General features: G+C 34.0%; 22 protein-coding genes, 1 long non-coding RNA gene and 1 pseudogene across 41 annotated transcripts; 13 read left to right on the top strand and 11 right to left on the bottom strand.

Annotated features, from left to right (window-relative positions):
- Window positions 1-4,913: 4,913 nt before the first annotated feature.
- Window positions 4,914-9,064, bottom strand: LOC118043306 (uncharacterized). Of its 2 annotated transcripts, none has more exons than XM_073412135.1 (6): window positions 8,572-9,064; window positions 7,216-7,374; window positions 7,005-7,125; window positions 6,804-6,885; window positions 5,460-5,613; window positions 4,914-5,361 (listed from the first exon to the last, which is right to left on the bottom strand). In XM_073412135.1, exons 1-6 carry the CDS (start codon window positions 8,836-8,838, stop codon window positions 5,230-5,232), a joined length of 915 nt encoding a protein of 304 aa, XP_073268236.1. In that variant the 5' UTR covers window positions 8,839-9,064; the 3' UTR covers window positions 4,914-5,229. The 2 variants fall into 2 exon arrangements, with proteins under 2 accessions (XP_073268236.1, XP_034907140.1); XM_035051249.2 differs by having other exon boundaries at window positions 7,216-7,344; window positions 8,572-9,058.
- A 4,236-nt stretch (window positions 9,065-13,300) lies between these two features.
- LOC118043342 (serine/threonine-protein kinase ppk15) lies at window positions 13,301-18,358 on the bottom strand. 4 transcript variants are annotated; one of them, XM_035051306.2, is made up of 7 exons: window positions 17,711-18,358; window positions 15,763-16,606; window positions 15,072-15,351; window positions 14,788-14,895; window positions 14,375-14,653; window positions 14,095-14,238; window positions 13,301-13,799 (listed from the first exon to the last, which is right to left on the bottom strand). In XM_035051306.2, exons 1-7 carry the CDS (start codon window positions 18,036-18,038, stop codon window positions 13,626-13,628), a joined length of 2,157 nt encoding a protein of 718 aa, XP_034907197.1. In that variant the 5' UTR covers window positions 18,039-18,358; the 3' UTR covers window positions 13,301-13,625. The 4 variants fall into 4 exon arrangements, with proteins under 4 accessions (XP_034907197.1, XP_034907199.1, XP_034907198.1 ...); XM_035051308.2 differs by having other exon boundaries at window positions 17,729-18,358; XM_035051307.2 differs by having other exon boundaries at window positions 17,714-18,357.
- A 15,977-nt stretch (window positions 18,359-34,335) lies between these two features.
- On the top strand, window positions 34,336-40,620 carry LOC118043222 (protein SMAX1-LIKE 8). The gene is made up of 3 exons (XM_035051108.2): window positions 34,336-35,959; window positions 37,826-38,069; window positions 38,516-40,620. The coding sequence occupies exons 1-3, from the start codon at window positions 34,701-34,703 to the stop codon at window positions 40,418-40,420; spliced, it is 3,408 nt and encodes a 1,135-aa protein (XP_034906999.1). The 5' UTR covers window positions 34,336-34,700; the 3' UTR covers window positions 40,421-40,620.
- A 1,430-nt stretch (window positions 40,621-42,050) lies between these two features.
- On the top strand, window positions 42,051-49,069 carry LOC118043344 (PHD finger protein ALFIN-LIKE 2). Of its 4 annotated transcripts, none has more exons than XR_012170840.1 (7): window positions 42,051-42,393; window positions 42,499-42,531; window positions 42,725-42,947; window positions 45,910-46,030; window positions 46,154-46,411; window positions 46,637-48,197; window positions 48,760-49,069. XR_012170840.1 is itself a non-coding variant. In XM_035051312.2 (5 exons), exons 1-5 carry the CDS (start codon window positions 42,312-42,314, stop codon window positions 46,394-46,396), a joined length of 702 nt encoding a protein of 233 aa, XP_034907203.1. In that variant the 5' UTR covers window positions 42,051-42,311; the 3' UTR covers window positions 46,397-46,614. The 4 variants fall into 4 exon arrangements, 1 of the variants encoding a protein (XP_034907203.1); XR_012170838.1 differs by having other exon boundaries at window positions 46,637-48,435; XR_012170837.1 differs by having other exon boundaries at window positions 46,637-48,462.
- A 5,404-nt stretch (window positions 49,070-54,473) lies between these two features.
- LOC118043224 (jasmonate-induced oxygenase 2) lies at window positions 54,474-58,403 on the bottom strand. Of its 2 annotated transcripts, none has more exons than XM_035051115.2 (3): window positions 57,566-58,403; window positions 56,807-57,132; window positions 54,474-54,909 (listed from the first exon to the last, which is right to left on the bottom strand). In XM_035051115.2, exons 1-3 carry the CDS (start codon window positions 57,963-57,965, stop codon window positions 54,661-54,663), a joined length of 975 nt encoding a protein of 324 aa, XP_034907006.1. In that variant the 5' UTR covers window positions 57,966-58,403; the 3' UTR covers window positions 54,474-54,660. The 2 variants fall into 2 exon arrangements, with proteins under 2 accessions (XP_034907006.1, XP_034907005.1); XM_035051114.2 differs by having other exon boundaries at window positions 56,807-57,137; window positions 57,469-58,394.
- Window positions 58,404-72,013: 13,610 nt separating this feature from the next.
- LOC118042973 (zinc finger CCCH domain-containing protein 29) lies at window positions 72,014-75,098 on the top strand. 2 transcript variants are annotated; one of them, XM_035050745.2, is made up of 2 exons: window positions 72,014-72,221; window positions 72,680-75,098. In XM_035050745.2, the coding sequence occupies exon 2, from the start codon at window positions 72,689-72,691 to the stop codon at window positions 74,729-74,731; it is 2,043 nt and encodes a 680-aa protein (XP_034906636.1). In that variant the 5' UTR covers window positions 72,014-72,221; window positions 72,680-72,688; the 3' UTR covers window positions 74,732-75,098. The 2 variants fall into 2 exon arrangements, with proteins under 2 accessions (XP_034906636.1, XP_073268087.1); XM_073411986.1 differs by lacking the exon at window positions 72,014-72,221 and having other exon boundaries at window positions 72,674-75,098.
- A 2,924-nt stretch (window positions 75,099-78,022) lies between these two features.
- On the bottom strand, window positions 78,023-80,716 carry LOC118043346 (omega-3 fatty acid desaturase, chloroplastic). The gene is made up of 8 exons (XM_035051314.2): window positions 80,006-80,716; window positions 79,732-79,821; window positions 79,550-79,616; window positions 79,360-79,452; window positions 79,070-79,255; window positions 78,879-78,959; window positions 78,574-78,711; window positions 78,023-78,471 (listed from the first exon to the last, which is right to left on the bottom strand). The coding sequence occupies exons 1-8, from the start codon at window positions 80,518-80,520 to the stop codon at window positions 78,286-78,288; spliced, it is 1,356 nt and encodes a 451-aa protein (XP_034907205.1). The 5' UTR covers window positions 80,521-80,716; the 3' UTR covers window positions 78,023-78,285.
- A 1,917-nt stretch (window positions 80,717-82,633) lies between these two features.
- Window positions 82,634-94,106, bottom strand: LOC118043223 (uncharacterized). 4 transcript variants are annotated; one of them, XM_035051109.2, is made up of 24 exons: window positions 93,812-94,106; window positions 93,444-93,580; window positions 93,091-93,175; window positions 92,578-92,631; window positions 92,287-92,482; window positions 91,885-91,960; window positions 90,938-91,397; window positions 90,133-90,462; window positions 89,387-89,590; window positions 89,173-89,277; window positions 89,002-89,086; window positions 87,762-87,889; window positions 87,364-87,658; window positions 87,049-87,278; window positions 86,847-86,971; window positions 86,570-86,687; window positions 84,956-85,011; window positions 84,745-84,838; window positions 84,478-84,667; window positions 84,325-84,396; window positions 84,155-84,255; window positions 84,015-84,077; window positions 82,947-83,175; window positions 82,634-82,790 (listed from the first exon to the last, which is right to left on the bottom strand). In XM_035051109.2, exons 1-23 carry the CDS (start codon window positions 93,923-93,925, stop codon window positions 83,068-83,070), a joined length of 3,426 nt encoding a protein of 1,141 aa, XP_034907000.1. In that variant the 5' UTR covers window positions 93,926-94,106; the 3' UTR covers window positions 82,634-82,790; window positions 82,947-83,067. The 4 variants fall into 4 exon arrangements, with proteins under 4 accessions (XP_034907000.1, XP_034907001.1, XP_034907002.1 ...); XM_035051110.2 differs by having other exon boundaries at window positions 87,049-87,275; XM_035051111.2 differs by having other exon boundaries at window positions 89,014-89,086.
- Window positions 94,107-97,579: 3,473 nt separating this feature from the next.
- LOC118043370 (xylan O-acetyltransferase 1) lies at window positions 97,580-101,148 on the top strand. Of its 2 annotated transcripts, XM_035051336.2 has the most exons (6): window positions 97,580-97,723; window positions 97,826-98,403; window positions 98,504-98,675; window positions 99,200-99,399; window positions 99,484-99,642; window positions 100,244-101,148. In XM_035051336.2, the coding sequence occupies exons 2-6, from the start codon at window positions 97,871-97,873 to the stop codon at window positions 100,590-100,592; spliced, it is 1,413 nt and encodes a 470-aa protein (XP_034907227.1). In that variant the 5' UTR covers window positions 97,580-97,723; window positions 97,826-97,870; the 3' UTR covers window positions 100,593-101,148. The 2 variants fall into 2 exon arrangements, with proteins under 2 accessions (XP_034907227.1, XP_034907226.1); XM_035051335.2 differs by lacking the exon at window positions 97,580-97,723 and having other exon boundaries at window positions 97,767-98,403.
- Window positions 101,149-106,230: 5,082 nt separating this feature from the next.
- LOC118043221 (xylan O-acetyltransferase 1) lies at window positions 106,231-110,861 on the top strand. The gene is made up of 8 exons (XM_035051107.2): window positions 106,231-106,674; window positions 106,790-106,961; window positions 107,316-107,515; window positions 107,604-107,765; window positions 107,922-109,301; window positions 109,410-109,584; window positions 109,839-110,202; window positions 110,420-110,861. The coding sequence occupies exons 1-5, from the start codon at window positions 106,301-106,303 to the stop codon at window positions 108,268-108,270; spliced, it is 1,257 nt and encodes a 418-aa protein (XP_034906998.1). The 5' UTR covers window positions 106,231-106,300; the 3' UTR covers window positions 108,271-109,301; window positions 109,410-109,584; window positions 109,839-110,202; window positions 110,420-110,861.
- On the top strand, window positions 110,091-115,559 carry LOC118043219 (protein trichome birefringence-like 28). Its single transcript, XM_035051106.2, has 6 exons — window positions 110,091-110,202; window positions 112,701-113,289; window positions 113,467-113,638; window positions 114,220-114,422; window positions 114,542-114,700; window positions 115,115-115,559. Exons 2-6 carry the CDS (start codon window positions 112,760-112,762, stop codon window positions 115,461-115,463), a joined length of 1,413 nt encoding a protein of 470 aa, XP_034906997.1. The 5' UTR covers window positions 110,091-110,202; window positions 112,701-112,759; the 3' UTR covers window positions 115,464-115,559.
- A 1,666-nt stretch (window positions 115,560-117,225) lies between these two features.
- Window positions 117,226-118,484, bottom strand: LOC118043218 (late embryogenesis abundant protein EMB564). The gene is made up of 2 exons (XM_035051098.2): window positions 118,183-118,484; window positions 117,226-118,011 (listed from the first exon to the last, which is right to left on the bottom strand). The coding sequence occupies exons 1-2, from the start codon at window positions 118,298-118,300 to the stop codon at window positions 117,851-117,853; spliced, it is 279 nt and encodes a 92-aa protein (XP_034906989.1). The 5' UTR covers window positions 118,301-118,484; the 3' UTR covers window positions 117,226-117,850.
- Window positions 118,485-125,069: 6,585 nt separating this feature from the next.
- LOC118043217 (putative protein phosphatase 2C 53) lies at window positions 125,070-127,035 on the top strand. The gene is made up of 4 exons (XM_035051096.2): window positions 125,070-125,682; window positions 125,783-126,121; window positions 126,257-126,436; window positions 126,522-127,035. Exons 1-4 carry the CDS (start codon window positions 125,179-125,181, stop codon window positions 126,684-126,686), a joined length of 1,188 nt encoding a protein of 395 aa, XP_034906987.1. The 5' UTR covers window positions 125,070-125,178; the 3' UTR covers window positions 126,687-127,035.
- Window positions 127,036-129,985: 2,950 nt separating this feature from the next.
- On the top strand, window positions 129,986-141,141 carry LOC118043216 (clathrin heavy chain 1). Of its 3 annotated transcripts, XM_035051095.2 has the most exons (30): window positions 129,993-130,306; window positions 130,730-130,934; window positions 131,620-131,708; window positions 131,832-131,910; window positions 132,078-132,205; window positions 132,781-132,879; window positions 132,971-133,079; window positions 133,323-133,402; window positions 133,487-133,714; window positions 133,801-133,866; window positions 133,961-134,077; window positions 134,193-134,390; window positions 134,514-134,630; window positions 134,807-134,866; window positions 135,019-135,105; window positions 135,257-135,340; window positions 135,434-135,568; window positions 135,646-135,708; window positions 135,787-135,891; window positions 135,968-136,080; window positions 136,184-136,436; window positions 136,543-136,679; window positions 136,760-137,038; window positions 137,119-138,121; window positions 138,515-139,000; window positions 139,108-139,278; window positions 139,358-139,543; window positions 139,939-140,061; window positions 140,233-140,343; window positions 140,556-141,141. In XM_035051095.2, the coding sequence occupies exons 1-30, from the start codon at window positions 130,262-130,264 to the stop codon at window positions 140,715-140,717; spliced, it is 5,118 nt and encodes a 1,705-aa protein (XP_034906986.1). In that variant the 5' UTR covers window positions 129,993-130,261; the 3' UTR covers window positions 140,718-141,141. The 3 variants fall into 3 exon arrangements, with proteins under 3 accessions (XP_073267689.1, XP_034906986.1, XP_073267688.1); XM_073411588.1 differs by lacking the exons at window positions 139,358-139,543; window positions 139,939-140,061; window positions 140,233-140,343; window positions 140,556-141,141 and having other exon boundaries at window positions 129,986-130,306; window positions 139,088-139,272; XM_073411587.1 differs by lacking the exons at window positions 129,993-130,306; window positions 130,730-130,934; window positions 131,620-131,708; window positions 131,832-131,910; window positions 132,078-132,205 and adding an exon at window positions 132,686-132,705.
- Window positions 141,142-142,169: 1,028 nt separating this feature from the next.
- Window positions 142,170-144,497, top strand: LOC118043215 (uncharacterized). Its single transcript, XM_035051094.2, has 2 exons — window positions 142,170-142,429; window positions 143,635-144,497. The coding sequence occupies exons 1-2, from the start codon at window positions 142,388-142,390 to the stop codon at window positions 144,283-144,285; spliced, it is 693 nt and encodes a 230-aa protein (XP_034906985.1). The 5' UTR covers window positions 142,170-142,387; the 3' UTR covers window positions 144,286-144,497.
- A 1,791-nt stretch (window positions 144,498-146,288) lies between these two features.
- On the top strand, window positions 146,289-147,489 carry LOC118043214 (transcription factor bHLH51). The gene is made up of 2 exons (XM_035051093.2): window positions 146,289-146,626; window positions 146,946-147,489. Exons 1-2 carry the CDS (start codon window positions 146,330-146,332, stop codon window positions 147,423-147,425), a joined length of 777 nt encoding a protein of 258 aa, XP_034906984.1. The 5' UTR covers window positions 146,289-146,329; the 3' UTR covers window positions 147,426-147,489.
- A 4,081-nt stretch (window positions 147,490-151,570) lies between these two features.
- On the bottom strand, window positions 151,571-152,120 carry LOC118043213 (uncharacterized). Its single transcript, XR_004686605.2, has 2 exons — window positions 151,919-152,120; window positions 151,571-151,805 (listed from the first exon to the last, which is right to left on the bottom strand). It is a non-coding gene; the product is annotated as an uncharacterized lncRNA (long non-coding RNA).
- A 3,811-nt stretch (window positions 152,121-155,931) lies between these two features.
- On the bottom strand, window positions 155,932-157,331 carry LOC118043212 (ethylene-responsive transcription factor ABI4-like). Its single transcript, XM_035051091.2, has one exon. The coding sequence runs from the start codon at window positions 157,219-157,221 to the stop codon at window positions 156,214-156,216; it is 1,008 nt and encodes a 335-aa protein (XP_034906982.2). The 5' UTR covers window positions 157,222-157,331; the 3' UTR covers window positions 155,932-156,213.
- A 9,761-nt stretch (window positions 157,332-167,092) lies between these two features.
- On the bottom strand, window positions 167,093-168,697 carry LOC118043211 (alcohol acyltransferase 9). Its single transcript, XM_035051090.2, has one exon. It carries the CDS (start codon window positions 168,635-168,637, stop codon window positions 167,330-167,332), a length of 1,308 nt encoding a protein of 435 aa, XP_034906981.1. The 5' UTR covers window positions 168,638-168,697; the 3' UTR covers window positions 167,093-167,329.
- Window positions 168,698-175,681: 6,984 nt separating this feature from the next.
- Window positions 175,682-176,442, top strand: LOC118043366 (trihelix transcription factor ENAP2-like; annotated as a pseudogene).
- A 4,318-nt stretch (window positions 176,443-180,760) lies between these two features.
- Window positions 180,761-181,419, bottom strand: LOC118043208 (LOB domain-containing protein 21). The gene has a single exon (XM_035051089.2). It carries the CDS (start codon window positions 181,411-181,413, stop codon window positions 180,895-180,897), a length of 519 nt encoding a protein of 172 aa, XP_034906980.2. The 5' UTR covers window positions 181,414-181,419; the 3' UTR covers window positions 180,761-180,894.
- An 8,276-nt stretch (window positions 181,420-189,695) lies between these two features.
- LOC140956031 (zinc finger BED domain-containing protein RICESLEEPER 1-like) lies at window positions 189,696-190,647 on the top strand. The gene is made up of 2 exons (XM_073411931.1): window positions 189,696-190,365; window positions 190,580-190,647. The coding sequence occupies exons 1-2, from the start codon at window positions 189,696-189,698 to the stop codon at window positions 190,645-190,647; spliced, it is 738 nt and encodes a 245-aa protein (XP_073268032.1).
- Window positions 190,648-191,552: 905 nt separating this feature from the next.
- LOC118043207 (U-box domain-containing protein 1) lies at window positions 191,553-193,719 on the top strand. The gene has a single exon (XM_035051088.1). The coding sequence runs from the start codon at window positions 191,578-191,580 to the stop codon at window positions 193,642-193,644; it is 2,067 nt and encodes a 688-aa protein (XP_034906979.1). The 5' UTR covers window positions 191,553-191,577; the 3' UTR covers window positions 193,645-193,719.
- On the bottom strand, window positions 193,507-202,659 carry LOC118043206 (UTP--glucose-1-phosphate uridylyltransferase 3, chloroplastic). Of its 4 annotated transcripts, none has more exons than XR_012170885.1 (18): window positions 201,708-202,659; window positions 200,911-201,091; window positions 200,678-200,827; window positions 200,386-200,547; window positions 200,040-200,279; window positions 199,612-199,778; window positions 199,038-199,196; window positions 198,401-198,492; window positions 198,150-198,244; window positions 197,474-197,551; window positions 197,205-197,300; window positions 196,753-196,827; window positions 196,566-196,657; window positions 196,325-196,487; window positions 195,675-195,735; window positions 194,735-195,018; window positions 193,765-193,894; window positions 193,507-193,633 (listed from the first exon to the last, which is right to left on the bottom strand). XR_012170885.1 is itself a non-coding variant. In XM_035051086.2 (16 exons), exons 1-16 carry the CDS (start codon window positions 202,415-202,417, stop codon window positions 194,906-194,908), a joined length of 2,634 nt encoding a protein of 877 aa, XP_034906977.1. In that variant the 5' UTR covers window positions 202,418-202,659; the 3' UTR covers window positions 194,607-194,905. The 4 variants fall into 4 exon arrangements, 2 of the variants coding, with proteins under 2 accessions (XP_034906977.1, XP_034906978.1); XR_004686603.2 differs by having other exon boundaries at window positions 193,508-193,633; window positions 193,796-193,894; XM_035051086.2 differs by lacking the exons at window positions 193,507-193,633; window positions 193,765-193,894 and having other exon boundaries at window positions 194,607-195,018.
- Between the last annotated feature and the right edge of the window lie 6,253 nt (window positions 202,660-208,912).

Here is a 208,912-nt window from a genome sequence, read left to right as displayed (position 1 = left end):
TCCTCAAACTACAAATTCTAAATGAAAATAACAAGTTAAAATGGTTTATATTTATTATTAATTTCGTTTGTTTTTTTTTTAAATAAATATCTCAATATTATTTAAAGTGACCAAGTTTTGGTTTGATCGGTTGTTAGACGTGTTATTTCTTTATAAATCTATACCCAACTTTAAATCCCACTTCAACATTAATTATGTCATGTTTATTTTTGCATTTTAAAAATATTTTTTAAAAAATTTAAATTTTGTTATTTTAAATTAATATATTTTTTATATTTTTAGATCATTTTGATACGTTAATACATTTAAAAATAAAAAATATTTTAAAAATCAACTATAATTATATTTTTAAATAGACTCTAAGTATTAATATACATTTTTTTTAATTTTTTTTTATATATAATTGTTGGGAATTGTTATGCTTTTAACTTGATTGATGAGATGAAGCAAATTTTTTATATTACGTGCACAAACTAACTGTAATAAATATTTAATGATCAAATAAAATAGAAAGGCTTTTTTATCGAAAGATAAGCTAAAAAGATTAAAAATTAGGTCTCAAGTGTATCTAGATTTAAAAAAAAAAAAAAAAAAAAAACCAGAAAAATGAGAGGATCATCCTCGTGTATTGGAAAACGTTCAGTATCCTGCAACTTCCCAACATTTTCTAATATCAAATCAAATTGCAAGATAATTATGAAGCAGCATTTTAGTTTTTTATGCAAATTAGGTCAAAATCCCGTAGTTTCCCAGCAATTGAAGCCACATCTCTGGTCTGTTTTTCGCCCATTAAATGAATAGATTTACCAGGCACTTTCTTCTAAGGGAAACACAAAAGCACCTCTATGATTCCATCATCATTTGCCAAAAGAACCATCATACGAGCGAAACAAACACGCCCCCCATAGTTTTTGGTGGCATACTCGGTGGAGGTCAACTGCAATTGGCCATCCTCGACGACCCAAAAAATTGTTACAACTTGCACGCGGCTAGAGAGTGAAGCACATGCACCATGCCCAGTTGAATTTTATTTTTTTAAAAAAAAAAAAAAAAAAACAGAAGAAGAGAAAGAATCACGGAGGCAATGCAGAGGCAAGTTTTTAATTGAACAGGTGGCGATTCTTGACTACAAAAATATATGTATCCTTTCGACTTGTATTTTGTATGGAAATTGTATTACAGCTAAAAGGTTATACGACTCATGATCCCAGTATTTTTGTTTAAAGGGTTGACTGTCAGACAGAAATATCGCTAATTTTAGATTTAACGCAATCTAACTGGGTCGAACAGCATGAATTTTACGGCTGTCTGCTTCATTTGAAGCGTGAGAGATAGAGGAGGAGAGAAAATGAAAGCAGAGGAAGAAAGATGGGTCCTGCGGTCAATAATTTTCAGCTTGCTTTTAGGTTTCTTTTTTCTTTTTATTGAAGGATCGAACACGTCTGATAGAGACTCGTGAGAAAAAAAGATGGGAGCCTCGTTTTGAGAAAGCATCCATCTTTTGCCCAATTCATAATTTAAATGCTGTCTCGACAGTATCCATCTTCTACCAGATTCTTGACATGTTCAACGCAGTTTATGGGTTAGTCCGCTGATAACAACTTCATCTTGTCATGTTTGATTCTGCTTTTTAAAAAGGGGATGTCTGTTTCATGTAACTAAACGAACAGATTGCCAATGCAACGTAAAAATGAAGATTCAAGCGATGACTTGGCCAAATTTGAACGACCGAATATTACTCATCTTTTTTTTTTTTCTTGAATTAGTCATGTTGTGTGAAACTTTCCAGTATATGTATATGTTAGAGTATGGTATGAGAAATCATAACACCATTGTATTGTAGGTCTTTTTTATTGTTTTTGTGGTTGGGAAATGTTTTTGTAAATATTTTATTTTTTTAATTTAAATTAATTTTTTGTGTTTTTAGATTATTTTAATGTGCTAAAATTAAAAATAAATTTTAAAAAATAAAAATTATTTTAAGACATTTTAAAATAAAAAATATTTTAAAAAATAATTACTATCATAATCTCAAATATTCCATTTAATTTAAACAAGGTAGGTCAATTATACGTGAACTATATTGATAGGGTGTAAATGATTTAGAAAATATATCTGAACAAAAATTATATTGACTTTGATATGATTGTCCACCATTACATATGAATTAATTTGAATATATGGGTATGGAGAGGTAAGTACTCCTGAATCACTGGAGTTGTTTCTTGATAACCTTGTATTGCCTTGTTTTTTTTTTTTTTTTTTTTTAAAATACGTTCCTTGTTCAGACAAGGAATTGAAATGCTTGTAGCAATAGATAAACAAATAAACCTTAAATAATCATAAATCATTTCTCTCTAATTAGCAATATTGTTGTCTCTTAATATTTGCTGATATAAAAAGGAAATGATTCAGTTCACTTAATTACGTTTCCTTGTGGCACTTGATCAAGTATTATTGTCCATCCCTTTCATGATCTGCCCTTCTCCATTTCAGAATACCAATAAAGGATTTGTTTTCCTCTTTTTTCTTTGATACTTCTCCTGCAAAATTACACACAGATTCCAACGTAAATTAATTTCCACGTCTAAAGTTTGATAAATAACATATTAAAATAATATTTTTTATTTTATAAAATTTATTTTTTTATATTAATTAATACACACGATTCTCATGTTATATTTTCACTCCATCAAAAGCTTGCTGGGTAGAAGAAGAAACCCGAAATTCCCTATTGAATATTTTATGATTTCTTGGATAGAAGGCACTGTGGATTCAGATTATATTCCGATGTATCAGGAAAATCTGCAGGACAGCACTGTCATCATTTCATAGATTCTGGATTCAAGCTCTAAATTAACTATGCGGTGATTGAATGTAGGCAAGCTATTTTCCCAACTCCCAATGGATAGAAATCGCACAAGTATAACTCCAACTCATTTGTCATGAACCAGCTCACACTCTCTGCATAATGATCTTATAAAAATACAACAAGTACTTGATGAATTATTATATATATAAAAAAAATCTGATGCAATTGTATGCACAGTTGCTAGTTAGCCTGGCCCGTGCTCCCTACCTCCATAGAAAATACGGAGATTGGACTTTGATGATAATATGGAGCTACAGTGCTGGCTCCGATTAAGGGAATCTGAAGAACAGCTCATATTAATAAAAACATGTCAACAACTTGATGCTGGCTCTGGGAATTAGGGCCTAATTTATGTAATATACACGAGAATAGATTAGGTAAAGACACACAGTCAAACCTGTCTGCAAAAGAGTACATGTAAAGAAATTCATCATAGCTAAGTAGTTAATGAGTGTAATCATATCTGCTACACGAGAGAACAGCATGACTAATATACTAATGTAACATTGCAAGCAAAGAACAACTTTTTCAAGGGAAAGCATCCTTTACAATCAAATCTTAATTATTTCCAGGATGTTATAATTGGTCTTTACAATTTTGTAATCCTGTCTTTCTTACAATTAGCACCAATTATCGAGTTTGCCTTCTGTAGTGGTGGCATTTAGCCGTTCACATGCAAGATACTCCATTATATATCTGTATCATCATTGCTCGAGAATGACTTGTTTTCTCCTTTTTTTTGTAGCTGAAAAATGACTTTCTTCTTTTCTATTTATTCCCGCCTGTTAGGCCCGGGAAGTTTGTCCTTTCATAATTTTGTCAACCTGATGCACAGAGATTTCTGTTAGGAATTTTTTGCTTCTTTTATTTATTTATTTTAGGTTTGTTTATGTGTTCTTCCTCCCCACGGCACCCTTGTATTTAATAACAGCAGCCAACCCATGTTTGAGGTCATAAACAGGAAATACCCTTTTAACCACCTTATCTGGTATACTTAGTCCGATTCTAAAACATGACAGATTCAAGCAAGGAAGCTAGCATCGCTGCCTAAACTCCAGGTCCTCTCAATTCACCAATTCAAGCAATTATATACACAATTTTTCAGCAAGTATACTATGGCCTTGAAAGAAACACGTTGTCTGTTACAGAACAGAGAATATTCAATCAAAAAATATATACGTGTGGGAAAGAAGAGGGGGGAAAGATGGTCACACCCTTGAGATTGAAAAGTGGCTGCTTTCTGTCACCGTATATATGTACACGTAGGAGTTCTAGGTTGTCTTTGCTACTCCGTATATAAACTTTAGGAACATGCAAGCCTGTGAAAGGGGTCAAGTTCCTAACATCATGTCGGAGTGCTACTCCATATATAAACTTTAGGAACATGCAAACCCTAATCATCGACTTGGCAAAGCTACCGCCGCCCATGTGCCAATGCAGGGTTTTACTTGTATGCTGTGTTATTACACTGCCGGACAATTTCTAGTGGCACACAATATCTCACTCAATCAAACCTGGCGAAGGGGAAAGGGCACAAGTTCGTACTGGAAGGCCATTAAAGAACTGTAGTAATAGTCTGGGACTGCTGGAGTACTACGACGCAAAGTTTAGGCAAGAAATTCTTCTACCAAACTGGCCCCGAAAAAAACCCCACAGCTGGGAGGCAACTACACAAACAAGGCCACAAGGTGCCAAAGAAGGAGCTGGAGGGGATAACCACGCTTCTTGACAATCTGAGACTAGGAAAGGGTTGGTCCTCAGCAAGTAGGATAAGGTTAGGAAAATGGGAGCATCTCGACGAAAGCTAAAAAAGAGGGCTACAATATAGCATCATCAACATAATTAGTTTGGTCAGTGCAGTTAATGTGTAGACATCAAACAGGACCGGTCTTTGACTCTTTTGACTTTTTTATTCAAGATATGTTCAGCAATTTAATTTCTTCAAAGCTCATGTTAACTATCCTCGTAGTATTAACAAGTGAAATGGAACGTTCAAGCAGTAAATACTCCTTAAGAAAGCAGCTGCACTGCCACAGACTAATGAGGAGCTACAAACCTTGATTAATGAGGTGCAGATTTACAAATGTCTGAAAGATGCATAAACAAATCATGCAGACTGCAAGGTGCGGACATATAAAAAAAGTTACAACAAGAATCAGAATGTAATGTTGTACCTATTTGACCACTAAAAGCAGCAGATAAATCCCATTCCTGAAGCTGTGTTACTTCAGCTTCCATCAATGCATTGATGCTATACAAAAAGCCATCGCTCCTACAATGAGATGCTGCCTTTGAATGAAATAACTGTGGATAGTACAAAGGAGGGCTGCTTTCATTGCAGATGATCTTTTATCCAGCTACGTCCAACCAGAAGCAGGGATTCCCTGCTTTTGAAACCATTCAGGCATGTGGAATCTTTCATAGAGTACAGGTCTCACATCTTTCTGCTGAGAGAGGTGCTTGAGGAGTGGAAGAAGTACATCCAGAAGCTGAACAGCCCATAAAAATGGATATAGAGGGGGAAAGTAAATGAACAAACAAGATTGGGGGATAACAGCGAATTTTAAGTAATTTTAGACCTTTCTACCTGTGTATCATGCGGTTGTCCTGCAGAAAATGGAACGCATGGAATTCCATTTAGTGGTTGCAACAAGAAACTGAATGGATTGTTGTCAACAATAACAATCCGGCATGGATCCTTTGATATGCAGGAGAGATCTTTCACATGCTCCCGATACTCCCTGTATAGTGTTCATATACAGCATGAGTAGTTTGACAAACTAAATAAGTAATCTTAAGCCTCGGAATCCAAGAGAAGTGTATTCCTTCATTTAGAACTAAATCAACTATACAGAGCATCTGCATTTGATTAAGTTAATCACCCAAAACATCATATTATTTCATTATCAGGAATTCACATGTTAATCATCAAAACTTTCACACCCACTCAAAACTAGAAAGATGGGTTCAAACCACTAAAAGTGTGGCATAAAGCACTTGTGAAGAATTGGAACATATTATTGAAACCAAGCAAATCCATTACAATTAATAAAGAAATAAGATCATTAAATGATGCTTAAAGAAAGACAAAGTAGCCAGACATCACAATTCAAGAAAAAAAAGATGGTAAATATGAAGTCACTAACTAGAATACCGAGACACCATTACACTGGAAATTAGTTGAAGCATACATCATCTGGTTTGAGTAAAAAAAAAAAAAAAGTGAATTCAAGATCCAACCAACCAAAAGCCCCAGAATTAGTCAGGATTGGCAGGATGTGTCCTTGGAAGCAAAGCATGAAATTAATTTCCACAAAATAATTAAAACCTTATTTATTTTGAAAGCAGATAAAATTTCTAACATGGTATTTATAACAATTTTATCTTATTTGAGGTATATTAGATTTATCTTGTAAGAACTTAAAAGAAATTTTCAAGAATTTACTTTACCATTAACCACTGACAGATACTACAGATGATTACGTAAATCATCTACTTAACATGTAACCATGGTAACTTGAGTTGACATGCAAAAGGTAAATTTTGCATGATCATAACAAGATGTATAGAGAAACTCTAATATATACAACTGGCAGCAAAAAAAAAATGTTCCTAAAGACTAAAAGTTTTAGCCGTTTCCAATAAAATCACTCCAGAAAAAAGTAATAGTCATAACTCATATCCAATTCAAAAACAGATGTGTGCATACTTCACTGTAGATACTGTTAACTGGTGTATACTTGTATATTCAGCAAACTAGAAGGACAAGAACACAGGTTCAACTTGTCCTTGTGAGAGGCCTTTTCATCTAAAGAAGTAAATACCCTAAATTTTGAACAACTGGTATGCTGTCAGCAGTTACAAATTCAAGAAAGAAAGGAATTAAGGTGGGAAAAACCAGAAAAATATGAACACAACAACTTGTGCTTACGTGCTAGATGTTGAAGGCCGATAAAGACGCAGACTAAATCGATTTTCTGTATCTATTCTGTCAACAAGTGGTCTGGCATAACCTGCAAACATTCAGAAGTTTTATATCAAACCTACTAAGAGATTATCAATAAAGAGGGAAGAGATAATAGCCAATACAAAGACTTTAAAAGCCAAATGAACAGTGAAGTAATGATCAAACCTTCAAGTCCAGCGGTAAATAGCACAAGCTCTGCAAATTCACTGAGTTGTTTTAGGAATTCATCTAACCCAGGACGCTCAAAGACCGTGACATAACTGATCTTAGGTTTCCCTTCGCATTCCTTCAAATCCCAACATACTCAAGTCAAAATAGTATATCTTATATAGATATTGCACAACAATTTTACTTAAAATGATTTTCAAATAAGAACCTTGTCTGAAGATACGCAATCCAGCTCAAACCACTTCAACCCAGCTTCTGTTGCTTGATTGCGCAGAGCAGCTGGCAAACTAGATGTCTCATAAGCACATACTAAAGTTTCATCCAAGTCAAGAACCACCTGCAGTAAATATCTGGGTATTTTAAAATTCTAACACAGTTTCATAAAAGTTTTGGGAAAGTAACACATGTTAGAAAATAGCATAGTTTGAACACAACCGTTGTTGAGAAGAGAGAAGAGCAAATGAACACAATTGTCATTGAGAACAACGGTTGTTCTAAAAACCACGTCCCTCTCAATTCATTAACCACAATTGTTATTAAGAATAATGGTTGTTACTGAGAATAACATCATTTTAACTTTTAGCAAACAATGCTATTTTTCAAAAAAAATCCTAAATATTTTGGAGTCAGTGTCATCTTGAGTAATTATTTTTAAAGAAGCAGAAGAAAGAGAAAAACCCTGCTAACACCTTTCCCAAAATGACTTCACAGATTAGAAAGTTAAATACCTAAGACCAGCAACACACATCAATGCATTGCCCTCGGAATTCTAAACCCTCTCGGCACATTAGCACATGAAAAATCAATAGTAAGATTTCACAGCAGTGCTGTATTTATTCCATAGACTTTAATTGCCTAACTCACATTCCAAGTGACAAATTTAAACAGATATCAAAGCCTATAAACCCAGAAAAGGGTAGTGCTGTTAGAACTTCGAATGTTGAAGATTTAAAGGGAGGTGTAAAAAGAAGAAAAACATAAATAAATATAACAAACGTAACCCACGCATGATATACAAATACAAGAAGGTAAACGTAAACACTTATGAACACGAAACCATATCAAACACAACGGGAAAACTGAGCAAGATGCTAATAATCATCTCGTCAAATGGAACAGAAGACGCGAAAATAATCTAAAGCATCTATATACGCACACTTCACTGTATCACATAAAAATTAAACAAAGTTTCTAGATTTAGCTCATAAACATAATTTCTCAAATAGTTAAATCTACACCAACATGCAACACTGTTCTAAATAGTAGTAACAGGTCATAAAGCTAAAACTAGAATTTCCAAATCTATTACTGTCACCTAATTCGAGTAACTAACCAACACCTTAATTTAGCCTCAACTCTCCATGCCTATCTAAATCATAAAATAGAACCTAGCTAACCAAAAAAACTAACAAACTCGTCAAAAAATAACTCCGTTTTTTTTTTTGGCATAAATCAGAATAGACAGCCACTTTTAAAAGCAAATATCGCAAAAATAACAGCGGTAAAAAGATAATAATAAAATAACATTAGAATCATGAACCAATGGGATTCAATATCATGATACCTTGAGTTTCTGGATAGGTTCGTTTGCGGAAACGGCGTCGGTGCCAGCGGAGATCTCGACGGTAGCAGGAGGAGGATCGGTGGTATCAGGCAACTCGACGAGAGGCAAAGGTTTGAAAGGGTGAGAAGAAGAGAGAGTTTGGGGTCCAATGGCTCTAAGGATCTGTAGAAAGATATGGAAGAAGAAAGCTAGCCAGTCCCATAGTGTCCTCCATAATTGTATTGAACGCGGTGAGTAAACCACCTCGGGCTGAGTCAACTCAGCCATTGATGATCAGTAGCTCGTTCGATTTTGCAAGTAATTTAAAATCTGTTTTTCTTGGTGGAGGTAATAGTCTAAGCTGTTAAGAGAGCCAATCGATTTTATTTCCTCGCTGTGTGTGTTTGTTTTATTCTATTATTCTATAATTCCGTGCTTTTATTATGGTGATGGTGATGAGGAGAGATGATGTGGGTGTGGTGGTCGGAGGTGAGTTGAGTGATTATTCTTAGATTTGATCAAAGTCAAGAGAAGGACGTGAATCAAATCTCACGCGCTTTTTGTTATGGGTGGGAAAGCTGGGTTTATTGATGCTTGCCTGGCCAGACCCTTAACCCTAATCAGGAACAATTATGTTGTTTTATAAAAACATTTTAAAAAAAGGTTAAATTGTAATTTGATTAGTACGATGAAGTCACGAGTTTACTTAATGAATTGGTAAAATTAAATTAGATTAATTTTAAATTATTTTTTAAAAAATATTTAATTTAAATTAAAATTTAATTGATTAGATTTTGAATAGATTTGTCATTAGTTTAATAATAATTTAATTTGAAATTTATTCGTTTGACAGAAGATATGAAATAATTGTAAGATTATGAGTTTTGATTCCTCATGTATAATCTGTAATCCGGCGTGAAGCGGGACATGAATTCAGAGAATTTTTTCCTCTCCCCTCTAAATAATTTGTGTGTTGTTTGACAAGTCCTGGATTTTATCATCCAAACTAAAAAGCTTAAAAAATCTAGATTTTATTGAAATAAAAATAATTAATGAATAAAAGAGCGATGCTTGATGATGATGAGTAGTGACTATCTCCAAATTTCATATGAGAGGAGAGAAAAGTTCGTGGAGAATTTTAATTAATCACTCACAGTTAAGTTAAGAAATTAACAATCACAATAAAATATAACCAAAACTATATGATGGATTTTTCTCTAATAAGTTATATAATGAATTTTGATTATGCGTGTTTCGTATATAATAGTAAATTTTGTTATTGAAAATATGTTTTTTTTAGAAGAAAAAAAAAACATAGTTCTTCTCTTAACTCATGTAAAACAGTGTAGTTAGATTTCTTTTAATATAACAAGATATCCATGATTCATTACTAAAAAAAGAAGTTTATGAATGTGTCTATAAAATTATATATGTACTAGAAAGAAAAAAAAAATATTTTACTGAAGCAATGATATGATTGTAAATTTTTCAATTTTTTTTATTGTAATGGTAGTAAATTTGTAATTTTTAGGGTTTTTTTTTATATATATTTTTATCTATATACTTAATATTTTATTATTTTACACTTGATCTATTTATCGTTATTTTTTTTTATCTTAATTTTTTTTTGATATAATTTTTTAGTCTTTCCTTTTCTTTTCTTTTATATATTTTTTTAAAATATTATGTTTATTTTATACACTTTAAACATTTATCACGCCACACTTCACTTGTCACTTATCGATACCATTCCTTTTGTTATTATCTTTAATAAACACATTTGAAATGCTTTAAACAAGAGCCAATCCATGAGAATGCTTTATACCAAACACTTTGAACTCTTTATTGCATGTGATTGAATTCCTCTTTTTCGTCATTCTCCTTGGTCCTGGCTCTATTCATGAAGTATCTCTCCCTTTAATATATTCTAGATTGCATATCGCATGCCTTGCATTAAAACTATAATTACAAAACAAAAACAATAACTTTCAAAAGATCCTGATTTTATGTGGAATTCTATCAATTATGAAAAAATAACATTCTTTTATGTATGGTATTGTATGTCTAAACAACGTAAATCTTACCGTGCTAACTATTAACCAAAACGCTCCTTAAACGATTGGATTGAAGTAAATAAGAGCAATTAAAAGATAAAAATTAAACAAAATGTAAAATTATTATTTCTCCTCGGTCTAAGACATATCTGCAAGGCCCAAAAAAAAAACATTAAAAAGAAAAGCAACACCCAGGAAGCGAGGGAGCCAAACTTGGCTTACATGAGAAAAGTAGAAACAGAAGTAAGGATCAGCCTACTGCTAGTGGTTTTCTGGAAGAAAAGGATGCCTATGCTCTGATTTTGGGTTGTTTAATTCGTGGCAGAAACAAAAAAGCAATAATGAGGTACAAGATTCCAACTTGATATAACCTATGATAGTGTGCTAGTTAAAAAATAAATAAAATATTTTTATTTTTTAAATTTATTTTTAATATCATTATATCAAAATAATATAAAAAAAATAAAAATTAAATTTGTTTAAAAACATTTTTGAAACAATAAAAATAAAGAGGCTGGTTCCACGAAAAACACAAGCAAGCATCAGACGTCTACGTGGAATGGATACGTGTACGATGGGATATGTAAACGTGGAAGGTGATGGGTTTGCACGCGTGGGCAGAGAGCGTGTAATATATAATAGAGGAGAGAGAATGGAGAAAGTGAGAGAGAAGGGGGAGGGAGGTTTCCTTTTATTGATTACTGAACAGGACAGAAGCAGCCAATGCCAAAGAGAAAGGGACAATATTTGGCTCCTTTTCTTTTCTTTAATACCTTTGTCCTTCACTTCTGTGCTCATTATTACTTACCACTCCTGCTACTTGTAAAGCGATCATGTCCTGAAATTAGGCCCAGGTGATCTCGTGAACTTCACCACTACCCAGAACCAACTACAACCCGTATTTCTTTTTTAAAAGTAATGCTTGAATTTGTATTTTAAAAGTATTTTTTTAGGTATTTTAATATATTTTAAAATAAAAATTATTTAAAAAAACAATAACAATCAAATATAAATACATTAGTTTTATCAGATGGGTTGCGGTAGCTCAATGCTGACGGTGGCAAGTTATCATGTGTGTTCCGATGGATGGTAGCTATAGCATTAAATTTTAATGATTTCTTACATATACCCTTTGGACACATTTCAAAACAATATAGTATGCAAAATTTATAGATTTAGTTACAAACTAGTTTTTTTTTTTTTTTTTTGCCGCGGGCAATGTTTGGCGACGAGTTTTCTTTAACTTTTTAGACATTTGTATGCTGAAAAATCATGCAGCATGCACAGATATAAGGTTAATATGTATGACCAACATTATCTCTCAATAGAAGCTGCAACTTAAGCGTAAAAACACGTACCAAACGGGAATGTGCTTCACTGTGAGCTGTAAAAAAAAAAATTAACAGTAAAAAAATTCCAATTGAAAAATTCTTTAGTGTTTTATTAAACTTCATCAATTCATCAAATGAGTCAACTTTAAAAGCTGGTGATTTAACGACTTAATGAACTGTCCTGGACTTTGTGACTGCTGGTTAAAGCTGTAATCCAGATTATAAATTTTACTGAGTTTAATAAATTTATTTTTTTAAAAAATATTTTTTATTTAATTATATAATAAAAATAACTTTAATAAAATTCAATATTAATTTCCATATTAGGATATTTGCTTAGAAGACCGCAGTAGCTCATAAAAAGCAAATGAAAACCATCCATCAAAACTAATTTTAAATCAACCTAAGTTTAACCCTGCCTAGCATGCAATATGGGTCATTCACTCAGTCGGACTTATTGTTTATAAACACATAACCCAACTGAGTCGAAGTCCCACCCCGTCACATGAATCCTCTATTCATTCCAAGCAATCTTTGTCGTAAACACATAAACTCCAGTTCTTTTAGAGGGTGCATAATTGATGTAGAAGAATATTCGATCAATTATGAAATGATTTATTTTTAATATGCAAAATCTGGTCGTTTATTTGATTTTAGGATTTTTTCGTGAAAAAAAAATGATAATTTTATTGGGGCCATTTGTTTCTTCTCTTTTTTATTTTTTTTCCTTTCATATTTGCTTCTCCGTTAGTTCTTGATTTTTTTTTCTATTAAAAAGGTTTGCCATGCTTATGCTGGTAAAAAAATGATTATCCAATAAAAATTAATAGTTTAATTAAGAATTCAGTTGATGGATATCTACATTGACTGAGACTATTACAATAAGGAGAAAAAAGAGAAAAAGAAGAAAAAGAAAAGCAAAAGAAAATCTAGATAGCCACGTTTATCAATTTTCTACATGTTCTTCCAGGAAAGTTCTCCTTTCTCTACGGCTTCAACTCCAAATAGCCGCCTTATCAGATTTGGACTAGCAAGCGATCAGCTCTAGGTTTTTCCTAGTTTTCTCTAGGAAGACACGTTCATCACATGCCATTTCTATATAGATACCCGAACGGGGAGGAAACAAAAACACAATTGGATTCTTGTTTATAATTTTGATGCTGCTCGTGACTAGTTATGAGTCCACAAGCAGCCCATTTTTATGTTTTGAGCGCAGCCCACTTGTTAATTCAGTGAAAAGTGCTTTCACAAGAATATTTTTTAGATTTTTTTTTAAAATTAATATTAACACAAGAGCAGCTAAAATTACATAGATTTGATGTTTTTATTGAACCACAGAAACAAAAACTACTGCTGGGCAGGGTATAAAAACGCATTTGCATTGAAAAGACGTAGATTTATGTGGCCTTTTGAGAGCACTGCACGCTCATTGACAGCTCTGGAGGAACATTCCCAATCAAATGATACTTACAAGCCCAACCAAGTGAAGGAAGAAAAGAGAATGATGCAAGAAAACTTCCTATACAAAATAAATACGCGTTCAGCAAGCTAGAGTGGGGTATATAATATATATGCAGCACAGCATGTCTGATGTGGTTGCATGCACTGAAAACCAAAACTGATACTGGAAGGATGCATTCCAGAAACAAGAGACATAAACATGGTCAAGAGTGTTGACTCGTCCAGAACTTCAGTAAGAATGTGAAAGCCATGGATGCTCTAGTGCCTCCTTCGCAGTTAGTCGCCTCAGGGGATTGAGCTCAAGCAAGTTTCTCATGAAATCAATGAATCCAACATCAGAAATCTGGAGATGATGCTCCAGTGAGGACTCCTCAGGAATAAGGTACTCTATTTGATTTGTCTCCTGGACATGGAAAGCGAGGTACGAGTCAGAATTATGATTGGCAATATATTTCATCGTCCTTGAAGACAATTGAACTCAACTAGCATATTTAATCACGTCGTTTTTACATCTTGCTCTCATGTGGGTAATGTGCTGCCTGACCTTGTTAAACACTCAAAGCATAGATAATGAAGTGACACAATTCCTTGGCCCTTTCTCAAGAAAAAGCACAAAATAAAAACCTAAGTTGATCTGTGCTGTAATTGCTGTCTGCAAGTCCACATCTATCTTTTGAACAGAAAGAAATATGACAAACCTCATTTGAATAATACAGATCGTATTCTTCTGTAAAGTACTTGTGTGTTTCCTGTCCCATCACCAACATCTCTGAATGAATAGGACCCAGCATACCAATCATGCGTGCGAGGATCATTACAACGGCATTATTTGGAAAGAGCACCTGACAACCCAGAGCAAACAATATAGGTTACCAGAAAAAATAATCACTGAATGCTCAAGTCAACCCAGGGCGGGTATAACTAGCAGCAATATCCACTTTAATTTTATTGAATGAAGCAAAGCAAAGCCTGACATACTTCCCCAGAGCACAGCTCAGCCAAGATGCAGCCAAGAGACCATAAGTCAATCTTCTGGTCATAGGGGAGACCTAGAATGACTTCAGGGGCTCTATAGGAACGAGATTGAACATATAGGCACAAGTTGTCTGACTTAAAGCAACTGCTTCCAAGATCAATAACCTTTATCTCACATCTCCTATAACTCTTTATAAGAATGTTCTCAGGCTTTAAATCACAGTGAATAATTCCCAGGTGATGCAAGTATTCCAGTGCCTCCAAACATTGACGGGTTATAACCTGCGAGACAAACAAACAACAGCCCACCGTTATACACGTTTCTAAACCAACAGCCGTGGGCATGATAAAAGAATGAGGTCACACCAAAGAATCAGAAGGAATGCTAATATGAATTAAGGCTTAACCTAACTAACCTGCAATCTGCTCAGAGTGAAATAAGCTTTTCCACCTGATTCTTGACTAAATTTCTGAAATTCATACAAGTTCGCCTTAAGGAGTTCACAAACGATAAAGAGATGCTCCTGTGAAGGTTCATTAATTAGAAAATGTTAGTAGGTGTTCAAGAATTTGACCAGTAAGAGGATGGCAGAAAATTCTTTTAACAGGCACAGAATAGCATCTATACAAGGAGAGTGATTAATGAAACTGTGCCAATTTTTCAGAGAAAAATTTAACTACTCATATTTTCTATACATACTTGGTGATAGAAGTAGTCATAAAGGCGCAAAATGTGACGTTCATCCGCCGGATCATGCTTGTTGACTATCTTCAGAAGTTTAATTTCATCTAGACTCTGATCGAAAAAATCTTTGTCATTTTTAATAATCTTCAGGCAAACATCTATTCCTGTGTGAAGATCATGCGCCTGAATGACCTTACTGAAAGCAGCTGAACCTAGGTATTCCGTGACATAATATCTGCCTGCAATGACAGTATTTAGCACAATGGGCAGATCCTTGTTTTCCTCAAATCCAGTCCTGTAGATGGCATACCAAACAAAAATGAGTGCAGAGTTCTAGCAATTTAACCTGCATTGCACAAGCATCAAATCTCTGTAAAAAAAAAAAGTACTAACAGCAGAATTTATTCCATCACTACAAGATCTACAGTAATAGGAGGGAAAATTCTCTATGGAGGCAAGTCTGTACCTTCTGATTAAGAATGGGTGGATAAGTTGCTAGCATCGAGAAAAAGGTCAGTATTATCTTAAGTTACATCGATTCCTAGTGATTTAAAACCAGCTGCCAAGGCAGACACAAAAAGTTGAGCTAACTTGCCTATTTCATGGGAACACCAACCCAATTTTAAGACTCTCTCACTTGCCATGCATGCCAAAATTTGAAGCACAAAGCAAGACAAAGTTTAATTAATCTACTGTCTTCAAGAACCTGTTTTTCCTGTGTATAACTCGCAGATTGAATACTTCATATTCATCCTCCTGGTTATAGTACATCGAAAGTTCGGCAGCATTAACATCTTCTCCACCTATAGCAGCCTCAAGCTCGTGGGCTTCTCCATTTACTTCCCCACCATCTCCGACTTCAAAGTCATCAATTACATTTTCTCTGATGTCCGAGGTACTCTTAAACCCTTCAATCCAGTCACTGTTGAGACCTTTTTTACAATAGTAATTAGCATTCTTGTTTCCCATATGCACATGGGCTATATCATAATCAGCAAGGCCTTCCCCACCTTTTAACTGAAAGTCACCTAAATCAGTTTCTTTAGAGCTCAAGTGGATACAGTCAACAGGATTCTTGCTGTAAGTCCCTCCTGTTTTTTCACAGCATTTGCAATTGGAGGCTGAACTACCATCCCCCTCAATGTCTCCTTCAAGCTGGTTTCCTCTATCAAAATGATAATAACTCATAGAGTGAGCCTTGTTTTTATTATTCACAGACGTGACATTCATAAGACACTGCTTATCCAAGTAACCAGCTGTTCCTTCAGTTTCACCTTCAGATTTATCATACAAACCCAGGTAGTTTTCAAACTGCTTCTCTGCCTCTGATGTCATGACAAACTTATCCTCACTCGGACAGCTAAAGTAGTCTGGCCCATTGAAGCAGGGAGTCATGAAGTGGCCTTCCTCTTTCTCATCATACCAACAAAAGTCATTTTGCAAATCAAAATCACGGTAATCACGTGCTGTGCCAAACTGAGACAGCCTATCAGATGAAGTTTTTGAATTAGCCTGAGATGCAGAATGAAGTCCATATGGATTTGAGAACTCTGCAGAAACAAAAAGGGGTCAAAATGCTTAATTGCCCTGCCAACTAAAATTGATATAGAACAGCAACCCAAGCTACAAGCACAAAGCACGAAAGAATAACCATGGCAGGATACCAGAAACGAAACAATATTGTTATAAAGAGTTTTGCAGATAGCTTTCATTCAGCATGCAGGCTTCGATAAAATGCTCACACCAACAGATTGCTACTTTATGCGGTATATTCTCGAACTTGATTCCCAGAGATTATTTGGCGTCAGGATCAGTGCTTTGACTAATATACTGATTTCCATATTCTGAAAATGAAGTGATGATGGACTATTAATGAGGTGAAACAGAGAACGAACTTGTAGAAATGATGAAGATGAGAGGTGAGTTAATCAGAACAATGGATTCGATATTTTTTCTGAAAACGAGTGCCTTCCTGGACAAATAATTCTTCCGAATTTGACAAGGAAAAAGAAATTACGGAGGGTGAAATAATAAGAAAAAAGCGGTTTTGTAATGGCTAATATAAGGTCAAGTCCCTTACTTCAAGTCATCATCAAATAGAAATTTTCAATAACGAACCATTTACTAGGAGGAATCTTGCAGGCTATTTTGGAGCTTCAATTGCAATGATACTCCAAGAAAAGAAAAGAAAAAACATATCAATTTGAAAAACTCCCACATTGCAGTAAACCATATGCCATCCATCAATCTACCAAAAATAAGATTTCAATCAAACAACATCGAGTGTCCCCTCTGGAACAACTGATGAAATCGGACCGATTCAGAAAGGATCAGCGTGACCATTTAGCAAAGACGACACGCACAAAAGAATAAATTCTTGATTCTAAATTCTTCACGATGTATGACAAGATAAAATAAAGATTATCTGCTTCGTCATAAGCAATATGATTGATCAACAAACTCAAGCAGAGCTTTTAAAAATCGTATTACCAACTTAACATAAACACGACTCAAGATTCTTATCTCTTGCGCATTTCTTCATCTTCTACAATCCCTTGATCAATCAAGAGATTTATAATTAAAGAAAAAACAACCAATCAAGAATTATACTTTAATCACAATCAACCAAAAAAACCTGATATAATATCAACGACTACCTGAAGAGTACACACCGCTGGCAGTAGTAGAGGACCCCAAGCTAACAAACTCATCGGCCGACGGAGACCCGGAACTCGGTTGCAACCTCTCGCCACCGCCGCCAAATCCTTCGACCAGCAATTGCCGCCCATTCGCCGGAATCCTCACGGGTGGCAAGACAAACAAGAACTTCTCAAAGTCAAAGGAACCCAATTCCGTGTTTCTCTCATTCATGTCCTCTTTAAGAGCCAACTCTGCGTCCTTTAACCCATTTTTGCGTAGAAAATCCAAAACTGCTTCCACGTCCGGGGCTGCTAGTCCTGTTTCTGTTTCTGGTCCCGCCATTAAAGAAAGTCAAAATATTTGAAGCAGAGAAGAAACTCGAGAGCAACGACAGAGTGGTGCTTGCATGTGAATTAAGTAAACTTGGAGGGTCAAAAGTGGAAAAACACATAACATGTTTTAAGCTTTGCATGCCTCTGACTGTTTTGCTGTAAGACTGAAGCCAGAGGGAGGTTGTCATGTCTTTGTATTACCAACTCTGGGAAGAGGGGGTTTTGTGGGGTCACTTGACACGTGGATAAATCAGGAGCATACAAGACTTAAGTGGATGGTTCTGATGGTTTTTTGGTCTCGGTAGTTTTTGGTAGACTGTCATTTTGCTCGTTTAAGGGGACCGTTTCCTCCTTTTTATCTTCGAGAAAGCGTGTGTTGATCTTCTTTTTTTCACTTTTTGGTAGTGTGGGGCAGTAAATATCTTTTCCACTGCAGGGTCTGATTTGGACGTCGATAGGATTTCTTGGTTTGATGAGACGTCTTAAGGGTTAATTAAGTCAGCCAGTGCTTCAAAAGTTTTACCTTGATACTTATTTTTGTGTTCGAGATCTTGCTCAGTACCGTTTTAAAAAATATATTTAGTTTTAAAAAATATTTAATTTTTATTTTTATTTAATATTTGTTTTTTATGTAAAAAAAAATAATAAAAATTATTTTCAAGCAAATATATATATTTTACTTCACAATACCAAACACTATATTTATAATTTATAATTTCAAACTAATTTCTTCATCCAAAAACTTAAATCAAGTTGACTTTCATTTCATAATATACTTGGTAGTATTATTTTGCTTATAGAAGTTTATTTAATTTGAACCGAAATCCCATAATCATCTAATTGGATAATTTCATTTGTTCCTCGCACTAGTAAACAGGCAAGGTAATATTTCTCTCCTTTTCCCCTCTCAATGGCATCTACACCAGCCCACGAATGATCCTTATCTGCCATTATTGTATTTCTACTCCGACTAGTAGAAAATAGAAATTCTGAAGAAGTAAGAAATAAAAAAAAATCTTAAGAAAGCTCTTTTACCTTGAGCCCAGGAAGATTCCCCGATTTTACTATCCTTAATTTGTCCTTTACTTATGAGAAAATTAAGGCACCTGCTTCCCTTTGGCTTTTGTCAGGAAAAAAGATGCGAAGGTTATACCAAACGAATAATTGATCACCTATTGTCACAAAAACATCATGATAATGCCCTAGTTTTTAATTTCGGTGGTTGCCTGCTTTTCAAAATCAACATCAGAGACTCTTTGTTATTTAAACTCTCTTTCTCCTCGAATTTAAAGTAGAATTATACTAGTGGTAAGGTTCAAGGCAGTGCTTTTTTGTTTTTTCTGAAAATTAGCTTAGTTTTTTAAAAAATTAGCTGAAAAAACCGTAATTTCCACCTGCGAGCTCTTAAAAAACCGGAGGTGCTCGCAGGTGGGAGCTGCTGTATTTAAATAAATTCCAAGTAAGAGCTGCTATTCTTTTTTTTCTTTTTTTTTTAAAAAGCATAACCAATTCCTAGTGTAAATATATCTTACTTTAAACACTATTTCTATCTGTTTTATTTCTCAGAACCTTTTTCTACGGATATTATTTAATCTCTCAACTTTCTAACAGGAAAAACACCCTACATTTTGATAGGTAAGAAGTCTTGCTATCTGATGAGGTCTGACTAATTAATCATTGGTTCAAGTCAGATGCTGGGGCTGGTGATTATTTTACTGGTATGGTCTTCTTTTCGCGGGGATCATCATGATAAGTAAAACACTACAACCCACACTTCACGTCATAATGCTGTTTCTTTATGAACTGTGTGACGCAAATGGCTTTTCTTTCACTTTCTAGCTTCTTTCCCATGTGACCATCGTTAAGATTGATTCAGCTGATGTTTTCCTCCCTCCTCTTCTTCCCCCTTTACTACCATTGTTGTCTTCTTACTGTTCTTTCCTCTCCTTTTCTATTGGATTCGAAATTTGAACCAACTGCCCGTTAGGCAATAGTAGTAGCAATTCACTGTTACCATTTATATTTACTCAGCTAACTGGAACATTCAGATACCAATCCGGACTTGGTGAAGTGGGGGCCGGCTATATGATTTTGATCTTGGAGGGACTATTTTGTAAAAATGTTTTTATTTTTTTGTAAGTACGTGGGTAATTTTGGATGTTTCTTAGAATCTGGGGATCATCCCTACATTCGTCCCTGGGAATACGTGTATGTATGCCAGTAATGTGGGAGATTTTACACCAATTTTCAAAGTTAGGCATGCAAAAAGGAGCATTCTGTGTTTCCGGAATCAACTCAAACATGAAAATGAATCGGCCAAGACTTGACAAATCCCGTGGGATCAGGCACTTAAAGGGTTGTGGTATAGCAACTCATCTCCGGTAGGAAAAGAAAAGAAAAGCAAAGGGTTAGCAGAACTATAATGGTTATTTATCAGGCATAACTCATACAATACACCGTGAAGATAGTGCTATATATGAACAAAATACACCGTGAAGATCAGCAGGTGTTTTCTTCTGTATGTCGAGAATGTACCCAGTATTTATGGTAGATAATATTAAACTTGTTTACGGGACTCGTCTTATATTCTTTCATCTCTAACCTTCCTTCCTCACTGGAGAACGTGAGAATTATGGCAAGGAAAAGACGGATTTCCAAGCTGAAATTCCTCTGATATATATAAGCTTGACGTCCCCCTTATTTTTCTCCTCCTCTTCGTACATTGACCTCATGAGATCCAAGAATGAAGAAGGGGTATAATTAAAGCGAGATCCGAAAACTACCGGCCACCGGACCCAAGTCACGGTAACCCACCACCTTCCTAGTAAGATACCTACGATCACCCAAAAGTCTTGTCAAGGGTGAATATTGTTGCATGTGATTTTCTAAAGTTGTGACTGTTTGCCACAAATAATACTCATTTGCATTTTTTGGAGCCACTCGATTGAATGTGCTAAAGTTGAAATTGCGCGTGTACGAAGAATGACACCCTCTCCTTCAATTCTTTTACACTATAGCTACTACTTTTTATCAGTTCTCGTATTTGAATCTGCTTCTTGAACGGCTATATATACTCATCGGATAAAACAATCGATGAGATGAATCTGGATTCATCTTGTAATATAATCGATGTCGTTGCTAGACTAACAAGCAACTAATCGATCAGATAATTATTAGATCAGTGTCCAAATGTTTTCAATTAACCTTGGGATTTTACCTCTTATAGCTTAACTCGAAATTTGAATTTAGATAATTAAAAAATTAACGTGTATTACCGAAAACTAATTGGAAATGCTGTTCACTTGAATCTTTTTCTTTTTTTCAATGGGTTTATTTATACTGATGAGTCATAGATTTAACAGGTTAATTTAATTTTTTTTTTTTTTTTAGTTGAATCACACCCTTCAATTTTATCCTTTAGGGTTTGGAATTAGATTTTTAGTTTTTTTTTTTTTGCTTTTTATAAAATTATTCCTGCCTCGTTAATTGGGTCATGAATTTGAAGAATTAACCAAGTTTTTCCTTTAATTTTAACCCTTTAACATTTAGTTAATTTGCTTTCTATAACATTATCACAGTTTCATTATTTAAGTCATTAGTTTAACAAGTTAACCCGAGTTAACTCATGTCGCTTTTTTTATTTTTTATTTAATTGATTTATTTTTCAATTTCATCCTTTAACTGGAGTAATTGAAAGTTAAGCTTCACAATTTGTTTTGATTTTTTAAATTGCAGGATTGATAGATTAACTAGGGTTAACTCAAGTTGTTTGTTTTTTGTTTTTTTTTTTCATTTAATTTTCTTTTTTAAATTTATCATTCAACATTGAATTAATTAGAAACTGAGTTTCACAATTTATTTCGATTTGTTTTTTATGGGATTATCTCAATTCCACAATCCAAGTCTTATATTTCATATGTTAACTTGGGATAACCTACTTCGATTCAATATGTTTTCATCTTAATATTTTTTTAAAGATGTTAACTTGAAATTTTTTTAATTAAATTATATTTTAAATTATTGTTTATATTATTTTTTGATCTATCAAGTTAACTAGGTTATATCAAATTAATTACACATAATTTAAATTTATTTTTTATTAAAAACCATGTTTGGAATATCTAAATATTCTTTATATTAAAAACATGTTTGGATATAGTTCTTATCTAGAATACCAGTGAACACCCCTTATTTTGGCTTGGCTCTTCTCAACGAGATTTTTTGAAACCAAAATATACGGTGAGTGACAGCGACTTGCTAGACAGGCTGTAAATTTCAATTCTAGACATCCCTCTCGTACTCGGTCCTTAGCTAATTTTTGGATCTTATATTTGTCATGTTTGTTATTGCGATTTAATTAAATCGTGTTTTTTAAGAGTTTTGAGAGTTTTCTTTTAAGCTTTAAATTGTGTTTTTTTCAGTATTTTTATATCATTTTAATGTATTTATATTAAATTTAAATTTAAAAAATAAAAATAATATTTTAATATATTTTAAAAAATATATCCGATATGCGTAATTAATTAGTTAAGTAGCTGAGATGGTTCCATGTGCATAATATTCCCCGCCCTCGATTTATGGCCCATCTAATAATGGATCAATATTGATGGCCCATCTAAAATGCGGGCAAGAGGGGAGCATTGCTAGAATTATGAGAATCAAAAGGCACTTTTACCCTGACGTGAACTATGAGATATGCTCCATGCAATCAAATCAGAAATGGTCCCAAATAAAATTAAAAGAAGAAAAAAAACAGGGCAGTAACTATCACTTTAAGACAGTGCAAACCCCAAAATCCGGCTTTTGTTTAAGTAGAAAGCAAGACTAACTTGATTGAATGACAGGACACTGTTGGACGTGGACGAGACCATTTGGTCTGGTTAAACGCCCTCTTTTCTGTATAATAGTATCCCCCACGAGAATCGGAATTGCATTTTTCTAGTTAAATATTGTTCACAGGTTATTAATGAGTTTCTGTGCTGGAAAAAAAGAATTAAAAAACGTTTGGCTCTTTGATGATTTTTTCTACTTTATTTCTTATAAAAATAAACTTATGCTTCTCGATCGAGTGAAATGATTTTTTTCCCACTAGTTACCGAAGGTTTCCACAAGCAGGATGGGAATTTCGGGCACAAGGCCAGTTTTTTTTTTTTTTTTTTAAAAAAAAATGATAAGCTTGAATTAAAACAATAAAGGAAAAGCCCTAAAGAAAACTTTTTCAGAGTGCGAGCTATCCATTTCCTATTCAGTAAACACAGTCAAAGAAGCATTCTGACACTCTTGAGGACTAAAATATAAAGTTCTTAAAGCTCTAGAGCACCATGACTCCTCAACACTCTAAATGTTTCTCTTGATTGTCTTTGACTTTGTTTCATCAATGTAATTTTAATTTATTTTATATGATCAATATAAGCTTACATATCATTATTATTAACTTCTCCATTTTTCCAAAACTCAGAACCATATTTTTTAGAATTTATTTAGGAATGATTATACATTGATCTGAAACTTGTTTTTTTTTATATTTCAAAAAAAATTAATGTTTTTTTTATGTTTTTATATTATTTTGGTAAAAAATAATTTTTTAAAAATAAAAAAATTAATTTTAATATATTTTCAAGTCAAAAGCATTTTAAAAAATAACCTCTATCACATTTCCAAACTCAAATATATAAATTTGGTGTATTTTAAGTGTGCATTTGGTAAAACTATATATTGAAAGAGTTTTTTTTTTATTAATATTTTTTTTTAAAAAAAAAGAGCATTAGAAAAGCAATGTAAAACAGTTTTGTAAAATGATCCATGGATGTAAGAATACAAGATCAGACACCAATATTGTCGCTGAGGCTGGGTGTTTTATGATCTTGAGTTATTCAATGGACCCAACCATGACTTCTCTCTTTCCCACTTTCTCAGTCTGATTTTCACATGATCTCGGTGCAGTAGAAAGTGACATATCTATTTCCTAAAACCACTACATCGTCTGTAAATAATGTGTTTTAAAACATACACATATATACTATCCATTCCCGGAGAAAGTGAGAATTTGTCAAAAGTTGGGAAACTAATGGAGGAGGAGTACTAGGTTCCCCACTAGCTGAAAACATATATTCCTATTTAGGGTAAAATTCAAAGCAATAGCAAGTAGTCCACTAAGCCACCGCACCCACCTTGTGCTTGTTCATCTTCACATAGTTTTCCCCTTCAACATCTCCATAATTGCCTCTTTACGTGGAAAAGAAAAACTTTTTCCACAGTTCAAGGATCCCTTCCATGGCCCTACGCATCTCCTACTAATAAACAGGGATCCGCACAATACAAAAAACAGCGACCATTGATTAGATATCGTTGCTTGACTTTAGTGATTGTAGCCATTAAAACATGGTCTCAGTGGAGGCAAAAAACACTATAGCATATGTGTACCAAATATGGCAAAGAAATACAAGTGGGGAGGAGCTTCCACAATTATGTATAGGGCGGGAGTGGTGAGTTTGTTTCAACTATAGACTAAATTATTTAAGCCGGTTAGACGTGAGTGGCCTCTTAATTCTGGCAAGTGGGGTTTCCCTGTCAGAGGCCTTTAAAATCAATGATATCGGTGTCTTGTCTCCGGCCATCTGTATTTTCTTACACTTCCTTCTGGTAAAGAAATTAGTGTCCTGCCAACGGGCATAACAACCGTTTATGGAGGTGGATTCCTGATTACTAATCCTCGAGATTTCTTTTACTGCTCACATAAATGCACGAGGGAGCGGCGTTTGTGTTTCTTGAAGATCAAACCGAGCCACCACTGCCATGTGATTAGTTGTTTATACAAAAATGAGTTTGATACTGGGCCTAGGTAGGATTTAAACACTTTATTAGGAGTTTTGCGTTTAAATTTGGCTTGGACAAGATAGAGATCTGCAATTAAGGAGGGTTATTAATTTCTACCAAGCAATAATTTAATAATTTAAATTATTAGATGATATTTTAAAATATAATTTTTATAATTATCTAACATACCCTTTCAAATAAAAATCTTTTGAACTTGAAATTTGCATAAACTTATACTACATCATGTTTAATTTTTATCAAATAAACGAAGATAGTAAGATTCGAGCTCATAACTACTTGGTCATTAAAGTTCTAATATCATATGAAAAAACTAGTTCAATTTAATAATTTAAATTGTTAGATGAAATTTTAAAATATAATTTATATTATTTTTTAATAATAAAAAAAATAATTGAGGCAAAATCCTGTTGAATACGACGATAGCAGGCAATATCTCGAAGGATTTGAAAAGAATGGCCTGAAGAGTCTTCATAATGGTATGACATGCGAGGGCCTCCTACATGTTTCTGCACTAACACTAATATTTGGCAGCTATGTCCATGTAATTGGAATTGTATCTCCACATAAGATCGCGCCAAAACTTAGACTGATTCTATTGTCGGCCAGGACTCGTACCAACGATCTCTGTCATGGTTATTATACTGTTAATTTCCACTCGCAATTGATGGCAATTTAACTCAGCCAAAAATCCATGTATAATTCTTTTGTTGTTAACTAGTTTTGTGCTTGACAATGGACACGCTATCACATGCATATATACTCGGAATCTCTCGGAGGGATTTAAAAATAAAGAAGCACTCGTGTTTCATGTCGTTTGCACTTTGCCGTCCATGTGCCAAGGCATATCTCCCCACACTATAATATTGCTGGACCTCTTTAATCACAAATAACATGTTCAATAATTCAAGAGAATCAGGTCTCCAATTTTAAGTTTTCATGCAAATCCCATCTCATAAAAGGATAAAAAAAGGGCCATTATAAACGAATATTCAAAAGGATTATCAGTGCACACGAAGCTCAAGCAATAAAGAGGATTGCCATGTTTTTTAAGGAAAAAAGGGACTAACCAACTACCAGTACTGCTTTGAATAATATCGCAGCTAATTATCTAACAACTCCTTAAGTATATTTAGTAAAGAAAAGGGATCGAATTAAGAGAATGATGGGAAAGAAAGCAAGGTATCGGTGCTTTAATTTGTGAAACAAAGAAAAGAAATCAAGAGTGAAGTCAAGTCTATCAACCCTTTATCCGACAAGCACGTCGAGTCATCGTCATGGACTCATAGCCAGAATTTCAGTCTCGGAGTGATAGCAACATTGAATAGATCCATGGCGTCCTTCATCTCAACTAATCAAACATATTTACAAGCCGCAATCTCTAGAAGTTTCATTTCATTGCAGTATAGATCTCATATGCCTTTAAAAATATCTTGTTTAAGTGTTTAACTACTATATATAAGCTTGTCAGTTCCTCTTTATGCAACTGGTAATACTGTTAACATGATCACAAGCTAGGTATCCTTTTAAACTTTTAACTAGTTGCTTTGCACCTGAGCTCTTGCGCATTGGCAGCTATGCTCTCCACACAAGAAAAGAATTTGCTGGGACGTAAAGTTTTGGTGAATAGTTTGCCACGAAAAGTCTGAACAAGCGAATCAAATGTTTGTTTGGTGTACAGAAACTCCTGGTTAGTGCAGTTTAATGTCAAAGGGAAGGCACGATTGCTATGGCTCTTGGTTTGGAATAGCGCGTGTACTTTTGGATGGGTCATTGTTTATGGTGGCGTCCAATTATACCATGTATTTATGCGCACCTCGTCGGCTAGTCCTTTTCCTAAGATACTGAAATTAAAACAAATAAGTATTTCATCATCTCTCAAGAATGCAAGCTGAAGAATTATGGCTATGGAGTCATACTTGCAGCGCAGATGATAAATTTGTAGCTGATGTTGAAGATCTGATGCTGAGAGAGTCTGTGATTGTAAAATTAGAAAGAAACTGATTTCGTAGATTTTGAATATAAAACTACGAATTAAATAGATAATTTTTTTTTTAAAAAAAAATGAAGGGAGAAAAATATACATTTTTTTGGGTGTTATTTGATTGTCTAAGTTTAAATTAAAATGCAAATGATGCAGAGAGTTTAGATGATGATTAATGTAGTAATAAATAAGTGAATATAGAAGAAATGGTTTAGAGTGTGGTAGCGGTTATTTTTCAAAGTATTTTTTATTGAGCAATATATTAAAATAATATATATATTTTTATATTTTTTAAATACTATTTTTTATATTAACACATAAAAATATTATTAAAATATAAAAAAATAATTTAAATAAATTCTTAAAAAACAAATTTTGAAACAATTCCAAACAAAGTCTTAATCAACCAAGTTGTTGAGCAAATTATGTTGTTAATTTAACCATCGCTATAGATTGAATATGGAGAATGGTTCGATTATAGAAAATTCTTAAATCAAACTCATGCTCGAATCACCGATCGTGATGGCTTTGAAAACACTTTAAATTTATGGAAATGGCTAACACTCATGTTCGTGATTTTTTCAACAACCTGGTTTATGACAGGATGGTGGTAACTAACTCAGGTTGAATCCACGAAGGACTCGGGCATTTGATAAGCTTGTGTCATAATTAGTCCTTTATGTTTTAGGATTCGGAGATTTTACATAGGTGATTAGTTTGATTTTTATTGTCTAGCGGCTAGCTAAAAAAAATATTATTACAGTTTTAAGAAAATTATGTAATTGCTAGTGCAATATCTTGATCAATAAAATAAAGAGTATTGGTTTGGATATTTTAATTTCTTACGTTAAATATCATCAATGACCCTTCCTCTGATGCAAGTGCCATGAGGTTGCAAGCAAAATTTTGGTATAATTAAGTGCCTTGAGTTGAATGCTGGTAAAACTTTTGCGATATATCTTCGATGATATAATTAATTGCCGCTATGGCACTCGATAATTGCTTGAAATGTTGGATGCCCTGGTGAAACAATTATTAATCATTCACAAAAACCAATTAAGAAAGGGAAATCATTATTAATCTTAAAAGAATACTCGTTTTTTTTTTTTGTAATTTCAGATTTTATTTTATTTTTTAATTCCAGCATTTAATATTTAATTAATTTGTTAAAAATTAAATTTCATGAATTTTTTAAAAAAAATTATCTTAGTCTTGTGACCTGAATTATAGATTTTACGAGTTAATCTAGTTTATTCAAGTTTTTTTAGTTTTTTTAACTTAAATTATATATTTTTTTAAATTTTATCTTTTAATATTTGAAATAATTAAAAATTATAAGCTATATAAATTATTTTTTATAAAATCATCTTAGGTTTTGCAAATTAAACCAGTTAAGTTAAGTATTTCTGCAATTGATTTTTTCTTCACTGACGGGACTGTAATTTTATTATTTGAGGCAAAAAAAAAAAAAAGATTAAGTGATTGTATGGAAACAACTAGGGGTAAGTAAAAAAACTGAAAAACTGATTAAACAAGGAAAACCAGAAAAAAAAAAAAACCGAACCGTGAAAAAAAATTGATTAAACTGATTAAAATTTTAAAAAAAACCGACTGGTTCGGTTTTATAAGCCTAAAACTAAAAAAACCAAACCGAAACCGGAAAAAAATCAAAAAAAAACCAAGCCAAAACCGAAAAAACTAAGCCAAACTGGAAAAAACCGAACCGAACTAAAATCAACCAGTTCGAATCAGTTTCGGTTCAATTTTAATTTATTTTTGAAAAAAAATTTTATTTTAATTATTTTTTTTAATAAAAATCAAATTAAACTAAAAATAATCATATAGAACAACTGCAGAAAAGGAGAAGTCACAAGTCAATAAGAAAGTGGTTAGCATATACTACATAGAAAAAACATGACAATAAATGACTGCCACAAAGCCTCCATCCGGCCAAACACAAACTTCATCAAGGACAGCGCAACGGCTGGCCCGGTAAATTTTAATAAAAAAAAAAAGGAAAAGAAAAGGGTTAAGATGATGAAGTAATATGAAAAAAAATTGTTCGTCCTTCTGATTATTTATGCCACCCATATTGTGTCGTCCATGATGCATAATTCTCCGCATTTTGACTTGACTAATGCCAGAAAGATGGTGGAGAAACGGCCCCGTCTAATCATCCCTCAGAGGGGAATACCCAACAGGAAATAAAGGGGAAAAGGGGACATTAAGCACGAGATATATGAATAAGTGAGTGCTTTATATTGCAGTGCTTGTTAAAATATATTAAAATAACATTTTTATTTATTTATAATATTTTATATTAATATTATAAAAATCATAATTTGATATTTTTTCAAGTAAAAAATCATTTAAAAAATAGATTATAAAGCAAAAATAAATCACAGGAATAAGATTCAATTCATGCGCATTTGGAGATGGATGGGTCCATAACGAGGTAAAGATAAATAACCATCACTCTTTAAATAAAAAGCTAAAGCTTATTCATGAGCAATGGTGCTCAGCAGTTTTCAATTAATAAATAATAAATAAGAAGTGAGAGGAAAGTTGGATATATATCTCTTGCAAAATATCTAGTAGCTCCATTTTTTATTTTTATTTTCCTGAAAGGTGATGGGCCCCCCAAACATAGGAAATTGGTATTCCGTTGCTGGTCCCCGACAAATCAACCAGAAAAAGTTGATCTCCTTCCCTTTAAATTATTCGCTTGTAGTTTAGCTTCTGCTCTACAGATCCCTATATGAAAGATTTGCTGTGCCAGCAGTAGCATAGAGAGAGAGAGAGAGAGAGAGAGCTAGCTAACAAGATAGGAGAGGGCCACCAATAACGTCCTCATAATAACCTGTTTCTGCTTCCCTTCCCTCTGCTCATACGGTTTAATGACACTGCAAGTTCTTTTTTTTTTTTTTTTTTTTTAATTTTTGTCCATTAGCTTATGCTGGATCTTTCTTATTTGTTTGCGATTTTAAATATTTTAGCTAGCTTTCTTTTTATTTACCATGGAAAAAGTGTTTTTTTATAATCTTTTTGCTTTATTCTAAAAATATTGTTAATTTATTTTTTTTTACTTTATTGATGAAGAATAAGATTATCGATTAATTGATGAAACATATTTTATCCCTTTTTTTTTCATAAGCATGGGTCTGCAATTTTTTTTTTTTCATAAAATTTATGATCTTTTGTATCTGATATTTTATAATTTTTATATAAGATTAATTTCTGTCCAAACATTTTTTCTTTGGCTTTTGAAAATAAAAATAAAAACTCACGTAGAAAAATAAAAAAATAAAACAATCCAGTATAAATTAACAAGAAAATTATCAATTTTTCTTTTATTTTTATGTTTTAAGAAATAATTTGAAAAAAAATATAGCTGGTTAATGAAAAAGAAAAAAACAATTTAAAGCAACAAATATATAAAAAGTTGGAAAAGGAATTTAACAATCTTTTTTAAAATCTTTAATATTTTTTTTGTCAAAACTCCAATCAATTCCTTTGTTTTAAATTGGAGCCAGTTTATTTGCCCCCTCTCCTTAAAAAAATAATATATATATATATATATATATAATATTGGATAAATAGATACAACTCTAAAATTGAATTTATTTATTTTTTCAGTTTGTTTTTCAACAAAAGATACAACGAATTTTAAGCTACATGACGGATAACCTAGAAATAAATTAATGTTTAGGCACCAACAAGACACTTGGAGAAGAGTTTGAAAAGCATCGCACTTTTTATTTATTTATTTATTTATCTGTTGACCATGGACGGTCGTGGACTGATATTTCTGCAAAAAAATGTCTTATAAACCCTAAAAGTACCTCGTAGAATACAGTTTTATCATTAATAAAACTGTTGAAGACGCCCCCCGGTTGCTTTTGCGCACGTCCATTGAGAGCAATGCAATAAACAATTTCTGACCAAGTGAAAGAAATACGAGAGATCTTCCACGCCCAGATTCTAATTCCCTTCCTTTCCCTGTCACAAATTTCCTTTCTATGCCTTTTTCCAGAAATATTTGATTATTATTTGTGGTGGGACAAGAATGTATGTCTCTTTGGCTTTTGAGAGGACAGCAATTTGTCTTTGTTTGAAAATGACATTGCAGCCAGTAAGGTATATGTACACTCACCCGCATGTGATCACGCACTTCTAATCTCTAGCTTTATAATTAAGTAACCCCTCGCAACAAACAATATGCGGACGGAGACTCTTACACGTATATCTAGATAGCTGACCTTCTCCCGCCCTGATCCTGCTCGCCAACCATATCTCATGGTTTTGCGTCTTTGTTTGAGCGATGCTCGACTGTTAGATTCCTTAACTGCATATAACTACCGTTCAAAACAAAAAAAAAAAAAACCATCAATGATTATCCAACTCACCTCGCGCTGATATTTAATAAGGATCCCCGAGAATCTAATAACAGTTATAATTTAAAATGTTTTTTATTTAAAAATATATTAAAATATTTTTAAAAATTTTATATTAAAAATTTTATTTTAAATATAAAAAACATTAAATTTTTAAAAAACATAACTTTAAACGAGTTCTAGAAACTGCATTAATTATTTTTTATAACGTGATCCAACAGTTAAAATAGAAAATAGGGTACGAGGGTGAGGGCAAAAAGAAAGCTTTTACATAAATATTTTTTTTACCGTATTTTTGCTTTTTTTCCTCCCCCTCCCTTTTATTTTTTTTGTGTCCGTGTTCTCTGTGTTTTCCATCTCTTTTGTCTTTATTAAGTTAAAGGGTTTAGACAATCTTCTCTTGCGAAGGCATGGGAATTCTCGGAAAGAGAGTTGAAATATTTTCTTATATATTGAATTTGGAGTTATATTATAGTCACGGGAAGCGTAGTTGCAGTACTCGATTTTCCATATCCTGCTACCTGTGTTTTTGAATTATAAGTAACCTAGGATATATATAACCGTAGCAGCTAGTAAAAACCTTGTCTGACGAGTATCTCTTCCTCTCCTTAATAGTTGAAAGCTCTTGGAAAAAACTTCAAAAAATAACAAAAACAGATTATTAGTCTTTTTTTATATAAAAAAAAATTACTGATAGCGATAGTTAAAAAGAATAGCAAGACATTTACAAATATTTTTTCTTGTGTAAATTGGTCAAAGACAATAACTAAGAATTCCATAAAAATAAAAAATAAAACTAAGGATCCGATTTAATTACTTGATAAATTTGATATAATTTTATTATTTTTTAGATTCTAATTATTTGTTTGAATTGACTTGTTTCTAAGCACTTTTGTAGTTTTAATAGACAGAATTAAGTTCTAATAAAGTACTGCTGTATAGGTTAGGGATGATTTGAGAAACTTTTTTATATATTATTTGAGATTTTATGTTATGCATAGATAGATAGAAAATATAAAAATAAGATCAACTATTTTTACAAAAATTGTTTATATTATTTTTTTAATTACAACAAGGTTGAATAAAACTACTAGTAATTAACTTTCATGAAAAATGAAAAGTTAATAAAACTACTAATAACTAGTTTTATATGAAAAAAAATATATATAAAAATTTTGACGCGTTGAATTATCTGTAGAAGATCGGAGGAGGGGTTATTGATAGATATCTAAAAGAAAGAGACATGTGTCTGTTTTGATTTCGTGTTAAAATTGTTTTTTTAAAATGTTTTTTGTATGAAAATATTTTTTATTTTTTTAAATATTAAAACAATTTAAAAATAAAAATAATTTAAATAAATAAATAATTCAGAAAAACAGTTGAATGACACTCCCATACACATCTTAAATTCAGGAAGCATTAGTTGTCCTGTGTTGGGTACTGTAGTAAAAATATTTTTTAAATAAAAATATATTAATAATTTTTTTTTTAATTTTTTATATTAAAATATCAAGGTTATTAAAAAATAATAAAAATATATTAATTTAATATTTTTAAAACTTCCTCGAATACATATCCAAACACGATTTAAAACCCCACTTGAAACAAGTACTTGGAAAAAAAGAAGGAAAAAAAAACAGCTGAAAAGGGTCTGGCTAAAGTGAACAGAGAGGAAGCAACAAAACACCGCGTCAAATCAAACACCTTTTTTCACCTCTCCCCCACACTTTGAGTGTGTTCAATAGTTTGCTTTGATATTCCACTCTGATGATGAATGGTAAGTGTGCGGTAGTGGGTGCAAGGCTTATTCTCTCCCTGTCATTTTCAACCTTTACGATTTGAAGCGACCCCCCACTCTCTCTCTTCCCACGATCACATGTAAACAATGGATTCGTAACTCGGCCACTTCACTCCGAGCGCGACTCAAGTGCTCTAGAGGTTTTGTTTTTTTTTTTCTAATTATCATGCTCAAATATAATCAAACAGAGGCCGAGAGAGAGAGAGAGAGAGAGAGAGAGAGAGAATTCGCAGATTTAAGCGCTAATGGTTCTTCTACTTGATCTCAAGCTGTGAAAAATGGATTCTCTTCATGGCTTTGAAACTGATCAAGTAAAGATATATACATGTGTTGTTCTTAAGATCTCATTGATCATGTTTAATTATTAGGTCAACTCATCTTTGTTTAATCACTCCGGGACACAATAATCTCTGCTTTGTGAAAAGTGAAGGTTGGTGTCGATAGAATTAGAAAGCTGAACCCTTTTTTCTCTCAAAGGACGGGTGTTCTGTGTGCAGTGCACAGCACAGCACGGTACGGTTTGAGAAAGGGTAAGCAAAACAAGCTAAGGCTATGTTTCTTTTTTTTTACGGTAATTCACTTTTTAAAAAATTACTTTTTAAACTTTTTGTATTTTTTTACTATTAAAAAAATTAATTAATAAAAAATACTTTTTAGTTAAAAAGAATTTAGCTTGGATTCCAAAAAAATATTTTTCTAAAAAATTTAGGAGAAAAACACTTTTTAAAAGTTATTTAAAAAAGTGTTTGTATTCAAAATGTGCTATTTTTAAAAATATTTTTTTAATCTATATTATTTTTCCAATTTTTTTACTAAATTGTATTATTTTTCTAAGAAAATCCAAAAAATTCTACATAATTAAAACATGTTTGCTGTAAACTATAAAAATAAAACTCAAGTATAAGCCAAAAGTATCGTTTTCCATTGGATCCATTACTCCTTTAGATTTTTACCACCTAATAATATAATTCTATAAAAGCGAAACACCCAACTTTTAACTTTAATCAACAACTCAACAGCCAACCAGCTGGGTCTGTTTTACCACCGAGCCAAATTATAACCCAAACACTCGAGTCGACTTGGTGATCTAACTCATCGCTGGGTCAACTCACTAACAGTACTTTTTAAAAACTCATTGACTCTCACCCCCACCCCAACAAAAAAAATTACACGTAAGCAGACAGTGACGTTGACTGTCACTGTTGGTCCACTTAAACAAAGTGGACATGGCATCTCTTTCTCCCTCTCCCCTCTCAACTCTCAAGCTTAGCTTTATGTTATCAAACACCCACACCCACACCCACACCCACACCCTCTCTCTCTCTCTCTGGTAAGCACAGAAACAGAAAGATCTTCAGATATATAGAATCTATACTCACCACCTGTCTCTATCTCTCATATCGGACCCCACGTCTCCCCTCCACCTCCACCACCACACCACCACCTCCTCCACCACCAACACCATCCCATTATATTTAAGTTTTGAACTCCCCTTGCCAAAACACCTACCTCATTCTCTTTTATTTCTTTTTTATAACCCTACTTTGTTTATCTTTCTCTATTAATCAAAGCAAAATATTACACATACATACACACACACATAAAACAAACGTAACGAACTTTTATTTATCTTGTAACTAACTCTCACCGATTTTACGGGCTATGCCTACGCCGGTAACTACAGCGAGGCAATGCTTAACTGAAGAAGCAGGTCACGCGCTCGACGAGGCAGTGAACGTCGCCCGCCGAAGAGGACATGGCCAAACTACGTCGCTTCATGCCGTCTCGGCTCTCTTATCACTCCCTTCGTCACCTTTACGTGACGCGTGCGCGCGTGCGAGGAATTCTGCGTACTCATCGCGACTTCAGTTCAAAGCGCTCGAGCTCTGCCTCGGTGTGTCACTAGACCGAGTGCCGACGAGTCAACTCAGCGATGACTCACCTCCCGTTTCGAACTCGCTTATGGCTGCTATTAAACGGTCCCAAGCGAACCAGAGGAGACAGCCTGAGAATTTCAATCTGTATCATCAAATTCAACAGCAGCAACAACAATCGTCTTCCTCAATTTCCTGTATTAAAGTGGAACTTCAGAATTTGATTCTATCGATTTTGGATGATCCGGTTGTGAGCCGGGTTTTTGGTGAAGCGGGATTTCGGAGCTCCGAAATCAAGTTGGCTATTGTTAGGCCGTTACCGCAGGTTTTTAAATTTTCCTCGTCACGTTTCAAAGGCCCGCCTTTGTTTTTATGTAATTTATTATCAAGCGAGGATCCGGATTCGTTATATTCGGGTCCGGGTCGGAGGGGTGTTTTCAGTTTTCCATTTTCGGGCGGGTTGTTTCTTAACAACAACAGCAACAATGATAATGGGGATGCTAATTGTAGGAGAATTGGTGAGGTTTTAGCAAGAAACAAAGGGAGGAATCCTCTGCTTGTAGGTTTATCTGCTTATCATACACTTGCAAGTTTCAGTGAGATGGTAGAGAAAAGAAAAGAGAATGTCTTGCCTGTTGAGTTATGTGGATTAAGTGTCATCTGCGTGGAAAGTGATGTTAATAAGTTTATAACAAGTGAGAATTTTGATAAAAAGTGTGTGGATTTGAGGTTTGAGGAGTTGGGTCAATTTGTGGAGAAAAGTTTAGGACCTGGGTTGTTGGCGAATTTTGGTGACTTGAAGGCATTTGTTAGTAACGACGATCATAATAATGGTATGGATGATGCCGTTAGTTATGTTATCGAGAAATTGACAAAGTTGTTGCAGTTATATGGAGGAAGAGTGTGGCTTATCGGTGCGGCGAGCTACGAGAACTATTCCAAGTTTGTTGGAAGATTTCCTTCCACTGAAAAAGATTGGGATTTGCAGCTCTTGCCTATCACTTCTCTCAGGACTCCTTCCGTGGCTGAATCTTATCCCAGGTCAAGGTAAAGTGGCCTTTCTTGCATTCCGTACTAGTATTTGTTTAGATTTTATAGATATGTATGAATGCATGCAAGTCATTTTTTAATGGTTTTTGAATTTAGAATTGGTTGTTAAAGTGCTAGCAGTTCGCTCTGGGTTGTTTCTATCATGATCTTTTTAGGGGGACATGATTGTTTTTTTTACTTGACTTGTAATTTAAAATAGTCTCTGTTTTTTCTGATAGAGTCTCCAGCCAATTGTGAAAGCATCTCCAAGCCATGCCTAGTTAAATTAGTGATGTTATTGTAGTGGTATGTGATGCAAGACAAAACAATCTTATTTCTTTGGTTATGTTTCAGTTATTTTACTTTCCATTACCGAGTACAAAATTATGTATGCGAACTCAGTGGTTACTTACCAGTTAGGGTGATATGATCTTAATTGGGTTGTCTTGGCCATATCCTTTTTATGAGATGCGCTAGTTGGAGATCAATGCAACTTTCTATTGCATCATGCATTTAGGTGATTTTATGTTGAGTTTCTCATTCTGTCAAATATGCCTGTAGTCCTTCAGAGTACTAAACGAGGTATGTGATTTCATTTCCTAGTTGAGTGAATGTTTCACGTATAAGTTTATCATAACTCAATAATTTCCACAATTCAGTCGAATACGCTAGCCTCTTTCTCTTAGAAATGGTCCCCTTTTTAATTTGAATCAAATTGTTAGCTGAGGTGCATTGCCATTTCTTGCCCGCTGTTACATTATGAATACGATAATGGTGCTTTTCTTTACCTTGGCCGCATCCTTTACCAGAGTTCCACTGGTTAGGATTGTCAATTGAGGTGAGTTTATCTAAAATTTCTTGCTTTGCATACGATGTTTAAAAAATTTTTATGACTTAAAATTAGTCCAGAATATTACTGGTGCACAATCATGCATGGATTTGGTAGCAAGGTATCAGACTGTTAACGATGTTGTCTATTAAAGGGCACTAAGAGGATCATTTTCCATATAGTAGATTAAGATTTTTTCAGCTAAAGGGAATTATGGGAGATGTATAATTTACAATTTTCATATTCTAAACCGTATTTGAAGCAAAAGTATCAATTGAAATATATTATTACTGCACGAGCCACAAAATCTCTATAATATGAAATCTTAATCGATTCAAACCGTAAATGTTTTTCTTCGCATTAATAACTTATTCATCTTTTAATTTCAGAACAATGTTTTGGATCTCTTAAAACATGCACTACCAGATACCTTTTAGTCTTGGAAAAAAAAATTCGCTGTTAAATTTTCTTCAACTATTTCTTGCTCTCCGCTTGATGGTCAAGTACTCCCTTGCTCTCTCTCCCTGCTTTATTAGTTTGGTGCCAGACCAGTGGTGTCTTAAGCCATGGTATCATTCATCCCATAGCCATCTTTATATTGTGTACATGCACGCTTCTTCTGGAAAGTCTCAGGTAAAGTTGTCATCCATAGGTGAGTACTTTCTGTAGTCTACCAGATGCTCACATACTGCCATGGACACTTGTCTCTGCCCCCACAGTAATTAGCCAACAACTTCTCATTTTAGTTTGTCTTTTGATCTTTCAAAATCAACTGTGTAAATTAGCATGAAAGAGCATTTTCATTCCATAAGTTGAATTACGCAAATAGCTATTTCTTTTATACAGTCTCTTGTTTTGGTGACAATAATAATAATTCATCCTTGAGGTATTCATGTTTTTCAGGAGCTAAAAATTCCCTACCATTTTAAGGTCCTTTTTGTCTGAGCATGTGGACCTTCCTTACATAGGCTGTATGCATGTGTATGATTTCATTTTAACCTTCAATCGTTTATAGCCTATATTCTCACAGTTTCGTCTTCATGCTATAATTGCAGCTTGATGGAGTCATTTGTTCCATTCGGTGGGTTCTTCTCTACACCTTCTGACTTGAATGTCCCTTTAAATAGATCATGCCAGTATTTACCCCGTTGTCATCTATGCAATGAGAAGTGCGAACAAGAAATACTTTCTGTTTCAAAGGGAGGATTCATTGGTTCAGTAGCAGACCAGCACCAATCTAGCTTGCCTTCTTGGATGGAGATGGCTGAAATTGGCACAAACAAGGGACTGGATGCAAAGGTGTGTATCGTTTTTAACTTCCAAATAGAATATGCTCTTTTATTTTAACTAGAGATGACTATGCTGTTGTCCAAGTGTTGAAATGCAATATATTGTGGTTCGTAAATGTCTGAATCACTACATAGGACATCATATGTAGTTAACCTGGCACCCATCTGGTCTCATTGGAAATAGAATTTATGCACCAACATGTCTAGGATTACAACATTTACAATCTGATTGCAGGATTCTTATTCTAAACCCAACTTCCCTGTTAGGAACAGTGAACTTAACTAGGCTCTATGCTTTTGGTGTAAAGTTTTGGACAAGACCTGGTTAACATTTCTTTCTTGCGGGATGAATGGAGGGAAAATTATCCTAGAACATTTGATTTAACATACTGCATTAACTTATAAAGAATTTTTGCTGTAACCATATAAAAACCATTTCATACCTTTTCAGTGCAGACCAGAGATGATGGAATGGTATTGAGTACCAGAGTTGCAGGTCTGCAAAGGAAATGGGACGGTATATGTCAGCGTCTTCATCACACCCAACCACCTGGGTCAAATACTCATCCCCCTCAGTTTCCAGCTGTCGCGGGCTTTCAGCTGGTCGAGGATGAAAAGGAAGATGCTGAAAATCTCAGCAGCAAAGTTACAAGTGCACTGCCAAATGGAAACAGATGTGTGAAGGTAAATTCATACATTCCCTCTGACTTACAGAAGACATCGAGAAAGCAGTTAGGTTTCTCTCTTCCTGTTGTTTCTGAGGCTAGGAGTGATAGCATTCTATCCAAGCAATGGGAAAAACCTTCCAAAGAAGAAGATCCCGGGTCGAGTGGCCTCAGATCTCCATATAGTTTTTCCAATTCATGCACGGTTGATGGTAGTCAAGCATCTCCTACATCCGTGACTTCTGTGGCCACAGATTTGGGGTTGAGGATAAGTTCTATTGGTAATGAACTGAAGAAAACTGTAAACCAAAACCACATGGAGCTTCCACAGGACTTGTCAGGTTCTTTTTCAGCAAACGTTGATCTTGTGCATGGGAGTATCTCTGACCATCGGGCTCGATCATCATCATCTTCTTCTCCTGTCTTTGGTGGGCAGTTTGATCCCAGTAATGCAAAGATGCTCTTTAGAGCTGTTTTTGAAAGAGTTGGCTGGCAAGATGAAGCAATACGCATTATTAGCCAAACAATTGCTCACTGCAGGGCAAGAAATGAGAAACGCCAGGGAGCAAGTCTCAGAGGGGATATTTGGTTCAGTTTCTGTGGACCTGATAGATGTGGGAAAAAGAAAATTGCTTCCGCCCTTGCTGAGATCATATATGGAAGTAGGGAAAACTTTATTTCTGCTGATTTAAGTAGCCAAGATGGGATGGTTCATGCCCACATGGTCTTTGACCGCCCAGAGATGAGTGGCTACACTGTAAAGTTTAGAGGGAAGACCGTGGTTGATTTTGTTGCTGGGGAGCTGTGCAAGAAGCCCTTGTCCATTGTGTTTCTTGAAAATATAGACAAGGCAGATGTGCAGGCTCAGAAGAGCTTGTCGCATGCTATTCAGACTGGTAAATTTGCAGATTCCCATGGGAGAGAAGTTGGAATCAGCAATGCAATATTCGTGACAACCTCAACATTGACAGAGGATAAAGTTAGCTCTTCTAGCAATGATTTCTCCACCTATTCTGAGGAGAGAATATTGAAAGCCGAAGACTGGCCAATGAAGATATTAATTGAACGAGTTCTTGATGAAAAAATGGGCCAAATTATTACTCCAATCACTGTGAAAAAGGACATCCCAAGTTCTATCTTTTTGAATAAAAGAAAGCTGGTTGGGGCAAACCAAAATCTTGACCGCCAAGAAATCACGGAGATGGTTAAACGAGCTCATAAGATGTCAGCTAGGAATCTAGATTTGAACCTTCCCGCCGGAGAGAATGACTTGCTAGACACCGATGATGGAAACTCTGATAATGATCCTGAATCTGATAACTCCAAGGCTTGGTTGCAAGGTTTTCTTGAACAAGTGGACGCAAGAGTGTTTTTCAAGCCTTTTGATTTTGATGCTCTTGCCGAGAGAATATTGAATGAGGTTAACGGGTGCTTCCACAAGATTGTAGGCTGGGAATGTTTGCTAGATATTGATCCAAAAGTCATGGAGCAATTACTTGCAGCTACCTATTTATCCGATCAAAATAGAGTGGTTGAGGACTGGGTAGAGCAAGTTCTTGGTTGGGGATTTGTGGAAGTTTTGAGAAGGCACAGCCTGAATGCAAATTCTATCGTAAAACTTGTTGCCTGCAAGAGCTTATTTTTGGAAGGACGCATGCCAGGGGTTTACCTTCCGGCAAAAATCATTATCAACTGATGCCTTCATAAAGGGCTATTCGTGTATAATTTAGCATTTAGGATCTAGTAGCTTCTGTTTAGCCTCTCAATCCCATTAATTTTAGGGGGTTTTGCAGGATAGGTATGTGCAACTGTGTATTATGTATAATCTGCGGTTAGTGCCTGTGTGGTATGTCATCTACTTGTTAAATACATAATTAGATTTCTTCATTGCTTTTATCCCTACTGTTGAAGTACCTTTTTTTTTTTGGTAATGCTGCTGGGGTTTGTGTTATCTTAGCAGACACCAATACGAGAAAAGTCATGTTCCTCTCAGCAGAAATGCCATGAAGTAGACTTTTTTTTTTTTTTTTGGGTATTAGCTTCATTTACAGGATGTCTTGAAGTGAGCAATATAAGAAAACCAAAAGGCCCTCTTGTTATCGTTGTTGTTTTGGGGGTGGCTACGTTTTTTGACACGATGCTAGCTATATGACCCGCGTGATGTTGCGAGTTAATTTTTTTTATATAAAAAATATAAAAAAAAAATTAAAATTTAAAATTTTTAGATTTTTTATGTAAAGCTATACCTAAGAATTATGGATTTTGTTGTAACACCTCACTTAAGAGTAATATTTATAATATTAATAAAAAAAATTGAACTTGTATAAGTGAACTTGGCTGTAATACCAGACCCATGAATATTGGATGTGGATCTGGCTATGAGATCGTGTCATAAAAGTGTGATAATTAAATAGATTAATTAAACAAATAAAGAAAAAAAACTAATGAAGAAAAGGAAAAAAATTTGAATTAATTGGGTTGACCCTTTAAATCAGGTTATCACATAAAACCTGGGATTTACATCGTGAAAGTTTGATAACTAAATAGAAAAAAAATGACATGTTTACCCATAATTAACTTGGTTAATCCATCAAACCAAGATAATTCGTCAAGCTCAGGATTCGTGTCATGAAAGTCTGATAATTAAATATAAAGAAAATTAACTTTAACAAACTAAACTAAATGAAAAAAATAATTTAAAAAAATTCGGGTTAACTCGTCAAATCAGGTTAACCCACTAAACCCGAGATCCATATTATGAAAATCTGATAACTAAATAAAAAAAATTAACATTAACAAACTAAATCAAATAAAAAAATCATTAAAAAAAACAAAAAAAAGAAGAAAAACAATTATATAATTATAATTATAATTATAATATATTAATAAGTAGGAAAGTAAAAAGTGTGGGAAAACTACAATAGTTTTTTCACTTTTAAGAGTATTACTTAATAAGAAAAATACTTTGCCCTAATTTGGAGGAGAAAAAAAAAAAACATTGGTGTGCATTTCCCCCTTATCAATTTGTTAATATTTTATGCATTCCGATCTATTGAACTTGAACTTGAAAGTTTCATTACTTGGGCTCACCATAATCATAAACTGTAGTTATGCTCTCTATATAAATATAAATAAAATAAATTAAGTCTTAAGTTGACTAATAAGAAAGATGATATTATATATATTTTTGTTCTTTTGGTGAGGGTGGGCAATGCTGGCCAACATGCTAAACTAATGGGTTTGAAAGTCCAAAACCCTAAGAACACGGCCCAATTAAACAAAACCTCCCCAAACAGAAGTCCATTCTACCACAAAAACCAATCCTGTAACAACCTCTCTCTTACCAAGCCACTCAACAAATCGTCTCTTCTCTTGCGCTGCCGTGTCAGACCCCCAAAAGTGTCACAAAACCCAAGAAACATACGACCTCCCCTTTCCTCTTCTCCCTGTCTCAGTCAGTCTCTTCACAACCTCAACAAAAACACATCGATACTCTTCATCTCTCTCCTCTCCTAACATTAGCCCGATCCGTTACCAATAATTAATCAAACTACCTACCTGCTATAACATAATTTGTTAACTTATGTATGGCGTCCCCTCGCACTGTAGAAGAGATCTTCAAAGATTACAACGCCCGTCGCTCCGCCCTCGTTCGCGCTCTCACTGTTGGTATCCCCATGTCAAATCCCTAAATCTCTTAATTATTTATTTAATTTATTAATTAATCTTCGCATATGTATATATTATTTGTCTTCTTGTTGTCTTTTCTTTCAGAGGCTGATGAAGTCTACCTTCAATGCGATCCAGGTTTGTCTCTCGCGCTCTCTTTTAAGCTAAAAGCTGAACAAACAAACAAACTATTTTTTCTTTCTAAGTTTTTTTTGCTATTAGTGTTATGCTGTTTTTGTTATTATTAATTTCTTAATTCTTTGTGATTTTACTTGAATTTTTCACTATTTTTTGTCTTAAATTCCGAAATTGACCTTGACAATGTATTTAGAAAAAGAGAATTTGTGTCTGTATGGACATCCAAACGAGTCCTGGGAAGTGACTCTGCCAGCAGAGGAAGTTCCGCCAGAGCTCCCTGAGCCTGCGTTGGGCATTAATTTTGCCAGAGATGGAATGACGCGTAAAGACTGGCTTTCTCTTGTTGCTGTGCACAGTGACAGTTGGTTGCTTTCAGTGGGATTCTACTTTGGTGCCCGACTTAATCGCAATGAAAGGTGCATTTTTTATTCTAATTTTGATTGTTGATTTCCCTTCACATTGGTTTGAAAATATTGAAGGAAGCTTAGCTTTTAATTCTCCACATTTCAGAGACTTACACTAATTTTGCGTGATGTTAATCGCTTTATGTGGTGACTTGGTATTCTGATTTATGAACAATGTGTTGTGTAATTTATGTGAAAAATTCAATTACTTATTGTAGCCTGAAGTTCTTGAAATTAGGGAGGGATTCACAATGCCTATAAACAATATTTGAAGCATAGCACTCGATATCTACAACGTAGTCTTTTTTCTTATTAAGATAAAGTGATAGGCATATAAAATTACTAAAGTTCAAAACTTCATTTGGTTAGTGGCCAAGAAATTTTGCACAAGAGGGTGATAAAACATTTTAAGACATGGAATGGTGGAAGGAATTATTTTCTTACACTTCATGAACACTTAAATGGTGATATCGAGAGAATTTTACGAAAATTCTGTCAAAGGTAATTCTAGCACATGAATTGCCAGAAATTTAATGTACTAGAATTGATATTTCTAATTTATAAATGCATTCTTATATGTAATTGTTTAGCAAAGCAATCATTCTGGACTTCACTAACATCTTAGCTCACTTGATAGGATTATTTTATAATACTCCTTTTTAACAGGATTCAATGGTGTTCCACAATTACATGTAAAGACAATGTTTTGAAACTGTAAAAGCATATTTTACCACATAAACAATTAGCGGTATTGAGTGATAGCTTTCTCAAGTTCACGAACATTAGTACATATTTGACCACACCACTTGTACAAAATGATATTTTAAAATTGGAAATGCAGTTAGAGACGTGTGTGTGTTTGTTTCTGAGTTCCAACCCGCTTTTCAAAGTGATTTTCAGGCAAGAAGGCATCAAATTGATGCCTTTAGAGGTGATTTTCGATGATTTTGATGTGTTGTCAAAAATAAAATAAAAACATGAAAATTATTTTAATATATTTTCAATCGAAAAACACGCATATTGCAGGAAAAAAAAGTGATATTTCATGTGCTTAACTAGCTTCTCCTGATCTTAAAGACATGTTCCTTGTGTTTGCTTCATTGAGATGAAAGAAATAGATGAAAGGGAAGTGAAAAGGGTACTTAGTGGGATAAAACAATATCCTTGCCTAACAAAGTTAACATATATGTCTATTTTACTTGTCTTCTCTTATTTATTTTCAACTGAACAGCTGTAAATAAGATTGCTATTGAATTGGTGTGGGATGTGTTTTTCAGTGAGCTTGTTTGTTACCTCACCAAGAATAACTGTTTATTAGCATATTTGCAGCAAAATCACTCGGAGATTTCTTCTCAACTTGTGTATAATTTTCTTTTTTAATAGGAATATGGTTGGTAACTTTTCTATGTTGATGTAGAAAAAAGAATACATTTGGTTTATTGGGGTAAAATTACATCATGAACGTTAAAATAAAAACTGACCCGTACAGAAACGCAAAAAACTGAACTTAATGAAGCAAAATGCTGTTTGAAGTATTTGAATCTAAAGAATCAATACTTATGGCTGAAGATAGTCCCCTCGTTTAACTGTTTAATTTGTTGTCTTGTCTTGACTGAAGGTTCGCCCCATTGTTAAACCTCCTGTAGTTGTATTTGTTGTGGCAGAATAGTTTTTTCATGAAATTTTTGATGTGAAGTGGGTTTGAGTGAGGATGCAGGTCTTGCATCATGTCTTCAGTACGTGTTGCTTTCCCTTGCCACTCTGTTAGTTGGTTAAGCTGCCTTGGTCAGTCAAGAACTGTAGATTTGAATGTGATGTGACATGCCATGTCACTAACTTGTAGCAAAACTACAAGTTTCTTCAAAGAAATAAGTTTTGCTTTATGCACAAGTTATAAAAGTGATGTGGTGCCTTCCCTCAATGGGGTCTGGTTAAGTATTGTTCATCATCTGCCTCAATATATTCAGTGTGGAATTAATTTTAGTTACTTGAGAGGGAATTTTGACCTTTGGAGTTTGCAGCTTCTTGTTTTGACTTTTGGGATTGAAGTTAGCAGTTTTGCAATTCTGCAGACGCGCTCCAGTAGTGCCTGTTAAGCACTGAAGAGTAATCTTTCCTTCTTCTTCTTCGTCATCTTTTTTTCTTAATGAAACATGTGAGTTGATGAGCGGGCTTCTTATGTCAATTTTTATAGTATCATTTGCACTTGTGTTAATTAAGGGTATCTTCTGTTTAGTATGTGTCTTGGGAATGAGCAGAACTTTGTTGGGTTGTGCCTGATTGCTCTATGGCCCACATGCACCCCTTTTTCAGAATGTTACAATGTTCTTGGGTAACCAGCCTGAGATGCAGATACGAATATGATCATAGGCATATATGGCACAGAGTGAACTCAAGTTTAAGTCGGGTTGCTTTGACATATCTCTACCATGCCCAAGCTCACCTCTTTGTGAGAATGTTGATTCATTGGATTCATCCAGTGTATGATGTACATCCTAGGCATGTATCCTGAATAAAATGAACTTAAAACTGGACAAACATGGATCTTCTTGGGGGTGCATACATATCTCTAATGCAATTGTTTTATGATCCCAGACCTTGTCGATCATTTCTGCTTCCAGGAATTTTTATTCCTTACTAGAATGGTACATGATTGGTAGTGTTGAATAAGCTTATTAGCTGTGTACTTTATACTGTATACTGAGGACCCTGTGATAGAGCTGGTAGCTATTTTTAATATTGGCTTGCATTATGATTTTCTTTTTATTATCTTGTCTTTTCTGTTCTTTTCATGCACCTATCTCAATTCTTTTTGCACAAATGATTCATATTGAGGTCTCATCATGGTTCACACTTTATGCTTCTGATGATTTTCTCTCACTTGGTGGGTGTGCATTTGCGTATTTAGTCTTTGATTTCAATGCTGACAATTCACGGGAGCATAATTTAGTGGTTTTATGCTTTTTTTCTGCAGGAAGCGACTGTTTAGCATGGTAAATGATCTGCCCACCCTCTTTGAAATTGTAACTGGGAGGAAACCAGTAGAAGATAAGCCTAGTGCTGACGGTGGTAGCAAATCCAGGAATAACACAAAGGTGAAATTGTTTTTTTCTCTGATCAACAAAAGCATTGCAATCTATCAAATTTGAGCTCCATAAACACATATGCCTTTTTTTATCAACTAATTTTGGATCTATAACCTGCCTATTATATTTCAGAGATCAACTGATGGACAGGCAAGAAGCAATTCCAAGTTAAGTTACGTGGAGGATGAAGATGAGCATGGAGACACCCTTTGCGGGAGCTGTGGAGGGAACTACAATGCTGATGAGTTTTGGATTGGTTGTGACATTTGTGAACGATGGTACCATGGAAAGTGTGTGAAGATAACACCAGCAAAAGCTGAAAGCATCAAGCAGTACAAATGCCCTTCTTGCAGCACAAAGAAGTCTAGGCACTAACAAACAGTCAAACTTGTGAGGAGATTGACCTCGTTCTCTCTCACTGATGTTGTTCCAATGCACTGATAGTTTTTTTTTTTTCCTGGAAAAATGGAGTTGGGGCTATCTATGGGATCGGTGTTTACCTAAGTGAATGTTGTTTTAACTTTGGAGTCTTTACACTGAGAAATCGGTCTTAGATTTTGTTTAATGATAGTTTATGGAATGATTAATACTAACGGTGCCACTATTGAATTGCAGGTGGCTCTTTCGGAAGAAATATTCCTAGGACAGCCACAGTTGGGTGCAGTTGTAGATCCTAGATATATATGTGAATGTGTGATTTGCATTTACATCTAGGATTTTGGACTGCATGTAGGCGTGGCTATGCCTCTCACAGCCCATTTTTGCAACTTGGCTGGTGAATTTTGGAGTACAAATGCTAAAATCTAGAGATATGTTTTCATTCTTTCTGGTTGGTAGAATGTTTTCCTGCAGATTTAGCTGTTTCCATCACGACTCGAAGGAGGGTGGAAGTTTTATTTTTGCGTAGGCAAAACTGCGTATGTTAACATGATCCTCGTGAGTCTTGTATATCATGTGCGGAGTCCGACTGCTTTCCCCGATGAATGAGTTCATTTCATTATGAAGGAAAAAAGAGAAGGGGAGCTAATCCTTGTTACATAGCTGAAACTACCCGAGACAATTAATAACAAGCAAAAATCTCAGATGCATTAGGCTTGTCTGATATCAACTTTACATGAGAGGAGAAAAATCAAATCTATTCCTAACAGAAACACTATAGATGGATTCATATTTCTTGAATAAGAACACTGATTATTATCCATGAAAAATAGATCCAGGCACACCAGGCAATTCCCAGGGTTCCAAAATCAAGGGGTTCTGCAATTTATGCTTGAAGAAGCTACGCTTCCAACACCTCAGTTCATATGTCTTCGACAAAGAACATGTGATGTCTACTTTTGTTTGCTTGCTCACACAGAAGACCTCCTGTATTTGTTACAAGTCAAAGCACATTAAATGAGCATTTATGATGCGGCACCCTCCTCCATGACTTGGAATTTCGCCACACAAATATCTGCTGCCTGCTAGAGTTGTTGCTAACTATTCAACAGATAAACCAATATGCCAGTCTAAACTATAAATAAATACACAGATTTTCTTCTTATTCCTTCTTCATCATGTTCTATGCTGGGTTAGGAGGTCGAGGGCAGTGCTGGTGCCGGTCCAAAAGGACCTTATATCACTCCCTAACATTTCACCCGAATCTCAATTTCATACCAAAGTAATTAATTTTCTCAAGTTCATCTCCAATGTATTAGACATCTCTCAATTGGGTCCTTTATTCTGAAGCCATCAAGATATTGTAAAGGAAAATGTCAAATTGTCTTGAAAAGGTGTCGTTTTACTGTATAAAATAATGAGAAATATTAAGACATGGATGGAAGGAGTTCAATTGGGAAAACATTTAGTTCAGTGATCCAATTGAGAAGTGGTGGATGCGTTGGGGACTAATTGAGGGTTCCCAAGAGAAGTAAAGATAGTAAAAATATTTTTTAAAAAAAGTCCTAAAAAGACAATAAAGGTGGAAGGAGATTAAAGAAATATATTTCAGGTGACGTTTTGTCGATGAAAAAAGAAGAAGCCAAAAACGACACAGGAAAACAGATAATAGGCAGTAGCATTTGCTTGCTACGATCAAGGCCAAATCTAGTAGTTACTTCATCATCTTCTTTTCTTCGATGGTGCCCTTCTCACCGACGCCCACAGCAAATAAACGTGCCGGGTCTTTTTTTAGCACGTGATCTCTCTCTCTCTCTCTCTCTCTCTCGTGCATGATGACGGAAACAAAATAACATTTGCCGTCTTTGATGGTAATTATTATAACAACTATGTGATGGAATTACCAGCACTTTTCCCCTCAATTTGAGCATGAAATATCAAGATTTTCCAATCAAAAACCGTGATTCGTGGTTCACTGAATCAGTCGAATACTGTGTGGCACTAAAGTCCTGGTTTCAGATCACAAGTCATCTTCGGTACAGTTCGGGTGTTTATTTTTTATGGTATTATTTTAGTTTTAGATTCAATTGAGTATTTTTTTTCTTCTTTTTGTTGGAGTATATCTATATATCTTAAACGAAGATAGAAAAAAAGATAATCTCTAGTGAATGTGGTTATTTACGTGTAGATAATCATTCTAATACTTGACTGAAAAGATTTTAATTTGATCTTCGGGATTTATTTTGAGAATAGAAAATTCAATTGTAATTAGGTTCGTGCTAGAAATCTTGGGATTACATTTGATGGAATGATGATGGTATCCACCTGTTAAACTTATCAAACCATTTATCATTTTTCAGGAGACTTTAATCGATAGCTAGCTTGTTTCGAATCAATCGATAAGGTATGATCTACTAAAACCCCTTTCGTTTCCTTGTCATTGATGTGGTGCAGTGGTGTGCTGCTTGGATCTCCTTCTTTTCTCTTTTCAACATACACGATCTCATGATTCTTATCTCCAGATCTCTCTGTTAATCCGAGAACAAAACCAAACATAAAACATACTCATTAGCCGATGCTCTTAACCAAATTAAAGTGAAATATTAAGAACACACAGCTACCATCTTCAACTTTATCTGATTAATCAATTGGAATTCTTAGAAATTTAAATCATTGGAGTATACGTGCCATGCCATCATCTGTAAGTGAAAGTGATTGTTGATTGATACAGGATTTGCATTATTGAAGGCATCGTTTTTTCTTCTTCTTTTTTTATAAAAAAAACAAAATACTTGAGGCACGTGCTTGAAAGAGAGGCGCACATGGATTGTCAATACTACTGTCATAGCGGCTGCACTTGGGATATGGAAGAGAAATGGGTTTGAACTACTGAACTCATATTTGTCTGGTAGGAGACTGCTCGCAAGAGATGGATCCAGTGGGCGGAGGAGGGCCCATATCCCTCAAAGTATTAAAACACTTCCCTCGGTCCCTTTCTTCTAAACTTTCTCAATTCAATCCTCACAATTAAAGCGTTTCTTTTCCGTTTCTGCTTTGAAGATTTATTTTCCATCAACTTACTTCACTTGGATACAACTTTCCTCTGCTTTGAAAATGTGATGGACGTGGCTTCTTTAATTAAAATGCTTTTTATATCAATCCCCAAAAAAGAAAAATCTATTTACTTTCATCCCTATTACGATATTAGTTGGCATGCATGTTAGGTATTGTCCTCACCACTACAAATAAAAGAATTAAGTTTTCTTTGGCACTTCACGTCTTCAGTCCTGGATTCATCACTGATTTACACAAGAAAATGCTTCTCAAGAAGATGTGCACATAGAGAGGTATGTGTGCAAATGAATATCCTAGTCAGCACGTACGAGCAAGACAAAATAGTCTGGAAACCAGCAAAGAAAGCAATTTTTACAGTAAACAGCAATTGGGAAAGATTGAGACAATAAATTACAATTAATGGGTACAGGCTGAAATGCGGCACTTTTCCGACATGCTGCCGATCACTGCTTCAGCGGTGAATTGCTTGCTGGCCTCGACAGATTCTTCTGTAAAAAGGGGACAGACGTGAACGCAAACCGTCCTTTCAGTGGAAACAAGCCCGTACATGATCCTTAAATCACCACAACAATCTAGCCAGTGCTCGAGCCTAGGAATCAAAGGAGCGTTAATGTTACAGCAGCTGTGCGTGATTAGTGTACGATCAACGAAGAGTCCCGTTGATAACCAGCACTTAAACGCTTATTTTCTATAGATTTCCCTTAGGGTTAGATAAAAGAATAATAATAAGTGGCATCGCCCGACTTCAGACAATACGAAATAAAAAATAAAAGCAAGAAGCAACGAAACTGCAAGAAGGAAACGTAATTGACCAAAACACTTGGTTTATGGGTGGTTCCAGCTTTTTGAGAGGGGAAATGAACCCTAAATGTAGAAATGAATGGGAGTTAGAAGTCACGTCTGTTTCGATTGCTATACATGACCTGAGCTTATCGTCTGCCAATTAAGCGATGCTAATTGTAAGTAATCTAGAGAGCAAGTAGCTAGTTGATAAAATTTGTCGTGCGGATAATCATTTGAAAGAGTCAAGTAATGATATTAATTTGATTTCAAGTGGTGTTGTTGTAAAAGTCAAGGATGCCTTCTTGTGTGTTATAATAATGGAAAATACGTATAAATGCTAAGGCCACATTTAGACTCCCTAATATCTATTTTTATCCATTTCCAACTGATGTAGACATGCCGTGTTGCAAGTGGATGTTGCTCGCAAGATTTAAAATTGCTGAGAAAATAATATATAGGAGCACTCTGTCTCTTTCTTGACTGGCTCGTTATTTACCACAAATTGACAAATAAGTGGCAACGGTACACTTGTCCACAATAAGATTGAATAATTGGGAATCAATTATTTTACTAATAAGTTGATATATATATATATATATATATATATATATATATATATATAGAGAGAGAGAGAGAGAGAGAGAGAGAGAGAGAGAGAGAGAGTAGAAGGGAATCCCCCTCTTACAATGTCATTACTTCATTGTAACAATACTTTTTTTTTTTCAATGCTTTAAGATTTTTTTTTTTTTTTCTTAATAGATTATTAAAATCTCATGACCGCGAGTTTTACTAGTTAACCCTATATATTTTTTATGGGTATTTTTTATAATTATATTTTTTTTTTAATTTTATCAATTCAATATTTGAGTTAATTGGAAAATAAGTTTCATAATTTATCTCAGTTTATTTTTTTATAGGGTTATACTAGTCTCATGATTTAAGTTAAAGGTTTGGCAAGTTAACTCAAGTTGACTCGGTTTTTTTTTTTTTTGTTATTTTTTTCAATTTTATCCTTTTACATTGGATTGATTATGAATTAGACTTCATAAATTATTTTCTTTTGATTTTTATTGGGTTATCCTTGATCTCATAATTTAAGTTTGACAAATTAATATGGGTTGTCTCGAGTCTTTTTTGGCCTTTTATTTAATTGTTTTTTTCATTTTCATTCCTCGACATTGGTTTGATTAAAAATTTATCTTTAATATATTTTTTAATTTGTTTTTTATGAAGTTATCACGGTCTAATAATTCAAGTTGTGAATTTTAACTGTTAACCTATGTTGACCCTGGTCAATCTAATATGTTGTCATCTTAATATTTTTTTAAAAAAAATATATCATCTTAAATTATTTTTAGTTAATCTATGTTTTTTTTTTTTGTTGTTCATGTTATCTTTAGACTTGATAAGTCGATTAGATCAAATTAAATCAATTCTTATATAATTTTTTTTAAAAAAATATGTTAATAATACTTATATATTTTCTTAAACATGTAAAAAAAAATTAATTCGAACCTAAAGTGTAGCTCATGTAAATAACCTTGTTTTTTCTAATGCAATTGACTTGAACTTTTCTAGTTTTTTATTCTCAAAAAATATTCCACTTCTCTTATTTTTTTTTTCTTTAAACAATGAAAAATCCCAGACAGGCATGGCTACCTTTTCTATGGAGCCAACGAACTCATAATTGATCGAGGAAGCCCTGTGTACAGGGGGGATGTGCCCTTGTGAAGTAATATAGAGTATGAATGACTTTAGTTAAAGACGGTATGGTGACGAATAAAATAATAATAATAGAAGAAAATAATATACTTGGCTGTATATATATATATATTTTTTTTTTTTTATCACAACATGAATTCTCTCGTTCACTCTTTTGCAATACAGTTTGCACTGAGGTGGGGGCATTAAACTAATGAAATATCAACATCAACATCAACATCAATGGAAGACTAAACCACAACTAGTAAATCCTTCTGGACTTGGATTAGTGACACATAAATGGCACCACACAATCAGCAAGTGCCAAAGACTACCCAAAATTGCCTTCATGATGATATCACATGGATAAATTATACAATTAGCACCCAAATTATAAATAAATAGTGAAATAGTGCATGCTCAACTTTTTTTTTTTGGTAAAATGATATAGTTTGAGGATATTGTGGTTGTTAATTATAGTATTTAATATATATAATATGTGAACCTGTGATATTCTTAAAGAGATCGTATTGAGAAATAGCTAGACATTTGATAAAATGATTGTATAATATTCAAAATGATCAAATCGTTTTGATTATTGTTTAGTTTTGAGTCATTTTCATGTTTTAAGCCTGGAAAATTTTATAAAATCATAGTTTTTATTAATACGAAATTATATTTACTTTATAATTTTAAAGAATTAAAATTTTTATAATTTTATCAAAATTTGAACAGAGTTTTCTCTATATAGAAACTATATCCAAAAAGCTTTTCCACTTAAAAAAAACTTGCAAAAAAATACAATAACCTTAATCAACAAATTCTAACTAAACAATATATTTTTATATTTTATAATAACAAGTAGCTCCATGAATGCAATCAAAAATTAACCTCTCTCCAAAGATTTCAAGTTCGGTGCGGCAAATATTTAATTACTGAGACGCTATGGTGTGAACTTTGCTTTCTCAGTCAGTACTACGAAGATAAGATATGACCTCTCGACTCTTCTGTAGAAAGAAATCATCATAAATATTAATAAAATATTAATATTAAAATTAAATTAAAAGATAAATATATAAAACTCAATGGTTAACATCTAGTTAATGTCGCACTTCAGAAGTACGACATGTAGTTTTTACGCTTTAAAAATGCGACATTTAGTGCATGATGTGCTTCTAAAGCATGACAAGTTCAAAACTATATTATTTTATTAATTTTTTAAAATTGTATAATTTCTCTAAATTTTGAAGTTTATTGTGTTAATTTGACAAAAAAAAAAAAAAAAAACAAACAAATCATATCACATGAAAACTGATTTTCAACAGCCATTCAAAGGTTCTTATCAAGAACCAACCAAACTACGTGTGATGTTAACTGCATTATAGAGGGATTTGATTGCTATGCACTCACTTAATCACATAGTAGTAAAATATATAAAAATAAAAATCAGTGAAGTCCTCTCCATTACAAGGCAATAATTTTGATATTTGAATTTAGTAGTTAAAAAAGCTAAATGACAAGAAACATGTGATCTTTAATTTTGGTTATTTTATAATAATATACTCAACAAGAACCTTAGAATATCTATATATAGTTGACAGAATTGACTTTGAAGCATGATTGATGCATAAAACAATTGATGTCTAATAAGATCAATTACATTATTTTACTAATCCATATTTGATGTCCATTTAGACTGAGATAAAGCTCAAAAGACTAGAACAAATAATTATTAAAAAAATCCCCATATATAAGCAAATAATGATATGGCTTTTGCAAGTTCGAAAGGCAAAAACGATGATTCAAAATTGCATAATGCGTCAATTTAAGTGATCATAAATGGTGGTATTCTTTTATCTTTGGATTTTATCTATTCACAAATAAATTAGATGATGTATGATTACTTCAACATAGAGGTCATAAATAAAATAAACTGTACAACCACCATCGTGGAGAGTGAATGAACACCTAATTATTCTCATCTCATCCTTTTAGAAAATCATTAAGGAGAAAAAATTTAGTTAAATATCATACCTACAATTTATCGATAATAAATTAGTTACTTTTAAAAAATATTTTAATTTTAATTTTGTTTAATATATATATATATATCATCAAATAAGCATAAAAATAAATATCAACTTGATATTTTTTAAGGTAAATATATTTTTAAAAAGCATTAATAAACAAAAACTACATAATTCTAAATGTCACGTTTTTTTATATAGATTAATATAGATATTTGGGTTAGTACGTGCGTATCTTAATTAATCCAATAGGCTTTAAAGTTAATGACTATATAAATTTACAATGACCCCAAAATTTATAGGACTTGAACTAATAACATGTAGAAAGAAAATCCAATATCAACCAGTTCAACTACATCTTATATTAATGTTACTTTTTTTCTTTCAACAAGTTGTTGCCTTAATTAGCGGGACAATATTTACTCACAAGACATTATTAGGATATATTTGGGCCCCTTTTTTTTTTTTATCAAAAGAGAGAACATATATAGAATAATTTTGATCTACTTTTCCCACTTCATTCTATTGCATTTTTCATATGTAGTCCCCTCTATGATCACAAGATGTACACTTACTCAAATTCTAACCAATGAAGGGGACGGTTACTTTTGGTTTACATTAATTAATACAACACTAAACTAGCCAGGAAGAGAATTATTGTCACGTGCGTCACCATCATCTTGGAGATTTTAGGGATTCCACTTGGGATTTTCCGCAGGGACCCCTCATTCTTATGAAGAGTCTGTACTCGTCGAATGTCATAGCTGGATAGAGTGGAGGCCTGTCTGGTGCCACGAGCTCCTTCAAGGGCTCTATGGGTATATCACTCCTTGGATTGTAGAAGAAAGCAAGAGAGAGACGCTCTTCTGATGAATTTACCATCACTCTGTGCTCCACGCTCTTACAAGTTGCATTGCTTAGCACCTAATCAAACGAATCCACAACACAAAACTGTTTACTACATCGCTCACATTAAAAACGACACCGAATCTGCCACCGTCAATCAATTATAGTTAATTAAATCCCTTGGCGTTGTTCAAGGAATTAATAACAGAAAAAACATGGAATTACTTGCTGATCAGGCGGGAAGGAATAAGATGCTGGAATATTGCTGGTGATTTTTGCAACCCCAATGAATCCAACCACGGGTCGTTAGATTTTGATTCCATACTTTTAGAAACTCAATTTAGGTCCCTCAAGTTAATAATTTTGTGATCCGCGCTTACCATTCACCATATCACCCAGTTCATTGTCAGTCAAATACCGACAATTGACAAGATTTTATCGTCGAAGCATCTACTTTGGAATATATTATAGGCAGGTTGCATTCTCTGCTCTAGGCAGGCAAATAATACACATTCATTGCACTAAATTTGATGGAATGGTTGTTGCGATAATAGATAGATGCGGTTTGAAATTATGTTTTAAATAATTAATGTTTTTAAAAATTTTAATTTTTTATTTTTAAAAAATTATTTTGACATAAGGGTGTTAAAAATAAAAAAAATACTATTTAAATAAATTTTCAAATAAAAAATACTTTAAAAAATAATCAATATAGAAAAACTCTTCTTCAATAAGCTACATTGTAAATACATGCATCCTTGTAAAAAGTTACCACTCTTTTTTTTGTTACAAGTTTGTTACTTATTTATACTAAAGGGATTGCTGAGAAGTCAAAGACATAACATAAGATTCTATCTGGTTGTGTTAATTATCTCCACCACTCTTTATTTTAGAAAAAGTCTTATGCTTTTTGAAATTTTATGCCATTTACGCATCAATATATTTTTCTAATAAATCATAAAATAAATAAAAGAGTACTTGCTTATTTATAAGTAGAAGCAACACATTTTACTTGATCTTTCCTACTAATAATGAAATGATTAATTTTTCAGAATAAATCATTTTAATGCTAAATAAACGTTTTGATTTTTTATTTTAAATATTCGTTATCTTTTCAGCAATATTCGAGTTAAAATCCAACTCAATTTTCAACGATCAACTAAAAGATTTTTAATTACAAAAGGTGTGTATATATATATATAAAAGATGAAAAGTGTAAGAATTTATAAGAAATACAGATTATAAAGTGTAATGTTATTTAAAATAAGAGTTGCGGGAGTAATTAGCTACTATGGTATGATGACTTGTAGTTTTCTAGAGGCAGTTAATTGTTTTCTGGGTCAATATTCTAACCCCATTTCATATGTTCTGAACGGGGCATCGAATAACTAATCCATGTTTGTAAAAGTCATCGCTATCAAATTACGACAAAAAAAAAAAAAGACGACGAAATGCCTTCTTGAGGCATGGGCATAGGCAGTGAGAAAAGAGGCTAGAAAATTATTAACTGCACTCAATTACTTTTTGGCGGTATTTACTCTTTACTTGAGGAATTCTCAATGTGCAATAGTACTGGAAGTGACAGGTAATGTAATTACTTAAAGCAGAAGAAAGAACGTATGATAGGCAAGACTCAAGTCATTACAGATCCTTATGATGTTCTGGTTATGTTTTTTTACGTGGGAACAGTAATGTTTGTCATGTGATGTCTAAACGATCGAGAGGCTATATATTCATGCTTTTCATTGCGACCACTCGCTCTAGAACGGGACCAAATGACAGGTTCTTTGAAAGAAAAAAACACTTTTGACCAATTGTTGGATAATAACTTGTTAATACCCCATCAAAAATATGACCCCTCCATGTTCCCTCTACGTTTCATAAATCTCATCCAACATATATATATATATATATATATATATATATATATATATATAGATAATCTAGTGAGAGAAACAGAGAAAGTATATGTTACCTGAATTTGATCACCAATATTAACAATAAAAGCATGTGGAACTGGCTTTACAGTGATCCAATTCCCATCTTTACGGACTTGAAGACCAGGGACATGACTGTCCGGCAAGAGAAGGGTCATGCCACCGGGATCCGAATGTGACGACAAACCAAGGGTCAGGTCAGGCTGTGGACACTTAGGGTAAAAATTAACTCTTAGGCATGCCCCAATATTTTCGCCACCAAAGGCATTTTGAAGTTTTTCCTCTCCTAATCCAAGGTTTATGGATAAAACCTTCATTAACTTCCCACACAGCTCCACCAACTGCTTACCATATTCATCAAGAACTGCCCTACAAATTCATTAGCAAGGCTTACTTAAAACGAAATTGAAATTGTTGGTGTTAAAAAAAAATCCAATCTTAGTTAGGTAAAATCCAAATACATGGTTGATATAAAACAGTTACACACATACATATATATACGAGGCTAGAAAAGGTGTAGTAAATTTTATTATAAGAATTTACTAGGTACGATGTATAATAGGAAATCAATATAAAACTTGAATTTGCAACTTGACAAGCGCTCGACTAATCTTAATTAATTGGTGTGCTAAAAACAAAGAAGAACCAAAAAAGTAAGCATGTGTTCTAAAAAGGGATTGAAATACACACACACACACACCTGCAATCGGCTGTAATGGCAGGCCATTTGTTATAGTCCTTCAATGGTAAAGGAAGATAGTGCAGGAAGTAGTAATCACTCCAATCAAGAATCGCACCTTTTTCAACCCCTAACCGGCTACCATAACCTTCATAAGTCTTGGGTGTGTTTGCATAAGCTTGCTTAACCTCCATGGGCGAATGAAAGAATTGTCTCCATACTTCTCGAGCACGGTCCATCAATTGCGGGCTAACACCATGGTTAATAACTTGAAAAAATCCCCACTCCCGGCATGCTATTGAAATTTGGTCAAGTATTGTGGCTCGAAGAGCATGATCATCACCATATAGTCTGGCAAGATCAATGACAGGGATGTTCACATCATTTGAAGCGGTGGAATTTACGGATGGCCTCTGAAGTATGGGCTTGACATATCGCTCTGGAATTAGGGGTATGCCGCTATCGGACAAGGATTGTACTCGGACAATAGGTTCGGGCCAATCTTGGAGCTTGTTCATGACGTACGTTTTGTAGGTTTGGTCTCCAAGGTTGATTCTATCTATATGATCAGAGGTACCAATAAACAGAGTCTTTAGTAATTAGTTTTGAGAGAGAGTAAAAGAATGAAATACAGGCAAAGCGGTCTGAGTTCAGGGAGAGAGGGGGATAAAGGCACAAGAGAAGAATGTAAAGAGCAGTAAATATAAGAGGAGGGGAAGTGGCAGGTGTAAGGAAAGTGAAATTGACGTGAAAGAGAACGTGGAAAAAATGGTGTTTAAAATATCTAAATGGGGGCATGATCATATATATATCCAGATATTATATACTTGTGTGTGTGCGCGCGCTTGTGGATTTTGGGTTGAGATTGAGTGAGAGAACAGGCTTCTTCAATCTTATGAGTGGTGTTTTTAGCAGAAGCACTGTCGAATTTGTGTGCACACATGCGTCTATAATAGCTATATAATTCTATTTGGGTGATTGTGGCCGAGCCAAAATAGACGGGTAAGCAGGAAGCCATGTATCGATCTCCTACTAAAATCCAATTCCCGATCTCTTTTATAAAATCCAAAAGACCTAGCCACAACATTTCAGTAGCCCTGAAAAAAACACAAAGAAAAGTCAATTTAATTAGACATTTTTAACTTCTTTTTTTATGAAACCATTCGCAAATCTTGCTGTGATGGCCCATGCATGAAGAGGACCGTCTCCTCTTTTCGCCTCCGTGCTCACTTTGGCTTACTCTTCTCTCCCTTTCATTCGATGTGAACCACATACCCAGTACAGTACTGTATGGCCACTTCTAGAGAAAGTGTTCGCCAATGAATGAGATATCGTTTTGTGGCTAGAAAAGCAAGGATAATGTTAAAAAAAAAAAAAAAAAAAACCTGTGAACCTATAAATTAAAGACGTTATTTTATACGTACGTAAACTGAATTTATATTATATGAACAATATATAATTAACGTTATATATTTTTTGTATAATATACGTGGAGAAGAATATTTGTCAATATAAATTAAATGTCTTGTTCAAATATATTTTGGTTTATATGTAATTAATAACAACAACTATTCTCTTCTAGATCAGATCTATATAAATGTCAGACAAAAACTATTCCGAGGACTATAGATACATTGAATCACGAGTTATTTAAAAGTGAATAAAAACAATTAAATATTAATCGGGTGGATAGCAATGGCTATTGAATTGGTCGATTAGACAACACTCCATTCACAAGTTGACGCTAATTTCTATCACCCGACTATATATTTATTTATTTATAATTATTTATTCATTGAGAATGAAAGGGCCTTTTATATTAGAGAACGAAATGGCTTTTAACGATAGTATATACGTCGACACCAATTCCAATACCATTACTTTAATAAATCTATTAAAATTAATTAATGGGTTTTATTACCAGTTCATTACCTGGTAGTTAACGTTGTCTATACCCATTTTCTTTTTAACAGACACTGGCCCCAGTTAACATTGTCGGGACCCATCGACAGTCGACACGATGTGTATATTGATCTGATTGGTTCAGAGTCTTATTATAGTATATAGAAGAAAAAAAGAAAACAAGCTAACGTTAGTTAAGGCGTTTCATCAGACGCATGAATTATATGTAAAATAATTTCAATCTACCAATCATATAAATGCAGCTGAGAATTAATAAGTTATATATTTTCTGTCATGATTGATTAAATATTAAATTGTAATTGTTCATCAATTTTTGTGCTATCACCTATAAAAAGTCTTCTAGTATATATCAAACTTCAGAGTTTTTTTTTTTTTTTTTTGTAGATGAAAAACAAGGATTTTTCATTAACATCTTTTTGATTAGGTTAAAGACTTTTTTATATAAAAACCGTCCATCATGGATAGCCATTACTAAATAGTCCAATGGTCTTTAAGCCTTAATTAGCATGTAATTTAAAATCTAGATGATATATAGACCACTTTAAAGATATTTTCCTAACATTCTTTTATTTAGCTCACATGACATCACTCGAAAAGTGATAATATCTTTACAGGGTTCAAAATATCTATTAAGTAAAAATACTTACATTTAAGTCAAGAATACAATATATGAATCGTAATAATTACACTAATAATCAAGTATTTCTTTCCATGTATTACAATATATTGCATCCAAGAAAATAAACATTTAATGAGCAAATTAACTTTATAAATTGACTTTCAGTAAGTTATTCGAGTCCAACTTTATATATCCTAATAAATATAGAAATAATACTTTATGTGCACAAAACATCACTTTGATCTCTAAAAATAACATGAAAAACTTTCAGACAATCAACTAAAAAAAATAAAGTCAAGCGTGAAATAAGTTAACTAGACATGTGTTATCCACATGATCTCTATATCCGTGATCATTAGTTTAGTGCTAATATGCTCAATGAGAACTTCATATTCCTTCACTTTCTTTCTTACAATGATATACTTTATATCAATATGCTTGTTTTGGCTTTCACTCTTATTATTATTAGAAAAGAAAATTGCAACTGAATTATCACAGTATATCTTTATTGGTCTTGATATAGAATCAACAACTTCAAGACTAGAAATAAAATTTCTTAACCAAATCATCTATGTCGTTGCTTTATAGCTTGCAATGAATTATGTTGTCATAGTAGATGAAGCAACATAGTTTGCTTAGTATATTTTCAAGACACAACTCCTCTAGCAAGAAGAAAAATATATCTTGAAGCAGATTTTCTTATATCTATATAACCAGCAAGATTCGAGTTTGAATAATCAATTACCTTAATGTGATTAGTAGGTTCTTAAGTCAACTGGTAATCTTTGGTTACTTATAGGTATCTATTGACTTTCTTAACAGCTTTTCAATTATCCATTTTTAAATTACTTTGGAACCTTCCCAAATTACTACTACAAATATCAAGTCAAATCTTATGCATGCATCAAACTACCAACTGCAGATGCATAAGGAATGTTACTTATTTGCTCATTTTCCAATGCATTTTATGGGTATTGATTCGGATTGAAGTTTTCCTCTTTGATAAGAGGTGCTACTAAAAGCGCATAATTTGTCATCCTGAATCTTTCCAAGACTTTTTTAATAGAGTCATTTTGAGACAATTCTGATGTCCTTTGAGACTTGTCCCTATAAATCTTTTTACCAGTTGCATAAGAGGCTTAACTCAAATCCTTTATATTAAAGTTTTGAGAAAGAAACTGTTTTGTCTCGTATAATAAACACAAATCACTACTTGCAAATAGAATATCATTTACATACTGGACAATAAAGATATATTTGCTTTCACTAATTTTAAGATTATAACATTGTGAAATTTAATAAACCATTGTCGGGAGTCTTGCTTTAGCTTATATATAGATTTTTTTTAGCTTACAAAACAAGTGGCTATTTATATTATCGCAAAAACCTTCATGCTGGTTTATATATACCTTTTCATCCAAGTTTTTATTTGGGAATGTTGTTTTCATATTCATCTCATGAAGCTCTAAATCAAAAAAAGCTACCAATATCATTATTATCATTCTTAGAAACTAGAGAGAAGGTTGATGATAATCTATGCATTTCTTTTGAGTATAACTCTTAATAACAAGTTTAGTTTATATCGCTTGATATTACCAGAAACATCTCTTTTGGTTTTATAAATTCATTTATAGTTAACGACTTTAGATCCTTATGGTAATTCTAACATTCATGTAGGCAGAAGTTGCATCATGTATAGAACTTACGAATTCTTTAATAATAAGATTAATAAATAAAATATCAAGAATAAAATTTATTCATATCTAAGGGTCTTGAATAAAATCCATCCTTAATGTTCATTTATTATCCTATTGCAATTAAATCATATAAAAATAATAATCTCCTTGTAGGGCTAAGCCATTACGTTTACAAAATAATAGCAATTAAGCTATGAATATTATGAGCAAAATAAATAAAAAATCCTTAACATGATCATCAAAAATAACTTGAGATGTTACGGCTACTTCTAAGTCAATTAACATCACAATCAAATAATAGCATGCTTTATTATCAACTAAAAACTTTAAGTTGGTATACTTTAATTTTAATAATCATTTAAATCGTATCATGATTGTTCTTTAGTAATTTTCTACAAATAAGTAAATACTGTATTTCTGGCCCCCAGTCCACCCTCCTTTCTATAATTAATAATCACAGGAGATTCACGTGGGAGAGCACTGTTGGATTAAATAAATCCTATTGTCTATAATAATCCAGGATTTTGATTTGTTAATGTACGTCACGCAAATCAGCAATAGACTTTTCAGTACCATAATCACGGATATAAATTCAAATTAAATTTAATCAATATAATAAGAAAGAGGCTGTAATACCGCATGTAAAATATTTCCAGTATACAAAATATACGAACACGGCAGAAAATTAATTATGCAAGCTTTTTAAATTTATTTTTAAAACATCTAATTATAAATAAAAAAAATCTGTGTATATATTCAATTAAATACATTAAGAGCAATATGTGTTAGTAAATATAAAAAAACAAAGTGTTAAGTATGTCTATTCAATCTGTCTTGCTGCAAGTCGATTAGTTTTTTAAAAAAAATAAAAGAATTAATATGTAGATGTTATTTTTTAATATTAAGTAAAAAATATAATTTTAAATAAATAAAGAAGATGATGATTATATAATTTATAATTATATACAATAAAATATTATTTCCCTTTTAGAATATGTATAATGTACCCACCATACGTACTTAACCACGGCAAATTAGAGAAGGTGAAAGGAAGGAAAAACTGTCTGCAGGTGACGTGCATCCGACTTGGAATGGTGTACTTCGATAATGGTGTCCTAGGACCACCAGTTTTCTCTCTCCCAAACAAAATTTAAATCGGCTCATAATGCTATTAATGCATCATGTTCCGGAACATGAAAGGAACCAATATTTTAATCTAGCAGGCCAAAAAAGAATTTGAGTAATTTTTGGACTTGGAAGCCACCTGCCACGTGGGAAACTGACCCCTCCCGTCTTCTTTTTTCAGTCACCGGTGGGACGTGCGTCATCTCAATGACAAATTACAGCGCACAGTTCTTGGCAGGCAATTTAATGCATTCATAAAAGAGAAATATTTCCTTGTGCCTTTCTTTGCAGGAGTCGAATCCTCTATGATATGTATAACAAACTCCATTGATTGACCAAAGTTTTTTTTGGGTATGAAAGTTTATGTATTATAGGGTGACTGTGATATTAGATATTTTTTAAAATATTTTTTATTTAAAAATATATAAAAATAATATTTTTTTAATTTTTAAAAAATTAGTTTTAATATCAGCACAATGTAACAATTACAAAAATATAAAAAATTAATTTTAAATAAAAAAAATTAAAATTTCCTTGAACGCGTTTTGAAACACAATTTCAAACATCGCCCATATTTAATAAGCATTTACATTGTATTTCATTCCAGGTACATCAACTTTTCATGATCCCACTTCTTCTTAATTTAACATTTAAGAATTCTAATTCAAAATTTAATAAATTTCCATTAACTTTATGAATATTTACTTAAATTTATAGAATTGAGTTTATAACATTTTAGTCGATAATAATATAAACTTCAAATGTTAATCAGTCGAAGTTTTCTACTCCTTTTATTTTTGTCTTTTGATGTCACAAGCTTCCTCTCTTTACTCATTTTTATTCCCTTGATTTTCTTTTTAATTCTCGAGTTAGATATATTTAATATTCATTATCTCATTTATCTTGTTTTAAATCTTAATTTCTCTCAAGGGTTTTAGGAAGGAAGCAAAAAACAAATTTCCAAATTTTTTTCAGCACCAGTACTATTGAATGGAATGATGCTTTTTTTTTTTCTTTTTTATCTATTAGCAAGTTCATCAGGTTTCGGATAATATATGAATGCAATTATTAGAAAATAATTCATGAATCTTTATAATTATGAAATATTTATTATTTATGATGAATGTTTAAAATTCATAAATTGTTTATAGGTTATAAATCATGGATATCCATAATTCAAGAAAGAATTTATAAATAATTATGATTCATGAATATTGATAATTGATGAAAGAATTCTATAATTGATGTGTTAGTTCATCTATTATTATTGATAATAGCGCCTATTCTCTTCAAATAATAATAATTGATGTGTTAGACGTAATTAGACAGCGGGGATCGGTGAGGTGACCCATGCTTATCCTTTTTAAGTCCAAAGAGTGTAATTAGCCATTTAATCCCATCTACATATCTGGAAGTTCCGTTTAGCTATGCTATGGTTATATAGCACGTGCAAAAATAAAACGTCTAGATATCAAACCACCAGCCTGCACAGTCACACAGTTCACACCTCACAAACCATCTTTTTGTCCCCGAAAAGAATATCCTACTTTATTCAACAATAAAAAAATATTTATCTATTTTCCCAAAACGCCCTCTTCAATATAAAATCATCAATTTTCTTCCATATATATTTAAAAAAAAAAAACAAAGCTTATATATTTCTTATAAATAAGGGAACACGCTACACCAACCTACGTTTATACAAAGTTTTTATCTATACATACCAAGTCAACTAAAAAATAGCTCAACCCTTTCATTGTTATTTTTTTAATAAATAAAATAGCTAAAATAAACAGGGAAAAAAATAAATTAAAGTTTCTTTTTAATTCTCAAAATAGCCTAAAGAATATGATAAAACAGGGTATTGTGATGTAAAAAATGACCGAAGCCAGTAGTGGTCCGTAGCTTTAAAGTGTTAAATAAGCTTTTCATTAGCATCTTATAGGTCCCACGTCGTAGTTTCATGAATTAAAAATTATGGATGTTTGACTGTATATTTGATATATTAATAGTATTTAGAAGTTTCGGTTGTGATTTTTTTTTAAAAAAAATTTATTTGAAAATATATAAAAATAATATTTTTATTATTTTTAAAAATTATTTTTAACATTAACATATTAAAATAATTTCTAACAAAAAAAAATTAAAAAATTCATAAAACATGGTTTCAACTATAAAAACAAACAACTTCTATTACACTTTTTTGATATTCCATGCAATAAAAATAAAGTTAAAATAACTTTAACAACTTTATCTCTATTCTGGTTCTTTAATGTTGAGGGGAGGAGGAGGAGAGTGAAAGTATTGAAAAAATAATAAATAAAAGAAAAAAATATTTAGTGAGCTACATTTCAACCACAATAATATATAATTTTAGTATTAATGGATTCGTTTTAAAGTATGAGTTTTTCATTAAAATAGTTTGAAACTTTCATATCGTAAAAAAAAAAAAAGTAAATCAAGACTTGAAAATTTTTTTTTTCTAATTTAATCTATTTTCATTGAATTTTTTGAATAAAAGAACCCAAAGCTAATTTTTTACTACTAGAAGTTGCTAGAATTTGAACATGTGATAGCTTGTTATTTATTTTATTAAAAAAAATTGGACAAATAATGCATTGACCATCCATTTTTTTTTTTAAAAAAAAGTGTTGAGGCACCCCTAGGATTTTTTTTGTTTGTGCTAGGCGCATAGGTTAATTCTCCGAGCACCCAGTCTCTTTTTCTATTATTCTTTATTTTTTTAACTCTAAATAAAATTTACTATAAATAAAATAATTTTTTAAATGCTATCCAATTTTGGTATATCTTTTTTAACTAAAGTTATATTTTTTATATAATAATATCAATAATTGCTTTGTGAATTATTATATATATAATAGGATCCATACCATCATGATTTGAGTCCATCAAGATTGTTTTACCAGGTATAGAATAAATATATTTATTTACATAGATACCTATAATTTAAATTGGATAAATAAGCAAGCTTTTGCGCAAGTAATTGGCTTGTTATCTCGAAACAGGAGGGTGGTTGTTTAAACTCTCAACTTTCCAAGCTGTAACCTTCAGTGGGACTGTCTTCGGCTTCAATGGCGGTTACGAACATTAATGCGCGTGTTAGCAAGAAATTAAATTTTGCAGTGTAGTCATTTTATCTTTAACAAAGGACTAACATCACGCATGACCTCCAATCCTACCGAAAATCACCATTAACGTCCATCGGAGTCGTTCATACTCGCATACATTCGGGCGCTCTCTGCTGCTCTTGCTAGTTTGCTGGTTTTGATATGTAGTCTACAGCTTCTTTTAATAAAAACTTTACATAATTTATTTCAAAGAACTGTATTTGATCAAATATCTCGGCGCTGCGTTGAGAGATCGGAAAAAAGACAAACATGGTTGAATTTATGAACGCAGACGAGGGATTGGCATGTTTAATTCCTGGAGATTCAAAAAGGATATATTTATATGAAAAATCAATAGATTTGTAATCCAATGGTGCTCTTGTGGAAGAAGTGAAATCTCACATCGAGTGTCGTTTTCGTTAAATCTAAACTGCAATTCTACAAATGTTCCATTTTTATTATAACTTAAGAGCCTTGCAGCGCCTGTGGGTAATAATCTGTCAATCAAGAATCCAGATAAGATTTCGAGGAACAAGTTTCTAACACTCGTCGAATTCGACAGTTACATATCATGTATCCAGAAAAGCCATGTGCCATTACTTCCCCCATTTCACGCTGTCTGCTCTGGTTCTAGTTGAGCTCAGCACATATAGTGGCTGTCATAAATCATAATGTTTTGCACCTCATGTAGGGTTCCGGGACAGGGACAGCGACAGCGACAGGGACAGGTAGTTGTGCGGCCGTGCCTAATTAACAAAGGTCAGGTCTCCACCTCGTGTTCTCATTTACCCACTTGTTTTCAGTTCTGTTATATCCGGTGACCGGGCTAAAATGACCGGTCAGGAAGGTTTGGGCATGTGTTCCAAGTCATGGTTTATGAAATTTTAATTTTTTTTAAAAGAATTTTTTTCTGTTTTTAAATTATTTTAATGTTAAAAATGACTTTTAAAAAATAAAAAAAATATTATTTTAAAATATTTATATATAAAAATATTTTAAAAAACCATCACTGTCATCATCCAAACATTATTGAAATAAAAGGCGAAATCACATTTTTCTTGTGAATACAGACACAAATTTTTTAGGAAGGAGGATTAGCCAAGTTGCTTTCGCAGGACAAATCAGCGCAGAAATCAAGATCCATCAACCGTACTATTAGGTAGCATATATTTTCAATGTTTACTTTTTACTAGAAATGTTGTTTTTATATTTTCCATGTACATTAATATCGAATTTTCTTTTTAATTAATTTAAATTTATATACAAGACTAATCCTATAAATTTTGAATTTAACAAACATACAAATTTTAATAATTATTATATTAATAATTACATGATTGACTAATCCTACATATATTAAATTTAAATGAATATATAAATTTTTCAATAATTATTATATATTAATAATTTAAACTTGAATTATAGGAAAAAAAAACTTTTTGATTCCAAACTTTATGAAAGCAAACCCATTAAGATGGAACTTGATCAAAGCTGAAATGGACCATCTTATTGCGTAGACAGACCTCATCCTGGCCTTATGGACTAACTCTTGGCCCAGTTTAGCAATATTCATCCCATCTCACCGCCAACAATAAGAATTAAGATATAGTATCCATACGGGAAACAAAATTCAAAATAAATAAAATATAGCATAAGCAATATAGAGCTTAGCATCTACCTGGTCACGTAAAAAACTTATTTTCAATTAAACTTAATTTCTGCTTGGAAGAATCTAGTTAACGAAAACTCGACGATCACTCCAAGGCAACAGATCGTGTTCGATACAAAATTGTGCAAAATTATTTGCAAGAATGGAAAACAGGGAAAATAATAACTGCGAACTACATATCTATGTATTGCCTTTTCTCTTCAAAGTGAACTTTCACTTGTTCAAGGTTATGTATGCTCACAAGAAATTGGGTATATCTATGGATCCTCGTGGACAGACGCAACTAATCTTTCATGCCTCGTTAGTCCTTGGCACTCTTGACAGGAGGATAAATGGACCCTATTTGGGATTGCGTTTGAAAAGCGTTTTTTATAAAATTTAATTTTTTTTTGTTTGGAATTAATATATTTTTGATGTTTTTAAATATTTTGATATGCTGATTTTAAAAATAAGTTTTAAAAAATAAAATAACATTATTGGTATACTTTTCTGAATAAAAAACACTTTGAAAAGCAACCACAACTACACTCCCAAACACGTTCTAAGTTCCTATTTTACTTTTTTTTTTTATTACAAAAAAAGGCTAGAGCATGTCATTTTTATCATAAGAGAGACATAAATGCTGCTTAAGCTATATGCTCACTGGCTATATTTGCTAATATTGTTCTTATTTGAAGAAATCGCGCTAACCACGTTAAGATGTGGATTAATGGAGTGGACTGGCAAAGTGGATCAAGGAACTGTTTAATTGCTTTTAACTGGAGATTGCAAAAACAGAGACAGAAACCAGGACAAGTAGTCATTTCTTGCGCTAACAAGCCCAACACTGTTAGAATTGCATCACACAACGGCCCTAGTTGGCATATCCGACTATCTGTCATTTTATCCAAGTTCTTCAAGCTCCCCGAAGCAAGTCATCAATCCCTCGAGTGATCATTTATGTTTTCGATGACTAATTATCAGGCTTGTTGTTATAGCCGTGTTGTTTCGAAGGCAGACAAAATGGCGAAACGTGAATTACCCTTTCTACATCGTGTTATTACTTCGTGAAAATTGAAATCCATCTAAACTGAGAGCAGATTATTTTGATGATTAAGATGAAATTGATTCTTTTGCTGTATCGTACATTGTCTGTTGGTTGAGCTATAAGAACTTTTCTATACAGCCGAATCCATGCCGGTGTGAACGATAGTTCATAAATTCCACCTTCAAGGCTGAGCTCAGCTGTATCATAATGTTATTGTTAGCATTAGTTATCGATGAATGTACAAAAACAACACCTTGGAAGGCAGCTAGGTTTGGATTGGGCAACCAACATTGACAGCATTGCTTGTGAGCCAAGACAAGAAAATCAAGATTATGAAATTATGAGAGAGAGAGAGAGAGAGATGATGAGTGCTGGTAGTGTTTAATTGGATAAAAGAGAGAGGGACAGAGGTATGGACGTGGTGGAAGGCTGAGTCAGGCATATCCTGTCACCCACCGAAGTTGAAGAGAAACGCGTAAGGAGTGGTGGGCTGGACTGCCCTTCGCCGAAGTTGGAATCTTTCTTCAAGCGGTCATCCTTTGGTCCACTTCTCTTCTTCTTCTTCTTTTCCCAAACGCCATCATTCACTATCTTTCACATCCAATGTTTGCTTCAACGCACTCACCTCATCTCTACTTTTTCCCCGCCCTCCTTTCCTCTCCCTGCCTGCCTACCAAGGTGGAATGCAAAGTAAATCACTTTATCGTTTTACATTTACACGAGTAAACTTTGATTTAAAGAAAAACAAAAAAAAACTAAAGAGGATTTGGTGTTTCATTGTACTATAAAAAAAAATCACTATATAAATTCACGTAATGACTTTTATGCTTGAAGTTCTTTTTATATTTGGTCATCGGCTTCTTTTCTGTAATTTCATCATTCCATGCTAGCTTGAGGGTTTGTTTTGTACGGTTTTTTTTAGGTCTTCATATTCTTTAAAAAACATTTCAATTTTAAATTAATTCTCAATTCTACATAAAACTATTCATTTGATTGTTTTTTTTTAAAAAAAATATATGAGAGAACAAATACCAAAGGAGGGTAGAATTAATATCATCCTTTTGTTTAAGAGAAAAAAAATTTTTTTTGGTAATTTGTTTGTTTTTTAGTCCAGTCATTAATTTATTTTTTAATTTTATTCTTTAATATGAGTTAATTAATAATTCAGCTTAATGACTTGTTTTGTATTGCTATCTCTATGATTATTATAGTCTTTAAAAAAATATCTCATATAGTTTGGTTCTTAATTTTATTATAATTTATAAAGTTTTGTTGTTTGTGAAAAATTAACTACAAGGGGTTGAATTTAGTTTGCCCATAAATTTTGTAATTATGTTGATTAGGTTCATTACAATTTATTGTTGAATTTAATAATATTACAATGGTTAATGAAAAGACCTACAAGTCTTATAAAATGTCTGGGGAACTTTTGCTTGACTCGTGATAAGAAAAATCTAGAATTGTTTCTTAGATAATATAAATAATTTCATAAATTCTATCGAGTCTTTGTTTACTTTAGTTAAATCTCATTGATTGTTTCTCTATAGTTTTAATATAAATAATTGTAGTATATGCATGGTCTCAAACATCATGATACATGGACTACGAGGTTTTAAAATAAAAAAGAACAACGGTAATACAACAACTCCAGTTAATCATAGATAAACTAACCGATAAGAACAGGTGAGTGATTATATTCTCAAGGATGTAAGAATTTGTCATCTTAAGGAAAATAGAGTTAAATATGCTAAGATATCTTTTGAACGGGCATGTGAAAAGGGATTGTGCTATAAATCTTACTTTTTAGTATTTTTTAGACTATGAATTTTTTTCTCACAGGTTCTTATGTAGCCTTGGAATTTGACTTTGATCATTTGAGATTTCTTGCCGTCCTTACGAAGATTTATTTATTTGCATGCGAGCCTAAGACTGGTATGTTTTGTTGGTTTTACAAGTTATCATAATAGGCCGTGTGTTAATGCATTTTTACTATTCAAGATGGAGGCAAGGCAACAGCTACATTTGAAGCTGTGGAATTAGCTAGTTTCACAAATAAAAAAGTCAATTACAGTAGAATTTATTTCTTGGTTAATGCATGGAATACTCTACTATTATGTTTTATGTTTGCAAAATCATTTATTTGTTAAGGGAAATAGGTTATAGGTTATTTTCCAGTATGTTCAAGAGTATGATAAAAATATATTTTGTTTAGAAATATATTAAAATAATATATATTTTTTTTATTTTTTAAAATTATTTTTGACGTCAGCATATCAAAATGATATAAACACAAAAAAATATTAATATAAAAAAAAATAATTTTTTTTAAAATATTTTTAAAATATAAAAACAAACGAGTGTTTAATATACAATTATTGTATTGTCACTAGCATCTTTTGTTAAAAGAAGAAGAAGCTAGTGCAATAGTAGTTTGGATAGATGAAGATTCCAATTGCTAGTTTGTTTGCTTCATTGAGGAGGTCATCTTCTTGTTTATAGATGATTTCCTATATTCATGGCATCGCAATTGTTCCAAAAAAAAAAAGAAAAAAAAGATGAGAATTGTTTTTTTTCGAAGGAAAAAACAATATGCTTGCTGGAGCTTTTATGTCTGGCCCTTTCATCTCTCTTTTTTTTCTTAATAAAATTCTGGCCCCTGTAATTCCCCTATATATATCCATTAATGCATGCCAATTTCCCCATCAAATCACTTCTCCTTGTTGAAATTTTAACTTGAAAACAAACAAACAAAAAAAAATCAATTGATTTTGAAAGAAATACAAGGAATATAACCACTACAGGATAGAGTATCATTTCAGGGAGTATTTGTCTTTTCATTACAATTTTTTTATAAAGTGTTTTTTATTTTAAAAAATATTAAATTCATGATTTCTTAGATGTTATTTTTAATGATGTTAATACTTCAATATTAAAAACTAAAAAAAAATATTATTTTAATATATTTTTAATTATAAAGTACAATTGATTTTCATGTATTTTTAATTAGAAAATGCAAATAATGAGGTTTTGTTTTCTTTGACGCTGCATTGACCAGACAGAAACACACTCACTGTCCCGTGCGTGAGATAAGAATTGGAATACAAACGCACAACGGCACAAGTGACGGGGTACCGTCGAGTCGGCAAGAGAAATGTGGGGTCCATGTGAAGTCGAAAAATTAATTTGCCATTCATTTCCATTTCATTTATTAATTTCAAAAGAAGAACAGCAGAGTTAAGCAACTGTTAGCCACTTAGCCTTAACCCACCCTGGTACAGAAAGAAAAGTAGCTCTGCCTTTGAAGATTTGACTTTGACCAAAAAACCAGAGAGAGAGAGAGAGAGAGAGGAAAAGTCTGACTTTCCTCTCTCCTTCCTCCTGAAGAAAATTCTCACATATATGCTATATAGAACCCACGACCGGGTCTCGTTTTAACAGCTCACCACTCCCTTCCTCCTCATCCATCCGAGCTAAACAAAGCTACTCTCTTTCCCTACACTCTTCTACAAACACTTGAAACTTAACTAAAGACCTCAATTCATTAGCTGTTTCTTGCTCTTTCCATCACAAGTACTACTGCTCATAGGTATGTCCTTGTTTATCTCACAGACAATGAAAACTAACATACTTGCTTATTTAATTTTCTATGAATTGAAGGTGTTGGTTAAAGTCTGAAACTTTTTTACTGGGGTTGCTTAATCTGATTTCTTCTTCTTTTAAGTGTTCTTGTTTTGTTGGAAATAGTAGCGATCTTAGAATAATAAGTCTTTTTTTGTTCTTTTATGGGTTTAATTCTGTTTGTGATTTTCTCTTGGCTTGTTTGGAGAGGAAATTTGTGGAAAAAAGCATTAGAAGTTGAGGAGAAAAGTTTGAAATGATTTAATTCTTGTCTTACTTTGTCATCATTAAATAGTTTTGCCACTAGCATATAGTTTCCCAAGACTTGATATAGGTTTTTTGACCTTGTTATTTCTTGATTTCATTAATGAACTGTATATATTTCTTGATTATGGTATATTAAGTATGCTTGTTATAACGATGCAGGACTTGGGTATGTGCACAGGCTCAAAGAGTGATTTCCCCCCCTTAAATCCGATCATGGAAGACAAATCTTACAGTCAAAAGGGCAGTCTCTTGTATAAATGCTCAGTTTTGCTCGAATTGTCTGCCTCTGATGATCTTGCTGGCTTCAAAATTGAGGTTGAACAGAAGGGTTTGGATATTGATGAGGCAAGCTATTGGTATGGCAGAAGAATTGGGTTGAAAAGGATGGGCTTCGAAGAGAGGACACCTCTCATGATTGCTGCCTTGTTTGGAAGCACCCATGTTTTGAAGTACATCATTGAAACCGGCCAAGTCAATGTCAATAGGGTGTGTGGCTCTGATAGGGTCACTGCCCTTCACTGCGCTGTTGCCGGTGGGCATGATTCCTCAGTTGGGGTTGTCAAGCTCTTGCTTGATGCATCTGCTGATCCTAACAGCGTTGATGGTAACGGAAATAAACCAGGTGATCTCTTTGCCCCTTCATCCAAGTGGCTGTGCAATTCAAGGAAGAAGTTGATTGAGTTGTTGCTAAAAGGCGAAAGTTTAAGTGAAGATGGAGAAGAGAAACTGATCATAACGCCTCAGTTGGCAAGAGAGGGAATTGAAAAGAAAGAATATCCTCTTGATGTGACACTGCCAGATATAAACAATGGAATATATGGTACTGACGAGTTTAGAATGTACTCTTTCAAGGTCAAGCCTTGCTCCAGGGCATACTCTCATGATTGGACCGAGTGCCCATTTGTTCATCCAGGAGAGAATGCGAGGAGGAGAGACCCAAAGAAGTACCCTTACAGTTGTGTCCCTTGCCCTGAATTTCGCAAGGGAACATGCCAGAAAGGTGATTATTGTGATTATGCGCACGGTGTTTTTGAGTCCTGGCTGCATCCTGCCCAATATCGCACCCGGCTTTGCAAGGACGAAACTGGTTGCGCACGAAAAGTTTGTTTCTTTGCACACAAGCCCGAGGAATTACGTCCTGTGTATGCTGCTACAGGTTCAGCAATGCCTTCACCGAGGTCAACTTCTAGTGCAGTGGACATGGCAACTTTGAGTCCGTTGGCCCTCGGATCATCATCTCTGTCGTTGCCTGGTACATCAACACCACCAATGTCCCCCCTGGCAGCAGCCTCCTCATCTCCCAAGAGTGGAGGCTTGTGGCAGAACAAAGTTAGCCTTACCCCACCTGCTCTGCAGCTCCATGGAAGTAGGCTAAAGACAGCATTCTGTGCTAGAGATTTGGATTTGGAGATGGAATTGCTTGGGCTGGAAAGTTACTCTAGCCAACTCCAACAACAGCAACAGCAACAGCAACTAAGGGATGAGATATCTGGTCTCTCCTCGCCATCTCACTGGAGCAGTAGGATGGCAGATCTGAAACCTACCACCCTTGACGATGTTTTTGGATCTCTTGATCCTTCTTTAATGTCTCCAATGCAGGGAGTCTCATTAAAAGCAAGCACACAAACCCAGTTACAATCTCCAAATGGGCTTCAGATCCGCCAGAACATGAACCAACTACGTTCAAGCTACCCAGCTGCCAATCTCTCATCTTCTCCAGCTAGGAACTCCACTTCATATGGGTTCGATACCTCGGCTGCAGTAGCGGCTGCTGTAATGAATTCAAGGTCCTCCGCCTTTGCAAAACGGAGCCAGAGTTTCATTGACCGTGGAGCAGTACCCAACCGTTTTGGCCTCACTGCAGCTGCAAACTCTGCATCAATGATGTCCTCTAATCTTTCCGATTGGAACTCCCCTAATGGGAAATTGGACTGGGGCATTCAAGGAGATGAGCTGAACAAGCTCAAAAAGTCCGCTTCCTTCGGATTTCGAAGCAACAATAAGCCCGCGACAACAGCTGCCAACTTGACAGCTTCACATGTTGACGAGCCTGATGTTTCTTGGGTTAATTCATTGGTTAAAGATGTCCCCCCTGCGGGAAGCACGTTTTTTGGTGCTGAGAAGCAATATAGTCTCCGGGAAGGAGTTCCCGAATCGCTGCCACCATGGATGGAGCAGATGTACAGAGAACAGGAGCAGATGGTGGCATAAACGTCTATGCTATTTAGCTTATTATCCTGACAAATAAGTGTTTATTTAAATTTAGAAGAAGCAAAGTTGATGCTAAATCAAACTGCAGATCAAAAGCAAAAGTGGAGCAGCAAGCATGCTCGTCATTGATAGACCAAGTGAGAATTAGGATAAAAATTAGGTGGAACAAGGAGAATTTTTTAATTATTTGATATCCTTATTTATTTTCCCTCCCCTCTGGGAGAATGTACTTTATATTTCAGTGGTGGAAGAATAGAGTACTTATTATTTTCTCAAATACTGCAATCCCAGAAGGAAAATTGGGTGCCATTTTCCTTAATGACTTCATTGTAAACCTTAATAATAATAAAGATCTTTATTGTTCTCATGTATTGTTGTGGTTTATTGATATGCTTCATTGTAAACGTTACTTCGTTTCTTTCTTTGTTTTCTTTTTTCGTTCTTCAACAGGATTGGCATCTGTGTTTAGAACTCAGCCACAGAGATGCTTGGTCATGGCACAGTCTTGCGAGCAACTTGAGTGAATGGTTTTCATTGCAATGTACACTAGCTACGTCATCCTTTTAATCTTCCAATGACTGGGTTTTGTTCTTCCATACATTTCAAGCTATTATTGGGTGACTGGGTTTTGTGTTCCTGTCGTAACTCCTGAAGTGCTCTAAAGAATGTAGTTACTATCATAACTGCAGTGTCTTGTATTATGTGTGTTCTGAATGCCAAGATTGCCAGGACTCGTGCGTGTGCGTGGCAAGAAGGTTGAGACGGTCGAATTTCGATTCAAGCCATGAAACATTAGATCTCAATGGAAAACAAAGGCTTAGATTGCTGAAAGGAATTGGTGGTTTATCCATTTCATGAATTTTTAGCTCATACACCATACTGGGCTTGGTGTGCATCTAGTTTCTCATGGCAGAGCAAGGAGCTTCAATTATTCTTTTTTTCTTGTGTAAATCCTTCTGTTACTGCCTTGAAACACCTTAAATCAGCTTGTGATAAATTAATTATCTTTCGCAACAAAAGAAAATCGCATGTCAAAATGCAAGAATATATGCTTCACCTAAATTTTGATCAATGATGTTTTGCATTTAGCTTTGAGATAAATTACCAGAATTTATAATCTTATTTGAATTATAGTAAATTAGCATTTGGATGTTGTAATTAGGATAGATTTCATGGAATTAAGTATGAAAACAACATGAATTATATAAAATTTTAATTAATTATAATTTGATCATTTGCTAGATCGAGTTTGACATATATTGTAGGTATTGTTTAGAATTTTAATTTAAGAGTTATTTGTGATTTGATAAATATTATAGTTTCCAAACACAATATCTATCAAACATCATGGTTTCTAACCGTGATTTTTTTTCCATGTCATATTGACAAGCGTATAATTTTCCTATTTCATGAATATTTTTTACATGTACGATATTTACCAGATGGAAGAGTGATTGACTTTTCTTTTGTTTTTCTTGAGAATGTATCCAGGAAATTGCTCCTTTGAAGTTGAAAAGGACATGAATGCTGGCTTCGATTCAAACCATGATAAGACGTGTGGGTCCCACATCTTTCACCTCTGCCAGTCTTGGTCTCTCAGCAATGGAAAAAACATACGCAAGGTGCTGAGTTGTGTAGCCAGAACCGCCCATGAGCTTTATTCTCAACCATACATTATTTTCCATTATCCTGAAATTGAAGTTTCTTCTCTCCTTCCTTTGTTATTATACAATAATAATTTGGCCGACCACGGACGTTGCTGATGCTTCCACTTTTTGGATATTGTTTATTGAAAAGACGTAACACTAGAAAAATCTACACAAGAGATCCTTCTTGCCCCTTGCATCATTATCTTTATTTGGGCTGATTTGTTGGGCCTGAGTCTATTTCCGGCCTGCCAGATCATGTGAAGAAAATCTGCATGGCTCCTCACCTTTTTAAAGAGATCCATCGCCGAAAGGAATTTCCTTCCGAGGAAAAATCACCGAGCCGCTTCTCTCAAGAGAACGATCGATCACGGGACAAATAAGTAGTTAGAAACCGAGCCTAGCAAGATTTTAATAAATGAAACAATTTCCTTTTTGTGCAAGTCACGGTGACTGCCATCAGGGTCCGAATCCCTTTCTAGTCCAAGACTTTTCATTTTGTTTTTCAAGTATTTAATTCTGGATAATCAACATTTCATGTAAGATTGAAATTGAAGAAATATATGATCAGGTATATACAATTTAATCGTTTTATTGTGAGTTTTCTTTCATATTACTATCTTGATTCAAACTCATCAAGAGACAGTAAAACAATAATTTTTTTTTTTTTTTTGTAGATACATTCGGATGCTGATGATTTCTCATGTCTAGTTATAAAAGGTTTTGTTCTTAAAAAGCAAAAATTAGTCTAAAAATATCTTAATTTTTTTTAAAAAATTATTCTCCACCCGAGAAAACATCTAAAGAGTATCAAGACAACTTGGTTTCATAGCAATCATAAATGAAGTAAAAAAATTGTTTTTGACTGCAGAAGAAAGTCTCTCGAAATAAATCTCAAATGGACAACAAAAAATCATTTGGGCCAAAATGCTTCCAAACATTCCATTAGGGGCCTCTTTCAAGCCCACCTAACCCAAATTCGCTGACTTTTGTCAGAGATACTGTGTTTTATTACGAAGTGAACAGATTTTCTTAGCTCGGCATCTAGTAGCTATTTAACTCACGGTTTATTTGCAGATTATAAATTTTTATTTTTTAAAAAATATATGTACATGTTATTTTTATGTGTTTTTTATATAAAAAATAAAAATAAAAATTGTTATTAAAGTATTAAATAAATCAATAATCATCTATTTAAATAAACAAAAAAAAAAAAACTTGTCAATAATAACTTAAAGATAAATTAAAAAAATTTAAGAGATGTATATAGATCAAGATGTTTAATTTTATAAAATATAAATTTTTTTCAGTTATGTTTCCTGAATTTATTTATTAAAATCAATAAAAAAAATAAAATTCATTAAAATCAATAAAAGAAAAATAGAAACACATACGAAATAGATTTCAAGAGATGGAAACTGGAGCCCCCCCCCCCCACACACACACACACCTATATTTCGTTCCAATGAGGTGTAAAGGATTAGGAGGATACTTGATGATTCTGTTAACTGAATCCTGATTTGGTGGTGAGTGCATAATGGAACAAGGAGCATGTCTGGGAGTGAATTTATTTATATGCCATGAAACTTCTTGTGTGTGTGTGTGTGTGTATTTGATGAATTATGGCGAGAGAGAGGGAGGCAACGAGCCAAAGATGTAGATTTTCTATCACAATACATCATATAGTAGTAAACTTTCCGTGTCCATGTTGCAGCAGAACTGGCTGAGATTAACCATCCGCGACACCTAACACCTATTATCAAATAAGAAGGAAAAAAATGCGGGGGAGAATGGCTGTCCCCAGTGACTGAAGACATTGTCGACCAATTGTCGGAAGTTAAAATGAATGGTCACAAAGAATCTTGGCTTGGTTGGCTTCACCTTGATGCCTAGAAACATTTGGCTTCTTCACTCTGTTTTCTCTGGTCCATAGAGCTTGGGATCTGTTTGATAATATAAAACATCCCCAGCGTCACTAACATAGTGATCTTGTTTCATGCTTCTTATAAGCGTTCCCAGCAAGTAAAACGGAAGAGGTCCAGATTTCTTTGGCTCTCGGTAGTACTTCCCGAGTACAGGCTTAGCTGCTTCTGTCTGTAAGATCAAAATGAACAATCATTACAATAGATCCAGAAGAAAGTGGACCGCTTAAATAAACACAATAACAATTAGGGTGCAAGGTATAATTTCACTTACTGCTTCGATTAAGTGGTAGTGGGGGATTTGAGGGAAGAGATGATGAATCACATGGGTCCCGATATCATGGTGGATGTTGTTAATCCATCCATAGTCACGGTCAAGGGTTGTAAGGCCTCCTCTCAGATAGCTCCATTCCTATTGGCAGCCAGAAAGTATAGACTATAGATATTAGTTTAGGAAATTTAACACAATTAACTTTCATATCTAGTGGGAAAAATAGACAACTTGGTAGGAGAAGAAAAATGACTGGTGAATATTGACAAGAAATGTAAGACCAAGGCTAAGGAGATTCATCTTCCAACCTTTCCACGATACCAAGGAAGTTTCTCATCATGTCCATGGTGATGCAAGTAAGTGACCAAGTCCAACCACATGACAAAAATCTGCATTTATAAGCAAATTCGATCGTATGAATATAGGCACTAAAGAATAACTGAGTTGTAGAAATTATAAAAAATGATAAAGAGATAGGTAAACCAAGAACTAAACCTACCCAATAGGGAATGCCATAGAGTTTAAGCATTTGGACAGGACCCATTACAAAGGATAAACAAGCAACCAATGCTGCCATTGCAGTCCAGCAGGCAGTTGAGGTAATAACATCCTTCCTCTCATTTGGGGCAAACAAATCACTGTCTGGATGGAAATGAGAGCCCTTCTTTCCTGGACTTCTACTCCACTGTAAGGTCATTGAAACCCGTATTATGTAACAGTTATCAGTCTATCAAAAACTCTCCTAAGGTTAATCTTTAGATTTGGTTAACTGAGATGCTAAAGGCTTACCAGATAAACAGGGTAAGCAAGCATAGGGAAAGGCAAAGTGAATCTCAATGTTCTTGTGACATTATCCAAACTCTTGTATATTTTCTCAGACAACTGCAATAACAAAGAGTATACATCAATGAGTTCCAAGTTTGAAAGCAGAGAAACCAGATTGCTTGAAACAAAGAGGTCATTGTTCACAAAAACTCACTGGTTGCCACGATTCATCATTCTCAACATGTCCATGGTTCTGATGATGGGTTCTGTGGCTAATTCTCCTGTAGTGATCATCAAAGTTGCAAGCATATCAGATGGTATGAAATAGATAAATTCCATTAAAAACTAAACAGGACACTGAAATACTTGGAATTTAGCAGGATTGCAGGAACTAACCATCCATGATAAGGAACAAGGATTGAAGAATGAAGGAGATGACCCACTACACTATTCAGCTTTGGATTATTTGAGAAGCTCCCATGACCACTGCATATTTATAACGAAACACCATCCACATTAGAAACATAAAGCAAATGCAGAACTAAAACACAAGCAAACCTGCAGATCTTTAATGTTCAGGAAAGAATTGGCCATAAAGTTCTATACTGAAAGCAAATTAAAACGGAAAATAAAAATTCAAATTCAAGAAACAGAAAAAACATGAATTTACCAATCATGGCCAAGAACAAAGAGAGCCCAGAACATGGTCCCCTGAGCAAACCAGTAAAGAGGCCAAACAACCCAATTGTTGAAGTAAGCAGCAGCAACAGCCAATCCACAAACCACAGCAACATCTCTCACGACATAGCTCATAGATCTCCATGGATTTTTAACCCAACAATGCTTTGGTATAGCGGCTCTTATATCAGCTAATTTGAAAGGTGGTGGAGCACTAGGGTCGAAAAAATCACCTTCATGTTCATTAACACCCTTAACGCTCTCTCTTTCTTTATCTTCCTCCTCAATTACTGGAACACTAACCGGAATAGCAACATTCAATGCCCAGTTTCTCTGTCTAGACCAACTAGAGACCTTGAAAGAAGAACCAAGATTGTAACTTTTGGAGACTGGCGGTTGTCTAATCTTTAAAAGATTGGTAGTTTTTGATGTTAAGCCAGTTCGACTTTGATGGTAAACTCTAGGAAGGGGTCTTAGGCCACATTCTGATAAAACCCAGCTAGCCATTGAAGACCCAGAAGCAGAGAAGGCAAGTATATCCAATTCTTGCTATCTCAGTTCATACAAGAAAATAAAATGAATGGAAGCCTAGTGAAAAGAAAAGGTACAAATTTTGCAAAGTTGATGAAGAGATAACAAAAAGGGCTTTTCTCCTCCACTGCCAGCTATAAAAATCCCAACTTGTGCTGCTTGTAGCGTGTCCTCTCGTTTCAATGCGTCCATGTATATATATACACACACGCACCTGTGCGGGGGTTTACTGTTTAAGGTATTATTTTAAATTAAATAATAGTTATTTTAAAGTATTTTTTCTCATAAATATATAAAAATAATATTTTTTATTTTTTTTAAAATTTATTTTAAACATTATCATAGGTATACAATAATCTAAAAATATAATAAATAAATAATGTTAAGCCAAAAAAATATAAAATTTTCATAAAATACAGTTCTGCAGTAAAAAAACAAAAAGTTAAAAAACTAGGTTAAATGGATTTTTATTAAACGATGAACAGTCTTTTTTTTAAAAAAAATTCTTGCATAAATATAACTACTATTATAAAAATTATTTACAAATCTAATTTTTATATGAAAAATGAAAATACGATAATTCCTCCAATCATAGATCCTGTAGTGTAATTGTGGCTACCACTGAGGGGCTTCTGAAACAGTGGGGTGGCGTGTGAGAACAAAACTTCAATATTGACCCGCTGTGGTTTTCTTTTAGTTTTTGTGGACAATGGAGAATCACATGTGCGAAAGGAGAAAGTAGACTGACGTGGTCAAATCTGGAACGTTGATAGTATATAGTTACCTTTTGTCAAGGTCGTCATGTTATAGAGTCAATTCTATATTCTCATTTTCACTGGCCTTTCAACATAAACGAGCTCTCTTTGATGTTTCGTTTTCTCATGTGCTTCACGCAACGGCTATTTTCTGGCACATGGACGGCAATAAGCAACCGGCCACTATTCGATTAGAAAGTTTTTCTTGATGACTTTTGTGTGTTCATTAGATTTTTCAGTTTGTTCCAGTTTTTCCGACCAACTTAGGTCAAATAAATTGTTCGTGCGTCTTAGGTATTAGGTAATGAAAGCTGGTAAGAGCAAAGAGAAGATTTCAAAATTTCAATCAACTCAAGCAAGGAATTATTCATATTCCAATCTTTTACCAATTCCTCATCTACGTCATGAGTGCAAACATTAAACTCTCTGTTTTGATTTTTGTCCATAAATTAGTGTTATTTTTTTTTTAAAAAAATTAGCAGGTGAGGTGAGAAAACTTTTTTATAAACTAATAAAATTGGAATTTTTTTGAGAAAAATAGCATAATTTAAAAAGCTTCAGCATTACTAGGAGTTGCCCAACTCTTAAAAATACTTGCGCCTTAAAAATATATAAAAGAAATTAAAGGGTTTTGCTATTGGATATTTGTATGTTTAATTTGTGCAACCAAAAATTTCCTCCCTTACTATTTTTTTTTTAAATCCATATATTACCACATAATAAACCTAGAAAATGCATAAACATCCTATCCGGCTGCAATAGAAATTATTTTCAGTAATTTCATCACCGCGCATACAGTAGTTTCTTAGTTTTACACTTCCGTAGGATTGATTTAGGTTGACATAAGGGGGGGAAATCATTTAAACTTCCTAGAGAGACGGTATGCCATAGACTTAATTCAATTTATAAGGATATCCTAAATCTTGATTTTAAGAAAAATAAAGCACGCAGGATGCATGGATATGGAAGGCATAAGATATTATACTAGATGTATGATCAGCCAATGTATTGTATTTTTTTTTTTTTTTTTTTCATCAAAGAAAAAACTCGCTTAGATATGGATTCATTTTAACAAGGGTACCGACCACCCTTTAAAATAACATACTACTATATCTTTCCGACCAATGAGTTTGCCCCCACAATTCAATTTTCAGCAAGCCATACAAAGGTGCTCTAAAGTGCACCAGCACCACTCAGGAAATTAATCGAATAAAATAGGTAAATCCGATCATTCTCAACTTTTTTTTTTAAGAAAAAGAAGCTTATTGATACTCGGAGAAAACGTGGACACATAATGGTCAACGAGGGCCCCGACCTTGCCCAAACGTCAACGGTTAATAATATAATAATATACTTTTTTATAAACTGCTCGTTCATGCAGATGAAAATAACATTCGGTGTGAAAAAGGCAAAAAGAAATAACAAGATGCAGATGAGTTGCTTTGACTACTCAGAATATACACGACAAAGTACCAGTCATCAAGACATGCAGAAAACTGGTAACCATCTAGGTGGTGGCCTAGTGGCGAAAGCTTGGGACCAAGACTCAGGTTCAAACCCCAGGTTGCTCATATGATGGACATGGTCGAGCTGGCCCGGACATCAAAAAAAAAAAAAAAAAAAAAAAAAAAAAAAAAAAAAAAAAAAAAGAAGAAAACTGGTGTGCTGATGGTACCATCCGAAAACTTTAATGGATATTGTCAACGGTGGGCTTTCTGGGAAGCCAGACGAATAATGTATCAAACCACCACTTGGTGGCAACAGATGATCAAATGTTCCACCATTTGCGTTTCTCCATTTGCTTGGCAAGTTCATTAGCCATTGATCCAAAGTTTTCAGCCCCACTCTGCAACTCGGCTGTACGCTCACTGAGCCTCTGTTATGAATAATATAAACGTGAAGGAAAAAAAAGATTAGGTCAAAGCAAATCACTACAAGAATTTATCCAAGGTGTATATTTACAATTAGAATGAGTGTTGATGGGGGTGATTTAATAAGTCTCCTTGGGCTTCTATCCGCAAGGTTCATGCCTGCTTTTAGGTTTCAGAATGCAAGTTTCTAATTGTTTTGTTAAAGCCATTTCTGATGTAATTCTTTAAATGTCGTCAAAGCAAGAAATTAAACCTCGACATTAAGACCAAATATACCTTGAGTACAGTTATTTAATCAATAATTTTAACTGTATTATCCACTCCTCAGAGGTACACAATTTGATGTGGGAAAAAAAAGTTCAGTGTATTTAAAAGTTGGCTACGGTACCTCAAATCAATTTATTAACAATTCTCTTAACATTAAATGAGAGAATATCCAAAAATAAGCAAATGCTAGCCTCAATCATATGAATTTTTCAAGCATTTAGTTCAAATATGAGATACCATTAGATTGGGCTCCGATCGCAGCCATTATCAGATGGTTCCCAAAAGGTGGGGCACTAATTAACTGTACTGCAGGTATCATTTTATTAGGTTAGGTGCAACATGGGCTAGAACAATTCATGGATGGTTCTTAAAGGGGAGGTCAAATTGTCAAGTCAAGTGGGGCCTAAATTGTTTATCCAAGTTTGGAGTTTGGTACATAATGACTTGCTTTCCAGATAACTTTATATCGAGGGCATAATTTCAAAATCTAGAGCCTTCAAGGCCACGAAAATTTCTTCCAGAAGACAGTTCATCCAACGAGTTCATAAAAGGGAACCAAAATTAAATCCATCACTACCTCAAGCTTCTCCTGGCGTTGTATGAGCTTATCCTTTGCACGTGCAGCTACAGCAGAGACATCCTGGAAACACAAACCACCATGTCAGAAAATATATAATCCACAAAACACCAGCATTTTAACCTTTCATGTTGAATTACCTCCTTCCTATATTTAGCCTTAATGTCATCAGCTGTTCTGAGCTTTGGCTGTGAATCAGTACTTGCACCTTCAAATAATCTTTCCCTTTCTGTTCCCCTATCTGCAGAGCAACAAAAAAGAGTGGTTAGCATGAATTAGCAAGTCTACCAAAGTAGAAGATTTGGGGTACCTTTAGTATCATTCTTGCTCATCATTTCAGATGAAGATGAGACAAATAGAGGTTCATCAATATCAATGTCATCTGCAGCAAACAGAAGCACAGTCAAGAAAAGGACCAGACAAGGAAATAGAGGAAGATTCTTGGAGCAGAGGGATACTGAACCTATACGAAGCTCCACAACTCTTTGGTCATCCAGAAGGTCGATGGAAGGCTTTAAGAAAGGAGGGCTGGAAAATATGCCCTCTAAATGTGCAAAATTATTCTTACAAACTTCAAAAAGATCTACATCATGCTCTGCCATGCTCCCTTGGAACCCCTTAATCGAACCACCTAAAATTCCAGAGGATGCACCCTGTGACCACAGAAACTATTTACACGATACCATAAAGTTTTGGGTGAAAAACAGAAAGCCTGAAATTGAACTTCAACCTGTGTTATCTTCTGATTGGGAGATAAACTGATAGTGGCATCAGCAGCAGCTGTAAGTAGTTTATCATGAAGGCTAGGCAACGACTCTGGAATCCTAGAATTACCAATTTTTTGTAAAATTGTAAACTGTCTTTCCCATCAAAGTTCCAGGTCATAGGTAAAAAGATAAACAACACACCCACAAATAAGAGTGTGGAGAAGAGAGAGAGACCTGAAGTCATTTTCATAGGCCAAAAGAGATATAGCAGCAAATTCACACCCATTTACCTATAAATAAAAAATTATCCATCCAAGTTAGATATATACATGCCAAAACTTTAGTTGGTTTATGGGGCTTAAATATATATCAACATTTAACAGAAAGCGAGCTAAAGTTTATGTTCCATAGCTAACCATGCATCATTAATAAGTTCTAAATAAGTGAATTTTAAAGCAGTACAATAATCATGGCAAGGAAGTCAAAAGTAAGAATAGATGCAAGTCATATAGAATCAATAAGTAAAAACAGCTAACGAGTTTCTTGTACTGCCCCAAAATCTGGAAACATGAAATGGAGCAGCAGTATATAACACTTCCATCAACTTAAATATTTTCATATCAACCCCATCGTCTTAGTTATCAGGAGCTGTTCCGATCAGTTTGAATGTTATGCATCATTTATCACTTGATTGCTCAAGCCCACATTTCCTTACTCTTTATACCAGGAGCCTGCAACCTATACAAGCACTAGCAATGATCTAGTCAATCTCAATGATCCGTTAACTAAATCTCAACTTATCCCAAGTCCTTACACTATTCTGTCTTTATTATAGGCTGGAAGAATCTGTAATTTGTGGGGTTTATGATATTTCATTTTAAAAAACAAGATATCTTGCTTCATTTCAACTGTCACGTCTCTTGTTGGGCCAGTATGAAACACACGATCATGTCTAAGTTGGATAAAGACCTATTAAGTAAAATGGCCGATATATTAATATAATCAAAACATGAAATATGTCCACGGCTAATCATTTAGTGCCTGCTTCTTAACAAGTCTTCCCTGCCTATTCAATCTGGTTGTAGCTTTTTTCACCAGTCATTTCAAGATCTATCTGTGCACTTAACTCATATACATCTCATTTTAGAACACCTAATATTCTTCTAAATTATATTTTAAGCAATTTTACAGTAGATTTTCCATGGTGCCTTATAGACCCCCCCCTCTCTCTCTCTCTAGACCAACTGTTGCCAAAATAAAAGGAGGAAAAGGGAGAAGAGGATGCCCTTCATTCCCGCATAATGTATCAGATAGGAAAAAAGTGAAGCATATCAGTAAGTTTCATGTAACTAGTCAATGAAATTTGCCTGTAAGATTTACCAAATCTAAGGTCCCATTTGGTATGACTTTTGCAAATTAATTTAGGTTATTTTTTCTCTTTTGACTCAGAAGAAAAATCATAAATATGTTTGGTTAGAAATAATTTTTACCTTAATTAAAAACAATGTTACATAATTGATTCAAAAATTTTCTTTAGTTGAAAATTAAGAATTTTAAACTTCTAACTTACTGATTTCATCTCATACCTCCAAAAAAATTGGCTTCAAGTCATTTTTCACCCATCATACTTCCAAATCAAATTATTTGTCATGAGTTATTTACGAAAGATAACTTTTGAATTATGACTTTAAGTTAATTGCAAGATTTTCTTTCTTCAATTTTCAGAAGATGGTAAAAACAAAGTAAGCGATTCAGAAGATTGTAAATCAGAATCCATGTGCTGGAAATATAGCATGATGAAAATAAATTCTGGTTCCAATAAAAAGTAAATAAATAAATAAATCTAACCAGAATAATCTGTGCATTTTCAGATGAACATATTGTCTTCTCCATATTAGTCTTGAAGTTCCACCTTAGGATTGACATTAAAGAGCTTTCTCCAACCACTTCAAGATCTGGTAAAGATCTGCAAACATAAATTAGCTTCTATATGAAAACTGATTGCTTGAAATAAATGATCTACTACGATTCATTGATGATCATTTTCCACTAAGAGTTACAGTTACCTGAGAAAATGAAAATTTGCAACATCAATTAAACAAGAGAACTATAATGAGTGCTTTACCTTATTTCAATCTCTCCAGTCTGATAGAGTAAAATGACCCCACAGTCTTTATCATCCATCTTGAACTGTGTACTCCAACAGCATGGTTTCATGAGATTTACCTTTCGAATAGGATTAATGTCCACCTAAAATAAGAGAGTTTTACTAAATGGAAAGTGGAGGTACAGATGGTGAAACCAAAGACTGATGCAAAAAAGGGCACCTCATTCCAAGAGTACAAATCCAATGCATCCTCACAACAAAACAAAAGAAGAAAATTTCCGACTCTCTGCTTAAAATGGGAAGCTTTGGCAGAGGCCTCGTGGTCAACTTTAAGTGGAGCACTTTCACTGCAAGCAACATCTGGGACAGGTTCACTTTTAGCTTCGCTTTTCTGAGATGAATTAGATACATGTTTTCCACTAGACATTTCAGAGATCAAGTCATCACCTTCTGCACAGAGAAAGTTTTCAGAAATCCATACAATTCGAGGGCAGCAATTAAATATATCCTCCGCCCAGTTGTCAAAAACACTTACCTATGATATACAGTGATGGTGAAGTCAGTTCCTTTTCAGATTTTATTGATTGGGAGCAGAGAATACCACCAGTGTTGCCATCTATGACAACAGTATGGGCATCTTTGGTCATAACAAACACTTCCAACCGTACATGATCTTCCATAGTTTTGGATTCAGTGTCCTCTCGATTATTTATTAAGTCACTAGAATCTGAAAACAATCTCACAGCCAGAGAAGTGATAGGTGAATTGGAGCCAGATAGACTGTCAGTAAGAAACAACACTGATGATGTACTAGCGTCGAGCAGTGCTACCTGAAGCATCAAATTGAAATATCAACTCTTGAAACTAATTTGGTTGATAATTCAGCATTACCAATTAACGAAGAGAAAAAAAAACTAAGCAAATGATTCCCACCTGGGAACAATGAAATCCCACAGCAAGTCTGGTTCCAAAATTTGCAAATTGCAGAGCATATATAGGAGAACTTAGGAAGGAAAATACAGCTGTACATTGAGGTCCATCCCCTTGGTCCAGAGTGTAGACTGCATAGATATTAAATGTTAAACTATAGACTAAAAAAGAAAAGGAGCTTCAATCATAGTAGGCTGATACATAATGAAAGTAAGTAGCTTTGCTATCATTGCAAAAAAACAAAAACAAAAACTAATAGGCTCTCCAATTTCTCCTGCATCAGTTGAACAATTATCACTTTTACTCTTTAGACTACCCATTCAAACCAAAACCACCATCTGATAAAAAGAAATAAAAGCTCAAACCACACCGTATTTTTTAATGACTGACTGCATAGCACATGTTTGTTGTAAGACCAGTTACCAAGTTAAAAAGTAATGAACAATAAAAAGAATCTGTATAAAATAAAAACTCTCTGTTTTAATCTTTAGAAAGAAAAAAACCATAATTATCCATGAATTCTTCAAATAATAAAACTGAACTTAAAATAGAAATATGTAGCAGGGGTGGCTCAATTTCTAATCAACCAAGCTGTGCTGACTGCTGATGGTTCTGATTAGATTAGCAAGAAGAATCAGTCTATCTTCCAATTATGAAACCCCCCCCCCCCCCAAATTTCAATCCTTGCGGAGAAATGCAAGACATTCTTAATAAGCTGTCCTATAAGTATTGTAAACTACATTATGGTGAAAATAGTTGGCCAAAGGTCAATACCTCAAGTCCATTCCCAGGCAACTAGGAGAGTGTAGAATGCCTCTTTCATGTTATTGAAAGATAGCACTGTTTTTCCAATACAAGTTCTGTTACAAAAGATTGTCACGGACAAAATAGAAACATGTTGGCATGACTATCAAGTGGAAGAGGACTATCAAGGAAATACTACTTGCTTACACTGTGAAGAGCTTATTTCAGAATGGAACTCTAAAACTTAAAGGTCAAACTACGAGTTTTAGAGTGACAAAATGGAACCACAGGCAATCTGCTATACAAAACAAATGCCAGCTACTTGTATCTTTTTAGATCCATCTAGAGTCATAAAACTAGCTTATCAATTATTATCTGATTGTTAGTAGTTCCTCAACCAAATTCTCAAACCCAAACATCTGAGAACTTTCTGCAATTTTTCTAAACTAAATTTGGAAACAAATAATTAGAGATATCTTTATACAGATAAAAAGTATACATGGGGCGATACCCTCTTTTTCAGTTCCCGTCACGAACTTCAAAGTCATCTCATCAGCACTCCGTACAAGCTTATATAGACGAACCTACATACTCTCCAAGAAAGATAGAATCAGTAAAGCAGTAAATCTCAGTAGTCATTACGAAGCACTAAAAACAAATCAACTCTTACCATACCACACTCATTGCCAATAGCTAAACTTAAGGTATCTGAGCAAAACTCCAAAGCAGATATTGAAGCATTAGCATCAGCATCAGTGACATTGATACCTTTGACCTGCGCATCATTCAAGTTTTGGGCTATTGATCATTAATTTTAATTCAACAAGGGATGCCATGTTTATGGAATTTGAAAATGAAACTTACAAATTTGTGAAAGTACTAACCTCAGGTCCTAAAACATAAATGAGCGCAAATGTTGGATATGTGGCATCCCATATTTTTACAGTTCCATCTTGGTAACCTGCCATATATAATCTCTCAACCTGATACTTTTCTGCATCATGAAGTTGGCTGGGAACTCCACCAGTCAAAGGCCAATTTGTACTTCTGGGACAATGTGTTGCTTGAAGTTTTCTAGAAGAAATTTCCTAATAAGAAGAAAAAAAATGAGAAAGAAAACATTTTATTTTATTTTTGGTGGCTGAAAAACAAGTTGGTCAAAGTTTTGCAGCTGAAACAACTCATTTGTCTCCTTGGTTATTGGAAAGATTTATAGGAAAATGATTCTTGTGAAAACGATGTTGAAAAAAGAGCACAACTGGCATGTTTGGTTTCTAGAAAAGTTAGCATAAAGCAACTTTATGTTTTTCCCTATTAAAAGCAAGGTGAGATCTGAAGGAAACTAGAAACATTTTTTTTTTCTTTTTTTTTGATAGGCAATGATGTTCTGGCAAGAATTTGAGCCAAGAGAACCTATAGTCCATGGTAGTTCAATGGGATTCCAATGAAACATTTCTTGTGGAAAAGTATTTTTTGGTTGGAACCATTTATATTCTCAATAGCCAAGCACACAAGTGAAGGAAAACCATAGAAGATTTTGAATTCCTTTTCCTGTCAAGCAAATGGAATCTATCTATAGCCTCTGGGCTGTGATTAAAAAGAAAGAATGAAAGAAAAACCAACAAAATACCTCAGAAAGAGCCTTTGAGAACTTCCCATCTCTAAAGACCAGACCAAGTTTTGCCAGAGTTAATTGTGGTTCAATAGAAGGTATGACCATAGGGTACTGTATAGAAGAAACATAATTCCTTTTCTCCAGCAGGGATATTGAGGAAGACAAGCCAGCATCGTTATAAAGATTCAGCTGTCCTGGATTCGTTAATATCAAAGTGCTAGAAGTTCCCATAACACCACCACTTGGTAAAAGAACCATATCAGCAAAAGAACCATTAAGAGTAAGATCAACACGCCCGGTGCATTTTAAACTTTCTATTCCAGAAGACCAATCAAGGCTCAAAATCTGTATAACATAGAGATGTGTTAATACAAAGTGGGCACTATCTAGACTTAAATATTGAAAAGAAGGACTGACAGATCAGTTTTTGATCTGATTAATGGATTTTAAGTCACTAAATTCTCGTGAACTCTAATATGGTATAATAATACATAAAAATCTAACATCCTAGCGAAATAGGAGACTATCAAGTGCTAAGCCAATTTTAGCTTCTTTTTTAAAAGAGATATCTTTCAGTCAAAAAATACCCTTCCTCATCTCAGATGTCTTTAGGTATTAATGATATACTATGCAATTATTTTTTTCCTTTCTATGGAGAAAATAAATAAGCTCTTATCTCACTTCATTGATGAAATGTTTCTTAAATCCCCAGTTGGGTGAGATAGGGTATCATGATAGGTTTTCACCCATTGGTATGAGAAAACAAATATGAAAGAAAAAAACTAAACTGTAAGAAATTAATCCTAGTTAGAAAGCTCACCGTTAGAGCTTCTTCAGATCCAATTGCATCACCACCATAGACAAATAGACGGCCACGACAGTCATTATGCGATCTGTGTGCAGACCAATGCAAAACAATGACAGGTAGTCTTCTGTCGCCTGTGGATAACAGCAGCTTAACAACATCATTTGATGATTTTGCAGCATACGTATCTTTAGCAGAAGTAGTACTTGATAGGTTCCACAACAATATATCTCCATCAATATAACCCACGGCAAGAACTGACCCATCAGTAGATGCCCAACAGACGGCAGCTATCTCTTTCTCCAATGGCTGATAGTCTGATATATCATCAGAAAGCTCAGGTCCAGTGTCTTTGTGAGAATCAGCTGTTATTTTACATTTCAATTCAAGATCTTTATTCCCTTTAACTAGAACAACTTTATCTTCATAGACATCCCAAATAATAATCAATCCATCCTCATATGCAATCAACACTCTGGAAAGAGACAGATTATTTGAAATGCATGAGAACAGCATAAAAGAATTAGGTGCAATATAATACACCTATTCCCTTATTTTATATGGATCTAAAACTAGTATGGTTAGATACATGCACATAACTTCAAGAGAAAGAAAGATTAATTTAATCTAACGAAGCATACCCATCTCTTTCCATATTTGCAAGTGTCTGATTCTACATTTTCAGAAACATTTTCCGGTGCTAGTGTTGATAAACGCACAAGCATAATTACTAAGTTACCAACCCTTACAGATGGTCCAGAGGCCAGTATCCAGTCCACATGCCTCTAGAAGCAGAGAATTATAATTTATGAATAGAAAAAAGTCAGCTGCTGGTGCACAGTAGATAAATCATAACCATCAACTCAACATATTGAGATGCATGAGAAGAAAACCAATATTTTTTTAAGAAAGAAAAGAAAAGAAAAACATGAGGGAGGAAACTTAAGCAAATCTAGTCTTACTTGTTTCCTTGAGAAGAAGGTTGGGGTAGAACTCCTACAACAGAGCGATTTTTAGGTGATGACATCCCAGATGCATCTGCAAAATGAAGCACACGTTTGGCACCACACCACATGGTAGCACAGAAATAAATAGGTGAAAGCACATAAAGTAAAGAGAGATGGAGACATAAGGGATGGGGGTTTGGGGGGGGGGGGTCAAGGCAAAAAAAAAATTAACACGACACCAGTCACTTTGCAACTGTGCTAAACCATAATCATGTACCCAAAAAGAAACTAAAACAAAAGGTGATCCTTCAACAAGGGATGGAGTAGCAGTAAATAAAAAAAACTAATGCAAAAGAGGTTTGAAGAGAAAATGTTCACTTAAACCTTATCAAACCCAACTTAAAATGAAATCATTACCAGCTGCTACATCTGCAGGAACATGGTATGGCATTGGTACAAGTTTAACTTCTTCAGCATCATACTTTAACACATACACCATCCCGTACTCATCTCCAACATACATGTAACTTGAGCAAAAAATAACAGAGAATGCAGTTATGTTGGACTCCCATTGTAAAGAGGAAGCAATCCGTCTTTGCTCTAAATCCCAAACCTGCCAGTATTGATAACCTATTAATACACAAGCTATATGATTCCTAGTACGAGAGAAGATTTCAACATGAGCTTGCATAGCTACAGGAACCATACCTGAATCTCATTTTCATTTGACACGCTGACCAGGAAACCTTGATTTTGTAGAAACTGCAAGAGATGCAAAAATTGATCGGACATTCTCTGACATTCGATAAATAAAATAAAAGGGATGGCAAATAGCTTTGTTGAAGCATATAAAAATCACCAGTTTCCAAAGATCAAAATATTCAAAAAGCTTATTGCAGGCAACACATTGTACAAATTTATTAATCGTGCCCCTTTTATCATATTTGAATAACCAAATTACAAAATATGTAGAAACAAGTAATCAGCATGTACGAGAAAGAAATGGGGGGAGATTCTGATGAAGAAAAGGAAAAAAAATGTCTACACAAATGTATATTCATGTGGTATTCTGTTAAGCTTTAAACAATCAAGTATGCATATGAACTGATATCATAAATTACCAAAGAAAAGAATTAGGAATGCATCAATCAAAATGAAACGACAGGGAGAGAAGAAGGGACAAAAAGGTGCAATTTACTCTCCACATTTGAACTTACGAACCTCCAAGTATTTAAAGGGTGATTGCTTTGGAGAGACAAGAAGCCCTTCAATGTTATTACCACCAATCACTTTTACTCTGCCATCCCTGCACCAATTAAAGAACCGGGGGTAAAAAATCAGTAAGAAACCTCGTATTGATTCCTTCTAATGCCTACATTTTAACTTTTCCAGCTTCTCTGCCAATCACTCGATATTCAAAATACGGAGAATGCAAGAAATTTCATTCAGTAAAACAAAACTGTCAGTTCACAAAACAGCATCAAACATACTTATTTAATAGAAACTAGAACAGTTAAGGTAATCGCGCAATACCCGATTGTTATGACTTCGAGAAAAAAAAAATGGAGACTCACAGTGTTCCAATTGCTAAAAGGCTTTGAATGTGATCAAAAGCTAAAATAGAAGCAGTAGAAGGGATCCCATAGTGAAGAGCAATCCGTGGATTTATATCTTTAGGTGTCAAAACTCCCTTTGACACATTATCCTGCACCTGATTAAATTAGGACGCATAAACCGAGTCGTTAATTCCAATAATTAGCACTTATCCAATAAACTAAGTAGCTTAAAAATTGAATTTGCGCGCGAATTTCTATGATTATATGGATGACATTTCCTTTGATTAACGAAGTTAATATATGCATCGAAGGATTAGTTTGCTATATCAGAGAAAAATTTTGTTTCGCAACCGGATTTATTGTAGAAGTAAAAAAGAAATCAGTACCTCCGCGGGTGGTGGTGTTGGTGGTGGTTGTGGCTGTGGTTGCGATTGCGGTTGTTGCTGAGGTGGAGGTGGTTGTTGTTGTGAGGTGTTTCTTTGAAAGAATTTGGAAAACATGGTGCATCGACGAGGGAGCTGTTCTCTCTTCGTTTCGAATTCAAATTATCATGTACTAATATGACGATCAGAAGATTTTCATCGGTTTTTTTTCCCCTGCTACGATGAACGGTCACACGGAGCCGTTGACTGGTTGGTCTGTTTGCTTCTTTCTTAGGCGAATTTTTGCCTCGTAGGAAAATGGAGGCCCACAGCTAAATGGCCTGATCCAGTGGTTAATTTCTCCGTGATTCCCATTTTGTCCTACATGGCATACATTATTTCGGAATTTTGCGAAAAAAAAGTGGACATCGCAGCATAATCTTACTACGTGAAGGGTAAAACTGATGAAAGTAGGTTTTTCTTATTTATTAAGATTGATGAGAGTAATTGATCGAAGACGAAATGTAAACTGGAATGGAATTCATCTGGACAAAAAAAGTGTAGAATGAAATTATTGTGGAACAAAGGATTTAGTATGTGTAATTAAAATTGGTTAGTTTGACTGAAGTGGTTCTACAGTCTATTCAGTATTTTAATAATAATGGTTTTTTTTAAAATGTTTTTTTGTTTGAATATATATATGAATAATATTTTTTTATTTTTTAAAATTTATTTTTATATAGCACATTAGAATAATTTAAGAACATAAAAAAATTAATTTAAAATAAAAAAAAATAAAAAAAAAATATTTTTTAAAAAAATACTTTTAAAATATAAAATTTCCTTATAATTTTTATTTTTTAACAACATTTTATATGATAAAAACATGTTGATTTTGAGATTCTCGAAATCACTTCAACTCCAACTAATTGTATATTGACATATGGCATAGCTATAAAAGGATTCACTGCAAAAAGCAAGAATAATGTTATTTTAATTTTAAAAAGTGTATCTTCTCTGATCAGATTGTTTATTTTTTAGATATTATTAGTTTAAGTTTTATAAAATCTTGAAGTCACTAAAAACTTACATAGTTATTAACTTTAAAACCCATAAAATTAATTGAAATGCACACGAACGGGCTTAAATATCCATATTAATTACAATAATAATAATAATAATAATAACAACAATAACACCATCTCGAGTCTTGGCGACCGATTCCGAGTTATATTAGATTCAACACTAGCCAATCCAATCTAATTTAGTATCCTCGAAACTCCCAGAACCATGCAAGAAACAGGAAGGATGGAGAGAGGAACATAGCATTGAGCATCGCACACAGAGATACATGCATGCATTTGAAAAGTTTTTATGTTTTGTTTGGGTTGAGATCATATCATATCATTTTTCTGTTATTTTTGGTTATAGAAAAATCACTTTCACGTAAATATGTGTTCCGTCCAAAAGGAAAACAATGGAGAAGGCTGCATCCTCTGGTCTCAGATTAGCTTGGGCTTTAGGAAAGTGGAGATAAATATGTGATTTGTACAATCTTTAGAGACTTTCTTTTATGCAACTCGCATCATCGCATGTGATATTTTATCTTCGCCAGGTCAGATGTCTTAGGGAGTGCCTTGGGCCTTCTAGCCTCTTAAAAAGAAAGGCCTGGTAGTTAGGCTAGATTTGGGCCTTTACTGCAGCTTGTTTCCGGAGCCCAACTCATAGTAGGCTCACTTATAAGACCACGATGAAGTCATATTTTAAGGGTGTTCGGTTTTACGGTAGTTATGTAAAAAAAGATTTAAATTTAAATTTTTTTTTTTTTTTTATCATTACAATATATTGTTGATATAAAAAAATATTATTTTAGTACTTTTCTAAATAAAAACACTTTAAAAAAAAACAATTTATACCAACTTCTTAAATAATCCATTTATATCGTAGCTTTGCACGAGCTTTAGCTGAATATCTAGGCTTTTATTTTAATTGTTGATTGGCACAAATATAGTTCCATGAATTGCCTCAAGAAAAACTGTATAAATCTTTTAATCCGGCCTCCACTGTTATTACTTATTTGATTGCCTTCACAGTTGACATTTCTAATGTAATGTGATACATACACACATACATACGTCACCGTATTTGATCAATCACTACCGAAACACTTGTAGGCCAATCCGATATGTTCTGGCAAACCCCATATAAAAAATCGTAAATCCTCTGTTATCGTTAGCTCCTCCTTAATTATGGACGCCACTCGCTAGTTCATGCAGCTCGTTTGAAGTGCGTGTGCGTCGCTAAGAAACTGACACAGGAATTCCTTTGCTGAAGCTCAGTGCCAAACCTTGATCGCCGTTGCCTTACCCCGGAAAGAAAGGGATTTGCAACCCAAAAGAAGCAAAGTGAGCAAGTACACGATCTTATGATGTTGGTGTACTTACTACTACTAGCTAGTTTCCTTAGCATTTACTTCTCTCAAACATAAAGTTACTAATTAATAATTAATAATTCAAATTTGGTTTGCCCCAGGATCAAAATCATCATTAGTGGAGCCTTAATAATTCATCAACTGACTCAGGGTGGTTGTTGGTGACAAAGAAAGATCACATGCTGCTCACCAAGGGGGTAAAGTGAAGGGTAGAAGCTCAGCGTTTATAAATATAGAAGATAATTAACTAGCACCAACTTTAAACGTTGACATTTGGAATCATGATTTGATGAAGTCTGACCAGATGACCACCGTTATGATCTTGAAATACAGAAGTTCGCAACAAAACTCTACTGAAAGTCCCACGATAATCTTCCCACACTGTTGTATCTACAGACTCTAAACTGAGAAAATGAAGGTGTTTGGATTGAACAAACTTAGTTATGATCGTATCTGGTGTGGATCTTACTATTCTAACTTGGGGCGGTAGAAGAGGAGAAATCTAACTAGAACCATGGATATAATTTATTTATTTTTATCATATGCTGTGGATAATTAATTGATTAGTCATCTTCTTGATTATTAGTATTGAAGTTGCGTATTATAAGAACGTCCTCTTGTTCTAAATATGCTGGTGTTCCAGAAAGAGAAAAGGAAACTAAACAAGACTAAACCGTTGTATCCTCAATTATTAATAATGTCTCTGTCTCTGTCTCTGTATTCTGAATCCATTACAATCATCTTTTCGGCCTGCTATTCTGATCTTCAGGTGGTCCAAGGATATCTGTGCTTCCACATTGCTGTCTAGAAGCTCTTTTAGAGTAACCCCACATAATAGAAAACATTAGAGTTGAGTTTAATCCTATTGCATGCTACCATAGGACCACCGTTGTGTCGCTAGATAATCAGAAAATAAGCCAAGATATAACCCCAGCATAGCTGCGGATTTTAAATCTCCATTTCACGTCATCTCATTTTTCATTTGTACAAGGAAAGAAGGTTGAGAAATTAGTTTTTTTTAAGAATTTCCATTTATGTAAATTATTAGCAGTGGCAGCAATACAGAACCTCGTAATTCTTTATCAACATCATAAATTTCCCTTTTAATTCTTGATCTACTGAGTTGGTCCTTCGATCCTATGCTCTCTAGAATTGTATTGGCCTCAAACAGCTTAATTTACGTTCAAGCATCTATGCCAAGATCTAGTAGACTATTACATCTGATCTGTCATAATTAAAATCCATTTATGTTCCCATATTCGCCTATTTTTTTGGTAGACAAAGACCAACTAGGCAAACTTTGAAGTCACTTCTCTCTCTGTTTCTTTCTCTCTTATGTTCTTTGGAACAAGATGAGGAAAGTAGTTGGCAAAAAGGATCACAAAGAGGAAAAAAAAACTGAGAGAGACAACTCTCCATCCACCAAAAGCCTTCTTAACCAGTTACTTGAAGAAAAACTCGTCTCACCAAATTCAATATTAAATTAACAAAGAAACTAATACAAAGTAAGTCTTTCTCTTTCTATTTGTCTCTATCTTATTTAGCTCAATGCCTCTCTATATTTCCATGTCTCTCCCTTCTCTCATCTCACCATTCTTCTCATGCAGCCATCAAGAAAGAAGTCACCTCTCCTCTCCTCGGTAACCGTAACCATGAAGCACAGGAAGAACAGCAATCTCTCGGTATTTGTTGTCGTGTTCTCTGTATTTCTCTTCGGTGTTTTCATGTACAATGAGGACGTGAAATCCATTGCTGAGTTCCCCTTTTCATGGCCTAAATCTCAAGAAGAGCCATCAAAAGGAGTCACCCCAGTTCAAGAAACCCTCGAGAAGGACCAAGAACTCCCGGCTTCTGTTGGTTCAAGAACTTCATTGGAAGAACCTCAAGTTGATCAGGGCCCTGGAGAAGTTCAAGAATCTGACAACTTGAAGTCTAGTGAATCAAAAGAGGACGAGGAAAAGATTGAATTGCAGGTCATTGAAGAGGATGATGAAGACGTTGAATTGCCACCAGAAGAGTGTGATCTTTTCACGGGACAATGGGTTTTTGACAATGAGACACGTCCTCTGTATAAAGAAGATGAATGTGAGTTCCTTACAGCACAAGTCACTTGCATGAGGAATGGAAGAAAGGATTCTTTGTATCAGAATTGGAAATGGCAACCTAGAGATTGTTCTTTGCCGAAGTAAGCACATAATTGACAATTCTCGAATCTTTCTTTATGGGTTTTTATTGATTTTGGTTCATCTGTTTGATGTTAGTTTTTATGTCTACGTTTAATCAAGGTTCAAGCCAAGGCTACTGCTAAACAAGTTAAGGAATAAGAGGCTTATGTTTGTTGGGGATTCATTGAATAGGAATCAATGGGAATCAATGGTTTGTTTTGTTCAATCTCTAGTCCCTCCTGGAAGGAAGAGTCTAAACAAGACTGGATCTTTAGCTGTGTTCAGAATCGAGGTACTCTCCCCTGCTTTGTATGCTTTTCAGTGTGAATCAGATGAACTCATCGTGCCTGGTGTTATTAAAGATGTCTATAATGCATTTAGATTTTATCTTCTAAGGTGCTTATAAAAGTGAGATGCTCCCGTTGCCAGTAGAATTTTCAGTTTACTTTCATATCAAGAAAAGCAAATTTCTTTTCATTTGCACAGCTTTTAATACTCTCGTACCTGTATTTCTAGGCGAGCTGAAAATGATAGTGTCTCGGAGCTACCATATTTAACAACAATTGCTCCATGTATAATTGATCGTGTAACAGTACTCTGTGCCATTTTTATCTGGTTTTCTATTTTCCCGTCGAACTCGTGATTCCTTTATTTATTAACTTGCTAGAGAAGCATTGCATTATTTTATCATATGAACATATGTGACTCGATCCTACAAAGAACAGGAAAAAAAAATGTAGACCTTCCTCGAGATAGTACTATATTATAGTATGGAATCATTGTTCTGATGTTTTTTTTTTTTTGGTTTTCCCGTAGGACTATAATGCGACAGTGGAGTTCTATTGGGCCCCATTTCTGGTTGAGTCAAATTCAGACGATCCAAACATGCACAGCATCTTGAATAGGATAATCATGCCTGAATCAATTGATAAACATGGTGTTAATTGGAAGAATGTCGACTACCTGGTTTTTAACACATACATTTGGTGGATGAACACTTTCAACATGAAAGTTCTGTAAGTTACTCGACGCACTAACTAGGTGTTTTAACTCAAAATCATGCAATAGGTTGATTTATTTGTTATTTGATGATGGGACAGACGTGGCTCGTTTGATGAAGGATCCACCGAGTATGATGAGATCGAACGGCCAGTAGCGTATAGGAGAGTTTTGACTACATGGTCCAAGTGGGTGGAGAAAAACGTGGATACCAATCGTACCACTGTCTTCTTCACTAGCATGTCTCCTCTTCATATCAAGTAATGCTCACATCTGAAATTTAGTTTCAGAGCTAATTACTATATCTTTGACCTCCTTTTCTAATTCTGTATGTTGCTGCTTTTGTTTTTTAATGTTTGTTTGTTCACAACTGCATTACCGTTTTCTCTGTGTCTTGTGATTTTGAGGACAAAAAAATAGAAACACACAGGTCTTCACCATGTGTGTGTGTGTGTATGTGGACCGTGGGAGGCCCAACCAAGCACTTTATCTCAAGTGAAAAATTGCTTAACTATGTCTCTTCGTTAATCAATTTGGACCGTGGGAGGCCCAAGCACTTTACTTCAACCTCTACACGTTTTCTCCAATTGCCCAGTAGTTCAGTTGTTGTGTTTTGTTGTACCAAATTATTTGATTAGGTGATTTCCGGTGGTTGGAACTTGAAATTAGGCCCTGTGATCACTAATTGACAGATTGATAATTAATTAATTAATATCTGCTTGGTAACGCACTGTATATAATATATTTTCTAACAAAATACTATACATGTGTGTGTGACGGTTGCTTTTCGATTTTTCCAATTGATCATTTTATTTTCTCAGACAATAATGACACTAATGTGAGAGAATGACAATGGAACAGGAGCTTGGACTGGGAGAATCCGGATGGCATAAAATGTGCCAAGGAGACAGCCCCGATTCTGGATGTAGGCATGCAATTCAATGTGGGCACGGACCGCAGGCTTTTTGCGGTCGCAACCAACACTACTGGGTCCATGAAAGTACCTGTCCATTTTATCAACATTACTAAACTTTCAGAGTACAGAAAAGATGCACATACTTCAGTCTACACTATCCGTCAAGGCAAAATGCTAACGCCGGAGCAGCAGGCTGACCCGGCAACGTTTGCCGATTGTATTCATTGGTGTCTGCCAGGGTTGCCCGACACGTGGAATGAATTCCTTTACACACGTATAATTTCTCGCACGTGACCCCTGGGGATAGGAATTAACACGTGCGAGGCCAGTTTTTTTTTTTTTTTTTTCCCACCCTCCTCCACATTGTTTTGTTTTTCCTCTGTAATTTCTCCTCGTCTCATCTTTTTAGCTTCTCAGATCTTCAATTATTGATCTGAGCCGCCGTCAACATTGTTCTGGAATCTGTTCCGCTTTATTTGACAGGGGGGGTTAGGCATGAGAAAATCCCGGTGATCGGATTCTTCATTGGTAACATTATACTCCTCTTTTTACATTATAATGCCCGTCCGGTTTTTCCTCGAACTTGTACAAGTCATTACAAGAGGCTCGTCCTAAGAGCTATATCGTGCCCTACCCTCGGAGGAAAGGGAGGTTGGGTTCCAGGCGAGCATATGCCCAATTAAGTTTAAAAATGAGCAACACATGATACACGTTTGAATTGTACAATGCACATGTGAAAATAAATAAAGCACAAGTACAAATTTCTATGTAAAGTGCAAGTGCATTCATGGCAGTATCTTTACTTTTCCATTTCTATAGGTGGTTTGTGATTTCTCAATGGTTTCTCCCATTTCCTTTTTTTTTTTTTTCAGCACTAAATGCAACCTATTTATTCCTTTGAGCAGATGGTTATGTTGCCCGTGTACTTTGGAAGGGAATGTAGGAGCCACGAAAACGAAGCACCATGTGTCAGCCTCGTGCGAATTAATTAGTATAAAGTCTGTCCACGCAATCACTTTTATAAAGCCACGAATAAATAAGCAGCTAAATTTATATTATTATATATGGAAAATATAAAAGAAAAATACTAGAAAGAAAAAAAAATGTATTTAAAAGCTTTAGTTTATTTTGATAAGTTTTTTTTTATTATTGAAATAAAATATTATATTTTATTTCGTCTGAGTGTTTTAAAACCACCACCTAATAATTTCTTTCACTAATAATTAATCTTGTTTTTTTGAAAGATAGAAAGATCACAACCAGGAAAGCTTAGATAAGCTACTAGTAATAGTTATAGGACCGGCGGTAGAATAGAACTAATTAGGCTATGTTCGTTTTTGCACGTAAAAAGTAATTTTTTTTAAAAAAATGATTTTTTTTTATTTTTTTTACTTCAAATTAATTTTTTTATGTTTTTTAAATTATTTTGATGCGCTGATTTTAAAAATAATTTTTTTAAAAAAATTATTATTTTAATATATTTTTAAATAAAAAACACTTTAAAAATAATCATAATTATATTTTTTAAAAAAAAAAAGCCTTTTAAAAGCGTATCCTTTTCTTTAGCATCTAGAAGTTGAATGATGAAAGAGATTCCTTTGACTCCGGGAATAAATGCTTCCCTAGCTGCTTGCCGGAGAAAAACAAGCCTTAAAAATTTGAAATTCATCCCTCCAAGCGAATAAAAGCTTAAACCTATTCATCTATCCTATCTCTCGCTTTACTCTTTTCGGCGGAGAACTCAAAGGCTCCAAACTCTTTAGGTCTTGTTTTGTAGCGCGCTTCATGCTTAAAAGTATTTATTATTGTTGTTGTTTCCGTAGTTATGTTTTCTAAAAAAAATTATTGTTTTATTTAAAATTAATTTTTTTTAATATTTTAACATCATTTAATATGTTGATATTAAAATTTATTATTTTTAAAAAATAATATTTTAATATATTTTAAAATGATATTATTATAATATCAAACACTATTTTATTATATGTTATTGTGATGCTTTGATAATAATATTAGTGGGTTGTGAAAAAAATGAATCGAATAAAATGAATGATTAATGATAATGTATGCAACGATTTTCCTGGCTCGGGGCGTGATAAAATAATATTAAAGTCAATCTTGTCTCATATGTGATTTACCCGCATTCTTGGAGACTTCGATTGCAGAATGACGAGACATTCCATATTTAAGAAGAAAAGATTGTAATATTCTATATATCTCTTACATCGACAAATATGAGAATTTTAAATTAGATTTAAAAAATGACAAACATATTAGAACAGTAAAACAATGAACAAGAAAAACCGGTTTTATCCTCCCGGGCTCGGTGCGTGACAATTTTGCTTGAAAAAATGAAGGTCAAAATCCAGAGAATGGGAACAAAACTGCGAAGATTTGTTTGTCGAAACTGGCAAGTATAAATTATTTAATCTACAACCCCCTCCACTCAGCACTTGTTATATTTCGTCGTTTAAAAATATCACTTGGGTTCACTTGAGAATAGAAATTTAATAGTTGTTTTCAATATTGTATAAATTAACAAATCCAAGTTAAGAAATAATTTTTTTATCCTGTTTGATTTTGTATTCTTAAACTATTTTTAAGTTTTTAGTTTTAGTTTTTTTTAATGTTATAAGAGTTTATTAGGTGTTTGCAGGAAAATAATTGGTCAAAAATTTGATTTTAACCAAAAAAAACCCTATAGTTTTCCAACAAGAGTGAAATTGGATAAAACAATTGAAGGACAAATTTTTCTTTTTAAAAAAAAGAGATGAACAACAAGTTATTCATACTTTGCATAAAAAAAAGACCGGGGATGAGAGCTTGGGATGAAGGCCCGCGTGTATAGGCTTTTTTTTGAAAACCCAGGTGCATAGGGGCCACCCATGGTAAGCGTTCATACCTGGCCTTTTTTTTTTTTTAAAAAAAAAACAATTTTTTTGTCCTTCAATTGTTTTTAATTCCAATTACATTATTCAACCTTAAAAAAATCTTTATTCTTTTGGTTTCTTGTATATGGGAAAAAAATAAATTTATTAAACCTAATAAATTTATTATATGAGTCATGAGTTTAATGAATTAAGTTATAAAAAACTTGGATCACTTTAATATGTTGTCATATCTTTTTAAATCATTTATTTTTTTCTTTCAATTTTATCTACTATTTTTTTAAAAAAAATCTCTATATATGTTATTTATATATCCAAGTAAAAAATGAGTTAAAACAAGATTATTTAATCAAATAAAGTCCAGAGCCTAGATAGTGAGTTTAATGTGTTAAGCCAAGAAATATAAGTCGATTTAATATATTATTATTTTTATTATTTTTTTAACAAAAAAATTAATTAGTTTTCGTTATATGTTTCGCTTCATTTTCTACATAAGTAATTGGTTTCAACTTATTTTTTTTATATAATTATTATGATTTTAATATTCAAATACGGATTTAGTAAATTAATCAAAATTAACTTAAATCAATTGAATAACTATGTCAAATTAATTTTTAAATTTATGTTCTTGGATTAAAAAAATTTAGGAGGCAATAACCTGGTGCTTGTAAGTAATTTTATGGTACTTCATAAAAAATTAAAAACATCTTGTTAATTATACTCTGGATGCACTTGGAATGAGACCTTGTTGATCAGATTAGAACTGCTAAACATGCTGCAAACCCGACACCACTCATGTCCGAGAACATGACTTGTTAAGAACCATTACAAGGAAAGTGAGCGAGCACTCTTTTATCAATCGAAGAAGTAGAACAACACTAAGAAATGGGCTTTGGTTCTCCAGTATAGACATGGAACTCTGAAACCCCAAAATTTCGATCCTATACCGTGGCAAATGAAATAGAAGTAACACTAATTAAAAAATAAATAAATAGAAGTAACACTAATTAATAATTTCAAACAAAATAAAAACACACTCTGTACAATTACAACACACTTTAAATTCGCTGGGGACATTTTTTTATCCACTAAGGGGAGTGTCTTGGGTATAAATGAGGTTTATGTTGTGTATAAATGAAGTATTTTGTGTTTTCTTGAGGTTTGAAAGATTGATATCAAATTTCGACCTTGTAGATAGTGTTATGCCTTCGAAGAGTTATTATAGTCTATTCTTAATTATAATTTTTTTTTTTTCACGTTAAGACATTGCGAAGATGATGTGTTGAGGGTCTTATTATTTGTTAAAAAATATCCAAATTAATTTACATATATCTCAACTACTATAATTTTAAAATGTCAGATTATTAATTAAAAAAAATTAAAATGTCTAGTAATAAATTCAGAATCCGCGAATCCGCTGTCTGGGAGGACCATTACATAAATACGCTGGAACTTGTTTGAAGAGTTTCAAAGAAAAAAAGAGTGTTTTGGTAAGCCTTTATGCGCCAGGGCTACCCTTGGCCAGTTGGCTCGCCTTTGGAATCACCCGTGAGTGGAGAGGGGACGCCGTGGGAGGGTAAGGATAAAAAAAAAAACAAAAAAACAATAGATAAGGTGGGAATTGCTTGGCTTAGCAAGAGTGTTTTTTTTTTTTTGACCTGCTGCGTCATTGTCGTTTACACAAAGCACCCAACACTAATTGTTTAGCACGGGATGCATTCCTTTGGGGTAAAATTTAGTGTATTCATCACCAACCATGTGGAATAAAACATTATATTAAACCATACGGCAAGATAGATTCAATTCATGTGTCATAATCTTTTAATAAATGATAAAATATTATTAATTAAAGTTTAAATATATTAACTTATAAACCATACATATTTCTGAAACACACAACACAACTAGATTGATTGATATTGATTATAATATAGACTCCCTGTCTGTGCTGATCACAGCTATTTTTGCATTTGATTATTGCAATGGATCATGCATTAGTTTGGTTTACATGGACCGAATCTACACAATAATTGACAAATCCATCATGAGCTGACTTTAGAGTTGTGTTAATGGAACAGCTGGTTGATGACAGCACTGTTGGGGCAGAGGTGGGAGTGTGACATATGGATGTTCAATCATATCTTTCGATACTGATGATACATCTGAACTCCGTAATGTTTATTATCTAGAGGCCTGACAGCTAATCGATGAATCTTTTTTTTTTCTTAGCTATTAAATACAGGGTGTCAATATTTCTGATCATCTCATGTTCCTCTTTCCCTGGTGGCTAATATTCCTTATCGAAGTAAAATAAAAATATGATTTTTTTTTTAAATGATAGTTTGGTATAATTTTTAGAAGATTGAAAAATAGTACCATTTAAACATAATCATATTTCTTAATATTAATTTTGTATAAAACAGACAAACATGTTTTATAATATCAACTCCTTAAACAATTTTTATTGAGAATAGCATTTGTATATTTTATTTTTTAAAAAAATAATTAACTTGATAAGTTAACTCAAATTTCCATAAAAATTAAGCAGATAAAATTTAATATCTAATAATAAAGAAAATAAGATGACATGTCGTAAGAAAAAAATAATTAACAGGAACATATTAGAGATTCATTTTTAATATATTTGATAGCATTAGAAAGATCCTGGTAAAATGATGTTAACTACATCCTAAAAAATTACTAAATAATATTGTAATTAACTCTAATTAACTTTAAATAATTTTTTTAATAAATTAAAATCATGTTTGATATTTTTTTAAGATATAAATAAAATTGTTTTGTCAAAATTTTTCTAATAATATTTAATAGGTTGAAAACGAAGCTATAGTGTGTCTATAATGACCCATTCTTTTTTGATAATTGTATATTTATAAAAATTTAAATTAACTTTTATAATTATTAACTAATTTCATTCAAAAATAATTTTTGAAACAGGTTTTTTTTATGTTATTTTTTAAATATTATTTTAAAATATGTTACTTTCGCATAACTGTTTTAGAACTATAAAAGGATCCAAAATAAAAAGCTCTTTCCTGTTGTCATCTCTTTGTACTTCCATCTTACCAGTTCTAGGTTGCTGCGTTCAGCTATTCAATGTCATTAATTCCCTGCAGATGCAACTACAAATGGAGTACTTACTACCATTACTTTCTTATGATGGTTTTCTTGTTACTTCTCTTCAAAATCTTTATGTACAGTGAGAATTTCAAGTCAGTATTTTCAGGGTCATTTTTGTTATCGAGAAATGAAGTTCATGGAATCAGAGAGAAAGAAGAGGAGGTTATATTGCCACCAAAGGACTGTGATCTTTTCACAGGGAAATGGGTTTTTGATAACGCGACTCATCCTTTGTATAAAGAGGAAGAGTGTGAGTTTCTCTCTAGGCAAGTAACTTGTTTGAGGAATGGAAGACAAGATTCCTTGTACCAGAACTGGAGATGGCAACCCAGAGATTGTTCTTTGCCCAGGTAAGTACAAGTCTTTGTACTTTTGTATTTATGTCCTGGCGAGCTTACTTATTATATATACGCATTTGCTAAAAACAAATATCTATTGAATTTAGTATGTTTTATCTGGATCAAGGTTCAAAGCAAAATTGTTGCTCGAGAAACTTCGTGGAAAGAGGCTGATGTTTGTTGGAGATTCATTGAATAGAAACCAGTGGGAATCCATGGTTTGCCTTCTTCAATCTGGTGCTCCTTTGGCCAAGAAGAGCCTGAGCGATTCTGGCTCTGTGTCTATTTTCAGGATTGAGGTATCTATTTATCTCATCCTTTTAATCAGCTCGCTTTAAATTTCATTAGTTTTGAATGGTGATACATAATCATGGCAATCTTAATTGAAAATCCATTCTGTCTTTCCCGTCACTTAACTTATTCAATTCAGTCACCTCAAAGCCTATTCCTGTGATCATTAATTTCATCTTTACATGATTACTAGCAACTAATTAGTATGGACATCCATATTCAGCGTTGCATTTGCATGAAGGCCTATCAATTAAGGGATATATATTCCATTCGTCTTCCATGTCTATTGAAATCAAATGGTAGATATATTCAATGCAATGTACACTGGTCTAATATACGTATTTCTCCTTGTGTTGATTTAGGACTACAATACTACAGTTGAGTTTTATTGGGCACCGTTTTTAGTTGAATCGAATTCAGACCATCCATCGAAGCACAGTGTATTAGACCGCATTATCATGCCAGAATCAATCAACAAGCACGGAGACAACTGGAAAGGTGCAGACTACCTGATTTTCAACACATACATATGGTGGATGAACTCCGCTAACATGAAAGTCTTGTAAGTAAATCAGGCTTTTAGTCTTCTTAATTGCAGAAAGTATTGAAGCCTGACGTTTCCTATTTGGGATTTGATGGAACGCTGGAAGAAAGCAAGGAACATTTGACGAAGGTGTCACAGAATATGATGAGATCGAACGGACAGCAGCTTTTGGAAGAGTTCTGAGGACATGGGCCAAGTGGATTGAAGAAAATGTAGATCCTAACTTAACTTCTGTCTACTTCATCAGCATGTCCCCTATGCATTTCAGGTAAGCTAAATTCTCAAGGCATATTTATGCTCATTTTCTTTTCCTGGTAGTAGTTATCAGTGAAATGATGTCTTCTAGTCTCTTAAACCACTATGATACAGTGAAAGATTTGAAATGACGTTGAATATGGATGTGCATATGCAAATGCAATATTAGGAGCTTGGATTGGAACAACCCTGATGGGATCAAGTGTTCAAAGGAGACCACCCCAGTCCTCAACATGACCACACCGTTGAATGTAGGCACTGATAGCCGGCTACTTGTGGTTGAAGCAAACGTGACTCAATCGATGAAAGTGCCTGTTTACTTGCTTAACATCACCACCCTCTCAGAATACAGAAAAGATGCACATACCTCGATCTACACCACTCGTCAAGGCCAGCTGCTCACAGAAGAGCAGCAAGCCGACCCAAAGATCTATGCAGATTGTATCCATTGGTGTCTCCCCGGTTTACCAGACACTTGGAATGAGTTCCTATACACGCATATAATCTCTCACACTTGACCCTTTGGAATATTGCTTTCTCCAAAGGTGTAAAAACTGGACAATCAAATTGAAAAATGGAAATTTGATAGGTCTGCAGTTATTATTATTTATTTTTCAGAGTTGTAAAATGCAGTCTGGTCTCGTCAGTTGTTTTTTAATTAACGTACACTGAAGTCAATTACCATGGTTTCTCAATCTAACAGTAAGCTCGACTATATTGTAGCATGTACATTGCAGTCAGCTCTGTTGTCCAATCAGTATCTATTGTAGTATCTGTAGCATCTAGCTATGATCTGAGAAAAGATAGCCTTACATTCTGCTTGCTGCATGCTGTCAAGGATGCTTCTCCCATCATCCAGATCTTCCAAGGCTCACAAAACCAGTTGATGAGCATAGTGAAAAAATTCAGATCAACTTATTATAATTGGACTAATCTGTGATTTTTAAGTTATGAACCAGTGAGCCGTGTTGCTCTACTCTGTTCCACTCCTTACAGAAACTGAAAGCAAAACAGAACTGTCATTTTTAAGGGCACCACCATTGATTGCCTTGTTATAGAACTGGAGAATTTTCAGAGAAAACACAATGAACGGAGGTGGCGGCCTTAGAAGCAGGAGCTGTAACTAGCCCTCAATCTTAGTAATTTTTACTCTTTCTATCCTTGCTTGTTTTCTTTTCAATGAAAGTTTTGTCCCTCTCCCATTTCCATGATTTTTAGAGATCTTACAAGAACCATCCAATTCCACCAATCCAGTAGTACAAGAAAATAGCAAGATTGATGATGTTAGGCTCTCAGCGAAGGAAAAAATGGGAATGTAAATAAGGAGTTGGTTTCAGTTGAACGAGATCATGAAGATGGAACAGTGGTGTTACCACCGAAAGAGTGTGATATCTTCTTAGGAGAGTGGGTTCTTGATAACTTGACTCGTCCTTTATACAAAGAAGAAGACTGAGTTTCTGACAGATTCAATGACTTGCATGAAAAATGGAAGGAAGGATTCAACGTATCAAAACTGGAGATGGCAGCCCAGAGATTGTTCTTTGCCCAAGTAAGTGCTCTTTTTAATTACCTGATAAACTCAGTTTCTGGTTTCTACTTAGATGTATACAGGTCACTGAAAAGGAGTAATATGGCTTTCTACTTTGGTCTAATCCAGGTTCAAAGCAAAGTTGTTGCTGGACAAACTCAGAGGAAAGAGGCTCATGTTTGTTGGTGATTCATTGAATCATCAGCAGTGGTAATCCGTGATTTGTCTGGTCCTATCTGTGATTCCTCCAGACATGAAGAGTCTGTCAAGCACTTAAAGCTCTCTCACTGTCTTCAAAATTGAGGTATCTCATCCCCCCACAAATTAAAATCGCTTTTCATACCTAGAATAGATCACACCGACAGAGATTGAAGAATTCTAAGCATCCACTCACGTTGATAACAGTAACCATTAAACTTTTCAAGATTAAGCGCTTGCCTTGTGGGAAGCTTCATAAATTAATGTGTGAAATGGCAGCTAAGGTGTTTTTTTTATGCCATTTATTAATTAAGTGGAGAGTTTATTATCATTTGATTTGATTCATCTTTGAATTTGAAGGACTCCAATGCTACCATAATAACCGGAAGATTGCCGACTACCTTATATTCAACACATATATTTGGTGGATGACGTCTATTTATACAAAAGCATTGTAAGTAAAAGTCTATTTTCCATCTTGCATCCAACTCTAGTGCATATACAATCAATAATTTTAGCATAACCAAGAGGTTTTTTATTTTATGGTGGAGCTATGGAAAAGACGAGGAGGATCATTTGGTGAAGGCCCCATACAGTATGATGAAGTAGAGTTGCCAATAGCATATGAGAGAGTTTTGAGGACGTGGGCCAAATGGGTGGAGGAAAATGTTGATCCCAAGCATTCTTCTGTTTACTTCAGCAGCATGTCTCCTACCCATGTCAGGTATACCAATCTAACTCGTAGAGTCGTAGTCCTTTTAGCACCAGATTGCTGTTTATTTCTTACCATTTATGTTCATTTTTGTACCTTTTTCATCCAAAATTCATCTTGCCCTGCTTCTTCTTCACTTTCGACTACCTTTTTGAATAAATTAGGCAATATTAATTTATTTAGTGGGATTTCAATTTCAAGCTTACAATGTGCATTGAAAATGCATTAGGAGTCTGGACTGGGACAATCCCGTACAACCTCTGTTGACCCGTGTTTGGATGCCTTGCCGAACTCCGATTGACATGATATTTTAATCCAAGGTAGGAAAACATGTCAGGAGACTCCATGTAAAATTTCAGCCCGATCTAATGGTAGGATTGTGAATTATGACTCTTGCCGTAAAACTGGATAGTTGCATATTTTATATCAAAATCTGAATTTGACTGGGTCGTGTTAAGTTATCTGGCCAGAGCAAAAGTCTGACCCACTCAAGTATGCTGATTGTTTGCACTGGTGTCTGCCTGGACTGCCTGATACATGGAATGAGCTGCTCTACACATATATCATCTCTCGCACTTGAGCTCAAAAGTTTTTTTTGTTTATGTAATTTCTTTCTTGATGAAGGCATATAACAACTATATAAACCTCAGCAGCTTAGTGTTGATGTTGAATTATTGTAATTGGAAAGATGGGAAAGAAAATGAAACAGCATAACGTCCATTGGCGTGGCATTGTATATATAGGTGCGAGTTATAGCCCTTTGATTAAAAACCATTTTTTCCTCTGTTACACTTCGATAAAAGAAAAAAAAATCTCATTCCTAACTAGAATTAGTTGAAAATTGAAATAGAAGAGGGGAATAATAAAAATGAATGACACCTCGACTAATTAAAGTATATAAATGTCATGCCATCCACCCTCGTAACTGGTTGAAAAGCTCAATAACTGGTGGATAAGGCATCTTATGAAGTATGAATGAATTCTGGGCTCTTGATCTTCCAAAATCAGTTCCTCAAGTACTTAATTCATTTCTAAAATTGGTCACTAATTATGTTAATGCATGATAATCTACATGCTCCAGGAATTCTCTCAACAATAAGAAAAATAGAAAGGAAATCTGTGACTTGATTGGAATGTGTTTGTCATCAGATTGACTGTGATATATATAGTTGTTGCGTTTGACATTTCGGGATTTGGAAGAACAATCTTTGACTCTTCTTCTTCTTGTTATCATTTTTCTAATGGTCTTCGACTCTTCTTATTTTCTATTTCCATCTCGAGGCCTCCATAGCCTCAAACACAGCGAGTCTAAAAATCAAAGAGCCCAGGAACACAAAAGTATAATTAATCTCGTAGACGATTGTCTGCCACCTAGGATATTATGCGAGTGTTAATTGAAAACGTTGCAGAGTGCTCTCAATACCAAAACTATAAAGTCCAGGATTGATTACGTGAGTTATATATTGTATTCTCTGAGATCAAATTTATTCTGAGCAGTGACGAAGCCAAAAACGTAGCTTCGCCCATGCGAGTGTTCTGATTCTGTTTTTGTTCGCAAATGGTATTGTCCCTTTATGTTTGTGAAGGAAAATACTTGCTTGTCGTTGAAAAACCAAAGGGATATACATATATCCATTTTCTATGAAATGACACTCAAACAACAATGGGTCAGGATTTTCTCTTGCAATAGCAACGATGTACCAGGAGATTTTGTTTATGTGGACGTAAATGTTGAAACAGAGGCGGTTGATGTCATTGGGACAGAAACTCATTGCGCCAAATAGAGGTAGAAAATGGAGTAAAATGGTTTCCAGGTCTGGATAAGGAGGGAAAAGCGATATCTGTGGGTTTGGACGATGTAATCGCTGAGAAAATCAACCGGGATCAAGAAAGTGTTTGTTGGGTCAGATGGAAAGACAACGTGAAGAGAGTAGAAGAGAAATATGGAGGAAAAGGTGAGTGTAAGAAGTTTTGATGCTGTATATCGGTTGAAATGTATGTATTGGGTGTAAGAATCCAGGCACTGTCGCCATATTAGGTGCAAATGGGAGTAGGTGATTTTTCCATTTCGTTGGATTGTCTCCTATTCGGATGTTTTCATGAGAATGCTTACAAGGGCTATGGATAAACAACTTGTTAAATTTTTATTTTTTTCATTGAATTTTATTTCTTGATCATGCACACATGGCGCGCTGTTTGTGTGTGTGAAATTGGAAGCAGGTTTCATGTCCCTGTGGTACTGTGGTCATTTATGGAGTAGATATTGAGAGGGCGGTCCTTTTCCTTTTATAAGCTCAATAATTCTAGTCGGTCTTTCGCTAAAGGCTCGAGAGCAGTTAGAAGTTACCGAATTCTTCATATGGTGACCCCACAACTCCACACATACATATCCATATCCCTATACCAATAATGGGATTAACAAAGGAACAGTGGCAGTTTGACTTGGCTTTTTGCTTATTGAATTCATTTACAGTTTACTAACCACAGACAACCTAATATTTTATATGGAGGTTTTTGATGTTATTGAGCTGATATACACTGGTACTTCTGCCCTCAGAAACAGTCAACAATGAAGCATGTTAGTGGCACCAACAGGAGATGCCAACCCTTCCCAATTTTGATCGTTACGCTGCTCTTCTTATTTTTCCTGGGATTTTTTCTGTATAATGACAGCATGAAGTTCAGTGCATTACAAGTTTCAAGACCTCCGAGTCACCAAGAAACGCTGCGAGAACCTGTCAATTCCAAAGTCCCTACAGTTCAAGAAACTCCCAGCGGGAATAAACATGACCGAGATAGGAATGCAGAAGGGGGTGAAGACGGTGATAACCAAATAATTGATCTGTCGATGGCACTAGGTGGTCCAAAAATGGAGCTGCCAGCTGTTGAAAAAGAAGATGCTGATGAAAAGATAGCATTGCAACCAGAAGAGTGTGATATCTTCACAGGAAATTGGGTTTTGGATAACAAGACACATCCTTTGTATAAAGAGGATGAATGTGAGTTTCTGTCAGAATGGGTGAGATGCTTAAGGAATGGAAGGCAGGATTCTCTATATCAGAATTGGAGGTGGCAGCCCAGAGATTGTCCTTTGTCAAAGTAAGTGTACAGTAAATGGTTCAATTATATTCATTGTTGCAGCTAGATTCATTCTCGGTTGGACTAATATTGCTCAATTTTTAATATTCATTACCTATCATCAACACTAGTTATTCTTTCTGATGTTTTTTTCACTCCAGCAAGAGTGAACTAAGTATTTGTAATTTTGATTTCAAGGTTTGAACCGAAACTGTTGCTGGAGAAATTGAAGGGGAAAAGGCTTATGTTTGTTGGAGATTCCATCCACTTTAACCAGTGGCAATCCTTGATTTGTTTGGTTCAATCTGCCATTCCACCAGGGAAGAAGAGCTTGGACTATGCAGGCTACATCACTGTTTTCAAAATTGAGGTATCTCTCTGCTTCATACTAGGCAAATTCGGAAAGAAAGTAGAGGAGTGAAAAATCTGAAGGGGTAACATTATGAACATGTTGCACACACTTTTCAACTTTTCGCAAGCCCAGGTTTTTTCTACTGGCAACCAAGATTCTATATCTCACATGAATTTCAAGCTTGACAGGTCAACTACCTCTTAGATTTATGTAGGATACAGCTTTCAGCTGTTAGCGATAATCTTAGTAGCCTTGAAGATCATGGAAAACCCTCGGTACCTCGTATATTCAAGTTATGTCTATTTTCTACAAGCATCCATATCCGCAAAGCTACAATGAACAATTGGCATGTCCCTTCGGAGCCCATCTGTTTTTGGCTGGAAAAATTGAGTTTCCACTACAACAATATGTAAGATAAACGGTAGTTGACCCAATTTCTGAATTATGACATTCATCATTTTCATCACATCATCAGATTCAAAGATAAACCTCACTTGCTAACCAAAAATCAAAAGATGCATTGAACAAGTAGTGAAGGACTTGCTTATGATTAGCCCATGTGATCACTTTATTGTTTTACTTGAATTTCCACTTTCCAGGACTATAATGCCACGCTAGAATTTTACTGGGCACCATTTCTAGTTGAGTCCAATTCAGACCCTCCAACAATGAGAGATGGCAAATCAGACGCCATTATAATGCCTGAATCAATATCCAAACATGGACGTAACTGGAAAGATGTGGACTACCTAATCTTCAACACGTATAACTGGTGGCTCAAGTACCCCACAATGAAAGTTTTGTAAGTACTTGGTGAACTTTACTTCTTTTTTTCGTTTTTGAAACTTGTATATTTGGTACAAATTTTATGGCATGGTCATGATCATAAGGTTAACTTTTCCTTTCTGGTTTATGGTAAAGACGAGGATCCTTCGATGAAGGGACCACGGAGTATGATGAGATCGAACGGCATATAGCATATGAGAGAGTTTTGAGGACATGGGCCAAGTGGGTGGAAGAAAACGTTGATCCCACTCGCACCTCGATTTTCTATAGCAGCTTGTTTCCTCAACACTTCAGGTACAAAATCCAACCTAATTTACTTTCTTGTGCAGTTGATCTTTGAAGTATCATCCTTCTAGTTGTTAGTACTTGTAACACCACGACAAGTAAAGTAAGAAGAGCACTTCTCAACAACTACTCTATGAAAAACTTGAAACAACTGCTCCAACTAACACACAATTAATCAAACAAAGCATTAATAGCAATTTCTTTTAAGAATTTTTCTTGAGATTAACAAATAATAATTTATGCATTTACCGATTCACTTCTCTCATGACACTACAGTACTAAAATTATGTACAAGTAGTCACTTATTGAGCACTTATTTGTTAAAAGTATAGGAGGAAGCGATTTCTTAATCATACTCTGTGTAGTATAAATCTTTGAAATTACATGATGAAAGTGAGAATTTGGATGCAAATGCATGAACAGGAGCTCAGACTGGAACAATCCAGATGGAATTAACTGTGCCAAAGAGACCATGCCAATACTAAACAGGACGACACCAGTGGATGTGAGCACAGACAGGCAAGTTTTTGCAATAGCAGCGAATGTTACTCGATCAATGAAAGTGCCAGTTCACTTCCTCAATGTAACCACCCTCTCTGAGTACAGGAAAGATGCACACACTTCTGTTTACACGGCTCGCGATGGTAAATTACTTTCGCCGGAGCAAAGGTCCAATCCAGGCACATATGCAGATTGTCTCCATTGGTGTCTTCCTGGAGTGCCTGATACGTGGAATGAATTGCTTTATGCACGAATCATAGCACTCTCTTGACTTCAAATTCTTCATTTTTTTTAGGCAAGAATCTGAGTTTGTAATTGAATTTCATGAATGACAATGATACGAAGCTCTTGCAACAATTTGAAGATCCATGACTTCCTCCTCCTCCTCCTCCTCCTCCTCCTCATCATCATCATCATATATATATATATATATATATAACATGCAAGAAACTCGTGTTCAAACCCAATTCTAACACGAGTTAGATTGGTGCAGCAGAGTTATGGGTTCAACACAGTAAGTAGTTGGCAAATTAATTTTTAAGACAGTTTTATTCCTCGCTGTTGTTTCGGAGAGTTTTTTATTTTTATTTCAAGACTCGGAGAGTTTCGATAGTAATAGGAGAGGATTCAAATCCATTTTGGTAGCACAAAAAAAGAAGAGATAAATGAAACATCCAAAGAGACAGCGGATTCATCTAGCTGTTTGAATGATATCATCAATTGGGTGCTAATAATGTTGTAGAAGAGATAAACACGGAGAAGATCAATGTTAATTTAGCGGAGAATTCTAAAAAGGACTAGGTATTTAAAAAAAATCAGAGTCGATCACTACAAAGGACTGGGCTTCAAATATTTTATATTGGATGAGTAAAAGGCCACACTGACGCCAATCGCTTGGAAAGCATCGACATTTACATCGATCATTACAGATGATGCCAGGACTGCAAATCATTGAAGATACCAAGATAGAACCAAGGAATTTTTCTATCCCCTGTTTGATCATTGGGCCATCTGCCTGAGTTCATATAATCAAAATCATTTTCCAATCCTTCTGTACAATGTAGCAGCTCTTCCACACACTTCCTTAGTGATCCTCGAAAGATGGATTGAACACTTCTACCTCATGTAGTAGTCCATCTTCCACTCACAAGGGCCTCATTATAGGTCAATACTAGCAGCAAACAGAACATCATTTCAGTATTGTTATGCACGTAGACTTCCAAAGCGTTTTGCAGATGTGATTGAAAGCATGTTTTTTGAAATGCTAGGTCAGCTTTGGCCCCATGACCAAGATGGCATCCACAGCCAGTATGCTATACAATGTTGGAGGAATTTAAGTTAGTTTCACTTATCGATTCACTCTCAAATTACAAATATATATACAGTGCCTTAAATGATGCGTGCCTCGTCATTCCGTGGTTATATTCTAGGTCACAGCCAAAAATGTGTTGTTTAACCAAAGCATTATTTTACGAAGCTACTGAATGAGTATGCTGTCAATTCTCATGGAGAAAAGACCTAGTTCCAGTAGTAAATGAAATGCTAGGTCTAATAAAAAAAAAATACCTTTAAACTAGAAATTGCGAGTGATCAGTCTCCAATAGTATCATGATTATCAGTATTGTATAATGATAAATACACCTGCAAGAATTAGAGGGAAATAACCATATTAGAGTGACAATTATACATGAAGCATGACTGTTTCAAGAAAATGTTCCGTCCAAAACAGACTTCAAATCCATCAGTCAGCTGACACCTTTCAAACACATACATGAATAAAAACTCGTTTGTTTTTGTATTTCAAGAGTGTTTTTTTTTTAAAATAATTTTATTTTTTTTTTTAATAATTATTATTTTTAGTATGAAGATGTCTAAAATAGGTTATGACATTAGCACCTTTAATTAACTAAATTTAATTGACTCAATTTATCATCAGTAAAGGATTCGATTTGATCGACGTATAAAGAGATATCTTGCCTATTTTTAAGTGACAGTTAAGACATGTACCAGTCCCAATGATAACACGAAAGATCTGAACATAATAAGGAACCAAATCGATAATTGTCATAATTTGAGACATCTTGCCTGTTTTTAGGCGAGGCTAAAGACATGTATCTATCTCAACGTTAACACGGCAGTCAACAGTGTTGACACCTCTTTCCCGAAAATACCTCGTTCTACCACGACCAAATTCATCAAATTAGGCATAGAATTAAAATGTTAATTCTGGCTGACATGGATTTTTTCTGTTACCGAATATCACCTCGACATTAAGTTGCATACGACCTTCTGTCATAGCGCTCTGTAATTCAGAGGCGTATCGTCGCTGATCACCTCATCATCTGGTTAATCACTACGTTCTATGATCTCTGAAATTCAAAGGCGTATCATCTCACGAACGTACAGGAAAAGTTTCTTCGTTATTTTGTCCAAAAAGGAATTTACAGACCTCTTGATAGATTACCAGACCAGAGGTGTCTGCCACAGAGACTCCACAAAGGTACCACAGACAACCAAACCTGCTGCTGCAACAGCCACCACACTACAATGCCCTACTAGTCCTAGACGAAACGCACACATCCCTTAAATGCTGTGCACAGTACATGACAGTCACAACATCTTTATTGACAGGGACGCCACCACATATGAATTTAGCTCTTAATTGGTCTTGAACTTTGACTCGTCGATGGGGATACCCTCCCTCTCCGCGCGTTCTCCACCGGACTCATCCGTGGTGCTAAGCCCACCCTTGCGTCCCATTTCTTGATACCCCTCTGTCCCTAGCTGTTCCTTCCTTGTCTGCCCTCCACGGCTCCTCCCTGCAAATAATAAAGATAATACTAATAGTAATAGCAATAATAAATCAGCAAATAATACCGCCCTGTATTGCATAGATATTCCAGTGGGAAAAAACTGTTATACATATACATGCATATCCACACATTATGCACTTATACACATTATCAAAGAGACGGTATCAGTGTATGTACCTTCAGCCAGGTGTTCTTGGGCTTCAAGGCTTCTACCCCCAGTGCCTCCAGGGATTACTGTCTCTCCTCTCCTTGCCCTGGCATCGAGCTCCTCCCTCCATTGTTGATTGGAAGACATGTTTTCCTGCGGGTTAAGTCAAAGAAAGCACACCAAATTCACCAAAAGAGTAGTTGCTTTACGAGTCGAGCGATACAATGGTGATGCTAGAATACAGATCCCGCAATATATAAACATAGGCGAGAGGAACCAGCTTCTGGATTGAGTGACAGGTGGTGGATGATGCGGCAAAAGAGGAGGGGATTCAATGAGACACCTAGGCAATGAGGAGGCAGGAGAATGACACGAGTCTTATTCTTGGGTCAAGGGTCCCACTTTTTGACACGTTCTCGATCTTTAGCCGCTTTCAAACCGAGTACTTTTTTTTTCCACGAAAGGGTCAAGTGTCCGTTCAGCGGTGCCTCCACTGTTTCGCACTACATTTTTTTTAAAATATAAATTAATTTTTTTATATGTTTTTGGATTATTGGATGATGTTAAAAATAAATAAATAGATATTATTTTAATATATTTATAAATAAATAATATTTTAAAAAATATTATTTCTTTATTTCTTACCGCATAAACTGACTACTTTAACAATCAAGTTTAAGCAAAAAATCTAGTTCGCAAGCTTGGTCATGTACATATATACAGGTATTTTTTTTTAATAACAATGCTATATGATTTTTTTTTAGTTCGAAAAAAATAGATTTAAAAAGAAATAGATTTTGAGAGAGAAGAAGAAAATAGACTTTAAGAAAGAAAGAAAAAGGAAAAAAGAGAGAATAAAAAGATAAGGAGAGAGTTATGCAGTCTCTACAAAATTACTTCATTCATTGCTTAACCTTCACCGTTTTCACGTTTATAGTATTTATAAAGTAATGACTAACAATTTATCAACTAGCTCGAACTCTGTTTAGCAACTAAATATCATCGCATGACTTGTTATCACGTGCTGAAGTAACCATTGTTATCGTGATCACGTACGTGCCAAATTGATCACTGTTTTTGCGTTTGTTATTTGTTGCTACTAAAATTGTTGTCTTTTCTTCTTGTGGACATGTGAATGCTTTTATTGAAACAAATGCAACAAATATCCTCCTTCCATTAATTCTATACATTAGCATGCAAATCTAACAAGATAAAAAGTAAAAAATATGATAAAATAAAAAATAAAATAACAAGAATTTACATGGTTAATTCACTTAATTTGGTTGTACGTTCACGGGAAAATATAAAAGAATTTTACTAAGTAATATAAAAATTATAATATCTTTTTATTAATAAGGAAAACAACTGAAATTTTTCTATTACCAGGAAAAAACACCTCATTTATTTTTCTTATTACCTTATAATTTTGTAGAATTACTTTTTTCCTTTCTCACTCTTCTCTTCTTCTCTCTTTTTTCTTTTTTATGGTGCACAAAATAAGATTGGATGCATTATTTATTTATAAATAAACATCCATGTAAAAGATAAAAAATAAGTTGGAGTGGCAAGTGACACCAATTAATACCTGGCAGGATTCACATTAGCTCCCATTGGTGCCCAGTTTAATTCACACCTTTTATCATTATTGCACGTGTGGACTGAAACATTTTTTTTAGAACGAACAGTCATATAACTATAAGAGATTCGGTCGAGAGAACCGGCTGTGGATGCAAAATTTCAAGCATTCCATCGTCTTGAAAATGGTCACATGATCAACTTTTAGTTGCTTACGTTGTTATACATATTAGGTTTGCTTTTGCTTATGTTTTCGATTCACTTCGATTGTTGGCAGGAGTAGAACAATTCAATTAAGAATTTTGATTACAAATTTTGGTTCTTACAAGGGAGGATCGGCAGCTATTGAGTACGAAAATCGTGAAAAAACTTGAAGGTATATAAGGTTTGTATTTTTAAACTTAAAATACTAGGATTCCTTGAGAAGTTACACTATCATTCGATTTTGTTTTATTTTGTTTACTATTAGATGTTATATATCCACTAGTATGATTTTGCTGCGAGATGTAGCTTTTTTTTTTTTTTTTTTTTACAACGCAAAAACAAAGCAGTATTGTTAATAATTAATAAAAATTTAATTATATACTGAAAATTTTATATATGTTTTCAATAATTATATTTACTAGTAAATAATAATAAATATGTTGATTTTAGCTAAATATTAAATTGTGAGCTAAGATAGATATTTTATTTCTTGAAAAAAAAATGAATATTTATTTAAGTTTGAAACCTAGGCTCGATTAATGTATAAGATGGATCAAGAATGCCTTTAACATCGGAAAAAAAACAGTGGAGTTTTTTTTTTTCTTGTTCGAATATTGATGGTAGTTATCAATCCATAACCATGTATAAAAATTATTAAAACTTTATCATATCAAAACATTCAATTCAATATAAATACGTTTGAATTTTTAGAGATTGGAAATAGTTCATTAGCTGGTACAAAATATATCTTATTACCTAAAAAAATCTACATTTCAAAATAATAATAATAAAAAAAATATCCACTGTGCATGAAAAAAAAATACAAAATACATGCCAGTATTAGCATGTAAACTCATCTTTATATCTAATTAATAATGCACCAAGTCAGTTAATGGTGATTATTTTTTATTTAGTTTGATTTTTTAAAAAAAAAAAATTAAACTGAATTTTTTTTTAAAAAAAACCGAAATCAGTTCAAACCGAGCGATTTCTTTTTGGTTTGGTTTTTTAGGACAAAACCCGATTCAAACCGGTTTGCTTGATTTTCTCGGATTGGACTCTGTTTTTTTTTTTCTGGTTTAGCTCGTTTTTTTCAATTTCATGCTTATAAAATTGAAATTGAAACCGGTCGGTTTTTTTTCAAAATTTTAATCGGTTTAATTAGTTTTTTTTCATGATTCGGTTTTTTTTATTTTTTTTCCAGTTTTCTTGGTTTTTAAATTTTTTTACTCACTTTTAAAGTCAGTATAGGGGTGTTAAAATCATCTTGAAAGTAATTTAGTTTGGACTGAAATGTAAACTGGTCCGAGAAAACCTTTGCCATCTAATTATAAAAAACGAAAAAGAAAAAAAGAAGCAAGCTAGAACACTAGTATAAATATTCCTAAAAGGCAGACTAATATCTTTTTTCTCATTGTATGCCTATATGTGAATATTAAATTATAAAAATGCTGAAAAATATATTGACAAAAGCTAAAAATTAAAATGTGAAAAATAATAAATACATCAAAATTGACCAAATTATTGAATTAAATCCTTATTTTTAATATGAAATCACTGGTTATTTTTTATGTTATTTTTACTCACTTGTATGAAAATATTCTTAAAACTTTCGTTATGGTTTTTTTATGGCCATTATTAGTGTTAAAAGAATACTCTTTATAAAATAATTCTTAATTTTATGCTCATGACTATATTTTTAATTTCTACTCGTACCATATATAATTAAAATCTAAAAATAATAAAACACATCAAAATTCAAAAAATTATTAAAAAGGACCTTTGTTATTTGTTCAGGGGACCATTGGTTATTTTGTATGTGATATTTAACTTATCTAGAGGAAATAATTTATATGTATTCTGACAGATTACAATAATTTTTTAAAAAATCCCTAACCAAAGAGGTATAATATATAAAATTATATTTGTGTTTATATCTTGACATTTGTTTCACATATATCAAGAAAGAACTCTTCAGAATAAAAGAATTTCTAGGAACCATGATGCCAATATAACCATGTTAAATTTTGGTGGAGCATTGGAATATATTTTTCCACATTTTTACCTTATATATTATGTCATGTAGAGCAGATTCTATCCCTGTATAATTTTTTTTTATTGGTTATTTTCATTTTATTTTAAATAATTTTAATATCTTTGTAAAACTTGTATTGATACACATGCACTGCGTGTATAAAAAAAATACTAGTATATCAAGTATCTAATTAAAATAAATTTATTATTTTTACTTTTTTAAAAAATAACTTCATGATCCAAACAAGAAGGCAATATCGATATCCCCCATGAGAAAAAAAACTTTACGGGCATCTACCTCTTCGACTTATTGTTTTTAATTATTTTATTTGAGAAAAAAATTCAATTTTAAAATTATTTAAGAAATAAAAAAATTAGAATACTTGACGAGAATTTTATTGAATTTTCTTATCCATTAAAATTTGATAACGTTTAAGAAACTTAAAAAAAATAATAGAAAAATGACAATTTTTAAAAATGTTTAAAAAATTATTAACCATCAATTTCTTAACCAATAAATAAAAATCTTATTCAGTTCAAAAAAAAAAAAGGCTAAATGGCAAATGACCAAGAAAGAAAAATAGCCTACATGCAAAATCTTTTTAAAATAATCTGAAAAAACACTGAAGGTATACAAGGGCAGAAGAACATATGATTTAATTTGTTCCTGTATAATTTATCTATTATATTATTTTATATGAAAAATAATTTTTTTCAAATAATTTTTAAATTTTACATTTCATTATTTAGTTTATTTAAGAGCTGACCAATATTATTTTATTTAATATCCTTTATATAAGATTATTCTGATCCTAGACTATAAAATTAATATACTTACTATTAAACATAATCCACCCATTAACAACCATATTGAGTCTACAGAATGGAGTGATAAGGCAGTTGACCAAGATGTGATTGTCTTTCCAGAAATAGAAGAATCATGAAGAGGAATTCAAGGAGTCCAATCACTGCATAATAGGAAATCACTTCAGCAATCTACTCCAGCAATTTACTCCTGTAAAATAGCTATGTAACAGCACTAAGATAGAAATTACAATCTGTATAATTTTACTACTTTATTTGTAACTTTCCTTCTGAATATTTCTTCTACATTGTAAAGTCTATATATACATCAGTAATCAAGAACTCTCACTCACGCTTTGCACGAGAAGTTTTCTCACAATTATTCTCTTTTATATTTTTTCTTTACTTACTTGAATTTATTTTTTTTAATTTGTCTTTTAGTGTTTGATTTATTATTAATTGAGTTTTTATTTTTTATTTGTTATTAATTGAGATTGTTGAAATATTTTATAAATATTTAGTGGAATCTTTTATAGTATTAATAAGGGTTTTTTTATTATTATTATTAATCACTGTCGCTCTCTTTCTCTGACCAGACAGACCACATCTGCATGTTCCTTGTCTTGTATGCGAGGGGGTCTGCGCCTACGTACTATATAATGGACTTGGTCACAGCCCTCCGTCCATGTAGTTTGTGAGATGAATAGATTGGCGCTCACAAAAATAGAAAGATCCTCGACATGGAAGAATAACTCTCAGCAAACTTGTTATAATCATCACGGAGCAATTCAATGTACGATCTAGAACTGGAACAGAAGCAGAAGCAAACTACAATACGAGAGAGCAGGGAGGGAACTCGAATATTCATGTACTTGCTTGGTCGTAATAATTGAATATTGTAATTCTTGAAAGGTGGGGGCAGTCTTTCAAGAACTTCTAGTTGATTCGTCATCACAGTCGATAAAAAAAAAAAAAAAAAGCCATAGCAATTTGTGTTGGCATTTTTATTCTTGTTTTTCCACCTCTAGAAAATTGTAAATACATGCAAGCATGCATCTATATATATATATATATATATATAAGCCATAGCAATTTGTGCTGGCATTTTTATCATTGTTTTTCCTCCTCTAGAAAATTGCAAATACATGCATGCATGCAGCATCAACATGACACACTGTAGCGTATTATGAACTTATCATGGCCTTGATCAAGGATCAGATCACGTCCACCGATAAAATCCTACTCCTCCCGATAATCTCGTCCCTTAGAAGAGAAATTTACAAGATATCACCGGTTTACAAATGTCACATAGCTAATTACATAAAACATGATTAGTTTGTGCAAACTCAAATTTCACACTCATTATACTAGCATGGCATTTTCACGAGTTTTAATATTTACTAACATCATCAATCGATGGTGTCTAGTTCAAATACTTCTCAAAGAAAAGAATTATTTCGTAATCTTTATTATTTGAAAATATATTTAAATAATATATTTTTTATTTTTTAAAATTAATTTTTGATATAAATACATTAAAATAATAATAAAATTTTTAAAATTTTAAGAACTTACTCTTAACCACGTTTCTAAAAAAGCTTTTAGTTATGATAATAATTGTTGTTTTGAAGTATTAGTAATATTTTAAAAGTTAATATTATAATTTTTTATTATTTTAAAAAACTATAATTTATAGTTGTTTAAAAATCATAATTATTTTTAAAAACCATAACTTTTATAAATGTACCCTGGTAGCTCAATTCAATATTCGAAGTTCTTAACATTTGACCACCGTCGACCAAACCTCGTCCAAGTAAACCAGCAACGTGTCCCAAAAAAAACCAAGTAATAATGCTCTTCACGATTTTTCTTTTAACGAAAAATAAAACAAAAAGAACCAGTCTCTCACTAAGGCCCAGGTAAATTATCATGTTTGACCATTTAACGATTTAGTCATCAAAATTAAATTCATTAAATAATGATAAAAGAGGCCCACGAAGACAAAGTAACTCTAATTTCTAAACAACTGTTTGGAATAAACAGTCTCAGTCAACGGAGAGTGTAATACACGACATTCTCTTCATTCACAAATTGAACTACTGACCCGGTCAAACACTAAAATACCTCCACGCTCTCTCAAAAGGGCGTGAGTAATATCTACATTTAAAACAAGCAGAGAAAAATTAACCATCGTTCAAGCCAGTCAATCCAAAGTCATCTCTCAACACGACGCCGTTATACACCATTTCCACATTCACAGATATTGAATCGCCACATGCTACAATTAGCAAATTCACCCCCTCGTCCTCGCCTACAAAAGGGAAACCAGAAAGAGAGGGGCGTAAGGCATAAACCAAAGAAAGGCAAAAGAGCAATCGGAATTTTTTGAAGCTTACAACGAAAACGACATGTCCTGCAGCATAGCGTCAACGATACCAAACTCACCAATATTTCAATCACCGAGACTTCCGTCGATATTTTGCAAGCCATGTCCATCTCCATCTCCTAGCACCATCCATGGTCCACAATCCCCGGCATCATCATCGTCCTCACCGTTGCCACCGTCCTCGCCGTTGCCACCGTCCTTATCGTTGCCACCTTCTTTTTTATCATCGTTTTCGTCTTCGTTGTCCTCATCGAAGTCACCTTTATCTCTTCGAGTTAATAACGAGACAATATTAGAAACAAATACAGATACTTTGTTGAAGAGAAAGAGGCCGGGAAGGTTAAATATACCGGTGGCGGGAGTTCCGGGGTTTGGTTTAGATTCCTCAAAAAGAGAGGAGGAGAGAGTGGAGGCTGTAGAAGTCGAAGGAGATGGTTATTCTGTTTACTGTAAAAGAGGAAGGAGAGGTGGGATCATGGAGGATCGGTACTCTGCTTTCGTCGATGTTAATGGAGATTCTAAACAGGTACTTGTAACCCTGCCCTTTTATTTCATTTCTGTAAGGGTAGGTTTTTATTGAAATGAAAATTTGTATTAAATAGAACATTCTTTTTTTGATGTTACAGGCTTCGTTTGGTGTTTTTGATGGGCATGGAGGGCCAAAAGCCGCTGAATTTGCAGCAAAGAATTTGAATAAGAACATCATGGATCAAGTTTCTAGTAGATGTTTAGAAGGAATTGAAACGGCAATTAAAAATGGCTACTTGACCACAGACGAAGAGTTTTTAAAACAAAATGTTAACGGTGGTTCTTGTTGTGTGACTGCATTGATACATCAAGGCAACCTCGTGGTGTCAAATACTGGTGATTGTCGTGCAGTTATGAGTCGAAAAGGGGTCGCTGAGGCTCTCACGTCTGATCACCAACCTTCCCGCAAAGATGAAAAAGACAGAATTGAAGCCTTGGTAAGTAACCAGTTCAATCAATGGCGATCATGCCATGTAAGAAAGTGAAAGAGAAAACGCGCGCGCGCTCACCTATATATATATACAGACACACTGCAGCTGAATCTTTTCGTTGTTGTCCTTTTTTCTTTATAGGGTGGCTATGTAGATTGTTGCCATGGTGTGTGGAGAATTCAAGGGTCTCTTGCTGTAACGAGAGGAATTGGAGATAGACGTCTTAAACGATGGGTGATAGCAGAACCAGAAACCAAAGTCTTAAAGATTAAACCAGAATGTGAGTTTTTGATCTTAGCCTCGGATGGTCTCTGGGACAAGGTAAATTCTTGCAACCAAATCCACTTAGGATGATCCTGTCCATTTACGTATATATGATTAAATATTAAAATTCCCTCTTTTCCAGGTTACTAATCAGGAGGCAGTAGATGTAGCTCGCCCTACATGCATAGGCGTTGATAAGCCGGATCTCTTCTCTGCTTGTAAAAAGCTAGCTGAGTTGTCATTAAAGAGGGGCTCAATTGATGATACAAGTGTGATGATAATTCAATTAGATCGCTTTGTTCCATAACTTTCCCTTTATGAGCTGAACTCTGGAGAATATCGGTGAATTCTGCTAGTGCTCCTTAAAAGAAACCTGCAGTCTCAGAAGTTGGGAGGCCAGCTCTTCAAAATTTTATCTTCGCTGAGAAGGCATCAGTTAGTTTGGTAGATGATCACATTCAAGAGGTGCTGTGGTACAGGGATAGGAGGGGGCCAGATTCTTGTAAATTGTTGTATATGCAAAGCTAGCTAGCTAGTTCTACTAAATCAGTTTTCTATGAAGAAAAACTGAAGTAATAGCCTTTAGCCTTGTACTCGAGTTCTCAAATACGCAGAAATTAATTAATCTTAGATTAATAAAAACGTTTTAATTATAACGCAGATATCCAAATAACAGCTGCTTTGATATTGCCATACTGGAATATTGAAATAACAGTGTGAGATCTTTCAGCATGTGGGGTTCTCACGGTTGACCCTTCAAGTTTGCCGTTTCTGAGGTTTTGAAAAGTTCCCTTTACATCAGTGGTGCAAGTTAACCAGTGGAGCATTTGCGTTTGTTTTGTTATAGGACCAGGTCAGTCTTGTTCGGCAGCCGTCCACTTCCAAGTGTTTCTTTTGAGCATGGGGCCATTTGATTGGTGCCATAGTTTCTAGACATTTTTGTTCGACAAGGGTTGGTCGGTGCTCTTCAGATCCTGTTTCGGCTTTCCTCCTTTTGGTGGCGTTGGAGCATCCAGTGTGGTTTGACTCGATCAAAATAAAGAACACGAGATTAGAGTGTCGCCTTAAGCTGCGGCTAAAATAAAAAAGAAAGGATCTAAGTTGTAGGAAATTATTTAATTATTAACAACACACAAGAAAGTACTGTGATATTAAATAACACTTTCCCCGCATGTGTGTTAGTTTGCCCATGTAAAAAAAAAAAAATTCAATTTTTGTTTTAATTTAACCTTTTAATATGAGATTTGGTTTTTATGAGGTTATTTAACTTTCATCATATAAATCATGAGTTTAACTAGTTAATTCAATTAACTATATTTTTATTTATTTATTTTATTCTTTGATAAAATATAAATTACTCTAAATAAAACATGATTAAAGAAGAAAAAATGAGTTAACCAAATAAATGTCTATTAATTATATGTATTTAGTATGTGTTGTTGTGTTAATGTATGTAGATTGAAATGGATTTAATTATGTTGTTAGTTGTAGTTGAATTTTAAATATAACTTAGAAAAAAGATTGTAAGAAATTGACAAAATAAATAATTTATGGTTATTTCTAGGTTGTGAAATATAAAATAAATGTTGATAATGTTAAGATTGTGGGATAATGATTTTGGGATGTTTTGATATGGTTCATTATATGTGTACCTAGGATTATTATACAGATTAAATAAAGAAAAAATAAAGTCGATCGGTTACGCAATTAAATTGATGATATTTGAGAAGATCTTATAATATTTTTAATATATAAAACTTGTATAGAGCAATTGTGAATTATAAAAAAAAAAAAAAAAATTGTGAAGTATTTTTCATGACACATGTAAATTTTTGAATTTTATATTAGAACTTATAATTTTTTAATTTTGATTAATTTAGTTATATTAATTCTAACCCGAGCTGGTTTATAATCTCTTGGATTTTGAAATGTAAAAGGCAAAATTGTCACCCAAGTAGTTTTCTTTCGGGTTTGTTGGCCTTTCAATTTTTTTTTGGCTATTAGAATCTTCAACTATCTTTTCTTGAAAATTCAACTACTATCGTAGTATCATCACTGTACAGTTAAAAAATCTTAGATAAACCTTGTGTTTCTCAAGAGCAGGATACTACTACATCTAAGATACTGTATGTAAACGTGGTCTAATTTATATTCTTAAAAATTTTAAATTTTTTTATTTTAAATTAATATTTTTTAATGTTTTTAAATTTTTTTTATGTGTTAATATTAAAAATATTTTTTAAAATAAAAAATATTAATTTTAATATATTTTAAAATAAAAAAACATTTAAAATAACAATCACAGTTATATTGTAAAACAACCCGACAGTGCTCGCAGCAGCTCCTCCCTCGTGGTCTAAACCAATCACAAGTCTTTGCCGGCTCAATTTCAATATAGTACAAGTGTCCAGGTCACAGAGCAGCATATCTAGAAAAAGTTTAGCATTCCTTTTTTAATGGCATTGTTGTATGTGAGTATCGATCGGAAGGGGACGTCTCCCTACAAGTCATGTAGCATGCTCCCTAGGCAATCTAACATTCAAATCAGCTCACGAGCAGTTCGAGCTTTGATTTTATAGGAACATTTTTGTTTTTTCGACGAATTATCGCACAGGAACCTATCGAGGATACATGCGCGTAGCCCGGACGACATTTTGTGCATCTAATGCGCCGAAGGCTGTAGTCACAGATCAATCATTCCAGCGTGGAAAGCAAAACGGAGATGCATCCAGACACTATTTGTTTTCACGTTTTTAAAAATATTTTAATATTTTTATTTATTTTAAATTAATATATTTTTAATATTTTCAATTTATTTTAATATGCTATTATTAAAAATAATTTTAAAAAATAAAAAATTATTAATAATATAAAAAATTATTTAAAAATCAACCGTAACCGCATTGCCAAATAAATTCTAAAACGCAGTTTGTTTTTTTATGCTTTTGTTGTGTTTTTGTACGTTTTTAAAGTTTATTTTTATTTTTTTAATTTTAATTTTAATTTTTTTATTTTTGATAATTTTAATATATTAATATTTAAGATATTAATTAAAAAACTATTTTAAATATTTTTAAAATACTCATTATTACAATACCAACGTAACCTTAGTTTAGATTTTGATGGCAGGACCATATCATCAACAATTCCATCAATTCCATGGTAGACAAGATGCTCAATACCAAAATCTTAGGAACATGATTTATTTTTATGGGTGTCTAGAAATATAGTATTGATTGTTTTTTAATTTTTTTTATTTAAAAGTATATTAAAATAATTTATTATATTTTTAAAAATTTATTTTTAATATCAGCATATTAAAATAATATACAAATTTAAATAAAAAAATTAAATTTTAACCGCCATCCCGCATTTAAAAAAAAGTTTCCATCATTAACACCTGCATATTTTCAAGCACTACACGCGCAACACAAGCCGAAAGCGAAACAAGAGGGGTCGGGCCATGGACTCATGGGTCAAGTCCGAATCTGACGTCAAAAAAAAAAAAAAAAAAAACCCAGACTGCAGTCCGAGTCACCAAAACGCACAGCTTAACACGTCTGCCTTTCGTTAAGCAAGAATATTTTTTTTAATCTGTACTTTTCTCATCTCTTAAACTGGTTAAGTAATTCACATTCCATTTCCTTTTCGTTTATACCGGTCTATTATACCACACAGCGACACACCCTTCTCCCTCCCAACTCCTCTCTTTAGATCTCTCTTTCTTTTCTTTTGATTCCGAGGGAATATTGTAGGGTTTTATCGCTGCTTTAGATCTTGCAGGGATTTGAATCCTCAACGTTGTGGACTCTCAAGTCGACGGTTCAATTTCAATCACAGATCTGATTAGCACACTCTGAGCCGTCGATCTAATCAGCAACCATGGCGGCGGCTAACGCCCCGATCACCATGAAGGAAGTCTTAACTGTAATTACCCTCACCCACTCCTGTCTCTTCGCTTGTTTTTCGTTTCTTTCTAAATTGAAGTTCAGTTTAGATAGAAAATTGTGCACCGAACTGAAATATGCTCGCTTATGAGTAAAATAACAGAGTGATCAATCATTTTTTGCTCAATTTTGAATCCAGAACGTATTGATTTGTAATTTAGCTTGACGTGACACGTGAAAAGTTAGCTTGTGCTAGAGTTTCTATAGATCTGATACTTTGTTTCTATGCCCAGATCTACTGATTATATTGTTACAGGGTTTCTAAGGCTTAGTCGCTGTAATTATTTGATTTAGAACACTTCAATTTTACAGTTTCTTTGAAAATGCTAGTAAACGAGTGGTGATTTATAAGTTAGGAGGAGCTGAGTTGGTGAATTTTGTGTGATCTATTGTTTTTTTGCAGTTACCGGCTATCGGGATTAGTCCTCAGTTTATTACGTTTACAAATGTAACGATGGAATCAGACAAGTATATATGTGTACGGGAAACAGCGCCACAAAATAGTGTTGTAATTATCGATATGAACATGCCAATGCAGCCATTGAGACGCCCTATCACTGCAGATTCTGCTCTCATGAATCCAAATTCTAGAATCCTTGCTTTGAAAGGTAGGATTTGATTGTTTGAATCCTCTGGTTCTAATTGCTGATAATGCATCGTGCACGTTGTTATTCTTGTGATCGTTTATGGGTATTGATAGCTTTTTTAGATTTTATTTTGAAGGCATTGTTTTCCTTATTTGGAAGTTTGTGGACAATCTCTATTCCCCTCAGCACATGAGGGCAGATGGTCTAAGTTTTTCTCCTTAAAGTTTGTATGACTTTTGATTCCTTGTAAATGTATGTTTTTTATGCTAAAGAACTCAACCAAGTGGGTGATACTTTCTCTTAAATTTTGCTCTCCTAAGATGTGCGGGTACAGTTATTCCTTAGGCAAACATGAAATTAATGCTGGATATCTAGTAGCGTTCTATTGAAGATTAAAATTGAACTGGATATGTTATCTTAATCCAAACAAGCCCTATGATGTGGAGTTTTTCCTTTGTTTTTGGATTGCTGTACTAGATGTAATGATAACGTGGTGATATTGAATTTTTAAGCTGATTTGATTAATCAGACCTGCATATGTGGATTTCTGTGATTTCCTGTCTGTCTAGGAATTTTTTATCAAGCCACATGAAAATGTCTTGATTGTCTTTGAAGCATATTATTTATTTGAGCACGGGTGTGCACGCACTTGTGATTTTATCTAGATTTTTTCCTTCTGCTGATGAATTGGGGCATTCTTTTGAAGCCCAACTTCCGGGAACTACTCAGGATCACTTACAAATATTTAACATCGAGATGAAAGCAAAAATGAAATCATACCAGATGCCTGAGCAGGTATTGAATTTTTTAACCTACCTCATAAAATTTTGTGATATGCTATTTGATGATTGGTATTGTTTTCACTAAAGCTGTAGTGATTTAGGTTATCTGAACCATGTCCTTTTGCTTTATACCTAGATTGTCTTTTGGAAGTGGATAACCCCAAAGATGCTGGGCCTGGTTACACAGACATCAGTTTATCATTGGTCTATTGAAGGTCAGAATCCTTTTGCAGTCCTGAATTTGTGGCATAACTTGCATATCTTCTTCACTGGCTTTTTTAGTCTTCCTCCTCTGCATGCTTTCCAATCCATGTTGTCACTTTGTTCTTTATCATTTTCGAATTGTTTCTCTTATATGAATGCAATTGTTCCATTCATTTAGGTGATTCTGAACCAGTGAAGATGTTTGAGAGAACTGCTAATTTGCAAAGCAATCAGATTATAAACTACAAATGTGACCCTTCTGAGAAATGGTTAGTTTTGATTGGAATTGCTCCTGGCTCACCTGAGGTATGTTGTTGCCTTTGTTAATTTTTGTTTGAAAGCTGTTAAATTACGCTGTTTTTTTTTTTTTCATAAAACAACACTTGCCGCTTTCTTAGTAGAAATTTAGAATTTCCATAATTAGGAAGTTACTTAGGCATGCTAAATATAGTTGGCCATAGTATTGGATGTTCCTGGGGCTTCTGAAGCTGTGGTTGCTTAAAATCAAACTAGCAGGCGGGGCTGGACTAGCCAACATAGTGACGTGACCTTTGGTTGGGGTGTTTATGGTCATGATATAAATTACAGAAGAACTCTTACCACTGGTTGGGGTGTGTATGGTCATGATATGAATTAGGGAAGAACTCTTTCTGACTGTTTTTCAGCTGTCTTGTTTCTTCATTGCAATTTATTAATTCCCTTTGCCATTTTGCCTTAAGGTGGTTATGTTACTTGTTTATCTTTTTTCAACAGTTTTGACCCGTAGTTTGTTAAGGATAGCCCTTATTACAGCTTGAGTTTACGAGGTTTATTTCTTTGTGAATGTTTTTCCATAACCTGATGGTGTTAATGGTTTTAATTACTGATGTATTTGTTTTCAGCGGCAACAATTGGTTAAAGGGAACATGCAACTTTTCTCTGTGGATCAACAACGTAGCCAAGCTCTTGAAGCACATGCCGCATCATTTGCACAATATAAGGTATGGGTTTCTCTGAACCATAATCCTCCTTGTATCGCATTTTTTTTTCCTTTTTCGCAACAAGGGTCCTTACATTTATGGTGTTGAGCAGGTTCCAGGAAACGAGAACCCTTCCACTCTGATTTCTTTTGCCACAAAATCTTTTAATGCTGGGCAGATTACATCGAAGCTGCATGTTATTGAGCTTGGTGCCCAGCCAGGTCAGTCTGCTTCATTCTCTGTCTCTCTGTCTCTATGTCTCTCATTTTTCCATTTTGCTTTCTCTATATGTTCTCCTTTTCTTCTTTTCTGTCTAGGGTCAAGCAACATGTTTAGAATCTGTTTAACATTGTCTTTTGTGCTTATGATCAGTTACCTTGAAACAACTCCCTCTATTACCTTACCTTGGATTTGGAGTTCTGAATCATTCATTCCCAGTCTTAACATTTGCAACCTTGTTACAGGGAAGCCATCATTTACGAAGAAACAGGCGGATCTGTTCTTTCCTCCTGATTTTGCTGATGACTTTCCTGTGGCAATGCAGGTATCTGCTACACCTTTTTTTTCTTCTGAACTTACTTTTATTGATCAGCAATCCCTGATAAGTCATAAATCTTATAAATGGCAGATATCCCACAAATACAGTTTGATTTATGCAATCACGAAGCTTGGGCTGCTATTTGTTTATGATTTGGAGACAGCTACTGCAGTATACCGAAACAGAATTAGTCCAGATCCAATATTTTTGACAGCCGAGGCTTCAACGGTGGGAGGGTTTTATGCCATTAATAGGCGAGGCCAGGTGTTGCTGGCTACTGTAAATGAAGCAATGATTGTGCCATTTGTTAGTGGCCAGGTGTGCTCATATGCTTCCTTTCTTTCTTTGTAACATTTGATGAAATGCTCTCTGGGTTTGGATTAATCTGACTATCCTTGTTATAGTTGAATAATCTGGAGCTTGCTGTCAATCTTGCCAAAAGAGGAAACCTTCCTGGTGCTGAGAATCTGGTAAGTCATCTGTTTCTTATTCTTTTTTTTTTTAAATTACTTTGTGTTTCACATGTGATGAGAACTCAGTTGCCTGCTATCTTGGGAATCTCAGGTTGTCCAGCGTTTCCAAGAATTATTTGCTCAAACAAAGTATAAAGAAGCTGCTGAGCTTGCTGCTGAGTCACCACAAGGCATTCTTCGAACTCCTGACACAGTTGCCAAGTTTCAGGTTCTCTCTTTGTTTTAATCCAGTGCTAATGTTGTATCTGTTTAAGTTTCATTCTCCATTCAATTTTGATGAAATTAACCATAGCAAGCTGTATCTATCTATTTGAAACATGCAGAGTGTTCCAGTGCAACCTGGGCAAACCCCTCCCTTATTGCAATACTTTGGGACCCTTTTAACTAGAGGAAAGCTTAATGCATTTGAGTCGTTGGAATTGTCCCGCCTTGTGGTTAATCAGAACAAAAAGAATCTTTTGGAGAACTGGCTGGCAGAGGACAAGTTGGAGTGTACTGAGGAACTGGGAGACCTCGTGAAGGTTTGATTTATAGAAAAATTAGATAGTTGAAGCTTATTTGAGATGCCTCAAGTTTCTGTTTCAGCAATTTCTAACTTGTATTTATTGATTACTTAAATGATGTTGATCTTGTTGTCATTGTAGACAGTGGATAATGATCTTGCTCTGAAAATATATATTAAAGCTAGGGCAACCCCTAAAGTTGTTGCAGCTTTTGCTGAGAGAAGGGAGTTTGACAAAATTTTGATATACTCGAAGCAGGTAAAGGAGAGCTTTTTTTATGCATTTCTTAATTATACCTCTTTATTGTTACAACATTTCTTAATTATCTGTTCTTTTTTTTCTTCTGAATGCCTCCTATTATTCTTGTTCTTATTATGTTAATTTTGATCAATTATGGGTTCTGATCCCATTTGTGTTCTCTTTTGTTTCTTTAGGTTGGCTATGCTCCTGACTATTTATTCCTTCTGCAAACAATTCTCCGTACAGATCCACAGGTACCCTTTTCAGTTAGTGTAATTTGTACTTGTCTGGTTTCAGACAAAAAATTATACTGTATGTACCGCCTTTTGACTTATTTATCTCAAACTAAATTTGTTTATTAGATGTTTTTAATAAACTAAAGTTTCTTCTTGAATTTGGACTGTAGGGTGCTGTTAACTTTGCTTTGATGATGTCCCAAATGGAAGGTGGCTGTCCAGTTGACTACAATACCATTACTGATCTCTTTCTTCAGGTTTGCTCAAGATCGTCACTTCTTTTGATTTGGAGATTTATATAATATGAAGTGCATTGGAAGTCAATTTTTGTTGGTCGCAAACTTTATCATACTGTCATTCTGTGCGATTCCCTGTAACTCTAATGGATGTGTCCCTGTCTTCCTTTAGAGGAACTTGATCCGTGAGGCGACTGCCTTTCTGTTGGATGTTTTGAAGCCAAATTTAGCAGAACATGGTTACCTCCAAACAAAGGTTTGTTGGTTGGCATAGTTCTCCAAGAAGCTTTTATATTTATATCTATATATCTTCACCCATGTCCGGCTTTGAGACTTTTTTTTTATGTAGGTTCTGGAGATAAATCTGGTAACATTTCCTAACGTAGCTGATGCTATTCTAGCCAATGGGATGTTTAGCCACTATGATCGTCCTCGTATTGCTCAACTCTGTGAAAAAGCTGGTCTTTACATCCGAGCCCTGCAGGTGATTACCTTTTCTTTTTTCCATATTCTATGCAGACCTATTGCCATTCCTTTGAGTGAATATTACCTTTTCTGCAGCATTATACGGATTTGCCAGATATTAAACGTGTGATCGTGAATACACATGCAATAGAGCCACAGGTATGTTTTGTCAAATTATTGTATTATATTCTTGTATTGGAAATATCAAGTTGCTAATGTAATAACTGTTCTTTGCAGGCACTTGTTGAGTTTTTTGGCACTCTTTCACGAGAATGGGCTCTGGAGTGCATGAAGGATCTTTTACTGGTTAATCTAAGAGGCAACCTTCAGATAATTGTTCAGGTACATAAAGTTTGTCTTGAATTGTTTGTCAAGATCAATGCTGCATCATGATGCTAACTCATGTGCATCTGTGCAGACTGCCAAGGAATATTGTGAGCAGTTGGGTGTTGATGCATGTGTAAAACTTTTCGAACAATTCAAATCATATGAAGGGCTGTACTTTTTCTTGGGGTCATATTTGAGTTCCAGGTATTATGTTTAGTGAATCAGAAATGTTCTCTTTGGTCTCGATTTGGTTGTTTAAATTTTTTTATTTATTATGTGGTCCTTTTTCCTGTGAATCATGTGGCAGCGAGGATCCTGATATACATTTTAAGTACATTGAGGCAGCTGCTAGAACCGGACAAATAAAGGAGGTTGAGCGTGTTACTAGGGAGTCAAATTTTTATGATCCTGAAAAGACAAAGAACTTTCTGATGGAAGCCAAGCTTCCGGATGCAAGGCCTCTAATAAATGTCTGTGACCGTTTTGGTTTTGTTGCTGATCTCACACACTACCTCTATTCAAGCAACATGCTTCGTTATATAGAGGGTTATGTTCAAAAGGTATGCTAGTTTTTGCCTATCCTGTTGACTGTCAAATATTGTATTGATCGTCTTATGAATTTGCTCAATTTTTAGTATTCGGAAATTGGCATGATTCTCTTGACAGGTGAACCCAGGGAATGCTCCTTTAGTTGTTGGGCAGCTGTTAGATGATGAATGCCCTGAAGACTTTATCAAGGGCCTTATTCTTTCTGTCCGTTCTTTGCTTCCAGTTGAGCCCCTTGTGGAGGAATGTGAGAAGAGGTAGCTCTCGGTCTACCCCTGATTCTTGGCCCTTGTTCCTTTTTATTTCGTTGTTCTAATTCTTTGTTTGTGGTTTTCAGAAATCGACTTCGTTTGCTCACTCAGTTCTTGGAACATCTTGTGAGTGAGGGAAGCCAAGATGTACATGTTCACAATGCTCTTGGTAAAATCATCATTGATAGCAATAACAACCCAGAACACTTCCTCACCACCAATCCTTACTATGATTCCCGGGTTGTGGGCAAGTATTGTGAGAAACGTGATCCCACCCTTGCTGTTGTGGCTTACCGGAGAGGACAATGTGATGAAGAACTCATCAATGTCACTAATAAGAACTCTTTGTTCAAGTTGCAAGCTAGGTTTGTTGATTTGTTTAGTTTTTTTTTGAAGTTTTACATTTCATTCTCAGAAGACTTATGTACTTATACTATGGTTTCAGATATGTGGTTGAAAGGATGGATGGTGATCTTTGGGAGAAGGTTCTGAATCCTGAAAATGAATACCGAAGACAGCTTATTGATCAAGTTGTATCTACTGCTTTGCCTGAAAGTAAGAGCCCAGAGCAAGTTTCTGCTGCTGTTAAAGCTTTCATGACTGCTGATCTGCCCCATGAATTGATTGAGCTTCTTGAGAAGATTGTGCTCCAAAACTCTGCATTCAGTGGAAATTTCAATCTCCAAAACCTACTTATCTTGACAGCGATTAAGGCCGATCCTTCTAGGGTTATGGATTATATTAATAGATTAGATAACTTTGATGGACCTGCTGTTGGGGAAGTGGCAGTTGAAGCTCAGCTATACGAGGAAGCATTTGCAATTTTCAAGAAGTTCAACTTGAATGTTCAAGCTGTTAATGTTTTATTGGATAACATCCAAAGCATTGACCGTGCTGTGGAGTTTGCATTCCGTGTTGAAGAAGATGCTGTTTGGAGCCAGGTGGCCAAGGCCCAACTCAGAGAGGGGCTTGTGAGTGAAGCAATTGAGTCATTTATTCGTGCAGATGACGCTACTCAATTCCTGGAAGTCATTCGTGCTGCTGAGGATGCAAATGTCTATCATGATTTGTTGAAGTACCTTCTCATGGTTAGGCAGAAGACAAAAGAGCCGAAGGTGGATAGTGAGATTATTTTTGCTTATGCAAAGATTGATAGGTTGAGTGACATTGAGGAGTTCATTCTCATGCCAAATGTGGCAAATCTCCAAAATGTTGGCGATCGCTTATATGATGAAGCTCTTTACGAGGCTGCAAGAATTATATTCCAATTTATAGCAAACTGGGCCAAGTTGGCAAGCACACTAGTGAAGTTGAAACAGTTCCAAAGTGCTGTTGATGCAGCTCGGAAAGCCAACAGTGCCAAGACATGGAAGGAAGTTTGCTTTGCTTGTGTTGATGCAGAGGAGTTCCGTCTGGCTCAGATATGTGGTCTTAACATCATTATACAGGTGATATATTTTTTGTTTTTTGTTTTTTGTTTTTTTGTTTTTTCAAAGTTCTATTGCAAAGGAACTGATGTCCGAGTCTATTTTAGTTGTGTGGATCTTTCAAAGTAAAACTTTGAATTATTTTCTTCGTGTCCAGTAAACTTCTCACATTAAATTGTAGGTCAATTAGATTTTAAATCAAAATCAAGATCTAGTTGTGCTTTACCTTTAGACATTATATTAATTTGTTATTTTGACATAAAAATGTAGGATGTCTAATTTCTTCTCGCATAATGGTTTTAACATGTGCTTCCTTTTGCATTTGGATTTTGTACTGATATGTGCTCATTTTGTTTATTTAAAACTATTTTGTGCTATTTATTTCTCAATTTTTTGTGGGTTTGGAATTTGTAGGTGGATGATTTGGAGGAGGTCAGCGAATATTACCAGAACAGAGGATACTTCAATGAATTGATCTCTCTCATGGAGAGTGGTTTAGGTTTAGAACGTGCACACATGGGGATTTTCACGGAGTTGGGAGTGCTGTATGCTAGATATCGTCCTGAGAAACTCATGGAGCACATTAAATTGTTCTCAACCCGTCTCAACATCCCCAAGCTTATCCGAGCCTGTGATGAACAGCAACACTGGAAGGAACTTACCTATTTGTACATTCAATATGATGAATTTGATAATGCTGCAACTACCATTATGAACCATTCCCCGGAGGCATGGGATCACATGCAATTCAAAGATGTTGCTGTCAAAGTTGCTAATGTAGAGCTATATTATAAGGCCGTGCATTTCTACTTGCAAGAACACCCTGATCTTATCAATGATCTTCTCAATGTGCTGGCACTTCGTGTGGACCATACTCGTGTTGTTGACATTATGCGGAAGGTTTTTGCTTGTGCCATTGCATGTTATTTTAAGAAGAAGCAGATTTTTTACTCTCTTCCAATGGCTCTATCTCTCTTGATTGTGCAGTGTTTCTTTGTGGTTTTCAGGCTGGTCATTTGCTTCTTGTGAAGCCATACATGATCGCAGTTCAGAGCAACAACGTGTCTGCTGTGAATGAGGCTTTGAATCAAATTTATGTAGAAGAGGAAGACTATGAAAGATTGCGTGAATCAATTGATTTGCATGATAACTTTGATCAGATTGGCCTTGCACAGAAGGTAAGGTCTATAATATTGTTGTTTCTGATCATTGATGAAACTCTGATTTTGTAATCCATTTTGGTACAAATTTTCCCAGATTGAGAAACATGAGCTTCTTGAAATGAGGCGTGTGGCTGCATACATTTACAAGAAGGCAGGAAGATGGAAGCAATCCATTGCATTGTCAAAGAAAGATAACCTTTATAAAGATGCCATGGAGACAGCATCACAGTCTGGTGATCGTGAACTTGCAGAGGAGTTGCTGGTTTATTTCATTGAACAGGTGTGTACTGGAGTGCATAAATGATATGACATCTTTCATTGGCATGGATGATTGACCATTTTAGCAAGTTCTTCATTTTCTCCTTTCACTAAAATTAGGGTGAGTTTGCTTGATTGTGCTGAGGTGTGTTATACTTCTTTTTCGTTGCTGGAGAGGTAGACATGTGAACTGTTTCTAGTACATTTTCCTTGTTTATTAGTCTTGGTGTAATACTTCACTCCAAATAATTTTACCACTTGTGCATTGATTTATGGGAAGGATAATACTTAAGTCTTGTGATTTCGAATGCTTTCTTCTGTTTTTATGCTTAGGCCTTCCTTTTACCATGTCATCTAGTCAATTTTTAATGTTTTTGGCTGGCTCATTGACTCTGCTTTTATTCGGTGATTGTGTAGGGCAAGAAGGAATGCTTTGCATCGTGCCTCTTTGTCTGTTATGATTTGATTCGACAAGATGTTGCCCTTGAGCTTGCCTGGATGAATAATATGATTGACTTTGCTTTCCCGTACCTGTTGCAGGTGATTTCTTAGCTGTTGATTCTCCAATCTTATGTTTTGAGATTGCAGATGTTTGTTATTTGCATTTTATGAGCAAACTAACCTTTTTAAGCTACTTGGCCATCCTACCTGGAATATTGAAGCTTATGCACGATGATTCTCTCATCTTTCTTCCTCTTTCTTTATTTGCAGTTTATCCGTGAATACACAGGCAAAGTTGATGAACTCGTGAAGTACAAAATTGAGGCGCAGAAAGAAGTCAAGGCCAAAGAGCAGGAAGAGAAGGATGTAATTGCTCAGCAGGTAATCATTTTGCATCCAGGTGGTGTCAAAGTACATGGTGTGACAGCTGGCACATTTACTTTTATAAATAGCATCTCTTTGAATTACGTTTGTCTGGAAGAGTTGGTTTCCACATAAACATTGAGTTTTACATGTCCCACCTGATGTTTTATTTTTTTGCCTTTTTTTTTTAGTTAAATCTTATGTTGATCGATTCATGTGATTTTTTGCAGAACATGTATGCTCAGTTACTTCCTCTTGCTTTGCCTGCACCGCCCATGCCTGGTATGGGTGGACCAACAATGGGAGGAGGTTTTGCTCCACCACCACCCATGGGTGGAATGGGGATGCCTCCAATGCCACCTTTTGGCATGCCACCGATGGGCAGCTACTGATATGCAAACAACCACCCTTTTTTTGTAGAATTAGTTGCGAATTCCCAGTTGCTTCAAGAAAAAAAGTATCCTAGCTGTTTGGGCTTTTGATATGGCGGTGGTGTTTTTATGGGCTTGGGCGCCTTCATTCTTCTTCTTCTTTTTTGTGTTTGTTTTTTTGGCGGGCCGAAGATGTAATTGAAACAATGAACATGGCATTTTTCTGTCCTAGGTGTGTGGATATGTGATGTAATATTTTTTTGGTAGGAATCATTTTTTGGCTGCTAGTAGAGAGCAAGCGGGGGATTTCCTGTATTTGCAATATTTATTCCCTTGCGGTCTGGGAGCTAGCCGAGTATAATACGAATTGTTTCATACAAATCATAAAACTGTCAACTTGATCTGTAATGGCTCTATTTTAATTTCATCTTTTCCCTTTTACCTCCACGATTTCCATTGAACTTTAGATATAAGGTTTCCTTTTACCTTACGTTCTTTACAGTACATGCTTGTGGTAGTTTGTCTGTCTGCATCTTCTTTTCCAGAATAACGATCCGAGCTTGTGTTCGCATGTTAATTTTTATGTGACCTCTAGTATAGGGTTTAGTAAGGTCTGCTTCTCCTATGCGCTATGGCTATCACCCTACAATAATTAGCGCTATTTGTTTCGCTGCGACCGCGAATTCCCGAGTCAACTCTAAAACATGGGTGCGTGCTTGTCGTGTCGCAACAAACCTATCTGAGTTCTATTTGCTGGATGGTGATTCATGTATCATGCTTTCCTGCTTTTCGTTGAGAACGATCCGTTGTCAATCAGTAATGTTAGTTTGTTTTCGCTCAGTGCTTGTTTAAGTTCCACCAAAATCAGGTGGTGGCAATTTTAAGTTCTGTTGTACCATTCATGTAGAGACAATAAAGGGCAATTAAATGGTTTGAATGAGCTAATTTTGTTTTAATAGGACAATAAAAAAAAAAAAGAGCAACGAAAATTTTTTTTTAATGAAACAATAACCTTGAGAAAAAAAATCTCAGGAAGCATGTAATTGACTAAAAAAGAGACAATAAAGCAAGACTTGAGCAAATCCATAGCTATGTGATAAACATGTAAGCTAAATAACAAGAGGCAAGTAAACTCAAAATTAATCCTTAAAATTTATTATTTTAATAATGAAATTGAAATAATTTAAAAGATAATTTATTTAAAATCTGACTTGATCTGATAATTTAACTCGTGATGCAAGTAAAAAGAGATGATTTATTTATTTTATCGAGAGATTACGAATGTTTTTCTGAAAAACATGAAGGTCTGATTATTTAACTTGTCTTCAGTGTAACAGAAAGTCCAATAGAGTGTATTTAGTTAATAAATTAATGCGAGAAAGAAGATATTCTCTCTTAAGATATATATATATATATATATATATATATATATATATATATATGAAAAATCAGTTTTCCACATTCACTGTCTACCACAAAAGTAAAGTTTATAAGTGGGAACTGGAGCGTGTCATACACGCTGTGTAAAAGAAAGTGGCGCTAGCGAATTAGCTCATCTCCTTCGCTTGGTTACAAGGCCACCCGCTCGCTCTCTTTCGCACAAACAAGCACAGCTGCCAGATTCAACTGAACTCGCAAAATCTCTCTCTCACATGGTTGGGTCTTAAAAAAAAATAAAAATAAAGGAGAGGATGGCGATTTCTCTTAATTCTGTTGTTGGCATCAATTATACGGTAATTTCCTTTCTGCTCCTCAAATTTTCCTCCTTTTCTTTTTATTCTTTTTGGTTTTCTTTATTAGTTGCAATGTTTAGTTGATAATACTGATAGTTGGCAAGGCATTCTATTTGTGCTTAGTTTAATCAGCCACCAGCAAAAATTAACACATAACTTGATTGGAGCTTTAAAAGTAGATGTGATATGGTACTCTATTAATAGTTGCAAAATGATAGCGTTTTTTCTTCTTCAACTGGGCCGTCCTGAACTGCAAATTGAACAGATATTCTGTACCTCATGCCCTCCATTTTTGCTGCCTCAAGTTAGAATTTATGTAATTATTGCAAAATGAAGCCCGGTTTTCCAATTTTCTGGCTATAGATTCTACAAGAGTTGATTATTACCGTGAAGATCACGATTTTTGTTAATTTAAAAAAATAATATATATATATATATATATATATATATATATATATATATAGCAAAGCTGAATTCTTCATTCCTTCCTGGTCTACCTACTAGATTTCTCGATAGGTGAAGAGCTGTTTTTTTTATTTATTATTGTTATTGTTCCTTTTCTTTCTGCTTTCATGTGGACTGAAATCCACAGCGAAGCTATGTAATATGTTGGAAAGGTTATCTGTTTGAAAATAATGTCGCTGGAAGCTTTTTCATTCGATTAATATTCTGTAATGTTTGGAAATAAGGTGATTTTGCTAGTGAAAGTTCATCAAGGCAATTAGTAAAAAGTAAAAGGCAGTTTCTCCTTTCTTGTATCAAACGAGCCCCACAAATTACTGGTCATTCCTCTGTTGTGTACTTTTCTTATGTCATTGTTTTTTGCTTTTATGTTCGCGTTAAATGAACCTGGGATATAATTGTTCTAATCATGGGAAATTTGATTTTACAGTTACTTTTTCCTGCATTAGTAATGCTTTATTTTTTTTTTAATATTCTGTTTCACCTTGATCTTTAATAGTTCTAGGACCTCTTTTTAATCTTTATAGGGAAAAAAGACACGCTTCAAATGCTTTGTGTTGACTCCATCCCTCTTTGATAAAACGAACTTTTTTCTTCTTCTTCTTCTTAATCTTTTTTTACATATTTGCTATTCAGCAGCCGTAATATCTATGCTCTGGATTATTTCAATTGATGGGGTTTACACATATCTGGTGACTGTTATTTCTCGAGATTATTTACAAAAGTTTTTTTTCCATTAAAAGCTGCAATCCAGATACCAACATGTGTCTAGACCAAAGACCACCTCCTTGGGTATGCTCACTTCAAGGATGCATATCAATGGAGGAAGAAGAAGGTCATTCGTTTCAGCTGCGGATAATGATCGCCTTGTCAAGGACACCAGTGTTAAGGGTTATGGAGGTGCTGAGAGCTCAATTTCTGACAATCAGCTGTCAACAGTGAATTCCTCCTCTGAGGATTCTCCAGGAGGAAACAGTGTTGGTGAGGAGTCAGGACCTCAAACCTCTGGAGCTTCTAATGGCTCAACAGTTTCTGCAGATATGAAGTCTAGGCCAAAAAGGTCGCCTCTAACAGCAAGAGAGAGACTGAAGGCTGCGAGGGTTCTCAGCCGTTACACAGAATCAAAGGCATCGAAATCAGAGATGGGCAGCAAAGTATTGGACGCCATGAGAGAAAGTGATAAGGGCAAGAAAAGATCTGGCCTTCCAGAAGCCCCTGAGAACATGTTTGATGACAGCAAGCGAGGGATGCCAAAGGATGGGTGGACTTTTCAATTTCCAGGGGGTTCAGAACTCTTTTTTATTGTCGTTTCATTTGTTTTAATCAGCTCAATAATGTTTGCAACGACTTACGTTGTCTGGAAAGTTGGTGCAATCCATTTTGATGAGTATTAATTAAGGTGGAGTTCTGCTATTTACATGAGCTACCTTTTCAAATTTTATCCGTAAAAAATTCATCAACTATTTGGATTCAGGTGCTTGCTCAAGTTATATTACATTGTTAGGATTTTAATGTCTTTCAGACAAGATACATACGTGAATGTACAAAGCAATACTTGGCTGACACTATAGTTTAAGTTCTATTTTATTTCTTTTATTTATCTTGATGATAATGATGCTCAAGCTTAACCCATATTATAACATCATTCTTTATGTTGTATGTACATAAGCAGTCTGATCCTACATGTGCGGGCTTTATAGTGTAAGGAGCATCCCTTTGCCAGTAGCGCACAGGTTTGATCCTTCTGGGTGCTATATTGTAATGCCGCCCGCAATTGTGTTATTTGTGTCCTTAACCATGATCGCTCGCGGTTTTTTATGAATACATTGCCGACATATCTGACCGGAATCCAAGTAGATAGGCTGCCAACTTGATACATTATTGTGTTTGATAAAACAGTTCCTGGTTTGATTCATTTCCTGATGGGCACCTAGATTTGGGCACAATTTCCTTTTGTTTTTTTGCCGTCTCTCCCTAAGCTTGGCGAGTTTGTTGAAAGAATCCTTTGTCAGGGAGAAAAGGTCAAAGAAAAGAATGCAACACAGATGGAATAACGCAGGATTACCGACACAACACAATCCTGAGATATCAAAACTGGAACGTGAGGGATTGGTTAATGACGTGGAAATTACCTAAATTTCAAGTCCAAGATATCCGACATGTTGAACAAACGATATATATATATATATATATTCCATCATTGAATTAGGGTAAAACTTTGCTAGCATGTTCTACAAGCACAATTCCTTACAAGGTTGGCTAGTCAAGGCTAGTCAAAGTAATCATGTACATGTTGTTTTGTACTTTTTTGAGTTAATTTCTTGACTAGATCTCGTAATTTTTTTTTATTTAGATTTCATTAACTAGGTCAGTTTTAACTCATTTATCATTTTTTTTTATTAATTTCTTATTTTTGAATTTCAGAATTTATCAAATTAAAATTTCCTCTATCATTTAACTATAATTTTAGAGAATAAAAAATCTTATTTTTTAGGATTTGAAGAGGCTTAATGATTTCTTATTTTTCTACACTGCGTCAATCAAAAGTCGTGTCAATCTTTAATCCCTCTTTATGGTGAGTTGCAGTGTTTCTGTACTATTGGGGCCCTGCATAGTGATCAACTGTTGATGGTAACTGTAGGGCTCTTGTCTGCTTGTGCAGGACACCATCACTGTCATTAACACTGAACAGATGAAGATGGACACAAAAAAGAAAAAGGCACCCAAATGAATAATCTCTTAGATGATCCTCTGTTAAGCGATAAAGATGAAAGCAAAGCATAAGTGAATGAGCGATAACAGTGAGTTGAAAACAAAGATAATTGTAATTTGTTGCCCTTGAACATAATTGTAAATGTAAAGACATGCGATCAAGAATTAGATGCATGATGGGACACATATGCATGAAGTCAGTTTCAATCGGTAGAGCAAATGGTTGTGGGCTCAATGGTACTTCATCTCTGAAGAAACTTACACAAGGGCGAGGCAAAAGAAAACATGTTATGCAGAAGTTGGAGCAAATAAAACAGATAATTACTAGTCAAGCTGTGCACAATTTGAGAAGTTTAGGACTGGATTCTGTAGTGACAGGATGATTCTCGGATTATCACAAAACAGGAACAGAGTGGCGCCCATGATACACCGAAACAGTAATATTTCACACAGCTGTTCCTATTCTGTACGATGTTTTAGCCACCATGGGGTTACCTTGTTTTTTTATGAAGTCATCCAAGTAAATTCATGTTTGGGTGACAGCCTAATATGGCCAAACACGATTTTCAACTGACCATTGAAGTTAACAAGATATCACACCAATCACCATCAAGATATGCAGATCACGTCTTATCAGTGCAGAAAAACTGTGCAATGAATGCAGGATAAAAAAGCAGGAAGAGTCATGGCCTTGATTTTAAAAACTAAAAAGAAAGTTGCTTGGACATGGAAGATCACTATTCTCCTTGCTGGCCTGCTGCTGCTGCTGCAGAGGCAAACTGGGTTCAAACAAGTGCTGCAGTATATGATGAGTCCCTTTTAGTCCCATGCCCATCTCAAGCTTCTGCTTCTGCCAACTTTCAAGTATACGGATTCCCTCCGTGGTCAGTACCGCTTCAGGAGGCTTCAGAAGATAAAGCTGCTTCGAGTTCCAAGAGTCATAGCCAAGCTGAGAAGCGGCGACGGGACAGGATTAATGCACAACTGGGAATTCTTAGGAAACTCATTCCTAAATCAGAAAAGGTACACAAATCTCTGTCTTAACCCTTGGTTACACGTGCGCTAATCAACATAACTTTACCGGCATGTTTAGTTATTCCTGCCAATTACTCAAGAGCGTCCTCTTCTAGCGTCAAATAAGGGTGCCGATATTATTTAATTTTGTCCAATAACCATTTTCTGCTACAATCCCATCAATCTTTATTTAAAGTATAAGAGATCGTGTATCTACATCATTTAGCTCCTTTGACAAAATATGGTCGGATGAGGATAGATTCTGCTGATCCTGTATTAGAGTTCACTAACAACAAAACTTGAGATGAATCAATCTTTCCTTGCGTAGATGGACAAGGCAGCTCTCCTAGGAAGTGCGATTGATCATGTGAAGGATCTCAAACAAAAAGCAACGGAAATCAGCAGAACTTTCACAGTCCCAACTGAAGTTGATGAAGTGACGGTTGATTGTGATGTTTCTCAAGTTACAAGCCCTCCCAGCACCATCAAAGACAAGGACAGCACATTTATCAGGGCGTCTGTTTGCTGCGATGATCGGCCAGAACTGTTCTCGGAGCTCATTACGGTGCTCAAAGGCCTTAGACTAACCATAGTTAGAGCTGATATTGCTAGCGTAGGTGGAAGAGTTAAGAGCATATTAGTACTTTGCAGTGAGTGCAGTGAAGAGGGGAGTGCTTCGATTAGCACTATTAAACAGTCGCTTAACCTAGTTTTGAGTAGAATCGCTTCATCATCAGTGCCATCAAATTATCGTATTAGAAGCAAGAGGCAGAGGTTCTTTTTGCCTTCTCATTTGTCGGAACAATAGAAATAATCAGATTTATGAAGATTTATTTGGATTATAATGATATGATTCTCTCGTTTCGAGATTATGCCTTCTCTCCTCTGCCATCATTTCAAGAAACGAAACTGCGGTGGCACAAGCCCGTTAGTCAAAATTATTGGATATTGTTTTCAATGAATTTCGCTCTCGCTAGACGTGGAAAAGGCTACACCAACACCACTCGTATCGTATCAATCAACGAATAATTTTGAATTTTTTTATTTTTTCAGTAGGCTCAAACCTGGATATTCCAGCCTTCCAGGTGGGGCTAGGACTGCGTATTCATTGAATCTATCCTCATCTACAGATTATTTATAAGTGGAGATGTGGTGTGTAAAATATATTAAAATAATATTTTTTAGTATATTAAAATAATTTGAAAATATTAAAAATATATTAATTTAAAATAAAAAAAAAAATTTCAAAAAAAAATTTCAAAAATATTTTTCAAACCACAGTGCAAACATTAATCTTCTTTCTACGCCATTATTTTATATTAGAAGTTTGAAAGATTTTCTTTTCTCAGAACTGAATGCGGTGCTATTATTGAATCCCCCCCCCCACCTAAAAATATATAATATATATATATATATATATAATTATCCTTAATTTTGTAATTTTTTAAAAATAAGTTCTACAAACTATCCCCTTTCAAATTAAAAATTTTACAATTAACCCAAATTAAACTAGCTATAACCAACTATATATTACGCATTTTTTATTATTTAATCAGAAAATAAGATTTTTACAGGTTGAACCAAGACATGTAGGTTTGATATAAAATTTGTATCTAAATTTACTAGTTAGTAGGCTTAAAGTGACCGGTGGTGACCATCACAGCATGGAGTGCGTGGTGGTTGATGGCCACGGTGTTGACATTATTATTATTATTATTATTATTATTTCACCATCACAGAGCATGATGATTCACATCATTAATCAAGCGAACATTATAGAGATCGAAAATGTAGTTAGTATGTGGGCCAGATGGCACATGTGGCTTCTTATCAAATCTGATAGTGTTGGTATCGTAGCAGCCAATGGTGCCATAAAGTTGTATGGTTGGAAAAGCCGGGTCCTTCGCTGCAATGATGAAAGGAATGAATATTGAACACAGAGCCGTGTTACTTTTAGTTTTTAAATTTGGATATTTTTTAATTGAAAATATATTAAAATATTATTTTTTTTATTATTTTTTAATTATTTTAAAAATTAGTGCATCAAAATAATTTAAAAACACTAAAAAATATTAATTTGAAGTAAAATAAAATAAATTTTTTCAATTTTTTTTTAAATATTTTTAAAGCACAAAAACAAACAGGATCTTAATTAATAAAAACAATTTGAAAATTAATTATCAAGATTTATGATTTTTTTTTTCTAGCAGAGATGACTGAACATTATTGGGAAATTTAAACCGAGACTAATAGATTATTACATTAACATTTTTTTTCTTTTTTCTAAGACAAATAATAATTTTTTTATTCTTAAAAAAATCAATCCCAATCCATTATAACATCCTCATTTTAATTTTTTCTTGTAAATATAAAGTATATATTAAAATATTTCAAATCTCATATTAAATAAACAAAACCTTCTTTTATATTTATATATAATAAATTTTAAAAAGTGTTAATAACCAATTAAAAAATATAAAAAATATAGGTCTTTAGTTAGGAGAAAAAATAAATTAAAAAAAAAAGGTTTTAACCGGGTTTTGACAGGTCTTCCAGATCACAAGTTTTGTTGGATTTTTACTCATCTTGGTTTTTTACTTTGCCTGAACTGGTCTAACTACCGGGTTTCAATTCGACCTGCCAGTCCAATCCGAGTTTAATAACTATGGTTATAACATCCCCATGTCACTCTTACCTAAACCCATGCACACTACAACACACACAAACTCTTCCATCAACAACCCATTCAAACACCAAAACAGAACAAAGCAAAATCGTTTTGCCAATGCCAACGTGCGGTTTTACGGCTCAGACACAACAATCCCTCTCCTATTCTTATAACCGTTTCTCTATCTCTGCATCCTGACCTTCCTCTTCTTTAAATAAACGTATTCAAAACAATAACACGCATAAATATTATATTACTCATCTCTACAATCTAAAGTACTAACTTATTTCTGTCTTCCTCGTGAGCACTGTCAATGATGGTGGTAAAGTCGAAGGTTCTTGGAGCCCACAAGAAGATGCCACTCTGATCAAACTTGAGGAACAGCATGGCCCAAGAGATTGGGCTGTCATGAGCACTTGTATACCGGGCCGGTCAGGGAAATCTTGCAGGCTAAGGTGCTGCAACCAGCTTTTACCCAAGCTGCAACATCGTCCATCAACGCCGACTGAGGATGCTAATATTGTCCAGGCACACGCCTTCGGGTCAACCCGCGTAGAAACAAGTGGGCTACTATTGCAAGACTCTTGCCTGGCCGAACTGATGATGCTATAAAGGATCATCGGAACTCTACGTAGAAAACGTGTGATTGACATGCCATCCGCCTCATCAGGGTCGATTTTAGTTTTGGAATGCCCGACTGGAGATTTCGATGGTCCAAATCTGATTCGGAGCCCAAGCGGTAGAGATTGTATGCATCGCCAGGGAAAAACAGTGTTAAGGGAGATGCTAGAGTTGATGGGCCTGAGATGTCCTGACAGTATCCCCACCAGGGGATGGTTTCATTTCAATGGCTGTGGTGGAGAAAGTGGAGGAGGAAGTGACAGCAGAGGGCAGAGAAAAGGATCATGGCGATGGTGACGAGAGATGTACTGGGGAAATGGATGAGACTTGCTCGAGGGCCGTCGTGCAGAAAATGATACAAGAGGATGCTAGGATTTACTTTGATAGATTCAAGGGTATTTATCTGCTTATGCAATCCAACTACAGAAAAAAAAATATACATGTATATATATATATATAGAAATGCTATCATGAAAAAATGATTGAAAGTATGTTACTTAAGATTACAAAAAAATTATTGAGATGTTATCAATTTTATGCATAGGTTATTTTTATATCAAAACACAAGCACGAAACCTTGAAAATGGATAAAAATCCTTGAAAACTTCAATGATAAAATTGATATAAAAACAAATGAAGATTAAAAACTATTTCGCTAAAATATTAAAATTATCTACTATTTTTTGTGATATTTTTAAGATTTGCTCAAAATTCAATCTAATTGCAGGATATTTTTACCATTAACAAGACTAATCTACAGAAAATTGCTCAAAAATTTTAAATCGGACCTCTCTAGCAGAAGAGGTATCGTCACAACCAGTTGGGCTACGGTCATCAATACACTCAAAACCCTTACCACCCACTCGACCCAACTTTTGTATAGTTGATGCGAAAAGAACACCAATTTCTCAGACAAATTCCCAATATTAAAGATCAAAACCCGAGAGCCATAAATACGGCAATGCAACTATCGAACAACATGGAACAGTTTAAGCTGCAAAAATGGCATCCTTATTTTACAAGAACAAAATCAAGGCTCTGCATAATGTTATCATAAAAATGCCAGAAACCAAAAGATTAATAGTGAGCAGAACAGGATGAAAAGGTTCAAGAAATCTAGGACACAGACACGTCTAGGTAAATCAGAATATCCATTAAAAGCAGGCTAGTTTCTCACCCTCCCCGTACTGAATCATTACTACCCTCAGTAAATCACATAAATAATCCAGAAAATGTCATACAATAATCCCCAACAACGGCAACAAACGCTTAACGAAAAATTATTTTTTGCAAACTACCGCACCGTTAATCCATACCTAGATATGGCGTGCACCTCCAAAACAACTAGGCAAAATATCCCATAAAATTAACAACGCAGTCTAAATTCCTAGACATGTTTCACCCAACTATACCTCAAAGCATTACCGCCACCCACAAACTACAGTTTATTCCAGTTCTTGCACAAGAAAGTCACCAAATCCATCAACCAAATTACCCAACCAAAACAACACTCCTGAACACCCCCCGAGTTTAGCAATCAGGAAAACAGAATTCATGCCATTAAATTAGAATCCAATGGCACAAATTCAAACAATCAAATGATCCACAATTCACAAAATTATACAATAAGAGAAAGAGATGATAGCACAGCAGTGGAGGCCAACAAGCAAAACAAAATCCCATTTCCATTCAGTTTAAAAGGTCTAACAAAACCATGAAATTTAAAACAGCGATGCTCTACTTATCTGAAATCAGTAGTGATCATAAAACAAACATAAACAGGGACAAAAACTAAAGCGAACGGCAGCTCTCTATTGTTGATAAAATAGAAAACTACTTGGATCTCTGCCTCATCTTTCGGCGCTTCCTCTTCAACCTCCTCATACGCTTCTTCTTCCACTGTTTGGTTAAAGACAACAGAGAAACAATCTTATTCTGACTTAACAAGTTTAAAAGAAAAGAAAAAATGGTAATACTTTAATTAATGTCATGACAGATGAAGAAAAGATTACCTTGGCTCTCATGGCGGCAAGGCAACCAAGCTTTGTGTTCCCTTCTTTCTATGATTCGAAAACCTGGCTGCGGAAAGAGATTAGAGAGTGCTACGTTTCATGCTTCGCAGGTAACTATATACTAGCGAAACCCTAGTTCTAGTGGGCTGTATTGCCAAGTTGGGCTCAACTACCTGACGAACACCAAAAATCCATTCATGCCCATTTGCTAGTGGAAACTAAATTCAACAATGGAAGGCCCAATAAGCCCATATTGTACCCTGACCCAATTGTACGAGCAAGAGGGTAGAAATCTCATCTTGGAATACTGAGCCCCAAGACCAGGAGTCAATAACATAGCTGTTTCCTTTTCAAATTTTTGTTTGGGAATGTTTAGGTTTCAACATAAAAGCAAGAAAAGAAAGAAGGAAAGGGGAAATTCGGCTTGCAAACGAACCACGTGACTCGAGTACCGGAGCCGATCCTGCTAGGGAGGCATTTCATTTATAGCAAGCAGTATGCTCAGTAACATACCAGTTAATTACTTGCAGAACTTTCGCAAAGCATTAATGTTGGCTAGAAATGCAGAGAACGATGTATACATCTTTTCTTTTCCTTGCTTTTTCTAACTGAAAATGATGTAGAAATTGATTTGGCATTTCATTTTCGACTCTGGTTTGTTAAAAAATGTTAAGAAAGTGTTATAGAATTCCTGGCACAAAAATCTCATAACGATAGATTTAAGTCTTTAGAAAATTCATCCAACCGATGCCAATCAATACACATTGCACCATCCCCTGTAATCCTCGGACTCAATTCGCAGCTGGGTTACGAGCAGATTGATTTTTTTGTATGAAAGATCATCAGAACAGAAATAGACAAGCAGGATGCTCTTGCCTAAAGAGGAAAATCGCTGGAGTTTTAATTTTTTTTCTTTTATGAAAGGTCAATGCTAAGGTACTTGAATTTTTTACGAATTTTTTGTATTTAAGTAATGTGACATTTGTTATAAAAAAAGTTTTCAAATCATAAAATGTGAATCTCATCCCATAAAAAATATTAGTAAAAATTGAAGCATCTTCACATTATCCTTTAAATTAAAAAAAATTGTTGTTGTTGTAACTCATTTCGACCAAAAAAACATTATATTTAAAATTTTTAATATGGTTAATTTTTTATTATTTCATACATGTTGACGATCTTTAAAATGAAGAACTCATATGAACATTTCAAACGTTTTCTCCGAGAAAATAAGATACAAAGAATGAAATAAAAGAATAAAATGAGAAAAGTGTGGAAGGTTAAAGAATGTGAGAAAATAAGAAAGAAGAAAAAAATAGGAAGAGTGTAAATAGAGAGGTACCATAAAAAATGAGGGGTGGTAAAGATTTGAGTGGGAGGGAAAATTTTAGGAGAAAGAAGTTTTAGAAAGAAAGAAAAAATGTGAAAAAAAATAAAGAAGAAGAAAAACATGCAGAGATAGGGAAAGAGAGAAAAATAGGAAGCAAGAAAAAGTGTGGAGAGGAATTTGAAAAAAAAAAAAAACATAAAAGAGAAAACAGCAACGACCCTACTCTCATCTCTCTCCGACCGCAATGCCTCCCTCCACCGTCGACGATAATCATCACAGCCACCGAGACAGCGCCACGGCCACTGTTCCATACACCGTTGTCTCTCTATCCACCTGAAAGTTGATCTTAGCTGCGATCACAACTCTCTTCTCCTCCCTGTCATGAATCTAGCCATACTCCAACCAGAATGTTGCCATCCACCACGCAACGAGACAGCCCCCACAATTGAACAACAACAACAACTGAGCCGGGCAATGGAGAGAGAAACAGAGAGACACAACCAAAACTTCGAGCTCTCTGAGGGCTGTAGTGGGCGACATCACTCACTTAGGAAGGAAGAGGAAGGAGCTGAGCACTTGGCACGGTGATCCATGCACCTCGTAGCCTCACCGAAACGTGCAACAACGCGCCAACTTGAGTTGGATCTTGCTTAGCTGGTATAGGTCTATTGAACGTGAATGGTGATCTTCAGACCGAAGGGCGGAATTGTGTTAAGAGCTAGAGTGGGCTTAGTCAGGTAAAGATTTTATTAATATTTTTTGATTAGTTTTATATAGAATTGATTGAGTTATTAAAAAATTTATGTGAAGCCTATTAATATGGTGTTTTATTTTGGGTTAAAATTTTAAATTTTTTTGAAAAATTCATAAATTTGATGAAAAATCACAATTTAATTAGTTTTATGTTATTGGGCGTAATTTTCAATCCAACTATTAGATTGAGCTGAAATTTTATGAGAAATCTTAAAATATATTAGATAAAATCTTGTTAAAATTTTAGGATGAACGGAATTCTATAATGCTAACAAAAAAAAAACCATCAAATAAAAGTAAAACAATTTATTAAAAATAAAATGATTATTTTCCATTAAAAATAAAACAAATCAACTCTTCCTTCCTTTTATATGTTGCCAACTAGGCAAAAGCATGATAGGAAAGGAAAGAAAAGAAAAGGTTAAAGAGAAAAGTAGGGGGAAAACATTAAAAACAATCCATGAAAAAAAAATAAGAAAAGTAAGAAAATGACTTTGCAAACTTACAAAATTCAACTTATAAAACACTAATCTAAAAAAAATCAAGTCAAGGAATGAAGAATTAAAAGAGGGAAAAAAATTTAATCATTTTATTTTCCAGTTGACATGAGATTGTTATTTTATTCCGGTTGAAGGGTTGTTACAATGTCAATTTAGATTCGATTATAAATAAATTATATTCCACAAAACATCGAAGGATTTAACTTTAAGAGTGAGTTTATTTTTACTTTCACTTTAATTTTATTGACTTTTAAATTTATTTTTTAATATTTTGGATAGTGTATTTGAATTAAAACTTTATTGTTATTTAAAAATTCATTTATATAAGTTAATAATTGATCTTAAAAAATATTTATATATTTATTTAATAGCCCAGGGAAGAAAAATTCCTGGCTCCGCTCTTGTTCAGACCTATACCGAATAGGCTTATTATTTATTCACTATTCATACGAGTCCGACAATTATTTTTTAAAAAATTAAAAATAAGGATTAAATCTTTGTACCAAGCTCAAAGACACATAAGATTTAGATAAATTCTTTGAATGTAAATACATTAGACATCTTCGTTTTTGTACTTTTACTTTCTATTTTTACCCATTTTACATGTAATTTGCTCCTCCACACTTGTCTTGACTGTTCTGATTTTGTTAGACAATGTGTTTTAATTTGTAACCTCTCTTTTCGTTAATGATATGCTTTGAACTTTTTGATTATCATCAAAACAATGAATAAATGTTCGCTTATAATGAAAACAACATAAATATTTATACAGTTAGTAAAATTAATACGAGCACGCATGCAACATCCTACTTAATTTAACCACGTCAATATATTGTGTATATAGCTCAAGAAGTATTTTTCAAAACAAATATGTATTCTTACAGCGTCTATTAATTTGATAAAGTAATTCTCGATCTGCAATCAATGCAATTGACTCCATTTCACTCTTTTAAGCCTATCGAGGGATTCATCCGTATATTTGGAGTTATCTCGAGAAAAAGAGTTGTTCGAACATCTTACTAGTTATGATCTATATATGCCAATTCATCAGTACTTGTAAAAGACTTTGAGAATTGGAAACGATGACTGCAAAGGAAATCGAATGCACGCACCAACTGATAGTCCGAAACTTGAATTCAAGTTTTTGTGATATAAACAAAACTATGGAAACTTAGCTATATATCATAATAACTCACAACTGCCAATGTTTGAAAAAAGGGGCATTAAATGAGAAATAATCAATTTCCTCGTAACTAACTGAAGAAATAGAAATTCTGCTAAACAATATATATTTTGCTCTTTATTTTTAATTGTTTTTTTCCATTAAGAAAAAAAATTCTGAATTACCTGGATAAGCAACCCCTACTTGAGATCTTTCCCAGACTTGATCATGAAGCCAACATGGAAAAATATGCCTGACAACATCGCTTGCCAAGAAACCCTAATTTATTGATTATAACCATACTTGCAAAGAAAACCGCTATTTCAAATTTCTTTCATCTTAGAAATTCCAACCTATAAATCACTCCAAGCCCCCCGTAATTGCACCTGAATCCAGTAAATTTAGCCATTGGAAACTATGGGAAAGAGGACTAGATTAACTTATATCCAGCACCAAAAACTTGCATGTATACCATCCTTCAATTATTAGGCCTCCCCTTGAAATTTGTGGTATGCCAAAAGATACCCCCATGCAAATCCCCCAACAACTATCAAAAATCAAACAAGAAAGGGTCCTCATCGTCCCAAATACTAGGCGGTGGGTACTCGTCGTCATTCCACACGGATGGAGATCCAGGTCCAATATGCATTACCGGATCCTGCAGAAGATGACCCGCTGGTGCAACAACAGGAGGAGTATTGCTGCCAGACAGAGAGAAACTCGACCCGACGGAACCCACCAACGCATTAACATCATCGTACGCATGATGCTGCGGCAGACGATGACAATGATTTTGATACGAGGTTGTTGTTGCTGGATCTACACTAGAACTAACAACTATATTATTGGGGTTGGTTGTATTAGCCCCATGTTGAATGAGATAGCGTTGTAACATAACTTGCTGGTGATTTTGCCCTGGCATTTCATTAGTACTAGAGCATTGTAAGGCCGACCCAGCAACAATATTATTCGAATAACAATTAACCCCGTATGGAGTAAATCCCGATGAAGCTGCCGTAACAGACGGAGAAGCCATTGGATTTGAGAGAGAGAAAGTGAGACCAAAGCCACAACCAAACCCAGGGGGACGAGGGAGCAAAGGACGAAGAGTCTGGCTCGAGGAAGAGGTAGAGTTGCGAGAAGTTGATCCGGACTGAGCAGAGGAAGAGGAACCTGAGGGTTGCAAATTGAGATGAGCCCTGGAGCCATAAAGGATGAAGGCTGCTCGATCATAGGCTCGTGCTGCGTCCTCTGCGGTGGCGAAAGTTCCAAGCCACTTCCGGGTTCGTTTTCTTGGCTCACGGATCTCTGCTACCCATTTGCCCCAGCTTCTTTGCCTAACTCCTCTGTATCTAAATTTACCGTTGTCTGGTCCTCCTTTGCCTTTGCACTTCCTGCTATTGCCACTGCTGTTGTTGTTACTGTTTGTGTCACTTGTTGTGGCGGTAGTGGGGGTGGTTGCGTTGGTATTGTTATCGGTGCTTTTGTCATTGGATGATAATTTGGTGGTGGCGGTGGTGGGTTCTTGGGGAGGGTGAGAGAGAGATGAATTGTCCATTATAAAGTGAATCGCTTTTAAGGCTTTATTAAGACTGAGGGGGCCTCGTTCTTTGGTTATTGATCTGTCGAAGTATAGATCTAGTAGCCTTTGCCTGTGTGCTGGTTTGAATGTCATGTGTGTAAATGGCGGATGAGGGCGGTGATCTACAATGACTGCATGTATTTATATTTTTGTATTCGGAGAGAGAGAAAGCTGCTGCTTCATACTGGAGTAAACAGGCAGCACTGGTGCGCATTGGTTAATTTGGGAATTTGGAATCATTTGTTTGTATTTTATATATTGTGAATTTAATTCTTTTTTTATGAATTTTATTTTATGAAGTTTTGGTTTTTCTTAGAGGAATTACTGAGCTAAGCTTTACTTATTCTGTCCAATATTGAATGCTCGCAGACGGGGAGGAATTATGTGAGCTTGAAGAACGGCACTAGCTTAGCTTCCATCGATTTTCTTTCCTTTAAGCTTCAAATCTCAATTGAAAAATAAAAAAGTTGAAAATTGGCGTCTACACAGTGGATATGACCTGCAATAACAACAAAAATTGAACAATCAATCTATTTTTTTTCTTTAAAAAAATCTCATTAGGTTTTTATTTTTTTTATTTTAATTTTGAAGGTATCCTTGAGTTTAATTTAGTATAACGTGAGATCTAATCATTCACACCTAAATTGATGAGTATTGGAAATTTATTTATAATATAACTCTTTCTAAATTCAAATTTAATTAGATCAACATATGAAATTAACGAAGCTAGCTAGGTACCACATAGTTACATAAACTTAAGAGTTGTCGATTTATGTGTGTCGTGTAAAGTGATACTAAAAATGTTGATAACTGTTATTACTGGACGGGCTCTGAGCTAGGCAAGCTTCCCGTTCCGCTCTCTTTTAGAATCAAATCCAAAACCCTCTGGATAGATATTCTATCACTTACTTGTTGATTGATACTAGATGATTGTTAGCGATATGTTAGGGATTATATTAACTTTTTTTTATGTGAGAAAATATTAATGTGTTACTAGCAAGTTTTTTAGTAGAAAAATTTAAATTGTGCCGGGGTTAATATGATATCATCTGGTTAATTTGATAGGTATGAAGACAACTCGGATAGTTATTAAAAATCTAGTTTGAAGGGACTTGGTCTTAGCCCAGCGGTTGAAGGAACTTGCTCCCTTCCTCTGCATTCTGGGTTCAAACCTCATCGTGCACGCCTGTCACCCCCGCGGTGTCTTACATGTTCACTGGGTTTGTAGGATGTTCAGTGAGCCGTAGGATTAGTCGTGGTGCGCGCAAGCTGGTCCGGACACCCACGTAAATCAAAAAAAAAAATCTAGTTTGACTATGAAAATTCAAGATGATTTAAAAAAAAAAAAAAAAGTATTAAGACGAAAGCACATTGGATTGATTCAGGTTAACCTGAAAAATTTATAATCCTCATCATTAGATCAAGATAACTCCATGTAAAGCAAATTAAAAAAAATAAACTCAATTCTCAATTAATCCGATATTGAATGATAAAATAAAAAAAAATCAACTAAAAAAAACCAAAAAAATACAACTTAAATCAACTCGAATTAGCTTGTCAAAGCCGCAACCCGAGTCATGTGATTGGGATAACATTATTGAAAGCAATCTTAAACAAATTACGAAGCTCAATTCCTAATCAATCCAATGTTGAATGATGAAATCGAGAAAAAAATCATCTAAAAAAAGACAAAAACACCAACCTGGGTCAACTCGAGTCACTTCAGCTAGCAAGACATGTAACGCAGGTAATGAAATTGAGATAACCTTGAAGAAAGCTAAAAATAAATCAATTATAAAACTTAATTCCAAATTAACTAGATGTTGAAAAATGGAATTGAAAAAAAACTAGAAATGACAAAAACACTCGAGTTAACATGCCAAACTTACGATCCAGATCATGAGATTGAGATAAGTAAATTTAATGTTGAATGATTAAATTTTTTTAAAAATAAAAAAATAACTCGAATCAACTTGGATCAACTAATCAAACTTGTGATTATGAGACTGAAATAACTTTATATAAAACAATCTGAAAAAAATTATAAAGTTTAATTTTAAATTAACTAGATATTGAAGGATAAAATCAAAAAGAAAAACAAGCAAATAAAATATAAAAAACTTGAGTTAATTTTATAAATTTATGATTTAAATTATAAAATTGAGATAAATGAATCTAAAATCAAAAAATAAAATTAAAAAAATCTTTTAAAAAATACTGTTCAAGTGAGTGAATTCGTCTCCTTAATTAACTTATGTTAACAGTAATTAAAAGATTAGTTACTGGGGTATTTATATCTAGATAGATGCCATGAAGAAACTCGTAGAAATTAGATTGAAAAAATGTCATCAATTAGGAACCTTCAACTAAAACATGGATCAACTCATTTAAAGACACCTAAAAAAAGCAAATTAAAAGTCAAAGAAACACTCAAAAAGCAGAGAGACATCCAAAAGCAGCAAAGCACATGTCAGAGCACACCAAATCGCCTTTGTGCTCTTCCACGAGATAACACAGGGGGGGAAAAAACACAAAATGAGACACCCAAAAAGAAGCAAATTAATTACGTGTAGGAGCATATCAAATCGCCATTGTGCTCTTCCAAAAGGCAAACTCATGAAGGAAAAAAAAAAAACACAAATGGCCCCTAAAATAAATCCAAAAGACAACCCAGAAAATAAAAAAAATTCAAATTACCTTTGCAAAAATCCAGATTACCCTAAGCAAACAGAAGCAAAAATCAAAGACACAGGTGGGCAAAAGGGACAAAGAATGAATTAATAGTAAATAAACAGAAATTTGTATCACAATAAACAGTGAATGTCCATCATGTTCTAGTTTTTGCAGTAACATCAACCACAAACCTACTGCTAGCTAAAACATTGATCAATATAATGAAAGAGGCGCACATGAGTTTGTGGCTGAACAGTAAGAAAAGCCTTGTTGCCTTTCTCTACACATGAATTTGAATTTTATTGTGCACGCCTATCACCTCTATAATATCTTACATGTTTATTAGGCTTGCAAAATATTCAGTGGATCCCAAGAATTAGTTGTGGTGCACGTAAACTAATCCAAACATTCCAGATTAAAATATATATATATATATATATATATATATATATATATATATATATATATATATAATGAAAGAGGCTAAAAAAGAAGCAAATTACATGTCAGAGAGGCACTCAGAAGAAGCAAATCACAGGTTAGAGCAAATGAAATCGCCATTGTACTCTTCTAAAAGACAACACAAGAAAGAAAAAAAAAACTCAAATTGACCTCTAAAAAACATTAAAATTGCCAAAAAAAACAAAAAAACAAAAACCAACAGATGCTAGAGCTAAACAAACCGAAGCGAAAACCAAAGACACATGTGTGAGAGAAAAAGACAGAATAAATTCTAAGTAAATAGATAATAATTTGTCTCACAATAATAGGAAATGAACAGTAAATGCCCATTTTTTGTGGTGATTGCAAATCAATCACTCATTACTTAATTAGAACATGTTCATGTAATTCAAAAAAAATTAAAATCAGTGGAAGAGTATTTGACAACGTTCATTTATTTTAAGAATTTGTTAAGCACTCTTTTCCTATTTGTTTCAAGATTTTTTAGACTGATATTGCTCTAAGCACTTTGGTATAATTTTAATCGAACAAAAATACAAGTGCCTCCTATTCTTGCGGGGAAAAAAAGATTTACACAACTCCAATGATCGTGGATCTCGAAATCGATTTCATGGTGCAACTTTTCATGCATATGTTATATGCTCCAAAAAAAAAACAGCACAAGCAATTCTATTTTATATATATATATATATATATATATATATATATATATATTTTTTTTTTTTTTTTTTTGAAGTTATCCATAAATTTCTAGGGCATCTTTATCTCTGCATAGCTGTGGCCTAACTGTAGCAGAACTTTAGGCGGCTTGTTTTGATCTCATCAGACTTGCATATGCACGGTACTTATCAGTTGCTGTCATCATCCTCATTGTATTCAAGAAAATTAACTCAGGGCTTTCTGATTCATATTTTAGCATGCTGATCATCAAAAATTGAACTTGCTTCTGATTCATTTCTTGGCCTGCTGCCTATTACAGGAAAAAAAAATCATTTTGTCATATATGTTTCACTGATTATAACATAATTAAGCTTAATGAATGACGAGAAGCATGTTAAAACTAATGTCTTGCATAATTGTAACAAGCTTGTCAAGATCCAACTTCAAATTGTACTTTTGATGCTGTAATTAAGGCATCTAGAATTTCCTCTCCAGCTAGCTAGTAACTATGAAGTTGGACATGCATGCTTGAGATTTACTGAAGCAGCCTTGATTTGCAGAGTTCACAATAACATGCTCTATTTCCAAAGCATGTGGCTTTTTGCACGATGCCAACTCGCAGAAAGATGAGAAGGTAGCATGGGGCTGGAATCACTGCTCCTGGACAGAATTAGTTTTTTTCCCCGTTTGAAATAAGGAAACATTCATATCTTTTGATACATTAATTAAAAAGGTTGTCACTTTTTGTCAAGCTTTTATCAGAGACCCAGTGGATTACATCTTTTAGTAGGTTTAGTTGATGAACAATCCATCGGATAATCTCTGAGAGGATAGCCAAGCCAAGTAAACTTTCTAAAATCTGGAGTCGGGTTCCCGGATCGGCAGCTGCAGGAAGTTTATAAATGACACAGAAAGATCTTGAAAATTGAGAGCTAATTTAGAGCATTTAAACAGAAGACTATCTACTTCATATTCGACTTGGAAAAAAAGTCTAAAGAAGACAAATTATCATACTCATTTACAAATACGTTGTATCTGTATTATATTATCTTCGTTTGTTTTAACCTTTTCGTATTTAAATATAAAATAACATGAAAATAAACCACTGCTCGTCGATAAAAACGTTCAAAATCTTATTAATTGATTCAACTGACCTTATTCGATAACAATCATATCACATGTAAAGGAAAAACTTAGTTCCAATTAATATATTAAGTGGCTCAAATATATCGTTATCATTGAAAATAAAACAGTGAACTCCATGTCAAGAAGCAAAGCAAGGTGTTAAGAGTATTTGGTTAATTTTTTGCATGTAAAGATGAGGTGTCAGCAGGCAAGGGAAAGTTAGCCACCACACTGGAACACTGTAGGAAGGAGATATACAAGCACGTGGTAGCCAGCAAATGCCTCGTAACTCACAAAGGCAAAGGGTATTAAAGTGTAAATAGATGAGTTGGAGAGGGAGAATCTGTCTTTATGCTCTGATGAATGACGCACTGGGTGACTACTTACTGCAAAAGTTGGAGGGGAGCTGTTCCATTCAGAGCCCACTTTGATGTCCTGCTCTACTTCTGATTATTTACTGTATTTTTGTGGGGGGAAAAAAACATACTAGGATTGGATAATATGAAGTCATAACCTTGTAAGAATATAGATGAGACATCGTAAGCAAATTATTTCTCAAAAAACTTAAAAAATAAAAAAACCACCGTCAACATTAACATTAGTGTGGTCTTTTAGAATGGAATTAATTTGAAGTATTAACATTAGTGTGGTTTAATTTTCAATGCAGGGACTAAAATGTATTTATCAAACAAGAAGTTCCAATTGAGGGTCTATTTGTAACAAAAGATATATGAACTAGAACAGCTTTTTCAAAAGCTTCAGGGACTAGAGTGCCATTAGGGAAACATCGTTCTTTTTTTTTTAGAATGAAACACCATTTCTTCCAAGGCTAGAATTGTATTTTCACCACATCGAATGGATATTCTTATCCAAACCTACCTAATCTTTTAGATTTTGATATTTTTTTTATCAACGGCGTATGTGAATTATTTAAATAACAAATATGCTAGAAGTAACGAGGAAGTTTAAATAGTGTATTTGTTATAGCATTAGACCGTGGATTATAACAGCTCCAAATCATATAAAATTTGTCTTGGTTGATGGGGTGATATGGTTTTTTTTATTTTTAAATGCACAATAAAAATACTAGCATATTTTAGAGACAATAAAAAAATATGCCTGAGCGTAAGATAGTTTCATTTTTTTTCAAATTTAGGTGAACAAATGCTTTTAAAGTCAAAAATAAAAATTCTATAGTCAAGGGTTATTCCTACATCTCGAGTCGTGTTATTACTGTGTACAGATATATATTAATTTGATTATGGTTATTTTGAATTTGTTTTTTTATTATTAAAATTTTACTAATTTTTAATTTTACTATTCAATCAAAGTTTTTATTGTGTTATTATTTTTTGTTTAATCCTTGTTGTTTTTATATTTTTCTTTTAAATTTAACCCTCCAATAAAAAATTTGTCTTTTTTTTTAATTTCTTAATTTTTCCCCGCTTTTCTGTAGAAGTTTTTTTTTTTTTTTTGATCTATTCATTCAATTTTAATTTCTTATTTTTTTTAATTTGAGCCATATTTTTTTTTTGATTTCCAATTCTTTTCCTTATCCTTTTTATATGAGTTTTTAATATTTTTCAAATTCATCCTTCAATCCAAATTTATAGTGTTATTATTATTATTTTAATTTAGTTCCCATTTTTTTTTTTCTTAGAGTTATTTTTCTTTTAAATCTAACCCTCCAATAAAAAACTTTTGATTACCTTCTAATTTTTTTTTCATTTTGATTTTCACTCTTGTTGTTTTAATTACTATTTATATTTTAGATCATTTTGTCTTGCCAATTCCTCTCCCATTTCATTATTCAATGTTTAACTTGTTAGGGATTATTCTTTATTATTTTTTTTATATGATACTTTCAGTTTAATAACTTGGATCATAAGTTTGAAAAATTAGTATAGATTGATATCTTTTTTTATAAAATAATTAATTATATGGTTTTCTTTGATTTTTTTTCTATCAAGCTATCATGATTTCATGATTTGGACTATAAATTTTATGAGTAATCACATGTTATCTCATTCCGTATCACCCATATTAAATGTCCATCATATTATTCTGAGTTGACCTGGATTTATTTTTTTTTCTAATTTTACACTTCCATGAATATTTCCCCGTTGTTGTCTTTTCATAAAAAAAAGAAAAAAAAAACTGTATGTTTGCTATTGTTGCATGATCTTTTATAATCTAATGAAAATTAAATAGAGTTAATTTATTTTATTTATTTAAAATGCGCTTAAGGTACCTGAATATTGCTTTTTACATGGAAAAAAATGCAAACCGCGGTGTAGCACAGGGTTTCTTAAAAAAAAAAAAATAGCTGTATACTAAACATTTACCACTCATGCTTACAAAAAATAAACAGATGTGGCACTTGAGGTCTTGGCCCAGCGGTTGAAGGGACTTGTTCCCTTCCTCTGCATCCTGAGTTCAAACATCACCGTGCACGTCTGTCACCCCCGCGGTGCCTTACATGTTCACTGGGTTTGCAGGATGTTCAGTGAACCATGGGATTAGTCATGGTGCGTGCAAGTTGGCCCGGACACCCACGTAAATCAAAAAATAAAATAAAATAAAATAAACAAATATGGAAATGACCATAAATAACATACTTGAATTAAATAATTTATTTAAAAAATTAAATTAAATTTCTTAAGAAAATGAATTTTTTTTTTCATAAAACATTAAAAATATCACGAACAGTACAGGTAAAAAAAGAAAAAAATAAGAATCACAACATCATATGGTATTTTTTGAAGTAAAAAGAACTACCAACTAAATTAATTAAGAAACGTAATGACAATGTATGTACATATCAGGGTAAATGCACTATAGATACCTTTACAATTTTATAATACTGAAGATTATTTTGGTTTTTAGAATAAAATAAGTAGCCCTTCATCTTAAAAAGCACCACATCCCATGTTTTTAAACCAGAGACCTCTAACCTATTTTGATAAAAATAAAATTTTACTTTTAAAAATAAAAAACACAAACAATTTATTTTTAAATACTTACTAAAAATTTTTAATTGCCTTGTTTTGAAAGCTAAAAAAAGCGAAGGTCAAATAATCTCACTTGTGCCGTGTGGCGCTGATGGTAAAATTCGAGGTCCATTTTTGACATGGGCCAAAAAGTATTCCATATTTTAACTGTTAATTCCTCAATATGCATTGCATTGTCATACTGGGCCTTGCTACTACCGAAGAGTTTGTTTGGAGTCTCGTTGGCCCAGGCACGACCATCAAAAGTCCGAAGCGCACATGGGACCATGCTTTTAAAAATAATTTAATTTTATATATTTTTAAATTATTTTAATGTATTGATATTGAAAAATAAATAAATAAATAAAAATATATTTTAATATATTTTTAAATTAAATCACTGTCACAATATAAACAATAACTTAATTATAGTGTCTCTCCTCCATTTCCCCCCCTCTTTTCATAATAGAAATGAATTATTTAAAAATAGAGGGGTACTTCAAGGTTCAGCTTTGGTGTACACATGTGCCTTGATGCTAATTTATATAGATTCAGTAGCTGTCAGCGGCGAGTCAGATTTTTATACTCTGTCAAGGACTTTGCATATATATATATATATATATATATATATATATATATATATATATATATATATATATAGTACTCTGGTGAGTCTGGTCTGGAAATCCTACACGAAGATGCGCCCAAAGGAATATTTAGGTGGGTGGGGCAAAAGATATTCTTGTTTAACTTTTTTAATCGATACGCTGAGAGATTTAAATTAGTAAGTCAAATTGGCTATATTTGCGTAATTAGTTTCTTAATTATCTTGGGAGCATTTTGTGCAAGAACATGTTACGCGTTCAATTTGAATAATATGAATAGATCTGACACGAGAGCCTCCTCCACGACCAGTCGAAGGCCAACACTAGACAGGACTCAAAACCTATGACTGCTCATTCAATAAACACAACTTCTAAATAAGACAGTTAAAAAAATCAAATCATTAAGCAACGTGCTTTTAAATAAGAAACATACAGCAGAGAAAGCGAAGTCCAGAAATTGGAGGACTAAATTATAAAGTATTCTCTTTATTTTCTAAAAACGAATTAATTAATCCTTCTTGCCTAAAAAATCAATTATTCAGTCTTTTTTCTTTCTATTTTATGCTTCTTTTTTTCATTTCTTGTTTCAAGAAGTAAAAAAATAAAAAAATAGATATTATGAAAAGTTTGTTGAGGAAAGTAGACATTCTTGGGAAATAATATAATATTAAATCAAAGTAGTTAACACCAATAAAGATAGTAAATAATTATTTTTTAAAATAAAAGGCACTAATTAATTAATTTTTTAATTAAACCAGAGAGATTAATTCACAATTACACACATTAATGACATAATTAACAGTAATTTTCATATGGGATTTGCTATTTTAACATCGATGAAAGGAATATATTCCTCAACATAAAAAATACTAGGACAAATTATAGCTTATTTTAGGACGGAAAAAACTCCAATTTAGGAAACATTAATATCACTAATTCGCGATCGCAGTCCAATCATAATGTTAAACACGCTTTCTATATTATGATTCGGTGGGTGAAAATATGCATTTCATTCATGCTTGACCGCAGTAATCCCGGACATTAAATTGGTTGAATGAGCATAGTTTTTTTTCCCCGTCCTTACCTTGTATGCCAGGATATTTAAATTATGATTTCAAACAATAATTGCGTCAAACAAACGATTAATTACATGTTCACACTCAATTTATTTAGGGTGTATTTAATAATGCAATTCAACTTGCATCTTAAAGTGTTTTTTCATGTATAAAAACATCAAATTAGAAGAGAGACAAGCCCCAAACTATATATATAAATATATTTGTAGCAAACGATGAGCAAAATCCCGTCCAAACTGACACAAGGGAGGTCGAATGTAGTAACGATTAAAAGGAGTCGTTTCATTGGATTCCTCGTGCTTTTGAAAAGCTAAAAAGAGTACAAAACTCGGGCGTGACAACCACATTCCTCAAAAAGATAAAAAGCTAACAATTAATACTACATGTACTAATCTCATTAGATCACGATTGGACTCGATCACCAGCTCAGAGAAAAGCTAAATGTCAAAACTGATAGTACAAGTCAACGAAAGAGCCAAAACCCTAATGGTCCTCAAGAGTATGGACTCTTGACCAAAAACTCATACTTGTCAACACCGCTTGCAGGGACAGCTACCATCACTTTAACAGCATCCTGTTGATTATGAACAGGTAAAATCAAACAGTACCTGTCACTACATATTGGACCCACGTGAACTGGCTTCCCCATTCCAAAGTCAACCCTCTCTAACCCTAGCTTTGACCATTGCGACATGATCAACACACCTACTGAGTCAGGACACGCTCTTGCCTGACTCACTAATTCAATCACTGATCTTACGTACTCGTTATCCACTCTCTCTTTAGCTCTTTTTATCAACATGGCTGCGTAACCTAAGCCCTTCTCTGACAAATCTTTAACACTTGTCTGCGCACAGCCCAGAACAAATGCGTTGCCGTAGTATCCAGTGGGCACGCTAGGTTTCACTCGGTTTCTGACATTTATACTAAAAAGAAGCTTCAAGATTTGGTTTGACGGAAAGTTTAGAGATCTGGCCCAGCTCCTCCATACATGAGCTGATAGTACCTCGTAAGACGTGTATGCTAACTCGACAGGTCCACTCGTTGACAAAGCGAGTTTCTGTAACTCGTTTAGCCACCTCTTATCGAATATTATTGAAGTGGGGACGAGCTTTTCATTAGAGAAGCGACTTGTAAAACCACAGAGGTCGGGAACTCGGTTGAACTCGATAAGACTCGCTGAGTAACAATGAGAAGCCTTTATGGGATCAAAAAGGTAGCGATCCCAAATGGGCTGGGGCTTCAAATCAGAAACTCGGTTTTGACTCACAGCTAACTCAGCGAAAGAGTTAAGAAACTCAGCACTGCCAATTCCATCGCAGACACAATGGTTAAAACCAACACCTAACGTGGCAGCTCCACCTTTGAGCCACGTCAGCTGGATAACAAGAGTTGGGGCCCCTTTAAGAACGTCTGACACGTTGAGAGACAGGAGCTTCCTCCATTGTGTCACGTAACGTGGGGCCCTATCGAAGTCGTTGATCGCGAGATCGGAGACAGCCTCCATAAACACCGCGCCCTGGGATCGACACACAACCTCCAGGCTTGAACCATCGGGCTTGGCCCTGACACGTCCTGCGAGTGGATAATAAGGCACCAAAATTTTAGCTAATGCAGCCTTGACACGGGCTGTGATCACACTTTGGTCTAAACCAGGACGAGCCTTGAAAACTAAGAGGTACTCCACAGTGAAACGTAAAAAAAGCTGAGAATCAAGGGCTGAAAGAGATAGAACACGACTCGGGGTTGGCTCTGATGGTTTGATCACTACAGCTTCTTTGACATGCACAGAGTTTGCCATATTTTGAGGTATTTTTTTCTGGTTTTTCTGGTTCTTACAACTTGCAATATGAGAACTGAGAAGGGGTGTTCTGGGTCCTATATAAGGGAAACAAATTTGGTGCCTAGTGCCTACCTCTTAATTATTGCTTGCTGCTGCTGTTGTTGTTATCATTGATAATAATATTATTGCCACCATGTCTATCTATCTTTTCCATGTCTAACTGTGAAAGATTTGTGCCAAGATTCCCCGGGCATAACTTTATGGAAAAAAATATATCAAAACAAATTAATAGCTTGTCTTTCCTTTCTGTCTGTTCGGCGGAATTGATAGCTACCTCTCTTTCTAATATCTCATTTTTACCTTGTTGATATTCTAACTGTTACATACACAATCTTTTATATATATATTTCTTCTAATCATATGAAATCAAATCAAATCGAATTAGAATAGAAAATATTTATTTAAATTTTTAAATTTCTTCTACTTAGGATATTCTAACTGTTACGTAAACAATCTTTTATATATATATATATTTATTTATCTAGTTGATAATGTTTATAACGAAAGATTAATGTACCATGTTACTTGTGTTTGCTTGCTTGTAGTTGTGCGCATCTAGATGATGACAAGCTTTTGAGGGTGGGCTCTAGTGAATTCAAGAATATCTTTGGGTTATTTGTTGGGACATCGTTGGACCCATTAACCATAGATTTGGAACGGTATTTTATAAAGACGCCCAGCTTTGATCTTGGACCTTGCTTGGATAGGTATTTGCCCCTCCACGTCGATTACCTGGCTTTTCGCTTTATGTTGGAACGCGATGCAGGTTATATTTTTTAAAAAATTTTATTTTATATTTTTAGATTATATTTTAATATTAAAAAATATTTTTTAAAAAATAAAAATAATTTTATTTTAATATATTTATAAATAAAAAAATACTTTAAATCACTACCGTGTATTATTCCAAACACACCCTAATATGATTCAAATAGTAAATCATGATGGATTATTGCAGAAAAAAAATTGTGATCACGATGATGGTATAAATCAAAGGAACCTATGTGATAGCATGCACAAAGATAGATTTGAAAGAAAGGGTATTCTCCCAAGTATTACGGGTGTTATATGAGTGAGATAAATGGTTACGTTTTTTTGTTTGGTAGAAAGAATTGGTTTCTTGATAAATTGAACGAATATCTGACAGGGAATATTGTATTTTTCATTAATATTTGAGATATTTCTGTGAATATGTACCACATTAATCGATCCCATCAACAAAAAATCATTGAAGAAATTCGAGAGTCTTCTCCTTTCTTTTCCATACATAACAAACATGTGTGAAAGCATGCGTGCAAGTATTAATTAATCCGTGTTTCCCGTGATCATTATAGGATTTGGAATGATAATCATGATTAAATCTTTCCAAGTTGTGAGAATCACACAATTTGAATTAGAAGATTGCATCAACTGTTTCATTTGAGTAATAATTGAAATGTTTGAATGATTAATTGAAAGGTTTTGGAATAAACACGTTCGTCATTAATAGTATCGATCGTGTATATATACAAGCTAATTAGAAGCCAGGTCTTTTTGCCTGAATTACTCACAAAAGTCAAATAATTAACTCCTCCCGCGGTACATACACCATAGCCTATTGTTAATTAATCAATAGGGATCAGCTGCAAGATAATTCAATTAATGGACCTCATATCTAGCTAGCCAGAAATACAATGGCACCTGTTCCTGGAAATAAATAAATAATGGCTCTAGCTGAGAGAGGGCATCAAGAAGCAATGCATGCGAGGCACAATGGTCTTTGTCGGGGCTGCGGACCCCGATTTCTCTAACGGTGATTAAAGCATTTCGTAAGCAATGTTATAACCATAGAAAATTTTCTTTCATTGATTTTATCTTCTCCGAATTAAAGAATAATATCTAAATGCGTACCATTGTTTAATTTCTATTAGTTATATGAACCACGCTTCACTGTAGATTAAATATTTTTATTTTTTTATAAAAAAATTATAAATGCAAGTTTTTTTTAACATATTTCTATAATTTAAAAATTCCAAGTTCAAATAATTTGTTTATGCATATATATAAACAAATAAATCATGTACTATATGTGCGAATAAATAAATAAAAGTTATTAATTAACGATACCTAAAATAAAACTTGAAAAATCACGAAATATACGTTGTAGATCAAAATATTTAATCTTGAAAAACGAGATATTTACTCAGTTATGTTTGCTAAATTTATTTATTAATATTATTTTTTTTATTTAAGCAAACAATAGTAAATAGAGACGCAAATTAAATTGATAGAATAAAATAAAAAGAAACAAAACACCATGCAAAGTTGCACATATTATAAATTATTATATGAAAATAATTTTTTTACTTTTTAAAAATAAAGTTCATCCATATAAAATATAAAAAAAAATTATCAATAAAAAAAACTATTCAAATTTAAATGTACAACTAAAAAACTAATGCCATTGATTTTAAAAAGAGGCTCTCCTATTAAAAACAAAATGACAAACCTAATGAGAAAAATAAGGTATTAATTTTTATATAAATAAAAAAATAAAGAAAAATATTGAGATATTATAACAAAAATAATTTTACACGTGAAATTGAATTGGAAAAATATTGAGATATTGAAATTATATAATTTACGTGATTTTTAAAGTTTAAGGATCAAAGTGTATCTTTTGCGAAACTTATGGCATGTCACCCATGTTTGTCACCTTTTTCATTTTGGTTTCTCTTATTTCAATCTTATCTTTTCATTAAAAATCAAAATCAATTGGTCTTTAATGACAACTAAAGCGCTAAAAAAATAAAAAAATTGAAGGATCAAATTGAAAAAATATAAAACTTTGCACACCCACCCATAAAAATAATGTACAAGAGGATTAACAATGGAGCCTTACGCGGTGAAAAACCCATGCCTTTTAGAGTAATACTTAATTGTCCAAACCTAGAACATCAATAGGAAATAGTGAGACAAAAGCAATATCTAAGATACCAGCTAGCTTGCACTTTAACGATATATCTAGATGCTTGTTAATCTTCGGATAAATTGGGCAATTAGCACTCAAATATATTAAATTAAATGATGAAAAAGTTTTGGCGAAAATAGCATAATTTGAGGATATCGCGCAGTCCAAAAACAAAATATTTCAATGATATAACGATTTAGAACCTCAATATTTGATACATGTTGCATTTTAGAATCTTCTCTATCACACATGTCTCTTCCATCTTCTTAAAAAATCACCAACTAATATTTAGATGATGTCACTTTTGAGATAGTATCCAATGTAACCTAAATCAAGAAAGCATGAGAAGTTTTGCAATAATCAAACCAAGAAGCTGATAATATAGAAAATATATATCTACAAAAACTATATGGTAACTTTGAAAATTTGAATTATATTTTTTTTTAAGAATAAATTGTATTTTACTGACTGAATCAGTAAATAATTGGACCAATTTTAAAAAATAATGGACCAGTTCAATTTATTCCAGCTGCTCAACCGATTCTCAATTAATAAATCGATTCGTCTGTTTTTTAAAAATAAAATCTAGTTTATTTTCAATAGAGAGGCAACAGGAGAATATTTGGAATACAAGGAATCGAGCGAGGGTGATAAGAGCAACGTCAAGGGAAAAAAAAAAAAAATACCCCACGGGTAGCTAGGGGTAGTTTTATTTAAGGTCAAAACCAAGAGCCTATGGGACCAAAGATGTTGCATATATCCAAAGTTATGTAAAGGTTTTAAGAAACACATCGGATTAGATAAGAGCAATAAATATACGGCTTAATCTCTCTCTCTCTCTCTCTCTCTCTCTCTATGGATATGCATGATCGTATGCTTTTTTTCTTGCTGATATGATCTGTCTCCTTTTTTCCAGCCTGGTTTGTGATTAAACCCATCGCGTCTTTTCACAAAAGGATATAAGACAAGATGTACTTAAAAAAGATTCTATAATTTAAATGATAATGTTGGGTATGATGCTGAGATAGAATATTAGTCTAATTGATGGCTATCTTCAATAGAGTTTGAATTAACTAGAAGAAGGGTACGTGGGCCTTCTTTGGGATCTGAAATTGTAGATATGATCTGAGGTATATCAGCATTTCAAATTGCCTGGCAATTGCTTGAATTTCACAGTTTTATGCTTGGATCAAGCAACCATGGGTGGATGATACGCCCTGTTCAACCCCAATTCTGTAACGTGCGAGACAATAGACCTGCAAACAATAGTAGACTTCTCTTTTCTTTTTTCTTTTTTTTGATTCGAAGAAACCACTTTTCCAAAAGCGCACTTTGTAGGCCCAGGTGAGTGAGTAAAACTCTGTTCTAGGCTCTTACAAGAGGTGCATGTCCTGACTCAAACTCAAGACCTGCTGTGTAGATTTCAAGTTTTTTACCACCACGCTACGTCCCTTAAAGACTTCTCAATATATCAACACATGCATGTACCATAAGTTACACTAGAAAACCTACCATTTATAATTTTTTGCTATAAAAGCAGGAACAGGACACACAACAGGATGTCAGAGTGGAAGAAAGGAAAACCGATTTTGCGTACATTTTTAACCCAATTGATCAGACGATCAGGATTATATACAGGTTGGAGAGATAGATATAATAATTAATATAATTTTGAGGAGCTTAATTAACTGTAGTTCTCTTTTCTATGGACATGCATGACTCTGCCTATTTAAAAAAACTATTTAAAATCACATGATACATATGCTAGTCAAATATATAGTGATTATATCTCCTTCACAAAAGGTGCGGTTGATAGACTTTGTTGAATAATAAGACACGTGATTCTTCAAGCTTGCTGCTTGGCTGGTCAAAAATATCTCGGTAAAGTGATGATGTTTTTTATAGGATGGGAAGTTGAGTTTCTTTCTTTTGCCAATGAATATAAAAAGACCTGTTACTTAATTAGCTAATGATTACCATAAATTCTGGGAAGATTATCAGTTTAGTATTTAATGAAGATTTAATTTCCGGCCCGTTGAAGCTCGAAGTTCAGGACAGTGTGCACGATGGATGAATCCAAGAATCTTGTTAAGTTTTTTTCTCCGGGCCGATTTAAATGATCATCGGATTCGTTTCTCTACCGGACAGAACATCTTAACCATCTCCAAACAAACACAGCACATGTAATGATCAGCTGTTCGAAAAAACAAGAAAATAATATAGGATAGGATGGCTTAATCGTTCTTCTCGGAAAACGTCTTCCCGAGCTTGTTTCCTAAAATCCACGGGCTGCTACCTACTGCTGCTGTTAGTTTTTATTGCACAACTCGGATCTGTCCTTGGTTTACAATACAATATTCTGCCACTATAAAAGGATATTGACCTAAAATTAGATTACAGGTTTGACAGGCAGCCCGAGTTCTTTTTCCCCGGAGGTTTCAACTTTCACAGGCTCGATTGTTCAAGAACAAACAGCTGACCTGCCGAGCAGCTTGGCATGATATTTTCAACAGTTCTCGTGCTTGGTATAGTTTATGAGAAATAATGGAAGTAGTTGTAGGAGCTGAGCATTGCTGCGATCATCCCGTCTCAATCATGTGTGTAATATTTGCCCGAGCATGATTTCAATTCATAGATAAAATTTGACCGTCACAGCTAGCAAATCCAAACGATTTTTTTTTTTTTTTTGATCGAGTGTTACATGATTGATATAATATTATCATAATAGCATATCTACAATAATAATTTATAAATTTAATCTCACTTCTAATTAAAAAAAACGTTAAATATATTTTTTTAAAAAATATTTGAACCTAAAAAATAGCATAGAATAAAGTTTTTTAAATCACTCATGACCTATATTAGTATATTATTAGTGCTTTATTTTATCTGTGAAAACACTAGAAATGCTTAAAAAAGCGAATACTATTAATTTATTAAAAATGCACCAAGATTTTTGATAAGTTCTGTTAATTTATATGTAAAACAGGTTTATTAAAATAAAAAAGGTTTATAAGAGTCTTATTCATGCACATATATACTCTTTATAAGTTCTACTCATATTACATGTAATTAAAAATGATTTTTTATGTAAAAGATTCATTGTAATTCCATATAAAAAAAATCCATTCACCTAACGTCACTTTACATATTCTTACAATATGAATAGAACTTTACAATAAACAATGAAACTCTATTTTTTTCTTTTATTTTTTTTTCAGGAAAAATATGAAATTTTTTCAGTAAACGCATGATACAAAAAATATATTTATAATTTCTAACTATGCAGGTAAATAAATCGATGCGAATTTTTCAGTCATTGTTATTTTCAAGTGATTTAATTATAAGCGGTTATATACATTCATGTAAAAAAAACACATATTTGTACTCCCTATCAACTGTTTTGTGTCTATAGTTTTTATTTCAACACAAATTACGCGCACTTGTTTTAACAATCAATAAATTAATTTAACTACAACTTATTAAACCATCTAGATTTTAAAAACCAGTAATTATAATATATTATACAAATAATTCAAAATAATATATTATAAATTATAACAAAAATATTATTTAGTAAGTCAACAAAAACAGTAGTATCAACAAAAGTATTTTGCTAGCAAGATTTTTTTGGTATCTCTGTAGAAACAGTCATCACAGTCCTGAAAAGATAGAACGGCTCTCAAGGCCCATCCATAGACCTAAAACCAATTGCTACCTTACCCAAGAGGCCGGGACTCTTAACATCTTATATCATCGAAGCCCAAAAGTGAAAAGGCTCGAACCGAAGCCGGATGAGGGCCGGAAAAAAAAAAAAAAAAAAAAAACTTCCAAAATGTTTCGACAATGCAAAACCTAAGAGGCCTTTATGTAATAATAATTTAATAGTAATAATCCAATTATTGTTGTTCAAAAACAAAATTTACATTCCCGTCCAAAACCCCATGACGATAGCTGACGTCATCTCCGGTCACAATGCTCGGCCATCGCCCTCCCCCTTGTACCCTCTCTCTTCTTCTTTCAATCCTACAATTCCTTCTTTTCTCCTCTAATACTACACTCCCTCCTCCCTCCGGCCCCGGAGTTTAGCTCCCAGAACAACCACTCGCCACCATAGCCCTTCAGCCACCACCACATGGCCCCATCATGGTTGTCGCGAAGATTGTTGGAGCGATGGCGCCCCTGACACGCTAATCGGAGCCTGGGGTGGCCGTTACATAAATCTTAACAGGGGTAACGTCGGTCAAAAAGACTGGAAAGAAGTCGCCGACACCGTCAACAACCGTCAAAACGGCGTCAAACCTAAAAAGACCGACGTCCTGTGTAAAAACCGTATCGTTACGTTGAAGAAAAAATACAAGATAGAAAAATCCAAACCCACTCCGTTAAGTTGGCCGCCCTGTTACCGTCTCGATTCTCTCATCGGCACTAACAGCAATACTACTAACACAGACAAGAAACCCACCTCCGTTATTTCACAGTGAAGTCAAAGAAAAAGCCCTAAAAAAGATGTTTTTAGGTATGGCAAGTTATAGTGAGACCTCCTCCGATGACGACGAGGATGATATGGCGTGGTTTGAAGAGAGACTGAAGAAGAAACGGCACAGAATGGAGGATGCAGGTTATCTGATGGGGCTGCGTGTAGGGAATTAGCGAGAGCGGTATTGAAGTTTGGAGAGATACACGGGAGAATTGAGAGTTTGAAACAACGGCAAATGATTGAGTTGGAGAAACAGAGGATGAAGTTTACAATGAAGTTGAGTTTGAAAGAATGAATATGTTTGTGATGCTCAGCTAGAGCTCACAAAGAAGTCTTTCAAACGCGATAAATCCACATCGAGTTCAGGTTTGTTCAATGAAATCTTCGAATTTGCTTTTCTTTTCTTGTGATATTGAGTTTTCTCTTCTTGGGTTGCTGCAATTGTCAGTTTAATACTGGTTGGTTTCTTGATTGATAGTTTATGTTATTTCTTTGATTTTTTTTTCCATGGTTTAAATTGTTTCATTTGAACGTTTTGGAGCTATGTTAGAGGTCTCGTGTATCAGTTCCGCTTGTGGGGTTGTGTCCAAAGTACTTTACCAGTTCTTGTTTATAAGATTTTGTATTATTTAGGAGAGTCCCGCACCTCTGCATTTATGGCCAACTCTAGGTTGATGGTTGTACACTTTAGGTGAAGTGAATTAGGAAACTAAGAGTAATTTGGGTGTTAGAAATAACTTCCATGTCTAATTTTCTAGCTCTGCCCGTTGTATGGCGAGGAAAGCAGGAGATGTGGATATTCAGGACTGATTCTCTCCAGTTAACTATTTTGACAAATTTGTGGTTCACACTGATATTAATGATTCGTGGATTTTCCCCTACAATTAGGTCTGCTAATGTGTGTTTAGGGTGGTCAAACTTTAGTCATCTGAGACGAATGCGGTTCAGGCTCAGCTAATGCTTGTTCGAGGGTGGTCAGCCGTAGCCATTTTGACATGAATTAGGTTAGGGCCCAGCTTAGGGCTTACGCTTTGCCTGATTTCTGCAGGCAACTGCTCGGAAGTGACCTGGCTGTACATCCCAGTAGGGCTTTAATATTGCATGAAGTCCCGTTGGGTTGAATGAGCAATCTGTAAAATTGGACTTCCACTAGTCCTTAAGCTGTCCCGTTGCGGAATCTGCCTGGGTGGGATCTTTGTTGCCAGAAATGTTCACATGTTACTCAAAATGGACACTTGCTTCGAAATCTAGAGCCTGTTTAAAAATATAGTAAATATTATTTAAAAAAAAAAAAATTGCTTGAAATTACATAAAATAATATATTTTTTATTTTTAAAATTTATTTTCTTACTTCATCACATTAAAACTATAAAAAAACATTAAAAAATAATAAATTAAAGTAAAGAAATTTTTTTTTCAAAAATATAGTTAAAACACAATACGTAAAGTTCTAGCACATGGAAATAAAAGAAGAATTTTTGGATGAAATGAAAAAAAAAAAATAGATTAAAAAATATAATTAGAATATTAAAATTTGAGTACCAATAATTAATAGAATAGTATATTATCAATATAATAGTAATTAAATTGTAAATTAATATAATACTATTTAGAATACTAATATATTAAGAGAATAAAAAAGAAAGCAAAGATGGAAGGACTTTTTATTTTCAAGCCCTGATTGTTAGGGATGAGCATTTTAAGTTTGATTCGGTTTGCACTAGAAAAAAATAACCAGAAAAAAATAATCAAACCAAGATTTTTTTAATTTAAAATCAAAACCGATTCAAATTGACTGATTTTTGTTCAGTTTGGTTTGGTTCGGTTTATGTTGTTAAAAAACCAACAAAACCGAAAAATTGACTCATTAGATATCCAAGAACAACATAAACTAGTTCTTAGCATCTGAATAAATAAAGCTGTTGTAAACATCAAGCAAAGAAAAGGTCCTGTTCAAACGTTTGAATGAATCTTCAGAAACAACATTCATATTTTAAAGAGAATTAGCCAACTCCATTGCTTAAGCTTTTGATCCAGAAAAACTAATACCTTCGATCAACAGAGTGTAAGTATTTTCATTTGGCTAGCAACCATTTTCAATCATTGCTGCTAGCACTTCGATAGCATCATCAATTCTATGTGCTTTGTCTAATCTAAGAACAATTTTATAGCCGACTATATTTGGATGGAACCTTCCACCTAGCATGTCTGCCAACAACCCAATAACTTCATCCACCATTCCATTTCATCTCTTCACAAACCTGAAATATGTGATTATATTCAGATGTTGAGAACTACTTTTGGGCTTGATTTAGAGCTGGCTCTTGGGAGAGATGAGAGGCAGATAGAAAGTTGGGGGGTGGGGGCAGGGCTGCTTTGGCTTAGGTAAGGTTGGGAAGAAAGTGAGTATTTATACTCATATTTTCAAGTGTCGGTTGAACCGGTTTAGTCCGGTTCAATCGGTTTCAGACATTTGAAACCGAAACCAAACCAGAATTATTTTTTAGTTTTTTAATCAGTTAATTTGATTTTTTTTTCTCATTCGGTTTTTTCAGTTTTTTTTTTTTTTTTTTTGTAATTGGTTTTTCAGGTTTTTTACTCACACCTACTGCTTATTGTGTAATGTAACATAGGAATTATTTTCAAGCCATCGACAATTGCTGGTCTTCCACCTACTTAGTCTCTTATGAACTTGATTAACAATATCATGGCACGATCATTGAGTGACAGGACCCCAAGAAACTTCCTGATGGTTCCTTGTTTTGGTGAAACCAAAACCTCTACAGGGTAGTGTGATGAGCTGCTAATATCGTTTAGAGTTGTTGAAGAGTTTGACATACTCAAATTTGACTGTCGTGTTTGGCTTCCATGCTAGTGATGGTAAAGGGCAATGTTTCATATTTGTAACCTTCTATGCAAATCTTGAATTCCCCCTCACCTCTTTCCGCAATTACAATGTTCTCTTTTCTTAATTAGAATCAGAAATTGTTGTTCAACTCTTGGCTATCTGTGGATTCATGTTGTGTAACTGAAGGAAGTCCAACTCTGGGTACATCAAGCATTTGATCTCCAACTTCGAATTTGAAGTACTCTGTTCATGCATGCACGAGTATTTATTGATCTACAAATCAGATGATTAAATAGCAAAGACATTAGTTTTTTTTTATCATATTTGATTTGGCACAGCACAGTAGTTAGATGGGTTATGTTTGGCATTTGATCTGTCTCTCTGTCTCTCTATCCGAGATGCTCGTCTATGCGTATGCACTCACATGACACTCAGACGTATGCACTCACAGTGTGCATGTGCTTGGGCATGCACACATGCATCACAAACATTACTTCTTCTGTATATTTTCATGTCTGGATTTGCAATCGTGACCTGATATCACCAAACTGTGCTTACGTTGCTGCTAAACTTGAAATCGTATTCCAGTTGTGATCTGATAAACTTTTGGTGGTTTCTGGACCCTTTGAACAGGGAAGTTGTAATTGAAATTGCTCAAAGACCTATTTTTTCAAAGGGGAGCTCCAGTGTGTATATCTCCATGAAACCCTCTTTTCATCTCCAGCTTAAGAGTGGAAGTCCTCTGCCGAGATATCCTGAGGCTGTCACATCTTCAACAGATGAAGCTTTTAAGGATTATTATGACCTACCAGTCATATTCTTGGCTGTAGCTTTATTCTGCGTGCATCATTGGTTGTTATGCTAAAGATTTTCTGTACTTCTAATCTTCCAAGCTGTAACCTGTGTCAGCTCCTGACATTCTTAGGCGTGTTATTTTCATTCAAGTGATAAATATGTGATCAGCTTGTATCTCGATACACGCTACTCGGTGTTGATTTAACATGTTTCTCCTTCAAATGATGTTCATGGGACAACCGAGGATAAAAGTGGCAATGAAAGATAACCTTTCCTGTTCATCACTCACTACTATCAAACTTGGTTAGATTTTTCGGAATGATGTGGGAAATAAATTTCTGTGGAGGTTTTGGCTGTGGCCTATGTGAATAGGTTGTATGCAAACAAGTTGTTAATCTATATGCTCGCTTGCATGATCAAATTGTTCTATGGGGAGCTATTCACTTTTGGCTTCCGGAAGCTGTTCTGACTTGTGGGAAGTGCTGTTGGTGTGCTGTTAGTTTATATGAACTCACTTGCCTTGTATGAACTCACTTGCCTTCAAAGCCTCCACGTTAATCTTTGGATTCGCACTGCACCGACTAAAGTGAATGGGCATTTTGTGGGGCTGGTTGCATCATTAGCCAATGCTATGTCTTGCTGAATACAGGACGTTTCCATGATGGCAGTTTTAATGTTTTAATGCGCAACACTGTTGGCGCTAGATGGAAATTATGGTCACTGTACCGAACCACTGATGAACTCAATATACAAGAACTTCTCAATAATCCTTGCAACCCAGCCAGTTCATATGCCAAGGACTGCTCAACAATCCCTTCTATCTGATCTTATGGCGACGCGATAGCAGCAGGACAACCAAGGCGTATGGGAATGTTATTGATGATTCAATTTGGTTGGGTGTCTCTGAAATTAATCTTTAATCTGCAGAAACTAACTATGCAGTACATAAATGTACGGACACTTGGTTCATACTGAACTATAGATTGGACTTTAATAGTACTACCAGGATTGAGTTCAATTACCATCCACGGTTTCAAGAATTCAGAGAAATCTGAATTCTTGAACTGGGAACATAACTTGAAAGGAAGATTCTTCAAATTTACATTACATGAGTGATAGGAGAGAGAAAAACAGAAAATCCATTAAAATATATATGGGAATTGGCTGAAATCATTCATGGTATCGGATGAATTCTGGCTAAAACTGTCAACCAATCCACCACAAGCAGGAAATTCAGCGAAAGATGGTATCATGCTGCCATGATCATTCAAGAGAGGAGGAGAATTGGCAGCGTACCGAGCTAGACGAGCTCTAGCAATGGCAAGATCAACCTGCAGCTCAACCATCTTTCTCTGCAACAAAGCTATAGCACCAATGCAACCATAGACAGGATCTCTAAGCCTTGCCTCAGCTTCATAAGCAAGAGAATTCACCGTGTCTTCACGCTGCTCTTCAGGCACTTCAATCAAGATCTTGCTCACATTGCTTGCACCAAAAACCTTGTGTACTTTGGCAAACTTCTTAGGCTCATCTGAGCGAAAATATGGAGCAAATATGCAATTAGGAGTGCATCTTCTTTTCAGAAACTTACAAGCTGCACATGAAGAGCTTGCACGAGGCTCGTGGTTCCTCATACTTGATATAACATCGTCTTCTATCATGTCCTTTACTACCTTGTATAAATAGGCTTGTAAATAGGTTAAAGTAACAGTGTTTTGGGTATTTTGTAGATGTAGGCTGTTTTTAGCCTATCAGTACAATTGTCGTGCTAGGTCACATGTTCGAGTACAGGACTTGCATGCCCCAAATAACCACCAGTAATAAATGACAATGTCTTATGTTTTTTTTTTTAACCATAAATATTCAGACTAATATATATCATTTCGATTAATTTTTCAAGATTTTTTAAAATGAGATAAATTTTACTAATCCTAAAATTTATAACACTAAAACTAATAATTTCTAAAAAATAAATTCAAAAACTATCTAATTAAACTATACAACTTTAAATAATGTCAAATTGTACGGTTATGCAAGATGAGAAGTGTGGAAAGCTAACAAAAAAATTCCTGCAAGAATGGTCTAAATAATAGAACGTGGGGACAGCATTATATCTAGTGGTAATTTATGACGGGACATGATGGTTCATCAACAAGGATGGGATGTTTCATTGAATATGATTGAAGAAAAGAAACTTCACTAGAAAAAGTAAACACCCTCAGGAAAATTGGCCCTGTCCACAAGATGGAAACCCGAGGATGAGAAGTCCTGTTGTTTAAGATTCCGATAAGAATTATTTTTTTTAAGTTTTTTTTTAATATATTAAATAATATTTTTTAAAAATAATATTTTTAATATCATTAAATCAAAATAATTCAAAATTAATAAAAAATTTATTTTCACAAAAACAAATAAACTAATCAATTAGTGGAGTGGGGGTAGATATCACTACAGAGAGACAGAGCCATAGACCGTACTGGGTTGTTCCTCGATACAGGGCTTTTTCCCTTTAACATGTTCAATAAAAATTAAGATGGCTATCCACGCTCTCACGAAAAGGGAAAATGATTACGATAAAATTTTAAATTCAGAATTTATTTTAAGATATGGGATTGTGATAATGTTGATAGTTTAAAGTTTTTTTATTGAAAATATATTCAAAATAAATTTATTTTATATTTAAAAATTTATTTTTAATATAGCACATCAAAATAATCTAAAAACATAAAAAAAATTATTTTTTAAAAAAAAAATTAAAAATTTTAAAAACATAAGTTTTACATTGTGTTTTCAAATATTTTTTAATATATGAATCTCCAAGCCTTTTCCTAATCTGGGCATTGCGAGAATTTACTTTCTAGTGATTTATAAAATAAGATTCTTTTTTTCTTTTATCTGGTAATTGATTAGACATTAATAAAAATGCTTAAATTATATATCTTCTTCCAAGAAAAAACCTACCTTTATTTTAAAATAGATAGCTTATACCATCGTAGAGAACTGGCTGCGGTGTTCAAACCCTGCCCGGATGTTGTCACTTTCCAGCCACATTCTTAAGTTAGGCTGGCTTAATGGCGAAATGTTATTTTTAATTATTTTTTATTTTTTAGATTTTATTTTTAATTCCAGTACATAAAAAATATAATCTAAAACAAAAAATAATTTAAAATATCATGAAAAGGTATTTGCACCACTTCCGAACACACTAAATTCAGGAGCAAATTAAGGATTATTTGCTTGTTTACGCCGGTCAATTGATTACATTGTTATATGTTTTCTATTTTATTGTTAAAACATACGAAATTTATTTTTAATCATAGTTTTTACTTTATACGGCAAACACTGTATTTTAGATCCTAGCCAATTTAGTGGATAAATTTACTCCTGTTTACAAAAGAGTGAGATAAGACAAATCTTCTCGTACAGGGAAGTGTTGATTTTTTTATATATATCTTTTATCTATTTTTGGTGACCAAAATTCAATAAGCGTTGCCATGAATAATAAATAAAAATCTCTCTATCTAAATAACTGGAAATAGAATTTAAATTTAAGAAATTACCAAAAACAACTATCGAGATGCACAGCGGAGGAAATAAATTTTATTTTATTTTTTTGCATTTTTCACCTTTTTATTTGATTTTTTTAAAATTCTATCATATAATATTTGTTTAGTTTTAAATTTATTTTCTTAAATTGTTTTAGTTTATTTTTCAAGTGGATATCATAGTCTCAAATATACACATTAACATCTAGTTTGTGTTCGATTTTACAAGTATTTATTTTTATTATTATATAATTAGATAAAAATATTTTTAAAATATTTTTTCTTAAACCCAGTAAAGTTCATTAATTGGATTATGGATTTAACTAGTTAAGTTGTGAAACTCATGTCAATCAAATATGTCAATATCTTTATATTAATTAAGTAAAAATACACTATCTTAACAATTTTTATATTGTTTAATTTTTTTTAAAAAAATCAAGTCAATATTATTATATTTTTTTGAGTTTAAAAAGTTTTGATTCGATCCACAATATAATGCGACCCTCTATACCAGTCTTTACTAATTAAACCAATTATTATACAAACTAAAAGAGTTGGTCAAATGGTGAACAATAAAGCTATGATTTTTTATTATTATTTTATATAAAATACTAAAAGATCAATTTTAATATGGTTCCTGGGTAATACTACAGGTTTTCATTAGAATGTCAATAATTTTTTTTTTAATTATCATGTGCTTGATACACAAAAAAATAATAGCAATTCTCATGAATATTAATTTAAAATCAAATTTTTATTTTTTAAAAGTTTAAATAGATTATAGATATAATTTTATCACATTAATTATTTTTTTAACCGTCAATCAGCTACAAAACACACACACACATATATATAAAACTTGCTTCGACAATTACGGGGCATTTTGTTCGTTAAACGGTGATTCTAGCTAAAAATACTTTTATTAAAATAATCAATAGATATATTAATAAAAGAATTGAATTTAGATCAGAAACTATATGTTTTCTACTTACTAGAATAATTGATTAAAAACACTCTACCCACGAAGTAAAGCGGGGAATCAAACTAGTAACATCTAATTCATGACAACAATAGATAAGAAGCACTCTAATTTCCTTTACAAACCTGGCGTTTTTTGTACAATCTTACATCTCATATCTAGAGGTGCACATTAACATGCATTAAATATTGAAAAGTAATTGAATCATGGACTTATAATCTTTAACGACATTAAAAACATGCTTTAAATTAGAGACTTGTTAGAATTTATTTTATTTTATTTATAATTATTTATTTTTTATATTATTTTAATATTAAAAATAAAATTTTAAAAATAAATAATATTATTTTAATACATCCATCTTTATCTATCAGTTCATGGGATGAGATACAAAAGTGTCTCTTCAACCATTTTGTGGTAGGGAGTTAAAAAAAGGACATGATAATTGCCTCCATGCTCCTTCGAGAGGTCCACCTGTTTAATGCCCGTCGTTTTCCAAAAAACAAACCCCCCCAAAAAGAAAGGCGTGTCTAGCATCGTGTTTCACGCGCCACCCATTTGATTCTCATCACTGCCAGGATAATCGATGGCCCTCGAAATCAACGGATAGTGGCTTGCACGTGCTAGAGAGAAAGTTTGATGGAGAGAGATATTGGGTCGGCCCAAATAGAAGTATTGATCATAGTTGAGGTCCTTTTTTTTTTTTTTTTTTTTTTTCCCTGTGTCGTGTGGATGATATTGCAAAACTCTCGTCCCCCTCTTCCCCAAACCCCAAAAATTGCACTCTAATAAAGCACTTGCTCGTTGTTAAAATTAGGACTTGTAGGACCACCGAAACTAGTAGCTGAGTGGTAGTGCTCACCACCCAAACCAGGGGGTGGGTGGGGTGGTGATAGGTGCTCCAACTTTTAAAAGACAATTAAGATCTGAGTCTTTTTTTTCATCAAAGAATTTTTTAATTTTTTTTTTAATTCCCTTTAATAGTCTGGACAAGATAAACAAGCTCTAGCTCTTTAAATCATGGTTAATTATACGATTGACTTCTAGGGACACTTGGGAAGAGGGGGAAAGGTGATAAAAAAGAGGCTTGAAACGAAGGTGATGAAGAGCAAGTTTGGAACCGTGTTCTTATTAATTTTGAATTTTTTTTTTAAATTAAGTGCGGTTTGTGTTTTTTATATCGTTTTGATGTGTTGATATTAAAAATAATTTTTAAAAATAAAAAAATATTATTAGCATATATTTTCGGTATGAAAAAATTATTTGAAAACAATCAACTATTATATTACCAAATACACTCGAAGTTAAATAACACGGGCTTGAATCCTGTTGACGTGGCATCTTTAACATGACTCTACAAAATTGCAAGTGATGGACCCCGGCGAACTGATAGAGTGGTTGTCTCAAATTTATGACGATGACAATTCAAGCGACCGGAAAGTAGAATCCATTGAAAAGCATGGAAGAGCATTTAACATTGACGGTAAGTAAGTAGCACAACCTAGCCCTCATTAATTGCCACCAAGTGGGAGCATCTTTAGACAAAAGAGTCCTGCATTGGCCCTGAAATGCCATGTTGGTCGGTCAAGTTAGGGCCCCGTTCTCTTTCGCCGACCCTTTTGACATAAACTAAACTCAAGGTAGTCGGAGTATGGCGCAAATACTTCAGACAATTAAGTTTTGCTATTCAAACATTTTATCTGGATTCTCTTTTGTTTTTTTTTTTTTTATATATATAATATATATATATATATATATATTCTCAAACATTTAACGAGACTCTCAATAAAACCTCAAAGTAAATAATTCAAGTCTAGAATTATGTATTTCTTGCCGGCTCCTCTTAATATTTATGTTATTTTTATATTTTAAAAGTATTTTTAAAAAATTAAAAATATTTTATTTTTTGCTTTAAATTTTTTTTTTCAGATTATTTTAATATGTTAAGATAAAAAATAAAAAATAAAAAATATATTTTTATATATTTTTAAATAAAATAATATTATAAAAAATAACTACTATTTTATTCTCAAACATCCTTATTAGCTGCCGCCTTACTTTAATGGTATCTTCTATCTAAACTAAAATGTTATTGAGCTACACATGAACAAGACGAAGGGCCGACCCCATACAGTCAACGCGGGCTGAGAGGGCTTAGAGCTCTCAATAATCTCTGAAGCACATTGATATGGTCAATGCAAGCATCCTCCCTTAATTTTTTAAGCATTCTTTATGATTATACATTTGTTAAATATCAAGAAGTATTTGCCATAGACATTTCAGAAGTGCTCTTTTTTTTTAAATAATTTTTTTTTTTTATCTATTTTAGATTTTTTTTTTAATATATTTTTAGATAGTTTTGATGTGGTGGTATTAAAAAAAAAATTTAAAAATTAAAAAATATTATTTTTAATATATTTTATAATAAAAACACTTTTAAAAAATAATCCTTACTGATCACTAAATGGAATTTTAATTACTTGGACAGTGGGGATGCATCTATTGTCTCACATGCTATCGCCGTGCATTTTGACTTATATCAAATTTTAGACTTCTAGTAGACTAATTAATGGATTAAAAAAAAGATTAGATATGAGAAAGAAATACTGAACTAAATTAAAAACTTTAGACCTCACTCCCACAATCCAATTCACAAGCTCGAGTTCGAATTAAGGAGCACATAAATATTCATGTTTTCTACTATTTTTTTTTTTTTTGAATTTCTGAAGAACATATCAAGGTAATAAAGAGCGAAATAAAATGATTATAATAAAATCCATGTTGTGGCAGTGCACTACGGTACAAGTCACAAAAGATCAACTTGCAGTCCCAAAAAATTCCGAATTTAAGTCGCGTGTATTACCCGAAGCCTCAGAGCTAGGGGTGAGCAAAAAAACCGAAAAACCGAATAAACCGAAAAAACCGAGAAAAAAACACCCGAAAAAACCGAACCGAAAAAAAAACCCGATTAAACCGATTAAATTTTTTTCCAAAAATGTTCGGTTCGGTTCGGTATCGGTTTCAGAAACCAGAACCGGAAAAACCCGAACCGAACCGAACCGGTTCGGTTTGAGGGGTACTATAAATACAAAAAAAATCGCGTCAGTTTTTTTAACCCTAGCATCTCTACTTGATACTTCAGCCGTCCTTGTTCTTCTCCTTCTCCTGAGCCGCTCCCAGCTCCCTCAACTCACAGTCTCACAAATTCACCACAATTTCAAATTGAAATTAATCCATCTCCATCTACTGGACCACAATCAGATCAGCCCCCACCATCTTCAATTCTCCATCTCCATCCATCTCCAGCTACACAGTAAAAGGTTGAGTAGAATTTTTTTTTTTTTTTACTTTTGTTCTTATTTTAATATGTTCTCCGATTGATACGAGTCCTTCCATAAGAAAAAAATACTTGAAAACGAAATTGGACCCCCCCTTTGATTTGAATCACTCGTAGTCTCGTACCAAATGTAGATATCTCTGTAATCAAATACCAAATGGCTAGTTTGCTTTCGGTTGATATATATATATATATATATATATATATATATATATATATATATATATATATATCCTGCTATTATATATCCTGCTATTATATATATATATCCTGAGATTATATTATGTTGTAATGCTTGATATATATATGCTGTAAGTTTGTATAATTGTAATTATATATACATGCTACTATTATATAATTTATATATATATATATATATATATATATACTGAGTTTGTAATTATATAATTATATATATATATATATATATATATGCTGTGGGTGTGCGCTGCTATTATATATATATAAACTCACAGCATATATATATATATATATATATATATATATATATATATATATATATATGCTGCTATTATATAATTATATATATATATATATATATATATATGCTAAAATTGTATTATGCTGTAATGCGTGTAACATGTTTTCATTATGTAATAACAGATGGAAACTACTCAAATTCAAAATGCTTCATTCACGGGCACTACACCAACATCTACCATGTCTCCAACTTCAAAACCTAACACAGAATCAACCAATGCAGGATCCACCGTAGATACAAAAGGTAAACAACCTCAAGTTCTTGCATCTAGAAAAAGAAATGCTGATGATAAAAAAAAGTCACAAATTTGGGATCACTTTACAAAACTTGATGTTGATCCTAAAGCCCCTAGAGCTGAATGCAATTATTGTGGAAAACATTATGCATCTCATACTATTGTTAATGGCACAAGTAATATGTGGAGTCATTTAAAAGTGTGCAAGAAGTTCCCTTTTGTGGTTGATAAGAAACAAAAGGTTTTGGTATTAGAACCTAAGATAGAGAAGGATGAATTGGGAGAACAAAATGTGGGAAGTCTTAAGGCAATAGGTTATAATTATGATGAATGTAGACAAGTACTAACAAAGATGGTTATAATTGATGAGTTGCCTTTTAATTTTGTGGAGGGTCGGGGATTTAAATTGTTTGCTAGGACCATGCAACCTAGATTTGACATTCCTTCTCGTTTTACAATTATGAGAGATTGTTTGAAACTTTATGTTGAAGAGAAGGATAGATTGAGGATAGCTCTTAAGGGTCAACGATTGTGCTTGACAACAGATACATGGACATCAATCCAAAATATTAACTATATGTGTTTAACAGCTCATTGGATTGATAATGACTGGAATTTACATAAAAGAATTCTTAATTTTTGTCAAGTTTCCAATCATATGGGTGAGACAATTGGCCAAGTTATTGAGAATTGTTTGTTGGAGTGGGGGATTGATAAACTGTTGACCATTACATTAGACAATGCAAGCTCTAATAATGTGACCATTTCATATTTAAAGAATGTGATGAAAGATTGGCCAACTAATATATTGTCAAATGAGCACTTGCATGTTAGATGTTGTGCACACATTGTAAACCTCATTGTGTGTGATGGCTTGAAAGAGATTAATGTTTCAGTTGTTAAGATTCGAAATGCCATTAGGTTTTTGAGATCTTCACCTTCAAGGCATCTTACATTTAAGAAGTGGGCTGAAAAGTTGCATATAGAGTGTAAGAAATCATTGTGTTTAGATGTTGCAACTCGATGGAATTCAACTTATCTTATGCTAGAAGCTGCTGAAAAGTTTGAAAAGGTATTTATGAGGTTAGGTGAAAAAGAACCTAGGTATATGAGTTACTTTTTGGAGGTTGATTCAAAGGGGAATAAAAAAAACATAGGGCCACCTCGTTTGGAGGATTGGGAAAATGCAAGAACTTTGGTTAAGTTCTTAAAGATCTTTTATATGGTTACATTGAGATTTTCTGGCTCATTGCATGTCACATCAAATTCTTTCTTTAATGAATTGATTTACATGCATACGAACTTGTTGCAATTGTGTAAAAGTAAAGATAGTATTTTAAGTGGAATGGCGATGAATATGATGTTTAAATTTGAGAAGTATTGGGGTTGTGAAGTAAATCAGAATTTTTTGTTATATGTGGCTAATGTCTTAGATCCACGTTTGAAGTTGAAATATGTGAAATTTTGCTTTGGTGATTTGTATGATTATGACAAAGCACAATTGCTAACAAATAAGGTGAAAGATACTTTGGTGAGCTTGTATGAGTTTTATTTGAAAATTAATGAAGTGGTGGATAATAATAGGCATAAACAGGATGTTAATGCTATTGATGATGTGGAGGTAGATGTTAACACTTTGGCTCGATTCAAAAGACATTTGTTGGAGGTGGATAGTATGGAAAATAAAAATGAGGTTGAGAGGTATTTGATTGAAGGTTGTGAGGATCCTAATGATGATAAGTTAGATATTTTAGGTTGGTGGAAAAGTAATGCTTTGAAATATAAGACACTTTCAAAGGTTGCACAACATGTTCTGGCTATTCCTATATCCACAGTGGCTTCTGAATCAGCATTTAGTACAGGTGGTCGTGTACTTGATCACTTTCGAAGTTCCTTATCTCCAGCAACTGTTCAAGCACTCATTTGTTGTCAAAATTGGTTGCATCATGGATCAATTCCAACTGATATTAGAAGCTTGATAAATGATCTTGAAACCTATGAAAACCTTGAGTCAGGTAATTTATTTTAGAAACTTGCACCTTTTATTTTGTTATTTATTAATTAAATTGTTTGCAATCATCTAACATGTCTAATTTTTTATTTTGTAGAATTTAGTGGAAAGTTACATTTAGTAACGGATGATAATTAATTCAAAAGTTACTTTGATGGTAAAATACTACTTTTTTATTTTTACATATTCTAATTTATTTTATCATGTTATAATTTTAGATCTTGATTTTCAGGTTTTGATGTCAATGGTATTACGGAATCAAAGTGCAATGTTCTTGTCATCTTGATGTGCTTTTTGATTGAGATGATGTGCACACTGAAGATTTATATTTTTTGCATGAAGTATTTTATTTTTTATGATAATGTTATTTGTTGTTTTTTCTAAGCCCTTTTGAAGGCAATGCTTTGTAATTTTAATTTTAATTTGGTGTGTGTATTATTTAAACTTTGATGCATGAGGAGTCCAAACTCTAAAACATAAATATTAGAAAGACTTGCAACATATTAAACACAATATTAGCACTAATAATTTAATATAAATGAAAATTTAGTGACAAAAATATTAAATATATTATTATAGAATTTTGTAACAAAAATAGAAAATATTGACATTAATTATAAACCCATTAGAAAGCCCAAAAAGGCCTTAAAAGCCCAAAAAAACAATAATACAGGTTTTTCGGTTTTTCTGTTAAAAAAACCGAACCGAACCGAACCGAAACCATCCGGTTTGAACCAGATCCGGTTCGGCTCCGGTTTGAATTTTTAAGCTTTTTAAAATTTAATTTTGGTTAGTTTTTTAGAGAAAAACCGGACCGAACCGGAAATGCTCACCCCTACTCAGAGCTACCTTGTAAGACTTTGGACGCACATGTTTGCAAGCAAACAGCAAGGCTTGTTCAATTCAACACTTATTTTGAATATATGTATGTAAAAAAGGCGGGGAGTATCAACTAACCCGCTGAAGCCGGTGCTTCCTCCAAGTGGCAGCAGCCCAGCGAGTCCTCATTTCTCTTCCACTACCCTTCCTCTTGTCTCTTATGTTGCTTGTCCAAGAAGAAACGGTAAAAAATGTATCCAATAATCAAATATTTTCTTTGTGAAAGACAGATTTAATAATTAGAAATCAGAAAGAAGACAATTTTTCCTAGTGTAACTAAGAACTTGGACCGGATAATAACAATGACCAGAAGCGAACTCATATAGGGTAAGAGGTCATGAACGTAGTCCTCCCTCCTATCATGATCTCCTCAGGTTTTTCGCCAACTGGGTCTCTGGTGGAATCATTGATTCATATATCCAACGAAGTTGCTTCAGTGGAAAAGCTTCCTTTCGTACAATTTAGGAACATTTCAACCATGATAAGGAGGATCAAGCTTCTTTCTTCTTTGTTTGAAGATATACGAGAAACAAATAGTCCACTTCCTCCATCTTCCATCCTGTGCCTCACCGAGCTCTTTTCTGTGATCCAAAGAGTCAAGCTTTTGATTCAAGGGTGCAAGGATGGCAGCTGTCTTTGGGGTCTCATGCAGACACAGTTTTTGTCGAATCAATTCCACCTGCTAGTGAAGGAAATGGGCGGGGCACTTGATATCCTACCTTTAAGCTTGCTTAATTTAAGCGCGGATACAAGAGAGCAAGTTGAACTTCTTCACAGGCAAGCAAAGAGGGTTGACTTGCTTGTTGACCCTCGAGAACTTCAAAGAAGAGAGGAGCTTTTACAAACAATGACGAGAAACAATCAGAAGAGCAGCGGGAACAAGGGATTCGATGATTTTGTCAAATTGAAAGAAGTTTTGAGCTGCTTTGGTTTGAGAAGTCCATTGGAATATGAAGAAGAAATTAAGAAGCTTGAGGCAGAAGCAGAGAAGCAGGCAGGCACGGGAGGACTTATTGTGGTTTCCAATATAAACAATATTATCTCTCTTGTAACATATTCCAAGTCCGTGATTTTCGTTGACAGAGATAAAGAGGAGATCAAAGAAAACTTCAAGCAGCGGTCTGCATTCATGAATAGAAATCAAGATGTTTCTTCATCTTCTCAGTCAATACTTTCAGATATACCTGATGAATTCCGGTGCCCTATTTCCCTCGACTTGATGAAAGATCCTGTGATAGTTGCATCTGGACACACTTACGATCGCAATTCAATTGCTCAATGGATCAACTCGGGGCATCAAACTTGTCCTAAGAGTGGGCAAAGACTAATTCACATGGCCCTGATACCTAATTATGCACTGAAGAGTCTGGTGCATCAGTGGTGCCAAGATAACAATGTCCCGTTAATTGACGATTCATCTTCATCTTTCTCAAAATCTGAGAGTAGCAGCGGCAAGAGCAAGTTAAGTGAGAAAGCGATCGATCATATACCTGCTACAAAAGCTGCCATGAACGCTGTCAAAATGACAGCTGAATTTTTGGTCGGTAAGATAGCAATGGGGTCCCCAGAAATTCAGAGGCAGGCAACTTATGAGCTGAGATTATTGGCAAAAACTGGAATGGGTAACCGCAGGATAATTGCTGAGGCAGGAGCCATACCTTTTCTGGTGACATTACTGAGTTCCACTGATCCAAAAACTCAAGAAAATGCTGTCACTGCCATGCTTAACCTTTCCATATTGGAAAACAACAAGACATTAATAATGTCCGCCGGTTCAATTGACAGCATAATAGATGTTCTTGAATCAGGGAAAACTATGGAGGCAAGAGAAAATGCAGCAGCAACAATCTTTAGCCTGTCGATCATAAACAATTGTAAGGTGACTATTGGCACCCGTCCTAGAGCATTCTCAGCCTTGGTTGGGCTGCTGAGAGAAGGCACATCAGCTGGAAAAAAGGATGCTGCAAGTGCTCTATTCAATCTATCAGTCTATGAAGCTAACAAGGCAAGTGTTGTGGTTGCTGGGGCAGTTCCTTTGCTCGTTGAAATGTTGATGGATGACAAGGCAGGCATAACAGATGATGCCTTAGCATTGCTGGCTCTGCTTTTGGGTTGCTCTGAAGGGCTGGAGGAGATAAGAAAGAGCAAAGTTCTTGTGCCTCTTCTCATAGATCTGTTAAGGTTTGGATCCACCAAAGGGAAGGAGAACTCGATAACTCTGTTGTTGGGGTTGTGCAAAGATGGAGGAGAGGAGGTTGCAAGGCATCTGTTGATAAATCCGAGAAGTATACCTTCCCTTCAAAGCTTGTCCGCGGATGGTTCTCTAAAAGCCCGAAGAAAAGCTGATGCGCTGTTTAGATTACTGAATAGATGCTGCTCGCAATCCCATTATCCTGTTGGATAAAAAGAGAACAAGAATATACAAAAAAAGAGTGTAAATTTCTGGAAATCATATAAATTATACTGATGTTCTTTTGTTGCTGTAATTTACTATCAAAGTTTAGTTTGAAGGAACTTGTAATACATGTTTGTAAATCGTCTCTCACACGGGCTACCTTGCTCTAAAAACAACAAATAAGTAACATTTCGATGCGGATCATGCCTGACTTCAACCTCCATAGCATTCATCCTCTTGGCACTGGCTCAGTAGCAACCTGTCACCAAATCAAAAGCAGGAATACACAGCTGTTACCATTTTTAGAGTTGGTGCTTTTTGTACAAGAATATTCAAAGAAATAGCATGTTAAGTTGCTCGATTTTCAAATTGATGAACAGGAACTCATAAATCAGAGCTGCAGCATATTTAATTAAAGAAAGTTGAAATAAAAATTGGTGAAAATTAGTTCAGGCTGCTTGAACAAACGAAGGTAAACTCCGAAGATCGGTACGGGGCAGTTTCACAGTAACCAATAGTTCTTGCAAGTAAAAACGTTCCTATCCTTTCACATCAAATCTTCGCTGCTGCAATAACCTTGATCCATGCCCTAGGATTCGAGCCTATTTGACATTAAAAAATATCATTTACTATATCACGGTATCAATCACACATGAATTTCGCATTTTCAATTGAAAAGTACCACCTCAGCAGCATGCTCTCCGCCTTTAAAAAAAAAAAAAAAAAAAAAAAATTGTTTTCTCTGTCATCTACCAATAAAGCCTGCGACTCACCAACAGTAGCTGATGGTGGAATCAAATATGTTTCAATCTGGAATAGAAAAAGGGCACAACCACATTACACGATTTAAGATAAATCAAAGATTCAGCTGCAGCTGATTCGAACTCCAGAAATTACTGGAACCAATACTTGTACTCACGGAGAGCTAGGCTTATAGAATGAAAGAACAAAAAAAGTAAGAAAAGGGAAAATATCAAATATGTAGTTTATTGCTTGAGCTCTTACATTGTTTCTACACTGGATGTACATTAATTTCACACAAAGGTAAATAAAAATAAAAATATATATAGATATATAATGCACAAAAGTTACAACTTACAAGAGCTCTAGACGAGACCATGCAGGCTCTAATTCAATGTATTACAGCAAAAACGATCCTACGAGTAAATGGTTTAACTTGTGTTTAACCAGTCAAAACTACAACGGCGAGCTTTCCAGTTCATTTGTAAACCACGATTCACATTGAACCAGATCGAATGACTGTCAATATTTACGTCTCTACCAATCCCAACCGAATATGTGGGCCATGTATCTTGTAATTCCAGTGCCAGCTTCCACTATCCATTATTTTTTGTTCTAAAGGGTTGAGCTGGACTTGCAAACCTGTGTCAAACGAAAAGTAAATTGATTCTGTAATGAGATAATAGCATCCGCGCTACAAAAGCACCCGGAAGAAACTGCACATGATACAGCTTCATTAAACGCATCAATAAAGCAAGTACAAGCTGCGTTTTTAACTTAAAATTAAGGACGATAAGTTTCATTACACCTACGTGACCTAACACTTGACAAACCATAAATAATGTGCATGTCTGAGACCCGTGTACTAGAGCAGAGTGACCAAAATATCTGCATCTCTGAAGTTCCAAGTTTTTCTACAGTATGGAAGCAAATTTTGGTCCTGCTGTCCTAGTAGACTGAAATCTTTCAGCCAGATTCTTAAAACCAAGCAATCCTACAAGGACAGAAGCTGGCATCTTGTAACACAATGAAATCCTCAAGAAGTAATATGCGATGTCCATTTCCCAGTTCAAGGGGGCAATAATGCACTTTATCAATTGTCAAAGAGAATAACAGTCATGTAAAACATCAAACTGTATAAATAAACTCTTTTAATATACAAAAGCATCACATGTGTGTGTGCATGGATGCAAGCATGTGTGACTCTCAGTGTGGGTTTGAATATTCAGTGACTCGGTTTTTTAGAAGGAATACAGAGCAATTATGCAAGAGTTTTTAGGATATTGAATTCAAGGAACCTGAATCTCCTGATGTTATCTTCATTTTGTAGCCATCTGGTATTTCAAATATCTGATTTCCCTGAATCAAAGGGAAGAAAAGAAGAGAAGTGAGGCAAAGCTATAGGAAGCTTTTAATATAGAATCCTAGCACCACACAGGTCTAATGAGTTTAAAATAGAAAAGCCAGAGGACCATTAAGGAGATTCATAATAACCACTGATTCTCCAACAACCTAATTCTCTATGGCCACAATATTAGGTAAATGGATGAGAATTTGCAGTAATGCACCAATCAGTTTCCAGGTGAGTGTACTTCACAAAAAGATTTAACTAATTGATCCTCGTCATGCCATGAAATTTCCATCATCGTTCATTATGCCATTGAATAGAGTTTTTTAGACAAGGATGCTGTCCTAGGCTTCGTTGATATCTAGTACTTTTGAAAAGCTGTCCTAGAATTTGTTTATTTGAGTGTAGACCCGGCAAGCAGGCCATACCTCCTTGAAGCCTAATTTTTGGAATTTTCCTCGTATCAATTCATAGAAAAAATAAAAATAAAAATAAAAATCAGAAAGGAGCTTCTGCTGCAGGTCCTAATCAGGGATTCTCTATAAAGTACTTCACATCATAATCAAAACAATCCAATTAACCAACAGAAACAGTTCTGACCTGTACAGTAACGTTGTCAGCCTCAAATTCAGCATTCCCATGCAGAATAACCTTCAATGCCTCAAACCGTTGCACATCATGCTTCCAGTATATATTGTCTCCAAAACTCCAGTTAATCCCTTTGTTCACAACTTTGACATTTTGCAGTCTACATCTTCCACACCTAGAGAAATGGAATTAAGATCATTGAATTTCATTTCAGCATATTCAAAAATCTGGAAGAGCGCATACAAATTTTTACCTGTTCCCATACTGTAATATTGGTTCACCATTTGGATCCATCCTGGTTGAGCCCATAACATTTTCAGCAATAATGATCAAGCTTCCATCAAGCTGGAGGAGGAAAATCAGATGAGCATAAAATGTACTAGCTTGCATGCCTTTTTTCAAACTATTAATCCTTTTTTCACACTATTAATCTATGTCACCTGAACATTTCTCCATGAGAACTCTGCGACCTCAATTTGTAGCTCAGAACCCTTAGATATGGATCCTCCATTAAACTGGTAAAGCAAAAGAAATGAAACACAATCATGATTGGTTGATCAACTTTGTAACGGGGAACTAACAAAAGCCAATCAGCCACACATTCATTATGCCAGAGTGATGACTGATGAGACAGAAAGATTTATTGGCAAACAAGACATATGCAAGCAGTTACAAGAAATGTGTGGTAGCAAAGCTTTTGCACGTTGAAAAGTCCAGCAGCCACTTGGCTAGGGACATTTAACCAGATACAGAAATAAGCAAACCAAATATTAATATATGGATATAACACCAAATAGCCATCATCATATAACAAGCATCACGCACCATTCACTATGGAATAAAGAAAGAAATATACCCAGGCAAAACATGACAACAGCCACAATACGCTTACCTTTTGTCTTGTGACCTCCCAAAGTGGGCCAAGAGCAGGATGCAGAAAGATGAGAAATGGCGGTCCAGAATCAACATATTTATCATTACCTTCAATCTACAAACAGTAAAGAAGTTAAATAAATGGAAAGAAACTCTAAAAATTATTACCACAGCGCTGGCAGACGAGCATATACTCAATACCTTAAGTAAATGAAACACAATATGAAGGGCAGTTGACCTCAATTCTTAGAGACAAACTAGGGCTCTATACTATAATTAAGTGGATACCTGAGGAAGCTCTATATCACAATGTGAAAGAAGATCGTAGGCATTCCGTAAGATATCCAAGAGTGCACCATCTGGAGTCTGCATACAAGCCCAAAGTAACAGATTAACACGAGGAATATTGATCAAGTCAAGAGATTAGCAAGATGCCACAAATCAAGCTTCAAAATTTGGTATCCAAACTCAAGGAGGTAAAAAAAACACTCTTGGAAGTTTGGAGACTCACTGATATTTCCGATACATACCGGTACACAAACAGGCAGGGCTTGTAAATCAATGATTCAATTGTTGATTTATTACATCCTAATATACTCTCAACTACATAGACACTTACAGATTTAAGCCACTGATCAGTCCTCAAATGACAGAGTGGGGTCCAAGATAACCAGCTATACAAAACAAAACGTGAGCTGAGAAAATCTAGATGCTTATGGCTGTGAGATCATAAAGCAGAGACTGGTATCCACCAGAAAGTGGCTTCTCAAAGAGAAATGATTGTGCCAAGTTAGAAAACTAAATGCAATTAGTGGAACTTAAGAAGAGAAGGAACAAAAAATGATCTCAATAAATAGAGAGAGAAAGTAAATCCCTTCCATGGATTTGGAAAAAAAAAAATTCCATCATCAAATTTTTTTTCGAACTGCTGAGAACAAGTATAGTAACTAGCAGAATTTACAACCTGGTGCAAGGTATTGTCAGAATGTCTTCTTTTCCTCTTAGCAGATGAAGTCACCCTTCTTCGCTCATTATACACAATAAAGGTATCCAGCTTATCTGCACACGTGTGTTGACAGGAAGATTTTAATTACCAAAAAACATATAACTAAAATTTATATTAGAAGAACATGCATTTCACATGTCTATGTGTGTAATCCTCATAGGCACATTATATGCTACAAGGTTCAGAAAGAAAGCAAGACAATATTGTACCTTCCACACCCTTGTAACATCTGGATAAATAGGTGTTAGTGAAATTATCTGCAATATTTTGCATTGTGCATTCCAGCCGACCACCAGAGACACTGCAAGTAAAACAGCAATAAGCGAAACAGCATCCAGGGAAAAAGTTGCTCAACTGCAGGTGGGGATTAAAAAATTTCAGAAGGAAAGATGGATATCATTAAACAGACAGTACTCTCTCCTCAATATACTATCTGGAGAAACAGAGAAAACCTGGAACAAAGATAACTACAGTAGCAACGTATCAGATTTCTAAAGTATTATAAGAATACCTTTCAAGCTGAAAAAGAAAATTTATCAAGACTCATTCCTGGGATCGACAATTGATTTAAACACTCAAGTTCTGCATATAAGAATTTAAAAATCAAATCCCTCATGTGATATCTAATCACATTTAGACAATCCCCCTTGTCCCCACTTGTCCAAAAATATGTTTGTAATCCAAAATCCAAAGTCTCACTATGATGTAATTTATACAAAGCATTATGACTTATGTAGCAATCACCCTAAAACAAAATACTAGCAATCAGACTGGTATACAGAGCACAGTACATATTTGGTATAAATGGAGTACCAGCTAGAAAACATCAACGAGTGAAGTATGTACCTGTGACAGTTCCCATAATGGTCCATGTATACAATTGGCTTTTTTGTATTCAGAACCATGCCTGGCAAACTTTTTTCATTGTTACTTGATGCAACTAACTCCAGAGAAGGTAAATCCACATACAGAATGTTTGTATTGGCAGGGAACTCTGCCTGCAAACTTAACGAGAAAAACAAAGTTAAAACTAAGTTTTGGTAACAGGGATGAGCATGTTAAGAAATGAAAGAAAAAAATAACAAATTATCCAGACTGAAACACGCATCACAATACTAATTTTAAACCAAACCTCAAACATAAACAGATGCATGTCAAAGTATTAACTACATAACCACAGACCAATATTAACATTTATTTCCTTCAAGAATTCCAGCACTCAAATTGCTACCTAATCTTAAAGGGAAACTAAAAAGACATGTTTTCAAGTTTGCTATAAAGATTCTGAGCCTGCGTTAGAGAGATTCAATTAATCATCAAAATCCGTGCATAAAGACATCCATGTAGCAAATTCAAAGCACAAATAGCACACAAAGTTATTATAAAGAAAGCTAGTACTCCCAAGGAAATGATTTCATACCCGTTAGTTGAACAAGGACTGCCTGTGATTTCAAACTTATCAAACTCGGTGTATTCAATGCATGACAAGCCATAAGCCCACTGCCCATCAAGATTCTTCTTTTCAATAAGGACATTAATTCCTTCAGTAGCCCCCGAGTTACGCTTACAAGAGGCGAACCCCAGTTTCTGTTACATGTACACATTGTATAACAAGACCATGAACCCCAAAACAATGTCAAGAGAATTCATCCAAGTACTGTACATAAGCATTCTTTAATCTGAATATAGTAACTATGTGCAGATGTTCTTTTCTTTATCATTCAAGCTCCTTATTTAGATGAAATATATGGGCATGGATAAACACAAATACAAAGTATGAATATTTGCAGTGCTCTCTTATGAGAACACGAGAGAGTAACAAAATCAAATTATCAAATATGATTCCACCTTTCTGTGACGTAAGCCAATCCCTGCCAGTGCCAAAAGGGTCAAATCTGTGGCAGCAACAACATTACTGACTTGTCGCACAGTAGCACCTTTTCTATCATGATCATAAAACCACTCAAAGATGCCTTTGTCATAAGCAAGTTTCCAAATCACACCATGTCCACCGGGCTTGCATACAGGTGCAAATGGTTTTGTAACCAACCACTGCCCATCTTCAGCACTAACAGCTGGAACAAGAGGCTGTCAATTCATAAATTATGCTAGTAAGTGAACACCGCTAACTAGTGAAAAACCCGAAGAATAAGAAGAAGCAAATATTTAACATATCTTCATAACCATATAAAACCTGTTCAAAAAGTTGGAAACTGGATTGACCTCTTCCAAACCAGCTCAGTCTTTCACAAAGAGAAGTGATATGCTCATGGTTATTCTTAGCAGAACTTGTCATGATTGCTACAGGGGTAATGCACTGCTTTCCATATATCTTGAAGTACAAGAACTCTCTAGCCTGACAATGATGAAAAAATATAGATATTGTTTCAAAGAAGAAGCAGTTAACATTACAAACCACAGTTATGAGCTCAGACATAAGCTTTCTTCTTTCCGAGCATCGAAGGAATAAAGTAGAGATCTTCTACCTGGAGATCTCTGATAAGACCTTCCAATAAGGTCCGTCCACAATAAGGAAGCATGGCAGCAGGAAGGCATTCGCCAGTGTCAGGGTCAACCAAACCAAGCCGGTCAGCAGAACCACCAAGAGGATAAATTTCTCCTAGATCTGGCAAACCCTAAAAGAAAAGGATCTTGTTATTCTAGAAAAAACTGTGGCAAATCCATTGTTTTAACAGAACAATAAACTTTAGGTACTAACCTCAATTCCCCACAGAGCTGCTTGAGATGCATACTCTGTATTTTTTGAAAGGTCAAGTCCACTAGGAGCATGAATTTCCAAAAACTGGCATTCCATTGATTCTTTTATGTGCTGGGACCAATTTGTAGTCTGCTTTTTGAATGTTGACTGGAAAAGAAGTTCCAGCACCATTATCTGATATCTAAGCGAGCATTTCAATAAACAATTTCAAGTCATTTGAGACGATCAAATGAAAAAGGAAAATGTGAATAAGATTCTAGCTAAACTTCCTATATTTGAAATATCTCTAGTGCAGATTCTCATTCCTCATTGTCTACCCAAATCAGAAGCCCTGACATGAAACTTTAATAAGCCTATCCTCCACCCAATAACACGCAATACAATCATCCAGCAGGCAAAAAACTCACTCTGGAAATTTATGTAGCTGATCAAGTAATCGTTCACATTTACCTTGGTAGCTAAATGAATCCATTGCAAGCAAGTAGCCCCTAAACTCCATATTCATCAAAACCCTAAACCCCCATACGCTAAATCCCCCAATTGCCAAATTGATCAAATTCAATTACTCCTCTTCTAATTCTCCAATAGTATCTAAACCCTAAAAGAAGAGTTAAATACTCTAATCCGGTAATAATTTTAAATCACGAAACAAAACAGCGAATACCATGCAAAGGTCGTTCTTTCTCGTTCAAATACTGTATATAAAATTAAAATATCTCCATTCCAACACTGACAAAAGCAAAGCAAATTTAACAGACAAGACAGGGAAAAAAAAAATTTTAAGGAGAGAGACTTACCCAATGACACCTCCAATACAATCATAAAACTCCTCGACCTCGCCTAAACTCTTCAGCAACTTCTTCAAGTCCTTGATCTCCTCATCATTCAAATTCACCCCATAATTAATCCTCTCTAATCCTTTGTTACCATTATCACTCAAATCAAATCCCTCAATAATCTCCACTAAATTATAAAGCGCGCTCTTAACGGAAGTTCTAACAGACCCCACCGCTTCACTCTCAACTAACTCGAATCCCTCCAAACTAACCACGTGCTCTTGACCAGCAGCGACCAAACACTTGAGCAAAAACAACTCACGAGAGGTTAAATTAATTGAATCCAGAAACCTAGAAACTCCTCCAATTTTGAAAAACCGTTTGACGTGTGAATCGTCGTTTAGTACCGAGTGTTTGCCGTTTAATGTTTTGGAGTGAGCGAGCTTTGAACGGAGAGATTGGAGTCGAGAGATTTCTTGGTGGAAATTGAAAGAGTCAGGTGCAGGTGGCGCGTACTCAACAGGCGCAATGGAAACTCGCGTGGTCAGGGGCTTGGACGGAGAGGAAGAGAGTGAGAGTAGAGGAGGAGGAAGAGAAGGTCTCTTGAAGGGGAGAGATTTGTTGAAAAGACTAATAGAGTTGAAAGAGAAGAGAAAATCATTTCTGTTTTTGTTGTTATAACGAAGAAGTATGTCAGTGGATGATGAAGTTGCGGCATTTGTTTTAGCCATAGCTAACAGCAAGAGAAAAGACGGAGTGTGTGTGTGTGTGTGTGTGAGAGAGAGAGGGGGGGGGGAGGAAGAAGAGGGGATGAAGGGAAAAGGGGAAGTTACTCTATAACATTGGAGGAGGATATTTTATTTATATTATCATCATGTTTGTGTTTAAAAGGGACGGAGGGAAGGATAAGACGAGATGCTGGGAGGATATACCGAGGGGAGAGAGGGAAGGAGGGAGAATTTTCTTCACATCTTTGTGCGTATGATTTTGGAGTTTTGGATTGGCTGGCTGTATTTTGTTGGATGGGAACCCGTCCATGATCCATCCATGGCCTCTCCTTTCTCTCGTGGGGGTGTTCGGCTCTCTTGTCTAACGTGCGTGGATGGACGAAGGAACAATTTTGATTTGGGCTCCATACTTTCATGGGAGATGACTCAGAGGAGCCCAAATTGATCCATTTTTATTGGTCTGGGCTCAAATGAGTCGGGCTTGATTTGTATTTTGTAAGATGGTCCGGACTTTCTGCTCCACAAACTTTATTCATAAAAATAATAATCGCCTTGATTTCTGTAGTTTTTATTTTATTTTCATGGTTTGAAAGTGGAATGGCGGTCGATGCTTGTTTACACTATTTCTCATGGGTCGATTTTAAATATGCAATGGCATGCCCACAGTTATTGCTCAATTGTTGTTGCACTTGATCCTAATGTTCAAAGGCGTTGTCAAGGTTGCTTATTTTGAATCTTAAAATCCCATGGACATGATTTATAATCAGGCTAAAAATATATTTGTTAGTAAGGTGATGATTACTTTAAAAAAAACATTGTGTGAAAATATATTAAAATAATTTTTTTTAATTTTTTTTAATATCAAATATATTAAAATGATTAAAAAAATAATTCTAAACAAAAAAAAATCAAATTTTTGTTGAATAACATTTAAAATGCGTGATAATGGTTGTTGTTTTAAAAAAAAAATTGAAAATATATTAAAATAATATTTTTAATTTTTTTTTAATATCAACACATTCAAAATAAATTAAAAATATTTTAAAAATTAAAATTTTAAGAAACAAATATTCAAAATGCAATGTTAAACACCTCTAGATATGGTGGGAAAATGCACATTAAACTGTGTGCAGGCAAATTGAAAATGATTTTTTTATTCACAGTACTCACAGTGACTTGATTATCATATCCAGCACTTATTATGCTATACCTTAAAACATGAGCATTGTGTATATATAGTGTTTGTATTATATATGTTTAAAGGATTATGGAGATGTTTTTTTATTATTATTATTTTAAAAATTAATGACGTGGTTGTCAAAAGACATGATCACCAGACTCAAAATTATTATTATAATATTGCCACTAGATCATAAAACTTAAAAATATTTTTAATATTTTTTTTTTAAAAAAAATTACCTATTACTACATAATTACCGAACACAAAACTATTGATATAATATAGCCACTAGATTACAACACTTAAAATTTTTTTTAAAGTTAATTAGTGCGGGTATTTTATTGGTTGGATTATGAATTTTTTTTCAATCTCAGGCATAGATTTGGTTTATTTTGCTCCTTTTCTCACCTTATTTGCAAGGGGTTGTTGCCTCGTTTTACGCTAAGGCGGGCCTGAATGGATCAAAAATGGATCTGGGTAAAGTATTGCTCACCACATTAAAGGCCCGAACTCGACTTGATCCTAACAGCAAATTTATTATATATTAATGGGCCAAGCCCACTTCTCTCAAATATGAGAATCTTACGACGGGCTTTCCTCGAGAACGTAGTTCTATTTCAGAGCACGTCAGAGTTCGCAAAGAAAATGAGAGGTTTTAAAAGGAAGCATTTTCCTCTGTTCCAGTTCTAGCCTGCCTTCTTCTCCTCGAGGATTTAAAAATGCCATCACAGCTCTGAAATTCCCAGTGTGCTCTTAGCTTTTCAAATCCCTGAACCACCGGTAGGGTTTTTAGCGCCTCAACCAAACATATATAAATAGAAAATCAAGATTATATATATATATATATATATATTATATATATATATATATATATATATATATATATATATCATGCCGGTCTTGACAATGAATATTCGACCGTCTCCTCCAGTAACATTAAAATGAAGACCGTCCTCTCACATAAAATTTTATATTCCAGATAATCGCTATTTCTAAACACATTCCACGTTGACTGGAGAAGGGAGGGATACAAGCCCTTGTCTAACTCTCTTGGATATGAGAATCTAAAGATATTTTAAGCACTCTATTGGTATATTTCCATGAGGAAATTCTAGAGTTCATTTGTCAAAGCTCATCTGTATTTTCTACTTGTGTGTATCTGCGATCGTCAATGCATTTAAGCCTTGTATATAAAATTGATTGCTGAATCGTATACCTAGCTTAGGAAGGTTGGAAATATAATATTGATTGTTTTTTAAAATATTTTTTATTTTGAACTGTATTAAAATAATAATTTTTTATTTAAAAAATTAATTTTGATATTAATACATTAAAACAATATGAAAATGTAAAATAAAAAATTAATTGGAAGTAAAAAATATATAAAAAAATTATTTTTTTTAAAAAATACTTTTAAAACAAACACACAAAAAAAAAACAATCTAAATTTTATAATAATCATTTTTATACTCAAATAACGAGACCGATAATGACCAACTGACCTCATGTGAAAATGAAATGCGATGAGTAATATACATGTTTCTCTTTTACATAAACCAATGATCGATTATTATTTTTTTCAATTTAATTCTAGTATTTATTTGCAGGACAGGATTAGGCGGCCTTTCAAAATTAAAAATAATCCTTGAATTGTAATAATTATTTAATATAAAGTCTTACTTTTTTACATAAAGTGGTCCTTTCCAGTAAAGAAATTGCAGTTTAGTTTAGAATTTACAACTATTGTCTTCATTTTTTTGTGCAGGAGATTTTTGCATCTAGACATGTTTTTCCCCCCTTTGCCTTCCAACCTCAAACTTTTAACTTGAATATAGATACGAGTTAGGTTAATTCCACCCGCATACATAAATTGGGTTAATGAATCTTTTTCTCATCACCTAAACCAATCTCTTGAAACATGTAACTCTTTTACTTTTCAATTTATACCGAGATAATATATTCGAGAATTCAAATACGAAAACCTAATCGGGAATTTAAATTGATGTTGTGATGTTGCATGTCAATGCTGAGGCCCCTTGGTAGATTCGAGAAATATATCACATATGGTCATGAATAAGAAAACATCATTCCGTGCGCGCCCGAACTTCGAAAAGCTTTCAAGAATTAGAATTCAGTATAAACCGAAGGAGAAAGAATGTTTGCAAATTTGCAAAGAAAAGTCTCAAGTGCGTGTCTTGGTCATATGAAAAATCATAATTGAAGTTGTTAAGCAAAGCCAAGCCCGATATAAAATTGTACTATGTGATTAAGGTTGCAAACAAAGCTTCAATATAATGTTGGAAAATTTGTTTATGAAGATGGTTAAGTAGTGTATTTAAGTTAAAATTAAAAATGGAGACTACTTATTTTTAAATTAAAATTTTATTGGAGTTTAATTTTCAATATAAACTTTATAAAATAAAATTTTAACATGATTTAAATAAATTACGGATGAATGAAAAATTGATCTTTAAGGATCATTGATTAATATGTTTTGATGAAATCTAAGTTTCTATCCCATGCATGAAAGCAATAAAATTTTCTTGATATTTATGAAGTTAAAAATTAAAATTAGAATTAAAGAATACCCAAGCTTTTAGAAGGGAGATATCATAAACAAAGTGAGGTTTGTACTTAAACCCACATGCAAGAGTGTTGGCTCGAGCTCGGGTTTAAATTTGAATTTGGATTCATTGTAAAATAAATTTTTTTCAAAATTACATGAATAAATTTTTCAACTCAAAAGTCACATGATTGAAATTCATTTAAATTAAAAAAAATCATGTTTAATTCTAGTTAATTGTTGGTAATCAAAGTGTCTAAATGTTTGTTTTTCATGTTAAAACTTCTCTTAATCTATAGCTTAGATTCAATTATTGTAGAAAGATAACCAAATAATATTTCTTTGGTTTACTGGATCTTATTTAGAAATATACTTATAGGAGGTGATGTTGTTAGAATTTTAAACAGTTTATTAAAAAAAGTGTTATTGCATTGAGTAGAGAGCAATAAAACTTTAAGAATAAATAACCAATCAGTAAAGCTTGATTATTTTATAAGGTGTTTTAACAAATAAATAGAATTTTGGTTTGTATTTAATTTATACATTAATATACATTCTAGGATTGTGATTTTATTAGTTATGCAAGATTACACTCACTCACACACACACACATATGCTAGTCTTTTTGTTATGATAATAAATTTACCATGATCTTATAAATTAGATGAATATAAACTAAACATGTATGCTCACTGTTCTAATTATTATTTGCTAATTTTTTGTACAATATATAATTGATTTTTTCCTTTTAATGTGTTTGATACAAGACAGTTAGCTGATGAATTCATAGATTAGATTATAGGCAGAATTTCAAGAAAACAATCTTAAAGAACGAACACAGATTGCCATAACTTTCAATTTGAGTTTTTGATTGACACTAATAATAGTAATTCAGAAAGATAATTTAAAGGTAGAACTCGTTTTCAAAATCAAAATTCACTCTGAAGATTATTGCTACTCTTTAGAAATTATACATTTCCTATTTATCCCCCCTATTTACGTTTTATTTTATTTTTGGTAATTTATTGCTTTCCTATTGGTTGTTCAGGGCAAGCTATTTATGCTAATTCTTGGTTTTTTGCTACTAGTTATCTTTAAATTAATAATACTTTTACAAACCAAGAATTTCTCTGCAACTTTGAGTTGTTAATGTTTATAGGGTTTTCCGTAATTAACAGACTGTGTATCGTTATGCATCATGTCAAAAACCTTAATTTAGTGTTATATATTGTACAATTATTATTTTTTATTTATAATTGACCCTCAAACAACTCCTTGGTTATTTTTACAAATTTATATTCTCCTAGTACAGAGTTCTACATAAAACTAGTAAGTTTGAAGCTCAATTAGTACCGTGTTTTTCTTTCTTAAAAAAAGAAAATTTACCTTAAAGTCCATTATTTATAATAGTAAAAAAACATAAAAAAATAAACTAAAAGGAAAGAGAGATTTAATTATATTTTTTTTTTACTGTAAGTCTCAAATTTATTGTAAATTAAAACAGTCAAATTATAATTTTATTGAGATAAAAAATTGGTATGGCTAATGAGAGTAGTTAAATCTCTTTATTCTTTTTTAAATAGTGAAAATACTAAAATACACAATTAAATTACTGGGATACTCTCGTAAAATAAAAAAATGGTTTAGGTTATGGTAAACTTTGTCTTTTTAACCTTTTTTTTTGTTATTGTTAAATGAATCAGAGATAAATTTATACTTTAATATTTAAAAATAATAAAACAGGATTGAAAAATACATTACACGTGTCAGCGCATGGGGTATTGTTGTGGTCTTTAAAAGATGCATGTTGCTTCTCTTAACAACCAAACATGGCTTCTTGCATGGAGTTCAAATCCTCTTGGTGGCTCATTCATGTCTGGTTGGCTTGTGTCTTGAATGGATCTTATACTTGATATCGGGACCCCCATTCTCTCTCTCTTTTTTAATTTTCATGTCCAACCCTTCAAATTTTGAACTTGCCTCTTAATTTGTTATATATATATTTGGTCTATGTTTTTTTTGCTTTCTAATTTCTATACTTGATTTTTTTTGTAAAGTTTTGATTTTTTTAAAAAAATTATATTCTTCAATATCAATTTGCCGTATGTTGTTTTTTATATTTTGATCCTTATTCTTTTGATTTTAGTTTTTTTCTTAACCCTTTTATGCAATTTTTATTGGTTTTTAATTTCATCCCTCAATCTAAATTTATGGTGTATTTTTTTTTTCAATTTAATCTTCAATTTTTTTTTTGTCTTTTTGTTAAAGTTTTTTCCTTTTTGATTTCACCATCCAATCAAAAAAAATTTGTTGTCCTCTAATATATTTTTTATTTTGATTTTTTATCATCATTCTTCTAGTTGCTATTTTTTTGGAACATTTTGTATAATTAATTTTTGTTTCTAATTTCATATTTCAATGTTTGATTTGTTAGAGGTTGTGTTTCATGATTTTTCTATGTAAGGTACTTCCAGTTTAAAAAGTTAATACGAATCAAATTTTTTTGGCTTTTTTTTTTTTAATTTCATCATTCATATATTTTTTTAAAAATTGCTTTATGATTTTCTTTAATTTGTCTTCTATTGGGTTATTCTGATATGATGGCATGGATCATGGGTTTTACGAGTTAATTCGGGTTGACTTGCTCTTATTAATTATCTAGGTTACATGTCTGTCACGTTATCTCAGGTTGACTCGAGCTTCTTTTTTTATCTATTTTTTATTCAATTTTATACTTCTAAAGGGTTTTTTTTCC

The sequence above is a fragment of the Populus alba genome, chromosome 10 (genome assembly GCF_005239225.2).
Source record: "Populus alba chromosome 10, ASM523922v2, whole genome shotgun sequence".
Classification (NCBI taxonomy): domain Eukaryota; kingdom Viridiplantae; phylum Streptophyta; class Magnoliopsida; order Malpighiales; family Salicaceae; genus Populus; species Populus alba.
The sequence above is the reverse complement of the archived record's forward strand: the minus strand, read 5'-3'. Positions and strand labels throughout refer to the sequence as shown.

Bases quoted from the DNA above. Each gene is read 5' to 3' on its own strand.
- LOC118043306 (XM_073412135.1), bottom strand. From the start codon at position 8,838: ATGGCTGAGTTGACTCAGCCCGAGGTGGTTTACTCACCGCGTTCAATA. The intron at 7,126-7,215 runs GTTCTTATTTGA...TGGGATTTGAAG, and splicing joins ATTGCGTATCTTCAGACAAG to GAATGCGAAGGGAAACCTAA. The intron at 5,362-5,459 runs GTAGAAAGGTCT...TGGGCTGTTCAG, and splicing joins GACAACCGCATGATACACAG to CTTCTGGATGTACTTCTTCC.
- LOC118043342 (XM_035051306.2), bottom strand. From the start codon at position 18,038: ATGGCGGGACCAGAAACAGAAACAGGACTAGCAGCCCCGGACGTGGAA. The intron at 14,896-15,071 runs GTATGTATAGAA...GAACCTTCACAG, and splicing joins ATGACTACTTCTATCACCAA to GAGCATCTCTTTATCGTTTG. The intron at 14,654-14,787 runs GTTAGTTAGGTT...TTTGTCTCGCAG, and splicing joins TCACTCTGAGCAGATTGCAG to GTTATAACCCGTCAATGTTT.
- LOC118043222 (XM_035051108.2), top strand. From the start codon at position 34,701: ATGCCTACGCCGGTAACTACAGCGAGGCAATGCTTAACTGAAGAAGCA. The intron at 35,960-37,825 runs GTAAAGTGGCCT...CTATAATTGCAG, and splicing joins GAATCTTATCCCAGGTCAAG to CTTGATGGAGTCATTTGTTC. The intron at 38,070-38,515 runs GTGTGTATCGTT...TTTTCAGTGCAG, and splicing joins ACAAGGGACTGGATGCAAAG to ACCAGAGATGATGGAATGGT.
- LOC118043344 (XM_035051312.2), top strand. From the start codon at position 42,312: ATGGCGTCCCCTCGCACTGTAGAAGAGATCTTCAAAGATTACAACGCC. The intron at 42,394-42,498 runs GTATCCCCATGT...CTTTTCTTTCAG, and splicing joins CGTTCGCGCTCTCACTGTTG to AGGCTGATGAAGTCTACCTT. The intron at 46,031-46,153 runs GTGAAATTGTTT...ATTATATTTCAG, and splicing joins AATCCAGGAATAACACAAAG to AGATCAACTGATGGACAGGC.
- LOC118043224 (XM_035051114.2), bottom strand. From the start codon at position 57,965: ATGAACAAGCTCCAAGATTGGCCCGAACCTATTGTCCGAGTACAATCC. The intron at 57,138-57,468 runs GTGTGTGTGTGT...ATGAATTTGTAG, and splicing joins GCCATTACAGCCGATTGCAG to GGCAGTTCTTGATGAATATG. The intron at 54,910-56,806 runs GTAACATATACT...TCGTTTGATTAG, and splicing joins ATATTGGTGATCAAATTCAG to GTGCTAAGCAATGCAACTTG.
- LOC118042973 (XM_073411986.1), top strand. From the start codon at position 72,674: ATGCAGGACTTGGGTATGTGCACAGGCTCAAAGAGTGATTTCCCCCCC.
- LOC118043346 (XM_035051314.2), bottom strand. From the start codon at position 80,520: ATGGCTAGCTGGGTTTTATCAGAATGTGGCCTAAGACCCCTTCCTAGA. The intron at 79,822-80,005 runs GTAAATTCATGT...ATAAATATGCAG, and splicing joins TTTGTTCTTGGCCATGATTG to TGGTCATGGGAGCTTCTCAA. The intron at 78,960-79,069 runs GTAGGTTTAGTT...TTATAAATGCAG, and splicing joins TCTATGGCATTCCCTATTGG to ATTTTTGTCATGTGGTTGGA.
- LOC118043223 (XM_035051109.2), bottom strand. From the start codon at position 93,925: ATGTTTTCCAAATTCTTTCAAAGAAACACCTCACAACAACAACCACCT. The intron at 89,087-89,172 runs GTAAGAGTTGAT...GAGAGTATGTAG, and splicing joins TTGGCAATGAGTGTGGTATG to GTTCGTCTATATAAGCTTGT. The intron at 86,972-87,048 runs GTGCCCTTTTTT...CTCTTATTTTAG, and splicing joins ATTTGTACTCTTGGAATGAG to GTGGACATTAATCCTATTCG.
- LOC118043370 (XM_035051335.2), top strand. From the start codon at position 97,820: ATGCAGCCATCAAGAAAGAAGTCACCTCTCCTCTCCTCGGTAACCGTA. The intron at 98,404-98,503 runs GTAAGCACATAA...CGTTTAATCAAG, and splicing joins AGAGATTGTTCTTTGCCGAA to GTTCAAGCCAAGGCTACTGC. The intron at 98,676-99,199 runs GTACTCTCCCCT...GTTTTCCCGTAG, and splicing joins TAGCTGTGTTCAGAATCGAG to GACTATAATGCGACAGTGGA.
- LOC118043221 (XM_035051107.2), top strand. From the start codon at position 106,301: ATGTCATTAATTCCCTGCAGATGCAACTACAAATGGAGTACTTACTAC. The intron at 106,962-107,315 runs GTATCTATTTAT...GTGTTGATTTAG, and splicing joins TGTCTATTTTCAGGATTGAG to GACTACAATACTACAGTTGA. The intron at 107,516-107,603 runs GTAAGTAAATCA...GAACGCTGGAAG, and splicing joins TCCGCTAACATGAAAGTCTT to AAAGCAAGGAACATTTGACG.
- LOC118043219 (XM_035051106.2), top strand. From the start codon at position 112,760: ATGAAGCATGTTAGTGGCACCAACAGGAGATGCCAACCCTTCCCAATT. The intron at 114,423-114,541 runs GTAAGTACTTGG...TTTATGGTAAAG, and splicing joins TACCCCACAATGAAAGTTTT to ACGAGGATCCTTCGATGAAG. The intron at 114,701-115,114 runs GTACAAAATCCA...ATGCATGAACAG, and splicing joins TTGTTTCCTCAACACTTCAG to GAGCTCAGACTGGAACAATC.
- LOC118043218 (XM_035051098.2), bottom strand. From the start codon at position 118,300: ATGTCTTCCAATCAACAATGGAGGGAGGAGCTCGATGCCAGGGCAAGG. The intron at 118,012-118,182 runs GTACATACACTG...TATTATTTGCAG, and splicing joins CCAAGAACACCTGGCTGAAG to GGAGGAGCCGTGGAGGGCAG.
- LOC118043217 (XM_035051096.2), top strand. From the start codon at position 125,179: ATGTCCTGCAGCATAGCGTCAACGATACCAAACTCACCAATATTTCAA. The intron at 125,683-125,782 runs GTACTTGTAACC...TTGATGTTACAG, and splicing joins TTAATGGAGATTCTAAACAG to GCTTCGTTTGGTGTTTTTGA. The intron at 126,437-126,521 runs GTAAATTCTTGC...CCTCTTTTCCAG, and splicing joins CGGATGGTCTCTGGGACAAG to GTTACTAATCAGGAGGCAGT.
- LOC118043216 (XM_035051095.2), top strand. From the start codon at position 130,262: ATGGCGGCGGCTAACGCCCCGATCACCATGAAGGAAGTCTTAACT. The intron at 135,341-135,433 runs GTTTGTTGGTTG...TTTTTTATGTAG, and splicing joins ATGGTTACCTCCAAACAAAG to GTTCTGGAGATAAATCTGGT. The intron at 136,437-136,542 runs GTATGCTAGTTT...TTCTCTTGACAG, and splicing joins TAGAGGGTTATGTTCAAAAG to GTGAACCCAGGGAATGCTCC.
- LOC118043215 (XM_035051094.2), top strand. From the start codon at position 142,388: ATGGCGATTTCTCTTAATTCTGTTGTTGGCATCAATTATACG. The intron at 142,430-143,634 runs GTAATTTCCTTT...TTCCATTAAAAG, and splicing joins TTGTTGGCATCAATTATACG to CTGCAATCCAGATACCAACA.
- LOC118043214 (XM_035051093.2), top strand. From the start codon at position 146,330: ATGGAAGATCACTATTCTCCTTGCTGGCCTGCTGCTGCTGCTGCAGAG. The intron at 146,627-146,945 runs GTACACAAATCT...TTCCTTGCGTAG, and splicing joins TCATTCCTAAATCAGAAAAG to ATGGACAAGGCAGCTCTCCT.
- LOC118043212 (XM_035051091.2), bottom strand. From the start codon at position 157,221: ATGGACAATTCATCTCTCTCTCACCCTCCCCAAGAACCCACCACCGCC.
- LOC118043211 (XM_035051090.2), bottom strand. From the start codon at position 168,637: ATGGCAAACTCTGTGCATGTCAAAGAAGCTGTAGTGATCAAACCATCA.
- LOC118043208 (XM_035051089.2), bottom strand. From the start codon at position 181,413: ATGATAGAAGACGATGTTATATCAAGTATGAGGAACCACGAGCCTCGT.
- LOC140956031 (XM_073411931.1), top strand. From the start codon at position 189,696: ATGGCGATGAATATGATGTTTAAATTTGAGAAGTATTGGGGTTGTGAA. The intron at 190,366-190,579 runs GTAATTTATTTT...TTATAATTTTAG, and splicing joins CTATGAAAACCTTGAGTCAG to ATCTTGATTTTCAGGTTTTG.
- LOC118043207 (XM_035051088.1), top strand. From the start codon at position 191,578: ATGAACGTAGTCCTCCCTCCTATCATGATCTCCTCAGGTTTTTCGCCA.
- LOC118043206 (XM_035051086.2), bottom strand. From the start codon at position 202,417: ATGGCTAAAACAAATGCCGCAACTTCATCATCCACTGACATACTTCTT. The intron at 197,301-197,473 runs GTATCCACTTAA...TACTGTTTGTAG, and splicing joins GTGATATAGAGCTTCCTCAG to ATTGAAGGTAATGATAAATA. The intron at 195,019-195,674 runs GTTCCTTGAATT...CGTTTGACACAG, and splicing joins GATAACATCAGGAGATTCAG to GTTTGCAAGTCCAGCTCAAC.